At 39.9% G+C, this 288,358-nt stretch overlaps 11 protein-coding genes across 12 annotated transcripts; 1 reads left to right on the top strand and 10 right to left on the bottom strand.

Annotated features, from left to right (window-relative positions):
* Positions 1-23,235: 23,235 nt before the first annotated feature.
* LOC134218201 (retinaldehyde-binding protein 1-like) lies at positions 23,236-24,414 on the top strand. The gene is made up of 3 exons (XM_062697109.1): positions 23,236-23,578; positions 23,645-24,106; positions 24,171-24,414. Exons 1-3 carry the CDS (start codon positions 23,357-23,359, stop codon positions 24,345-24,347), a joined length of 861 nt encoding a protein of 286 aa, XP_062553093.1. The 5' UTR covers positions 23,236-23,356; the 3' UTR covers positions 24,348-24,414.
* A 12,484-nt stretch (positions 24,415-36,898) lies between these two features.
* On the bottom strand, positions 36,899-48,689 carry LOC134213736 (clavesin-1-like). Its single transcript, XM_062693055.1, has 3 exons — positions 48,054-48,689; positions 37,617-38,078; positions 36,899-37,556 (listed from the first exon to the last, which is right to left on the bottom strand). The coding sequence occupies exons 1-3, from the start codon at positions 48,276-48,278 to the stop codon at positions 37,371-37,373; spliced, it is 873 nt and encodes a 290-aa protein (XP_062549039.1). The 5' UTR covers positions 48,279-48,689; the 3' UTR covers positions 36,899-37,370.
* A 20,481-nt stretch (positions 48,690-69,170) lies between these two features.
* LOC134213734 (clavesin-1-like) lies at positions 69,171-96,652 on the bottom strand. 2 transcript variants are annotated; one of them, XM_062693054.1, is made up of 3 exons: positions 95,625-96,410; positions 79,614-80,075; positions 69,171-70,000 (listed from the first exon to the last, which is right to left on the bottom strand). In XM_062693054.1, the coding sequence occupies exons 1-3, from the start codon at positions 95,844-95,846 to the stop codon at positions 69,812-69,814; spliced, it is 873 nt and encodes a 290-aa protein (XP_062549038.1). In that variant the 5' UTR covers positions 95,847-96,410; the 3' UTR covers positions 69,171-69,811. The 2 variants fall into 2 exon arrangements, with proteins under 2 accessions (XP_062549038.1, XP_062549037.1); XM_062693053.1 differs by lacking the exon at positions 69,171-70,000 and adding an exon at positions 70,778-71,252 and having other exon boundaries at positions 95,625-96,652.
* A 14,281-nt stretch (positions 96,653-110,933) lies between these two features.
* Positions 110,934-112,276, bottom strand: LOC134218199 (uncharacterized). The gene is made up of 4 exons (XM_062697107.1): positions 111,842-112,276; positions 111,529-111,775; positions 111,336-111,466; positions 110,934-111,270 (listed from the first exon to the last, which is right to left on the bottom strand). The coding sequence occupies exons 1-4, from the start codon at positions 111,909-111,911 to the stop codon at positions 110,975-110,977; spliced, it is 744 nt and encodes a 247-aa protein (XP_062553091.1). The 5' UTR covers positions 111,912-112,276; the 3' UTR covers positions 110,934-110,974.
* An 11,476-nt stretch (positions 112,277-123,752) lies between these two features.
* Positions 123,753-139,999, bottom strand: LOC134218198 (uncharacterized). The gene is made up of 4 exons (XM_062697105.1): positions 139,717-139,999; positions 124,421-124,658; positions 124,232-124,362; positions 123,753-124,175 (listed from the first exon to the last, which is right to left on the bottom strand). The coding sequence occupies exons 1-4, from the start codon at positions 139,808-139,810 to the stop codon at positions 123,874-123,876; spliced, it is 765 nt and encodes a 254-aa protein (XP_062553089.1). The 5' UTR covers positions 139,811-139,999; the 3' UTR covers positions 123,753-123,873.
* A 20,847-nt stretch (positions 140,000-160,846) lies between these two features.
* LOC134218197 (protein takeout-like) lies at positions 160,847-183,701 on the bottom strand. Its single transcript, XM_062697104.1, has 4 exons — positions 183,271-183,701; positions 161,795-162,032; positions 161,605-161,738; positions 160,847-161,547 (listed from the first exon to the last, which is right to left on the bottom strand). The coding sequence occupies exons 1-4, from the start codon at positions 183,338-183,340 to the stop codon at positions 161,246-161,248; spliced, it is 744 nt and encodes a 247-aa protein (XP_062553088.1). The 5' UTR covers positions 183,341-183,701; the 3' UTR covers positions 160,847-161,245.
* Positions 183,702-198,218: 14,517 nt separating this feature from the next.
* On the bottom strand, positions 198,219-199,613 carry LOC134218196 (uncharacterized). The gene is made up of 4 exons (XM_062697103.1): positions 199,165-199,613; positions 198,859-199,096; positions 198,666-198,799; positions 198,219-198,604 (listed from the first exon to the last, which is right to left on the bottom strand). The coding sequence occupies exons 1-4, from the start codon at positions 199,220-199,222 to the stop codon at positions 198,297-198,299; spliced, it is 738 nt and encodes a 245-aa protein (XP_062553087.1). The 5' UTR covers positions 199,223-199,613; the 3' UTR covers positions 198,219-198,296.
* An 11,913-nt stretch (positions 199,614-211,526) lies between these two features.
* LOC134218194 (uncharacterized) lies at positions 211,527-222,991 on the bottom strand. Its single transcript, XM_062697102.1, has 4 exons — positions 222,339-222,991; positions 212,160-212,397; positions 211,967-212,100; positions 211,527-211,901 (listed from the first exon to the last, which is right to left on the bottom strand). The coding sequence occupies exons 1-4, from the start codon at positions 222,400-222,402 to the stop codon at positions 211,591-211,593; spliced, it is 747 nt and encodes a 248-aa protein (XP_062553086.1). The 5' UTR covers positions 222,403-222,991; the 3' UTR covers positions 211,527-211,590.
* Positions 222,992-237,441: 14,450 nt separating this feature from the next.
* LOC134218193 (protein takeout-like) lies at positions 237,442-241,354 on the bottom strand. The gene is made up of 4 exons (XM_062697101.1): positions 241,214-241,354; positions 240,911-241,148; positions 240,717-240,844; positions 237,442-238,197 (listed from the first exon to the last, which is right to left on the bottom strand). The coding sequence occupies exons 1-4, from the start codon at positions 241,275-241,277 to the stop codon at positions 237,896-237,898; spliced, it is 732 nt and encodes a 243-aa protein (XP_062553085.1). The 5' UTR covers positions 241,278-241,354; the 3' UTR covers positions 237,442-237,895.
* A 12,046-nt stretch (positions 241,355-253,400) lies between these two features.
* Positions 253,401-261,036, bottom strand: LOC134213733 (circadian clock-controlled protein daywake-like). Its single transcript, XM_062693052.1, has 4 exons — positions 260,816-261,036; positions 254,293-254,533; positions 254,035-254,168; positions 253,401-253,965 (listed from the first exon to the last, which is right to left on the bottom strand). The coding sequence occupies exons 1-4, from the start codon at positions 260,877-260,879 to the stop codon at positions 253,661-253,663; spliced, it is 744 nt and encodes a 247-aa protein (XP_062549036.1). The 5' UTR covers positions 260,880-261,036; the 3' UTR covers positions 253,401-253,660.
* Positions 261,037-261,990: 954 nt separating this feature from the next.
* Positions 261,991-287,643, bottom strand: LOC134218192 (uncharacterized). The gene is made up of 4 exons (XM_062697100.1): positions 287,165-287,643; positions 272,880-273,117; positions 272,679-272,812; positions 261,991-262,462 (listed from the first exon to the last, which is right to left on the bottom strand). Exons 1-4 carry the CDS (start codon positions 287,229-287,231, stop codon positions 262,161-262,163), a joined length of 741 nt encoding a protein of 246 aa, XP_062553084.1. The 5' UTR covers positions 287,232-287,643; the 3' UTR covers positions 261,991-262,160.
* Positions 287,644-288,358: the final 715 nt, after the last annotated feature.

The following is a 288,358-nucleotide window of genomic DNA, read 5'->3' as shown; positions in this document are numbered from 1 at the left end:
ATACCCTATATAGTTACGCGTGAACCTTTCCGATCAACCAGCAAGGTCAGCATAACCGCCCTTGCTAAGACATCATCGCGCCACCGAGTCACCACGCCACCAAGTCACCGTTGTTACCAAGTGTAGTCAGCAGTTTTGGAGGAGTTCGACCCCGTTGGCCAGGTATTGCAGCGTAGACAGATTTAATTAATAAATAGGCTCCCATCAGAAAACGCATAGTCCGTCTTTCTTCAGAGTAGGAAGCGTCATTCACAATTACATCTTAAGTACTGACACCATATCAATGTAATTACAAGTGAATAAAGTTATTTTATAATAAACAGTCTGTGAGACTTATAATTGGCGCAGCCGTACGGAACTGGCTGGAGTGAATCATTGTGATAAAAAAGTGGAATAGTTACGATTAATAACCGTGATTGAAGTGATTCCGTGGAAAGTATTCCAAAATACTTGAAACATCCGAAGCACCACAGGGAAGCTTATTATCAAAGTGAACCGCTTAGGACTTGAGGATCCCCCCGCAGTGAACACTTGGAGAACCAACACCGTCCAGCCGGGACTACGCACAACGACAGCATAAAATCGTGAGTAATTTTATTTAATTATCCTCATTCAGTGTAACTCAACTGCAAAGCGGGCATCAGTGTGTGATATTTTATAAACATTCACGTCGTTAGTTTGTACTACCAGATAGGCAAACTAAGAGAGAAGCGAATCAACACTTTACGTGGGCTTCTTGGCAAGTAAGAGAGAAGCGAATCAACACTTTTAGTGGGCTCCTTGACTACTTCACAAACAGAGATTTTTCTTTGTCCCCCTTACATACGCATTTGTCTGTGGTTTTCAGTGGTTTAATTTGATGCCAAAAACCAAGTCAGCGTTAAAAGAAGCTCGAAGCAGAAGCTTCCAGTTTAGATTCTGGTGACTTCTCTCATATCCCAGTTGAAGAGACCCCAGATATCTGCTCTCTAACTTTAGAAAACATTACGATGGAACAGATTTCCGCCCAGATGAGTAGCCTTACTCAAATGATGCAACAGTTAATGGAACGGCAAGATCAGCAACAACTGGCTATTAACTCATTATCATTGAACCAGCCAAACGTCGCTGCAACGCCGCAACAAAATAGAGGAACGATGGAAGACTTTTTTAAGCTTCCTGATCCAATTAATCCAATCATAATTAATCAATTAAAGTCATCCCAAAATTCGATGGTAGCCGAAAGCAGTTGACTGCTTGGCTCACAACGGTGGAAAACACTTTAGAAATTTTTAAACCCCTAGTAACACCAAATCAGTTTGCCATCTATGTATCTGCTGTAATACACAAAATAGAATAAATTCAAGAAATTTTAACCAACGCTCTTGGCGACAGGCAGGAGCTAACATTTTACAAGAGCCAACTTTGGCAAAACAAAATGATGGACACCATGTCCATCCATAAATACTATTCAAGGCGTAAGGAGATTACGCAAAATATCAAGACTTTGACTAAGCAGAAACAGAAGTACAAGGATAACTGGGATGCGATCAACGCATTTATTGAGGAAGATGCCCTAGCTGCATTTCTTGCCGGGTTGAAAGAGCCGTACTTTGGTTACGCTCAGGCCGCTTGCCCAGAGGACATGGAAGCAGCCTATGCTTTTGTTTGCAAATTTAGATCCAAAGAGGCAACTGCTTCCAATATGGAACAACTTCCAACAAGAAATAGACAGAAACACAAGAACTTCAGAAACGATGAGAAAAAGAACAGACCGAAAGACAAGACAGGCAAGACAGAAAATTTGAAAATAAGGAATCAACTCAACCTATGGATATAGGTTCAACAAGATCGAAATTGACTCTTAATAGGAAACAATTATACAATACTGAAATCGCGGAACTAGATAAATCCTCAGAATCAGAATCAGAAGACGAAAACATTGACCTAAATTTTTGCTGTACTCAGCAAAAAGTAAGAGAAACTTGAACTACCTACCTTACTTGACCAGTAAAACTCACAAACAGGACAGACCATTAGACTTTTAATAGATACAGGGCCAATAAAATGTTATACGTCCCGGTATAATCACAAACATAACCACGACGAAAGACACCAGAATAAAGAATATTTCAGGAAACCACAGAATTAATAAGAAAGGAAAGGCAAACCTAATTGACAGAAACGTTACCCCACAAACATACTACGAATTGAACTTTCATGATTATTTCGATGGTATTATCGGTTCTGAATTTTTGGCAAAATGTAAAGCTACAATCGATTACAATAAGGAAATCCTTATCATCAATAACCAAAAGATACAGTTTGACAAGTATTTCCCCGCTAGAAGATTATATTCACACACCCTCGAAATTAACACATCAAAAGATGGAGATTGGATTGTCCCAATCTTTCAGAAACTGCACAGATCGATAGTAATTGAACCAGGACTTTATAATTCCACCAACAAAAAATCCATAGTTAAAGTAATTAGTAACAAAAACTCAGTTGATCCATTAGTGAACGGATATTTTGACCTTAAAGTAAATAATGTTGAAACGATAACACCCGTTGATTTAGAACCATGCTCTTCAATTGACAAAGACACACTATCTAAAATAATACGTACCGAACACTTATCACCACTTGAAAAGGATAGACTCTTCGAAACGATTCTGAAAAACCAAAGCGTACTTTTGAAACCAAGGGAAAAATTGACTGCAACATCTATTATAAAACATCAAATCGCTACCACTGATGATGCCCCCGTCTATACAAAATCTTATCGATATCCACATGCATACAAAAAAGACGTCGAAGAACAGATACAGGAACTTTTGGATAATGGTATAATTCGTCATAGTACTAGTCCATACTCATCTCCTATTTGGGTAGTCCCAAAGAAGAAAGATGCCTCCGGAAAACAGAAAATTAGAGTCGTCATCGACTACAGAAAGCTGAATGATAAAACGATTAGTGATAAATTTCCAATACCACAAATTGAGGAAATATTAGACAGCCTAGGAAAGTCCATCTACTTTACCACTTTAGATCTGAAATCAGGTTTCCACCAGATTGAAATGGATCCAGCACACCAACCTAAAACGGCATTTTCCACCAGTTTAGGTCATTTTGAATTTACTAGGATGCCGTTTGGCTTAAAGAATGCACCCGCCACTTTTCAGCGGGCAAATGAATAACATACTTTGCGAATACATAGGAACTATCTGTTTCGTATATCTAGATGACATTATAATTATCGGAAAAGACTTGAAAACCCACTTGGAAAATCTTTCAAAAATTCTTAATAGACTAGCATCATTCAATTTGAAAATCCAATTGGATAAATGCGAGTTCATGCGCAGAGAAACTAAATTTCTAGGTCACGTTATCTCTGAGGACGGTATTAAGCCTGATCCAGAAAATATACAAAAGATTTTAGATTGAAACTGCCTCAAACACCAAAACAAATTAAGCAATTTTAGGGTTATCAGAATATTACAGACGGTTCGTCAAAGATTATTCAAAGCTCACTAAGCCTATGACAAAGTTTTTAAAAAAGAATCAGACTGTTAACACAGACGACACTGATTACCAAACTTCTGTTGAAGAATAGAAAAACATTATTGCGTCCGACCAAATCATAGCGTACCCGGACTGTAAATCGCCCTTTATTCTAACAACAGACGCTAGTAATTATGCTATTGGCGCTGGTCTATCCCAAATTCAAGAAAATGTGGAAAGGCCAATCGCTTTCACAAGCAGAACTCTAACCAAAAGTGAAATCAACTACAGCACCATTGAAAAGAAGCACTTGCCATCGTATGGGGAGTGAACAAGTTCAACGCATTTCTTCATGGTAATCAGTTCACTCTTTTCACGGACCATAAACCTTTGCAGTACATCAAAACTGCAACAAAAATTCTAGGATTCTGAACTGGAGAATGGCATTAGAAAACTATGACTATACTATCAAATACAAACAAGGTAAAACAAACGTCGTCGCCGACGCTTTGAGCAGAAAATTAGAAGACAATTTAGAAATGAATTTCAATAACATACTTCCCCCCATTCCAGAAGATGAACCACAGGATAACCAAAGCAACCCATCCAACTCGGAAGAAGATGATGTTGATACTATCCATTCAGCGGAAACATCAGATGACTACTTCATCCACTGCACGGAGCGGCCTATAAACTACTATAGAAATCAAATTATTTTCAGGATCTCCCGAATCTGTACTGACATTACTGAAACCCCTTTTGAACATTTTCGACGAATAATTATATGCTGACAAAACTTCGACGAAAATACCATTACAGATATTTTAAAGAAATACCATAATGGAAAGCAATCCGCTATCCTGGCACCCGAGAATCTACTACCAACAATTCAGGAATCTTATAGAAAAAACTTCAACGAGACCGGACACTTCGTAATTACACAATTACAAGTTGAAGACGTTACAAACAAAGAACGACAAGACGCCATAATCAATAAAGAACACGAACGCGCTCATCGTGGTGTAAACGAAGTAGAAAACCAAATTAAACGTAGTTATTTTTTCCCTAAAATGACCTCGAAAATCAAAATAGTAACTAAAACTTGTAAAATTTGCAACACACACAAGTATGAAAGGAAGCCTTATAACATAAAGCTTTCTCCGAGACCAATTTGCGACAGACCCTTCTGATAGAATACATATGGACATTTTCCAAATAGACAAACACAATTTCCTATCCTTTGTAGACTCATTTTCCAAACACGCTCAAATGATCCCAATGCAGACGAAAACTTGATCGACGTTAAGAACGCCCTTGCACAATATTTTACATCGTTCGAATACCCAGACAAATCATTACGGATCACGGATCACTACTTTCAGATCCATTGATCTCAAAAACTATTTAGACCATTTGCACATAGAATTGAAATACGCGTCATGCTCTGAATCAAACGGACAAGTAGAGATACCCCCCTCAACAATTATTGAAATAGTAAACACCAACAAATACAAATTTCCAGATCTTAGTACTACAGCTATCGTTCTGTTAGCCATTTCCTTTATAACTCTTCAGTTCATTCAGTTACTAAGTTTACCCCAAATGAAATTATATTCAATAATAACAATATTGAGAGCCAAATTCAATTCGCAATAATTCAGAAGAACTATTTGAAAAGTTAAGGCAAACTTAGAGAAAGGTAAACAAGTTCAGGTTAATAGGAACCAGAATAGGGAAGATCCTCCAGAAATTCCAGAAAACCAAGATGTATTTTTGATTCCAAATATTAGAAAGAAATTGGATCCTAGAGCAAAAGCCACGACAGCACACGATATAAAGGAAAAAACTTTTAAAAATAACAGAAACGTGAAAAGACATAAAAGCAAAATCAAACGTATTAGGAAATAAAACTCATAATCCGATTCTTCTTTTTCTGATTTCGTTACAGCATTCGAGCGTTAGTCACCTCTAATTATTAATACTATTTTCGATTATTTTGAATGCAAATTGTCAGCACCTGGAAATCAAAAATTTAAATCATGATCCTCTTTTATTGCTACATGTTCGAGATTGTTATATTCAAACAGGCATTGTTAAAGTGATACATCCGATAAATTTGACTGTGTTAGAAGAAAACGTGAATTTATTCTTAGATATCTCAAGGAAAATAGATAGAACCCTTCCAATGTCGAATTTAATTGCGCGGAAAAGTAGGCAACTGTTAGACAACTTATATCAGCTAAAACCCTGCAGAAAAATCGCAGACAGAAGAGATGGGACTCCGTCGGGACAGCTTGGAAGTGGATCGCAGGTAGTCCAGACGCAGAGGACTTGCGAATCATTAACAACACCTTCAACGAGTTAATCAACGAGACCAACAAGCAGATATAGATCAATCATGTTATAAACGAAAAGGATTACGAAAATCTCGGACACAGTGAATACATTGATCGATCATCATACAACTTTGAACACCATACTACTGAAGGATATAGACGCAATAATCTTACTTCTATTCATGGACGCAACAAACAATATTCTCGAAGACATCGAAGACGCCATTCTACGAGAACGAGTTTCATTACCGAACAGCAAGGTACCAACAATCAAGGATTTTTTTTTGATAGAATCTATTGTCAACAAGAAAGGAATTACGACAAGGTTTCCTGAAGACGCACTTAACTATGCCACCCCGAAAATAGCCAGTACCAATGAAATGATGCTCTACATTTTAGAACTTCCACAGACGAATGAAGATTGTAAGATGTGATCACACCCCCAGCTATGTGATCAAGTCTAAGAAGAAGCTTTTTACAAAAAAAAAACATCCAGAAAACGCCGTTCAGAAACTACACGAAGCAAAACCATTCATCGACTCTTGTGTATACCCGATAATTATGGGAGTGGTAAGCCATTGCAACGCATCAACCACAATTCAAATGAATCTTCAACTCTTATCAGGAAATAGAGTACTCGTAAACAACGCAGTGAACCTGAATTTAACCACGAATTGCGGACCGCATGATAGAGCATTAACAGGAAATTATCTTATAGTTTTCATCAATTGCACCATCAAAATTGACAACCAGACATTCATCTCCAAAGAGATAACCATACAAACAAATCATTTGGAAGGAATACTCCCAGGATTGCTTATCAACAAGACTATCATCAGTCAATCAAACTTTTCAACGTTAACTTGGCAAACGTTGAGCAACAGAAAACGGATTGATCACGTACAACTCAAACAATTCGAGCATAGAAGATGGCTTTTTGAATTTTCGGTGGTTTTCCAAACACCAATGTTTTAATATTGGCAATAGCAATTATCTGTCTTTACAGGAAACGAGTCGTCTTTAAGATTCATTACCCTCACACCAACGACAAAGCAACCAGAATTGAGAAAACTTCTAAGAATTCTACAAAATTGTCCGAGGACGTCCAATCTTACCCCCCGGAGGAGTTACGCGTGAACCTTTCCGATCAACCAGCAAGGTCAGCATAACCGCCCTTGCTAAGACATCATCGCGCCACCGAGTCACCACGCCACCAAGTCACCGTTGTTACCAAGTGTAGTCAGCAGTTTTGGAGGAGTTCGACCCCGTTGGCCAGGTATTGCAGCGTAGACAGATTTAATTAATAAATAGGGTTCGATCAGAAAACGCACGGTCAGTCTTTATTCAGAGTAGGAAGTGTTAGTTACAATTAGATCTTAAGTAGTGAAACCATATCAATGTAATTAAAAGTGAATAAAGTTATTTTTTTTTATAATAAACAGTCTGTGAGACTTATAATTATATATTGCCGATTTGTTTTAGTGATAAATTATTTTCCTTTATCATTGGCCGCATCATCGTTAAAATGCATAATGCTTTATATAGAAATGATTTTGCTACTCAACCACGGCCTTATTTTCCGAACTACGACGTGAGAAGCAATAAGAACTTTGCTCTTCAGTGGTACATGGAAGGTTTTGCAACATGGATGGGTGTAGTTAAAATGTCGAACAAAGGAAGAGATTATTTATGTCTCAAATATTTTCTTAATTAGAAATAGAATATTTGATAGTCGTGATCAAAGGTCGTTTGGCTGAAGCCCATTCGGACGAAAGCCATTTGGCCGAATGTCACTAGGCCGATCAAACCATCAGGCCGAAACCCATTTGGCCGAAAGGTTCGTTTCTCCGAATAAGACATTTGGCCGAATAAGGCATTTGACCGAATAGGCCATTTGAATAGTAAGAAATTAGGCGTGAGAAGAAAGACGTCTCAATTCTCACTCCTCATTTCCCACTGCACACTGTAAAAAGTAAGAAGCGCGAAGTGTGTAGTGAGACGTCTCACTACATTCAAACCTCCATGAGTCGATGTTCTATGACTCGATATATCGATTCATGGAAGAAAATTATGTTACATTAAAAAATATTTTCGGGGTTACTGTGATGGTCCCTTCAAACAACTTTCAAAGAATTTTCTCTTCCACTTCTCGATATTTCCATTAGTCTATGGTCCCTTCAATAGCGACTCATGGAGGTTTGTCTGTACTCACTTCGCGCTTCTCACTTTTCACAGTGAGCAGTGGGAAATGAGAAGTGACTAGTGAGATGTCTCTCTTCTCACTCATAATTTCTCACTTTTCAAATTACCTATTCGGTCAAATGTCCTATTCAGCCAAATGACCCTTTCGGCCAATCGACCCTTCCAGTCAAACGAACCTTCCCAGTGATGCCACATTTAAATCTGTATTTCTGATGTAAAAAATCTTTTCGTCTGTATTAAAGTTCAAAAACTGTATAGAAAATCTGTGAAATAAAACTGGCCAAAAACACAAAATACACTCAACCCTCTTTGAACGTCACTTATTGGGGGAACGTAAACCGAATGTGACGTAAAAATAATTTTTGTTAAAATTTCAGTTATTTCACTTAATTTATTGATCGTTGTATACTTTTAAATACATTCACTTGCGTCTTACAGGTATTGTAAGATCTCTCCAAATCTAGGCATATGAGATGTTATAAGATCTCCAAATTGTCCTGCAGTTTGAATCAAATGGTCTACCGAATCAACCAAGGCTTCCATGATGTCCCCAGCCGCGGTATCATCAAAATCATGCCCTCCGAGTATTTGTCTTTCACTTACGTTTCAAATTCAGGCACATGAGATGTTGTAAGATCTCCAAATTGTCCTGGAGTTTGAATCAAATGATCTACCGAATCAACCAAGGCTTCCATGATGTCCCCAGCCACGGTAACAACCCAACTTGATTCAAACTCCAGGACAATTTGGAGACATTACAACATCTCATTCGCCCAGATTTAAGACGAAAGTGAAAGACAGATACTCGGAGATTATAATTGGGTCTTTACAGCGGCTGGGGACATCATGGAAGCCTTGATCGATTCGGCAGACCATTTGATTCAAACTCCAGAACACTTTGGAGATCTTACCAAATATCATATGTTCAGATTAGAGACGCTAGTGAAAGACAGATACTCGAACCCATGACCCTACAGTACGCTAGACTGGTGCTTTAACCAACTAAGCTACGAAGGACCTCCGTCGGCCTTGAGAAATGGATTGCGAGTGGTTTGACTATGCGTCCAATTTGGGAATCTCGAGCTCGTTCAGTAGCCGCTAGGTTGCGAAGGCCGACGGAAGTCCTTCGTAGCTTAGTTGGTTAAAGCACCAGTCTAGCGTACTGTAGGGTCATGGGTTCGAGTCCCATCGAAGAGAAAGTGGTTACCTTCAATACATTTTCCCAATCAATATCTTCCACATAACGTACATATTCACATATGAGTTTTCATAACATTGTAAATTAACGTCCAAGTCGGGTGGTTTAATCTCCGGAAATAGGCAATTAACTTTGATTGAACTGATAATTGGGTTGTTACCGCAGCCATTGACATCATAGAAGCCTTGGATGATTCGGCAGATCATTTGATTCAAACTCAAGGGCAATTTGGAGATCTTAGAACAACTTTTATGCCTACATTTGAGACGCAAGTGAAAGAGAAATAGTCGGAGGACATATTTGGGATGAAACCGTGGCTGAGGGGGTCTAGGGAATTCTTGGATGGAACGGCAGCTTAAAGCATATTGGGTTTGGTTTAATAGATCATATAGGGCATAGACCATTTTTGAAAACAGATAACAGCCCTTCGGTTACGCTGTAGACCTCAAGACATATACTCCAGGGAATTCTTGGATGACCTGGAACGGAATTTGGTTTAATATATCAAATCGGGCACAAACCATTCAAAAAAATAATAACAGCTCTTTCGTTACACTTGTAGACCTTAGGTCTATGGTTACTCCAGGTCTATGCGTGTAGACTCCAGGAAATTCTTGTATGACCTGGAATGGAACAATTGTTGAAGGCAAACGTCGCATCGTTTGTCGCGATTTTTCTGGCTTGCCCTTTAGAAGCACTTTCTCAAGGGGAATCAGACATTTACCCAATCTGTAGCTCTGCAAGAAATTTTGTTTGACTGAACTTTGCTCTATTTAGAATTGGTTTCTATTTAGTTTTGCGGTTTTCATATACACTGACCCAACATATATGGGTCACTTTGTAATAATTTTTAGTCACTCTGCATGTTGATAAAATGGAAATGACCCATATTAGTGTGCGACCCATGATTGTGGGGTCAGTGTAGAATTGATTAAAATTTTAAAGAAATCCATAGATTTATAAAAATCTGTAATCTGTATTTACAGATTCTTGGTCCAAAATATACTCAAAAATCTGTATATGTGGAAACACTGCCTTCCTGCCAAATTACCCTTTCGGCCAAACGACCCTTTCGGTCAAATTACCATTTCGGCCAAATGATCTTTTCGACCAAATGGCCCTTTCGGCCTAATGACCCTTTCGCCCAAATGATCCTTTCGGCCCAATGACCCTTTCGGCCAAATGGTATATTCGGCAAAACAACATTCGGCCAAGTGGCATTCGACCGAACGGTATTCGGTCAAACGGCCCTTTCCCTTAATATAGTTCCTTGCAACAAAATGACAACTTTCGTGATCATTTTTCAAGGCTCTAATAGATTTGTAAAATTTATCCGCATCACACATAGCATGTACCACCCCCCTGAAATGAGATGTAGTGCTAGAAGTCGTCTACCGATTGGGTGGCGCTAGTGTTGCCTTTCCTATTTTAAGCTCCGTTCATAATGCCGCGAGAGAATTTGCGATTGGCGCTTTGATGTTGCATGAAGAAAAAGAAGCAGAAAGATGATAATCAAAAATATTCGCACGGGAAAACATACCAAGAAATTTTCGAACTTCTACTTTAAAATTCAAGAAGCAATTAAATTAAAAACGGTAAGCAGTACGGGGTTAGACTTGTTTTCTACTGCACAATAAACACAATATTTCAATTTCAATTTTTACTCTGTGATATCATACTTAATACACAGTATAAAAAAAGTCCAACCCCATACTGTTTACCGTGTTTAATTAGATTGCCTCTAGAATTTTAGAGATATCTTCGTATGTTTTCCCGTGCGAAAATTTTTAAATATCATCTTTCTGCTTCTTCTTCTTCTTCATGCAACATCAAAGCGCCAATTAATCACGCCGAGAATCACGCAACAATGCAATACATCTCGTTGAATATAATATAACAATACAACACATGCCGCTTACGCATCCGATTTCGACATACTGACTTCGTGTGTTTATTGCTTAACCGGCAATGTTTACATCCAGCACCATGTTTTCGGCTTCAGGCGAGTTGTTCGTGGATGACAGCCGTTTCATGGGGGTAGCATGTACTAACAAAGCATCCACCGCCAGAATCCACCACATGGCGCCAAACTTTAAAAAATTTCAAAGTAGCTTTTTTTGAGGTAGGTACCTATGTTTTTCGTTAGCGATTATCTGGCGCGTATTTTTCGATGCGACTAAAAATAATCGAAGGAGTCGATTATATTATGAACTTGTTGTGTTGTGTGCCAGGAGTTTGGCATTACCAGAAAGTGGGAACCATCATGCACTGGCGGAATTAAGCTGGGGCACGTGACCTACAATTTCGAATTTTTCTCTGAAATTTAATTATATACGGCAAAGTTTTTCTGAGAAAAAATAACTGGTTTACTTAGAATTAATTGTGCAGAAACAGAAGAATCAAATAACTATCAAGTTATTTTCGAGAAAATTTTATGAATTCTAGAAAGAAGGAAAAAGAAATTCTAGGAATTTCTTTGCAAAATCCAATCAGTATTTCTCCGGGATTTCTATTGGAAATTCTATCGTAAATTGCCAAATTTTCCCGAAAATATTTCAGCCATTCCTCTGGAAATTTCAGGGAAAAAATACTCCATTAATTCTTTTTGAGTTTCCTCCAGGGACTCCTTCGAAAAATCCTCTGGAAAGGCTTTCGTTTGTTCATCCATAAATTACTTCGGAACTCCCTTTTTTTAGTAAAACCATCCAAATTCATGTTGGAATTATTCCGGATATTATGTGGGTAGATTTGTTTCGCAATTTATTAAAGTATGAAATAGGCAATCCTGATGGAATTTTCGGAAGGATTTTTCATGAAAATATTAAAGGTAGCCCCAGATGATTTTTTCGGAGAACTATTGAAATTATTTTCTGAATGATTCGTAATGAAATTTATTAATGAATTTCTGGGAAGATTCCCGAGAGAATTTCTATCCGAAGGTATTGAGGAGTTTCTAATTTATTTTTCCGATGAATTCCCGAAGGTATTCCTAAATGAAATTTTGAAAGAATTACTGGATGAAGTTCGCAATAAATCCCTAAGTGAAATTTCAAAGTAATTCCAAGAATTTCCTCCTAGAGTTTCGGAAGGGGTTTCTTAAGAAATTACTGGAAGTATTTGTTTGATAAAAACCTGAAATGATTGCAGATGCAATTCCTTTGAAAACATTGTAAGAAAAATTAATTCAATTTTTGCAGGAATTCATAAGGAGGATTCATGAAACGAATTCTCCAGAAAGGTTTTCCGTTGGAATTCCAAACCAATTTCCAATTGAATTTACAAAAGAATTGCCGAAGAAATTCCTAAAGGAATATGAAAAAAATTTTTTTTTTAAATATTTTCTTCCAGTAATTCCTAGAGAAATCCTTTCGGAATTGCTTCAGAGCGTCATCCAGGAATTCTTTCGAATTCTTTTAGGAGTTCCTTTGGACATTCCTCCTTAAATTAAAATAGGAGTAATTCTCGCTGAGACCGGGCAACTATTTGCACGAGGTTCTTAAAAATCCCTTAGTTTATATTCATTCGAAAGCTTTCGGCGAGTATATTAAGGATCCGAGTTAAATTCTTCAGAAAGATGAACCCCTCGTTCGTTATACATGAAATCATTGCAATAGACCTCTCGATTTTTGTCAATTTTTGACTCACTAAAACATTCATAACTCCAACATTTCTCAACCGATCTGAGATATCAGCAAGGAAAAACATACACCTGAGATTGGGACACAATATATAATATAAGCTAAGCTTTCCATCGATGTATCAAAATCCAAAATCGGTGGTTGCCAACCAGGCGGAAAATAGTTTTTAGAAAGAAATCCAAGATGGCGGCCAAATTCAATATGGCTGCCTTTATTTTTATTATTGAAAAACACTCTTACTCTTTCAAACGATATGCTGATTTCTATGATCGGTTGAGAAATGTTGGAGTTATGACAGTTTTGGTGAGTCAAAAATTGACAAAAATTGGGGTGTCCATTAAAATGATTTATTTCATTTCATTTCATTCATTTATTCATGTATAACTAACGAGGGGTTAATCTTTCTGAAGAATTTAACTCGGATCCTTAATATACTCGCCGAAAGCTTTCGAATGAATATAAATTTAGGTATTCTTAAGAACCTCGTGCAAATAGTGGCCCGGTTTCAGCGAGAATTACTCATAGTCATAAACCTTTGAATATTCCTTTGAAACAATTTCGGAAATCACTTAAAAAATTCATCGAGAAATTCTTTTAAGAATCATTCGGAAATTAGTATAAAAGAACTATTGGAAATTTCATCTGAAAATTCCTTTTTAGTATTCCTATTTTCTAGGCTTTCGCAGATTTGTCCAGAGGGATATTTTTGTCATCTTAGTTATTTATTTCTGCTAATCGATAGTTGAGAATGAATTTTGATGCAGATAATTTTGCCTTTGACTGTTTGTCTACGGCTCCACTTGATAAATATATAAATCCATAATTATTCCTGGAAATAATTGCTGGAGGAGTTCTCAGAAGAATGTATGAAGGATTTCCTGAAACATATCCCGAAGGAATTCCTAAATCAATTTCCGAACAAATTCCTAAAGGAATTTCCAAAGAAATTGCTAAAGTTGTTTCCGAAGGATTTCTCCTAAAGGAATTTTTGAAGGAGGAGGTTCTTTGGAAATTTCGATAGGAATTCTTGCAGGAAATTCGTAGGAATTATTGGAGAAATTTTCGAGGGAAGGAAATCTTGAAATAACTTTCAAAAGAGCTCTGGCAGTATCTATTCTTTATTTTTTAATTTTTTTGGTAAAACCATGGAGGTATTTTCAATAGAATTATTTAAGATATTTACGAAAAAATGTCAGAAGAGAATTTCCACGGGAATTCTTGAGAACGTCCGAAGAATTATGGTCATGAGCATGAGCATGATTGACCGCCCACGGTTGCTACTCCGTTATTGCCAGGTCAGCTGTAATTACACAGAGAACCAACAGATGAAGTTTGGGACTAACATCATCTTCAATGTGTAAGAACTGGTGACCCAATAATAAGCAATACCAGCACCGGTCGTGTCCGAATGCAGGTCAATTAAGGAATAGGTAGGAAATTGTTGACGTGATACTCGCTTTGATAGAAGCCGACGAGTCATCTGCACTTCCACGAGAAATCACTGGGATGTTGGATATATGGGGTAGGAATAGTGGCAGGGTTTGTTTTGGTAAACGGTATGCCGTGTATAGCGTGTAGTTTGATCAATTTAAAACAAAAACAGAATCGAACGAACGCTAAATATTTTAATTACCGTCAACTGGGGGGAAGATTCTCATTTTTAAGACACAACATGCAATAACAATGTGTGTTTACATTTTAAATCGAAACAAATATTTTCAAAACATGTACTGCTATACGTTGCAATAATCAACAACTTTAGTTTTCTGAAATGCGTTCGCATTTATTAAAATAAATTAAATTATCACACATTTAGTAATCTGGGTTGGGGTGAAGTTGATGAAGACAGCTCTACTAAAATCATTATGACCTAGTAGTCAAAATACACTAGGTTATCTGAATGAATGTTGAATTTACTACGTAAAGATGTCTACGAAGCCAATATTTGAAACGAAAATAGCGTCATTTATGACTATCTCTCTCTTTCTTCCACAAAATACATTTTTATGATTATAATCGGAAAATTCGGATTTTTACCTAGCGGTAACATTACTTGAACGGAGAATATTGTTGACTACCGTTTCATAAAAAATATTGGCACTTTTGACTGACACATCAAATGATCATCTTCACCTCAATGATCATCTTCTCCCCAGTTGACGGTACCGACCGCACTAACGGAACACAATTTTCAATAACCGGTCGACGGCTCTACTAACCGCACAAAATAGAACATAATTTTCGATGACCGGCGATCGTTCTGCTTATTAAAGAAATAATCACTGGACGCGAACTGAATCTTCACTTACTAATTATTGTCGGCGTAGCACCAAATAAAAATTTGGGAGTATGGACTTCCGAACCGAACTTTCTTCCAAAGTTGTATCTGTCAAACTAAATTAAGCGTTATTTATCGCTTCTTTGGGTGAATACAGTGCACTATTTCTGAAGACGGGTATTTAACTTGTATCTTGAGAAAAATCTATCTTCCGTAGAAAATGTCTACTAACTCTGTACCGGATAGACAATTATTTACGTAACCGCATATAGCAGAACATAAATTCGTCGGTCGGCCGATCGTTCTGCTAACCGCACAAAGCCGAACAAAATTTTCGAAGACCGGCCGGTCTTTCTGCTTACTTAGATGGGAAAAATGTTTTGTACGGTTTTTTTTATTCATATATTTATTTGGAAGGCACTCTGTGTTCTTAACCGCTACTGTGCCGTGATCTACTGTGGTATTCTGCTGTACAGAATCCACACAGAATCTATTTTTAGATATCAATTTTTCGTTATGGTTGTCGTTGCCAGTTCATCTTTGTTGTGAGTCCATTTCATTTATTTAGTTAACATCTAAACAGATAACACTGAAACAACAATTTGACGCCACAATACACGGTTCGAGGCCGCATCTCTCCATCCTCGGATACGCCCCACGCTCGCCAAGTCGTTTTGCACCTGGTTGTGAGTTCATTGTGTCCGTTTTTCCATGCCGTGCATCCAATGATCGTTGCTTTGTTCGGTTGCCATTTAATCCGGGTAACGTTGGAGGTATGCCTCCGAGAAAAACAAGTTGTCAGTCGTCATCAGGCAGCCGCCACGGCAAGGCGCGTATCCCAAACGCCACCGTATGGGCTGAGGATCCGGCGACTGACGAGGGTTTGGTGGAGGGGCTGGGAATCGAACCCATGACCATTCGCTTATAAGGCGAACGTGTTGCCAACTACGCTACGGGACCCTCCCTGACTGATTTTTTTTGTACGGTTGTTTTGGACAAATTCAAAATTGGATCTGTAGTGTTTGGAGAGGGGGGAGGAGAGGAGAGGAGGATCTCGTGGAGGTAAAAGTGGAGGGCACAAATAAACGGTAGCGCGAAGTAAAAAATTGTTTGAAAAACCCGGAGCTCCGTGTTCGAATAAACCTGTTACAGGATCTATGACCCAATTGAACGGTGCTGGTTGTATCCTTCAAAATGTCCCACTGAAATCACCCCAAACCATAGAATAGAGTGATTAACGTCCGCAGAAATAATGGCCCTGCGGAATATTTGCAAGAACTCGCATATTTCTGCTAAAATACCTATACGAAGAATTGGAAAACTATGACGTTTTCATATCGATGAATGAACTGCTGATGCGAATTCACAATTTATTAAAAAAAATATGACCAAATATTGTGTAATACTCATAAAAAAAAAGTCGACTACGCATGGTTAGAAGGGCTAGAAGCGCGCGCAAACAAGGCATTGATTTACTGCACCCAGTATGAAGAGAAAACTTATGACACGTGATATGTTTCATATACATATCAGAGACTAGGGACTGAATTATTCAAATTAATGATTTGAGAAACGTTATCAACAAAATGTAACTTAGAATTATGAAAAAAAAAAAAAAATAATGTTGAGTTTGTTTTTGTACAGAAATAAATGTGATGATTTTAAATGAACTCCTAGACTTCAAAACTAAACGGTCAGAAAAAGCGTAATAAATGTTATTAGTTTAAAATTGTCGGTTTTTCAATAGAAATTATTACCTCACTGTAGCTTAACATTTTAAAAATTTTCAAAGTGAGGTATGTAGATGAATGAATGAATAAATTAATGAATGACATAAATTTTTCAAAATTTTGAACAATAATTAAAATAATAATATTAACAATTATGTTTTAATATATGTAGCATTAAAGAACTGAAGAGCTGACTCTTTTCAATGAGCTGAACGGATCAGATCCGCTCACTGCAATGAACTGTTTTGCCCATCTCTATATTGCTTACTAAGCTGATCTAACATCTGTATATCATAATTTAACCTTTTCCGAAACTTAGGAACATGCATTACAGCTATATTTATTTCAGCCCTACGGTGCAAGTAAATTTGCTTGTAAAACGGCTTGTGGATGCTAGCTTCGCGATGTCCAATAGTTTTCATTGGATGTAGGTACTTCTTCGATTATCGCTATGTATGCGCTGCAGTTAATAGAAAATAGTCTTACATTTTTAAACACTTATTGGACTAGGTTACCAATGAACTCGGTGAAGTTTTTACGATTTCCACAGCATTTGGCAAACGAATAGTCACATCAATCGAAATGGTGCTTTCATCAGTGAAACTTTGGAACGTGCTTAGCGCCAGTCCGCGATCGACCCTACGGTGCAAGTAAATTGGCTTGTAAAACGGTCAGTTGTTCCTGGCTTCGCTTTGTCCAGTTTCGGATACACGCGTTATCCCGACTTGTATGCCATTCACATTTGCTGCTGCAATGTACCATCGTTACTCTTTTGCTCCATCCCGCACAGCGATGAAATTCTTTGTTATGTTGGAAACAATAGCGACGGGCACTGCTCTTAAAGCAGAACAAATTGAAAACACGTAGATGTTTAATTTGTCACATGCTACAAAGCTGAAATATATTTCTTAATTTCACTTAGTTTACAATTAACGTTGAATAGCCTACTCATTGTGAGTGTGTGTTTTATTCACACTAGAATAAATCTAATGCGCCCGTAATCTAAAATGTTTCCACACCGTGATCTAATGGTTCGTCCACGTAAAAACGTACAGCAACAGTAAGCAACGCTACGTAGAGTGACGGACAGTGGTGTACAAATAGAACTCTCACATAACAACGCCGCAAATGCTGGTGCCCTACCAGTACCAGAACTCTAGCGCCGCCAGTGCCATCATGAGTCTAATTTTCTTTCGAGTGACGAGCAGGCCTTTATGGCAAAGCTCCGGATAGAAATGCGTTGATCTTGTTGCAGGCATAGGCGTAACTAGAGTCTCGGTCTAGGGGGGCCATGGCACCAGCTGGTGGGATGTAATTTTCAAAGGCGATTTAAAGCGCTGTGCGCATGGGTTGCAATAGGAATTGTTTGACTAAGTTTAACGCTCATTCGTCCTAGGTCTAACATAAAAACCCTGATTAATCCACCTAGCGGTAATGGTGCCTTTCTCGTGCATTATAAAAATAGTATTTTGGCCATTACTCTTGAGCCCATAGTCCGATCTGGCCAATTTTCAATAGGAAACAATGGTAGAGTATCCTGCGTCGAATGCAACTTGTTGCGAGTAAATCGGTTAAAGATATGTGCCTGAAAAATGAGTGACATTTTTTACTCAATTTTTCTATAAAAAAGAGGTATTTTGGTCATTACTCTTGAGCCCATAGTCCGATCTGACCAATTTTCAATAGGAAACAATGACAGAGTATTCTGCGTCGAATGCAACGTGTTGCGAGTAAATCGGTTAAGGATAAGTGTATGAAAAATGAGTGACATTTTTTTCTGTGAAAAAAGTGGTATTTTGGCCATAACTTCTGAGCCCATAGTCCGATCTGACCAATTTTCAATAGGAAACAATGGCAGAGTGTCCTGCGTCGAATGCAACTTGTTGCGAGTAAATCGGTTAAGGATAAGTACCTGAAAAATGAGTGACATTTTTTTTGGGTGGGTGCGCACAGACGCACACACATACACACACACACACACACACACACACACACACACACACACACACACACACACACACACACACACACACACACACACACACACACATACACACAGACATCACCTCAATTCGTCGAGCTGAGTCGATCGGTATATAACACTATGGGTCTCCGGGGCTTCTATAAAAAGTTTGTTTTTGGAGCGATCATATAGCCTTTACCGTATACTTAGTATACGAGAAAGGCAAAAAATCGCGAATAATACAATTGATTTCCAATGATGCTGTGATTGCTTCAAAACGCTGTGTCTGTGTCAACTTGTCTTCTCCATGTTACTAAATGTGGATAAGTGTGTAATCTAAGATTCAAGAATCTTCTTCGAATCTTCGAATTATCTATAAAAGAAATTCGATATGAGTATATTTCTGAAAGTTTTCGAGCATTTCCGAGCATTTTACTTAATGCATAAAGATCTCGATTTTTTTTAAACTTGAAATTTTTGAAACTCTTTAGATGTGGAATAAATTCCACGAAATTTTGTCATAATCAATATAAGTATTCATGCAATTCCAAAATGTATGCTATGTGCTGAAATAGTTAAGTACCGATGAATACAAATTTGGAATCCTAAAGTGTTTTTTATGAGTCATTAATCAGAATAACATAGGGATATTGTAGTTACTGACGTTATGAAGAGGCTTTATTATGGTTTTCTGAATAGGTGAGAGATTTCTCTGCAAAAATCGAAGAGACTTGAGAAGCAGCCAAATCGATCTGAATTGTGCTGCAAAAGAAATGTTTTCTGATACAAACTGGTTTCTAAATCTAATTTTTTTGTATCCTAAAAAACAAATTCTAACTAAAGCAGGCACAAAAGAGTTTTCCGATGATCCTTATGAAATCGCCAAAAAATTAAATGGAACAAGATCTTTTGAGGATTATAAAAATATTTCTTTAATGCAATCTCTGTTGTGAGTGCGAAGGTTGTCTAAGTTTTGTCCTAATACTTTCAATGGAATGCGTTGTTGATTTTTCTGTCATTGTAACAAAGATTCTTATGAAACTCATATGTGAATATGTACATTATGTGGAAGATATTGATTTGGAAAATGTATTGGAGGTAACCACTTTCCCTTCGATGGGACTCGAACCCATGACCCTACAGTCATGGGTTCGAGTCCCATCGAAGGGAATGTGGTTACCTCCAATACATTTTCCAAATCAATATCTTCCACATAATGTACATATTCACATATGAGTTTCATAACATTGTAAATTAACGTCCAAGTTGGGTGATTTAATCCCCGGAAATAGGCAATTAACTTTGATTGAACCAAAGATTCTTAAGTTTTATTATTTTATATCTTTCTGTGCCCGAATCATATAGCGAGAGCAAAAAAGCTCCATAGGAATTTGATCAACTGTTTTGCGGCATACCTTGCGATTAACTCGAAGATTTTCGAAAGAATGGTCGTTCGAAATTTCATTGACCGGATTTGTGTACATGTGCTCATTTTGATGTAGTTGCTTCAGTCTTGAAGCGGATGGTAGTTTAATAGAACAGAAATATTTATATCTTAATACAATTATGTTTTTATGTTTCTGTGACCAGGATACTAGTCAAACAAATGCAGAACAAATTTATTAATTTAAGCTAGCAACTGAATTAGAAGCGGCATTGATTTTAGCTTAAAAATCGAGAAAATGTTCCCGGGGGTCCAACTTAAATATTTCGATGCTTTGCTGAAAAAATGGTCATAGATGTGATAACGCAACAAAAAATATGTTTATAGAATTCATAATCAAAATTAAGAAATATGTAGGAAATATGTAAATGAGATAAAAACTGACTAAGTTGGAATTACTTTTCAAAATTTTCTGGGGGGGGGGCACAAGTAGGTCTGGAGGGGGCCAGACCACCCCCCCCCGGCCCCACCTTATTTACGCTAATTGTTGCAGGTTAGACTTAGAGGTTTTTGCAGATTTGTCCAGAGTCGGCCTTCATAGGGATATTTTTGTCATCATAGTTCTATATTTCTGCCAACCGACAGTTGAGAATGAATTTTGATGCGGATAATTTTGCCTTTGACTGTTTGTCTAAGGCTCCACTTGATAAAGATATAAATCGATAGATAAAGTTATAATAAAGCAACAAATGTCAATCCATCACCCAAAACAACGTAGATGTAATCTTGGGAAAATTTCCTCGACTCTATCAACGCTTCCAAATCTGCGGCTAATCTGATGATGAACGCTTCCATCGGTATGCGCAGGTCTACCCCTATCAGTGTTTAGAATCGTACGCACCCCATTTTTCCGACGCACATAGGAGTACGCAGTGTAAAAGTGGTGGCCAAAACTATGCTAATCATTTTGTCGGCTGTAAATGCATTCAATTAACAGCAAAGCCTATTTTTTTTTGTTTTTGTGCTCTTTGTATTAAACTAGTAGTGAAATATGACCACCAATGGCGTCAGTTGCTGTTATTAGGTAGAGCACCACTTGGCGTAAGAACGCTGCCTTTGGGAGCTACAGCGTGCTTGCGACGAGTGGTGTCCTCCTCTGACTCTGTCATTGAGTATGATTTTTTATGTTGTTTTTTCGTTCTTTAATTATTACTTACCAAGAATTCCGAAGATGTGCTTCGACTATACAAATTTGTCATCGGATAATATTAAAGTCCCTGGATAATGTATTGATATTACAATCAATGGAGCAGATCAATTATATTGAATTTCAACCCCTTTATTTCTTAACAACCTTTTACATCCGAAAAATGCGTATGCTTTTCATCAAAGTCCAGCTCTTCTTTGAAAGCGAACCATTTTATGAGCTTTGTCGCTAAAATCATAAATATTTACTTTTTTCGCCTACACTGCAAAAATTCCACACATTTTTATTGGCAAAAATCCATTAATTAAAATCATGATTCTAATTAGTGCACACATAACCACTCTCCACGCGAAGTACAAATATAATCTAAAATCAAATAGAATGTATGTGTGGTCTCTAATGCAGTTATTAAATTTATGTGTGGGTACAAATTGCATATATTTGGGTCGCCAAATTGCAAAAATTTATGTTTGCGACAAATATATTCAATATAAAGAATTTTCTCGGTGTAGCTTTTCTTAGAAAACTTCACTATATTCAAATAAAAACAACTCACGATTGCGTGAGGATGCGTGAAGTGTTGTTCATGGAGCTTAATGAGGAAACTCCAATCTTTCCTATGCTGGCAATTTTGTTGCTTGATCGGGTTTGGAACCTAATTAAAAGTTTAATTTTTTAAAACATATTATTATGAAAAAGGTAAAAAAAGCTAGCAATTAATATCATCATTATGGATCCCCTAAAAACAATTTCAGATCGAATCATGCTTGGAAAGGATTTTACATACCCTCATTATTGGTTCTTATATTGATTTTCATCTTAAAAATCAATTAAAACCCAGAAATACACGATAAAACATGAACATTTTTCGTAGACAATTGCGATAAAACTAGCATGTAAATTATGGTGAAGTTTTGGACGCCAGCATGGCTCACAAGTAATCAATACTGATCCAAAAATCCCAGGGCAAGTTAGTATTATTATATTATTTGAGAGTTCAAAAACGAAAAATAATATGGAGATATCTAAAAATATTGTTTTTGACTTTTGGCCAGCATTTGGGCTGAAATACTCCTTAGTGCGACGCTTCGGGGCTTGCAAAGACTAGAATAGGAAAGCTGGTAATTGATGAAAATATATTTTCCATAGAACACACAAGACACGCACCTATGGAATGACATCGATGAACGAGCTGACTAGAGCAAATAAATCACAGGTGCTATTCAGTAGATAAGAAAAATGAACAAAAGCTTCTATTTGCCATTTATGAAAATCTTCTATTTTCAGTTTACCAATTACGAAACGAAAACAATGAAGTGTTATATTCGCCTATCAGCAATCAGCACTGAGTTATATAATTTCGAAGTGCATAAAGATAACAAAAGTGCAATCAGTCTCGCATGTGTATGTGTGCGAAGTATTGGAAATAAAACTCTTTATCCATTTTGGGAAAACATGATAAGCTTACTATTTCTGAGTTAATTAGGGCTAATCCTTTTCCAAACAAATCCGTAGTACATATTCTCTGGTGGTGTATTTCTGCTTTTTTGATATTGATCGCGCGTGTTGAAATGAATGATATTGAGCTCAGTTAATGCAAAAATTGTTACTGTAAAGCTATATTCTTGACATTGGTACACATACCCTAGATGATTTGGTACGTGTTGATTATATTTATCTGCGATAAAGCTTTCAATAAAAACAAATATACAAACAAATCTTTTGTTTTTGAAATTTAAATCTGCTACCTCTTTTTAGATCTGACGACTGATGGTCTGCACTTTGATATCAATAAACTTTGCAAATCCCCTAAGCTAATCGAACCCCTGCGGAAAGATAAGAGTGTGACTTGAGCTAATAATACCGTGCCGGAACATACATCTTCAATATCCAGCTTCGAGTGGATTCAGTCCTGCCTGAAACTTCAACGAACGAAGATGTCCGCTCCGTACGATATTGAGACTGGGGCGCCCAGCGCCGAACTGCTGGAAGTAGCCCGCCAGGAAATTCGTGAGACTCCGGAAGTTCGAGCTGCAGCCATCCTTGAGCTGCGCAAATTACTGCAAGCCACGAGCGATTTGAACTTCCCCGATGATGACGATTTTCTTCTGTTTTACCTCAGACCAACGCATTTCTACCCTGAGAGTGCCCTCAAATTGGTAAGTGTTTCAAATGCTATCATTATATACATAGAGATCCAATTTAAACACGCTCCTCCACATCAGATGCGCAATGTAGCAGCGTTTCAGAAAGAGTACCACGATGTACTGCACAATCTAATGCCATCGGACATCAAGAACGAAGTAACCAACTACAATCTGGTGACGGTGTTGACCAACCGTGACCAAATGGGCCGTCGAATGGTTGTCATCCGAATGGGTGAGGTATGGGACCCGAAAGAAGTTAACGAGGATAAGATCTTCGCCATTTTGTATACGATCCACAAGCTGGCCATTTTGGAACCGGCGACGCAGATCAACGGAATTGTGGTCATTTACGATTTCGCGGGACTGGGAATGAAACAGATTAAGGGCATGTCAACAGGGGCATCGAAGCGATTGTTGAGCTTCATCCAGGAAGCGGCTCCTCTGCGAATGAAAGCGGTGCACTTCATCAATGAGCCGATCATTTTCAACATGGTTTGGGCCCTGATGAAGCCATTCGTCAAGGAGAAGCTGAAGAAAAGGGTATGTTTTCTAAGTGAATAGCTTTGGGTGGTTGCTTGACCAGATTACATTTCTCTTCCAACAGATGTTCTTCCACGGCGAGGACAGGAAGAAGCTGTTCAAGCACATCAATCCTGAATGTCTACCCGCTGACTTTGGCGGTAGTTTGCCCGCGCTGAACTATGGATCAAAGGAATGGTATCCAGCGATGGAAAAATACAGTGATTTTATTAAGAAGTTCAACTCGGCCGGATTTAAATGAACCATGACAATTAAAGTATCGAATAGGTTGGATAATAAATTACACAAGTTATTTTTGTTTTATTGAATTCACGTTTTCTTTAAGTTTTTTTTTTTATCACATTTTAAGTGATCAGCCTTCATGGTCCTAAGGCTCCTTTTTATTTTTTTAAATTTCCAGGTTTAATATCTTGTAACAGTTTTGTTTCAAGAAATTTCAACTTTAAGCCACAATGCAATTTTGCTCATCCTCATTCAAGTAAATAAAAAAATACATACGATTCAAACGTTGCTACCGAGCTGTTAATTTTTTGAATTTTTAATATTTTTTTTAGATCTGATGATGGCTGAAAGGCAGTAGGCCGAAACGTCATGCACAATCTGAAGTGTGCGTTTAGTTTTTACCGAAAAATATCAATAAACTAAAGATATAAAAGTTCGCGGTGACCCAAACCCTACCAAGTGTAAATCTTGAATTAGTTAAGCATTATTTACCTTTATATTAACGAACAAACACCGAAGCATACACATCTTTTCGCCTCACACAAGTGGTCTTTAATTATTTTCACTCGTACCCACGAAGGTGTTTGTAGGGCTGCGAAGAAATGAATTCTGGAACCGCACAGCATCGGGTCTATAACGAAAGGATAATTTCTTTGTAGACAGGATTATATTCATCCGATTCTTCGGAAAATTGAGCTTTTCGGATTTTCCAAAATAATGAGCAAATGAAATTCCTTGAACTTAGCGCAGTGTCTTACATTTTCATAAAATGAGTTAACTAAACCCACTATATACTGAGCTTTGTCAGTATGAATAAATATTGGTATTCACTATTTTTAAATATCTTTGTACCTGCAGAGTCTGAAGTGCAGACTTTCTCGACATCAACTTTTGACGTCCCATTGACCCACAGCAGGTTAAGGTCCTGAGACCATCTGACGACACGAAAAAACCACGATAATCGAATAGCAAAGCTGAAAAAACCTCACCTTGCTAAAGTTGAATGAAATCTTTTTAACCAAAAAAAAGGCTACGTTTGCAACACCACGATCAGGCAGTGGCGGAAGTAGAAGCAAAAACAAATGATACAGTCCAAAAATAAGCGCACACCGTGCCATCGTAGAAATAAAGGCAAAATGTAAGTGAGGCTAATATTTGTCCTATCGCCGTACTGCTTCTTTGGGCTTAAAGTAGCAAGCATTGCATTAAGCAAATAATGGACAATTCGCAGAAAAATCGTCAACTAAACCATCTTTTATAACTAATGCCCTCCTTCCTGCAAATGCTCGATTCCAGGATGATTTGGGATGGAAGCGTATTATTGTTCGTAGCAGAAATCCCAATGCCCTCATCAAGCGAGAGTGAGATTAAGTGCTGCATCATGTTGTGTCAGCATGATCAAGCAAAGTTGGTGGGGCTACAAGACACGAGACTCGATTCGGGGCGATGATGATCCGTGCTATGAGTTTATATGCTATCTGAGCCTTACTGTGCAGGAATTTTCTTAATTGATCTTCTAATATTTTTTGTTTCGCTCTATGAAACCTTATTCAAAATGTGCAGTTCATTATGATTAGATACAACAGATACGATTAAAATATTTAGCAATTGCTGATGAATATGCCGTTTTGGATGATGCAGAAAATGTCTATAAACAAATGTAAAAGTCTTTCAATTCAACTACCGGTTTACTTATGTTTTGGTATCTGCTCGATGGACAACTGGACCACTAAAAAGCAGTTGATTCTAGAATGGTGGAGATACCAAGCAATAAGTGAAAACCATTTAAGAATTGAGACAGAAGCAGTTTTTAAGAAATGCTTGAAACTAATATGTACAGGACAACAAATATTGGTACTTCAAGGAATCATGTAGATGAATTTCCAAAGAACATCCTGTGAGCTATGAGCTTTGAGCTTGTTTGACTGCCCGTAACTGCATTATGACCAGACCAACAGATGTTTGCTTGGGACTAGCACTCATCTTCCATGTGCAAGTACTGGTGACCTCATTTGTTAGGTCACACTGGCGCCTGCCACGTCAAAATGCAAGTAAATGTAAGAAAGGGGAGGAAATGATGATGCAAACATCGAATATACCTCTGCACTTACCACGAGTTCATGTGGAATTCATTAGAATTTACGGGTTAGGTTAACGAGCTGCCAATGTGATAGATAGGAGAAAGCAATTGATGGATTTTATAATTAAATGTAGGAACGATCTTTTTTGTTAATTTCTAATTCTAACAGTTACTCCTAGAGTAGTCAATTTGATAGAGAGGATAACGGTATGGAAATCCATTTCCAGTTCTAGTGATTGCTAGAACATGAGAAATATGAAGAAAGATACAAAGTAGGAGAATGGAACGGACCTGGGATTGAACCCACGACCTCCTGCGTATGAGGCAGAAGCAGTTGCCATATGACTAACCAGCCCAAAAAAAAAAATCCTGTTTGAACAACGAAAGAAATGAGAAACTTGTGGGATATTTTCGGGAGGAACTCCTGGAAGAACATGCTGAACTATTACCAACGACGAACCGACGTGTCACCCCATAGAAAATAATTTAAATTTGCTGCCCACGACGCCTTTATGAAAAATCATCGAACACTACCGCCACCCCCATAATGGTTCGCGAAGTTTTCATAGCTCAGCCACCAGCCTACGTGTATTAACATTGCAGCAAAGTTGTGTCTTAACTCTTTTGACAAGAGCGATCGCCCGCAAAAGCGAATAACCGTTAAACAGTGTGAGACAATCAGAGAGCGCCAGTGACACGTCGGTTCGTCGGTGCTATTACTTAAGGAAACTACTACAAATCCTACTAAGGGATTTGATTCATCGAAAAGAAAAAAAGTAGGATTTACTTTCACAGAAAAAAAACTTGGAGATCGAGGGATCTGGCGAGCGCCGGTGATGCGCATCGCTCCTAATTGTAGCTGGTTCATTACTCTTATTAATGCTTATTAATACTACAAAACAAACATATCAAAATGTGATATAAATCATACGAATAGCAATATTTGTTACACATCCAGTGATAACTTTGTCACAATAACATAATTTGTAACAATTCTAGGTATTTTCATCACTTTTCATGTAACACATCGAGTTATATTTTTGTTCCATTGAAAATATATTTGGTAATGTTTTTGTTAAAACTAGAAGTACTTTTGTTACAATTTTGATACTTTAACCCTTATGCGGCCGACAGGGTATCCGTGTTCCTTTTTCAACTTCAAGTGGTGAAACTCGGTGACATCTAAAAACTCCATAAAATGTAGCATCTGTGAGAAAATCACGTTGATACAGTGAGGAGGGACGTGGGGAGGGGCTCCTGATTTTTTTTTACCACGTGGATGGCCGAACGGGTACCCGTGTTCCCATAAATTGATATTTTCATAACTTTAACAATTTCCAACCGATTTGGATAATTTTAACAGTTTTGGAAACAGAACCTCATATACTTTTTGCCAATGGTAAAGGTTTACAGCTTTTGTCTATGGTTATACAAGAAATCTTTGAAGTAAGGTTTAAGAGTCTACACTTGTAACCAAAGAACTATCAACCATTGCGCTTTCTAGAATAGTCTTTGTTCACAGTATACATTCTGGGTCTCCAAAAACCCCTGGAGTAAGGCCTCAGTCATCCAAAAAATCACTGGAATAAGATCTTAAGGTCTGCTAGCGCAACCAAAGGTCTATCGTGCAAATTCAAAAACGGTACTCTATGGTGCATTCAATAAATCTCATCCAATGACCTCTTCTGGTCATGCTCTGTGGTCGAACTCGATCCTTTTATCGAACAAGTGGCCGCGCGAAGAACAACATGGTATCGTCGCTTTCGCGGCGTCGGTCAACCGGGCGGGTTCCGAGCCCGAGGACGGAAAGGGGTCCTCGTCAAGGCTGGGGCAGGCGTAGGCCTCGCGTCGGCAAGTCCCTCTGTGTGCTGGCGAATAGGCCCTATCGCAGAAAGGTCAATTTGGGGTGCACGCGGCATCATCATTCTTGATACCAGTCGTGCAGAGGGAAGCAGGCGCGAAGTCGACCCTTCCCACCTTCCGAGGACATAGGGCGTGGTAAGGCCACCTGGAAAGCCGGCAACGCGCTGGCACGATACCATGGTGTTCTTCTAAAAAAGCGAGTTACGGTGTTCGGTGCTGCAAGGACACGCAGCTAACCTCGAGGGTGCGTTGTGCACTGGCCCCCCTTTGAAGCATTACTTTCTGGTTGTACCGAAGGAACTATGGGCTTGGCGGCAATGGAAACGGTTTAGCGAGTCGGGGATGTAGTCCTGCCTCCCTCGGTGATCCCTAACCCCGCACTTCCTGGTCAACCCATGATGTCTGTTGAGCAGATTCCCCCTCCATTGTTTAGGAAGAAAAAAAAAGGTCTGTGGATCAATCTCCATAATGGAGGCAGTTATCGAAAAATAAACATGTTATGTGACCCCTTATTGGTATATGTTTGTATTCCAAGTAGTTCTTGTTGTTGTCGTGGGCTCCAGGTGGTCTACGAACTCCATAGATTCAAGGTCTGTGGATCAACCTCCGTAATGGAGGCAGTGACTGAAGAATAAACAAGTTGTGTGACCCTTTTTTGGTATATATTTGTTTTTCATGTCGTTCTTGTTGTTGTCGTGAGTTCCAGGTAGTCTACGAACTCCATACAGTCAAGGTCTTCGGATCAATCCGGAGTCCGTTATTGAAGAATAAACAAGTTGTGTGACCCCTTCTTGGTATATGTTTGTATTCCAAGTAGTTCTTCTTGTTGTCGTGAGTTCTAGGTAGTCTACGAACTCCATACAGTCAAGGTCTTCGGATCAATCTCCGTAATGGATGCTGTTATTGAAGAATAACTGCGAGGGAGGGAAGGGAACGGTTACCCTCCAATACCTTTTCCGAACTAAATCTGTCACATGTTGTGCATATGCATAATCGAGTTTCAGACATAGTAATTAATTTCCACTCCGGGTGGCTTAATATCCAGAACATAGGCAATTAACTTTTAATGTACTGAACTCGAGTGGCGATCTCTCTTCGCTTATGTGATCGGGTTGGGATCTGACGACCAACTGGCACAATCTCACACAACCCTACTTCATCGAGCGCCGTTGCTGATGAAGCAAGTGTGTAGGAGCCAGACAATACTAAATACTCATCCTACTTGGTTGGCATTGTACAAAAATACATATGAGAGAGTTAGTTCTGAGAATGTATTGCGAGAATTCGGCTACGTGCCCGGTGCTGGGAGTTTGGTTTCATCAGTACCCGCTAAGCTGTGGAGGACGACGGAGGTCCTTCGTAGCTTAGTAGAGAAAGCACCTGTCTAGCGTACTGGTTTTGTGGAATCAAACCCCACCGAAGGTCTGTAGATCAATCTCCGTAATGAAATTATCGAAGAATAAACAAGCTTTGGTATATGTTTGTATTCCAAGTAGTTCTTGTTGTTGTCTTGGGCTCCAGGTAGTCTATGAACTCCATAGAGTCAAGGTAGGTGAATCAACCTCTGTAATGGAGGCAGTTATTTGAAAAAGAAAAAAAAATTGTGAGCCCTTTCTTGGTTTATGTTTGTATTTGAAGTAGTTATTCTCGTTGTCGTGGGCTACGCAATGAAGGCAGTTATTGAACATTACACACTTTGTGTGAACTTCTTGGTACAGTAATGTCCCGATTTTATCACCCCCTTGGTAAATTTTGGGGTGATAAAGTAGAAAATGTGACAAAATCGGAACAGTTTTTATTTCAAATTAATTTGTTTCACAAATATGAATCAGCTTATGCCTTGGAAAAGCAAAATACGTGAATAGAATCCGTAATTTATTGTCGAAGTGACATACAAACTTCTTGACAGGTACTCATAAATTATTCATAATAAGCTACATGCAGTGAAGGTTATTTCATGAAAATCATTGTTTGTTTGCGACATTGTTTGCGACAAATTAGGTCGAAAACGTGATAAAATCGGGGGTAGACAAAATCAAGGGTAGACAAAATCGGGGAGTGACAAAATCGGGTCAATACGGTATATCTAGACCAACATTTGAAAAGGGCGGAACAGCCAAAATTTATTCCTTCTGATTCTTTGTCCACATATAAAGCTTTATATGTAGACGAGGAATCAGAAGAAATAAATTTTGGCTGTTACGCCCTTTTCAAATGTTAGTCTAGATATGTTCACATTTCATGTAGTGCTTTTTTGTCATGGGTTCGAAGTAGTCTACGAACTTCGTAGAGTCAAGGTCTGTAGATCTATAGCCGTAGTTGAGGCAGTTGTTGATGAAAAGACAAGTTGTGTGACCGCTTCCCGACTAGAAGGTCATATCTAAATTAAATCATCATATCTTATTATGTTACACAAAAAAATTATAACAAAATTTGTTAGAAATATGGTGCAGGAAGTTGTTAAAATATCTAAATTTCTATCAAAAATTACACTACTCGAAACAAAAACTATCAAAATTTATCATAAAAATAACATATTTTGTTAAATTTTTTAACAGAATCAGATAAAAAATATATTGTTTACTGTGCAGTTACAGGTCGTGATAGCTCTCCAGATTGTGATCGACATTCAGAAATATTAGTTATTTCTGAACAAAAATATTTTTCAAGAACATGAAACTAAGAACATTACAAATTAGACCTTTTTCAAATTATATCAGCGTCATGTCATAGAAGTCACAAAATCATTTTTTAAATCTTATTATGTTAAAATCCTGTTACAACATTTGAAAGATAATGGCTACTAAGAACAAAATTGTATCAAAATAAGTTATGAAGATCACAATAAGTTAAAATTGTGTTAAGTTTTAGTTATGCTCTTCTAGTCGGGTTCTTGCTATATGATTGCATGAGTAGTTCTTATTGTTGCCATTGGTTCCATGTAGCCAACGAACTTCATAGAGCCACCTGTTGATCAACCTCCGTGATGGAGCCAATAATTGAAAAAATAACAAGTTGTGCAACTTCAACTGAGTGAATGTATGCATTCCAAGTTGTTTTTGCAATGGTACTAGGTAATCTATGAGCTCCATACAGGAATATGCAGATCAACTTACGAACGGAAGGCTATTGGTATATGTTTGCATTTCAAGTAGTTCAAGTTGTTGGCATTAGCTCTAGGCAGTTATTGAAGAATAAACAAGATGTGAAGCCTCATCTTGATATATTTGCATTCCAAGTAGTTCTTGTTGTCTTGTTGTTGTTGGTTCCAGGTAGTATACAAACTTCATTCATATTACCAATATGAAGCTGTCTATTCTTTGGAAATGCAAAATATGAATAAATTGGAACGATACAACCTCACGCCGAGAACGTGAGAGAAAAACAGGCTAATATCGCAAAGATCATGTACCATATTGAAATTAGATTAAAGACCCTCTAGTTATTCGTGTAAGCCTAGAAGTCTTACTCCATAAATTTCTAGGATGGCCATTAGCATATGCCATGAACGCATTTTATTCATGGACCACAAAGGACAAGTACCAAATTTAAAACAGGCTGATATATCTCTGGTGTAGATCCTAATGCCTTACTTCAGGGTTTTCTTGGATGACCATGAACATTTGAAATGGGTGCATTCTATTCTACGTACCATAAAGGGCATGTATAACTATTCAAATAGCACTTGTCATAAAACGAGTTTGTACAATCCCATTTAATTCCACCACTTAATTGTACCTTGACAGATACGTATTTCGACCTCAACAGTAAGGCCGTTTTCAGTGTCTCGTACTTGACTCGACTTTCAGTCGGCGTGCCAGACGGATTAATTGTACCACGCTAATAACGCACGAAAGTTCTATGAGAAGTTGAACCGTTCATGTAAGGGTCTCGTGCCACAGCCCGATTTGTGTAAGGACATAAACGGGAACCTCCTTACAAACGAGCGTGAGGTGGTGGCAGCACTGCGAAGAGCACCTGAATGGCGATATGGCAGACAACGGTGGCGGTACCCGGGTAGAAGAAAACAGCAAAATAATATCAAATTTTACTATTAATATATGAATAACTGAATAGCAAAATCTGCTATTAGTTTGTTTTATATAGTTGCTAAAATAGTAAAAAAAATAACAGACATTGCTCTAGCAAATAACTCATAAATAACTCATTTTGCTATTATAATAACAAACCAATAGCAAAATATTTGAAGAGAAGAAAATATCAAAATTAGTTATTATTGGTATGTTGAAAATGCAAATGATAAATGAATAACAAATATTGCTATGATTGCAAAATGTGTTCTTCATTTGTTGTTCTGCTCCTTCTTAGGGTCTGTCTCATTTGGAGAATTAAACTGAAAGTAAACTTAAAAATGACATTTTAATAATTATCAAATAACCCTGCTCGCAGAGCAAGATTACTTTTGACAGATATCGAATCATTTTACATCGATGTCTTATTGGAATTGCTGGGCAGCACCAGCCATTCTTATTACCGGGTTATTTGATAATTTTCGAACTGTCACTTTTAAGTTTAATTCTCCAAATGAGACAGACCCTTACAATAACATATAATATATATATATATATATAATATATATATGATATATATGATATATATGATATCATATATATGATATAAATAACTTATTTTACTATTATAACAAAATTTGTTGTTGGAATGTTATTTTATGTTATTTATTGATAACATAAGAATAACTAAATCTAATATCATAGCAAAATTTGTTATTATTATGTTATTTGTTTGTTATTCACCTCTACCCGGGTATGGTAATGAACCTAGGAGCACGCGCGCAGGACATGCGACTTCCGGCTCCGAATCTCCAGGAAATCCAGGAGGAGATCGGCCGGCTGAAAAACAACAAAGCCCCTGGAGTTGACCAACTACCAGGAGAGCTGTTTAAACACGGTGGTGAGGCACTGGCTAGAGCGCTGCACTGGGTGATTACCAAGGTTTGGGAGGATGAGGTTTTGCCGCAGGAGTGGATGGAAGGTGTCGTGTGTCCCATCTACAAAAAGGGCGATAAGCTGGATTGTAGCAACTACCGCGCAATCACACTACTGAATGCCGTGGTACGATTTTCACGAAGTCCGTCCAGTTATTTGTCCACCTAACTTTGAGACGATAGAGGAAGCCTACATCAGATTGAAAACCGAAGCTAAACGGATTGGACTAGTCATCAACACGTCGAAGACGAAGTACATGATAGGAAGAGGCTCAAGAGAGGTCAATGTATGCCACCCACCACGAGTTTCTATCGGTTGTGACGAAATCGAGGTGGTTGAAGAATTTGTGTACTTGGGCTCGCTGGTGATCGCTGAAAATGATACCAGCAGAGAAATTCGGAGACGCACCATGGCAGGAAATCGTACGTACTTTGGATTCCTCAAAACGCTCCGATCGAATAGAGTTCGTCGCCGTACCAAATTGACAATCTACAAAACGCATATGAGATCGGTAATTCTCTATGAACACGAGACCTGGAAGATGCTCGTGGAGGACCAACGCGCACTGGGAGCTTTCGAAAGGAAAGTGCTGCGTACCTTCTATGGTGGGGCCATACGAAAAGCCATCGTGGGTAAAGAAATTGATCACGTGTGTTTTGTTCTGAATTCTTGATCTTGATTCATACTCCATTTGTTTGAAATATCCAGCAATCATCTCGACCTATCATGTTCCAAACAACATGGATTTTAGTCCAAAAATGAGCAAAAATAGACCTACATCTATACAAGATCCAGAATAATAGAGCAGAAAAGTGGCTTAAACATAAATTTGGAACTGAAATTTTGACCACTGGTGCAAGGCATGATTTTGTTCGTTGATTTGAAGTTTGGTTCAAATGCGTTCATTTTGAAATTAAATGCGTCTGTTCGCGCTTGGTCATAACATTTGAAACTTTTTCCGTGCATGTATGCTTTCTTAACAACATCAGCAAGCCATCTATTTTTACAACAGTGTAGAAAACTATGATTTTTGGGTGAAAAATTCATTTTACGAATGTGGTTTTTCATCTGTCAAAAACGATTTTGAGCCTGGTTCAAAATTAGTCCAGTTCAAAAAAAATACCAGAAAACTGGTACAGAGCTAAGTTTGGAACACTGGTGCAAGCTTAATTTTTCTACACTGGTCCAAAGTTTCGTCTAAATCAACGATTCGTATCACTGGTGAAGTTGCTTTTAGGTTCCAAAAAATTTAAAATTGGTTCGAAAATGAACTTTTGGGAGCGAACAAAAATTTTCGTTTCCAAAAGTTAGGAAAAGCTAGATAATTTCAAAGCCCTATTTCATTTGGTTACAAAACTCACAACGTTTTTTAATTATCTCTGGGCCAAAATAGACCCACTGGAAAGCTTAAGGGGCTGTCGGAATAAACCCGACAAATCTTCAAAAGTATCTTCAAACGAATTTCATAAATATTCTTCTTCTCAAAACACATGTTTTCGGTCAGTGTCGTTTTCCAGATAGTAAGTAAGTACCACGTTAAGTAAGTACCACATCAACACTTCCTTCGTTTCCCTAGTTACGGTGGAGATGGGCATGGCCAGGAGTAGTAATCCTCATGCTTTTGTTATTTTTGTTTAAGACTGGAATCAAGGACCACTCCCCTTCTTGATTTCTAATAGCATTCTAGATAAGGATCTCAAAAGTAAAACATGGGTATCACTAGTGTCCAATCTACGAATTCCACCGTAACTATGCTAATGCTAATGCTTCAGTGTCGTTTTCCAGATAGGATTAGAATTAGAATTGTTAGAAATCCTTATAAAATTGCCCTCTCGACACACCGTCACTGGGTTCTATCTCCACGATACGCGTACGCATACGCACCAGGGGGTAGCAAAATTGTCGAAGTAGACGATACGCAAAAAGATAAGAGACGAGAGGAATAATAAATCGGCACACCGAGTCTCTTCTGGCTTGAACCCTCTACTGATAAATATGCGCGCGAGTGATTAGCTATTCGATTAAGAAGTTTAAAAACGTGTTTGGACATAACCCCGGGAAAAGTGAAGAAGAGTTCCCCAGTATGCTAGTAGCCAATTTATTGGCGCAATTGTGGAAGTTGAACCTCCCGAGTGAAGTGGGAAGTGAACCCTTCGAAGGCAAGGCAAAAACCCCAAAGTATAAAGCAGTCACAAGGTTAAAATAGTTCAAACTTCCATATACTTCCGCAATATTCAATTATGTATCAACCAATACGTATTTCGTTTTCTACTTGAAAACTTCTTCAGAGTTTTGTTATCGACTGAAGAAAAACATTGATTTCTTACTTTAAATATGTAGTACATGTACAAAAGGTATGAACTACATGGGTACAATTAGGGCATGTCACTTGGATCGGTTCATCGTCGTCTTGTGAGTAATAATTTAAAGAGCCAGGTGAATCCGTTTCCTTGATATTTGTTTAGTAAGTTTAATTGTTTTTGTTTGTAAATTTCTAAGCATTCTGCTACGTCAAGTTTCCAAGGATTTTGGATGTGTCTGAGAATTGATATGTTGTCTTTAGTTAAATGGTGATCTTTGATAAATATATGTTCTGCTACTTTTGATTTGAAATGATAATGTAAACCTTTTTCTGTGTCTTTGGTTGCTTTTGTGACTTCTGTCAAATGTTCTTTGAACCTCGTGTCTAATGTTCGTTTTGTCTGTCCTATGTAGATTTTGTCACAGTGAGGGCATGATATTTTATAAACTCCAGATTTTCCCAAGGCGTCCACGGGGTCTTTTGTGGTTCCAAGTAATGTTTTAAGTTGGTTGTTCCTGCTGCTGAAAACTAGTTCGATACCAATTTTTTTTAAGCTTAGAACGTAATGGTCTGGTTAAGTTATGATAAAGTCTGTTGATACATAAGTGAATATAGCGGAACTAAAGGGAAGTTTGAAGTATTTTAACCTTGTAACATTTTCCCCTTAGACGCTCAATATTAATTATTTCATTATAAAGCAGTGTTTAGACCGACTATTGGAAAGTTCAGCGCTCACCGGCTGACGAACGAAAACGGCCTACGATTAATTGATTTCGCCGCCTCCAAGAATATGGCCATTCGCAGCACCTACTTCCAACACAGCCTCCCGTATCGGTACACCTGGAGATCACCACTGCAGACAGAATCACAAATCGACCACGTTCTGATTGATGGACGGCACTTCTCCGACATTATCGACGTCAGGACATATCGTGGCGCTAACATCGACTCTGACCACTATCTGGTGATGGTTAAACTGCGCCCAAAACTATCCGTCATCAACAATGTTCGGTACCGACGACCGCCGCGGTACGACCTAGAGCGACTGAAGCAAAGTGATGTCGCCACTGCATACGCGCAGCATCTCGAGGCAGCGTTGCCAGAAGAGGGTGAGCTCGATGAGGCCCCTCTTAAGGACTGCTGGAATACAATCAAAGCAGCCATTAACGACTGAGCTGATTTTGAGCGAAAACAAACATTTGGGTCGTAGAGGTAGAGGTTCGAATTTGGAAATTTTCGTTTTAATTCCTATATCCATAGACATAGTTTACGTCAACACTTTATTATAAGTTTTCTTCAAAATATGAGCAACGAACAGATTGGACCAACATATTGCCAAAAATCAGCAAGGCCTAATATTTGATATACATAACTTTTATTTGACGTAAATTTATAAAAGTTTGCTTCTAATCTTCTCAGACTATATTACTCTTATCAGGAACACTTAACAAATAAATAATATCTTAGCTATAGAAACCAAATTATTCCTAGAAAGCAGGTTCAACACTCTAAGTAGACAACAACACATTCCTCACTTTGGTTTTTTGTTATATCAGCTAGTTGATAACTGCAATGCATTTTTGACGTCAAACGATTATCAGTCGACATCAAATGCTACTGAAGTACATTCGATTGCTTTGAAAAGTGTAGATAAAAGTATTTGCAGTTTAAATGTCTTGCAGCTGTCAAACGTCTACTGCTTCCATTCCACCTCTGTTATACGCACTAAAGAAAACTTCAACAATTGAACTAATATCACCTAAGGCAAGTTTCGCTTCCAGCCTATGCCGTCAACGGAGTAGTGGAATTATTAACACTTCACGTAATATCTTAGGGACTATTTGCGTAGCCGTAGGTGTTCCACTTGGCAATGTGGTCAACGTATTTTTCAATACACGGATACCAATCGGTGGACCCATAATTGATCGCCGGCAAAGTTCCTCCGTAATTCTTGGGCAGGCAGTCCGGGCTGATGTATTTGTGCAGCTTCTTCATATCACTCCCGTGGAATTCGAGCTAAAAATTAATTTATGATCATTCACTTTGAAATTAAAACACGCTATCGATAAAACTTACTCGTTTCCTCAATTTCTCGCCGATGAATGGCTTGAAAAGTGCCCACACCATGTTGAAAACGTATGGCTGCTTAATGATGTGGACCTCCTTCATGCGAAGTGGGACCGCCTCCTGGATAAACGTGAGGAGGAGTTTCGAGAACGATGGCGAGAGAGCGCGGACCTGCTTCAGCGAGAGTCCATCAAAGTCCATGATAATGACAACGCCGTTGATCTGTGTGGACGGTTCCAGCTGGGCGACCAAGTGGACCAGGAAGAATAGTCGGAACATTTTCTCGGCGTTGACCTGCTTCGGATCCCACGCTTTGCCGCAGTTCATAATCAGCACCCGGCGCCCTTTGTGATCCTTGTTGGTCAGCACGTTGACGATTTGGTGGTCGGTGAAGGAAATTTTCTCATCTATCGGGAACAGATTGTGCATGAGGGGGTGGTTGGTCTTCTTGAAATCGGCAATGCGTCGCATCTGTGAACCGGAGAAAGGAGATTATAAATAACGCAAACAATTGAATCATACGAGTGCCTATCTGGCAGGTGTGGACTTTAGCCGAGCGAATTTTTTGTTATCGCGTTTGCTGAAGATTGACGAATTCGAGGCTATAAATTTTGCGGGAATCTGAGAAACTAGCGACATTTTTTTTTCTTTATCAAGGCGGGATCGATCAATCAATTCAGCCACATTGAATGGGACGTGGTACGATGCAATGACGTAGATTGGTATTTGCATGGACTTTGATAACAAAATAAACATCAGCGTTGAAGTAGACGAAATCACCAATTCAGGAAGGCAATTCGACATTAATAAAGTAATGGTTCTGTACAATTCATGTGAATTACACAAAATATTTGGATCAATTGTGAACTGAAAGCGGAAACACGAGTGTTTTTGATGCACAGGAACTTTCTTTTTTCTTTATTAGCGAGACTTTCAGCCCTGAGCTGGCTCGTCTCGTAACACACAGGAACTATTGTAAAGTAGAACGGGCCCTTTTTATTTCCCTATTTTCCTTTCTTGATCCGTTATTGTTCTTATTTTCTCCTAAGAAAAAAATCGATTTTGTATTAATTTTTATTTTTTATTTGACTTCTGACTGTAAAAATATGATTTCCTATTTATTGTCTATTTTTGCAAAGTCTTAAGAAATTTAGAACTGTTTATGGAAATTTTATGCTTCGTAATTGCGTACACCGATTTTTATTACTTGACTGTGTTACCACAGACAAACAGACGTAACAGCTAGAACAACTTTTTGAAAAATCCATCACCCAATTACTTTATCACCATCTCGCGTGCACGTTGCACGAAATGTTATTTAGTACAACATCGTCAACAGAAGGCGCTAGTGTGAGATGTCAAATATAAAGGAAAACGATGCGCGCGCCTCTGTGTGTGAAACTCGCAAGCAGCTGACTTTAAAACGACCGTTGAGTTGATGGACGATGGGAATTTCATTAGTGTTACGTCTGTTTGTCTGTGGTGTTACCCTCAGCTGTGTTTATACACCGTTTTGATGCAAATTCCGAACACTTAAGCCTCTTTTGCACTTGGTAGGTCTCTATGACACAATATTCTAATGGATTAATTGTTTCCCTTCGGGTAGCGAAAAAATAAAACTTTCATATAACCGTTTCGTAATCATATTTTATTGATTGTAACCAGGGGACTGAAGAGAAGGCTAATACGCCTACCCACCATTCATTCTATATATGGCGTACAATGTTTTTGTTTCAATTTCGTTTGATTCATGGTAACAAAACTTCGGAAGTATCGACGAGCTATTTTTCGACATAAAGAAGCCATACAAACACAAAAGGCTCGATGTACCTCAACCAATTGCAAGTTTTCGTCAGGAGAAGTTAATTGCCGATAATTAGCACTAACTGCGTACGAACCAATCACCCAAAATGAGCGCTGAATTCGGGTATACTACCCAGAAACTGGGTACCAAAAACAGAAGTACCAAAAACGATGTTGGGTAGAGTGCCATTGTACCGCGGATGACAGGCGTTTCACCGTCCTGATTGTAACCACTGGCTATTGCTATTGTTATTTGGTGGGGCACCGCTTGGTGCAAGAATAACCGTTGAGAACAATGGTGTGATTGCATCGTGTGGTGCCCCACCTCTGTCTCCGCCAGTGATTGTAACTATCAATACTCAATGATTTTATTCTGCCAAACTTTGTCTCAATTTCCTTCGATTCAAATTCTGAACACCACCTTAAATGCACTTAAATCCAAAATGTCAACGTTATCACATTGCATTGGTGGACAATTCAATACCAAATTTTCAAAACGACTTATCTGCTTTGGTAAACAAAGATTCAAACGTCGATTTGTCGAATCTGATAGCACTCCCACGCAAACCAACACCATCAACAGGTAGCAGAAGTGTTCACCTTCGTGTTGATGGTGTTGGTTTGCGTGGGAGTGCTATCAGATTCGTCAAATCGACGTTTGAATCTTTGTTTACAAAAGCCGATAAGTCGTTTTGAAAATTTGGTATTGAATTATAATGTCCAATTAAAAGCCTGCCGAGAAAATTTGTTTATTTGGCCGGGCTTCTGCCAAATTGCACCAAGCGCAAGCGTCAACAAAAAATTTACCATTTTTCTGCCCAAGCTTTCGCTTAGCAGATTTAATTGATTAAAAATCGTATTGGATTTCCCACTACCCCATAACTAAGGATATCCTACAAAAAATGTGTGGATGAATTGATATGAAATAATTTCCGTTCTACTTTTACGATCAAAATATGACAAGTCAGTTAATTGTAGGTAATTGTAATTTTTATAAGGAACGATAACCGGTTAGTTTACACTAGGAATGGGCGTTTTTCGGAAAAATATCGATACTGCCGAACCGATGTTTTTATTATCTAAATATGCCGAAAAATATCGGCGTTGAAACATCGATATTCCGATATATCGATACGCCCGAAAAATTAAAACGACCAAAAAAAAATGGAAATCTTATTTTCATTAAATCACACATCAAACATTCGCTGTTTGTAACAGATTGTGCCTAATGTGCTATATATTTTTTAATTTGAAAAAATCGAAATCCGATATCAGCTACAAAAAATCGATACGGTCAAATAATTATACAAAATATCGATTAATCGGAGCGAAAATATCGATTCCCGATGTATCGTATCGGTATCGCCCATTACTAGTTTACACTTATTATCGGGTCAAGGAAGCCGCTTGGTGCGTTTAGAGATGTCGTAAAATCCCGATTAATCGATTAGTTACTAATCGATTACTCTTGATTCTTGTCGATTATTGAATCGATTAATCATTGTATAGTAATCGATTCAAAATTAATCGATTATCACAACGATGAATCGATTAATCGAAATAATCAATTAATTTTCCACATCCTTATGATGTCGTAAAATTCTGATTAATCGATTAGTAACTAATCGATTACTCACGATTCATCTCGATTATTGAATCGATTAATCGTTGGGTAATAATCGATTCAAAATTAATCGATTATCACAACGATGAATCGATTAATCGAAGTAATCGATTAATTTGCGACATCTCTAGGTGCGTTTTGGCAGAACCCCGACCATTTATGCAATAATAACGAAATATTCCAGATAAATCTTTATGTGGCAAGTGTTCGGAATATGAGTTTGTTCAGAATTTGAGTCAAAACGGTATTAAAAGATAGAAGATTTCTAAAGCTAAACAAATGTAAAAACAACTACGTTCCCTTGCCATGAGTTCTAAAAAACCATCAAGCCCGAACTGAAGTTGATCTTTGGCGCTGTTTGTATTTAACATTTAGGTGAAAAAAGCAATTAGAGAAAAATCTTGCAAATCGGTCCATTCGTTCAGGAGTTACATTGCCTCAAAGGAAATGTAAACTCATTTTTATACATATAGAGATTTGCAAATTTTCGGTGAAAAAAAATCCATTTTCCGTGTTGCGTTTCAGTTTGGGCACTTTAAATGCACGATATCTTATTTTCTTCATTTGCGATGCACCAAGTAATGAATTGCTTCCAAATAAAGTAACGTTTTGACTTAATACCCGAACAGACTCATATTTCAAACACTCGTCACATGAAGTTTTTTTTTGCGTACAGGTTATTATAATTGTCCATTTTCCAACAATAAGATAACGTTCAGATTTTGCATTTTTGAGAAATTTGAATCAAAGTTCTGGAAATTTGAGACAAAGTATGGCAACAGAAAATCATTCAGTAATGATAGTTACAATCAATTACATATTTTTATCAAGCTCTTATATGTAAATTCTATTCTTTCGCGACCTAATGGAAACAATTGATATGATCAAGTGTTCGAAATATGAATCAAAACGGTTTGTACAATGTACAAGAGTTGCAAGATAAACAAAAATCACTCTACTCCAAGGAAACCCCCATCAGCCAAGTTGAGTAATTTCAATCGACCTGACATCATTATTCTTTATCATTTCGAAAAATCACGGTGGATCTTTACGTTCCGTGAATCATTTTGGCAGACACATTGAAACTACAAGAATAATCTGTGCGTCAAGAATGGTGTAAACTTATAGCACTTCAATGTTATGGATGTTTGATGATTTTGGATGATCGAAGTACGTTGTCTTTTGGAATGAATACTATTCCTGGAAATCCAGGCAGACCCGGATATGTTCAGGTATAATATGAAGAAAGAAAAGCTGGAGATAATAGAACAAGCCCGAGGTCTAGCTGATTAGTAACCGGGAGGCGATAATACAGGTACTTTTTTGAAATGGGCGTAATTGATTCTGACCTTTATTTTTGGAACGGTGGTTATGCCCTTAATTCAAACAATGTTATTTGTTATTTGCTATATGTTGTTTGTTTCTTTATGTTTGAATAAAATAAATTTGTTACAACCTTTACTGGAGCCAGGGGGAGAAGGCGTAGCACTGAAGCCCTACTTCGACATGTGCGACATCTGGATTTGGTTCTAAAATGCAAACAACAGTGTTAATAGGCGAATTTGAGTGAAGCTCATCAATCATTTCGACATCTGGTGGTCGTCACAAGAACCACGAAAAAAGTGTCGTTGGCCAAAAAAGTGCATTGGCAGCATACGGAGGGAGTACGATTTTCGCGTTTGCTGATTAATCCAACCATTTATGAAAGCTGAAATAGTCGCAAATTGAAAGAAAATTTTGTTTTCTTTGGGATGAGCTTGCATCCGGTGGGTGCTTGCATATGATTTTTCCGATTAAATAGCACATCTCTTGCAGTGCCTCCACCGCACTATCTTGGTTATGAATTCCCGGATTTTTAATTCGCGGCTTATTTGGGTGGGATTCGTCTTCAACAGCTGCTTAAAAACCTTAAGAGACCATTGCCAGTGGAAAAAAATGTGACCAAAAAATACTCCCATGTTAAAAAAGTATTCAACGGAAAATTTATTTACCCAAATGGAGGTTTATTTCACTCAATTTCGACCTCAGGTAATAAAACTCAAAGTTGGCTTCCCGTATTGAACTGGCGTCGTTGGATTGTTTCGCTCTTTTGTTTTTGACAACAGAAGAAAGAGTGGATGAAAGAGAAGAGAAAAATAACTCAAAAGAAAGTTAAAAAAAACTCAACGTTGGGTACTTTTTTTCTTCCGTGTACCTTCCTTATGCAACGTACACACCAGTCAAGCAGTTTGAACACTGACTCCACCCCCAAGAAAATGCTTTGATTGCTGTTTTGTTTAAACGTGTGTGCAATTGTTCGAACAACCATTTGACAGTTGGCGGCTCTGTTGGAAAAAAATAAAACGGTTTGATTTTACTTTAAGTTGTCGGGGCGGAGTCAAGGTTCGACGAACATGTTTGTGCATTTGTAGTGAAGTTGCACAAACCCCCATATATTTTTTGATGGTTGGTGCTCAAGTTGGCGCTTCGGTCGTTCGTGTGTGATATTGTTGGTCGAATAAATTGATTGTTCGTGTCGCTGTTGGTAAAACTTGATGGATGTTTGAATAAACGAGAGGTGGAGTCAATGTTGGTCAAACTGTTTGACCGTGTGTATGTTCCATTACGCTTCAACTCATTCGTAAGTATGCGAACACAGCATTTTGCTCAAGATGTTTTTATTTAACTCTAGTAAGTTTGAGGAGTTTGTCAAGCCTGCTCTTTACTATGTCGGGTTTCATTTAATTTTTTTTGAATTGACCGAGTGATGCTACGTAGAAGATTTTACCCTGTTAAGCATAAGTACGAAGATTTTACCCTGTTAAGCATACACACTTAATTTTTTTTACCGGGATCTCAGCAAAATGGTCAACTTTTACCGAGATTCGCACAGCCGTGCCCCAGCAATCATGTTTTTTGCCGAGATTTCTGTCAAAATAGCTGAAAATCAGCAAATATTTTGCCGAAAATCAGCTAACAAACGTCATTTCTGCTGAAATATCAGTTTTTTATTTTGCTGGCGCACGGCTGTGCGGATTTTTGTCGAGCTGCTGAAATAAAAACTAAGTGTGTAAGTAAGTACTTAAGGACGTTTGGCATAAACACGTCAGGCATAATGTACTTTAGGCATAACGGACGATATGGCATAAAATGACCCAGGGAACAGCCTATGATATAAAAAAGGTAGAATTATGCCAAACGTCTATTATGCCTAACGTGCATTATGCCTAGCGGCCGTTATGCCAAACGTCCATTATGCCTATCGTACTTATGCCTAACGTCGCGGACCCCGGCCAAATACCATTCGGCTTTGCCATTTGCCTTCGCCCAAAAGTCATTCGGCGGAAAGCCAATTGTATGAACACCACTTGGCCGAATAATACGTTGAGCCGAATATCATTTGGCTGAATTGAATGTTTGTCTGAAACAGTTAGTAAGTCGAAATTGGGGTTTGGCTGAAAATGTTATTTGGCCGAAAACAGGTTTGCCCTAACAGGTCATTTGGCTGAAATGTCGATTGGTCGAAATGATCGTTTGAAATAAAATGTTTTTCGACGAATAGATCAAGTGGATGAAAATGCCTTTTCGTAGAAACGGTTTTTCGGGAGCAAGATCCATTTGGCCTGGATTTATCCTTTCTGCCAAACAATCATTCAACCAAACGGCATTGTCGGTCAAATGACCTATTTAGGGGGTTAGAAGCAGAGAAGTGTAAGTGACATTTTGGTCGAAAATGAATTGACTACTGCAAAAAAAATATAACTTTGCGGCAATATGTTGATATAGTGCATTGCTTATAAAAAAATGAGAAAATTCACAGGAATTTGGTAATTTTTCAAACTTCTAAACATTAAGCATGAAACGAAACAATATTGAAAAACTTTGCACCCATTTTTCTCAAAACTAAGTTTTTGTTACTTACACCCCTTTGCGTTTGATCCTCTCAATTGTTTGCCAACATAAAAAGTTCAGCTAAACGACACTTTTTGGCGAATGTACATTTCGGCCAAATAATCCTTTCTGCCAAATGACCAGATCGTCCTAATGGTATCTTCTGCCAAATGACCTGTTAACTTGCAAAGAAAATAAAATGTAACGTAATCTGCTGCTAAGCAATCTTTGTTCCTTCAGACGAAGGAATTGTTCAGCCGAAAGACATTTTCGGCCGTATGTTCCATTCAACCAAATGACATTTTCGACCAAAAAACTTCCGACTACATGGGCATTTAAATTACATATTCGGCTATACAACAACAACAAATGGCTTTTTGTCAATTTTTGTTGAATCTACGATCATTTCACGGATTTTGTGAACTTCCACAACTTTGTATAGATCAGAGGTGTGACAAATTTTGAACGGCGGCGCGCCGATGACAAAATGTCGGCAGCGGCGCACACCTCTGGCTCGAGGTGTACAGGACTAATAAGTTTAGTGACCCCAGACAAATCGTCTGTCATTCATATGAAGAACAAGAACAAATCAAATTATTATTCGAAAATTAAAATTAAAAACAATAGCATTGTGTGATTTTTTTCAAAATCAATTTATCAGAGAGCAATAATTACATTTGAAATCGCTAACGTCCATCAATGAATGACTAGGATAGTAATGTAAGGATTACTGTTCCAAGCCATCAGAGAATATCTCTCCCATTCGGAAGTTACCGTCTCATTCATATCATGCATTGTTGACCATCATTCACAAAATTTAGGATAGTACTATGATTATGAATCAGGCGATTGCTAATTGTGTCGAAATAAATGTTTTTTTTTTCGTATGACCCAGGTTGGAATAAACATGTTTGTTATCAGTTCATCGCTTTTTAATGCGTCATTTAGACATTTTGAAATAATTCAATTAGGGTAACTGCTCCCGGCTCAAGGTTAGGTTGAAAATATCCACATCAATCAGACTCAAATCGATTACAAAAAAATTAAGTGTAAAATGTTTTGTTTCATATTGCTGTAATGTTTTACCTACGCCTGATAACAAAATGAAACGGGAGAATTGAAACAAATTCAACCGCCTGTTTGCGAATATGTCTTATGGAAGAGCATGTTAATAATGAAGCAGGAACCCTATGTGTTTGATGTCGCTAATAATATTATTATTTTGATATAACCCTTTGGTGGCAGATTTGATAACATTATAACTTCGCTTTCAGTTCCTTCCAGACGAACAAAGTTCAGCACAGATTACTTAATTTATTTCACACGCGACACAATTGGCTCAAGGGAAGCATTACCCCCGACCAATCGCAAATGGCGCTCCTTTTCGTACTGATTGCGGTTTATTACGAAGGCTCTTATTTTTGCTTTCTATTTTGCGGAAATATAATTCAATCACCTCACAAAATCACGTGATTCAGAACATGAGCTGTGAAATAAATCGGTGCTTTCTAATGCGGGTTTTTCATGATAAAGAATATTACTGCCATTGGTGAGTTTCTTTGGAAGTTATTAATTTTCCAGGGAAATTATTTCCCTTGAAAAAGGCCAAATACATTCGGCCGAAACGTCGGGTAATTTCAAAATCTAGCCGTTTTGATTATCCTCAGACTGAGAAAGCCACATCCATAAACAACTTTAATTCCAGTCGAGAATTAACAATACATTTCTGTATATGAATCTTGTGAAATCTGTTTAAATTTTTCGCACAAATTTCAAAGATTTTAATACAAACGTTGTATTGAAATCTCATAATTCTGAATACGTGGAATGCAGTATCCATGACGCCGCAAGAACAACTGCCATATATGGATATGAAATCCATATCAATATGGAGCACTTATTCTTATGACGGCCGAATAGTTTTTAAATCAGTTTCTACTTTTTGGAAATTCGATGTGCATATGTACAGATTTATTTTGAAAAATATATTGAAGAGTATTTTTAATAGTTTTTATGTCACCTATGAGACAATGGGCAGTACACCAAATTTGAGCTCAATTGGTACAACAAAACACAAATAATTTGATATGAATTCATTTCCGATTTTATTTTACAAACAAAATACTTCTCGACAGTCAGCAAAGCGTTTGGTGCGGTTTCAAAGAACCCCGACCAACTACTGTTACAGTTGTAGTTCCAAACTCTCAAGGACATTCGTTAGGACATGGCTCGTCAAAGAGCATCTTCCGCATGACCAGAGATTCGTTTGCAATGTTCTGAAAACTTAGATGTGAATTTGTACAATATGTGGAAGATTTTTGATTTGAAAATTCTATTGGAGGTAACCATCTGATTTTTCAGAACATTGTAAATTAATGTCTATGTCGGGTGGTCCAATACTCAAAACATAGGCAGCCTGCATGTAAACCACATCTTAATCCTCCAAAACTCCTCTTACCTCCCCATACAATGGTTCAAGGACCCAGAATATCCCCAAATGATCGTTCAATGAATATGATCGTAAATTTATAGGAACTTCAAGTAAACAACGGTAAAAGCAATCGCAAGATTTGAACTTCCTGACAGTTTGGATGAAGCCGAATATCCCAAAACTATCTCACGATGTCTGTGTCATATTATTTCATACCAGAATACATAAATACGCTATCTTAATCACGGTTGAAAACGTTGAATTGCAGTTTATTGATTCCTTCAAGACTGATGCTCTAAGTTAGTTTCATCTGAACGCTGCTTTGAAAATTAACGATGATTAACGATCAAAATTGTTGATGTTATGGATAATTATGATAAACAAGCAATACCCTACTACGTGGATTAATCAAGAAACATATTAATACTTCATGATAATTTAAACTTCACCAAAGAAAAAGGAAACAGTATTCTAAAATTGAGTGACGATGTAAGGATCTGAATAGAAACGTTTTGTAGATTGTACATGAACAACATAGTTCAATAGAAACTAACTAAAATGTTCATATAGGAAATATCACAATTAAAAAATGTGAGACTCTTAAAAATACTATCAACTGCCTAATGAATGACTCCTAAGGAAGTATTGGATTTTAAAAGTCCTTAACCATGTTAGAGCCAGTATTTCGACCATCATCACACTTTCTATCACTACTTACCATTTTCAACGCACTTTCCGGATAGAAATGGCACGGTCTGAGGAAAATCAACAAAAAGTCGTCATCATCGCGATAGTGCAGGTCGGTTGCGTTATGCAGCAACCGCCGAAGTTCCTCAATCGCCGCAGCTCTCAGTTCCGGAGTCTCGCGCAACTCCCGATGAGCAGCTTCCAACAGTTCCGGCGTCGGTTCGGACGTATCAATATCAAAAGGTTCGAGGCTCATTTTCCTTTCTCGGCTTCTCTAGCAGAGCAAGAAACACAGTTGCAACCAATTTAAAAAAAATCCGAAACCACTGCTTTCGGTTATCAATTCAGGTGGGTGAGGTGGTCCGATTCGCGACGCGTCAAGTGCAAGACTGAACGTGATAGCGTTACACTTCTATGAATTACAGCTCGTAAGGCAGCCGAGACGGGGCTCCTATCAATAGCCAAGAAACGCCTCTTGCCTCTGATAATAAGTCGCTGATTCGCAACATTCGTCACCAAGCCGATGGATGGGAAACTCATGTGTTTTTCTATTTCAAAATTAGAGTTTCCAGCTCGTACTGATTTGCACATTGCGTTCCTCTGAGCCACATCCCGTTGCCCTAACAATCACACACTCGATCATCAATCGAACCAAAGCACTCCCAGCTGATAGCTGAAGTCGCCGTCGCACTGGAAAGATATTTGTTATCAGTTCAGACGCATGAGGCTACTTTATGGCCCTTACCATTCAATACAAAGACGATGGATTGGAATTATCAAGCCGAACACTTCGTGAACAGGTTGGGGAAGTTCCAGGTGCTTTGAAATGCGCCTACGTCGGCAATCGATAGGCGATTCACCGAGCATTACCGGAGTCTGAAGTTCGCTAGATAAAATGCTTGACGTGACGTCGAACGGTGTGCGATTTATTTACGGAGTTCTTCAATTCTCATATCATTCAATACTACCTGTTGCGACTTGTTCCATCTACCATACTTTGTGTTTGAATTTTGAATTGTCGCTTGTTTTGCCCATAAGCTCGATTTAAAAAACATCGTTCTATCAGTACACATCAAGGTTGTTGATAGTAATCCAACAAATAATGAATCCTTTGTTCATTAACTCTATAATGTGACGGCGTACAACGACATCGACCGTTGTACGGGGTGATATTTATTTTATTTTAAATCGCATGATGAAAAACGAAATATTTTATTAAGGCAAAGGTTAGTTGTGTGCTAGACTGGCTCAGCTTTGTATGGGAAGTTAAAAATGTTATCGAATTCTACGAGGCAAATGGAATTTGGAATACATTGATTGTCATGAAAAACGTGCGCATGTTATCAAAGCTGGCTGAAATATGTGTTGTGGCGCGAGTGCATTTACTGCATCAAGCGGCTTTTTGGCTGACTTGTGATATTTCGTTCGTTTGTTTGTTCGGAAATTAATTCTTCGGAAGATATCTTCAGTTATAAGGATAAAGGATTTCCTGAAAACTTGGACAAATGTTCAATGGCGCTTGATGCGATTTGGCAGAAACCCGGCCATGTTTGAGAGCACAAAATTACACATCGCAGGGTGCTTTGATTGCTTGTGTATGTTTTTCATGGCAATTAATGATTCCCAAAGCACACAATCCAACTCTCAAGAAATCAACCTAAAACTAGGAGAAGTGTTTCGTTTCCCATCTTACTGAACATATAATCATCTCATCACAAACCAATGAAATACAGCACCATTCTCGTCGCTCCTTTTTGCTAACATGCGTGCTCACTACTGAAAAAATCACAAAAATGAAATACAAATCAAATTTCTTTTCATTGCTTTGTTTTTGATGGGTTGAAATATACAATTTTATTTAATCATCGTATAATGTTCTGTGGAATTGATCTTAAACCTACCAATTCCTAAAAAAGTGGCGGAGGTCTATTTGTCTATGTAATTTGGCTGAAACCACCATACGATCTTCAAATCACAACAAGCGATGAGCGATGAGCTAAAAATTTTGGAGTTTAATTTTCTCACCCAAAAGCACAATCCTGATGGGGGATGCCGGTAGAATTCGACAAACCCTTTTGATTTCTGGACCAGTCTATTGTGTACATTTGCGTAATGAGTTCAACTCAATTTTTCAAGCACGTTTCTGGCTCATCTATGCTGAAGGACTGCCAAAATAGCTTCATACATGTGAGCAATTGCATGCTCCGAGTGGTAGTCTTTTTCACTAGGGTAAGACGGTATAATGCGCCCCACCTGGTCAAAACGGTCCCCTTTGATTTCTAGAAAACTATAATTAACTAAAGATAAATATCAGTTGGTACCTTTAAATATTTGTAAAACCAGTTTGTATAACATAATGGAAATAATAGCAAAATACAAAAAGTTACAGTTTTGATGTAACTTTCAATGTTTGTTTGCTCCACATTCTGGAGCAACGATAGCATACTGTCTGCAAAACTTACACTGGAACACTCAGTTGAGCAACAAGTTAACTTTTCTCAGTATATGATATAAAATTGCTTATATCTTCAAAAATGTAACGTTTCTCAAAAATATGTTTCACTGGTCAAAACGCCCCAGTGTATGCAGGACGATATGCTCTTACCAACTGGACACGAGCGCGACGAGCTTGCAGCAGTTGCTTCCAAATTATATAAAAACTATTGAAATATTATTCAAACCTGCTTAAATGAACTTAATACTTATGTTGGTTTTTTAATGTCAAGCACATAAGTCAAGCACATCAAGGATTGATAAAATACTAATGAACAGCTATGTAACGTCTTTTTTAAAAATGGGACATATTGCCCAAGCACTTTTTGAAATGCATTTCTTCACGACTTTTTAAAAAAGCTTTATTACGTGTTTTCTATAATATTTTTAAATGACTGGACTACCAAATAACAAAAAGTTTGCATGAATTGCGTTTAAAAGTAAAAAAATAAATAATGGTATTGCCTTAGGGGAGGCATATTATACCGTCTTACCCTACGTTTAACGCATTACCTGGAAGCCAATGTTCTGGTATTAATGCCGAGCACCATTAATTTTGGCGTAATCAGTAATCATTCATAATTTTTGGCGTCTTTATTGGAGAGGTTAATCGGTTGAGGTATTTCACAGTTTAAACGTTTTCATATATACGCAATTTTAATTTATTGGAAAATCTTCTAGGATTTTTTTTACATGTTTCTCCACAAACTTCCAATTCCTGGATTTTCTTGGGGCGTCCATTGAAAATTCCTTCACAAATTGCTTGGATGTTATTTCAGAAATTCAGCCAGATTCTTTTCGATTCACCAGTTCTTGCTATGGAGTCGGTAACTGTTTGGCAAAAACATGTAGACAGTTTTCAACGTGCTGTACACTCGATCGAATAATCCAACCAAGAGAGTACAAATGCCTTCTTCTTGTGTGACCCTAAAGGGCCAGAACGAAATAGGATGGTAGCGACTCTTCATGGATGCGTGTACACGTCACGGATATCTGACAGGATGAGGCCGAGTCTTGGCTTGTTGCTCGCCGATTGACACGCTAAGGTGTGAATCTATGAAGACACGAAGACTGACTCCCTCACTTTTCTTCTTCGTTTTTTATGGCTCTGGAATTTGGCCTGCTTTTCAGCTTAGTATTCTGTTAGTATTTCCTTAGATATTTATTGAAAGCTTTTCTATGACCGCCATTGCATGAGTATGTATCTATACACTATGCCCAGGGATTTCCACCCGAAAACATCCTAGACCGGACCGTGAATCGAACACGCCATCTCCGGATCCTACGCTTTTGCTAGCAAGGCAAACTGAGGACCGTACTGGAGACGCTTTCTCATTAGAAAAGCAAAAAAAAAAAAAATTTGGCATTAGATGTATCAATAGTCTCCGAGTCTATAAGGACCAGACAGACAGAAATTCATTTTTAACCTTCTGTCTGTGCTCAAAAAAACTTACGTTGTCTGTGCTCTGGGGTCAAATTGACCCCAAATTGAAATTGCTATAACTTGTTTAATGTTTGACCAATTTTGGATTTTTTGGGCTGTTTCGAAAGATAATTTAATCATCTTTCAGGTCGTTACCAAATATTGACTATAGGTGGGCGGGCACATCGCGGGGAGGGGTTTTAGTGAACAAAGGTACAAAATTTGATTATTTTACTTATATCCGAAAATCCTAACCATTTTAAACTGCAACTTTTTTAAAAAGGCTATGCAGGAAGGCATGTACTTTGGCATGAGGCGTTGATAAGTTTAGAACTCGGCCGCCAGGTGGTGGTATATTTGAATTCATTATTTTGTTCGATTTCATTTGACTCAAGATATTCCGATATATAGAATTCTCCTCAGTGTAAATATTCTTATCGCACAAATTAAAAAATGGGAAGAAGTGATCATTATATTGAGCACCGCTTTGTAGTGCTAGACATCCTGAACAATGTTGCCGAATACAACTTGGGTGTAGGTATGAGGGATCTCAAGCTAAAGCAATATTTCATATATGCAAGAATATTGCAAGTACACTAGCGCCGCCTATTTGTAAATTTCCTTATTATTTATTCCGTCATATGACAGTCTATTCCTACCAGACGAACTTTGTTACAGACGTCATCTTTACAAATTTCAAAATTGTGCGATAAGAATATTTACAATGAGGAAAATTCCATATATCGGAGTTACTTGAGTAGTCTAAAATAATGAATTTAAATATACCGCCACCTAGCGACCAAGCGCTAAACTAATCAATGCCTCATGTCAAAGCAGACGCCTTCATGCATAACCTTTTTGAAAAGGTGCAGTTCAAAATGGGTAGGATTTCCAGATATAAGTAAAATAAGCATGAAAAATCTCTGTTTTTGTACCCTTTTTCACTTTTCCTCTCCGCGATGTACCCGCCCACCTATAGGCAATCTGTCGTAACGATCTGAAAGATGAAACAGCCCCAAAAATCCAAAATTGGCTAAACATTAAAAAAGTTATAGCAATTTCAATTTGGGGTCAATTTGACCCAGAGCACAGACAATGTAAGTGTTTTAAAAAAAGCACACTATAGCGCATATTTTTAAGATTTACAAACGAATTTGCACCTAGGAGACAGATCTCGGTGCGATTTACCAAACTACCAAAAATTAGGAGAATCGGTTGAAAACTAAAAGAATGGCAGCCATTCAAAGTGGCCTGGGTCATATTGACCCCAGAGCACAGACAAAAGGTTAAGAAATAGGTATATAGGTTTTAGACCTGTGCGCCGAAGTATTTGTGAACGGCGGCGGCGTGAGGCCATTTTTACACCGGCGGCGGCGGCGTCGGCGGCGTCACCCATAAATATTTTTTTTGTTAAACGCGTTTCATATAGAAGGGCTTGACAGATTCGAGTGCAACTGGTTTCATTCGACGGAGCAAATTTCCTAGTTGGACACTATTGTTTTTGTTTTTTAATAAATCAAGCAGTTTTGATTATATTTTTATTTTTTAATCAACAAAAACACAAATGCACATTGAATCATTAATCATTTTAGCCGTGGCGCAACCCACGGTAACCCACGGTAAGTAATTTTTAAGCAACGTACTAGAATTGCACCAAATCTTTTTACCGCCGAAATGTAGACAATAAGCACTGCATTTACAACATCAATTCGAAAGGCATCATCACCACCGGTGGATAAATTTGGGTTTTTTATTAATTTTAGTGTTTTTTGTGCAATTGCTACAGTCAGACTGATATGGGGAACATCCTAATAGCTATAGCTTGTATCTCCACAGCAAAAGTTTACATTATATCCTCCACTAGGATATTTCCGCATCACAGCACATGAATTAAATCCAGAAATTCGTGTGGAAATTCCTCAAGATATTCCTCAGAAAATTCGAGAAAGAAATTCTAAGAATTAATTTAAAATTTCCCCAATGAATTCCTTCAGAACTTCCACCAAGAATTACCTTGAAAATTTATTAGGGTATTTCTTCGGAAATTCTTTCCGAAATTTCTTCAAAAGTTTCATCAGGAATTTCCTTCTACTGGAGGGATTTCTTCGGAAATTCCTTTACGGAGTCTTTTGGGAATTTCATCAGTAATTCATTCGAAACTATATTTAGGGATTCTTTTGAAAATTCTTTTAAGAATTAGATATCCATGGAAAATCCTTCAAGAAGTTCTATGAGAATACCTACGGACACTGTTTTAGGAATACATTCGAAAATCCATTTGGGAGAAATCCTTCAGAAATTTCAAATAGAAAATCTTCCAGTAATTCCTCCTTCTTTAGAAATTTCCCTCTGGAATTCTTCAGGACTTCTTTTCAAATTTCTTATAGGAATCCCTTCGGATATTCCTTTACCAACTCTTCTAGAAATTCTTGTAGACCTTCGAAAATTTCCCTTTAAATAACTTTAAGCATTATTTCGGGAATCTCTTCAGGATTTCTATTGGAAGATCTTCGGAAATATTGTTTGTAAATTCCTTTATTTTTATAAAACGTTTTTTAAGTTCAATCAAAGTTAATTGCCTATTTCCTAGGATTAAACCACCCGACTTGGACGTTAATTTACAATGTTATGAAACTCATATGTGAATATGTACGTTATGTGGAAGATATTGATTTGGAAAATAAATTGGAGGTAACCACTTTCCCTTCGATGGGACTCGAACCCATGACTGTAGGGTCATGTCTAGTTTACTGTAGGGTCATGGGTTCGAGTCCCATCGAAGGGAAAGTGGTTACCTCCAATACATTTTCCAAATCAATATCTTCCACATAACGTGGTGGCTTTTTTAAAGTGATTTTCGAAGAAATTGTCGAAGGAATAACCGAAAAAGAACCTGAAAAGATTTTCTAACAGAATTTTAAAATGAGTTTCTGACGGAATATAAGAAGGAATTCTGAAAGTAATTTACGAAGGAATTGAAAATGGATTTTTAGGAATTTACGAAGGAAGTAATTTACGAAGGAATTTAAAATGGATTTTCCAAACAGCTATTGGAATTTACATAGAAATTCCTATATTTCTCCTGGAATTTCTTAAAAAAAAACGGACAGTAGTAAAACAAATTCAGTTTTGACTCTAGAATCAAAATTACATGCCAAGAAAAACTCCCAAAATATCGAAATTGCAGGGCTGGTAGCGACCAATGTTGTTCAAAATTGTGACTTTTGTGACCAACGCTGACGAAAAAGGGACCAAATAGTGACTTTCCAGTTCCAGAAAGAGTGACCAAATAATCACTTTCAGTTGACTTTTATGTGGCAATGGTACTTATTTAATTAGTTCTCAGGCATAGAATTATTTCGACTCATCAAGCTTATAAGTCTGCGGTCGGAATCTCTGTTGTTATGGAAAATATAGCAACGTTATAAATAATTTTAGAAACTAACTTTCTTTATAAAACATGTAAAAATGCATTCCATTTTAAAGTATATTCATAATGGGAACTGTTCCTTTTTATATTTCACTAAACGTATATTCATCTCATCATGAAACAAACAAATACAGCACAATCTTTATTGTAACTTTTCACAAACATGTAACATGTATCACTGTTTAAAAAATTACAAGAATAAGAAACAAATTGAATTAATTTTTATTGCTTTGTTTTTCTTGTGATGAACATAGGAGCTATGGGATGAGAGCAGTAAATCTACATTATGAAGTCATGAATTTTACGAACATAAATGGACAACTTACTAGTAAGCATTGCCAGACTAGTTTTCACGCGGGTTAAATTCCACATAAGTTTACAAAGTTTACGAGAAATACCAATCACCTGCGTAAAAAACGACTCCATTGTACGAAACATGTTAGTTAACTGGGTAAACAATTGAGTGGGTTAGAAGCAAAAGGATGTAAGTGACATTTTGGTCAACTTTGAATTGACTATAGCAAAAAATGCTTTGGTTTTAGAACTTTGCTTTTGTAAAAAATTTAAAAATTTCCAGTATATTAGCTATTTTTGAAATCTTCATACGATTTGTATGGAAAAATGTTGAAAAACTTAACAGATTTTGTCACTTAACCCCTTTGAGTTTGACCCTCAATTAAGGGTTTACCCTCTTATGATTTCGAAAAATATTAAGGAAACTCATGAGCTTTATTACTTCAGGCAAATTCAATGAATCAATGAAAAAATGGGAATGTTAAAAAATCTTATCAAGCATTTATATTTTATCGCTAAAGACTTTTTTTTCATGGCCAAATATATTGAAACTAAAATCGTTTATGTTATGCATTGTTATGCAAAAGAAAAAAGCAAGCAAGAACAGAACTTTTTATAATATAATGATACCTACTTTTAACAATTCACAAGTATTGATACATAATCAATAAACCGCCTCAACTCCCATTACATTATCAAACACAGATGCAGATTACAATATTTCGATTCATTTTACATTACAAAATTGATATATTTACTTGTTACAAAAAATGGAAAGCATGTATGTTTGCTGAGGAATGCATTAATGGCCTTTCGACCAACCCCTTGCTCTCTATTGGTTTCCCCGAAACACTGAAAAGTATATCTAAAATTGGAAATATTATTCTGAACGTAAACAGTTCAATTGAAACGAAATAAAATGTAATAGTTTTTGAAAAAACTTATAAAATCAGCACATCCCTGTGCGCATTCTGTTTCCATCATCGTAAACACAATGCTCAATTGAGCAATCTACTGTATATTGTCGCAAATTGGTACTTGGGAGTAGTACCTTTTCCTATACAGTAGCAGTTGTATACCTGGCCACGTCCTTACAATCACGGAAGGAAGGGAAGGAATGTTAGTTCAACATCTACTAGTGAAGATGCAGGGAACCCATACTACCTTCATAGATGTCTCAGGAAGGAAAATTATTGTTAGTGGGTAAGGTGAATAATAGGGAGCTCTATTCGACAATATAGAGCGTTTGTCAATAGCAGTATATGCTGAAAAAATATTAAAATATATTCATCAAGTTACTTACGAACCGTCCAAAGGAGGACAAAGTAATCTGAATCTTACAACACTACTAAAAATCCACACATATTTATTGGCAAAAATCCATAGATTTAACTTATGATGCATATCAGCGCACACATAACCATTCTCCACGCGAACTACTTATAAAATATATATCCAAATAAACTTTATGTGTGGTCTCAAATTAGCAATTATTCAATTTATGTGTGATTCTATATCGATTATATTAGGGTGGAGCTATTGCAAAAATTTATAACGGCGACACATATATCTTATATAGATATTTTTGGCAGTGAAATATTTCGCATCATATACAAAATACGTTCAACCGCACACTCATTCACCGAACACTAAAAACAGAACCAAAAACTCGGATTTTACGAATGTTCTAAATCCTACCTGAACCACGTCCGAACACGCACCAATTGTTTACTCACTCGGCCGCGCGAATTATCTGCTTACTGAGCAGAAACACGACAAAACTGGCACTGACGGCCGCGCAATGCAGAACACAATATTTCGGCAAATCGCGCGATCGTTCTGCTGTCCAAAACAAGAGCTAACACGCACTGAACTAATTAACTTTACTACCGGCCGCGCAATGCAAAACACAAAATTTCGGCACATCGCGCGATCTTTCTGCCGTCCGAAACAAGAGCCAACTCGCACTATTTTTCTCTTATGCGATGCTTATGCGCATAAATTTCATCGCTTACCAGTCGCGAAAAAGCTTTTTACGTACAAAAGTGGAGGCGATATATGTGTATTTCTTATCCGACGTTGCACGCTAGTGTATGTGCTGTGCACGATTTTTATGCGAATTTGTTCGTTATACATTGCGATGTTGTTTGTGATAACAAACTCTGTTTAACAGATAATTCAATTTCATTTGAGTTTGATTTCAGGAATATGCGATGTCAACAAATGAAGCTGGAATAAACTTGTAATATAGCTTACTGTGCGGGTAAATTTATTAATTAACTGATGAGCTTCGCACAACAATGCGATTTTGATGAAACTTGGATCGGTAAACAATTTTGATCGTGCATTCTTATGCGAGGTGTGGTTGTCTGGGTGGTTCTCTGTGTAATTACAGCTGGCCTGGCAATAACGGAGTAGCAACCGTGGGCGGTCAATCATGGTCATGCTCATGCTCAAGGCAAAACGATCGGTCGGTCGCCGTAATTTTGCTCTGTTTTGCGCGGGTGAGTGAATAAATCAGAAAGTGAAAGTTTGTTTCTTGTCCGGTCATGTTTCTCCAGTAAGCGGATCGGACGGGCGTCCAAAATTTGGTTTTGCTTTGTGCGAAAGGCAAAACCATCGGCCGGTCGCCGTTATTTTGCTCTGTTTTGCGCGGGTGAGTAAATAAATCAGAAAGTGAAAGTCTCAGACAGCGAGAGTGTTACTTTCCTTCCCATAGGTCGCATCACTTACCGAAGTGAATCCAGATAAATTATCCTTTGTAACTAAAACGATATCCTATCCCAAGACCATCGTGGAGATGCAGAGGAAAACTCGGTCTCTAGTAATCTCTAACAATCCTTTCCTTCCTATATGACCGTAGGGACGTGGCCGGCGCCATTAATGACTTTAAATATTTTAGCTCCCGAAACGTGTACATTGAGAATGGGTAGCTAATCCCAAGCCCCATTTATTGTGTTCTCTGTACAATTTCGCAAGTTCTAGTCAATCACGGAGTAGCAATTACGAATTGTGCGGTCATAATGCTCATGCTCATGCTTTTTTCTTTTCACTTCTGTCTTTTTTCCTTCTTTACTCTATCTTTTTTGCTTCTCTCCCCTTTTTTTCTTCCTTATTTCTTCTTCCTTTCTTCAGTTTTTCTTCTTCCGTTTTTCTTTTTCCTTCTTTCTTTTTTCTTTCTTCCTACCTTCTTTCTTCCTTCTTCCTTTCTTCCGTTTTAATTCTTTCTTTCTTCCTCCTTTTTTCCTTCTTTCTTCCTACTTTCTTTCTACCTTCTCCCTTCTTCTCTCTTCCTTCTCTCTTTCTTCCTTATTTCTCTCTTCTTAGTTCCTTATTTCTTCCATCTTTCTTCAGCTTTCCTGTTACTTGCTTCCTCCTTCTTTCTTTTGTTTTGCTTCATTATGTCTTCTCTTTTTCTTTCTTCCTTCTTCTATTTTCCTTTTTACTTCCTTCTTTTTTCTGCCTTCTTCCTTTTTCCTTCTTCTTTCTTTTTTTTCTTTTTTCCTTCTTTTTCTTTCTTACTGCATATGTTTTCTCCTTCCTTCTTTCTTCCTTCTCACTTTTTATTTACAATTTCACTTCTTACTTCATCGTTCCTTACTTCTCACATCACATTTCTCACTTTTTACTTCTTATTTCTTCTTTTCCACTTCTCACTTTTCACTTTCACTTTATCTACGCTCACTACTTCCATCTTGCATTTCACTTGTCACTACTCACAACTTCCATCTCATTTCTTGTCTTTTTGTTCTTTCGACCTTTTGTCCTTCAACCTTTTGAATTAAGTCTTTATGACACATATTCGACCTTTTGACCCTTCGACCTTCTGTCCTTTCGATCTTTTGTCCTTCGACCTTTTGACCTTCGACCTTTTAACACAGATTCTTGTGGATTGTTTTTTTTTAAGTTAAACGGAAATGTTTTATTGCATTATTACATTTATAAAAAATATCACAGATTTTGAAATATCATACCTAAGGCTTATGTAAACTAGAGCTGCTAGTCCAATTTCCAGACGTGCTACTTTTCCAACGGTCTTCCAGATGCCCATGTTATCTAAACCACGAAATATTTTCGGAAGGTCTTCCAGACGCACCGTGTATTTTTTTCAAACCATAAAATAACCATAACCATAGTCGATAACAAACACTGAAGAAGTTTCCAAGTAGGAAACGAAATACGTATCTGTTTGTTGATACATAAAAAGTGAATAGTGGAAGTAAATGGAAGAATAATAGTCTTTTAACCTTGTAGCATTTCCCCTAAGACGCTCTAAAATAATTAATCATAATTAATCATAAAATATTAACATTATCCACTCGAATTCTACTCGCCTTATGAAATCACATCAGGATCCAAAAAAAAAATGGCTGTCAGGATAGGATCGTCAAAATGTGTGACCCTAAATGGCCGCGACGAAATAGGATGGCAGCGGCTCTCTGTGGATGCGTGTGCACGCCACGGAGATCTTACAAGCAGAGGTCGAGTCATGGCTTGCTGTTCCCCTATTGACACGCTGAGATGTGAATCTATGAAGACACACTGAAGATAACTTACTCATACCCCACACTTCTGATCAATCTTCTTATTTCGCGTCTGGATCCTGTAACGAGGCGAGTATGAGAAGAATGTTCATCGAGCAAGGCTCATGAGACTTTAAAGGATTTTACTGGATTTCTTTATCACGCGTATCGGGGTGCTAGATGTATTACCGCCACGGAAAGTGGACACTAGAGGAGTGCAAATACCCGCAATTTGATCGTTAACTCTGAAGCCAAAACCAACCTCAGTGAAAACAAGTTTCAACACTGTTCAGGAGAACAGCTGAAGTTGTGTTTGTTCGGATCATTTCCTTTCCAGTGTTCAGTTTTTCAACAGATGACGTCGTCTGACAAAGAGTCTTCATTACGCACTCAGTTTTTTTCGCCAATATCTCAGCATTTTTCAGTCATGATTTTTGCTGAGATCTCAGTAAAAGGGACGTTTCAGTTGATGAGATACGGTAAATATTTTGCCGTAGAACAGTAATAAACCAATTTATCTGCCGAATTTCAGTTCTGAAATTTACTGAAGTACAGCGGTGCCCGATTTTGCCGAGCTCTCGAAAGAAAAACTTATTGTGTACGTGCCCGTATGGCCTCTGCCGTAACACCAAGTGAAGGATTGTCATTCTAAATTATAATATACAGGATCTACGACACATTCCAGTAATCTCCTCACCACACCAATATTCCTCGAGGTACACCATCGAATTCTTCCCAAACGGTCTACATGGCGCTCTCTGATGCCACAGTATCCAACTGAGTTCGGTGATATTTATCTCAGGCGTTGCTACAGCAATGGTGATCATTGAAAATGAATACAGAAATCAGTTGTCAGCGAAAACGTTTTCAGATTCCGGAACGGAGAGAAACTTCCTCACCGTACATATGAGCCAATGTCTGATTAGGAATGTGGTGGACACTTCCATCCATTAAAAGTTAGAAAAAAGATTCCGTACCAGCAGAACCGCTATTTCGAGAATCGATCACTGATCCCGTTTCTTTGGGTGGGCGATTCTCAATGCTGGAACTATCTATGTCTCTTCTTTCATCGAATAACTCTGCTCCGGGATGCGATAACATCAAATTCAATCTTCTTGAAAAGCTCCCAGATATCACAAAAAGACGGTTACTTGACCTGTACAACTGTTTCATGGAGTACAACATCGTACCACCAGAATGGCGACAGGCCAATGTAATAGCTATTCAAAAGCCTGGGAAACCAGCGTCTGATTACGATTCCTACCGACCGATTTGCATGCTTTCATGCATGAGAAAGTTATTGGAATAAATGATCCTTTCAATCCTCAGCGTGTCAAAGGGGCCCTCCTTAGCCGTGCGGTAAGACGCGCGGCCACAAAGCAAGACCATGCTGAGGGTGGCTGGGTTCGATTCCCGGTGCCGGTCTAGGCAATTTTCGGATTGGAAATTGTCTCGACTTCCCTGGGCATAAAAGTATCATCGTGTTAGCCTCATGATATACGAATGCAAAAATGGTAACTTGACTTAGAAACCTCGCAGTTAATAACTGTGGAAGTGCTTAATGAACACTAAGCTGCGAGGCGGCTCTGTCCCAGTGTGGGGATGTTATGCCAATAAGAAGAAGAAGAAGAAGATCCTTTCAAGAATCGATTATTGGGTTGAACAAATTGCATTACTCTCAAATACTCAGTTTGGATTTCGTAAAGGTAAAGGAACAAACGATTGTATAGCGTTGGTCTCTTCAGATATTAAGCTGGCCTTTGCGCACAAGGAGCAATTGGCTTCAGTATTCTTGGATGTTGAGGGCGCTTTTGATTCAGTTCCCATAGAAGTACTGTCAGACAATCTGCACAGTAATGGATTGCCCGTTATTTTGAATAATTTCTTGTACAATTTGTTGTCAGAAAAACAAATGAACTTTACACTCGGCACTCTGACAACTTCCAGAAATAGCTACATGGGTCTCCCCCAAGGTTCATGTTTAAGTCCCTTGCTTTATAATTTCTATGTTAAAGATATTGACAATTGTTTGGAAGAACAATGCACGCTCAGACAACTTGCAGATGATGCCGTGGTCTCTCTAAGAGGTCCATGTGCAGCTGTCTTGCAAGGACCATTGCAAAGTACCCTGGATAATCTGACTGTTTGGGCCAGACATTTAGGGATCGAGTTTTCACCGCAAAAAACTTAGTTGGTTGTGTTTACTAAGAAGCGGTATCCAGCTCAACTGAAACTAAAGCTGTTGTAAGATGACATCGACCAATCTTTATCTTCTAAATACCTAGGGGTCGTGTTTGATTATAAATGCACCTGGAGACTTCATGTTGAGTATTTGATAGAGAAATGCCGGAAAAGGATCCATTTTCTACGTTCTATCTGCGGAATATGGTGGGGTTCTCACCCAGAAGACCTCATCAAACTATATAAAACGACTATTCTCTCTGTTTTATAGTACGGCTCCTTCTGCTTCCTCTCAGCAGCTGATTGCCACCTAATTAAATTGGAACGAATTCAATATCGTTGTTTGTGTATTGCTCTTGGCATTGCATTCAACGCATAACATGAGCCTGGAGGTGCTTGCTAGAGTCACTCCTTTAAAGCATCGTTATAGCCTATTCAGATTGGGCTATTTATGACTTTGTTAAGTGAGAGGGTATCCAATTATTACGAGGTGTTCAGACTGCAGCAAGATAATATATCTTGACGTTTCCATGTTTCCTCATTTGCACGCTAATACAGGGTTGAATTCAAGGAGAGTTTTAAAATTTAATTTGCGAAATCAAGCATTTGTGTGGCGACAATCGAACATTTTTTTCTGAACAAAGTTTCTACGAAAAAAAAAATATAAAAAAATATGAAAAGGGATTTTCGAAGAATATTTGAAGCTCTCATTAAGGATAATGAGCGAAGCTACATTCATTAGTTGGGTGCGCCGTTCTTCGGGGAATCAGACTATTCCTCAATTTATGTTTAAGTTTAAAAAGTATTTTGATTCTGTACTATGATCGAACGGAGATTTGATAGAAAAATTTAGATACTTTTGGGAATTATCACAAATAAATAAAAAAAAGGATGATTGGACCAATTTTCAAGAAATATTATCCTCGATATTATCGAACTAAAATGTATTTCCACCAGTATCTCCATGTATGAAGGGCAACTCAGCAATTTAATTTTTTTTCAAAAATGGAAACTGAACCATTGCGTTCTACTCGACAATCAATGATACAGCTTCTAACAAAATCGAATCGTGTGAATGTGATATAATTTAAACTGGATGTTGGATGAATTAATGCATTACCAATCCATGTTTTATTTAATGTTATTCTACTATTATATGTATATACCCATTCAAATCGTACAGTTGTCCCACGTGAAAAATGTTGAAATCCAAAGTATATTAAGCCATTCAAGGAGCAGAATTGAAACAATTTATGAAATCATGTTTATTCATCAAATATATTCGTTTTACAACCATTCCTACGTTTTAAATTGTCTTCCGCATTGGCCCTTGAACTTTGAAAATTTATTCGATTTGTTCTATTAAATCTAGGTTTAAGTTAAATACTTCATGTTAATTCTAGAGAGCATCTGTTTTTTTAAACAATTCATGTTGAATAAGTGGAGAATAAATAATTATCATCATTATTTTTCATCATATAAAATGCTTTCCACAAAACCATCACAATCCGAGTTATTCTTTAGCACTCAGAAGGTTTCCATCTAACATGCATTCGACCCTGGTGCGACAGAAAGAGCATGACTGTCAACTACGAAACGAAATGAAAACAGAGAGAATTTTCTCTCTGGCAAAGAGAGCGTGACGCTTGTCAGTTTTGTTTTGTTGAATTTCTCCCTGCATCCCAGTTAGAACGAAAGCTCTCTCGTAATAATTGTTCGTAATAAATTCTTTTTAGAGGGTATCTTTTGACAGCGCAAAATGTATGGAATATTACGTAAATAATGACATCATAAAGCGTATTTACCCTGAAACGCCCTGGGAGCTCTCATTAATAATACTAATCAAATGTGGAACAAGTAACACACTTGTCTTACATAACTTCGATAATATGCTTGAACTGGTTCATCGGTCAAGATTCTTAAGAGTTTATCTCAACTACATATCGTCAGATCTTTGTCTTCCATGTTATACTCCCCCTCGAGTTGACTTCACCAATGACAGTTCCTCAATTGTCCATGAAACATGCTATTCAAGGAATACCAGATCATCATCGAAATCTTTCTATTCCATCCATTTTTTTCTGAAAAATATGAACATGTCAATTGCAACAACAGATATTTCACTGATGGTTCTCACATTAACGGATCCACTGGCTTCGGCGTTTTCAATGTAACTTCAACTACCTTCCGAAAACGTCAGGAACCGTGTTCGGTTTATGTTGCTGAGCTGATAAAATGTCTCGAAGACCCCAATTACGCTGGAAGTGGGGCTGGGTCGGCCACACTCTACGTAAGGGCGGAAACGAAATATGTAAACAAGCATTAGACTGGAACCCAGCGGGACATCGCAGCAGAGGCAGATCCAGAGCCTCATGGCGGCGAAGCCTCAATAAAGAAATAAAAGAAGTCGACCGAAATCTAACCTAGCAACAGGTTAAAGCGATAGCTGGACAACGCTCAGGATGGAGATCTTTCAAGTCGGTCTTTTGCACCACCGGAGGTGTGCAGGATCCATAAGTAAGTACGTAAGCTGTACCCCGGTTCGAACTCTGTGGAGCTCTACTTACGGCACAATTAAATATTTGATAACGTTTTGTCTGTTTAGACTCTCTTTAGACTTGAGTCTGTTTAGACTCTCAAAAATAATGTCGCAGCGTATTTCTGGACAGACTCAACTACGTTAGCTTCGAGCACCACCTCGCACTTGGATATCATTCGTCGCAGATTGAGTTACTAAAATCCAGGCAATCACAAAACGTTTTCAGTAGCGCTTTCGAACCTCGGAATAGTTCTCTCTCTGCGGGAGGAATTTTGGACGGTGATCCAAAGGTAGCGGCAGTACTACGAAGAGAACTTGAATGGCGATGTAGCAGGAAACGAGGGCGGCATGGTGACGAGCCTGGAAGCATGCGCACAAGACATACGTTTTCCTGCTCCGGATCTCCAAGAAATCCATAGAGATAGGAGAGATAGGCAGGCTGAAAAACAACGAAGACCATGGGGTTGACAAACTACCAGGAGAGTTATTTAAAAACGGTTGTGATGCACTGGTCAGAGCGCTACACTGAGTTATTACTAAGGATTGGGAGAGGAAGGTTCTGCCGCAGGAGTGGATGGAAGGTGTGGTGTGTTCCATCTGCAAAAGGGCAATAAGCTGGATTGTAGCAACTAGTACGCAATCAAATTGCTGAACGCCTTCTACAAGGTACTCTCCCAAAATCCATGCCACCGAGTAACGCCAACTGCAAGAGAGTTTGAGGGGCTGTACCAGGCGGTATTCATGAGCGAAGACTCACAGACCAGAGATGCGTTCTGAACACGAAAACGCGTGTTCGTGTTCAAAACGTTCTGAACACCGCAAACTGTTCAAGAGCACTGATCTAACATAGCATCTTGTATCCTAGGAAAACAAATTCAAGTGACGGCATGCTGCAGGAAGAGGAGGCCTACAAGACTGAAAAGAGAAGCTAAACGGATTGGAATCTATCTAGCTCAAGTGCAATTTTGACCTGTCTTATGTGCTTTTCTTGTTTTATAATATCCGAGAAAGGCACCATCACCGCTAAGTGGATGATTCTAGGTTTTTGAAGGAAAGTTTATATATTCGTATCAAAAACCAAGTAGAAGGCCTTTCAGCCGCCCTGGTTCGTGGCCTTCGCAAGCCATCCACACATCCACATTCGCCGGACATTATCGCCTGCCACTCTCTTCCGCGGCATTCGTCAGCCGAACTCGCCTTGACATTTGAGCTGCATTCATCATCGCCCTTACTTTCTCGAGCAGCCACCGCCGGCCACCCTTGTTAGCATTGGCTAGTGGCAATCCCCGGTGGGACCACACTCAAATGTGAATCTATGACAAAAGGTCGAAAGACAAAAGGTCGAAAGGACAAAAGGTCGAAAGACAAAAGGTCGAAAAGACAAAAGGTCGAAAGGACAAAAGGTCGAAAAGACAAAACGTTGAAAGGGACAGAAGGTCGAAAGGACAAAAGGTCGAAAGGGACAAAAGGTCGAAAGGGACAAAAGGTCGAAAAGAACAAAATGTCTAAAGGGACAAAAGGTCGATAAAGAACAAGTTGGGTGTATTCTATAGGAATTTGTTAAATGCATTTATTTTCAAGCAGAAATAACACACTCATCTCATCAATCAATGTTGAAGAATGAGCAATTTTCAAAGAAGGAGTAATTACTATGAACCAGATAGTTCTGTTAGAGATAAAAAAGATTGTTAATTTAAGAAATGAATAAAACTTGTTTTGCGCGAGACCGAGTTGTCCTATACAGTTGGCTAAAAAAAATGCTCTTTTATTTTTGTCTATTTTTAACAATTGAATAAAAATCCTTGAAAGAGATCTAGATTTTCTAAATGTCACTTCAATCTGTCTAAATAGTGCACGCCGCAGCCACGCAAGTGCGCGCATTAAAAATACACCGGTGTGTAAAGGCTCCCCAAGGCCTAAGCGATTTCATCGCCGCAACGGCGACAGCTTGTTGCCGCGATTATATCGTTGGATGGATGCTGGCAATGCTCCATTTACGCATCCATAGCAACAGAATCGCAGTCGCCAGGCAATAGAATCGCGTCGCGATTGTCTCGTCGCGTGTGTTTGGGGGAACCTAAATACACACCGATGTATTTGATGTGCGGCGTGCGCCATTTTGAGAGAACGAAGTGCCATTTAGAAAACTCTAACATCCATCTGTACATATTAAATGATTTTCATGTAATTGTTAAAAATTGTGAAAAATAAAAAAGGAGAGTTTTGCCAATTGTGTAAGGCAACTCTGGTGCGGGATTGATTCTCTCCGTTTCAATTTCTTGTCTATTTCGACCTTTTGATATTATTGATCTTTTATTTGTTTTCGGCCTTTTGTCCCATTCGACGTTTTGTCCCTTTCGACCTTTTGTCCCATTCGACGTTTTGTCCTTTCGACCTTTTGTCCCTTTCGGCCTTTTGTCCTTTTCGACCATTTGTCCTTTCGACCTTTTGTCTTTCGACCTTTTGTTCTTTCGACCTTTTGTCCCTAACCCCTCAAATGTCACTATCGCCAGCCACCCTCGTCCGCGGCATTATTGAGCCGCACTTGGTCCGCTATTACCATCACCAGTGGTACGGGCCAGCCACTCTCAAGCCGCATTTGCCAGACGCCATCAACAGTTGCCATCGTTTGTTGCCTTCGTCGGCCGCAATCAACAGCCTTCATCGTCATCCACGGTTTCAACGGTACTATCGGCCGCATTCGCTAGCAGTAACTGCCGACAGGGTAACCATCGATTTTGAATAAAAAAAAGAGGTAATGAATCGCCTGCTTTGAGCGTGCTTACAGCGGCACACCTGGAGTTAACTTTCTGAAATCAGTATGGCGAAAGGCATCTAAGGCACGCAAAAAAAAACGTCCCCGAATTCGTGAATCAGCAAAACTTCTTCTTCTTCTTCTTCTTCTTCTTCTTCTTCTTCTTCTTCTTCTTCTTCTTATTGGCATTACATCCCCACACTGGGACAGGGCCGCCTCGCAGCTTAGTGTTCATTAAACACTTCCACAGATATTAACTGCAAGGTTTCTAAGCCAGGTTACCATTTTTGCATTCGTATATCATGAGGCTAACACGATAATACTTTTATGCCCAGGGAAGTCGAGACAATTTCCAATCCGAAAATTGCCTAGACCGGCACCGGGAATCAAACCCAGCCACCCTCAGCATGATCTTGCTTTGTAGCCGCGCGTCTTACCGCACGGCTAAGGAGAGCCCCAAATCAGCAAAACTACACCGTGATTTAATTCATGGATTCGGGAACATCAGTCACGTTTTCCAGAACATTCCAGAAAACGTGACTGTTTTTCCAGAATCCGTGGCTGTCGTTCTCGAAAAAATAAACCGTGAATTTGTTAGCTCACGAGTTCTTGAACGCCTTTATTTAGAGTGGACACACGGTACCTTCCATCCACTCCTGCGGCAGTACCTCAAATCTTGGTAATTACTCGTGCATCGACTAGCCAGTGCCTCACCACCATATTTGAACAGCTCTCCTGGTAGTTGGTGTCTTTGTTGCCTTTCAGCCTCCTCCTGAATTTTCCTTCTAGATTTCCTGGAGATCCGGAATTGGAAAACGCAAGCCTTGCGCGCGTGCTTCCAGGCGCGTCAGCATACTGTCATCGTTCTCTGCCACTTCACGATTCAGGTGCTCTTCGTAGTGTTCATTGATCTCCTCACGATCATCCATTTTAAAAAAATCTGTTTATGTCCTTCCACATGTCAGGCAGTGGCATGTGGCCCTTACGTGAACGGTTCAACTCGGTTTCGCTCTCGTGTGGTGTTGCAGCAATCTCGCCCATGATGCATTCTTCTCTTACACTAATTGCTAATGAAGATCAGCCATGTCGTATACTGTGCCGATATTGATTACCTAGTTTTAGGAAAAAGGCATTTTGAAGGTTTTTAAATTTATTTTTATGGTATTACCTCGTTAGCTCTTCCTACATTCCATCTGGAACTTGAAACTTATTTGTTAAGAAAATTACTTTGAGCTTTTAGTGGAATGTCTTCACTTGTCATACAATTCCATTTAATTCCACCACTTGATTGAACATTTGACAGATACGTATTACAACCTCAACGGTAAGGCCGTATCCAGCGTCTCGTACTTGACTCGACTTGTACAAACTCGTCTTATGACAAGTGAACTTATTCGTGTCATAGCCAGTTGATGATATCCTGAGATCTGCGAAGTTGCCGGCATGAATATATGCCCTGCAAGCTGTAATGGAACCCCGTAAGACATAAGGAACAGTCAAACAAAATTAATTGGAATGTCACTTCGATTTTATTAATATTAACTTTTCATCAACAATGGCAAGAGTCAGAGATGCATTCTGAACAGAACATGAGCCAAGAACGTGCCTTGGTGTTCAAATTTTTGAACTTTGAACACAGTTCAGTGTGCACTGGGTTGGTACGCAAGCAAAACGATCATAATAACTAAGATTCCTTAGATTTGGAACTATGCAAAAAAAACGCGAGCATGCTTGTTTTCTATCCGTTAGATGCCCACGTGTTCCATTACTAGCCAAAAAATGAGTAGCATGCCGTCGCTTGAGTTTGTTTTCCTAGGATACAAGTTGCTAAGTTCGGTCAGTGCTCTTGAACAGTGTGCAGTGCTCAGAACGTTTTGAACACGAACACGCGTTCTCGTGTTCAGATGCACCTCTGGCAAGAGTATGGTAAATTGCTATTATACCACTTTAGCAGAATATCAAAATATTCGATAAATTATGGTATCAATATATCTTCTGGTAAAATCTTGTACTAGACAACAAAACATAGAATAAAAATTTGAACGTTTGTATAAAGAACACAATTCTCATTTTTCCTTAAAGTACAACATTTAGCATCCACGTATTGCATTCGTGCAAGCAGTCTTTGCTTGTTTTTGGAATGAACGTTTCCTAGTCAGTCTTTTCCACGAAGCCACACTCGTTGTAGCGCCGGATGTGATCCACGTACTTGCCCACGCACGGGAACCAGTCCTTGCCGGAGTAGTCAATCTCCGGTAGGCTTCCTCCGTAGTTCTTTGGCAGCACATCGGGGCTAATGTACTGGTGGAATTTCTTCATATCGCCACCATGGAAGAACATCTGGAAGAGGAAGGAAAATAGAGATTAGATTAGGCTGTAGTGGGAATTGGTTCATCGCACTCGGATGATTGATGGGAAAATAATAACCGGTTTAATAGTTGTTGATTACGTTGGGTACCCCCTACTACGGAATGTGTGCAATGCCGCTAAATATTCGCAGTGAACGCTATAAGAAGTGTTTGTAGAGCACGTTTTGTGATTTGGTTCAACTATACTACCGCTGCAAGCAAAACTGTCCCATATTGATATGAATTTTATATCAATATGGAACAGATAAGCTTTTATGGACAGTATTCAAGATCGGCTTGTACGTCAACAAACAAGCTTTTCAATTGCGCAGCGGCCTTTGACGCAAAACCCTTTTTGATACTGCTAATGATTTCACGCACTAATAAAACTTGTTTTTCCTCGCTATGATGTATGGAGGGAAAGTGTTACAATGTAAAAATAGGTCAAGGTCATCCGGAGTTACACAAGTTGTGGAAGTTTATTGCAAAATTATTAAATTGTGGTGGCAATTATTTTTTGACATTAATCATTGGTATTTCTGATCCGATTTCATTGACTACCTTAACTTTGTACTAAAAATTAGAGATTTTTGGCCAATAAATGAAAGAATTTGTTTATTGTGTGATGGTGATCCTCTGTGCTAAGGAAAGTCGAGATAATTTCTAACTCGAAAGGCTGTCTTTCAGATGTTTATATAATCACATGCGATTATATTCATACTTTAGAAGTTGGAAAAATACCTAACATAACAGATCAGCTTTGACTAGGAGAATAATTATACAAACAACACAAAATCCTTCAAGAGATGTATTTTCAATTTTATCCACAAAATGTCTTCAACCGAATTTCTATTCATTAGCGTGCGAGCAACGCAAATTACACATTTGACTACGATATAATGGAATTGAGATTTATTCATAATACTTTCTTTGTTTCCTACCCCTAATTTTGGCGCTAGTCTTTCGTCTAATCTTATTAACTGTTAAGTGATAATTCAACATATTTGCGAGGACAGATTTGCACGGAATTTCACGTCTTTCAATCGGTACTGCTGCAGCTCGGGGTCGTCCACAAAGCCGAACGTGTTCCAGTCGTTGATGTGGTTGATATGACGGAACACGCACGGATACCACTCGGTGCCACCGTAGTTGATCGCCGGTAAATCTCCGCCGTAGTTCGCCGGTAGCAGTTCTCGATCGATGCATTGATGAATCTTGCGCATGTTGTTGCCATGGAAGTAGATCTATGCGATTCAAAGAGGGACCTTTTACGCGGATTGTAATATAATACGGATGCATTGCATAATACACCTTGCCTTGCCAATGTTACTATTCCGCTATATTTTTTTCAAATTCAAAATCTAGCGTTGAGCCTCGGAATAGCATGTTACTTTTTATTGGGCTTCGGTATAACGTGTTTAAATGCAATTTACTTGTATGCCAAGAATTATTTTGACTAGAGTTTTCATTAAATTCTTTCGGGACGGATGGATCGTATATGTCCTCCCAGCGTTTAGATTTTCGAAATTTCCATACAGGAGTTCACTTGATATTCAATCCAAACCTATGCGCCGATTGAAGTTTTATCGGAGGTGGCATGATAGATCATTTTCAGCAGTGATTCAGGCAGTGGCGTGAATCGGCGTGAATTAACTGCGTGCATTAGAAATTTTCCGGAATTTATCCAGAATTCATTCAGGAACTCATGCAGAAATTTTTCCGGAAACTCCATCAGGAATTCCTCCGAAGGTTCGTCGAGAAATTCCTTCGGAAGAAAATTTGACTAGGACTCGAGTGATATCTTTTTGAAACGGCAAGTAGGCTCATAGTTCGATTGCCTCCGTCTCGATAAACAACCTGGCAGGCCTCCGGTAACGCTCAAAATCTGCCACCAATACCGGTGGGTAGTAGGTTCAGATGTAGTATTCCTGATTTACGCCTATCCGGCTCTGAACATAGTGCTATAAGGTACCGGAGTCTACCCGTGCATGGACCTAACTGTTTACATAGGGACCCATGGGATCACAACAAGCGACTATTTACAGCAGGTAGAGATAACGATCTGGAGGAGGGACCGTTTTATCATGAATAAAATTCCAGAAAGCAACGAAGGAGTAAGTGGAGGTCTCCGCCTCAGCAAACCTAAGAAGAAGAACAGCACCGAGAGGTACTACAGCGAAAAACCACTCAAGTGAGCAGCCAAGACCATAAAGGCGAGCATCAGCAGATAAAGGAGCAGAAGCAGCAACAACGCGACAAATCGCAACAGCAGTTGCCCACGAGCCACGGGTGGAACATGGCCCAACAACAGCCGAAGATTCTTACCGCAAAGAGGTGGGCAGAAGAGCTCCACGAGTTCGTCGAATAGAAACACAACGTGCACAAGAACATCAAGGAGCTGGTGTTAAAGATCCGAAAAGCCTTCGGGTCAGCAATGACAGATTGGAATTATCTGACGCCGAGAGCAAGCTGGCTACAACCAAAAACGCCCTTTTATCAGCGGCGCTATTACAGGAAACTCCTGGATTGGTTCCTGGAGGACTTGGCTATAACAGAGAAAAGAAGCTGGGACGGCCGTAAAAACACACCGGTCTCTGTACCTAAGAGGAACAGATCTTCACCAGGAAACGAGCGACCAGGAGGCTCCAAAAAACAAAGGGAGGCTCAACGCAAACAAATGGCTGCCGCACAGCCGGACCAAGCCGGTGACGGCAACTTAGGGACCCCCTGGCAGGTGGTCCAAAAGAAGACGAAGAAGAGCCGCAGTAAAATAGACGAGTGGCAAAAAAATCACCAAAGGAAGCATGAAGAAGGGTGAAGCACTTGGTGGTGAAGACTAGTGAGGAAGAGTATTTGGAGGTCCTGCGAACTGAAGGACTTTGGCGCAGATGTACAGAGAATCAGGCGCACACGGGCGGGTGACATGATCTTAGAACTAAAAAAGGACTCCAAGAATAAGAACTCATCATATAAGGAGCTAACGGAGAAGGTGGTCGGCGATAAGGCACAGGTGAGAGCTATGACGCCTGAAGCGTGCCTCCAATGTCTGGATCTGAACGAGATTACCATGGCAGACGTGGTAGCCACCGCAATGAAGGGGCAACTCGAGTTGGGCGATGTTGCCATAACAATCCGACTAAGAAGGGGTGCATCAGGCACGCAAATCGCTGCTATAAAACTTCCGGCAGATGCTGTTGACAAAGCACTGCGAATCGGCAGAGTAAAAGTCGGTTGATCTGTGTGTTCGTTGAGCCTCTCTCAGCAGAGCCAAGAGTTTGGCCACCTGGCACGGAACTGAAAGAGGCTGAACACGTGAGCACAGCCCCCTCCTAAGTATTGACGTCCAGTAATTTCCGGGGAAAAAAGGAAACCTTCTGTTACTTGGGTGGGTTTAGCGAGTCGGCCTTCTGCCATCCCCGCACTGAGTTTTCAGGTGTCTGTTTGCAGATTTGACTTCATGCCGGGGTATAGCCCTATCAGCACGCTCGGCGGGCCACTACCCGGGATGATATCATCGAGTTCGCGAACGCAAGGCAGAACATCAGTAAGAAACTGAAACAGAACCTTCGAATGGAGCATCCGGCTGTTCGAGTTGCAAGAAAAGATCAAGATGCGTTTATCAGGCGGGTGGTGGGAAGAGAGAAGGCCGAAAAAGGTGCCCAAACCGATGCCTTCTCCTTCCTTGGAGGAGCGACCATGGCCCAAGAGGCGATTGATTTCGCCCTGACGGCCAATAAAGCAAAGACTGCGCCTAACCCGGAACGGCTCAGGCTGCAATCCGACGAAGGCGCTCATAGCAAAACCAAACTACATGCGACCATAAAGGCCAAACGTCGTCTGGACGGAGTAGATCAGGGTGCAGAGAAGCCCGAAGGGCGTCGACCCGAAAAGGTGACTTTCGGCCCAAAAAGGCGAAAGGCACCAACCAGGCGCAAGTCACCGGGCCGCAAGAGTGTACCAGCCGGCCTGTGCCATCGGCACAAGGGACCGAAAATCCCTGGCAGCTGGTCAGTAGGGCAAAGCGAAAGTCGAACGCATCTCGACCCGCAAAGAAAGCTAAGGACAGAGGTGAGGCCTTGTTGGTGAAAACTACGCAAAAGTCCTTAAATTGGTCAGGACGTGCGAAGCGTCAGAAAAAAGTGCCTCATCCGTGCCACCAAAAAGCAAGCCTGTAACCACGTTAAGGGGAGATCTTCGTGTTCTATCAGAGAAACAAAAAGAAAAAGCCGTGCAAGTAACACAGCTGAATCTTAACCACTGTCTGCTGTGGCAGTCGGTCTCGGAGTCGAGGATCGATGTCGCCCTCCTGTTCGACCCGTACAACGTCCCTGTCAATAACGGCAATTGGGTGGCGTATAGATCCATGGTGGCGGCTATTTGCACGACGGGACGGAACCCGATCCAAGAGGTGGTACACTCCTCTGCTGGGGTGTCGAGATAGCCAAGATCAATGTTGTGTACAGCTACAATACTGCGATGCCCCACCAAGGTGGCCATTAGAATATTTCAACAAGGTCGATAGGCTATCGTCCGACCTAGTGGGTCGTTAGCCGGTCGTCATAGCAGGGGATTTTAACGCTTGGGCAGTGGAGTGGGGCAGCCACTGCACTAATATAAGGGGTAAAGCGTTACTAGTGGCGCTAGCAAAGCTCGACGCAGTGTTGCAATGTTGGTTCCGCTACCACGTTCAGAAAGAACAGGGTCGAGTCATGGATTGACGTAACGTTTGTCAGTCCTGGTCTGAAACCACACTTGGACTGGAGGGTGGATAAGGGCATGCAACATCCGAGGTCCGGGGATCCAGGTCTATGGGCGGAGGATCAATCACTTCAACAGCGAAGTTTTCACCGCGGCCCTGAGACTGGAAGCCAACACTGGAAGCCGCACCTAGGATGAAAGAGCGGTCCGCTGTGAATTGTTTCGAGCTGCGAAACTGGTCTTTAACAAGGCCATCGAGAGCAGTAAGAGAGCATGTTTCGACAACCTATGCGAAGGAGCCAACGCGAATCCGTGGGGTGACGCCTACAGGATAGTGATGGCCAAGACTAAAGAGAGCTCTTTAACCCCCGGATTTTTTTTTGTTGGGGCGTAGAACCACTGCGTCCATTGAGTTGAACTTTTGTGGTATACCCCTGGTTACTATTAACTATTCGCATCTTCTAGGTTGATCACCATTTGTCAAGTAAACAACCTAAGACGCGTATTTTCCCAGTCCGGTATAATTGAGTTAATAAAACCCACTACCTTTCCAGGATTCGCAGTCCAAATATCTCCTGGTTGCATGAAGCCACTATTTAGAAATTTAGATCTACCCTTGTATAATGCATCACAACTGCAAAGCAGATGTTCCGAGGTTTCACGTTCCATGTTACAGAAACGACAGATATCATTCTGAATCTGGTCAATATTTTTCAAGTGATATATGCTCGGGCAGTGTCCGGTTATTAGGCCAGTGAAGGTGCAAAGAGCTCTCTTGCTGAGCTCTAAGAGCTTTTCGGTTACTTTAACATTGGGAATTATAAATCTCTTTGATTGAGCACACTTTTCGGCAATTAACCAATTGGTCATCAACCTTTGTGCTTCCCAGGATTTTAATTCCATTTTTATGGTACAGTATGATATACCGCAGAAAGGTTCTGGGCCAATAAACTGTGTATTTGAACCTCGTTTTGCAAGCTCGTCTGCTTTTTCATTACCTCGAATGCCACAGTGCCGTGGAACCCAGTACAGATTTACTGGATCCCCCCGGATAGGTTGGCGAGAATTATCGAGCTACTTTTCCCGTACCGAGCCACAAGTCCCTGCCTCCTGCATCGCAAGGCAATACGGGTGCGGCCGAAATGGTAGCTACGATGACGAACGAAGAGTTACTCGCGGGCCCAAATCCCTGGTAACGAACAAAACTCCAGGGCCTGATAGAGTTCCGAACAGCGCTCTCAAGGCAGCAATCATAGCGAACCCGAACCTGTTCAGACTAGCTATGCAGAGAGTCACAGCACAAGTCAGACAAAATCAGTTGCATCAACTTGTTTGTGACTAAATCTGGTCATATACGAGTTGCAGTAACCCAAATGGAATATGTGTGCTGCTAGGGAAGCCTTGATGAGTGTAGATTCCCCAAAAGATGAAAATGGCAGTTGCTAGAAAGGATCATCCTCAACGAGCTGACCCCCCAAGCAGCACAACTTGTTTCACTACTGAACATTTCACTGTGTTGCAACTATTCGGAAAGAAACAATCATTGCGTATGTGCCATCAAATATGGGTTCTTTCTAAAATTACGTAACGCTAAATTTGGTGATTTTTGACCCCCACCCTCCCTCTCGTAACACTTTTTTTATGGAAGGATTAATTTTTTTGTATGAATCATAACGCTCGGCTTGACCCCCTCCCTCCCACTTCAGCATTACGTAATTTATGAAAGGACCCCATAAGTCTCTTGCAATCTAAAAAGCGCAAGGGGTGCAGCCTACGGAAACATTCTTCGATTGCAGTAAAATTGCAATAATGTTGCTAAATACTACAGCGGAATTTTTTTTAATAAAAATATTAAACTAGATTCGCTTCATGGATCTTGTGATTGATAGTCCTTCACTCTATCACAGCATCATTCAACACTTCGAAGGGACTGCATGTTGACTCACAATAGAAACCATACGATTATGAAGTTTTGTACTCAGGTTTCATGTTACTTGATTGCAATATCACCGGAATAAATTGAAAGTTGTCAAAACGTTGAACTATGCTGAATCAAACATGAAGATACACTCAACTTATTTGTAACTTAATTAGAACAAACAATTCTATTTTGAAAGACTTATTGAAGTTACATGGTAAAAAATATGCAACCTAATGATTTTGTTTCGTGTATACAACATGCAATTCGGAATACTCGGTTGTTTGTTCACAAATGGGAAACGCGTACTGTATTGCAATGTTAATGAAACATTGCACACAATTCGAACGTTTTGACATCTTGATGCAACTTTTTCGTGTTTTGATGTTTACCAATGCTTTTAACGAAACTGAATAGAAACAAGGTGCTTTTTGGAAGATGTTGCGTGTGCTACTTGGGCCCGTACTCAGAGGGAACGAACGGCCTGTCAAGCAATCAGTTCGGTTTTCCCAAGGGTAAGTCCACGGTGGACGCTATTAAATCGGTGATAAAGACCGCCGAGATAGCGATCCAACAGAAAAGGCGAGGTATTCGTACTGTGCGTTAGTGACACTTGATGTGGAGAACGCATTCAACAGCGCAAACTGGAATGCCATCGCGCTCTGATGCCGATCAGAGAAGCGTTCCTATTACCGCAGGAGTTCCGCAAAGTTCAATACTGGGTCCGGTTTTATGGAACCTTATGTATGACGGGGATTTGAAGTTTCCTCCTGATGTTAAGATTGTCGGCTTCGCCAATGACGTAACCTTGGAGGTCTACGGGAAGTCAATTCCCGAGGTAGAACTGACCGCAGCACATGCGATCGCACGGTGGCGGATTGGATGAGCGCTAGAGGCTTGGAGCTCGCTCAACATAAGACGGAGGTGGTTATTGTCAACAACCGCAGGTCGGTTCAACATGCTGTGATTCACTTGGGTGAAATCGCGATCGAATCAAAGCGGAGTTTGAAGCTTCTTGGGGTCGTAATAGACGACAAGCTGATCTTCGCCAGCCATGTCGACTATGCGTGCAAGAGGGCTTCGTATGCTGTTGCGGAATTATCGAGGATGATGTTCAGCACTAGCTAGGTTTTTGCCAGTCGAAAATGTAACATCAACGTATGCCTGCTAGCGAATCAGGACTGCTTCTTTGCCTTTCACCACAAGGATTAACCATTACGAGCTACTCTACTGTTGTGTTGATTTGAAATACAGCTATGATTTTTTTCGCTCAGATGCCCAACCTCGTTTTCGTTATGAACTGAACCGGTGCCAGTGAAAATGGTATAGTCACATTGAGTAAATTTTAAAGGATACGCATTTTTCCAAAAACTTCGAAAATAAAATTCAAATTTGCAATTTTTTGCATCTCAACTGTACCAACGTGTTATGACTAATGTGCCTAAAGGTTGTAATGAGAAATATTCGAAGTTTCTTGACCAATTTCAAATTTGTTGGAACAAACCACTAGTAATGGGAACAGAAACCGAAAATCGTTGCCAGTAAAAGTGGTACAAGTACATTTATAAAATTAGTTCAAACGGCAGGGAACCATCTTGAAATTTAAAATGGCGTCAAAATCTTTTGCGGAAACATCCATGTTGTAAAATTTTCTTTTAAATTATTTTAAGTGGGTAGAGCTGTACATGTACCACTTTTCCTGGCAACGAAAATACCAGAAATAAAAATGTGCATATCTCTAGATTAAGTTGTCAATAATCAGTTTTTTGTTATTCTTTTACTAGATTTTTGCAAACGAAAGTCGTTGGTGTAAAAACATAAAATCGACAAAAATGGTTTATGTACCACTTTAGTTGGCACCGGTTCAACTGAGGATGTGTTTTTTCAGTTTTCTCTTCACAAAAACTAGCTTCTACAGTTTTTTTCATGCAAACAAAATTTCGGCAGTGAAGGGTTAATAATGGTTATCACTCATCAAACCTTTTCTTTCCGCAAAATGATTTCCCGCCAAAAATCTGCGTGAGTGAGCATTCTCTGCTGGTACGAATGAATAAGAACTGCGATCCAGATAATCAAATATACAATAATTTAATTAATTTAATTTAATAAATATATTATATACTAGTTGACCCGGCAGACGTTGTCCTGCATAGTAGGCGAGAATGTGCATTCCGAACTGCCCATGTAAAGTTCGCATAGGAATCACAATTTTAGTTTTTCACGATTTGCTCAACTTTACTCGTAATTTTCGCATTAGGAAATATCATATAAACCCGTCGGAAACTATAACGAATGTTTCTGCTGAAGAAATGGAAAAAATCCATCCAGCCGTTTTCGAGTTATGCGGATACGAACACAGACCATTTCATTTTTATATATAAGAGAAGATAATTTGATATATTTGATATTACATAAGTATCTATATCAAGTGTGACAGATAACTCTCTTTCAAAATGAACGAGAGCTTACTGACGCCATGCAACAATAACTAAACTGAATAATCGATCGTATTTCAATCGATGTTTCGTAACTAGAAAAGTGCATCAGAAAGGTCATCAACATCCTACGAGAGATTAAATTGTTTATAAACAGTTTCAAAGTATATGCCCCGCCTGGCTCAATCTAAGATCATTCCGCCATTGTGGACATGTCTCCGTAGTTCATATAAATCTCTAGGACGAACTAAAATGCCCACGGTTCATCCATTTGTTTAAAATACGCCACGACATTAACAATTTAAATTAAATAGTAATCATGAGGCTTACGAAGGAATGTAAATCAACTGCGGGAATAAGGCACACATCGATGCTGGCGTCGTTGAAGTTCAAGCTGATAAAGCGTTATCTTGGTTTCGAGCCCAAGACAATTGTCGTCAGTTTGAACTTTGATCGTGCCCCAAACCAAATATGTGTACATAAAGCGGTCAGCCCCCCACACACGATTGATTAAATACGTTCATCATAGGGTGGTTCCCCGGTTGCCTACTTACTCGTTTGTTCAGTTTTTCCTTGATGAACGGAGTGAACAGAGCCCACACCATTTTAAAGATAAAGGGCTGCTTGATGATGTGCACCTCCTTCAATCGTAGGGGCAGCGCTTCCTGGATGAACGTCAGCAGCAGTTTGGAGAACGATGGTGACAGCGCTTTGACCTGTTTGAGCGACAGACCGTCAAAGTCCATGATGACGACGGCTCCATTGATCTGCGTTTCCGGTTCCAGCTGGGCGATCAAATGGATCAGATAGAACAAACGGAACAGCTGCTCGGAGCTGACCTGTTTGGGGTCCCACAGTGCACCGCAGTTGACCAGCAGCACTCGGCGGCCCTTCTGATCGCGGTTTGCCAACACGTTGACCACGTTGTGCTCCGTGAAGGCACGCCTCTCGTCTTCTGGCATCAAGTTGTGCAGCAGGTTGTGGTTATTCTTTTTGAACTCTGCAATACGGCGCATCTGGGGAAGAAAATGATGTATATTTAGAAATGTGTGGTTTTTATTGCGTTATATTAGTCGCCATAGAAGGTTTGAGTTCGCCGGATTGCTCTCTAAGTATGGTTTAGTGGAGGCTCAAGTCCATAGGCCCTCTGGACCACTTCAAAATAAGGCACTGATAATTGGATATATTGTTTTCAAGCATAAAAAGGATCATTTGTTCAATATAAATTGTGGCTGTTAATAATATCGATTCCAGTGAACAGAATAAAACAATGGAACACAAAATAGGGAAGGTATGATTCCAGGGATCGTATCCACAGTCCCAACTAGCCGGTTAACAACTCAATAGTTGCTTCCATTTCAATTGCGACTTAAACTAAAACAGTCGTCTACACATCATACAAACAAACGGTTGCACAATCAGGAAATTCGCGTGTCTCCCCGTGACAACACGAGACACACAAAACGTAAAATATTAAAAACAAGATGCCACCGAATGACGCCGTCTATGTCGCCAAGAAGCACAAACAAACCCCAACCATTCAAGCGAAAGGGTTATTGCCGCATTCGAGTGACGCCGCGACGTCACAATGATGGGTGACACACACTCCATTCGATCAGCGACACAAAGTCCGGCGCGAAAGCAATTAGAACACAAAAATAGCGCCAATCCGCGTGGAGACAACGCGAATGCATTTCCCGTCGGGCATGAAGCTCTTCCAACGAACTGTGTGTGTTTCGTTAAGTCATTATCAGCGGCGGGAATGCATTTTGGCAGCAAAAACAGAACACAGGTGGTCAGTAACTGTTGATTGTTTCTTTGTCCATGTGCCTCAATGACTTCAGCGATAACGACACTGGTTTGCAGAATAAATTGCGACTCAAAAACTTCGACGGGGCAAACTGGCACTTTGGGTTAGAAGCCACACCAATGGTAAACAAAATAATAAACTTTGTGCTCGATTGAATAGTGTTAGATGTCGTTGATCTTACGATCGTAATCGAGTGACTTGACTAACATTAAGTTTAGAAGCTTGGCGTTTATTTGAAAATAATGAGTAGAATGAGCAATGGTCCTCAAAGCGTAATACTCATTGACTTTCATTTAAAATTTCCAAATTATGTAATTGGTGTTCTGAGCAAGTTTGTAAGTGATTTAGATTTTAGATCGCTTTTTGTGGATGACGTTGTAACATTTGATTTATCTTAATCGAACTGAACTTCATTAGTCATCTAAGTGATATCAGAAAATCTCTGCATAGGGACCCGGCTGTCCGGCCATGGTCAAATTTCCGTTGTGTTCCTTTGGTTCAATTCCACAATATCAGATCGTTTCCAATGAGTCTACGTTTTATATTTTAATATATAAGCTATTGTGGACCCTCCTTAGCCATGCGGTAAGACGCGCGGCTACAAAGCAAGACCATGCTGAGGGTGGCTGGGTTCGATTCCCGGTGCCGGTCTAGGCAATTTTCGGATTGGAAATTGTCTCGACTTCCCTGGGCATAAAATTATCATCGTGCTAGCCTCATGATATACGAATGCAAAAATGGTAACCTGGCTTAGAAACCTCGCAGTTAATAACTGTGGAAGTGCTTAATCAACACTAAGCTGCGAGGCGGCTCTGTCCCAGTGTGGGGATGTAATGCCAAGAAGAAGAAGAAGAAGAAGATATTAGCTATAGCAAAAAAGTGTCTTTTCTATTGTTTCTCGAGCCTATAACAGGAATTAGAAAACAGATAAAAAATACCAGCCGTAACTCAATGAATAAAATAGAATGGTAGTTGGAAATCTACTAAATGTATGGAAAACCAAAAATAATGCAAATTAAGTTAAAACGCATTAGTTTGAGGTAGTAGTGATAAGGAATCTAGTCAAATGTGGACAGCTGAACTAAGCTCGCGCTGATTGACGCTTTTACAGCTATAAAGTATCGATTTTACTTCCATTGAATTAACGCCATTACTTCCATGCAACATTTCGACCGGTACATTGTTCATGAATAACTGAAATGGCCATAAGCGAGTGTTCATAGACGACACATTTTTTTTATTTTTAATCACCACGATAAGCAATCTATCTACAAATGTAAAAAACAACATTTGTATGTTCGCTAACTACTTCTGAACCACTTGACCGTTTTCAACCACTTATTCTTATTCCTAAGAGGATAGAATCAATTTGTTCGAGAATCCGATAATGAAAGAATATGGACTGATTTTACGGCGACGACTCTTAGCGCGAAACAACGGACACGAATAGGAACATGGAACGTTTTAACCCTAGCCCAGCAGGGTAAATTGGCACAACTTGCCAATGAGGCACGCCGCATGAAGCTTGAGATCCTGGGACTGAGTGAAGTCCGTTGGCCAAACTTTGGAGAACACAGAACGCCGTCGGGACAAGTTCTGCTATACTCTGGTTTACGAGGTGAACACGCTCCCCGGCAACGCGGAGTTGGCTTCCTACTAAGCGCTCAGGCACACTCTGCGCTTATGAAGTGGGAACCTATAAGTGAAAGGATAATCGTTGCCAGATTTAGAACACGGGTCCGAAACCTTACTGTAATCCAATGTTATGCGCCAACCGATGCTGCCGATCTGCAAGACAAAGAGAACTTCTACAGTCAACTCAATGCCGTCGTAGATAGAATTCCGAAGGGTGATATCAAGATCTGTTTGGGCGACTTCAATGCGAAGATCGGATCCGACAACTCGAATCATGAGCGCATTATGGGACGCCATGGTCTCGGAGAAATGAGCGAAAACGGAGAGCTGTTCGCAGAATTTTGTGGTAATAACGACATGGTGATCGGGGGATCGCTCTTCCCTCATCGACCGGTTCACAAGGTCACGTGGGTCTCCCGTGACGGCTTTACAGAAAATCAAATCGACCACATCTGCATCAGCCGAAAATGGAAACGGAGCCTTCTTGATGTACGGAATAAACGTAGTGCCGATATCGCGTCTGATCATCACCTCCTCATCGGCGAAATACGCCTGCGCATTGCGCGGATTCGTCGGCAGGAGGAAAGAGTTGGACGACGATTCAACACACGCCGACTGGAAAATGCCACGGTGAAACGGTCCTTCGTTGAAGAACTGGAGACGCGTGCTGCAGATATTCCGGAAGGTGGCAGCGTGGAAGACCAATGGACCGCCATCAAGAATGCCTTCATCACCACCAGCGAGAATAATCTGGGCGAACTACGCACCCAGAGAAAACAATGGATCACCGATGAGACCTGGAGAAAGATAGAGGAGCGAAGAGAAGCCAAAGCCGCGATAGAGCGATCGAAAACCAGAGGAGCCAAAGTCTTAGCCCGTCAACGATACGCGGCTCTTGAGAAGGAAGTAAAACGCTCATGTCGACGGGACAAGCGAGCGTGGGCAGACTCTCTGGCCGACGAAGGAGAGAGAGCCGCCGCAACTGGGGACATTCGCCTCCTCTACGATATCTCACGACGCTTAAGCGGGGCGAAGATGAATGCAACGATGCCTGTGAAAGACGCGAATGATCAGTTATTGACCGACCCAACTGACCAGCTGAAACGCTGGTTCGAACACAACAACAACTCGGCATGATCTGCCTAGGATCCGACGTATAACACGCGTCAATACCGAAGCTCCATCACTGCTAGAGATTCAAACAGCCATTCAAAGCATGAAATCGAATAAAGCCCCAGGGGTCGACCGCATATCAGCCGAGATGCTCAAAGCTGACCCCATGACATCCGCTCAACTACTGCATCGTTTATTTCGTAATATCTGGGACACCGAAACTTTCCCGGTCGACTGGATGCAAGGTATCTTAGTGAAGGTGCCCAAAAAGGGTGACCTGACTGTATGTGATAACTGGCGAGGCATTATGTTGCTGTGTACCGTTCTCAAAGTTCTGTGCAAAATTATCCTAGCCCGGATTCAGGAGAAGATCGATGCGACTCTCCGGCGGCAGCAAGCCGGATTCCGTGCCGGAAGATCCTGTGTGGACCATATTGTCACGCTCCGCATCATTTTGGAGCAGGTCAACGAATTCCAAGAGTCCCTTTACTTGGTATTCATTGACTACGAAAAAGCTTTCGACCGTCTCAATCACGAGAATATGTGGGGCGCCCTGAGACGCAAGGGGGTTCCTGAGAAAATCATCGGCCTCATCGAGGCACAGTACGAGGCCTTCTCGTGTAGAGTGCTGCACAATGGGGTCGACCCTATCCGGGTCGTAGCTGGGTCGTTACTGTTCCTCATCGTAATCGACGAGATTTTGGTAGATGCGATTGACCGTGAACCAAACCGCGGGCTGTTATGGCAGCCTATAACCATGGAGCACCTAAACGACTTCGAATTGGCGGATGATGTTGCACTCCTCGCGCAACGGCGCTCTGATATGCAGAGTAAGCTCAACGACCTTGCCGAGCGCTCCTCTTCGGCAGGTTTAGTCATCAACGTCAACAAAACCAAATCGTTGGATGTAAACACAGTGACTCCTTCCAGTTTCACAGTAGCCGGGCAACCAGTGGAGAATGTTGAAAGCTTCCAATATCTTGGTAGCCAAATGGCGTCAGACGGCGGTACCAAGATCGACATAGGCGCACGGATCAAGAAAGCAAGGGCTGCCTTTGCGAGTTTGAGAAATATCTGGAAAAACAGGCAGATAAGTGAACGCACCAAAATACGAATTTTCAACTCTAACGGGGAACCTGTGTGGTTATACGCCAGCGGAACATGGATTGTCTCAGTGGAGAACCCTCAACGGCTGCAGGTGTTCATTAACAGATGCCTGCGGTATATAATTCGGGCCTGGTGGTCTCACAACTGGATCTCAATCAACGAGCTCCAACTTCGTTGTCACCAGAAGCCGATAGCAACAGAAATTCAGGATCGGAAGTGGGGCTGGGTCGGCCAGACTCTACGTAGGGGCGGAAACGAAATCTGTAAACAAGCATTAGACTGGAACCCAGCAGGACATCGCAGCAGAGGCAGACCCAGAGGCTCATGGCGGCGAAGCCTCAATAAAGAAATAAAAGAAGTCGACCGAAATCTAACCTGGCAACAGGTTAAAGCGATAACCGGGCAACGCTCAGGATGGAGATCTTTCAAGTCGGCCCTTTGCACCACCGGAGGTGTACAGGACCCTTAAGTAAAAAATGTAAGAGGATAGAAGAAATAGAAGTTTAGTTTAGAAAAAAAACCATTGTAATTTCTGATCCCTTGTTCTCTATCCTCGGAGACAATAAGAGAAGAAGTATTCAGTAGTTACAAATAAAAAGTTAATGTAAGTGAACGCATTGGGCGATTTGAAGGAAGGAAGAAGTTGGAAGAAAGAAAGAAGAAAGAAGATTGCCAGCAGAAGAAGGATGAAAAATAGGAAGAATAAGAAAATCATTGAAGGAAAAGGAACAAGGAAATAAGTTGTAGGAGGAATGAAAAATGAGAAAAATAGAAAGAAAAAAGATGGAAAACTAAAAAAAGAAATTTAAAAAGAAGAAATAAGGCATATGGAAGAAAGAAAATGATGAAAAAAGAAGAAAAACAAGGATAAATAGTAAGAAAAACAAAAGAAAGAAGAAAGAAGGAAGATACCAGGATGAAAGAAGAAATAAGGACGATGGAAGAGGAAGAAGAAAGTAGGGGGCGGAAAAAGCAAGATGGACGATGAGAGAAAGAATAAAGGAAAGAGAAATGAATAAAAGCCTATGTCGGGGCCCTCCTTAGCCGTGTGGTAAGACGCGCGGCTACAAAGCAAGACCATGCTGAGGGTGGCTGGGTTCGATTCCCGGTGCCGGTCTAGGCAATTTTCGGATTGGAAATTGTCTCAACTTCCCTGGGCATAAAAGTATCATCGTGTTAGCCTCATGGTGTAAACATGCAAAAATGGCAACTTGGCTTAGAAACCTCGCAGTTAATAACTGTGGAAGTGCTTAATGAACACTAAGCTGCGAGGCGGCTGTGTCCCAGTGTGGGGATGTAATGCCAATAAGAAGAAGAAGAAGAAGAAGAAGAAGAAGAAGAAAAGTCTATGGTATAAGCTGCTCAAGAATTACGTTTTACAAACATATTCGCATTATTAAGCTAATGGAATTTGGCCAAATTTCCTAACACCAAGTAGGACACAAAGCCAAAACCGGTACATTCGTGCTTTTGAGAAACCTTTCACATGGTGAAGAACTTTTACAATTACTATAAAGAATCACGGTAATAAAGATTGAAATAAAAAGACCGATCACAGTGGGCACATCGAGTTTCATCTAATATGTACTTATCGATCTTTCATTCTATCAATCTCCTATGTGAAGCTTTAGCATTCGTTATTATCATTGCATAATTTCTTCAATCTCGGGCTAAGCCGTGTACAAATATTTTGTATGTAGAGTAACTTCACCGGGTTTTTCCATAACTTCTAATTTGACCAATTTAATTTTGTGAATAACATCGAAGATTAAGGAATTTACGAGAATTTTATTAACTTCAATAGAAAAAAATACCCCTTGCGCTTTTACGTTCGAAAAAACAAACCAAATTACCCAGACAACCACACATCGTATAAGAATGCACGAATAACATCGTTTACCGATCCAAATTTCATCAAAATCGCATTGTGGTGCGAAGCTCATCAGTTTATTTACGAATTCTCCCGCATAGTAGGCTATGTTACGAGTTAATTCCAGTTTCATTTGTTGTCATCGCATATTCCTGCAAACAAACTCGAATGAATTCGGATTATCTGTCAAACAGATTTTGTTATCACAAACTACATTGCAATGTATAACAAACAAACTCGCATAAAAATCGTGCACATCGCATACACTACCGTGCAACCTCGGATAAGAAGTACACATATATCGCCTCCACTTTTGTACGTAAAAAGCGTTATCGCGATTGGTATTCGATGAAAATTGTGTGCATAGGCATCGCAATATCGAAACACAATTCTATTATGTATGCATTCTGGTTGACTGGGTAGGCACTAAAGCGGCCAAAAACGGTACACTTACCTTATAAAAAATTTAATGTTTGTCTGAATGTTCCAGCATAACTTCTGAACCCCTTGACTGATTTCAACCAAATTTGGAACACATATTCTCTAAGTCCCTAAGGATAAAATTATAGGCTGGGATCAGGAGTATTTTTCCCCGAAAATAACATTTCTACGGAAATATCATTTCCTCGCCACAAGACGTGACGACTCTAGAAGCTAAAGCGTCTTGAATAAAGTCAAATAACAATAATAACAATAACAATAATAATAATAATTAGGTGGGATCAAAATACCCTGGGCGTCCATGAAAACCACCATTTCGAGCAGTTTGGAGCTGAAGGCCCAATTCCCAAGCACTAATGAAAAACCATCCTCGGACGAGTACTGGCGCTTGAACCTAGTTATTTAGCACTGTAAAGAATTAAATAACTTTACAGAACCCGTAGCTTCCGGGGATGAGCCCACCGAAGCACACCCAGAAATAAAGTTACGCTCAAGAATAATACCACCCTTGCGATTGCCCAAGGAGGGAGCACCTACTGGAGCTGGTCCTGGAAGGGGGTTGACAGAGCGAGTGGCCAGCGGCTCAGCCCGAACCACAAAGACAGAACAGAAACGTCAGCAGAAGAAATCACCAAGGCAATGCTGCACCTGCTGATGTTGCTGTGGTTGATCGACGTCAATCACTCACGTTAGCGGGCCGCCGACTGCAACGGATCATGTGGACAAGGGAGATGAATCAGTACGTGATCCGTCGCTACGATCCCTTGCACCCCATATTGACCAGAACAAGTTGTACACAGGCCAGGGAGCTATTATGTCACATAATATGCTGACTCGAGAATATTTAAAGTACTTCAAGCGGGAAGTGCAGAGGGAACTTGGATCGTAAGATCGGCAAGGCGAGATCGAGCGATACGTCGAGAAGGAGTTTTGTTGGGTTGGATGCATCAATCGCAAGTAACCGTCGCGATTCAATTGCACCCGCCGCTCCAGAACCAACAGTGGAATTGCAACGACAGCAATTGAAGGACGAACCAGCCAATCAGATTGGCACAGTAGTTACACAGTTCCGTGGGACAGACCCCATGTCGCATCGGATACCCAAATTGCAGTATTCCTATCGGATGACGAGTGCAGTAAGCAACCTTGATCAGGATATTTTGCCACAGTACTTGGAAACCGCGGAGAACCTTGAGGAGCTGCAGTTTATCGTGTATTCGGCTGCAGTGGCTGTTCTAAGGACGTTGCGATTGCGAACGCGTCCGAAAGGTGAGAGTGATGGAAGCGCACGAATCCAAAGTACAAAAACCCACGTCTAGAGACCCGCATCGCCACACTGCGGTCAAAAATTGGTCGATTAACACAGTACAAGCAGGGGAATCGATCAACGAGAAACCCACAGAACTCCGAGATCTCACCGAGACGAGCATAACTGAGATCCTCGACACTCATGTACAGCGGTTGAGTGCTCTTGCTAAACGACTGCAACGTTATGGAGAATTTTTGAAGAGGAAGGAGCAAAATCGAATTTTCAACATCAACGGAAGGGAGCTCTACAACCACATCCGAATATAAGCTGAACAAAATCGAGTTTAAAGCAGTTTTAAACCGAGGGAAATTTTGTTCGGATTTTGGCCCTCACGTCCTTTAAGGCTAGTATTTCGCTTCTATATGCGTCGTCTGGTTTTATGGGATTCCGTTGAAGAAAATTAGAATTTCAGCCCTATTAAAAATACAATGCAGTGGAGATCTCCGAGAGTTCGAGCTGTAAACCAGCCTATAAATTAGCCAGGACTGGTTTTACCATTCGCGACGAAATTGCATGAGTCTCGCCTTTTTGCATGGGAACAAAATCAATGGACAAGATTCCCGATGTGTGAGCCTAGTTTAGAGTAATTAAATCAATTTCGATCAAAAAAGACTGTGAATTGAATCGATTTGTCATTTATTAACATGCGCCAACTGTAAATGTAATGTAATTAAAATTGCATTTTATTAATGTTCTTTCCTAGTTTCTTGCCATTCTTATCCGCAGATTTTCCTTCACTTATATTCATGAAAAAGGGTTTCAGCACGGGAAATCAATAATCCCACCCTATTGCTCTTTTTATCATTAACATTTTTTCTTAAGATTATTTTTTCTTGTCTTTGTGATGCCCAGAACGGCTTAAGGCAGGGTACTTTGACTGTTTTCTGTTATTTTCAATTGTTCAGAAATGGAAAAGTTTTTGATATTGTCCAGTAATAAAATCCTTAATGCATGTTTAAAAGTGGATTAAAATTAAAATTCGAAATTCCATAAATTTTTAAATCTCCGTCTGTCGTCTGGTCTGGTTGGCTACAGGTTGGCTACAGCGTTGATACATCTATGCCTGGCGTATTATAGAGCTCCATAATCGTCGTAAAATAATCAAAATTTTTGGTGAAGTCCACCTTTTTTCACTTGTCAGAGATACATTCATAGTCGGCTCTGGACTGTCAATATTCGGTTGAATATAAGTCATTGAATATTTATGCACATTTTACAAATTTATAAATTATCTGAAATCTGAACAAGTTTCAAATGAGTAAAGTAATTTGTTACATAGAACTAAATCTGATTTTCATCCGCAATGAACTTTCAACGGTAAACATCAATATAAACAATGCTAATTATGTTTTTTTCTGCACATAGTAAGCACACTCAGTGACTGTCGAATGAATGAATTGGTGGAGCAGTCATCTGACTATGTCATTCTATGTTTTGAATATTCATGCGATGTTTGTCAAAATTCGGACCGAAGTTGCTTCATGAAGATGAATATTAGGGTGGCTCACAAAACACTTTTTCATTTTTTTTATTTGCTCTGATGCTCTGGACAAAATTTCAGCCAAATCGGTCAACGTTTGGGCGGTGCTAAACTCGTTGGCAGTTTATATGCAAAAATGTATGCAGAAACATCTAAAAACAGTGATTTGCAGTTGGACGAAACAATTTACGATCAAGAACCATGATACTCATTCAGTTCTTGTAAAATTTAATACAGAATGTTATGCTGAAACCGCGAGAAGATTAGAGTTTATTAGGCAAAGATATTAGCATTTTACTGGAGTGTTGTAGGGGTGAATTTATTTCCTTTCAGAGGTAGAAGAAACGATATTTGCTATAGAGAAATGCCAATAACTTAACCTGGCAGACTCTAATCTTCTCGCGTTTTTCTGCATAACATTCTGTATTAAATTCTTCAAGATCTGAATGAGTATCATAGTTCTTCATCGTAAGTAGTGGCGTCCAACTGCAAATCACTGTTTTTGGATGTTTCTGCATAAATTTCTCCATATAAACTTCCAACGAGTTTAGCACTGCCCAAACGTTGACCGATTTGGCTGAAATTTTATCCACAACATCCGGGCATCAAATAGAACCGAATAAGAGGGCGGCCCATCAAAAAATTTGAAAAAGTGTTTTTTGAGCCACCCTAATGATGATCCATATATTTACGCCGGGGTCACCTGGTGGATACCGACAGTTTCCGCGTCAACGAACAGAAAGAGATTCGAATCATGGCTGAAGGCGAAACGTACAAGTTCCTAAATTTCCTGCAACTGAAGGGAATTCGCCACACGATGGAGAAGGAGCTACAGGAAAAGTTCTTGCATCCTGTCAACGGTATTTTTAAGAGCTTCTTATCGGCCGGTAACAAAATGAAGGCGATAAACACGTTTGCCGTGCCCTTGTTGACATACAGTTTCGAGGTGGTAAAGTGGACCAAGACTGACTTGGAGGCGTTAGAACGAGCAGTACGAGTGGCGTTCACTAAGCTTCGCATGTGCCATCCGAAATCGCCCATTGAGTGAGTCACCCTGCCACGTACAGTAGGAGGAAGTGGCGTCACCGATATAAGGACACTATGTGTTTCCCAAATCCGGCAGTTGCGAAGATACTTCGCGAAAAGCCAGAACCGCCACGAAATTTATCGCGCTGTGTGTGAAGCTGACCACGGATTCAGTGCCCTGCATCTGACGCAGGAGGACTAGCAGTTTAATTGCAACATCAAATCTGTCGATGAGATGATCGCATCGTGGAAGCAGGAGGAGTTGCATGGGACGCACCCCCATTAACTGGAGTTGGAATATATCGACAAAGTGGCGTCGAATACGTGGCTGGTACGGGGTAGAAGGATTCATGGTAGCCATCCAGGACTGAGTAATTGCGGTGAAGAACTATCGGAACTATATATTGCACGAAAACGTGGAGGACCGCTGCAGGAAGTGCAATTCAATATTGGTACACCTGGAGATCACCACTGCAGAAAAAATCACAAATCGACCACGTTCTAATTGATTAACGGCACTTCTCCGACCTCTAACCACTATCTGGTGATGGTTTAACTGCGCCCAATACTATCCTTCATCAACAATGTTCGGTAACGACGGCCGCCGTGGTAGGACCTAGCTAGAGCGACTGAACCAACCTGATGTCGCCACTGCATACGCGTAGTATCTAGAGGCAGCTATGCCGGAAGAGGGTGAGCTCGATAGGGCTCGATGGAGAGGGTGAGCTTAACGACGCAGCGGAGAACAACGTTGGGTATGTGGGACGAAGACGTCGGAACGATTGGTTCGACGAAGCGTGTAGACAGATTCTGGAAGAGAAGGACGCAGCGGTTGCGCTACAGCAATGTACCCGACAGAACTTTGAACGTTATAGAAGGAAGCGGAGACAGCAGACCCGCCTTTTTCAAGAGAAGAAATGCCGCCTGGAAGAAGCAGAGTGCGAGAAGATGAAACAGTTGTTCCATTCTCAATAAACACGCAAGTTCTATCAGAAGCTCAATACATCCCTCAAAGGTTTCGTGCCGCGAGCTGAAATGTGGAGGGATAAGGATGGGAGAATCTTGACGGACAAGCGTGTGGTAATCGAAAGTGGAAGGAAGGCCCAAGCAACCAGAAGTTCAGATTTTACATAATTTTGTTCCTAACCGAACCAGTTGATTCACTTTTGGTTCATAGCACTTTAACGGAACTTCAAAGTTCCCTTTTGCGCTCCCACCATACAAAAAAATTACTATAAAAGCGAGCTGATTAAGCCAAAACATTCCTTCTTATCCGATCTTTTGGTTGCTTGGGGGGGCTATATGCCCCAAGAACAATAAAGGCGACAAGCTGGAGTGTGAGAACTCGAGCGATCACCATCCTTAATGCCGCCTACAAAGTTATATCCCAGATCATCTTCCGTCGTCTGTCACCATTAGTAAATGAGTTCGTGGGAAGTTATCAAGCCGGCTTCGTTGACGGCCGCTCGACAACGGACCAGATCTTTACTGTACAGCAAATCCTTCAAACATGCCGTGAATACCAGGGCCCAACGCACCATTTGTTCATTGATTTCAAGGCGGTATACGACATTATAGACCGCGTAGAGCTATGGAAAATTATGGACGAGAACAGCTTCCCTAGGAAGCTTACCAGGTGGTTGTGGAAGTCGGGTCTACTACGGGCTCCAGAGGAAATTGCTGTCAAAAAATATTAACCACCGTACCAAATGTGTCATGCACAAGACGCTGATAAGACCGGAAGTCCTCTACGGACATGAAACATGGACAATGCTCGAGGAGGATTCGCAAGCACTCACTCAGAGTATTCGAGAGGCGGGTGCTTAGGACCATCTTTGGCGGTGTGTGGCGTTGAAGAATGAACTACGAGCTCGCTTAGCTCTACGGCGAACCCAATATCTAGAAAGTATCTGAAGCCGGAAGGGGACGATGGGCAGGGCATGTTTCAAAAATGCCAGACAGCAATTCTGCAAAGATGGTGTTCGCTTCCAATCCGACAGGTACGAGATGGCATGGAGCGCATCGAGCGAGGTGGGCTCACCAGAAACAGAACGACTTGGCGAGCGTGGAGCGCATTCGAGGTTGGAGAGATGCGGCCTCGAACCGTGTATTGTTGCGCCAAATTGTTGATTTAATGTTATCTATTTAGACGTAAGCTAAATAAATGAATTGAAGGGTTTAAGATCTACATGCGTAGCCAGGGATCCTTCGGCTTGTGTCCAATGTGGTACATGCCCTTTGTGGAACATAGAATAGAATACGTTTAATGCCTATTGTCATGGTCATCCAAGAAAACTCTAGAGTAAGGCCTTAAGATCAACACGCGTAACCAGAGATCTTTCGGCTTGTTACAAAAGTTGTACATGCCCTTTGTAGTATATAAAATAAAAAATAAATAAATGAAATGAAAAATGTATAAGAATCATGAAAAACTATTTTGAAAAACATGATTTCGGCTCCGTAACACTTCACGGCAAATGAGCCTTCCAAATAAATGATAGATTAAAAAATCGTCTCTTTCGAAAATAAATAAACCCACGTTTTCATTACGGTCACTACGGTAACCAATTTTGTCATACCAGATGTGATCCAGCCTAGGGCTTCAAGCCTCTTTAATAAAGAATAAAAAAAAGACAAGGGTGCACAGTGGCTAAAATCGTGTTTTTAGCGCGTTTATTTAATAGTACCTTCATTATGTAATTTAGCGTAATGGTGTCTTCGACACATTTTATCAGTAAGTTAATGCGCTTCTTTGGAGATATGCAGCGTACTGATCAATCTCCCTAAAAGTGAGATAAAAATTTTATTTTTTCCAATCTACAACATGCAAGGCATATGTCTTCGCGAGAGTTGTAGCAAAAGCTCTACTGAAAAACTTTGTCGAAGACACAAAGTTCGTAATTTCATTACTTTTGGACGTTTTGTGCTTTTCATGTCAACAAGCTTTGAGCATGCTCGACGTATAAGCATACAAGCATGTGGAGACGCATGGTACGCTGATTCGTTAACTCCTTGTGATGGGAGATTGATCTTGCTTTGCATAGTAGGGAATGTTTTTTTTATGAAACATTTTTTACATTCACTTACAACTCTACAGTTCAGGTAATAATTTAAAGTTCATTACTTGTACTTTGTTATGCGTATGAGATTGACTGCCACAAGTTGCCCGTTGTCAAGTTGCAGTTAATTCAAATAAAAGACTAAAAAATCCAATAAAACTGTTATAACTTTTTTATTTTTCAAGTTTTTAAGTCGCAATAGCCATCAAACGGCGTATTTTAATCTGAAACTGTCTAGAACATGCAAAAAATATGTTGGAAACCCCATTTTTAAAGGGTTGTCAGCATAAAACGTAAAAAATCTCAAAAAGTAACAGAATTACGAACTTGGTGTCGTCGACAAAACATTTCAGGAGAAATTTTACTACAACTTTTATGAAGAATCAAACCTTATATGTTGTGAAGTGGAAAAAAATAAATTTTTATTTCACTTTTAAGGAGATTACTTAATTTACTGATAAAATGTCTCGAAGACACCATTACGCTAAATTGCATAATAAAGGTACTATTAAATAAACGCGATGAAAAAACAAATTTCGCCACTGTGGGAGTGATCTTAAAAATCAACAAGCTTGAAAAATTGTATATTTATTATTTCAAGCCTTCTTTGTGGAATAGTACGACCCCCTAATTTGAAAGATTGAAAAAATGCATTCCACAAAATTTGTTACCAAAGGGCTACCACATCAAAAATAGAATTTTTATTGTTGTAATTTTTTCCGAAGGCGTTAAAACTCTAGCGCTGATGGTTTTCGAGTTATCGAATTGTGTCGAGCAACTCGACGAATTTAATAATTGTGTCTTATGCGAAGAAAATAAACAGGATCTAGAATTCAAAATTATGTACTTAGCACAGTTTGCCGAATGAAGTGGAAAACGTTTCGCCATTCTTTAAATATCAATCAAAGTCGGGTTCCAGTTAGACAACGTCTGAAAATTAACTAAAATCCTCAACCTCCTTGGAAATTTTCAGGGCATAAGGAAGAAAATGAAACTTTTTCAAAAATCCAGAGATGAGCCAACCGGGGGCTTCAAATCTCTTTAATAAAGTTAATAATAATAATTACCTTCTTAAAGATACACCCGATTTTTTTAAAATAAGTTTTATGTAAAAAATGTTTTCAGTTGAATATACGAAAATTCGTAAAAAAAAGTTTCTGATTTCTCGTCAAATTTGCAAAATGGGGTAAATTTGCAAAATAAAAAATTATAGGATTTTGTTATATAGCCATGTAAAAATCCGTGAAAAAATAGTATCCGGAGTGCACAGTTTGACGTTGATCGTAAGAGCTATGTGGAAGTACTATTTTATTTTATTTCACCATTTGATTTATAACTTTACAGATGCGTATTTCGACGGTTTTCAGCATCTCGTTCTTGCTCTGTACCTATTCGGGACGATTCCAAGCAGTATAGTAGAATGTCCAGTCCTGTACTGTCCTTAGGTCCAATTAGGATCAACAACTGTCATGGATGTAAGTCATATATTATTTTTTTACAATCTCAGTTCTAAAATGTTTCGAACTAGTGTAATTCGTGCACAGGATTCAAACAAAAACGTAGAATATAGTAGAAATTGATAAGTTACTGCTGATAATTTTCAAGCCATTTCAATTCCCTTTTATGGAAGATTGTGGTGGGAGACAGAGATAAGGAAAAACAATTTGAATGGTACCGTTCAAGGATTTGAGTATTGATTACAGCTTATCACTTACCATTTTGAGTGCACTCTCTGGATAGAAGTGGCACGGACGCAGGAATATCAAGAGGAAATCGTCGTCATCTTTGTAGTGTAAATCAGTCGCTTCTTTCAACAGACTGCGTAGTTCCTTAATGGATGCTTCACGCACTTCCGGAGTTTCTCGAAGTTCCTTCCGAGCCAACTCCAACAGCTCGGGAGTTGGAGGATCCGTATCGATGTCGAACTGGCGAGACATTTCCGATGATCAGTCGGAGAATTAACTGCACTCTCCAATAACCGTTTTATAGCACTGCTCACTTAAAAGTCGACAACAGATAACACTTATGGTCACTTTTCAATTGAGTCAACTAAGCCTGCGTTTGTACGGTGGAGATCCGTTCGGAGGAACGTTCGATTAGCAACTGATGAGCCTGGCTTCTCGGCTAATCATTTACAAGCCGTAGACACTCAGAAGTCCCTATCGCATCTGAATCCGAACAAGACGGAAAATGTATATATTTTCACTTAGAATAACATGTGTATTTATTGAAAATAAAGAAATACACAAGCCGGGCGCTTCTTCAAACAACGCACATACCCCGTCTATATTTTATCAGTTCCAAACTTAAGTTCGTTGACTAGCTTCGTGTTGGTGTGCTGATCAGCTATGGCTTCGGGCGGAGAAATTATGCTGTCCGTTCTTATCGATTGCGCTCGCCCTATGTACGTACGAAGAGTCCCTCAGAAGTGAAGACTTCTCTTATCAGGTCTGTCTCGTTCACACACTGTGGCTCCAGCGACATTTGAGCCTCCTCGAAGAAGGTGATAACTGACACTGATGGGGAATCGAACAACGATTTGCGGCAACAACGGCGGATGAGTCGCCAAGCAACCACCGGCAGTTGGAAGTTCTGGAACAAAGAACGCAGCCAGCGCATTGGATTATGGAGCCTTTGTTATCCGACCAGCAACTGTAAAGCGATCATCGTAGATCGCGAGCTCAATCGATGAAATTGAATCACTTTCTTTCTGTTGACCGATCGTTTGATGAATTATTAATTTTGTGTAGATACTTAAGTCTGCAGCACCGCACGAGCAGAGGTGACAATGACTTGCCGTATGATAAAAGGATGTATTTTTAGCACTGAGAATCGATTGTCATTAGTGATGCGACAACCGCAATCCATCCGTTGGCATGTACAGTTTCAATTTGATAAGAACGTTTTTGATTTTACGATGTGTTGGCAAAGTACAAACTGCATCCATTGAACACTCGAGTACCATATAACAAACCTTGTTCGTTATACACAGCACAAGCGACGCGCCATTATTGGTGACTCAGGAGTACACGCGTGCTGAAAGATTAAACATTAGAAGTAGTATTCCCTACTTGAATCTGTACTATTTTACGAGAAAACATCAAAGTTTTAATAAAATCAAATCTATTTTCTTTTATGAAAAATATGACTCATCCGTTTCTTGAAGTTCATAAATAAGCGCTTGGCCAAATGATAAAACACTCTCACACTTACTCACATGTAGATGCAATACTAATTAAACATCCCTTTTACAGTATATCAATTTTACCTTCGTTTACTAAATATAAAAACCTTAGATTGAATATATTTAACTGCTGTTTCGCAATAAGTATTTCTTCTATGATTGATTTGCTTGTGTCCATTTGAGACGGTTCTTGTACTTCACTTGCATCCTCATAGACAGTCGCTGCGTGCTACATTTGCGCTTTCCTCATTCTTAGACGAGTGTGGTTATGGTTTTTTGCCACGCTTCTGCTTCCCATGTGTTTTTTTTTACTTTTTTTTAGACTGATAGTACGGCTCAAGCCGTCGCAGTATTACGGATTTAATGAAATCAGCCCGGTTACACAAACGCAAGGGGGTAGTTATTTACGCCGGCATTTTTCTAGCTGCATTGTTCTTGCTAGATGTTTGTTTAGGCCGGTAAGAACGAAGCTCAAGTGATCGATTTTCTTTCACAGCTTATCTTTGTGCCGGTTTACATGGAAGAGTAGTTTTGAGGTTATTGTTGTACAAATTAAAACTTTGATAATTGCGCACTTTGTCATCGATAGTGTTACGCGAAAACAGGGTTGATTTTACGGAGTGGTGAGATGGTGTGATTGAACGAGTATAATTTAAACATCAGAATTCAATCGCAGCAAGCGTAGGATATTTGAAAATGAAGCGTTGTAATTAAATATGAACAATTTAGTATCGCAGCAGGCTTGGGAAATTAGCTACAGTTTGTTGGATGATTTGAAGTGGAATAAACGTGTTTTCAAACAAGTGCAAAAAAGGAAATCTATATCTATATAAATATATAAAAATGAATTTTTGTCTGTCTGACCCTTATGGACTCGGAAACTACTGAACCGATCGGCGTGAAAAATTGTATGCATAGGTTTTTGGGGACGGTGAAGGTTCTTAAGATGGTTCGAGACCCTTCTTCTTCTTCTTCTTCTTCTTATTGGCATTACATCCCCACACTGGGACAGAGCCGCCTCGCAGCTTAGTGTTCATTAAGCACTTCCACAGTTATTAACTGCGAGGTTTCTAAGCCAGGTTACCATTTTTGCACTCGTATATCATGAGGCTAACAGGATGATACTTTTATGCCCAGGGAAGTCGAGACAATTTCGAATCCGAAAATTGCCTTGACCGGCACCGGGAATCGAATTCAGCAACCCTTAGCATGGTCTTGCTTTGTAGCCGCACATCTTACCGCACGGCTAAGGAGGGTCCCCAGGTTCGAGGCCCCTCCCACCTTTGTAAAGAGGGCTCCCATATAAATGAAAAACCAATTTCTCCTTAATTCGAGAATCAATCAAGCAAATGGAACCAAAATGTGACATATGGAGGTTTTGGAAGGAGAGATATGTTTCTGTGGTGGTTGGAAGCCCCTCCCCCTTCAAGAATGGGGGGGCTCCCATACAAATGAAACAGAAATTCCTGCATAACTCGAGAACCATGAACATATGCAATGAAGGCGCTCTATTCTTATTATTATTATTTATTCAGACTAAGGCCGAAGTGGCCTGTGCGGTATATAAGAGTCTTCTCCATTCGGCTCGGTCCATGGCTACACGTCGCCAACGACGCAGTCTACGGAGGGTCGGCTGCGCACCTCGCCTTCTTGTGCCCGTCAGATCGTTGTCGAGAACCATTTTCACCGGGTTACTGTCCGACATTCTGGCTACGTGCCTGGCCCACCGCAGACGTCCGATTTTCGCGGTGTGAACGATGGATGGTTCTCCCAACAGCTGATGCAACTCGTGGTTCATTCTATGTATCACAAAACACAGGTCCAAGCTCCAGGAGGTTCTCGAAAAACTTTAAGTACTTGAAAATGATGATGAACGTCTTACTGAGCGTCATCAAGGATCTGCACCACTTATGTCTTCTGGGTTTCTTGGCGTACCAAGAACATCTTAAGGCCTCACCATTCAAACAATTGGACGACCATGATAACGAAAACAATTTGGACGACCCTTATACCGAAACTGGTAAAAGTTACATCTTAAGACTAAAAGTACGTTAAATATTAAACTTTGCTTACCTAAAAGATGGCAAACTTTTTTTACGCTCCAAATTCCAAATAACGCTCCCTCTTTTTACGCTCAAAATTCCAAATAATGCTCCCTACACAGACAAACAGACGTAACACTTCTCATTTCAATATCGTTCACGTGTTCAACGGTTGATTTGAAATACATCTGTGCTACGCGATTGTGCCAAGAGAGGCGCTAGTGTTCAATCGCTTTGACATTTGATTAGTGTATATGCTGCTGAATTCTGTGTTGATGACGATGATGATTGATATAGATGTATGCGTTGGGAGCAAACGTCAAATGGGAAATAATCATGGCCGACTGTGTTTCTCGCGATTCTGATAACAGATGGCAGTAGTGTTTTCTAAAAAGCGAATGACAGCGGTCAGCGGTCATACTTTCCTTTTGCCATGTCGGACTCTAAACTCATTTGTTATTATCAGAATACTTATTACAAAATCCATATAGGATAAAACCCATCTCATCTACCTATCAGTGATATGTTGGACATTTCATATGTTTTCTTATGTTTTTCAACAACCACCGCAAGGTGGATTAATTTGAGTTTTTTATTTTCATTAGGTATTAAGGTACCCCGGGGCAAGTGAAAATACGGGGTAAGTGGGTACTATGGCTGCAGATGATTCGATGAACGTTTTTAATGGTAACAATGTTCTAGGAAAATGAAGCAGAACTATAAACGAATTCACCCGACACAAAAATATTTGGAATCAAAACCATCTGAGGCACCATACTAATTAAACTACAGGGAAAATCTATTACTTTTATTTTAATTCAATGGATTTCCAACTAAATAGTCGTTTCTTAATTCATCATTGATGTGGAAAGTGAATATTTTGAGCAATTAAATAATTGTGTGACATCGAAAACGATTTAAAAAAAATATAAAAGCCAAAATCTCCCATTTTCATTTTCCCTTGAGTTTTATAATACATGGGGCAAGTGGGACATATTTGAATAACATTTTCGATGAAGCTATTTCAATTGTTTTTAGATGGTTGTCAAGTGAAAAATAACTTCGTCATCCATATATCATACGGATCTGAATCAAATGCAGTTTGATTTCGTTACTAAAAAGTATTGTACAGTGATCGTTCGCTAATTGGGGCACGACCTCACCCCAACTAACGAATGCCGTTCGCTAATTGGGGTGTTTTGACAAGCGTCAATGTTGTTTACTTTTTGCATTGAACAAAGGAAAATTTTACGCGCCAGAAAATATCGATTCCGCCTAACACGGAAACAAAACGTCAACGCGTTTTTGACATTACATTCTGACGTTTAGCTGCTTTTTAATTGGGTTTCGCCCCAATTAGCGAACCCCCAACTAAAAAGCGCCCCAACTAGAAAAAACCCAATTAGCGAACGTTCACTGTACAGTTATTTACCAAATGTGTATTTTCCATTCTGAAAATTTACTTCGGCGTGAAGAAGTGCAATTGCTGTAACTATGCGATATTTGTCCGTGTACATTTTCTATTTATTCTACAATAGGTCAATAGGATTTGCCTTGTGTTTTATTATTTTCAAACTTCGCATCAGATTTTCAGATAAATAAAGTGCTTAACATATAAATTGGCTATTTTTTTTCAGTTACAATTTATGTTGATTTATGTAATAACACGCCATTTTGGTTATTTTCACTGTTTCAGTACAAATTTCAACTAATAAAATGGTAAATGTGTCATTTGGCAGCGGCAAAATGAATGTACTGTTATAATAACATGTATACCCAAGTAACACGGTTTGTTGTATGAGTGTAAAAAATACATCTTTCGAACATATAGTATGTTACGTTTTGGTATGAAAAACTGCTTTAATTACTTTCACACGACCCAAACAGCGCAAAAATTATCGATATTTTCAACATCTTTCAGTTGCAACCTTGTTTTTGATTGCACATTCACAAGACTAAACTTAAGTACTAAGGATGTTTTCAGTAACCGACTTTCAACGTGGTTCTGTCAAATTGAATACCAAAACAAAAATGCTGACCAACACGTTCAAAGAAATAAATTTTATACAAAAAATGAATGAAAACAAGCATGCATGAAATAATGAACACCATTTCAATAATATTAATAAACATACAAACTGAATAAATAAATCAAATTTGTTTCAAAGTGTCGATCGAAACATTATATGCGGCTCATGTTTCATTGGCTAACTTTTCATTTTACTTCTCCTAAATTCATGCGCCATTGATTGAAGAAAAATATAACTATGCCAAAGCATGATTTTGAAATTGATATGTTAACAAATTCTCGAATCTGCAAAAGAAAAACATTATGGCGAGTTGTCGATAAACAACAGGGTCGATGAAGAACGTTCATAACATTGATCTTAAAAGATGTTGAAACTACTTTAAACTTCTATCATTGTGGTATATATTCTGACGAAACAAATGTCAAAAAATGAACATGTTATGACATTGTTCGTAAAATCTTCCTGTAGACATGTTTTATGTTGTGAGAATGTAAAACGAAACATCTCAAAAAACCAAACAAATGTCAAAAACCGACATGTTATCAGCAAGTTGTGAGAATATATTTTGAAACTTCTACTCTGATCAAATTGCTGTATGTTTTGCAAAAACCTTATCATAGCTTTCCTTGAACATAACATGTTTTGTATTTCATTCTCCCGACCTTTATTCAACATCATTATTAGATCTTCGTTAATAATGATGTTTTTGGTGTTACTTGGGATATTGTGCTGACCAGTTGTAATTATATTTCGAATAGACCTGTGCGCCGCCGCCGCCGGTGGTTTTACTCACGCCGCCGCCGCCGACTATTTTGGGTCGGCGCGCCGCCGATCATAATTTTGCCACGCCGATGACTAATTGCAATAAAAAAAATTTGTGCCGAGTCGCGTAAAGTACGGGACATCGAAGATGGCCTTACAGTTGAGGACGAAATACGTATCTGTAATGCGATACAACTTGGTGGAATTAATTGGAATAGTACTAAATTCGTTTTATGATAGTTCATAAATATTGTTAAGATGGATCTCGTCAGAATTCAATTTCAAATCTACCTCAAGTGATCGTATCTCAAAGTCAGTGTGGTGACATACAGGGGATGGACAAAATAATTAGGATAGGCAAATTTTTGGTAAAATTAGATGTGTTGTAACTATCTCAGTTATCATCCGATTTTGACAATTCAGGCATGCCTGAACTAGAAAATTGATGCAGTTTGACGGTATGTCCATGGAACCGACTATGGCCACCGGGTTCCGGATATATTCCGGGTTTTTCGGAGGTAGGTTCAAAACCGTAAATTTGAGGTGGATATTAGGAGAAGTTGTGGGTAAAAATTGAATAATATTAGTAACCACAAATGAAGTAGGGCTCTTGCTGATTGGAACCATATATTGAGATTTGGAATCGGACCAGAATCAAGTGAGATATGGCCATTTTTTTATAATCGGTTCCGACCGATACTTATCAAAGGGTTCAGGCCACAACTTCATTTGAATCTCGTTTTTTGATAGACCGTCCACTATGATTTTATTCTAGCAGGCCTCTAATGTGTCAAGAATGAAAAACCAATTGAATAAACGGAACCTGGAGTTGCTGGGATGTCCCTGGGGAACCTGTGGAAGGGGACATTTTAGTTTTACCACCAAAACCAGTCATTCGACGGCTCTTTTTTCATAGTTTTCGATCAGGAAGCAAAGTATGAATATAAAATGGTCCATTGTCGGCTCTGACCGCTTCCAGGACCTACGGATTGGCCCTGGGGAACCTGTGGAAGGGGACATTTTAGTATAACCACCAAAACCAATCATTGGTCGGCTCTTTTTTCATGGATAATGTGAAGTATGAACAAGAAATGGACCATTGACGGCTCTGACCGTTTTCTGGACCTACGGATAGCTCACGGGGAACCTGTCTACTTCATACTTCGCTTCCTGATCCATGAAAATAGAGCCATTGTATGACTTGTTTTGCTGCTAAAACTAAAATGTCCCCTTCCACAGGTTTCCTGGGCCAATCTGTAGGTCCAGAAAGCGGTCAGAGCCCTCAATGGTCCCTTTTATATTCATTTCTCGATTCCTAATCGAAACCACTAGAAAAGAGACGTCGAATGACTGGTTATGATGCTTAAAATGAAATGTCCCCTTACACAGATTCTCCAGGAGCAGACCGTAGGTCTTGGAAGCGGTCAGAGCCGTCAATGGACCATTTTATATTCATACTTCGCTTCCTGATCGAAAATCGAATGACTGGTTTTAGTGCTAAAACTAAAAAGTCCTCATTCAGAAGTTCCTCGGGGGCAATCAGTAAGTCCTGGAAGCGGTCAGAGCCGTCAATGGTCATTTTTAAGTCATATTTTGCTTCCTGGTCGAAATCCATGAAAAAAGAGCCTTCGAATGACTGGGTTTGATGCTAAAACTAAAATGTCCCCTTGCACAGCTTCCCCAGAGCCAATCCGTAGGTCCTGGAAGCGGTCAGAGCCTTCAATGGACCATTTTATATTCATATTTCGCTTCCTGATCGAAAACCATGAAAAAAGTGCCGTCGAATGACTGGTTTTGGTGCTAAAAATAAAATGTCCTCTTCCACAGGTTCCTCGGGTCCTGGAAGCAATCAGAGCCGTCAATGGACCATTTTATATTTATACTTCGCTTCCTGATCGAAAACCATGGCAAAAGAGCCGTCGAATGACTGGTTTTGGTGGTAAAACTAAAATGTCCCCTTCCACAGGTTCCCCGGGGCCAATCCGTAGGTCTTGAAAGCGGTCAGAGCCGTCAATGGACGATTTTATATTCATACTTCGCTTCCCGATCGAAACCCATGAAAAAGAGCCTTTGAATGACTGGTTTTTTTGGTAAAACTAAAATGTCTAACTAAAATGGTAAAACTAAAAAATCTTGTACGAATTGCTTTTAGAAATTCCTCATAAAATGCATACGAAAAAATTGTTTCATGAATTCCTAAGAAAATTTTGTTGGGAATTCCTTCGGAAACCCTTTAAGGAATTCCTTCGAAAGTTTATTTAGCAATTCCTCCGGAAATTTTTTAAGGAATTCCTTAAGACATTCCATTGAGAGTGTCTTCGAAAATTGTTTAGCTACTCTTTAATTTTTTTTGAGCAATGCCTTCGGAAATTATTCCTTACACACTTAGAATAAATCGCCGAATTCGGTAAAAATTTACCGAAATCTCAACAGCAGAACTGTTCCTTGAATAATTTTACTGATTTTCGATGATTTTGACAGTTGATTGAATCGTCGTTGAATCGAAATAATTGAATCGTTTGTTTGAGAAACTGCATATGTAACATTTTTGGCCAAAATGAGATTTTTATTTATTCTGAATCCAAAACTACGTATTTTGGCAAAAAAATACGAAAAAACAATTTTTGTTCAGGAATGTATGAAATTTGAAGAGCAATTGTGGAGTATTGTATATAGTTTTTGCAATGGAGGTGCCCCAGGGTGTTGAGTTTTGCCAAAAACTATTGATCTGCATCGAAGAAATCGAAATATTCGGTGCAAATTTGTTCAAAAAAATCTTTTTTTCCCGAAATTATGTTAAATGGATTTATGCAGTTTTTAAAACAAATGAATCAATTACCGAACAGATCTGCTGTTGAGATTTCGGTAAAATTTACGGAACACTGTAAAAAAAAAAATGAGTTGAGTGTGTATGACATTTCTTTTCTTATTCCATTAATTCCTTAAATAAATTCTTCCAGATATTGCATAAGGGATATCTTTGAAATTTTCTCAAGGGATTTCTTCATACCTTATTCCAGCAATTCCTTAAAAACAATCTCTGGAAATTCTTCCAGAAATTCCTGCAGGAATCATTCGAAAATGCCTTCATAAGTTCTTTCCGAAATTCTTTCAGTAATACTTTTGGAATGTTTTAGTGTTTGTTTATTGTTTTGTTTTATTCTTCAAAAATTAAATTAATAACTCCATCGGAATGGGGAACCTCCTTAGCCGTGCGGTAAGATGCGTGGCTACAAAGCAAGACCATGTTGAGGGTGGCTGGGTTTCGATTTCCGGTCTGGTCTAGGAAATCGCAGTTTATAACCGTGGAAGTACTCAAAAACACTAAGCTGCGTGGCGGCAATGTCCCAGAAGAAGGAGAACTCCATCGGAAACTATTCTATTATCCAATTATTTTCAATTGATTTCCTGGAAGAAAATCCAGAATCTCTTAACTTTTAAAGAAATCCCTGGGGAAATATCCGAAAAAATTCTTGACGATTTTTTTTTCGATTATTTAAGGATAAAAAATCTTGAGGAGTTCCATTTAATATACAGGGTTTGTGCAGAAATGTCCGAATGAATTTTCGAAGGCATTTTTGAAAGAGATCCTTCAGGAATTAGTTCGGATCAATTAGAAGAATTAGTTCGGATTTTCCTTGGGAAAATCATTAGGGTATTCTTCCGAAAATACATTCAAAAATTCTTCTAAGAACTCTTTTGGATATTTTTGAAAAGTTCTTGAACGAAATTCCCTAAAGAAATCCTGAACAAGTTCCTTAAAGAATATCCGAAAAAACTTCTGAAGAATTTTTTAAAGTAACTCCTGAAGGAACTTCTGACGGTCTTAGATTTCGTTCAGAAATTCGAAAATACTTTCTGAAAATCCTTTTGAAATAACTACGGAAAATGTTTTAGGAGTTTGTCAAAACTTTGTCAAAACAAATTCAAAATGTTTTCTGAAAACTCCTTGAGAAATTCATTTACGGATTACTTTAGAAATTTCTATAAGTTTTGGAAATTTGCTTAGGAATTTCTTTGAAAATTAATTTACGAATTTCTTAGGGAGATTCTTTTAGGAGTTCCCTCTAGATTTTTTTTTCGGAAATTCCTCTAGGGGTTCCTTTGCAGGTTCCTTGTCAACTTTCCTGAAATTTCCATAGGAATTATCTCAAAACTATCTTAAGCGATTTCTAGATAATTTCTACGGGTAATCCTTCAAAAATTCCTCCAATAAATTCTTTGATAACTTTAGGCTTCAACAAAACTAGATCAGTGCACATCGTTCATTCTTCCAGTCGCCCTGTACGGTCATGAAGCATAGACGTTAAAAGATGCAGACCATCGAATTCTCGGAGTGTTTTAGTGGAAAATACTACGCACAACACTTGGTGATGTGGTAGAAAATGGTGAATGGCGTAGACGCATAAATCAAGAGATGTACCAAGTGTACAAACATGCCGACATCGGCAGGATTATAAAATACAGCAGATAACAGTGGGCTGGACATATTCTTCGTATGCTGCAAGAGAGACCTGCAAAAGTCATGTCTAGCAGAAAAACTGGAAGAGGACGTGGGCTCTGGGGTACACCCCGCACTCTCTAGCTGTGTGCAATCGAGGAAGGTGCGCGTGTGGCCGGCGTGCAGGGAAACTGGCGACTAGCGGTCCAAGAACGAGTGACCTGGAACAAAACATTACAGTCGGTTTTGCTCTGGACAACACGGAGTGTACTACCAACATAGGAATAGGTAAAGGTTACTTTAGGGAGAAATTATTGAACATTTCCCTAAGGAATTCCTTCACAACATTCTCCATTTCTTTTGATTTTTTCGGGATCTCTTCAAAAATGTATTCAAAACTCCTCTGGAAATTACTTCGGAAATTTATTTGAAAATTCCTTCCAAAATTTATTTTGGGATGCATTCGGAAATTCTGTTGGGAATTCCTTTGAAAATGTCTGGGTGATTTTCTCGAAATTTTCTTAAAAGGTTCCCACTATTTTTTTTAGGAATTCCTTCAGTTCCTTAAGTTCTTCTGTAAATTTCTTCAAAAACTTTGCTGAAAATGCTTTCATAAACTCTTTCCGACATTACTTTAAAAATTCCCTCGGATAGTTCTATAGAAAATTCACTTAAGAATTTCATCGGAAACTAGATCATTCTTCGATAAATTTTCGAATGAATTTCTGCAGGAATATTGTAAGGTTTTACTAAGGGAAGATCCATATAGCACGTCACGCTTTTTGTATTAATTCTCAAAAAAGTTTGTAAGGATCGTCACGCGTCACGCGGAATTCCTTCAAGAGAAATTTTTTTTTCATATTTAACCAAATTTCAGGAAAAATATCTAAAAAAAATATGCAGCCAATTAAACATTGCCCAATTCTGTATGTAACTCAAAGAATAGTAGTTCAAATTTTTCAGAAATTTAGATATATTGAGAAGTAAAACGACTGAAGTGTATCAAAATCCTGAATTGGAAATAACTTTTGAAAAAAGTTGACAAATTAGTTCTACTACTTCAATGGTTCTACATTCCAACTGGAACTTGGCCTGCTTTTTAACTTAGTATTGTATTGGCATTTCCTTAATTATTAATTGAATGAAAGCTTTTCTGTGCCAGCCATTGCATCAGTATATATCTCTTGTGGCAAATACAATGGTTTCACTATACCCAGGAAGTCGCGAATGTTTCCAACTCTTAAACATCCTAGACCGAACCAAGAATCAAACTCGCCATCTCCGGATTGGCAACCCTACTTCTTTGTTCGCAAGGCTACTGGAGACAAATTAGTTCTATGGCACCGAAATCTAATTCTCAACATTGCTAAGGGGTCACGACAAGTGAAGCAGGATTTATTGTTAAAATTTGATTCATCAAAATCAGAGAACAACAAAATAGTTTTAATTTATAATAATAACATTTTGAAATCAGGTATTGATTAGTGTCGCCGGCAATTAACTATTTTTATTGTGCTGTTTGATTAACGACAAACGTTGAATGTTGCAATTTAAATCCACTGAAGTCGATTTTTACACTAGCGATTCCTACCCCGTGAATCAAAACCGCTTGAATCCAAAAATCCGCGTAAAAATTGATTTTTTCAACCATCGATTTTTTCATCCACGCCGGTTCACGCCGCCGCCGATAAAAGTCAACGGCGCGCCGCCGTGACGCCGCCGCCGCCGGGGCAAAAGTGACCACCACGCCGCCGCCACCGATGATGTGACCGGCGCACAGGTCTAATTTCGAATTTCAATTTAAATGCATTCTATAACAAAAATAACCGCAAAATGCGCAAAGTTAGGTGCGTGCACGGTAACTGAGTTTCACATTTTTCTTCAATATTGACTACCAATTAATTCACTTCGCGTCCAAAAACTGTCGAAAACTGCTTTACAAAAATCGAAGTGAGAGACAAATTTGACGACCGTATTGTGAATGTAATAAAATGCGGAAGACTCAAATTCACTAGCGCAATAAGTGAAATGGTGAGTACAAAATCTACGCGATGCAACTTCATTCAATCCGAACAATACAACGTATACGCCAGCCAACACGCAAACAAACACTCAAAATAATTGTCACTTAATTTCCACTATAAAAATCAGGTAGGCTTTAAAAATCTACATTTATGACGACCTTACTTGTGTCAAATAAAACTTACTCACATGACATATGCATACCAAAAAGAAATGTAGTGAAATTTAAATGAAAACGTAGAAAACGATATCTATGTTCTTTTCTAGTAAATACTACTTGTCACGAATGTATGTAAAATATATGAATGGGGTGTGTGTGACAGAAGTGTATGTTTTGCATAAATCGCTAATGAACAGTTGGTGCAGAAACATCATGAGAGCAATTTACAAAAATAAGTCTTGAGTATCAAATAATGATTTCATAACTCTGTTTTTGGTCCCGTCCGTCTCTAGTGGACGGGGATTATTATCACTCACACGGGTATTGCGCAAACTATTATTCCAATTCACTTAAAATCTATGTGTTTGTTGAAATTTCAATTCACTTAAATTTAATTACATTTTTTAGTGAATTGAGAGCAGTGAGTACCATCACTAATAAATCATTTAACTTCTACAAACGAAACTAGATGGAAAATATCCGCATATGTTTTCATGTAACTCTTAAGTGAAAATTATTTTGAGTGAAGGTGTGCATACACAAGAAAATAATCATCTCTACACCGTTGCCAGATTTGTTTATTGGAGAAAAATCATTGCTGTTTGTTGGATTGAACAAATATACCAGAAGTAAATAATTAAACATGTTAAGTAAGCTTCTGTTAAATTCCAAGTGGTGAATAACAAAGTTTGAACCGATAAAAACCCATATATTTGATACACCGTGAACATGTGTTATGATATAGAATAAACATTTCGTCAAGTCTGGCAACATTATGCATCAGCTGGCATATTTTTAACACCCCATTTCCACCCACCCCAGTTGTAAACAAAATTTATCTATTGCTGCTGCACTTTTCCGTACCAATTGCCTCACTATTACAAACAAGCGATACAGTCATTAATTCTCAAAATATTGTGGTGGAGTCTTGAGCCTTAATTGCATTCGAACGTATGTAATGTAATCGGAAATAGTAAGCATCCATTTATTGATTATACACTACTTTCGTAGGAGAGTCTGCCCTTTTCTTATGCTTCATATAGCTTGTATACAAATAAAAACATATTTGTATGAGAAAATATTGTGATTCGAGTATGAAGCGTTGACTCTTCCTTGATCGATTGGTCCAAGAAAATAGAAAATCCATCGAGATACGGCTGAGATATTAACAATCGAAGTGTAGTTTGAAAACCACACTGGTGGTGAACGTTTGATTAATTGCAAATCTGATGATGGCTGAAAAGCAGTAGGCCGAAACGTTATGCAAAATTATGCAAAGTGTGTGTTTAGTTTTCACCGAAAAATATCAACAAATTAACGATATATATTAACAATCGAAGTCTATCATATTTTCGTAACGTTTTTCGATTTTTTGCAATCGTAAAGTGTACCCCAATATAGAAAAGACAGACGTAATTCTACGTCAAAACTTGAAAAAATCTCTTATGTAATTAGTGTACGGTCTCTTTCTGCATCACGTTTAAGTAGTTAATAAAATATGAGCCAGCCTACGGCTACAAGTCTTTATACTAAAAACACAAAAAATTAGTTATTTTAATGAGACCACCGTCCACGCCTTATCTCTCCTTGTCGCTTCTTTTATTTTAAATATATTAAATTTCTATATGATTTATCAGGCTGTTCACTTCTAGCGTAATTTATCTAACAGACTATGTACCTTAAAAAACTTGCAGAAATCCTTATAAGCACCCCGTTTTCCATCCATAGATTCACCACGCTGTGCACAATGGCTAGCGCCATCCATCTACACTGCGTTCAAAAATATCGAAAACCTGTCGCTCAATTACAGACAGACTCGATCATTGTCCAAATTCGTCGCACCCAAACAATCTAATTATGATCCCATTGATCACGGCTACGACTCTGTGCTGTCTTCACGTTCACGAGCCCCGCGTCGGCGAGTCAGTTCAACAACCGACCGACCCAAATTATGACGTGGTGCGCCAAAAAAGTGCACCCGTGCGAGACATCCCCGGACAGTCACATCGCATCGTCCAGTTTAGGGTTGTTGGACTGATGCAGTTTTTTGTGTCTCGAAAACTTTTGCCATAAATCTACTCATACACGTACCGCCATCCGTCCACGAAGGAGATGCACTTTTGTTTTTTTCCAACATGGGCAGCGTTGATAAATGCCCGTTTCGTTTTGTTCTCTTTATTGCCCATGCGCCTGAAGGCTTTTGAACTGCATCAATGCCATTTTGATTGAAACCAATCAACATCAGCGACAGCAACCGCGAAAGAAAGAGGTGGACTCGAGACAAACGATCGTTGCATTCGCCTCCCGTTACTTGAATGGGTCAGGGGAAGGGTTGGGAGCTGTGATACATTGTTTTTATTGGCAATTGATCATCGTTGGGATGTTATTTTCTCAGTGTTTTATTAAGGCCGACTTTGTGCGAGATCATACAGGAAGGAGCTTTTGATAAGGCGCCAACGCTAACGCTTCGTTGGCGATGTGCTGCAGCCGGGCGCCAAGCTGCACTCGCAGGTCCTTCTCGATGAGTTTGACAAATTCGGGCCGCGACACACTGTCAAAGTGCCGGTTCGTCCGCGGGATGTGGGTGCTGTGGTCCAGATCGTTAATCATGTAGTGACCCATCGCCAGTTCGATGTCCGTCACGTTGAGCCGTACGTGATCCTGACTGGATTTTGACTTGTAAAGTTCCCCTCGAGCTCGAAACTTGGCCATTGAACTCCCTGTTGGTAGAAATTATAGGTTAGACATTGGATTATTTGATAGTATGTGGAAATGCAGAACGTACTGATGGAAATGGTGAGGATTGTGTTTTCCGTGGCTTCTTGGTTCTCGATGGATTCAGTCGTGTACATTCCAAGCAATTCTAATGCGGGCATCAGCAAAGTAAGGCTCAGTTCTTTCTTTTTGAGATCAACGCTGTGGAAACGGATAACGTTATGAAATGGTGTCAAGCAATAGCGGGTATTGAGCATATTTACCTCGTATCGTGAACAAAACTATTTTTCAGTCCCACAAGATACCGATTGACGAATATTGCTTTGAATTCTTTACTTTGATGGGAGATCGTCATGTTTGGTAGGTGTAAAGGATCGAACGGCGTTATCGACACCTTCGGAGACAGTTTCCCGCTAGCCATGAAGTTGACGAAGTGTTGAATCGAGTTCTCGACGCAGTCGCTCAAGTCAGCCGAACTCCTCGAGCACCCTTCCGATTCAAGGCGTCGTCCTGCAACAAAAATGGATACAAAGTTCAAGCTAAACCAGTTTTTCATCAAGAAACTCAAAAACTTACGAGTTGGTGCAGTCAATGTAACGTGGATGCTACCCAACAGCAGCAACAAGCACATGCCGGATGAGACCATTTTGTTACTTGACGGTAGATCACAGATTCAGCGCTCTGACGGGGACTAGAACTCCGCACGACACCAACGATCGCACTCGACTGCGACTCAGACAATCAATCGCGTCGGTCCAGATTGTACTGCTCTAATATGTAGCAAAAATTATCGTTTGCCAAAAATCGACCTATCTTCGACGAGTATCTCCACTCCGCATATAGGTCTTGCCCGGGAAAAGTCACACTTGGGTTTGAACATATGCGATCCGAATGAGCATTGATCAATTGGAATTCGCGTTGATTCAATTAAACGGTGGCGCTTCGGCGGGTCGATCGCCGTCTCTTTCCATCTCCCGGCAAGCGGTCATCCCGAATTGCAACGACGAAGCGCGATGCAGCAGAAATAGTCCATGCCTCAATTGCACTCCCCATTCCGCACATTTCACTCTGTTGATTGACCGATCTTTGCTGCGTTGAACCCGATTTATTCGACGGAGAATTGCACATTTTCACGAGCGTCCTATTTGCATGACAACCTCTGCCTGTTGCCTGAGTCCGTGACCAATTGGATCCCCAGAGACGTCGCCCAACTGCTACGACCGAGTGCTCAACCGTTCTGAGCAGTTCGCAGGCGACCTCATCGTCTACTAATTGATGCGAGCAGCTCTTGATTGCTATTTTCGGCTAGAATAACCGAACCATTGAATTCATTGAAGAAGTCGAAAATTGACTGAATGGATCCACTGATGAATACGTATTTGGCTGACAATGGCAATGATGTTCAGACAGACCTAACTAAACAACCGCCTGGTGGAGTCGTGTGCGTTGCCAATGAAGCACATTGAATCGGAATAAATTGTACAACATCGACAGCTATGCTGCGACAGATTCATTCATGGCTGAGTTTGGTTCCCACTGAGCATATGTAGTTATAGAATTGGACGGGAGGCTGGTCGGTCGGTCAACCAGAGACCACCAGCAGCGAAAAGCGCGTCAATAAAGCGAGGGGGCAGAAATAGCGCTTCGCGTGTTGCGTGCGCAAAGATTAAGACGAATCGCATTGGGTAAGGTCAGGGGCGAGTGGCAGAAGCCGTTGCGTGCAAGTTGGCAAGCGGATTGTAACAAGGAGAAACGACATTAATGGCTGTGATTGAATCTTTACAACATTGGGTGCAATGTTGCATAGAAGTCGTCGGTGTTGAACCAAACTGCAAGAAACATTTTAAGCAACATGAACATCAACTGCATCATAGTAGTACACGCAAACAAATGTTGCGGTCGAAACTACCATTCCGAGGGTTATTTTAAGAATATGCACCGACGATTTCCAGCAGATAACAAACCTGTTTGATTTTACCACGCGCCCAGTAAAAAATCAACTGTGGCCCTTGCGGAATGTTGTCACTTGAACTGAAACAGTGGTAAATTTCTCTGAAACCGTGGTTAATTGTACTGGAATTTTATGGTTGTTTTAGAAACAGAGCGTAGTTTACAAAATAGTAGTTTTTACAACGGATTTTTTTTTCAGTGTACACAGAAAAAAATTCCATGGTAACGGTTACTATTTTGTAGACTACGCCATGTTTTTAAAACAACCACAAATTTTCAGTTAAATTAACCACGCATTCGGACAAATTCACCACTGATTCAGTTCATGCAACAACATTCTACCAGGACCACAGTTGATTTTTACTGTGCGCATGGTAAAATCAAACGGATTTGTTGTCTGCTGAAAATCGTCGGTGCGTATTCTTAAATTAACCCTCGGAATGGTAGCTTCGACCGCAACATTTTTTTGCGTGTAGGTACCTATATATAGGGTAGAATACGGCATTGGCAGGGTGCGACGGTTGTTGGCACCCTCAACAATATTTGGGTTTTCCAGCAAACATACACTATTTATGAACATAATTTTGATTCAATCACACAATTTCAAGTCTAAGCTTTCATTTGAATAAATTGTTTGTGTAAAAGTAGCAAGATTTGATGTGTTAATCATCGAAACAAATTTGCACCTACGAAATCCTTGCCATTATTGCATTGCCAAAGAAAGCAGCGCACGAAAAGCAAACTGTTACTTTTTTGGATCGCCTGTTTCTCCTCTTTATTGCGTATGACACGACAATTTAAGTACGTAAACTACCTTTTACACTTTATCACCACTTGATTATCACCACAAAGAGCAATTTTATGCAATATTTGCTCTATGTTTCACTAAATAAAATCAGGACTGTTCATTTTCTTTGACAGCAGGACACTTCGGAATAGAGCGAGAGAATGCACAGCAAATAATTTTGAAAATTCAACGACGTGTAAAATTGCAGCCAATCCAAACAAACGAATAAACATTCGATATTCAATTGAATTTAATTGAATTTTACAAGCAAGCACAGTTTAAATTCATTTTGATTTGGAAGAACACTAATATCGATTGAATTTTGCGTTTATTTGCATGCTCCAAATCTGAGACGAGACCTGCAAAGACGCTGCTTCTTTTCTCTTGTTTTGACACTTGTTCTTCTTTTCATCACAGTTGACCATCGAGTTTCAACTGTTTACTTGACTGTTTCACCTAAGCCCCAGGTGGACCCTTCTGAGAACAATAGAAGTGTATCCAATTCACGAAATAGTTAATTCATTTTCATAAGGATTTTTATACCGGGAACAAAACACAGCTTTATTACTGATATTTAACAAGCTAAACGGAAGGTTTGGAATACTCGTTAAAGTAAAAAAGTCTTGGTAAAACAAAAATGATGTGGAATATTTTATTTGGGATACCAATACTTTCACTCAAAAAGCTGCTGGTTGCACCTGACAGATCGTGACAGCAGTTGACTGGCAGAAGCTGAAGTTACATTTTTTCCTCTTTGCAGGTCTCGTCTCAGCTCCAAATATGTGCATGAAAATTCATTTTAAATCACAACATATTTTTATCTGTGTGTGTTTGTGAGTATATCAAACGCACGCTAAAAAGATACCACGCACAATTCTATGTGCTTTGATTTTAGCAAAAATACGAACAAAATATCCGGCGATGGCATTTATTTGAAAAAAGGGTTAAAATACAAATGCTTCTATTCAGATTTTTACACAGGCCATGAATTATATCAAAAGTGATAGCAACACCGTAGTATTTTAACCCTTATGTGGCTGACAGGACCGTTTTCCTTTTGCAACTTCAATACTTTCCAAGCTCATCAAAAATTATAACCATTCCCATTTCTACATAGCGCATTTCAATCAAAAAAATAATTGCCTACTTTTAGGGTATTATCTTTTATTCAACTGTGAAACGTACAATGAACTAAATCTTCCTCCCAAGAATGACTAACAAGTGTGTTGCTACTGCCCCTTAACGATTGTCATCCCATTTCCAGAAGATTTGCATTTGGTTGTTTGCGGTATCGGATGACATTCATCTGAATGAAAATCATCCGATGGCTGAATGATTTGCTGAATGGTATGTGAATGATTCGTAAGACTACCCAGGTAACCATTAAGCACTTTAATAAGCCTTATTTATTTATTTATTTATCATCAGACTAAGGCCGGAGTGGCCTTAAAAGACTTCTCCATTCAGCTCGGTTCATGGCTGCACTTCGCCAACCACGCAGTCTGCGGAGGGTCCGCAAGTCGTCCTCCACCTGATCGATCCACCTTGCCCGCTGTGCACCTCGCCTTCTTGTTCCCGTCGGATCGTTGTCGAGAACCATTTCCACCGGATTACTGTCCGACATTCTGGCTACGTGCCCGGCCCACCGCAGTCTTCCGATTTTCGCGGTGTGAACGCCTCTTCCATTCGCCTCTTCCACGTACCGCCCGCCATCTGCAACCCACCATAGATGGTACGCAACACTTTCCTTTCGAAAACTCCCAGTGCGCGTTGGTCCTCCACGAGCATCGTCCAGGTCTCGTGTCCGTAGAGAACTACCGGTCTTATAAGCGTTTTGTAGATAGTCAGTTTGGTACTGCGGCGAACTCTATTCGATCGAAGCGTCTTGCGGAGTCCAAAGTACGTACGATTTCCAGCCACTATGCGTCTCCGAATTTCTCTGCTGGTATCGTTATCGGCGGTCACCAGTGAGCCCAAGTACACGAATTCTTCAACCACCTCGATTTCGTCACCACCGATAGAAACTCGTGGTGGGTGGCTCACATTGACCTCTCTTGAGCCTCTTCCTATCATGTACTTCGTCTTCGACGTGTTGATGACTAGTCCAATCCGTTTAGCTTCGCTTTTCAGTCTGATGTAAGCTTCCTCCATCCTCTCAAAGTTACGTGCCATGATATCAATTTCGTCGGCGAAACCAAATAACTGGACGTACTTCGTGAAAATCGTACCACTAGTGTCAATCCCTGCCCTTCGTATTACTCTCTCCAAAGCGATGTTGAATAGCAGACACGAAAGACCATCACCTTGCCGTAACCCTCTACGGGTTTCGAAGGGACTCGAGAATGCCCCTGAAACTTGAACTACGCACATCACCCGATCCATCGTCGCCTTGATCAACCGTATCAGTTTATCCGGAAATCCGTTTTCATGCATTAGCTGCCATAGCTGGTCCCGATCGATTGTATCATATGCGGCTTTGAAGTCGATAAATAGATGATGTGTGGGCACGTTGTATTCGCGGCATTTCTGCAATACCTGACGTATGGCGAACACCTGGTCTGTGGTAGAGCGTTCACCCATAAATCCCGCCTGGTACTGCCCACGAACTCTCTTGCAATTGGTGTTAGTCGACGGCATAAAATTTGGGAGAGTACCTTGTAGGCGGCGTTCAGCAATGTGATTGCGCGGTAGTTGCTACAATCCAGCTTATCGCCCTTTTTGTAGATGGGACACACGACACCTTCCATCCACTCCTGCGGCAGAACCTCATCCTCCCAAACCTTGGTAATCACCCAATGCAGCGCTCTAGACAGTGCTTCACCACCGTGTTTAAACAGCTCTCCTGGTAGTTGGTCAACTCCAGGGGCTTTGTTGTTTTTCAGCCGGCCGATCTCCTCCTGGATTTCCTGGAGATTCGGAGCCGGAAGTCGCATGTCCTGCGCGCGTGCTCCCAGGTTCATTACCATACCGCCACCATTGTCTGCCATATCGCCATTCAGGTGCTCTCCGTAGTGCTGCCGCCACCTTTGGATCACCTCACGCTCGTTTGTAAGAAGGTTCCCAGGCACGTGACCCTTACGTGAACGGTTCAACTTCTCATAGAACTTTCGTGTGTTATTAGCGCGGTACAGTTCCTCCGTCTCTTCACGGTCTCGATCATCCTGCTGGCGCTTTTTCCTCCGGAAAATCGAGTTTTGTCTGTTCCGCGCCCGTTTGTATCGTGCCTCGTTCGCCCTCGTGTGGTGTTGCAGCAATTTCGCCCATGCTGCATTCTTCTCCTCAACTAACTGCTCACATTCGCCGTCATACCAGTCGTTTCTCTGATCCGGAGCCACCGTGCCTAGTCCAGCGGTTGCGGTGCTTCCAATGGTGGATCGAATATCTCTCCAGCCATCTTCAAGAGACGCTGCGCCTAGCTGCTCTTCCGTTGGGAGTGCCACTTCCAGCTGCTGCGCGTAGTCTTGGGCTAGTCTACCGTCTTGTAGCCGCCTAATGTTAAGCCGTGGCGGATGACTCCGACGCGTGTTGATCACCGTTGAGAGTTTTGAGCGCAGACATACTGCGACGAGGTAGTGGTCGGATTCAATATTCGCACTGCGGTAAGTGCGTACGTTCGTGATGTCGGAGAAGAATTTACCGTCGATTAGAACGTGGTCGATTTGGTTTTCCGTTACTTGATTAGGTGATTTCCATGTGGCCTTGTGGATATTCTTACGGGGGAAGAAAGTGCTTCGGACTACCATTCCGCGGGAGGCTGCAAAGTTTATGCATCGTTGGCCGTTGTCGTTCGATACGGTATGCAGACTATCCGGTCCGATAACCGGTCTATACATTTCCTCCCTTCCTACCTGAGCGTTCATGTCACCGATGACGATTTTGACGTCCCGCAGTGGGCATCCATCGTATGTCTGCTCCAGCTGCGCATAGAACGCTTCTTTCTCGTCGTCGGATCTCCCTTCGTGTGGGCAGTGCACGTTGATGATGCTATAGTTGAAGAAACGGCCTTTTATTCTCAGCTTGCACATCCTTGCGTTGATTGGCTGCCACCCAATCACGCGTTGGCGCATCTTTCCCAGCACTATGAAGCCGGTTCACAGCTCGTTGGTGGTGCCACAGCTTTGGTAGAAGGTAGCCGCTCGATGCCCGCTTTTCCACACTTTCTGTCCTGTCCAGCAGATTTCCTGCAGCGCTACGACATCGAAGTTGCGGGAATGTAATTCATCGTAGATTATCCTATCGCAACCTGCGAAGCCTAGCGACTTGCAGTTCCATGTTCCAAGCTTCCAATCGTGATCCTTTATTCGTCGCCTAAGTCGTTGCCGATTGTATCGAGTCGTATTATCTTCTATGTCGTTCGTAATAGTTGTTTTTAAAGGCGGCTTATTGGGCCTGCGCAAACCTCCTGTCTCGTCGGAGGGCCGTCGTGTCAGGGCTGTTAAGCGTCCCACCTAACACCAGGACTTGGGCTTGTGCGCTTTGAGCGGCACACGGTCGCTTTGGCGGAGCCTACTTGCGGATACATGCAGCTTTTTATAGAGGTTTAACAGGGCCCACTGTCAAACCCCACCACATCCTAGGCAGGCGCCACAACTCGCAGATGGCCTGGGGAGGGATCTTAAAGCCCTTGGACATAGTCCCTGCTGCCCCCATAAGCCTTATATAAACCATATAATAGCTTTTCAGTGCCTATAAGCTATATATTTGATTTTGAAGTGCTCACTGGCAGTTTATACAAGCAGTAAAAGAAGCCGTATATCGGTATATAACGCTTCGATGTAATGCTGACCAGCCCTGTTGATACAAGCCGAATAAGGGAATTATCAGTACCTATTTAGAGCCAAAATCTATGACGTTTGAGTGAAATCAATAACAAAACTGCATAGAATTTCATAACCTGTCTCTTTTACTCGCATTTGAATCAGACTTTTTCAACCTGTGAAGAATGCTATCAAGTAATAATTATGAATTGTATATTGATAGAGAACTGCAGCATATTTCAAAGAATGTGCCTGATGGAACGATAGATAAGCTGTAGATTTAGTCTATTCTGATATTAAAACTTCCATGTAAGTTAATTACAGATTCATCATGAAAACATTTTCATGCTACCTCGCCCTTGATATGAAGGCAAATCGAATCCTTCCGTTTATTTACCCTTCCCAGACATGCTGAATGCTTAATGCTGAGGTGGATCAGATGGCAACTCATCGGACAACAGAAATCAAATCCATCCACCAAACATAGCAGGCGTTCAAATCTGGAAATCAAATGTAATTAGCAAAAATTGAGCTCCAACCTGAAGAAAAAGAAAGAACGAATTAAAATTCTAAATAAATATTTCTCTCTTAATTTTTTTCTCGTTCCATTTCCACTCATCTAAAAAAATTGACATTTTTGTCATATATCAGCCACCAGAAGCGGCTTTTGAGCAGCACTAAAGCGTAATTTAGGATTTGATACCACTGTTGACCATGTTCTAAATACGACTATAGAACCGAATTAAAGTCATCTTTAACTGCTCAATGGTTACTTGGGAAGTGTTCACGAGTATTTAGCATGGCATGGGTTTTGTGAACAAGGTTCACAGATATCCACCACTGGTTAAAACTCTTTCGGAATTACCTACAAAAATTACCCTTGAAATTCCTCTGGAAATTATTTAAGGGATTCTCCCGGAAGATCCTGCAGCCATTCTCGAAATTTCTACGGTACTTAAAATTTTATATAATTTCTAAAAAAAAAATCATCCAAAATGCCCTTCAGTATTTTCCGAGATTTTTTTTCCAGGAATTTGCAGCAATATCTTAAAACAATAACCCCGAAAATTATTTGAGAAACTCTCCCGCTTTTTATTCCAGAAATTCCTCCATGTATTCTCCCAAAAAATCCGCCAATAATTTCCCCGGAAATTACTTCAAGAACTTCTTCAGAAATCTATTTTAAAGTTCCCCCGAAAAGTTCTTCAAAAATTATCCGGGAAGTCGATTCGGAATTACCATAGAATTTTCTCTAATTATTTTGCAGAAAATTCCTTCAATAACTGCTCCAGGAAGTTCCTTTTTCAGAATGAATAGGAGTATCCGAAAGGTGTAACGTATCTTAATATCTAAAACGTCACGAATATTACGTAATTTATGGATGTTCCGAAGAATTAACATACAATATTTCATAAAAACAATAGCCTCACATTTACAAGGACGATAAGTTTGCGCAATGCTATATGTAGGCACCATTTCAAGAAAAATCTGAATCATGCTGGTCCGTTGTGTACTATATCAAATATAAATTTGCTTAGAATACAGAGCCTTCTATCGAAATTTTGGCTTCCAATCAGTTTTATAAACATTACACCACTCCCAAATAAATAGAAAAGCAAAAAAACAAAGTTTTTGTTCGGTATTTTTTTGCTTCGATAGTACGTACGCTTCGATAGTACGTACATTAAAATTACGGAGGTGTACGTACTATCGAGGTATGCCTGTATATATATAGACAGCGCTGGTTGCCAAATTTTTAATAACACCAATGGAAAGCATTCATTACACAAAGAATTTCAGCGTAGATTTCATTGGTCGGAAAAATTGTGTTTTTTGGACTTCAAAATTGATTTTTCAACTTCACTAAATATTTAAAAAAATCTACACGCTAAAAAAAATATATTCTAGTTTCAGTTCAGTTCACTCAAAATGACCCTTTTGTGGAATAATTCAAAATAGTTAAGTTTACTCAGTCGTGGTTTACGCTACCACTCAAATTCGGCATGTGTGCCTCTGCAATCCTTATGAGCACTCATGCTGAATTAGGACGCTAACGGACCATTGTGGTTCCAGTTAAAGCGTAAACCATGGTTGAGTAAACCCTAGCAATGTTGGTCTCTGCTTTTAAACAATGTGAGGGTGATTTATAGTTCTTACATTTAATGGGGTCAGAATTGGACAAGCCTCCCCTACTTTTGATAGGTACATTACTTCACAAATAAAACTAGATTAGTACACATGGTTATCATGAATTTATTAGGAATAAGTTTGATAACTTCAACAGAATGATTCCCGCAGTTATTTTGAAGTGATGGAAAATTATGCTCATTCCATGTGTGTATGTTCAGAAAACTTGAAATTTTCAAAAAAATGTAACACAAAAACGGCTCGATGAACATTTCTAATTTTTTGATATGTTATGTAAAAATATTTGAATTTTCATAAAAAATATAAAAATATATAGTCGTTGTGGTCCAACATTTAAAAAATCTTAAAAAACAAATATTTTGACCATTTTAGCAAATTTGAGTACGCCAATACACCAAACCAAAAATTTTAGTAAGAACTAGAAGTAATAAGCTTTCTATCCATAAATATTGCAAATCGATCCAGTGGTTCAAAAGTTATGATTTTTTAAAATAAAAATTTCGAAAAATAGCGATTTTTCTGGTAACCCTATATCGAACATGGTCACCTAATAAAAAATAAAAATACGGGTCTAATTATTTTCAATGGAGAACATACCAAGCGATTTTGAGCAAAATTGGACAACTTTTTTCCTCTCTATTCTTTTCCCGTGGAATCGCTGTATATATATATATATATATATATATATATATATATATATATATATATATATATATATATATATATATATATATATTATATGAATCGTAGTTAGCTATAGGATTCACTTTTCGGTGGCAAAATAAAGCTCCATCACGCCTATTCCTATCTGTTAATAAAATTTATCGAGAATGAAGCTATTATTAGATTAGTTGTATACCATAGTTGTCATGTGTGGTATTTTATATTATGGCTCTTTAATTTGAGACATAACAAAATAAGAGAGGCGCCACGCTCCTAGTTTTGAAAAAAACTTCTACTCAGTGAATCCTATTTATGTCAATTTCCTATTAATGTCGATAAAGTTGATTACATTTTCTCTATATATACCTATCTAGCTAGATTTAAGCGTAGCTACGACTCATCTTTATCAGGGAACACATCAGAAGAGTATTGGCAAAAAGGAGGAGATCTCACTTCATTGTTACTGAGGTAAAATGCCCACCTCACTGCATCACTATTCCAAGCTCCAAAACACGATGTCCGTTGGTTCACATGCACATCCGTCAAATTAGTGCGCCAAGGCCAAATTGTGACGCGGCGTTGAACAAAAATAGTCAACATGTGATACCATCACCAGTGTAATACCATTGGCATTCGTTTGTATAATTTTCCCAGAACTTTTTCCAGACGGTAGCCATCAATTCATGATGTATGACGAACTTATATCGCTTAAATGTGCCTACAACTTTGTCTATCAAAGCATTGCTGTAAATATGTAATTTGGGGCGTGGGAGGCAAAATGTCATTCAAATGACATTATGTCAAATGACACGTGACATTTTGGAGAGTTTTCACTCTCCAGCCTCAGATGTAATATTTAGAGCAATGAACCCTTGGACAAAAATGTAGCCCTACTCAAGAGTTATAAGTACATCTAAAATTATGGAATAAATTTGGCTTCTAAAGAAAGTTATGAACAAATTGGTCAAATGACATGCAGATGACATTTTACAAGCCTGACCACCACAACAGGATATAGCTTTGGGTTATATTTACTATTAGGTTAGTTATGAGTTAGTCTGAACAAATGCATTTTTTTAAAGAAAAGAAAGAAAGAATCACATTCACCACTGTCTCATTCCGGGCAAACGCATTATTTTTGTTTCTTAGATTTTTTTTGGTATTCATTTAGGTGTGTTTTTTAAATTTATAATATAAGGTTCAACATCAAAACTAGTTTTTAGGTTTCACATTCATTATTGCCTTATACTTCTGAGGAATACACAGGACAGAGGACAGGAGATATAAAAACGCTTTCAATAGGAATTGTAGTTCTGGATTCAATTATTAAAAAATGCTGCCGTTTCTCGACTAAATACAAAAGCTACCTTGGTAACACTGTACTCTAATGATATCTTTACAATTCAACAACACATCTTGGAGGACCAAGAACATCCAATAATATCAAAGGATCTTGAGCTGATAATCTCCAATAAGACACTCTTGGGCGTATCTTCGAACGCTGCTCTTCTCGGACGCATACACTCGATTGCAGAAATGTGTCTGCAGGAGATACTATATTTTCGGGGAAATGTTACATTCGGGGAAATTGCATTCAAGGAATTGTTAAGAAAATTATTTTGAGCTTTTTAGTGACGAGTTTGTACAATCCCATTGAATTCCACCACTTAGTCGACCCGACTAAGTCGAGTCAAGTACAAGACACTGAAGACGGCCTTACTGTTGAAGTCGAAATACGTAGCTGTCAGGATACAATTAAGTGGTGGAATTCAATGGGATTGTACAAACTCGTCTTATGACAAATTCAAGGAATTGTATCCGAAAACATCCTAGGCTAAACCGAGAATCGAACTCGCCATGACCAGATTGGCAATCCTACGCCTTTGCTCGCAAGGCTAACTGAAGAGCATCGATTCCCGATCTGGTATAAGACATTTTCAGATAGGAATTTTTATCGACTCAACTCGATGGTACAATCGAATTAACCTCATGATATACGAATGGTAAAGTGAAATCTTCGCTTAGAACCGTCGCAGTTAATAATCGTACAATGAACGCTCAGCCGCAAGGCTGCAATGTTCCAGTGGAGAATGTAATGCCCACAAAGAATAATATGTAGAATAGCTGAATGTGAAATACTGACAAACAACTTCTTTCTCTTCTAGCGTTCCGTAGACATTACTTTGTACAAAAATAAATATTCGTTTATTATTACAATTAAAGTTCTATTTACATCCGTCGACTGATAACCTCCCGTTTGACACTGTCGTCTCCGTTCTTATCGCCTTGTTCCGTCGCTTTGCTCACTGACTTGGGAAAAATCTCTCGAACGGCGCTAATCGCAAAATGTCGTTCAACAGCTGCTGGAAGTTCTCCCGGAAACTTTCCGTAAACTCGCTCTCCACAATCGAGAGTATGTTGCGCCCCCGCTCCAGGTCGAACATCTGACTGTGCTCCGTATAGTTCCCGCTCATGGTGAACCAACCGAAACCTACCGTGTGGTCGCCGATGCTGACGTCGAAGTCGGTGATGTTGACCCGCACGTATATCCGGTCATCATTCTCGTAGGTCATGCCTTTCAGGTGAATGCGTAGTGTTGAGTTACCTAAAACAGTTAACTAATATTTTGAATATTTCTTTGGAATTTGTGAGGTGACTTACGAATCGAAGAGAACATTTTTGCCCATTCCGCAATCTGTTTGTCGGAGGCTAACTCCGCCCTATATGATCCATGAACATCCAAAGCCGGCATGTGGAACTGCAGCAAAAACTCCAATTTGTTCAAATCTGCCCTACAAATGACGGAAGCTGTTAGTGAGTGCTTCCAGTTGTGATCAATTCGTCGGTTACTTCACATCGGTTACGAAGGAATTTTTAAAGCCTCGCATTTCTCGGCTCTGGAAGTACGTGTGGATGTTTCGGTTGCGCACCAGGGTAGCATTCGGGAAGGCCAACGGATCGATGGACATCACGTATATCCGGTCGGAGATTTTCCCGTTGGACATGTACGTGACATAGTGCTGGATTGCATTCTGAATGCACTTGTTCAGGGATGATGAGTGCCTCACACACCCGACGCTTTCGTGACCTGTAATGAAGAGATCATTTTACTTGGCATGTAAAATTGTCCTTGTGGATATTCAAACAACCTAATATCTAACTAGTGTGAAAATTTCTTGAAAGTGTTCCATCCGCTTATCAACAAGTAAAATTAATTACCAGCATTAGCGCACCATACCATTTCTATCTTTCTATCTATTATTGGACCTAACAGTTACCTAATAAACAGCAATTGCTCTCTGGATTGAATCTGGTTTGATTACACTGTCCAACTATATGCATCATAGAAACGAGTTCCATGCTGTAGTTTCAAATTTCCACCCAAGCAGGTTTGGGAAATTATTCACATTAATTAATATTTATTGAGATTGAAATGAGCTTGGAGAACATTCGTAAACATACATAATGTTTAGAAGAATAATTTTATAAGCGCTAACTGCTGATGACTAATAGGCTCTAACTGAGAAGACTTGACAATTGATCAAAGTATATGAGTCGAACCATTCGTCGACTCGAACGGAAACAAGAAGGGAATATTCAACAGCCACTATCGACAAAGTTTATCAGTTGATTAAAATGGGATTCATAAACAACAGGAACATTTCAGCTTCGTTAACACCTTAGCTAGCACGCTTGAATCATTTTCTGATTTTTGTGTGTTCTCTATTGCTGAGCTAACGTATACTCTGCATGAAACTATAAATAATCTAGCTTGAACTTGAGCTTGATTGACAGCAAGTACTTGCTACTGCAATATAAACAGATCATTTGTAATTGCAGAGAGAATCAATAGATTTTCGTTCAATCCGTTAGAGTTTACAAGCAACCATGCGTTAACCGTTTATCGTATGAACAAATGTGTCATTTGCACCACTCACTAATAAGACCCAGAAATGTAAATGCTTGTAGAACAGTCAAATTTTCATCAAATTAGAAAGTTTACATATCGTCCGAAAGATAATAACATCAATTCTGTGGTTGATATGCTGGTTTCAAAGACAATGGCCACCGGGCAACATCTACAGTCGCGTCGCGTGTGTTTGGGGGAAGCTTAACTCTTCAACACATCCGAATGCTTATACAAAGATTTTGCACAAGAACTAAACCAGCATTTTTATGCTTTCAAGATTTCATTTTATTGTCTCAATTGATTATTTGACTTGATTAAGGTCAACATTCCCGCTTCTAGGGGCCCTCCTTAGACGTGCGGTAAGATGCACGGCTATAAAGCGAGCCCATGCTGAGGGTGGCTGGGTTCGATTCCCGGTGCCGGTCTAGGCAATTTTCGGATTGGAAATTGTCTCGACTTCCCTGGGCATAAAAGTATCATCGTGTTAGCCTCATGATATACGAATGCAGAAATGGTAACTTGGCTTAGAAACCTCGCAGTTAATAACTGTGGAAGTGCTTAATGAACACTAAGCTGCGAGGCGGCAATGTCCCAGTGTGGGGATGTAATGCCAATGAAGAAGAGATTCCCGCTTCTAACTGTTATAAAAATCGAAAACAAAAAATTAAAAAAAGTGCTGCATTGGACAAAACAGATGGATTTTTGGGAAGTTGTGTGTTTGTCCAATCTGGCGAAGAGCTACAAGGTTTTGGTTCCATTGGAGCCAGAAGTTTATACACTGTCGCAGATGTACTTGCTAGAATCCACGATCATGCGCAGGCCTCTGTTTTGCATAATTTGAAAACATGTTTTATAGATTCTATATGAATCATATTGTTGAAATGAACGCACCCATATACGTTGGAAGACCTCATGTGCTTCTCATATGATATCATAGACCAGAACATCATGAAATAATATAATGTATCTACAAATCAGAAAAGTTCTTGAATTAAACCTACTACGCTGCTGATACGGAATAGGATTGCGGTAAATTTGAACAAATTGCCAACGTAATTTTGGTAAAAATAAATTTAGTATGGGAGAAATGTCGCTTTTCCGTATCACGGTAATATTGGAATACTCATTTTAGGAGTACTTTCTAATCACTGTAGAGAATATTGCCAATACGTCAAAACATGCATACTTTAAAGTTATAATCTAGGGGTATTTTGTACGTTTTCTTGAGTATGCAAATAGAATTAATAATGCCTAAAAAGAAGTCTTCTACAAGAAAAGAAAATGTCTGTTGTCATTGCCGAAATATTTTTTACGGTTATTACTTTAATTGCTTGTTTAGAAATTTTATATGGAGTTGTGATAAATAAAAACGTGTATGGCAAGTTTTGCAAAACTGGTAAGTAAAAATAATCTCCTTGCTTTCAAGTTTTCTGGAAACTCAATCATTTTCAATTGAAAGGTTTCTTGTTGGAGGATTCCTGATATTCGAACACTTTATTGTCGCTTGGCCGGATGCTATCAGCAAATCACCTTGATCGGAATATAGTGGTAAGGAAAGCATTTAAGCAAAGATAACAATTAAATAAGTCCTATTTGTCATCGATTCATGTTTCAGATGCGCAAAAAGTACACTATAGAAAGAATTCTTGTTACGGCAAGAACTCAATCCTTTTACGATAAATTAAAAAAAAAATGCTTTTCCAACCTCCAACCAGCAGACGTCATCCTGCGTAGTGGTATCGGAGAATATTATTATAGGGGAACTGTTCCGTTTTCCATCTCACTGCACATATATTCATCTCATCGCAAAACAGAGAAATACAGCACCAATCTTGTCGCTTCTTTTTGCTAACCATGCGTGCTTACTGCTGAAAAAAAAAATCACAAAAATACATAACAAATCAAATACCTTTTCATTGCTTTGTTTTTGATGGGATGGAAATGGGAGCTATGAGATGAAGTGCCGAACCGGAGGCCGGTGTGGCCTGTGCTGCACATAAAAGTCTTCTCCATTCAGCTCGGTCCATGGCTGCACTTCGCCAACCACGCAGTCTGCGGAGGGTCCGCAATTCGTCCTCCACCTGATCGATCCACCTTGCCCGCTGTGCACCTCGCCTTCTTTTTCCCGTCGGATCGTTGTCGAGAACCATTTTCACCGGATTACTGTCCGACATTCTGGCTACGTGACCAGCCCACCGCAGCCTTCCGATTTTCGCTGTGTGAACGATGGATGGTTCTCCCAACAGCTGATGCAACTCGTGGTTCATTCGCCTCCTCCACGTACCGTCCGCCATCTGTACCCCACCATAGATGGTACGCAACACTTTCCTTTCAAAAACTCCAAGTGCGCGTTGGTCCTCCACGAGCATCGTCCAGGTCTCGTGTCCGTAGAGAACTACCGGTCTTATAAGCGTTTTGTAGATAGTCAGTTTGGTACGGCGGCGAACTCTATTCGATCGGAGCGTCTTACGGAGTCCACAGTACGTACGATTTCCAGCCACTATGCGCCTCCGAATTTCTCTGCTGGTATCGTTATCGGCGGTCACCAGTGAGCCCAAGTACACGAATTCTTCAACCACCTCGATTTCGTCACCACCGATAGAAACTCGTGGTGGGTGGCTTACATTGACCTCTCTTGAGCCTCTTCCTATCATGTACTTCGTTTTCGACGTGTTGATGACTAGTCCAATCCGTTTAGCTTCGCTTTTCAGTCTGATGTAGGCTTCCTCCATCCTCTCAAAGTTACGTGCTTCTTCTTATTGGCATTATATCCCCACACTGTGTCAGAGCCGCCTCGCAGCTTAGTGTTCATTAAGCACTTCCACAGTTATTAACTGCGAGGTTTCTAAGCCGGGTTACCATTTTTACATTCATATATCATGAGGCTAACACGATGATACTTTTATGCCCAGGGAAGTTGAGATAATTTCCAATCCTAAAATTGTCTAGACCGGCACCAGGAATCGAACTCAGCCACTCTCAGCATGGTCTTGCTTTGTAGCCGCGCGTGTTACCGCACGGCTAAGGAGGGCCCCTATAAGTTACGTGCCATGATAGCAATGTCGTCGGCGAAACCAAACAGCTGGACGGACTTCGTGAAAATCGTACCACTCGTGTCAATCCCTGCCCTTCGTATTACTCCCTCCAAAGCGATGTTGAATAGCAGACACGAAAGACCATCATCTTGCCGTAACCCTCTACGCGTTTCGAAGGGACTGGAGAATGCCCCTGAAACTCGAACTACGCACATCACCCGATCCATCGTCGCGACGCCTTAATCAACCGTATCAGTTTATCCGGAAATCCGTTTTCGTACATTAGCTGCCATAGCTGGTCTCGATCGATTGTATCATATGCGGCTTTGAAGTCGATGAATACATGATCTGTGTGTACGTTATATTCGCGGCATTTCTGCAGTACCTGACGTACGGAGAACACCTGGTCTTTGGTAAAGCGTTCACTCATAAATCCCGCCTGGTACTGCCCCAATTGGTGTTAGTCGGCGGCATAAAATTTGGGAATGTAACTTGTAGGCGGCGTTCGTCAACGTGATTGCGCGGTAGTTGCTACAATCCAGATTATCGCCCTTTTTGTAGATGGGACACACGACACCTTCCATCCATTCATGCGGCAGAGCCTCATCCTCCCAAACCTTGGTAATCACCCAATGCAGCGCTCTAGCCAGTAGCCTCACCACCGTGTTTGAAAAGCTCTCCTGGTAGTTGGTCAACCCCAGGGTCTTTGTTGTTTTTCAGCCGGCCGATTTCTTCCTGGATTTCCTGGGGATTCGAAGCTGGAAGTCGCATGTCCTGCGCGCGTGCTCCTAGGTTCTTAACCATACCGCCACCGTTGTCTGCCATATCGCCATTCAGGTGCTCTTCGTAGTGCTGCCGCCACCTTTGGATCACCTCACGCTCATTTGTAAGAAGGCTCCCGTCTATGTTCTTGCACATATTGGGCTGTGGCACGTGGCCCTTACGTGAACGGTTCAACTTCTCATAGAACTTTCGTGCGTTATTAGCGCGGTACAGTTCCTCCGTCTCTTCATGGTCTCGATCTTCCTGCTGGCGCTTTTTCCTCCAAAAAATCGAGTTTTGTCTGTTCCGCGCCCGTTTGTATCGTGCCTCGTTCACTCTCGTGCGGTGTTGCAGTAGAAATCTCGCCCATGCTGCATTCTGCTCCTCAACTAACTGCTCACATTCGCCGTCATACCAGTCGTTTCTCTGATCCGGGGGCACTGTGCCTAGTGCAGCGGTTGCGGTGCTTCCAATGGCGGATCGAATATCTCTCCAGCCATCTTCAAGAGATGCTGCGCCTAGCTGCTCTTCCGTTGGGAGTGCCACTTCCAGCTGCTGCGCGTAATCTTGGGCTAGTCTACCGTCTTGTAGCCGCCCAATGTTTGGCCGCGGCGGACGACTCCGACGCGTGTTGTACACCGTCGAGAGTTTTGAGCGCAGACATACTGCAACGAGGTAGTGGTCGGATTCAATATTCGCACTGCGGTAAGTGCGTACGTTCGTGATGTCGGAGAAGAATTTACCGTCGATTATAACGTGGTCGATTTGGTTTTCCGTTACTTGATTAGGTGATTTCCATGTGGCCTTGTGGATATTCTTGTGTGGGAAGAAAGTGCTTCGGACTACCATTCGGGAGGCTGCAAAGTGTATGCATAGTTGGCCGTTGTCATTCAACACGATATGCAGCCTGTCCGGTGCGATCCCCGGTCTGTACATTTTCTCCCTTCCTACCCAAGCGTTCATGTCGCCGACATGAACGCTTTTGACTTCCCGCAGTGGGCATCCATCGTATGTCTGCTCCAGCTTTCACGCGTTGGCGCATCTTACCCAGCACTATGAAGCCGGTTCCCAGCTCGTTGGTGGTGCCACAGCTTTGGAAGAAGGTAGCCGCTCGATGCCCGCTTTTCCACACTTTCTGTCCTGTCCTGCAGCGCCACGACGTCGAAGTTGCGGGGATGTAATTCCTTGTAGATCACCCTGTCTCGTAAAATAGCTTCCAATCGTGATCCTTTATTCGTCGCCTAGGTCTTTGCCGATTATATCGAGTCGCATTATCTCTTATATTGTTCGTAATTATTGGTTTTCCAGGCGGCCTGCGCAAACCTCCTGTCTCGTCGGAGGGCCGTCGTGTCAGGTCTGTTTTGTGTCCCACCTGACACCAGAACTTGGGCTTGTGCGCTTTGAGCGGCACACGGTCGCTTTGGTGGGGCCTACTTGCGGATACATGCAGCTTTTTATAGGAATTTAACAGGGCCCACTGTCAAACCCCACCACATCCTAGGCAAGCCCCACAACTCGCAGATGGCCTGGGGAGGGATCGTCAAGCCCTTGGACATAGTCCCTGCTGCCCGTTAATCAATTATACCAATTACTCAATCTTACGATCAATTCCAGTATGGCTTACCAATTAGTTGAATAACTGTACAAAAAACACTTTTCCAAAAATACCAAATTGAATTAAAAAAATAGCCCAAGAACCGTTAAACGGCCCCACGCTGGGCGCCTAAATGTAACGCTCCGTTCGGTTTCTATAAGCAAGCGGCTTAAGCGCCACCTTCTATTTCCGAAGGACCGCTAGCTCGTTTAAATTTTCCCGGACGAAACTGCCTATTCAGGGCAGGTATTATTCCAACCAGAACTGAAGTTCACACTCAAACACACCTTTCGTAGGCAATTAACCAAGTTCAAATTTTTCGATGTCACTGTCGAACTTAATCAAAGAAAAATAGAGGAGTCTGAGTAGGCATTGCGCGAGATGGCAGCAATTAAAGTTTACTGTCACGTATTTTTCGGTGAATGTGAAAAAAATGTGTAGTTGCCGTCGGAAAATAACACTATGTGCCTCAATTCAAGCGGATGACAACGCGGGGATTCCCCATAAAAGCGGCGAGCGAATTTCTCATCAAATGACGCAGCCCGGTGAGCCCTTTCCGATTACTTTTTTTTGTATGTTTGAATTATAAGCATTTTTTTTTTAATTTGAATTATCAGTTAATTTGACTTATTTAATTTGACTATTCAGTTTTTATCAGTTTAACTCGGTAATGACAGCTATTCCCACCATCAATTACACAGAATTCTGTTTTTACACGATTTTTTTCGCTCGTATTTTTGATTGTGAAACTTCCATTTACACCCAAAATCTTCGCAACATTATCCTGAATAAATCAAAGAAAAATTACATGATAACTAATATGCGTTAAGCATTTAGGATGAGTGCAAAATTGTGAAAATTTAAATCGTGTAAAACACAAATTTGCAATGCTGCTGGAACTGAACTTACACCACAATTGCTTTTTATAAAGGTGTGTCAAAGTGACAAGAAAACACGTCACTTGTTACATAGGCATACATTCATACATTTCAACATTTTTTCATTTTGAATACATTTATACTAAGGCACACCTGTGGTACTTGTACCATGGTACAAGAGGACAAGAAAATTATTCCAAGACTATCTTTGATAAAGACAATAATCGGTACGGAACTCATTTCAAGATTCTTGTACCATGGTACTTGTACCACCAGTGTGTCATTAGTATTACTTGAGCACAATGTATAGTAAATGAAATTGCTAGGTCTGGAATCACCGTCGGAATTTGATTTGATTCCCACCGGTAGACAGTGGATTATTTAATAAATATTTTCCTCCCCAAAACACATGTTTTTCGGTCCTAAGTAACGTTTTCCACGTAGTAAAAAATAAAACGAAAGTCGATAACCTAAACTTTCTATCTATCGTCGGATTTTTATGTGATAGTTTGATGATAACTTTTAACGGTATCAAATGGCTTAACTAGACAGCGTTTGCGAAGCCAATTTTTCCAGATTTGTATTGGCCCTCAACAGTTCCTGTTGATTTTAAAATTTCTGATTAAGATCTTCCATTAAGTATCATTTTAAATTTATTTGTTAAGTTTTCCTTTCCTGTTTTATTTCTTACCCTTTTTGCCAATATTAATATTTCTATGAACTTTTCTCAAATGCATGTAGTTGTGTTAGGCCTTGAAATTCGAAGGAATAAGTAATAAGATTAAGTAGTAATTCGCAACGTATTGACTCATTTAAATCCTATTGAAGAGAAATGGTTGATTCCTGCTCGGCTACTTCAACATCAAACTATCTTCAACAAGCCACTGCCGAGCAGATTGCGCCATGTCTGGGCCTCTTTATCGAGTGACGGTCTTTACAGTCAACACTATGAGGCTATAGACTTAACAATGTCTTGGCATAACATTGAACAGTTTTTTGTAAGGAACAAAGGCCAAAAAATTCAGCAAGCTATATATAATGTGTAAACATCATTTACGCAAAAATATTGATTCTACAATCTTCCGGCATTATCATAAAAATGACAATTAATACAATGCCAATGCATTACAACAGAAAATATGATTATAATTTTGGCAAGTAAATTTAAAAATACACACAACTCACCTAAAAAAACCGCCGTTTTATAATTCAAATGTAAATCTCGGATACTTATTCAGGGGGACGTGTGTGATTTTGTGGACGAGGATTCAAACGTCGATTTGTCCAATCTGATATCTCTCCCACGCAAACCATCACCACAGACAGGTAGGGAAAGCCTTCGGCTACCTGTTAGTGGTGTCGGTTTGCGTGGGAGAGCCATCAGATTGGACAAATCGACGTTGAAATCTTTGTTTACAAAATCACATGTGTCCTTTTGAATAAGTACCCGAGAAATACAGTTACACCAATTTGGAGAAGATCGTGGATTCATCATAATTACACCCAGAAAATAATTCTTGCGCTCTGTTTCGATTCCCGAATTGAATTTGGTTTGACTAGGAAGTGACAGTTCAAAAATTAAAAAATCACCCGGATATGAGAATGACTGGTGCTAACAATACCAATAAGACATCTTTAAAAATAAATCTATATCTGTCCAATCTAGCGCTGTAAGTAGTGTTAATAATTTTTGAACTATCACTTTAAATGATTAATTATTTTAGAGCGTCTTAGGGGAAATGCTACAAGGTTAAAAGACTATTGTTCTTCCATTTACTTCCACTATGAATAGTGGAAGTAAATGGAAGAATGATAGTCTTTTAACCTTATCACTTTAAAGTTTGATTTCGGTTTGGGTCGGGAAAGGAGTCAGATACTAAGAAGATATACTTCAAACGTTTTTTTTCTTCTAGTTCTTCTAAACCGTACCAACACATATTCCTGGAAAATGAGAACATATCCTTTTGAACTAAATAAAGTAGTTTTGTGTCACGATCTGATGTTAATTTTAGGTAATCATAACAAACAGGTTAAATTACAAGTGTTCCAGTTATAGAATATTATGTGTTATCTATCGGTTTTCATTTCAGTCCTTTTGTTGATGACGTGCATTCTTTACCAAAAATTTAAATGAACAATCGCCCACTTTGAGCGATTGATTGTTTATCTTCGCGTTGGACGAACAATTGAACGATCATAAAAGATGTTGCGATCGGTCTATTATCGACCCGGTTTTAATAAGAACAGCGAATGGAGCGAGAAATAATTATAACATTAGCAAAAAACAATCGCTCACTTTGAGCAATTGATTGTTTATCCTCGCGATGGATGAACAATTGAACACTTTTTTTAAATGATCAGAGAAGTAAATGCTAATACTGTTGTTTATAAAAAGTATTCGTATTAATTAGTAAAATAGAAGTTGCATAGGTCACATCACTTTCCATGGTGAATCCCGATTTATGTTACTGATTACCCCACCCACTAACACAATGTCCTTCCCGTGGTAATTGTGGAGATGCAGAGGTATTCTCGGTCTCTAGTAGCAACAATAACCACACACTAACATTCCCTTCCTTTCCCAACTGACTGTAAGGACTTGGCCGACGCCGTTATTGATCATCAATTGAGAGCTGCTGAAACGTGCACTTCGAGAATAGATGGTAAATCCCAACCACTATTCACTTGGATCGTAGTGCAATTTGCACCAGTTCTGATCAATCACGGAGTAGCAACCATTGATATGTACAGTCAGTCTAAGCTAAGCTAAGCTAAGTCTAAGCTTCACTGTCGAACTTAATCAAAGAAAAATATATGCAACCCTCGATGTTCTTCCAATCAGATTAAAGCTTAGCTTAAAGTAAGAATAAACCAGTCAGCAAATAGTTCAGTTTTTGAAAGACAGCGCCATCTCCCGTCATGTGCAACGACCAACAAGGGAAATTGCTGACAGATAAAACCGAAGTGGCTGCCAGGTGGAAGCAACACTTCGACACTTTGTTGGATAGTGGAAGAGACGGTGCATCGGTGAACAAAATAAATGTTAGCGACGATGGAGTCGCCAGCACTAGATGAGGTTAAAAAAGCTGTTAATGATCTGGAAAACAATAAGGCTGCGGGGAAGGACCAGCTCCCGGCTGAACTTCTCAAACATGGCAGTGAGCAGCTTTATGAAGTTCTGCACCATATTATGTCGAAAATATGGGAAGACGAGGAAATTCCTGCTAGCTGGTTGGACGGCCTCATTTGCCCTCTCTTTAAGAAGGGGCACAGACTGGAATGCGCCAATTACCGAGGAATAACCCTTCTTGATTCGGCGTACAAAATTATGTCCCGTATTCTGTTCAACAGAATAAGACCGCTTGAAGAGTCCTTCGTCAGCAAATATCAAGCAGGTTTTTGTGAGGGCCGATCAACGCCGGATTTATCACAAAAGATCTAATAAATGGTCGCAGTGATTAAAATACCCAACAAGGAAAAAAAACGCCGGATCAGATGTTTAGCCTGAGACAAATCCTTAAAAAAATCCGGGATAATAACTTGCAGACACATCATCTGTTTATTGATTTCAAGGCGGCGTACGATTCAGTGAAACGGAATGAATTATGGCAAATTATGCTTGAACATGGTTTTCCGGCGAAACTTCTTCTTCTTCTATTTCTTCTTCTTCTTATTGGCATTACATCCCCACACTGGGACAGAGCCGCCTCGCAGCTTAGTGTTCATTAAGCACTTCCACAGTTATTAACTGCGAGGTTTCTAAGCCAAGTTACCATTTTTGCATTCGTATATCATGAGACTAACACGATGATACTTTTATGCCCAGGGAAGTCGAGACAATTTCCAATCCGAAAATTGCCTAGACCGGCACCGGGAATCGAACCCTTGCTTTATTACCGCGCATCTTACCGCACGGCTAAGGAGGGCCCCCGGCGAAACTGATACGGCTGATTCGTATAACGTAGGACGGATCGAAATCAAGTATAAGGGTTGCGGATAAAATATCGACGTCATTTGATACCTTAGATGGATCAAAGCAGGGTGATGCACTCGAATCTACTGTTCAATATAGCGCTCGAGGGAGCTGGTGTGCAAAGAAGCGGTACCATTATCACAAGATCGCATATGCTCCTGGGATTAGTGGACGATATCGATATTATCGGGATTGATCGCCGTGCCGTGGAAGAGGCTTTTGTGCCTTTTAAGAAAGAGACAGCGAGGATTCGACTCACAATCAATACCAGCAAAACGAAGTACATGGTCGCTGGCAATCAACGTTGGTTCATTAGTGGTGGTGGTAGCGAAATTGTGCTAGATGGTGGCAAAGTGGTATGTAGTAGGTAGTGGTAGAAGAGTTTGTGTATCTTGGAACATTAGTGAAACGTCTCACTACTCACTTTGTGCTTCTCACTTTTGACAGCAAGAAGTGATAAATGAGGAGTGAGAAGTGCGACGTCTCACTTCTCATTCCTTATTTCTCACTTCTCACTGTGAAAAGTGGGTAGTGCGAAGTGGGTAGTGAGACATCTCACTACACACTTTTTACAGCGAGAAGTGAGAAATGAAGAGTGAGAAGTGAGACGTCTAACTTGTCACTCCTCATTTTTCACTTCTCGCTGTAAAAAGTGAGTAGTGCGAAGTGGGAAGTGAGACGTCTCACTACTCATTTCGCACTTCTCGCTTTTTACAGTGAGAAGAGAAAGATGACGAGTAAGAAGTGAGACGTCTCTTTTCGTATTCCTAATTTCTCACTTTTCTAATAAACTATTCGGCCAAACGACCCTTTCAGCCATACTACCCTTTCGGCCAAACGACCCTTTCGATCAAATGACCCTTTCGGCCAAATGACTCTTTCGGCCAAATGACCTTTTCGGCCAAACGACCCTTTCAGCCAAACGACCCTTTCAGCCATACTACCCTTTCAGCCAAATAACCCAATCGGCCAAATGACTTTCGGCCTAATGACCCACTCGGCCAAAGGACTTTCAGCCTAATGGTCTGTTCGGCCAAATGGTATATTCGGCCAAACAACTTTCAGCCTAGTGGCATTCGGCCAAATAGGTTGCGGCCAAATGACCCTTACCCTTCTATAAAAAATTCGATCTCGGAGTGAAATTATAGCTTTTTGGTACAATTTTGTTGTAAGAGAAAGGCAAAATGGTTATGGAAGAATTTGTGTACCTTGGAACTCTAGTGACGTGTGATAATGATGTTACCTGCGAGGTGATTTCGAAATGATGTTACCCGCGGGATTCCGAAACCAGCTTAAGTCCCGTAGTCTGCGAACGAAAACGAAATCAGCTCTGTATGCTACTCTTTATACATTTACAGTGGCTTTATGCCTTTACACGGTCACGAAACATGTACATTAAAGAAGGCTGATTAGAGAGCTTTGGGAGCATTTGAGCATAAAGTGCGCCGGACAATACTCGGCGATTAACAGGAGAACAGATGCAGCGTCGCATGAATCACGACTCACGAGTTATACAATACGGTAGGCTGGACACGTTTTTCGTATGCCGGAAGAGCATGAAGCGAAGATAATGCAGTTGCTGAGGACCTGAGGGCGATGAACGTTCAGGGCAAGTGGAAGCGATTGGCTCTGAATCGAGTCCATTGTAGAAGGATACAGTATCAAGTAGGCACTAATGCTTTTTATGGGAGACTCGGAGACCCATAGTGTTGTATACCATTCGACTCAATTTGATGAGTTCTCGCTTAACTTTTCAAAAGGACCTAAGTAACATTTGTTTCATGAATTAATTTGAATACTGCAATCAATAGCTTTCATGTTGTTCTGTTGATTGCGCTATTCAAATTAATTCATGAAAAAAATGTTACTTAGGTCCTTTTGAAGAGTTAAGCGAGAATTGAGGAGATGTATGTGTGTATGTGTGTGCGTGTGTGCGCAAACATATCTAACTCATTTATCAGGCACCTAATCTTAATCGATTTGCTCGCGACAAGTTGCGTACGTAAGGTTTGGTTTTATTCTATTAAGACATTCAGCGTCATTCAAACAATAATAAGTTTACTCCACGAAAAAAATCACAAAAAATCAAAGAGCACTCAGGGTAAAAGACCCAGTAGTGGAGGAACTAAGCACCTTCAACCATTCTTTCTTTGCTGTCTGTGTTTTACTTCGCTTACCTTAATTGTTCATTTAAAAACACATCAATGATGATGTCAACGAAGAGAGATTCAATTGCCGCAGATTCCATCATTGTTACTTAAAATAATACCTAAAATAATAGTGGCGAATATCGTTATTTTTATATGGGACTCGCAACTATTGGTGCAAAGCATTGAAAAAGATAAGCCGATTTTGATGGATATCTCAACCTGTTTTCTTTTATTTCGTGTAATGACAGGTCAAAAAGTTGTTAGACTAGATGGGTTACTGCAATTCATATATAGATATGTGTAAAAACAATACTACCGCAACCATAGGAACACCCACGACTATCGGAACTTTTATCGTAGTTGGTATTATGAAGCTGTGAATGTTCAGGTTAACGGAGAAATTAATGAATTCCGCCTTAAAGCCTGAAAGAACGGAAAACAACTTTTGTGTATTTTTACTGTCCGCTACTGTAGGGCCATGCCTTTGTAAACACTGACTTTTCTCACTCACCGCAGCCTACTACTCCGATTACCGCCATAAAACAATTCGCATCACTTCTTATGACGAGATGCGTAGACAGCGAGCGCGCGAGATCGTTCAACTTTTGCAAGACTCGCGCGAGACTGGCGCATTTCTTCCCGTTCTATGTTTTGAGGTCTTTTCCCCTGCCGCTCAGACCGTGCTGCAGCGAGCAACCTATACAATATAACGACTACGACATAGAGTCGCCCATCAAAACCTGACAGAACAAGTTGATTCGTCACCGCTACAGTTGTGGTGGCGCGCGCGGGGTCAACTCAGAGCACACGGTTCCTTAGGAGGTGTTGTCACTGGTCAAGATTGGATGCATGTAAATCCAGTTTGCATATGCGGACCTCCGCCACACCGGTCGAGTGACTTGTTTGGAACGGGGAAGGGGTATGAAATACTCACACGGTTTATAAGTTTATGTGTTTTCTGAATCTATTGGATAGTTTTGTCGCCAAATTAGCATAAGCGATTATAAACAGATACAATTTCTCCTTACATTATACAAGCGAATTTGTACATGTAAGAGAAAAAGAATTAAAAATAATATATCTTAGAAAATTGAAACAAAACGTAGGAAGCAGGAAAATTGATCAAAAGGAAAGCTAACATACGTACTTAGTGCTAGAATATCAGAAAAATAAGACGCAAACCCATTCATTTTTCGTTTCTTTGTTTCTAATAGAATGAATATGGATCAACTACAAGACGAAGCGTATCTAATATCATGTTATTGTGCATATTGTGATGCTTAACGATGGCTATCCAAAAACATCATAGCTCAAAGTCTGATTAGGTGTACCGTAAGCCACGGTTCTGAATCGGTCGGTGTTCGAATTCCGATCAACCAGGTTGCGAAGAAGATCACGAGAGCCTACTTCCATCAATCGCATGAATGTACATTTTATTCCATACACATACGTCCACTGCATGTATAATGTTTCAAGGCCAATGTCGAGTGTGAATAACTCGTTTCGAGTCTTCCCTCAGTCCAGCCTACATACCGGCCATACACACTCACACAAACCCTCGACGATCGCACAGCAGGTCATAACTCGAGAGTAATTGCCGTTCCGGGGCGATCCCAGCCCATGGCTTCTTATCTCACACAGAGCGAGCACAAATTACGTACAGTTCTTGTTCTACCCAGGCATCGCTGTCTATTTTTGCACATACTTGATCGTTCTTGGAAACGCGGAACAATTCTCCTTTTCCGGAACGTAGATAAAGAGAACCCATTAGCCTTTGTGGCTGAAGTCCGATCTGTTTTCACTGCGTGATTTATGATCCTCTCAATTACGCGACCAGAACTTACGAGGAGGGAATCCTTTAACGATTGAAGAGAACTCTCCCAGCAGTAAGGCGCTTATGATAACGACCACTATCCAAGGCCTGCTGGACTGCTTCATTATTCGTTTAAACCCTCGAACTTATCACCTGTCGCTGTCACTCGCTCGACTAAACCGTAACCGATCACGCTTATCAGTCGACTCGAATAAAACGAAAGCACTCCCTTCGACTGCGAAAGTAAATTCACGAATGAAATTCTTCTCTAACAAAGCCGACCGCCAGCGTCGATCTTGACCAGGAAAAGGTGCAGAAAGAGAGCGATCATGCTGGTCATCATACGGTCGGCGCGGCAGTGAGAGCGGTCAGCCTTTTTCCAGAACCATCATTTTGCACTATCCTGCAGCGGGAAGAAGCATCATCAAACGAACGGAAGCGACGACAACCGTGAGGAATGGTATTATTGGATGTAATGTTGTAAATTTGATCTAAAATCTCAATGACAAATAAATACTTTCTATTGAATTTCTTCTTTGAAACAGTGAAGGATTGATAGGAAAAAAAATAGCCAGTGGCCGGAATTAGGACTTTCGACTGTGATATGTGGCATACCCATCAACCTAATCGTCCTCTATCCCATCTTACTGATGGACGGCTGGGGGTGATGATGATGTTGATCGTAACGAGAAGGAATGTTCATAGCTACATACTTTTCCACTGGCTCTTTCTTTATCGCATAGCTTCTAAATTACAGTCATGTCTACAGCTATGCGAAAACCATCTAATGAAAAATAGTTAAAAATAGGTTAAGAAAATCAATGAGCTGTTATTGCTACTATTTTGTATAGCTGTTCTATTCTAAGTTGTATGGCGAAAAAAAAAATTTAACAACCAATAATGAATAAACATAAAAATGGATTGTTTTCAAAAGACCAATGTTGATTTTAATTATGGATCTGCGCAGTTTGATGTTCAACATCTATACTTTCCAAATACATGCATGAAAATATGTATAAAATTACGAAAACATCTTTTCTGTATAACGTTATTATTGTACTAATTTTTCAAAAGCCATGTGAATAGCTTCAAATCAGAATGCAGAAGAGAGTGTTCAAATGCATTCCTCTGTCGTATTTTGTTGCCACAATATGAGTATTTACTGTAGCTTCCCATACCTACTCGAACGAATGTGCTGGGGATGTATGAAGCAAGTTCTGACTTTTGCCAACCACGAGATCGCACAAGTGCCTGCTCTGATCGCTTTGTTGGGCCGGTAATTGCTTTCTCGAGCGTCTAACCTGGAGAGTGCAGAAGAGAAAAAAACTATTTTCTGCGAACGGATAAGGCATATGGGAAGGAAAGACATGGAAGCAAGACGACAGAGGATTGGCTTTATGCAGCGATCTTCTCAGCGATCTGTAATGGATGAAACCTGTTGTGGACAGTGGCGATGGACGCTGTGAGTCACGCAAGGCCACCTCCAAGTGATAAGGAAACGTGAGTTTTTGTTAGTGTTCTAATGTGGCACTGATCTGCAGCGTATGTTTCGTCAAACGGGTGCATTGCATTGCAGCTTCTGCCGTACTGGTTGTCATCGTTTGCTTGATTGAAATTGACGTACAAATGAGAATAATTTGATTAGGCGCTGACATGTGCAACTGACACCTCATGGGACCGTGTAGTAAAAAATACATTCTCTGTAGGAATATCTTCGTCAAAATAACTTGTCAGGAAGCGCATATGCCATTGAAGGTCAAGATTCACAGCAGGTGGTTCGTGTGGGGCACAATAAATGCTAGGAATGCCCTTTCAGTTTCAGTTCGAACAAACATTAATGCATTTGAAGCTCATTCTCTCATTTGAGACTCTCCTGGTCTCTACAGAAGCACCGGCAATTATTACAATCCTACATTATAGCTACTATTTCAACATCAGATATTTATATAAAGTTTACCATAGCATAGTGGTGGAGCACCCCCGTCCAGCGTAATGGGTTCGATGCCCACCGGTACGCAGTGGTTATTTTTGCATATTTAATAAATATTCTTCTCCTCAAAACACATCCCGCACAATGATTAACAATTCGCAATATTAATGCAGAGGCGTAGCCACGGGAGTCGTTTTGGACATAACCGCCCCCCACCCCTCCCCAGAGACAACATTTTTAGATTTTTTCTTTCGAAAAAAAATATTCAGAAAAGGTAGAACAGGTAGTAAAACTACAAGTTCCAGGAAGCATACAAACTCCATCCATATCACTAATGCGAAGCAATTCATGCCTTGTAAGTGCAAAATGTAATTAATTGCGACCAGATAACTCTAAACCGAGAATGTGTTAAACAAGTCGAGGAGAAACAAAATCGGGCCAATACCGCAAAATGCATGTCTGACATTTAAAACATGCTGATAGAATTGTAGTTTCTCGTGTGGACCTTAAGGTCTTGCTCCAGAAATTCCTTGATCGACCATCAGCGTATGCCATGAACGCATTCTATTTTGTACACTAGAACGGGCATCTACAACTTTTGTAAAAAGCCGAAAGATCTCTGGTTATGTGGTAGATCTAAAGGTCTTACACCAGGGTTTTCTTGGATGACCATGAACATATGCAATAAAAGCATTCTATTGTATACTCCACAAAGGGCATGTACCACTTTTGAACCAATCCAAAAAAAAGGCTCCTGTTACGCTTATAGATCTTAAGGCCTTACTTCAGGGGTTTCTTGGATGAACATGAACATATGCAATAAAAGCATTCTATTCTATGGTCCACAAATGGCATGTACCATTTATACAGGGGTTAGACAAAAAGGTTGAGATAGGCGAAATTTTGTCGAAGTTCAAATCAACAGAACATTGCGTAGAGTGATCCGATTTTGATGAAACCGGGACCATCGGACGCGGACACTCTTCTAGTATACTGTTCCCATGAAAAACCTGAGATAGTCCCTTGGCCACCGGAGATGTTCCGGGTTTTTCGAGGCTATGTTAAAAATGCATTTTTTGACGTAGGACTACGTCTGTGTTTTCTATATTGGGGTACACTATACGATTGCAAAAATCGGGGACCGTCACGATAATATGATAGACTTTAAACATCAATATCTAAGCCGTTTCTCGATGGATTTTCAATTTTTTTGGACCATTCGATCAAGGATGAGCCAACGCTTCTTCGTATTCATTTGAAAATACTGATTTTAAACTATTTTCTATCGATAATTGATAAAAGTTTGGAAATAGGTCAACCTACCAATCACGTACATGCATCACTAGCACAGGCATCAAAAATAAATCACTTGCTGGTTTGGATCTAATCCTCAGTTTGAACAGACGAGAGAACAAGCAGACGCATCAAAGCGATCGCTGCGGAGCGGACACAGCATCACGGAGGCGCTAATAACATTTTCAAAGGAAATCCATCGCATTGGTGGTGGTGCTCGATGTGTTGCTGCAAATCATTCAACTTCAACGAACCAGCATTTCATATGAAGATAGGGTTGACCATAAAAATAGCACTTTGGCGAACCCGCACCGCCAGTGCCGATGCTGAAAATTTATTACAAATTGTGGTGTCAGCTAGTTGAAAAGTAGCATTGGGAAAAGAAAAAAGAAAAATTGGTTCTTCTCAGGACCAACATTTTATGAAAAGAAAGAGTTAATTGCGAAAACGTTTCGGTGGCATTCGGTTTGGCGTGGTAGGTTGGTTGCTGTTAGTGATTCCATCCATTAAAATTTACTGCATCATCACCCTCCGACGCTATCAAATTCGCTAATTACGATTGAGTTTTGCACTTTGAAGAAAATTTATTTCGGATAGTCGGATCAACCGGATCGGAAACCATCTACAGCAACCACCCATCGGTGAACGTCGCTCGGACAGACAGATGCCAAGAGATAATGTTTTGTAATATGAAGAAACTTCGTCTTGAGTCAATTTTTGGTTGTTATTCCTCGCAACAATACGCATCTTAGATAACCAACATCTCATAACCAAATTCAGAATCTTGCGAAAAACAATTCATAGGATTTTCAGATTCTGTCATTCTCGGAACGGTTCGTTGTCTGCGGAATCCCGATCAAAATGGCTCGCGCGCGTCGAAAAGCAGCTTTCTTATATCTAATGAAGTGATTCCATTAGCCCCGCCCCTTCGTTAATCGCTATGAGTGCACATTATATTTACACCTATATCAGATCACAAAGGGGTGGAGCTAACGGGCTTAATTTATTGAATACAAGATAGCTGCTTTTCAGCGCGCGCGAGCCATTTTGATCGGGATTCCGCGGAGAGCGGTTGAACAAGATTTTACGCAGAGCGGACGCAGCGGAGCGAACACAGCAGCACGAAGGCGCTCTGGTAGCATTTTCAAAGGAAAATCATCAAATTGGTGGTGGAAGTCTGCGTTGGTGGTCGTCATTCAACCTCAAAAACAAATCAAAATCTTGTGAGGAAACTCCATTTGACTGCTACTGACGCCATCCATTTGAACAAACTCATTGCATCATCTCCCTCCGACGCGCGCTTGTGGTTGTGCTACCAGAGGGCAACTTTCTGTCGTCGCCAAACGATGGTAACCCGGCAAAATCGATATCTTTTCTAATGACTAACGAAACAAAACCAAAGAATCTTGCCAGAAAATTTCACTTTCCGTCGACGACGGCCAAATCGATGAAGACGCCACCTTTGTGGAAAATGTCGTTTAGCTGCCTTAGTTTTTCAAATGGCGCATTATTAAAAACATTTAAATTTTTCCAAAATCGTCATTGTCGTTTAAACAGCCGAACAGTCTGTTTGTCTGGGTAAACAATTTTCCCAACGGTCAAAACCTCTTCTTGGATAAATAGTTTAAGTCCTGGAAAGGACTGTTTGTAATTTATTCTTGAAGTCCCGCTCACTTTGCCACCAGCGCTATAGAAAACGATGCATGTACGCTTCCATCGCGTGCAGAAGTCGAACGTTTCAAATTAATATATTTGTGTTTGGTTTCGCGCCACCTCCGATTCTGCTTATTTTTGCTTTATTCCGGACATTTTTGACATTCTAGGATTTTGATGATATCCACTGATAGATAAGCGAGTGGCTTCAGTGGCGATGCGGCCGATGAGTCGTTCCTTTTCCATGGCTGGTTCATCCAACTGGGAGCTACTTTCAGTTTCTTGATTCGGTTGACCTCCGAGAAGTTTGCACAATGCTAATAAATTTACACAAATTATGATGAAAAATACCCTCCATTTCGTACAGCTACGTAGTCCTACGTCACCTTTGCGTACAACCCGATTGGGCTGCACCTTTGAGTTTTTCTTCTGCTTGTCATTTTAAGTGACGTTTACTGTCATCATGTTTTATGCTATCTCCAAAAACTAGAACTAATATGCTGACCAATGCTGACTGCAGATCGAAAATCCGTTGGGTATACGCAGGGGCCCTCCTTAGCCGTGCGGTAAAACGCGCGGCTACAAAGCAAGACCATGCTGAGGGAGGCTGGGTTCGATTCCCGGTGCCGGTCTAGTCAATTTTCGGATTGGAAATTGTCTCGACTTCCCTGGGCATAAAAGTATCATCGTGCTAGCCTCATGATATACAAATGCAAAAATGGTAACCTGGCTTAGAAACCTCGCAGTTAATAACTGTGGAAGTGCTCAATGAACACTAAGCTGCGAGGCGGCTCTGTCCCAGTGTGGGGATGTAATGCCAATAAGAAGAAGATACGCAGAGATATGGCCATTTTCGTGAAAACGGTGCGGAATTGGCCATACATTCCAAACAAATGTCACTTTGCCAGAACACCCGGAACCTGTTACAAATTGGCCAAACAGTCTTACAGTCCTCAAAATGTATCTTTAATAAAGATCCTATATTCATCGTCTTGGGAAAACATGAATTTTGACATGGTTCCAGATGGTGCCAGAACCGGCCCCTCCTGGAAGGTCCATGGAACCTGCTATAAGGGTGGCAGTGGACACTATTATTTTGGAAATGTTTCTGTGATCATCGTCTCGCAAAGCCATGAAGATAGATACCCATATTTGCATTATTCCAATCTGTTACCATTTCATCATGTTCCCGGAACCGTTTTTACGGAAATGGCCATATCTCTGCGTAGTTTTATGGATTCTCGATCTACAGCCAGCATTGGTCAGTATATTAGTTTTAGTTTATGAAAAAAACATAAACCATGATGAAAGTAAACGTCACATAAAATGACAAGCAGTACAAAAAATGCATTTTGAACATACCATCGGAAAATCCGGAACATCTCCGGTGGCCAATCTGAGATTCTGCATAGGGACAATATATTAGAAGAGTTTCCGCGTCAGATGGTCCCGGTTTTATCAAAATCGGATTTTTCTAGGTAAAGTTATGCTGATTGGAATATCAACAAAATTTTGCCTATCTCAACCTTTTTGTCTAACCCCTGTATATTGTCTATCCGGAATAAATTTATACCGCTTCTTAACCGAAGTTGGATTTTTCTCCAGATACAGGCAACTTTCCCAACTTCGGAAGTAGTGCGCTGGATTCGCCATCGCTAAACAACGCATCAATTAGTTTGACAAATAGAACTTCGGAAGAAAGTTCGGTTCGGAAGTCTCTACTTCCGAATTCTAATTTGGTGCTACGCCGACAATAACAAGCCGAAAGATCTCGGGCTACGCGTGTAGATCTTAAGGCCTTACTCCAGGGGTTTCTTGGACGACCATGAACATATGCAATGAAAGCATTCAAAAGCATACATATAATACCACAAAGGGCATGTACCACTTTTGAACCAACCCAAAAGACCTCTGGTTACGCGTGTAAATCTTAAGGTGTTACTCCAGGGTTTTCTTGGATGACCATGAACATATGCAATGGACGCATTCTATTCTATGTACCACGAAGGGCATGTGCCGCTTTTGATCCAACTCAAAAAACCTCTTGTTACGCTTGTAGATCTTAAGGCCTTTCTCCAGGGGTTTCTTGGACGACCATGAATATATACATTAAAAGCATTCTATTCTATGTACTACAAAGGGCATGTACTACAATTCACGATACTCGCGTGCCGTCACTCGAAGGACTTGTTTCGCTAATTTAATTAGCCCCGAAAGGCTCCGCGCAATGCAAAATCTTCGCCAAACGAGCCACTAATTGCACTAAGTCTCATCTTGGGACTTTGCCGATCTACCACTGCACTGTAACCGATTCGCGCAAAGTTAAAGTTGGCAGTTTTGCTCAACACTTAGGAAATTTTGTGTCATCTAGGGACCAAAGAAACGACCAACCGTAGTTGTTTGTTCTTCAACGTATTATTTTCTACTGAATATGTACAATATTTACGACAACTCCTCTGCAAATGTTTCCTTATGTGCTAAACGGCAGAGCAGGTATTCAGCGTGCTGGAGCTCGGAAGTGGTGAGTGGTACGATGGACGATGAAATGATTCGTCTACTAATGATCAACGGAGGAAGAGACGATCCGGAACTTTGCAACTCTATGTGCTCCTTCAATCGCTTGATGTAGCGGCTGCAGAATGCAACCACACGACGTAACTTGTAGCGAGAATAACGAGGAAACAGATCTCCACAGGAATCTGCTTGTGCGGTGATCATTGCCACAATCGGTACTTCGCGCCCTTCCTCGGACGCAGCGAGGGAGCTCTTCTGGTCGATAAAGGTCTTGGGCCAATATTCCGGTGACAGTGGGGCCATGCCGTTGCATTGAGGCCGCGCAAAATATCGTCGGCAGGATTTTCGGAACCTGCTATGTGCCTCCAGTGGTCTATATTTGTAGTGGCCTGAATCTTCGACACGCGGTTAGCGACGGATGTTTTCCAGCGGGTTGGAACGACGCGCAGTCATTGAAGTACGATACTAGAATCGAATCAGAAACAGGCGTTGGTGGTGGTCTTCAGCGAGGCATCCACCTTCTTGAAGAGCTGAGTTGCCAGATGTGTTGCACAGAGCTCTAGCCTTGCGATGGAATGGTGCGTGGGCAGTGGTGCGACTTTTGACTTCGATGTCAACAGATGGTAAACCTTCCGCCGATTCTGTGCGGACAAAGCAACAAGCTCCATATGCAACGGAAGATGGATCGGCGAAGAAATGGAGCTTGATAGTAGCACCCACTGACAAAAACACGAAGCGAGGAACTTGGAATGTAGCTAGAATGTGAAGCGTGTTATGAAACTGCTTCCACTCGTGTTGCAGCTGATCCAGCGATGGAGAATCCTACCTTTGCCTTTGCAATGACCAATGACCAATAGGCTCAGTGGGTCGAAAATCTTGGATTTCACAATAGGCCGAGCGTGGAGATCACCTGCTTGTCCTGCAGATCGTGGTGAGGTTGGATGGCCAGATCTTCTGGCGGAACATCATGGAGAACTTCTGGAGCGTTCGACGCCCATTTCTTCAGCGAAAATCCAGCGGAACCGAGCATGGCAGTGACTTGAAGGCGAACAGATCATCGACGTAAAAATCTTCCACCACTGGGTCGACAGCAGCAGGATAGAACTAAGCCTGGTCGATGGCAATCTGCTGGAGTGTGTTTCAAGGAGTGTTTCAAGGCACGGTGCACTAGCCGTACCGTATGTCACGGTCTGTAGTTCGAACGTAGCGATCGGATCGGATGGACATCTGCGATAGCGTATACGAAGGAGACGGTGATCGTCGGGATCCTGCCTGTACATCTTCTCGACGTCTGCTACTATAGCAATCCCTAGGAACATTTTGGTTTTATGATGGTTTTATAACACTCTTGTAGAGTAAATTATGTTCTTCAAGAGCGCGATAAAACTTAAAATGTTACTTGGGATGTGTTGTGTCCGGAATCTTGTGTAAATTGAGTACAAGTCTTGCTGGACGACAGGTCCAACAAGGACGAAGTCTTGCACGACGCGTCGAAAACTACCCTGACCTTCATGGTCGTGCTGGATTCCTTGAAGATGGCGTGTTGGGGGATATAGGAGTGTTCCATTCGATCATCTACTGGCTCTGATACCTTCTGCATGTGACCAAGTTGTAGACACTCCTCCATGAATCGGTGGTATGAATCCTTCGTAGCAGGATCTCTATTTAATCGCAGTTTCAAGCTCAGGAAGCGACGATCGGCAATCGACCTTGATTCTCCGAGAACCTTTTCGGAACCTTCAGTTCTCGGAAGACGCACAATGTACCGCCCTGCGGAATTGCGCATCTTAGTAGCAGTATAGTGTTCATCGCATAGACTTTCTTCGGTAGATCGAACTGGAGCCGATGGAATTGTTTCAATGTCCCAGAACTTGCGTGGAGCGGCTTCCAGTCGATCGTCAGCAGTGGAGAGGTAGCAGAACCATGGAATGCAGGTAGCCGAGCGAGATGCGGGACCAGTGACCACAAAGAGAGTTTCGACTACCCGTGTGAAGTTCCCAATACGTTTCGCTACCGATGACGAGGTCTACGTTTCCGGGAACATTGAACTGTGGATCTGCTAGCTCGACGCTTGAAATTTTCCACGCTGAAATGACGATCGGCGTAGTTGGCAGCTCCGACGATGGCTGCTTCAGTACCAAAAACGATGCTTGTCAAGAGGAGGGGTGTAAGGAAAAGACGTTTCGTTTTGATAGCGAACTGTTAGTATGCTTCAACTGTAATTATAAATTTTGGTAAGTACAATTGCATAAAGTTTAGAATTCAATTACAGTGACTTACATTCGTTGGGCTTAGCTCACCCACCCCACTGTTCTATTTAACTGTCGACAATTGCGCTAGGTGCCTTATCTTATTTAATTATCAATCGTATTTATTTTATTTTACTAATTTCTTACTTTCTTTTCAGGTTGCGGGTGGATCAGAACACCACTCTATAAATCTTTACCACGGACTACTTTCCTAGGAAACTACGGATTTCTTGGATAAGTTTTATAACTACTTGTGGAAACTCTAACCTTAACTAATCTCTTTTTACCGCGTTGGTTTATGTGCGATAGCTAGAGTTCTAGTTCAGGGTTTCTTCGAATCCTTCAAAGTTGTTAGTGTAACTTATTTATCAGTTTAAGAACCGTTGAATTTAAACACTTTCTTAACTAGTGCGCAACAAAATAACGGGTTTTCACACGTTTTCTGGAGAAAAGACGCTGTCAATTGTCGGGTGTAGTCCGGAAGTCTCCGGAACTTCACTAATATTCCTTAGGTCAAGCAGTGCTAGCAGTGCCACCGGGCGTCGTATAGTTTTAGTCCCTATCTGCACAATTGCCTGCCGGGATCGGCCATCTTGGCTTGGAACAGTGCGGACGTTCCGTCCACGCTCTCATCCATTTCGCTTCGTCGGCTCTGCTATCATTACCAAGTCTCCTGCTTCTATGGTTCGAGTCTCCTCAAACCACTTTGGTTGCCGGTTGCGGATCACAGGTACCTAGATATTCAACCAACCAGCGCTTTCAAAACACTTTTAGCTGCCGTTGAATAATTTCCCAAGATTTCACGAGAATTTCTCGTCGGACCAGTTCACGGTGATATTCGTAATCACTAGCTGAACCTTCTCCCGATCGAAATTTTCTTCCGTTCGAACTCAGCAGCAAAAAGCGGTTTGGCGTGATCGCCTCTGACTTCTCAGCGTCCAGTGTTAATACGCCAGAGGCCTTGAGTTAACCAATCTTTCTGCCTCCACGACCAGCGTCTGCAGTCCCTCGTCATCAAGCTTCCCTTCTGAATATCCTTCTTGTATGGCTGCCTTCACCGATTGAACCAACCGTTCCTACGTTCCGCCCATGTGTGGTGCTCCCGGCGGAATGAAATTTTATTCCGTGTTGGTACTTGTGAACGTCATGGACAGACCCTGGCTAATCTGGTATCGCAGCACTCGATAGGCACCTTGAAAATTCGTCCCATTGTCGCTAGAGAATTCGGCGGGTGGACCTCGGCGACCCACGAATCGACGGACGCAGGAATTACAGGATTCAGTCGATAATGTGTACGCGATTTCCAGGTGAACTGTTCGGCAGGTGAATAATGCGATCCACCGCTTCACGTTGGATCTTTCCAGTTTTACAATCAGCGGCCTGAAATAATCTACACCAGTGTAGGTGAAGGCTCGTTCGTGGTGAGCCAGGCGCGCCATTGGAATAGGTGCATCGGTGGAATTGCAGCCCTGGCCCTACGGATTATACACAGCGTACAGTCTCGACAAACTTTCTTGACTACCGATCGAAGTCTTGGAATATTGTAGGGTTGGCGAATCTTATTCATCACAGTTTCAGAGTTTCCATGCTGGCAAGGTTGATGGAAATTCAACACCAGCAACTCCGTAGCTCGGTGCTTCCCTGGAAGGACAACGGGATGACGAACGTTATACCCCACGGCTTCAGCGGAACCGATTCGACCACGCTCACGTAGCAGGTCGCATTTGTCCAGTATTGGCGTCAGTTGGAAAATTGTGCTTTGCTTTCCGACGTTCCTCTGTTCGTTTTCTTTGGGTGGTTTGTTAGACAGTGCAACGATCTCATCCAGGTAAGTTTCCCTCTGCACCGCTTTGAAGATGGTTTCTTCTGCTAACTGGAGTTCAGTATGCGATAACTGCCCTGTCCTCAGCGGCCGCTTTTTGGTCGAATTGTTCACAAATCGAAGCATGTATGCTGTTGCTCGTAGCAGCCGATTCCACGAAAAATGGGCGAAATCTATAGGTGGCTCAAAGGAACAGTGATGCATGACCGATGCCTGCATTTCTTCGTGGGTCGTGGCCACTGGTTGAACGAGGCCATTCGTTCTCCGGAAGCCGGAAAAAATCGGGTCTCTGTAACCATTTGCTATCGAGGTCAAAGTATGGTCCGCTACATTATGCTACCCCTATCCGCTGGATTGACCTTTGACGGAAACCACCGGTATTCACTCGAGGTGGTATGTTCTAGAATTTCTCCTACCCTGAAGGAAACGAACTGACGGTAATTCCTAGGGTCGGATTTGATCCAGGCCAATACTGATCTAGCATCTGTCCAATACACCATCCTGACAACGGTAACCTTGAGCTCTGCTTTGACAAACTTCGACCATCGTGCACCGAGAACCCTTCCAGCTCCAATCTAGGAATTGACCAGGGCTTCAGTGGAGCGATCATCGATCGCAGATAAAGCGCACACGAATACGCTACCTCGCTTGCGTCGACGAAAATATGGAGCTCCGCACCATGATAGGTCTTCTGATCGGCATTGTGGAAATAGCACCGCGGGATTCGTATCTCTGCGATATAATCAATCATTTGTACCCATCTGTGCCATTTAGCGTAGATATCTTCGTTGACTTGTTTCTCCCACGCAGTTCCCGCTCGCCACAAGTCCTGGATCAATACTTTGCCGTGGATGATGAATGGTGACAGCAAGCTTAAAGGGTCAAACAGCGGCATCACACACCGCAGAACCTGTCGCTTCGTCGGCATGATGGCTAATTGCATCAGCCATTGGACCTCCCCACTTATCTGAGTAGAGAAGCTTAACTCATCTTTCGACGGGCTCCACAGCATTCCGAGGACTCTTTCGGTCTTCACACCGTCGAACCAATTGATCTGTTTGTCAGATTCAGTCTGTACTTCACCCAGAATTTCTAAAACCGCGCTACTGTTCGACCGCCAATTTTGCAACTTAAAGTCGCCGTTGCCGTGTACGAATCGTACTTCGCAAGTCACCTTTGCTGCCTCCTCCCATGATGAAAAATTAGCCAAGTAATCGTCGACGTAGTGGTCGTCAACAATCACTTTCGTCGCCTTCGGGTAAATCTCACTGTGTAGCTCCGCATTTCTGTTTTAACAAACTGCACCGATGCTGGCGAAGGGCAGGGATTGACACGAGTGGTACGATTTTCACGAAGTCCGTCCGGTTATTTGGTTTCGGCGACGACATTGATATCATGGCACGTAACTTTGAGAGGATGGTGGAAGCCTACATCAGACTGAAAAGCGAAGCTAAACGGATTGGACTAGTCATCAATACGTCGAAGACGAAGTACATGATAGGAAGAGGCTCAAGAGAGGTCAATGTAAGCCACCCATCACGAGTTTCTATCGGTGGTGACGAAATCGAGGTGGTTGAAGAATTCGTGTACTTGGGCTCATTGGAGACCGCCGATAACGATACCAGCAGAGAAATTTGAAGACTCATAGTGGCTGGAAATCGTACAACAAGACGCTCCGATCGAAAAGAGTTCGCCGCCGTACCAAACTGACTATCTACAAAACGCTTATTAGACCGGTAGTTCTATACGGACACGAGACCTGGACGATGCTCGTGGAGGACCAACGCGCACTGGGAGTTTTTGAAAGGAAAGTGTTGCGTGCCATCTATGGTGGGGTGCAGATGGCTGACGGTACGCGGAGGATGCGAATGAACCACGAGTTGCATCAGCTGTTGGACCAGAGCCATCCATCGTTCACACCGCGAAAATTTGAAGACTGTGGTGGGCCGGGCACGTAGCCAGAATGTCGGACAATAACCCGGTGACAACGGTTCCGGCAACGTTCCGACGGGAACAAGAAGGCGAGGTGCACAGCGAGCAAGGTGGATCGATCAGGTGGAGGACGATTTGCGGACCCTCCGCAGACTGCGTGGTTGGCGAAGTGCAGCCATGGACCGAGCTGAATGGAGAAGACTTTTATGTGCAGCACAGGCCACTCCGGCCTTAGTCTGATAATAAATAAACCGATGCTGGCGAACAGGTACTTCCGAATGTGGCTACGTCCATTACGTAGACCGTTGGCTTTTCGGTCGTCTTGGCGCGCCATAGGAAACGCTGAGAGTTCCTGTCTTTGGTTCGGATTCGTATTTGATGGAACATCTCCTGGATATCGGACGTGACGGCCACTCCATACAATCGGAAGCGGAATAGAATAGCCGGGAGAGATGGTAATTGGTCCGGGCCTTTTAGGAGTTCTCTGTTGAATGATACATCGTTGATTTTGGCCGCTGCGTCCCAAATTACACGAACCTTTCCCGGTTTCTTGGGGTTCAATGCCACTCCCACTGGGACGTACCAAACCCTCTAAGGAACCGCTGCTTCCATCTCCGCGTACGTGATCTTGTGCGCATAGCCTTTCTTCTCGTATTCGCCGATTTGCCGGTGGAGATTTTCCTTCAGCTCTGGATCACGTTCCATTCTACGTCCCAGACACTCCAGACGGCGCACTGCCATATAATAGCTGTCCGGGAATTCTACCTCATCCTCTCGCCAAATCACCCCGGTCTCAAACCGGTTCCCCACACGCCGAGTTGTTGCTTCATCTTCCTCATCTTCCTTCGCCAGCGACGACATCGCTGGCTTGTAGCCAATTTCTTCGACGGCGTAAAATTTCTTCAGTTTCGTGGAGTTCTTCATCGTCCGTCGCCTTCTCGTACTTTCATTGGTAACGCTAAACGCAAATTGTCTACCCCAATCAGAATCTTGGGAATCGCATTATGGTAACTGGCAATCGGGATCGCGTTCAAGTGCCGATAATGTAATACGGCCTCATCCTCATGGAAGCTCTGACCGGGTAGTCCCAGGTTGTTCACAGTTCTCACGTTAATCAGCTGGTGCCGTTTCTCTTGTCCGCGTTCGGTAATCTCGATAGTTATCTGATGTAAGCTCTTCTCAACGCGTGAAGTGCTTCCAGTCCACCGGAGGCATAATGGTAGTGGCGTACCCTTTACACCTAATGAGGCCACCAGATCACTCTCTACCAGAGTCAAATCTGAACCTTCGTCGAGGAAGGTGAAAGTGTCGATTGAACCGTTCGACCCGTGCAGTATCACTGGAATAATCCGGAATAGCGTTCCGGAAGATGGGTGGCGATGGGTGTGATTCTCTGCCACCTGAACCAAGGCTTCCGAAGACCGATGAGGACCCTTGGAAGAATGCAGAAGCGGGGGATGACGGAATTGGCAACCGCCGATCTCACAAGTTTTCCGTCCTCGGCATCCACGTCATCCGTGGTTAAACAGACAGTTCGAACATAAGCCGAGCGACCGTACTCGCTTCCAACGGTCGTCGACGTGTAGTAGCTTGAATGCATGACAATCACGCACTTGATGGCCACTCCTTTTGCAGTGAACGCGTTTCGGCATTTCTTTCGGTTCGTACGACGATCTAATGGTTTCCTCCGGTGATTCCTTCGCGAATCCTTTGTCCTTTGGACGGTCTCGGGCAGCACTGCGTTTCACCTCTGGTTCGAAAGTTACCATACTGGTCGCATCTTGTACCACCACTGCCATATAATCGCTGAATGTCTTGAGATCCACTTGTTGAAATCCTCTTTTGTAGCCCGCCCACATCATCCGTTTGTCTGCGGGTAATTTACCCACTAGTTTCTGAAGTAGCGATGGGTTGGAAAGATGAGCACGTTCATTGGCGGCCTCGATATGGTCGCACAACGCTTGTACTGCCGTACCGAAATCGATAAGCCCTTCAAGTTTGTCGGACCTTGGAGCCGGAATATCTCGCACCTTCCGGAGTAGAGCATTGATCAGTAATTCCGGGCGTCCAAACCGCATTCGAAGAGTCTCGATCACCTGTGGTACTGCTGCTGGTAACACCAATCGACTGCGAACTGCTTCCAGTGCTGCTCCCGATGAACACGTTGCGGGCGAAGCATGTTTTCTCCATCCGTAAATCCACAAGCTTCGGATGTGTAGCGGTAGCTGGAGATGAAAATAGGCCAATCCGAGAAAGCTCCTTAGCCAGGGACTGCCTTGCTGCTAGCTGCTGCTGTGTTGGACGTACCAGTTCATGGTTAGGAATCACTTAATTACATTGAGCAGTTTCCGACTGACGAGGGGTCTGAGACGATTCAACCGCCCACGAGGGGTGGGTTCTCGGTTGCAAACTGGTTGAATTTAGTTCGCGTACAAAGTTTACGAACTGTCGTAAACTGAGGGCGCGAATGTATCGGAACGTTTGGTTAACTTACCGAGAAGGAGCCCGTTTGGCTTACCGGAACCTTGAGCGGCCAGATATCATCCGACTGGAAGACGCCTCCAACTGCTCCGGCTTCGTCCGGAATCGTCGGCAATGTCCGATTCGTTTTCGGAATAGATCCGGTTGGGTGCCACATGTAAGATGTTTCTGCTGCTGGTGTTGGCTGAACTTGTACCGCTCGTTGACTTGGCCCAATGGATTGCTTGCTGGTCTGCATGTTTTCGAGCAGCTTCCGACACATTTCCAATTGGGCATGGAGATCGGTGAATTGTTAAGGCGTTGGATTGGCGCGCTGCTCGCACTGCTCAATCATTTTCTTGAGCTCCTTCATTGCCATTTGAGGGTCTTTCCTACGCTTCAGCGCTTCCACGGTACTCGGTTCGAACACCGAAAGAGGAATCGAAACCATAACCGGTGCAGAAGTCCTCGGCGTATCAACTGACGGCATCGAACGACGGGAAATCTGCACTAGAGGAGCACCAGGAGGAGATGACGATGTAAGCCGCTCATTAGCAAATGGTGGAGTTGAAGCATCGACCGCTCCGATGGGTAAGCCACCACTGCGATTCGGGTCCACTATTAGTCCTCACAAAAGCAATCGAAAAAATCCCAAAAATATAATGGCAGCCACCACCGATGACCAGCGCACGCGTTTGGTCAGATAGTTTTTTTATTGCACTTTCCGGTTTAGAATGCCTTCGATCCGGCTCAAAGAACCAAATGTTCGCGATACTTGCTTCGCTTATTTAATTAGCCCCGAAAAACGCACCGCAATGCAAAGTCTTCAACAAACGAGCCACTAAGGCTCGTCTTGGGACTTTGCCGATCTACCACTGCACTGTAACCGATTCACGCAAAGTTAAAGTTGGCAGCTTTGCTCAACACTTAGGATATTAAGCCGTAAAACCTCTGTAGAGTGTAGATATTAAGGCCTTGCTCCAGAGTGTTCTTAGATGACCATGAACATATGCAATGGACGTATTCTATTCTATGTACCACAAAGGGCATGTACCACCTTCAAAACAAACCGAAAGATCTCTGGTTACGCGTGTATACCAGACACTGTATTCCAGGGATTTCTTGGATGACTATGAAAATATGCTGTGGTCGCATCCTGTGTATCCCAAATACAAATCACAAATCCAAATCACCTGCCAACCGATCGAAAACTTCAACCGACTTTTTGATAGACTTAGACTCCGTTGACGGTAGCCACGATCAGTAACGAAATGACTACGCTTCCAGTCAATATTATGAGTACGCGGCGGCTTAACGAATATATATTTTCACATAAGAGGTTCTCGACAAACTTTAAATACTTCAAAATAATGATAAAAGCTAATTGGACGACCCTAATACCGAATTGGTAAATGACACATCTTAAGACAAATAGTATAAGGTACCCCGGGGCAAGTGAAAATACGGGGTAAGTGGGTACTATGGCTGCCGATTAATCGGTGAACGTTTTTAATGGTAACAATGTTCTAGAAAGATGAAGTAGAATTATCAACGAATTCGCCTGACACAAGAAAATTTGGAATAAAAACCATTTGCGCCACCATACTAATGGTATTGTTTAATCATGACTTTAAACTACCGGCAAAGTCTATAACTTTTATTTAAAAGTTTTGATTAAAGCCAAAATCTACAATTTTCACTTGCCCTTAAGTTTTAACATACATGGGGCAAGTGGGACATATTTGAAAAACATTTTCGATAGAGCCATTTTACCTGTTTTTAGATTATTTTCTAGTGAAAAATAACTTCGACACTCATATATCATATGGATCTGAATCAAATGCAGCTGATATCGTTGGTTTCGTTGTTAAGAAGTAGTGTACAGTTGATTTACCAAATGTGTATTTTACTTTCTGGAAGTTATCTTCCTCATGGAAAATAGCAATGGCTATAACTATGCGAAATTTTCCGTTTACAGTGCAAATAATCTATTTATTCTACAATAGATCAACAGGTTTTTTCTTGTGTTTTGTTATTTTTAAACATCGCATCAGACTAACAGATTTTCAGATAAATAAAGTGCTTAAGACATAAATTGGCCCTATTACAAATTTACAACACTGCGCATCGCCTGAATAAAAACGTTCCTTTTGAAGTTCTAAATTATGTAATAATTTGTGTTCTAAACAGGAAACATTCATTCGAAAAGTGAACAAAGATTTGCTCAACTTTAACACATTTTGTAAGAAAGTAAGCTAATGGAAAGCCAGACAATAGTCAATAGTCAAAACAGTAAACCGGCTGTTGTCTTGTTTTTATATTTGCTAACATTGTAATCCTTTTTTTTTGCAAAAACAAATATTGACAAACCGTCTAAGACGAATTAAGTACTGTCCATTTAATTCCACCAGTTAATTTTCGTTATCTTTGCAGATACGTATTTCGACCACAACTGTGTGGTCGTCTTCAGTGTCTTGTACTTGACTCGACAAGTACAAGACACTGAAGACGACCACACAGTTGTGGTCGAAATACGTATCTGCAAAGATAACGAAAATTAACTGGTGGAATTAAATGGACAGTATTTAATTCGTCTTAGACGGTTTAATACATTCCACTAAACGAGCTTAATATATTTTTCTAAAAATTGACAAGCAATAAACCTCCATCCATGATCTGAAATACTACGACTCAGAAATTACATGAACATTATATCTACTTTCTTCAAATTAGTTTCGTTCGACAGTATAAAGCAGAATAGATCCCACTTGCCCCGTTTGAAGGGGTAAGTGGGTCCCACAAGTAAATTTATTTATGTCACTACCAATATTTTTGTAACTGAATAAATGGCTTACAACACGTCTACATTTCAACAACGGAAGCATATAATGATGTATCCGTGGTTATTGTCCTGAAATACCCTGTTTTCTAAGTATGCGTTAACAATTTTGCTGAACTAGCGTTTTTTTAGGTCCCACTTGCCCCGGGGTACCTTAATGAATATCAAAATTACTTACGTGGAACTGCGTCCATTGAATTGAGCTTTTGTGGATTACTATTAACTATTCGCATCTTGAAGGTTGATCACCATTAAGCAAGTAAACAATTGTTTACTAAGACCTAAGACGCGTCTTTTCCCAGTCCGGCAAAATTGAGTTGATAAAACCCACTACCTTTCCAGGATTTGCAGTCAAAATTTCTCTTGGTTTCATAAAGTCACTACAAGAAATTTAGATCTACACTTGTACAATGTATTACAACTGCAAAGCTGATGTTCCGAGGTTTCACGTTCCATGTTACAGAAACGACAAATATCGTTCTGAACCTGGTCAATATTTTTCAAATGATATCTACTTGGGAAATGTCCGGTTATTAGGCCAGTAAAGGTTCTAAGAGCTCTTTAATTGATCTCCAAGAGCTAGTTGGTTACTGAAACATTGGGAATTATAAATCTCTTTGATTGAGCACACTTTTTGGCGACTAACCAGATGGTCATCAACCTTTGTGCTTCCCAGGATTTCAATTCCTTTTTAATGGCACAGTATGATATACCGCAGAAAGGTTCTGGGCCAATAAACTGTTTGTTTCAACCTTGTTTCGCCAGATCGTCTGCCTTTTCATTACCTTCAATGCCACAATGTCCCGGAACCCACTACAAATTTACGTACATTTAAAGCTACTCAATGCTTTGAGTGCCGCTTGGCTATCCGTGAAAATGCAAATATTCGCATATCTATATTTCCTCTCAAGACAGACATTAGTACATTTCATTATAGCAAAAATCTCCGCTTGGAACACCGTTGGATAGTTTCCCATTGCGACTGAGTTTGCTATCCCAGGACCGAATATTCCTGTTCCCGTTTTTGTTCCAATTTTTGAGCTATCAGTATAGAATTTTATGGAACCCACTCGAGCAGTGGTACCTCCAGTACTGCAATTTCTCATTCTCAATGAGAGATGTCACGTGATGTTTACATATCAGCCCCTTTCAATATCTATAGAAACGCGAAGGATGAATGGCATGCTGCAAAAATCTCAAAAAATATTTGTTCCGTGACAGGGCATGATAGTGTGCAATATCTGCTTTATTTTTGAGTTTATTACCACTTTCAACTCAGTGAATTAAAGGAATATTATTAATGTACCTACTAGTCACTATTCTTCGCATATATCTATTAAAATAATTTAGACATTTTAATGTTAAAATAAAGCGCAAAATCCTTTCATGACTGCCTTTCATGCGAAATTGATCAAAGAACCCACGATTCTTTCATTTGGTCGCCTGAAAGAGAAAAAGGCGCTTTGCTCTCTGTCTTAGGACGATCACGACCTTTTCCAGTACTGGGTACCTCCGACTTCCCAATCCATATGTGATGGCTCACGTATGTTATAAGTAATGTCATAGCTCTTCACAGGTTTCATCTAGTCATCCATTCATATTCATCACTGGCCCATATTGAAAATTTTGTGAGATACTCAAGTGGCCCACTAAATCTCCTGACTTAAATAACTTCAATCGTTTAAGTTTTTGCATATTTTTTTCTGCTTCTAACTGCACTGTTACAAAAGGTAAAAATAAATCATGAAAACAGTTACAACTAAGCCATTAAAACAGACTTTGCTGAGCCAGGGAATATTGCCCTCTCTTCACCTATGTGTTTCCAACAAACTTTAGCTCCAGGCACTGGCCGGTGTTATGCCGGTTTCGGGACGATTCTACAATGTATGGATGTATACATTACAGTAATAGCTATAGGAATAATATGAATCTCTTTCAGGTGCTTGATCGAAATGCTAGAATGTGCCTATTCTAGTTTACGACCCGAATAAACCGACTAATTGTCATAGTCGAGCACATTAGGCCAACATACTACAAATGCTACACTATCTTCGTAAGCCAGCTCATAAGCCTGAACAAAAAAAAGAAATCTTTCGGAATAAGATGAACATGGCGTAAATAAATTCAGTGACTACAAATCAGTTGAACGAAAAGGTATGAATGAAGAGCAAAATCAATATTTCATGACATAATGATTATCAACTCTGTCAGCTGAACACTTTTTAACTGTGACAAAAACCAAATTCTGGGAAGCAATTATCGCTGGTATATTTAATCTGTATTTCGTGCGAAATTGAAAGCTAACAGACGAAACTAATTGCATGTACAAACATTGTGATTCTTTGTTGTCCAACCCGACAAAAAAGCTGGACTGTTCGTTTACAAATGGGAAGCATCTCAACCGGCGTGCTTCAAGGTCAAGATCAGTTTCGGATATCGGGAGAGAGAAAAAAAATCCATCACGATGACTAAGTTGTTTTGGTTCTTATTCTATTTGATATGCTCAACCTAACTCGAGAAAAGATCATATCATCTTCCCGAATTCCGGTTGCTTATCTGCGCGTTAAAAACTCTGTTGTTTCGAATTTGTTCTCTCTTACAAACTAGTTTTATCTTCTTTTAATTAGGACTCGATATAAAAATACACACATATATAACTCGTAACTAATCACAGACAACATTATTCCAGTTAAGAAATACCGTTTGAAGGAAATTCGATATGGAAGGAGGTGAACGATCAGAAGAAGCGTATCTGCCTTAACCAGAATCATAAATTTAAATTATTATGTAGATGACTGAAATGATGACGATTTTTGGTGATTAATTCCGCTAATGGGAACTGAAGATTTGAATCTGCATAGGGATGTACTACGCTGGGAAGATGTCATCCATGGAGGCCAACTGGAGGATTTCGTTCGCCGTGTTCTTGAAGGTCTCGGAAAGACTTCGCTCCAATCCGGGCGTCAGCTCGTCCAGGAAGAGTCGCGAGTTGTCGTTGATAAATTGATTGCCCACTTGGCTCAGCACCGCATCGCCGTTGAACAGGTCCTTCATGTCGAACTGACCCTTCTCGATTTGAATCTTGACGGCGAGTCGCTTGGCGCGCATGAACGGCTTGCCGTCCTTTTCGTAACGCTCGCCAAACAGCTTGACACGTGCCCGAGAGTTCTCTGTGGGTAATTAGGATATTGTTAAAATGTTTATTGCGGGATTATGGTCGATCTTACCAAGGACGCCCTTCAGGTCACCGGTGCCGGCAATGTTCAGTAGTAACAGTTTGATCTTAAGATCGTACTTTCCACGGAAGGAAAGCTTCGGTAGGTAGATATTGAAATCAAATGTCAATTTGTCGAGATTTACTCTGTAAGAATAAGAAAGTGAACTGGATTCTAAAAGCTGGATACAGCGTAATCTTACTTGAGATTGTCGATTTGGAACTGGCTGGGTCCGCTGACCAGCAGATCGCTGAACGTCGCCTTGAATTCCGATCCTCGGTCCATGTTGACAGAGGCCAGGGCCAGGGGTTCCAACGGGGGGATTGAAAAGTCATCGGAAATCTTCCCAGTTGCCAATCGTGGCCGCAGGGAATTTACAGAGTCCGTGATGCATTTGTTGATGTCGGGGTTACTCCGCCTACACACTTGGATGGTCGAGGCTGTAATAAAGAGAGATATATGTAGTGTGATTTAAAAGAAGTTTAAAGTAATGACCGATACTAAGCAAACCGAGATGTTATCAACGAGCGGCTAAAAAAGTACTGGTCAATTCATTGCTCTAATGCTTTGGACAAATTTTTGCCCGAATTATCATAAAATTTTCCCCATTGTAACTAAAAAGGAATAATTAATTGGCAGCATTGTTGCACAATCTCGTGAAATTTCATGCTCATTTAGAATAGCAGAAATACTGAAGGTACTATAGAGCATCGTTATGTCTACCCGCATAAATCCAAACGATAGCCGAACCATTATTAGAAAAGTTTACGTTCCACGTTGAACCATAATGATAATGGTACTGGAACATAATCGTACTGTAGTTTGATAACATTTTAACCATAGTGGCTACGGTTTTCGCAGACCGGACTACACTGAAAGAAGCGGCATGGTAATATTGACCAAATCGAGGGTAAAATTAAATACATTTTAGCACTTGATTTGTGTAGACTACACATCACGTTTGAATTAAACATAACTGCAGTTGATTTTACTATGAAGCCTGTTTTGACATTCCGTCGGGTTGATTGCATATTGTTGTTAAATATACCATGTGCAGTAAGGTGGCTCAAAAAACACTTTTTCAAATTTTTTAATGGGCCGCCCTCTTATTCGGTTCTATTTGATGCCCTGTTGCTGTGGACCAAATTTCAGCCAAATCGGTCAACGTTTGGGCTAAACTCGTTGGAAGTTTATATACAAATATGTATGCAGAAACATCCAAAACACAGTGTTTTGCAGTTGGAAAGCACAATTTACGATCAAGAACCATGATGATGATACTCATTCAATTCTTGTAGAATTAAATACAGAATGTTATGCTGAAAACCGCGAGAAGATTGGAGTTTATTAAGCTAAGATATTAGCATTTTACTGAAGTATTGCAGGGTCCGTTTCTTTTCAAAGGTAAAAAAAACGGATTTTTTTTGTGCTTTATTAAGGAGACTTTCAGCCCGAGGCTGGCCCGTCTCCGAAAAAAAACGGAATTTGCTCAAACCGCTCTCTAAAGAATCCCGATCAAAATGGATCGCACGCGTCGGAAAGCGGCTTTCTTACATTCAATGAAGTAATCTTATTAGCCCTAGCCCTTTGTGATCTGATATGGGTGTAAATATGATGTGCAATTCTTCTACAAATCTTGGAAAAAAGGATTGGCATTTCCACTTGAAATTCTTTGGAAATCCAACGAAAAAAAAAAGTTTGAAAACATCTTTAAAATTTTCTCGAAATTTGTTTTGAATTTTCTAAAAAAGTCCTTAAAAGCTTTCAAATAAAATCTCCACGGGACTATCTCCGAAATTCCCAAAGAGAGTTTTACGAAATACCCACGAGAAACCTTTCGGAATTTCCGCTGGAAATCCTTTTGAATATTTTCGGCATTTCCGCGAGATTTTCTTTGAAAATCCGCTGGAATTCTTCGGAATTTTCACGGCATTTTTATCAAAATTGTCATTGAAAATACTTTAAAACTTCCAAAGAAAATTGTTCAATTTTATGTTTGAATTTCCCACCAAAAATTCTTCGAGTTTCTATAAAAAAAATCTTTGCAATTTTCACACACTCAAAATAATTGTCACTTCAATTCCACTATAAAAAAGCATGTAGACTTTAAAAATCGAAACTCTCATCGGCCTTACTGGAATCAAATAAAACTTACTCAAATCACAAGTGCATCTTAATAAGAAATGTAGTGGAATTAATTAGAAAACATAGAAAATAATATCTATATACTCTTCAAGTGAATTCTACTCAAAACGAATGTATGAAAAATATATGAGTGGGGTTCTCAGAGCGAAATGTATGTTTATTAACAATCGCTAATGAAACATTTAGCAAAAGCATTATGAGAACGATTTGCAAAAGAAGTGTTTGAGTGTGAATTAACTTTCTACTCATTTTTTGTCCTCGTCCGCTTCTAGTGGACGGGATATCAATTACAGGGATACTATAGATAAACATTATCGAAGTTTCACTTAAAATTCAAGTACTTGGCCAAACAAAAATTCACTTAAATTTGATTTTATTTTCTAGTGAATTAAAAATAATGAGTGCCATCACTAATGAATCATTTAACTTTTACATCCGAAACTACATGGAAAATATCTGCATATGTTTTCAAGTAGCTTCTAAGTGAAAATTATTTTGAGTGCAGAAAGTCTTTGTAGTTTTCATGGGAAATTATTTTAAATTTTCACAAGAAATTTGCCAAAATTTACACTAGGATTTCTTCAGAATCTCCACCAAAAATTATTCGGATTTTTTTTTATAAACCACGGAAAATATTTCGCATTGTCCGTAGGACGTCTAAAATCACCTATGAAACATATTTTAAATTTACTCGGAATTTTAAAACTCTTCAGACTTCTACAAATTTGAACTGGAGTGGAAAATTATAGGTCACAGGGGTGGCATACTTTAAACAGCGACGCACCGATGCAAAAATATCGGCGGCGGCCTAGCGCACACCTCTAGGAGGAATCGAGTCTACCGGAAATTCCATTAGTTGACTTCGAAATCTTGTTTCAGCAGCCGTGGACAGAAGATTTAATTTGATTTTGTATCAAATTGATTTTTGTTTTGCTGGATTTTTTGTTTGATTTTGATTTGTTCAAAATTTTGAATAACTGAATTTCTAAACACACCATATTATTTCGTAATACGCCATCGCCAATAAGAAGATGAAGTAATTAAAAATCTCCCGATACGGACGCAAATCGCCGAAAAAAAGGCAAACGCCGCCGCCGTCGGTTTACAGACCCGCGCACACCTCGTGCCAACTGAAGGTAAGCAGAAACTGTTAAAAAGGGGCTGTGCACAAACCGCGTAGACCAAATTTTCACATTTTCAATCTACCCTCCCCTCAAGTAGACTTTCGTAATCTTTCATTAAACCCCTCCCTCCCCCTCATTGAAGTCTACGTATCCCAACCGGCGGTTGTTAAATTTTCCAACAATTATGTATAAGAATCTACCAAAACCTGTATAAGAACTGGGCATATGCGAAATTGTTAGCGTCGTAAACTATCGTGCGCAGGACCGGACTGGAACCAATAGTTGGGAGTTTCATTTTTAGCCTCGCACGGTCATAGCGGAAAGGTACGCGAAGCCGTCGTAGGAAAACGTGGGCTTCCGATTAGAGGGAAAGGTCAGCCGGACGCTCTCGGCTCAAAATCGGAAGCCTTCCGTCCAGCCGCCGCTTCCCCTCCGCAACTTTAGATTCGGCCATTGTTGCACGAGCTCAAACCTCCATCGCTGCCGCCAAACAGCAGCACTTGCGGCTACGTCATCACGCCGCCATCGGGTTCCAGTTTGTGGAGGACAAACGCCGCCATGTTCCCGGCGGAAAACAATCACCGGACCAGCTAGCCATCGAGACGTCGCATCAGAGAAAACCTGCGCAGGTACGTGAGCTTTCCCTTCTTACATGGCCATGTTAAGTTAACTCATTTCGTATTCCGTATCGAACTAAATTAAAGTCCACACACTTAGTTTTTATTTCTGCAGCTCGGCAAAAATCCGCACAGCCGTGCGCCAGCAAAATAAAAAAACTGATATTTCAGCAGAAATGACGTTTGTTAGCTGATTTTCGGCAAAATATTTGCTGATTTTCAGCAATTTTGACAGAAATCTCGGCAAAAAACATGATTGCTGGGGCACGGCTGTGCGAATCTCGGTAAAAGTTGACCATTTTGCTGAGATCCCGGTAAAAAAAATTAAGTGTGCAACCGAATGAGCGAAATAAACACCAATTGTACCCTTTTGAGAATTTTGGCTTAGAGTTTTAGTTTGCTACGTTTCACGGTGCTGGGAAACTCCACTCCTATTGCATTTACCGTTTAGCCATTTCGTTTCCGGTTGAATTCTCAAGGAAAGGTTCGAGACCGTCCGTTTTGCTCTTTCGTGGGTTGAGCGAGCTCATGGCGTTTAGTTAGGAAAGGGTGTAGCAAAGTACTGGGGGAAGAATTTTTGCGTCCGTTTAGCATTTGAGCCAGCGACCATTCAAAAGAGTCCCCTGAGGGAAAGAGTCAGCACAAGTCGGGCAAATACAAAAATTGAACTGGTGGTCTCTCGTTCGCGGGAGTGGCGCTTAAATCGCCAAGTTTTGCTGTGCCCTCGAGAAATCGTTCGAACGGTTACACTTGTAAGCGGCGTTCAGCACGACACCTTCCATCTACTCTTGCGGCAGAACCTCATCCTCCCAAACCTTGGTAATCACCCAGTGCAGCGCTCTAGCCAGTGCCTCACCACCGTGTTTAATAGCTCTCCTGGTAGTTGGTCAACCCCAGGGGCTTTGTTGTTCTTCAGCCGGCCGATCTTCTCCTGGATTTTTTGAAGATCCGGAGCCGGTAAAATTATATCCTGCGCGCGTTCTCCCAGGTCCTTCACCATACCGCCATCTTCGTCTGCCACATCGCCATTCAGGTGCTCTTCATAGGGCTGCCGCCACTTTTGGATCACCTCACGCTCGTTCGTAAGAAGGTTCCCGTTTATGTCCTTACACATATCAGGCTGTGGCACGTGGCCCTTACGTGAACGGCTCAACTTCTCATAGAAATTTCGTGCGTTATTAGCGCGGTACAGTTGCTCCGTCTCTTCACGGTCTCGATCTTCCTGCTGACGCTTTTTCCTCCGGAAAATCGAGTTTTGTCTGTTCCGCGCCTGTTTATATCGTGCCTCGTTTGCCCTCGTGCGGTGTTGCAGCAATCTCGCCCATGCTGCATTCTTCTCTTCTACTAACTGCTCACATTCGCCGTCATACCAGTCGTTTCTCTGATCCGGGGGCACCGTGCCAAGTGCAGCGGTTGCGGTGCTACCAATGGCGGATCGAATATCTCTCCAGCCATCTTCAAAAGACGCTGCGCCTAGCTGCTCTTCCGTTGGGAGTGCCACTTCCAACTGCTGCGCGTATTCTTGGGCTAGTCTACCGTCTTGCAGCCGCCCAATGTTAAGCCGCGGCGTCCGACTTCGACGCGTGTTGTACACCGTCGAGAGTTTTGAGCGCAGGCATACTGCAACGAGGTAGTGGTCAGATTCAATATTCGCACTGCGGTAAGTGAGGACGTTCGTGATGTCGGAGAAGAATTTACCGTCGATTAGAACGTTTCTTGGTTAGGTGATCTCCATGTGGCCTTGTGGATATTTTTGCGGGGAAGCAGGTGCTTCGGGAGGCTGGGAGGCTGCGAAGTTTATGCATCGTTGGCCGTTGTTATTCGATACGGTGTGCAGACTATCCGGTCCGATGACCGGTCTATACATTTCTTCCCTTCCTACCTGTGCGTACATGTCACCAATGACGATTTTGACGTCCGCAGTGGACATCCATCGTATGTCTGCTCCAGCTGCGCATAGAACGCTTCTTTCTCGTCGTCGGATCTCCCTTCGTGTGGGCAGTGCACGTTGATGATGCTATAGTTGAAGAATCGGCCTTTTATCCTCAGCTTGCACATCCTTGCGTTGATTGGCTGCCACCCAATCACACGATGGCGCATCTTACCCAGCACTATTAAGCCGGCCCCCGCCTCGTTGGTGGTGCCACAGCTTTGGTAGAAGGTAGCCGCTCGATGCCCGCTTTTCCACACTTTCTGTCCTGCCCAGCAGATTTCCTGCAGCGCCACGAAGTCGACGTTTCGGGGATGTAATTCATCGTAGATCATTCTGTCGCAACCTGCGAAACCTAGCGACTTGCAGTTCCATGTTCTAAGCTTCCAATCGTGATCCTGTATTCGTCGCCTAGGTGTTTTATTGGTTTCTAATGATTGGTTTTCCAGGCGGCTTATTGGGCCTGCGCAAACCTCCTGTCTCGTCGAAGGGCCGTCGTGTCAGGGCTGTTTAGCGTCCCACCTAACACCAGGACTTGAGCTTGTGCGCTTTGAGCGGCACACGGTCGCTTTGGTGGGGCCTACTTGCGGATACATGCAGCTTTTCATAGGAATTTAACCCTTTCTAAGGCAGACGAATCTAAACAATAAATTAACAAAAACAACAATAGGACACAATGTTGACATGGTATTAAACTCAAATGTATGTTTGTCATACATTAAACAGTTCAGAAACATTGAAAAATTGGTGGCAATATAGTTGCCACTGCCCGGCAAGCGGGAAAACAGGCAACAACAAAAATAAATAAAAGATTTTTAAAAATTAGGTTTTACGTAAAACCAGTCAAATTAAGGCACGTTACATTTTTTGCTGAAGAGTCCTAGTCGGAAAACGCATTACAAGTGAAAAAAAAAATTGCGCTTTTGTTCCCAAGGGGGGGGGACCCTTGGGAAAAAAACACAATTTCGTCAAAAATCCAAAAACCAAATATACAGAAAGGCAAAGCTTTTTTCACGCTAATTACGTAATAATCTAACACATGAGATTCAAAATAATTAATACCAACGGGAAAAAATATATCTTTGTCGTTTTTTAACGAATTATAACTGAAAATCCTTCTTCCATTCAAAACTTACGATCTGTTCGTAAAAAACAGTAAAAACGTAAAAAACAAAACAGAGAACAGTTCTCAAATTGACATTTAAATTTTTTTATGGCTCAAATTCATCTGGGGTGTTACTAGGAAGCAAATAAAGCCACTACATGGGAAATAATAAGCAGAGCTCTTGTTAATAAATAGAAAAAAAATATAATTTGTTGGTGGCAATATAGTTGCCACTGCCTTATAAAGGGTTAACAGGGCCCACTGTCAAACCGTCAAGCCCTTGGACATAGTCCCTGCTGCCCGGAAAGGATATAGAAATATCAAATGAGGAATTTTATGAAATTTTCTACGAAAAAATATCTGCAGTTTCAACGTTATATTTGGGGATTATCTAGGGGAACGGTTCGGCACTTCATCCCATAGCTTCTATTTCCATCTCATCAAAAACAAAGCAATGAAAAGGAATTTGGTTTGTTTCTTATTTTTGTGATTTTTTTCACCAGTAAGCACGCTTGTTAGCAAAAAGAAGCGACGAGATTTGTGCTGTATTTCATTGTTTTGCGATGAGATGAATATATGTTCATTGAGATGGAAAACGGAACAGTTCCCCTATCCAGAAATGCTACGGAAATCACACTGGGTATATAAGGTAGGGAGGAACTTCCGATATTCCATGGCGACGGGGTATATAGGGACATCCCCTTCGACACTACATCTTTCTAGGATTGCTACAGCTAATCCAGGATCTTCCTGTTGTTAAAGTCCGCCATCGCAGAAATTTCCCGAGCACCTTGGTAAACATCCATCCCTCCTGTGGTGCCAATCCAGATTCGGAAATAAGGTGAATGATGCCACCAGACATGATAATACGATCGTGCACTTTCTTTACCGGGCACTCCGCCACCTCCTTCGACATCAACGCGTCAAAATACTTTACTACCCACCTTGGTTTTGGCAAATCTGCCAAATCCATTTTTCCAACGCTGCCAAAAACCTAACCTTATAAAACTTTCCGTTTCACTCAAATTAAGCATAACTAATCACTTAACCAACTCTTCAAATCCTCATGGCCTGACTGTCACCTTCACCTTCGTAAGCACGAATCCCCAGGCCTACAAGAAGGGGTGCATTTCTACAGAGTTTATCGTAACGCTCTTGGTCTGCTTGACTAGTGAAGTACTATTCTGCAATAAAGAAATTAAAAACCAAATGCAGTCAAACCGATAGTTCCGAGCAACGCTGGATACAGCAACTGAAAGCGCAGGACAGTATTATTACTCTCTCAACGATAATGGAAATGCGCTTGTAGTAAACTCGGGTTGTAAAATCTCAGAATGTAACGAAGATAAACAGTGGTTTCGTTTGAAGTCACTTAGAGAGAAAATGAATACTCCACACTTTAATACCATCCTAGCAGATGCAGAAGTATGTACCTATGAAGCAAACCCTATTCAGGGGTAAGTTTTACAAAAAATCGTTTGTTCTCCGCGTGAGAATATCTTTTGGCTGGTGTTCATGAATGATTTTTAAGTTGAATTCGAAAGAAAAAAAAATGGCTTAGAAACCGGGCATTTCATGACTGTCGAAAGTGCTAAATTAACGCAAAGCTGCTATTTGGCTGCTATTGTCAGTGGAGGGTGCAATACCAACAAGAATGAAGAATTGAAAAGTACAATCGTTTTAACAATATCAATTTTTTTTAACATTCTGAAGGATTATTGGTTTGCTCCTGCTTGCAAACATCGTTCTTTTTTACAGGAATGGTAGCATCATGAAGATTAGGAATGATTATTTTACTGATGTTACCGCAGGTCCGTTTTCTGCACTGGATGATCGATGAGTCAAGAATTCCGCTGATCCATCGTCACGAAACAATTCGTAGAACATGATCGAGATACCATCTAAGCCGCAAGCATCACCTTCTGCGTAACTGACATTCAATGTCTGCACTCACAAGCCTGGGCGAGAAGCAGTTCTGACTCAATTAACCAGGTTATATGACTGAGCAGTGCGTCCTGCATATTGATTGGGCGCGGTTGATAATGGTTCAAAGACGATCTTTGTTTCCGATGGGCAGCACGTGGATGAAATAATCGATCAGCAGTCGTTTGTACGTATGCATCAAGGAAATCGATCGATATCTTATGTCACACTCGATGGAGGTGATACGATGCCGATTCGAGCGCGCTACGGAAGCACGTTGACTGTAAAAGTAGTTCTACTGCCCCGTGTCATAAACAATAATTAAGGCGCTTACTTTTCATGAAATCTATTTGAGAGCAACAACGGCTGCACGGCATAGGTGAGCATTATCGTTTCCAGGTTAGAATCTAACGATAATGGTTTTCGATTGCGGTTTATCAGAATGATAATTAAAGTAATCACATCGGGTGGAAACCTAACACAAAAAGTGTGCCGTTGATTTGTACATATAACATGTATGTAATATACAAAGTTGACGGAACATGTTATTTTAGCTTTAGTTCCTCGTCTGATCTAATCGCTCCTCGAACATTTTTGGCGCTATGTTGGCAGATAGAATGACCTATTTTTGAAATATGGTCCCAAATAATTCAATTGGACTCCCGATGGGATGTAGCAAAGAAGAACATAAACTTTTGTCTAGTTTTATTCTAACGCACGATCCTTTCATGTAAAATCAATCAGCTTAAGAATTTTTGCTTCCCTTGTTCAGATCAGTTGTACCGAGTGGAAAAATGCTTAGTTAGATTTATTCACGAGAAACAGAAGAGCCCTCAATGTTACGGAGAGACTGATCAACAGATGGCTAGGGGAGAAATTGGAAGCAGAAGGTAGGCCAGATTTCTGGCAGCACATAATGCGCCTGCAACTGCAACAAAACCAGATCCAGTACCATGCGACAAAATTTCACTGAAGTGCCGCTGACGCGCACAATAGCCACTCGATAGTTTGCCACTGAGCCGCTTCAGATGCAGAAACCACCGTCATCGATGCTGGGACCGCTACCAACGCAATCGTTCTGTTTGCTCTCTGTGCCCGCTCTCCCTGTCCACTCACCGTGGATCCTCGAACAGAAATGACGTGTGAGCTGGTTCTGGTTTCGGTTTGTTTATTTGAGGGATATTAACCCATAAGGTCATTCATCCCTAAAGTCCTTCAGGAATTCGATCAATTTGTCTTCGTTGGGTGACCGATAGAATCTCTTCAGGTGTGCTACTCAAGTTTAAAGTCAAGCGTTACGTTGTAAAAGCGATACATTCTGATAGTATATGGGGACGAAGAGGGGAGCATTGCAAGTGGTACATATTAAGGGTTCGTTTTTTCCAGTATGAAGCCATGGGTAAGGCGGGTATGGCCAATTCGTAGACGGAAGAGAGTGCGACGATATTTCGGATTTTTGTTATCTAACCAGGGTAAAGTGGATGGTTTGAGAGAGTCTCAGGCAGGGCCGGATTTAGACGGAAGGGGGCCCCGGGGCCGACAGCTTGTGGGGACCCCAAAATATACAAAAAAGGTTGGTTTTGGTACATAATATTTGTGGGGGCCCGGGGCCACGGCCCCCCTGGCCCCCCGCTAAATACGGCCCTGGTCTCAGGGCAGGATTCCTGACCGGCACCAGCCAAACGGTCGGCCTCCTCGTTGCCATGGGTACCGGAGTGTCCGGGCAACCAGCAGAACGCGACGATATTGGTCACAGCCAGTCCTTCTGCCTCCTGAAGCCAGAGATGCTTTGAAGAGGAGGATTCCATCTCTTGGAGACAGCTGGCAGAGTTGCTAAATATGATAGTAGGAGAGTCGGTAATGTGGGTGGTTAAGTTAGAGGCTATCATTAACGCATAAGCTTCTGCACTGAATATAGAGCAGATAGTGGGGAGGGAAGAATTGATATTGGGGAGAGTTGTTTTGCTGGAGATTCCATAGCCTACTTTGCCGTTGCATACTGAGCCGTCAATATAAATGTATTGGTTGTTGGTGTATTTTTCGGTTCGGAGTTTGTGAAAATGCGATTGTATATAATGGCAGGGGGTCACCGGCTTTTACCGACCGTCAAGAAGTGCTCGAAAGGAGATGGACCACATTCAGGCATAATGGCCGAGGTGTGACTAGTGATGAACACGCCAGAGGTATAGCGGAAATCTTTGTTATACAAAGAGCGTAGTTTTTTGGTTCTTTTTTTACACGGTTGGGTTTTAGTCGTTTATGACTTTCAGTGTCAATGAAACTATGAGTTAACCCCACGAAAAAATTCACAAAAAATCCAAGAAAATTCAAGGGGTATTTAAAAAATATTGTAAAAATATTGGTAATGAGATCACTAGCGAGTAGAGGTGAGCCAGCCTAGGGCTGCAAACCTCTATAATAAAGATATATAAAAAAAAAGATCACTACCGTCTCTAAAAATTCCTACACCGTAGAACATTTTTGGCAACAACCAGCCAACGCTTTATATGTAGACGAAGAATCAGAAGGAATAAATCTTGGCTGTCTTTATTAAGGAGACTTTCAGCCCAAGACTGTTTAAGATTTTATGGGACAGTTTTCAGGGTGAAATTTTCAGGGTAACTTACCCAAGTAACATTTTGAATTCTATTTGGATTTATTCAAGTTTTATTGCAGTTTTATCAAGGATTCGCATAAACTGTAGAGTTTTATCATAGTTTTCATCTAGTCCAAGTTTTCTTAAAACTAAATTCTCTAATAATAGTTTTATGATATGCTCCAGGTCCATCTTAAGCTGTTTATCTAGATAAATTATGCAGCAAGAGCACTCTATCCCAATTGAAACCAAAAAGTTTTGAGAAAGTTTTATAGTACTCTTCATTAAGAAAGAACGATCTTGAAAATGCCCTTATAAAACTTCCTCTAAACTATGTGGTTTTGTTTAAGAGAAAGTGCTCTTGTTGAAGAATACATCAAAATAAACAAACATAATGTCAAATTGGACGCAAATAAGTGTATAAATTAAAAACAAGTGGATCAAAGGCAAAAATAATGTAAATTTATCCCATATATGGAAACTCCATTTGCGCAGGCATCTGTTTTTTTCTATCGGAGTTTTCTTTCTATCGGATCATCAGCTGCAGTTTTCTTTCTATCGGATCAAATTTACCACCAGCTGTCTTGATCTTCCAATACCAGGCAGATTTCATATCCTCCCATTTATCATATGATCGATCAATTTTCCTCAAAATACATTTTCTCGATTTTTTGGGCATTCGTAATCATAACCATCTGGGTACAATATACAAGCGAATTTCACCAGTTTTCAACGGACGGTTGAGCTACACAACAAATACTGGCAAGTTAAGTATTTATAAGATAGATTTTTGAAATCTTTAACATATTGTTGCAAAATCGCGACCAAAAATCATTATCGAACTATCAACTCTACTCGTATTTCGAAGCTGGTTTATTTTTAAAAGTATTAACTATTTACTTTTTGATTAAAAATAACCCTGTAGATGTTTAACTAACAGGTAAACAAATAAGTTATATGCATTTCTTTTTCAGTTGAATTGTATGTTATTATATGACAATATTCGCAAAATGGTTGATTTCGGCTCAATCTGTGTCATTTTTTTTATTGCAATCATGCGTGTCAACTACTGAAAACCATCACAAACATGGAAATCAAAACATTTTGCGCTCCAATATTTTGTTTTCGATTGTTATTGATATAGATAGATAGATATTATGAACCCGAGGAGCAGTAACCCTATTGAGTTTTAATTTAATTCAGCATTTTGTGCAGATATTCAGTTTAGTAAATATTTAACGGCGAACTCTTTCCAAATGAACGACTTGTTTTCAATGGATATGTAAACAACATGTTATAATGAAAGCACCAAACTTATAACGCTCTTCAATAAAACTTCTTAGTTTTGACCAGCACTAGTTAGTTTTATTCAAGACAAACTAAGCTTCGTCAAGATTGCGATAAATCTAGTTCAATTTATCATGCTCCTGCATAAACCTAACAGGTTTTGTATGAGATAAAGTGGTTTTAATCCAATCTTATGCTGGTTTTCGATAAAACTATTGAAATCATGGCGGATTATCGTCTACGAAAAATTTCTTGATGGAAGCCATTTCTATATGAACACTGAAAACCTTGCTGAAAACTATTTGTTTTCATTTTACATGCATTACATAGATTGGGGCATAAAACAAATATTACATCTGCGAAATAAAAAGTAGAGAAAATTTATTTTTTTGGGTATGTACAATTTTATAAATAAAAATAGTTTTTCAAAATAATACTATATCTTGCAATATAAATAAGGCGCATTTAATATTTGTTATTCAGAAAAGCATCGTCAAAGTGGTTGTGGCATGTGGAATTACACGATCACAATGCAATTAAGTTTAAATTTTTCAACGTATCCATAATAATTTTCATCATTATGAGATACTGTTCGATTTGGTTCAGACAAAATTCAATATAAACAAGTATAAACATCAGCGGATTTAGATAACGAAAGCACATGCTGTCAAATTCGTTAATAATCCTAACAGGGTTTTATGCTGATCTTTCATGCCATCATAAGCTCACTTTGATAAAACTAACAAGTTTTAAGCGAACCTTGGAAAATGGTCTTGAACACCTTCTCAAGAGTGGGCCTCTTTCGTCTTATAGTGGTTTTATGGCTGTCTTGGAGCAAGCTTGTAGGACAATTGGCTTTAAATGTGGTTTTAAGGCACTAGTCTAGAAGTGTGCTTCAAGTGCCTCATAAAATTAATTTTGCTACTTGGGTATACTAACTCCCTTTCTGTTCTCGCTGATGTGGAGGAGTTGATATTTTTCAGGGAATATTGTGAAGCGATGTTTATCGGCCCATTCGGAGACAGTGTTAACGGCGGATTGGATTCTCCTTCTGACCAGTGATTTGAAGTTTTTGAAGTAAAGTATAATGATGTCATCGGCATAGACGAGGATGTAGATATGGGAAGGGATGTTTTTGAATAGGGACTGCATACAAATCAGGAAAAGTGTGGGAGCTATCATCGAGCCTTGATGAATTCCATTTTCTTTATTCCTCACCTCAGAACGGGTATTGCTGATCATGAAATTCCTGCCGTCAAGAAAGCTCAAGAAAGCCGCACGAGCGCAAAATACGTGTATTTTTATACCCAGAGAAAATGAAACGGTGCGTGGGTCAAAAGGCCCGTAACTTATATAATTCTGATGTCCGTGTTAAGATTGCATGAATAGGATTGGTTAGTTCTGATATTTTTTACTGGGCAGAAAAAGAATTGAAATTTTTAATGGTTCATCGTAAATAATCAAAAGTTTCAATGAAATTGTCAAATTGCTGGAAATTGCATGAAAATGATAATTGCCATCGAATCTGTTCGAAAACTGCATAATACGCGCTCGTGATTCTGGAACTGTCGTCTTCAAGCGATTATGTTTTAGACTTTGAAACAATTTGTCTCAGATCCGCGGAATCTTTACGATTTAAGGTATTCCAATACCAAATGAATACTAATTGGTTTTGCATTTGGTATTGGAATAGAATTTGTGCATATTAATTTTTGGTATTATTCCTTTGATATTTTACCTCTAATGCAGGGCTAGTTCATAACAGAGTATGGTATCAATAACAGAATTAGGTATTATTTAGCCAATTTCTCCTGCTCGGGTAAGGCGCTTCTGGCGGAATTCATGTCAACCGAAAATTTATGCATTTTTTTGCATATTAAAAATATTTATCTTGGAATAATATTGCGCATATTGAATCTATCATAGCAATAAATCCGAAGTCATAATATTGCGGTAAAATTTCTCTGAACGCCGAGAATTTGTCACAGACACTAGCGGTTACACTTTCCGACGCCATGGTCTGCTCTCCGCCCGACGATCACCTCCGATGCTCACTCACTGCTACCGACGGAGCGTAATGTTTGCTCTTGGGGAATGCTCGAACGAAAAAGATGCGCGCGCCCGAAACACAGGTCTTTTTATGCATATCTATATAAAATGGAACGGTGAGCCAAATGGACTGATGTCTGATGATTCTGAAATTTTGACCGGGTTTGGTGAGAAATGAAATTTCCAATAATTTAACGTTGATAATCAAAAGTTTCTATAAAATTTGAAAATTGCTGGAGAGTTTATGAGTCGTTTGATATATAAATCTAGAAAATCCAACGAAAGATAAAAGTGCTAATATCATTCAAAATCTTACACGATTTCGTGACGGTCCCCAAGTTACTGTCAGAATTTTTATGGCAGCCGCCATATGGTTATGGTTATGGTTATGTTTAGCGTGGAATGCTAGATACCCGTTGGCAAAATCACATTTTCGATCAAATGACCTGTTTGGAAAATGCGTTCATCAGTGCTTACTGGGAATCAATAGCCAGTTCTCTACACAGGATGAGGGTCCTAGGGTATCTTTGCAGAATACTGAGAAGTTACTTCGAGAATAGGACGCTAGTCTATGAAACACATGAATTGCGAAGAGAATAGGCATAACAGCGGGGTCCGCGACGTTAGGCATAAGTACGTTAGGCATAATTGACGTTTGGCATAACTCTGCCTTCTTTATGTCACAGACTGTTCATTGGGTCATTTTATGCCTAACGCCAATTATGTCTAACGTACATTATGCCTAACGTCCATTATGCCTAACGTACTTATGGCTAACGGGGTATACCCATAACAGCGGGTGTTCCTCAAGGCGATGTACGATGGCGTTGGGGAACGCGATATACGATGGACTACTACAACTAAGACTACCAAGAGGTATGAAGATCGTCGGGTTTGCGGACGACATGGTGCTCGTGATACCCACGTTGATTATGTTTGCGGGAAGGCAACTAAACCGATCAAATCATTAACCAGAATCATGTCAAACAGTTCTGCGATTAGTAGCAGTAAGGGGAGACTCCCGCCAATACAAGAAATCGGATTTGGCTCAATCCTGAGGGTGCAACACGAATAATACATCTCAACAGCAAGAGAACAAAAACTACAACAAGAACTACTCAATAAACGTGATTTATCGAAGAAATTTACTATAAGTCAAAATATCTTTCAACTGAATTGATATGAGAGGAATACAGCTACGTAGTCCGACGTCATTTTTGTGTGCAACCCGATCTAGTCTTTTTGAAAATAGGGTAAAGTGCCCAATAGTGGACCCTCAAGCAATTTTTGCATTATTACAGCACAATGTAAACATTTTGCTATGAAATTCCATCGGGAGAACCTACCTTACAGTCCTATGATTTGATTACATACATTGGAAATGCTATGGAAAGTAAAATTAAATGATTTTTTACAATTCTATGAAAAATAAACACGAGAGTGTCCATTATAGGAATATTTTGGGGGGTACATAATTGGGAAAAAGAACGTCCCGAAACGGAATATAAAAATCAAATGAAGGGTCGACTATAGGCAAGCAATTTCCTATTATGGACCCCCAGGGGGTCTATTTTAGGGCGAATTTAGTCAGAATTTAGAATGTTAATTTCAACGATGTACGTCGTGTATTTGAGTGTTTTATGTATGTATCGTGAAGAGGAGATGCATAGCTTGGTATTAGATATCAAGCAGAATTAATATGTTAAAAATGTCTACTCCTTATGACAGGAAGACCAAAATTCCGCTGCTAGGGGATCCACTATTGGGAGTTTTACTCCATTTGAACAGCACAAAATAAGTAAAAAAAAAAAAACCCCTATTAACCACCTAACCACCTAACGGTGTTGGTGCCCTCCCAGTCAACACCAGATCGTATATGATGTCACATAAGATGCTAAAGTGGAGACCATATTGGTACTTCCCCATACTCCATACAATATGTACGTACATCGCTTCCACTTAAGCATCTTCTTCTTCTTCTTATTGGCATTACATCCCCACACTGAGACAGAACCGCCTCGCAGCTTAGGGTCTGTCTCATTTGGAGAATTAAAATTAAAAGTGACAGTTCGAAAATTAGCAAATAACCCGGTCATAAGAATGGCTGGTGCTACCCAGCAATTCCAATAAGACATCGATGCAAAATGATTCGATATCTGTCAAAAGTAATCTTGCTCTGTGAGCAGGGTTATTCGATAATTATTGAAATGTCACTTTTAAGTTTAATTTCAGTTTAATTCTCCAAATGAGACAGACCCTTAGTGTTCATTAAGCACTTCCACAGTTATTAACTGCGAGGTTTCTAAGCCAGGTTACCATTTTTGCATTCGTATATCATGAGGCTAACACGATGATACTTTTATGCCCAGGGAAGTCGAGAGCAAATTGCCTAGACCGGCATCGGAAATCGAACCCAGCCACCCTCAGCGTGCCCAACAAACAATTTTGGCTGAATAAGCTAGATTTTTAACTGAAGAAGACTATTTTTGATTGAATAAACGCTCTTACTTCTTCCGATGTTTGTTGGGTGGTCTTACTTTGTAGCCGCGTATCTTACCGCACGGCTAAGGAGGGCATCTTATGTTGCATCTTATACGAGTTTTTGTTGGCTGGGCTTCTTCTTAAAAAAAATGCAAAAAATATATAAATGAGTATTTTTTACACGAATACAATTTTTATCCATTTGATTAAAAAAAGTGCAAACAGACAAACAGAAAAAATATGTTTGAAACAGACATATTTATTTCTAAAATAAAATTAAATGCCTGTTTGTTTTATGCGCGCACTAGTGGCTAGCCCCTCGCTCGCTTATGAAAAAGTAAACAAATAATTGAATTTGGGTCAGGTCCGATAGACTAACGCAAAATGAACTCCCCCAAGAAATTATGACGTTTGAGCGGGTGACATAATGAACGCAAAATGAACTTTTGTTCGAGAAGACGACCCGCTAAAATGTCAAAATCCATCGGGTGAGTGAATTTGATGAACTCCTGCACAGGTCTATTGCAATATATTGGAAGCGATTGGAAGAATTAGAAGCAAGTTTTTTTTTACTTCCAAATCGCTGATGAGGATGTTTTTCAGGTACGAAAAGGTAAGTAAATCAAGTATAAACGTTATAAATTGTGGAATCTGGTATGGTGACTGTGCCAGTAATAATTGATACTCGCTGGATTTAGTGCATTTTGATTTTTACAAATTGCTTCATAGCAAAGCGCTTGCATAAAAAAGTGAAAATGTGCGAAAAAGTTTACTAATTTTCCGGAAAAACATCGAAAAACACAATTTTTCCTTAACTTTTAGTCTCCCTTGCACCGATACTAGTGAGGCGTTCCTATAATAGTGAATTCCTTAAGAAACCAATGGGATTCACTATTACAGGGACAGAAGTAAGCTAGGACCACTATTACTTGTCCATGTACCAGTTAATGGAGGAAACGATTTTGAAAAGAAAATAATATTTCTAACTATCAACCATATTTTTCCAGAAAAGTAGAGAACAACAGCTTTCTGCCAATATATTTACATCACAGGAAATATGTTCCTATCAATTGTTATGAATTAAACAATTTGAACCTGTGACTAATACCACTATTACCGGTGCACCGACCCTAGTCAAATACTACCAGAACATGAATATTGACAGAATCGATAGGAAACCAAAACAATTTGCGTTTGATCATTTAGTAGTTTGTCAATAACTTATTCCAGAAGCAATGTGTTCAAAATGTGTTGTATGGTGGACTAGTGCGAAGGTTTCTCTACAACTGTGCAAATGTGTTGTATGGTGGATTTCTAGTCCGCAGCTTTTTCTACAACTCTGTCCAATGGTTCGTTGTTCGAATTCCACTAATAACGGAGTTATAGCGCTAGTTGCAGTAACTTAAACTAAATGATTGGAATTTTGTTATCATTTAGTCTAAGTTACTCAAACTTTAGCTATAACTCTGTTACTAGTGGAATTCGAATAACGAACCATTGGGCAGAGTTGTAGAAAAAGCTGCGGACTAGAAATCCACCATACAACACATTTTGACATTCAGCTTCTGGAATAAGTTATTGACAAACTACTAAATGATCGAACGGGCATAGAAAAAAGTATTTACGCCATAACGTCAGATCCCATTGTCCGATCTAGCCAATTTTCAATAGCAAACAAATAGCACAAACACTTGTTACTACAATGCACTCGAAGGTAAAAGCATTAAAGACATATGGTGCAATGAACCAAATTTGGGCGTCGTTTGTTATAATCACATAGAATATCATCAAAAACCAATGCTTTTTTGTTCGAATAACTTGTTTGAAGAAATCCAAATATGTAAATTTATGACAAATGTTCAGTTTCTGATTTTTAAGAATTTAACGGAAAATTGGACATAAGCAATTATATTACTTAAATTTCCAGCGAAAAAACTGGAATAATGATATAAGAAATTTACAATGATTTGTAATGAGTTCGAGAGTTTTGAAGATCAATGACTTTTAAAGGAAACATTGTTTTCATGCACTTAAAGACTTGAAATTCACTTTAACATGGTCAAAACGTGAACGGAACGAATCGCAATGTTCACAAGACTTGTAGAGCACACCAAAAGTTTCCGTTTAGAGGTTGTTGCGATGACTTCCGGCTTCCTGTTTGATTTTTTTTTGCAAAATTGAAAATAGCCAAGAAACACTAAACATCGACTTGAGGAGCCACCTCGAAATTTTATCCAAATTAGCTGAAAATTTGACAGAAGGCTTAATTAAGCATAAGAGTTTTGATTCTGGGCTGACCGATTGAATTTTTGATACCTTTTGAAAACATGAATAGGTCTAATACACACATACAGACATCACCTCAGTTCATCAAGCTGAGTCGATTGGTTTATAACACTATGGGTCTCCGGGCCTCCTATCAAAGGTCGTTTTTGGAGTGATTCTGCAGTCTTTCGGCACAACTTTGTTGTACGAGAAAGGCAAAACTATTATTTTTTCCAAATCTTGTCTTCCTGGTTTTGCAGTATGAAATATATTCGAACGAGTTTACATTTGCATTGCCCAACTTTCGGCCCATTTATTGGGACTTTTGTAAGGAAAAAACAGTATTTTTTACTTGTCATAAGACGAGTTTGTACCATCCCATTTAATTCTACCACTTGATTGTACCTTAACAGATACGTATTTCGACCTCAACAGTAAGGTCGTCTTCAGTGTCTCCTAATTGACTTGACTTGAAGCGACTAAATCGAGTCAAGTACGAGACACTGAAGACGACCTTACTTTTGAGGTCGAAATACGTATCTGTCAAGGTATAATTAAGTGGTGGAATTAAATGGGATTGTACAAACTCGTCTTATGACAAGTGAAGACATTCCACTAAAAAGCTCATAATAATTTTCTTAACATATTTTTTAAATTTTATATCAAACTTCTGCTACAACTATAAGACAATAAGACAAGGAAATCGTTACGCCAGACTTTTCAGGTTCAAAGGAACGCTAAACGTGGGCGAATGAACTATGTGTCGATTGATGCCCAAGAACAACTTTCTTGCCAAGCGTATTGACGTTCCACATTGCCGCAACAATTATCAGAAACCAGAACTTAGTGGACTCAAACTCTGGGTTAGAATAAACAAGTAAAACCCGTTAGAAAAGTGCTTGCGGATCTTGACATATAGCACATGAGCCCTACTTGTTTGTGTTCAACAGAAGTTGATGTTGGTATTTAATTTTCGTTTGTTCCCTCCCGGTCTTCTGTTTTAACTTTTAAATTTCTTTTACTTTTCGTTGTTTTTTATTTTCCTTTACAAATCTACACTAAAACAAACCAATATGATAACTCTTGAGATGCTTCAGACCATATATATTTCCATTCGCATGTTTGTAATCTCGATGCAAAAGCCAGTACGTCTGTTACTCAAGCCAATTACAATTTCAAATCCGAATAATGCTGAATTTTCAATTTAAGTTGACAAAAATAAAATTTATCGAAAAATTCAACAAATTCAAATTACAAAATAACTCCCACCTGTCAAAAGGTGGCTAGATTGACAATACGATAATTTAAACACCAACTCGCTTTAACATACTTCTTGGTTTAACATATTTTTTTATTCTTATCTGCAACTAACTAATAATTCAAAATACAGTATTGACAGTATTGATTTTGTCTGTGTCTGTGTTTGTTTGTGTCACCTTAAAATTTGTGAAAATTCTAGTTGTTCTTTTTATTTTTGTAAATATAATACCACAAATACAATGATTTTCTTAAAATAACTTTCACTGCCTGTGGTTTATTATCAATCATTTCTGAGTACCTGTCAAGAATTCCGTAAGCCTTTTCAACAACAAAAAATCATGGGTTCCGTTCACGTATTTTACCTTTCCAAGGCATAAACTGATTCGTATATATGAAACAAATTTAAAAAAATTAAGATAAAAAAGTTTCCGATTTTGTCACATTTCATATTTTATTACCCCAAAATTCACCAGGGGGTGATAAAATCGGGATATAACTGTAATAATATCGGACTATAAAATTAAATTCATCGAAAGGCACTACCTAAACATAATTCAATCACCAAGGTATTAAAAATAGTCCGAATATGTAAAAGAAAAAAAATAGAAACATAAGAAGCTATTTTATAGCATACAGTTATATCATATTTTAATACTATGACGTAAAGTATTGCCTACACTTGATGGAAATTTCCTCCCGTTCATTTATAGCCTCAACCAATTCTGAAAATTAGCGTAATAGTTTGGGTAGCAATTTGAAGTTCATAAAACGAACACGCATACTGTAGCATTGCATGATTAAATCAATTTGATCGAACGTCTTTCTCGCCAAAACACACTCGAAGTTACACTCCCAGCGCTGCTGCTTGCATCTCAATTATGCGATATGACACTCACGTAAAGCTCCATGAATTGATTCTATCCTCAGAACAACTCCGATTAGTAGAAGTGCGCCGACTGCTTTCATTGTAGTTAGATCACCAACTCGTCCTTCCTATCGATCAAGTCAACTTTCACAGCACTTTTACTTGACGCCGCAGACCATGAACTTGTCAATCCGGTACGATGCACCGTATTCCAAGCACTCGTCTAGTGCTTTCTTGTCTGAGAAATTTGCTTTCAACTTTCACTGGTTATCCTTGAACAAAGTTCTTCACCGGAAGATATTCTCGGGATTCACAGCTAAACTAGACACAAAGGATCCTACGCACCTACAAAGCACGACTAATATAGGAACTATGGATCCAGGAAATTCCTCTTCCACCTACTCTGACTGGCGCAAAACCGAAGTCGACTGTTTTCGATGCCGTCCATTCGGGTGCCTTTTATAGAATGTCCTCCCAGTCCGCAGACTAGCGGGATTCTCATTCTAAATCGTGTTGCGTACCCACCTATCGTGGTTCGATCGGGCGCGCGCGCACGCGCAAGCACTTACGAACCCATCATCAATCTATCAGGCGGTTGGAAGCATACTGCCGCAGCCGACGTGCGTTTATTCAAAGGCAGTCAATTGGGTGCGCATTTATAAGATTTCGGCCCACTGTCGCTTATACTGCCGGATACTGCCCGATAACTTACCCCGCACGTATTCCGAAAACGTAAACAAACAACTAGCCAACTAGGAACTGACCGCGCGACGCTAAGCCGCCTTTACGCTATCGAGAATGTTTAGCGCTCGACAATCAATCGTTGGGATACACAGTGGTAGAGGTTCTACCAATAAAATACAAATGTTGGTTGAAGTTAGATGAGTTTGTTTAAAACGACTTGCACTTTACAGAATTAACAAGAATCTATGTATTCATCACTAAAAATTTAAAAATGTTTTCACCTGCTTTTGAACTCATTTGAATGTTCAAATACAAATACAATCTACAGTTTAGCCCAGTGCAAAGAACCAGTGGCGTAGCCTCGGGGGTAGTTTTGGACATAAACCCCCCCCGTCAGAGACAACATTTTTAGAAGATTTTTTTTCGAACCCTCTCAAATTAAAAAAAAATGAGTGGAAACCCCGTCCACCCCCCGAGACCAATTTTGTGACTACGCCACTGCAAAGAACAAATCAAGCCAAAATTTTCAAAACGACTCATCTGCTTTTGTAAACAAAGATTTAAACGACGATTTGATGAATCTGATAGTTCTCCCACGCAAACCAACACCATCAACCTCCACCTACCTATTGGTGGTGTTCGTTTGCGTGGGAGAGCAATCAGATCGTCGTTTAAATCTTTGTTTACAAAAGCAGATAAGTCGTTTTGAAAATTTTGTCTTGAAATATTTGATGAATTCAAATATTTTACAGTTTGAGAAGGGTACCCTTGGTTGTTTCATGAAACACTCAACCATGTAAAAGCTGCACTACAATTTCGACCACTGTGCAACCTAACAACGTGATTCTCAGCTGAGCGTTATGCGTTTGCGTGTTCAGCTTCGTTGTTGCGTATCGATCGGGAATTCTCGCGCGGAACGCCGCACCACGCCATCATCGGTAATGCTACGTTTTGACAGGGCAAGTGAGTTGAACAACTCAGTTGAATTCAATTGACTTGCCAAAAGTTGAACATGTTCAACTTTCTTTTCGTTCAAGTGAATTGAATTAAGGTGTTTACACGTTCAGTTCGCGTTCGATTCAAGCGACTTGCTCAATTCACTTGCCTTGTCTAAACGTAGCATAAAGGACAGAACAAAAACACGAATCAAAGTTCCCCTGAGACGAACTCAAACGCAACCATCAAGATGACTTCTTAGGCGTCCAAACAAGTTCGTCATACGGAATCGAGTGACGGCAATTGGCGCCGGCTATCTAACTAACGAGCGGCTTTGTAAACAACAGAAAATTACCACCGACTCGCAGAAGAAACCGGGAAGCGAGGTGTAAGAGCTCTGGATGGCTTTCGAGAACTCGTTCCGAGCAGCCAAACATTTTGTCGGTAGAGTGACAATAATAATTATGAATATTCAAGCAGGTGATTCGTCGATTTGAATTCCTTTTTATTCAAAGAAATGTGACATTTATTGTCAAACAAAATTTATTGATATACCTATATTTAATGCGAAAAAGGGATATTCTTTTAAAAATTCAAATCGTATTATCAATTTGTATGGGAATGGGATGAAGTACGTAATCAGTGTGTTCGTATTTAAGAAATAAATCGATCCATGGGGCTTCTGAGAAAAAAATCTGAATGTCAATTTGATGAATCATTAAACGTAGGGCTATTGCCTAGGATACTAAGAGAATGTGTTCTCTGCAACTAAAGTAGGTAGGGTATATGCTCCCATCTCCACCTCAGACCCTATATCCATCGCATTGTGCGCTCGCTTTACTTCATTCATTCGATACACGATATTTGCACTAATTTCTAACAACAAGTATTGGAACACATTCGTTTGGAATTAAATTAGATCATATTTTTCATATTTGACGAATTTCGCGCCAACTCGACCAGCGGTTGGCAGCACCATCTCAGAATCGTATGAAACTTGGTGGGCATAAAGATATGGGCATAAATATATGGCATACTTAGTTTTTCAAAAATTGTCAAGAGTAACATTTGATAAGGGCTTAATTTTTTTTCATGATTTTTTCAAAAATCGATGTAACTTTAAAATGACAAGACCTACAGAAAAGTGTTGTATGGCGGACTGTCGTAAAATTCCCTGAAGTTCTTTGGAAAAATATCCAAAAAATAAAAATCCGATTTCTACACTGAAAAAAATTAGTTTTAAAAATTAAAATCGATATTACAAAAAAACGTCATCTCAGAAATCGATGATTTTTTTTTCTGCAGATAGGTATTTTAATTATCTAACTTTTCTGGGAATAATGTTCCTGTGACATATTTAAGGAAAAAAAGTTTTTCTAACAAAAATTTTTTCCATGTCCATATTGAGTGAAAATTTATCAGCGTGTTTTATGCCTACAGCGCCAAATATAGGTTCAGCAGCCTATCATAAACCAACAACACATTTTGGAAATTTGTTTAGGAAGAAATTTAGCATAATCTAACATTAATGTGGACCAACATTTGAAAAGGGCGTATTTCTTATATCAATGTTACACACAAATGATCAGAATTGTGATGTTTAATGGACTATTGTAAATTTGTCTTAACTGTAAAATCTGAAAAATAAAAGAGCGTTTCGTTCACCGAGATTACAAATCAATGAATGTAAAGATTAAAATTGGTTTAGCAAAAAAAAAAATGATAATTTCATTAGGGAGATTTCGGGTGAACGCACATTCAAAGAATAATAACTTTTCGCATTTTTTCTATTTTATCTTCAATTTTATTTGTTACTACATTTAATTCTTATTTCTACATGAATACTCATTAATTTGTAAATTTACTCGAACAATTTGAAGACTTTAGGGTCTTCATCTGAGTTGGAATATTTTTAGCCATGATTTTATTATGAGCGATTAACCAAAAATGAAACTTTTGTGTGGCAGTTATAGTTTTTGCTTTTTTGAAAAGTTCATCAAACTCTTCTGCCATTGTTGAGTATTGCTCATTCGAGGTATAACAGAAATGTAATTCAGTGATATTTTTGTCTGATTGTGTAACTGCCCATTCGTACAACTCCCGAGGAGTCTTAATAGTTTTTTCATAATCTTTGGCAAGACTTGCTCGTTTTGCCATTCGTTTAAGATTGCCACCAATAGCTTCGCAATGTTCTTTTTATTTTTATAATGTGCTGCAGCTCCACCAGGTACAAAAGTATTTTTTTTGTAAAATCGATCGACTGTTTCAAAAAGTCAATTAATTTTGAAATAGATATTATAATTATAAAGACAGAAACACCGTCTTCGACCAGAGGTCGCACAGACTGAACACTTAACATCTAGCATGAGACAACGGACAGGACATTTACACAACACCCAGTAGACCAGTGGAGAGCTTTTCGCTTTACGAAAAGTTTTCTCCTTACCGGGGCGGGAATCGAACCCACACTCCACAGCACATGCGTCTAGACGATTGACGTCGCTAACCGCATGGCCACGAAACCAATGAATAAGTGAACAGCTTTTGTGTCATGCGTCGTTACTTCTGATTAATAAAGCTAACGTTTTCTAATTTACCGTTTCTTTTAAAGTAAACTTCGAATGGATGTATTGTTCCCTGGAAATTATTCCAACCCTGAGCAGCATTTTGGATAATGAACAATTTTCAGAGAAATCCAACAGTACAAGTATTTCACTTTGACCTAAAGTACTCTTTTTGTTTTTCAAAAAAGTGTATTGCTGTTTGCAAATAATGTCATGAGTTATAAGTTTATCAATTTTTTCAATAAAATACCAAATTCATCTACAGGCTTTATAACGGTTTCTAAATTACACCGATCATTGGTTAGCCTTTGCTGAAAAACAACATCTACTTTTCCACTATTACAATTAAATATCACTTCAGTTTCGTTTCGGCAACATTGCCCGTTTTCAAAGCAATTATTTGTTTTTTTTTGTAAACTCAATTGTTTTTAAATAAGTTACTTCGATACAAAAAGTCAAAGAAAATATAAACCCTTTTCAAATGTTGGTCCACAATTATGTTAGATTATGCTAAATTGCTTCCTAAACAAATTTTTATACGTTCAAAATGTGTCGCTGCTGAACCTATATTTGGCGCTGTAGGCATAAAACACGCTGATAAATTTTCACTCAATATGGACATGGGAAAAGTTTTTGTTGGAAAAACTTTTTTTCCTTAAATATGTCACAGGAACATTATTCCCAGAAAAGTTAGATAATTGAAATACCTATCTGCAGAAACAATTTCATCGATTTCTGAGATGAGGTTTTTTTGTAATATCGATTTTAATTTTTAAAACTAATTTTTTTTCAGTGTAGAAATCGGTTTTTTATTTTTTGGATTTTTTTTCAAAAAATTTCAGGGAAGTTTACGACAGTCCGCCATACAACACTTTTTTGTAGGTCTTGTCATTTCAAAGTCACATCGATTTAAAAAAAAAATCAATGAGAAAAAAATTAAGCCCTCATCAAATGTTACTCTTGACAATTTTTGAAAAACTAAGTATACAGAGTGGCTTAGAAATATCATATCTTTATGTCCACCAAATTTCATTCGAATCTGAGATGGTACAGCCAGCCCCATAGAAGGGTTGGCGCGAAATTCGTCATTTAAAGAAACAAATCTATAGTCGGCAAATTGAAATGCAAGTAACGTTCCATGAAAATGTCGATGCATCTTATAGATTATATCCATTTAATAAACGTGATGTATTTTTTTGAATATTTTTCGTCAAATTTAAAAAATATTTAGGTTCTATTTTAAGTTAAAGAATTGCTTTGCACAAATTGACCATTCGGCATTCGACGCAGAATTCTGCCCCATTGTTTCCAATTTTAAGTCGTCTGGATCGGGCTATGGGCTAAGATGTTAGGTCCAAAATATATATATTTTTAGACAAAAACGAGTGGAAAAGTCTAGCTCATTTTTAAGGCACTTATCCTCAAGCAATTTGCTCGCAGCAAGTTGCATTCGGCGGTGATTCCTGTCTCATTGATTCCTATTGAAAATTGACCGAATAAGACTATGGGCTCAGAACTTATGGCCAAAATACATTTTTTTAGACAAAATCTAATGAAAAAGTCTATCTCCTTGTTTTGCAACTTATCCTTAACAGATTCGCTTGCAACAAGTTGCATTCTGTGTGGATTTCTGTCCCATTGCTTTCTATTGAAACTGGGCTCATAGGATCAGAAGCTATGGTCGTAATACATTTTTACCCAAAAAAGCATAAAAGTCTCGCCAACTTTCAAAGCTGTTTAAGTGATCATATAGCCTTTACGTATACTTTGTGTACGAGAAAGGCAAAAAGTGAATTTCTGCCTGTCTGACCCTTATGTGAAAGGTTTTGGATGAGCTAGGACTAATTATATTTTACAAGACGTATATTTTAACGATACTAAAATGGCAGCTTTCATTTCCACAGTGATGTAGCTCAGAAGTGCAACGGATCTTAAGCACAACCAGCCCAATACGTTCAAACTATAGGAATACGAATCAAATCTTTTGTGAGTGTATCAAAGGTTAGGGTGTTGCTTACCTGACGAGCCGGTGAAACGTGTTGAACACAGGCCTGGGAAGGCGCCTCTTGGGTGAAGCTTTGATACCCGAGCAGGAGCGACGACCTCGATAACAGAAATTGGTATGATTTAGTTTTGCATAAGAGGTAAAATATCAAAAAATAATACCAAAAACTTATATGCAGAATACTTGAAATAATACTATTTCAATACCAAACGAATAACAATTGGTTATGCATTTGGTATTGAAATTCAATTTAATAACTGAGTTTGTTATGGCTTAAGTATTGTGCATATTAGTTTTTGGTATTATTCCTTTGGTATTTTACCTCTTATCCAGGGCTAGTTCATAACAGAGTATGGTATCAATAACAGAAATAAGTAAGTATTATTGAGCCATTTTCTCCTGCTCGGGTAGCTAAGCTTGAGCTACTCGTTAACGTCTGCTGATATCGTAGCTGTATATCGCTTGTAGTCGATGTTTTCATCCATACGCCTTTGGAACCTGTTGGACTACAGGCTGGGAGATGTGGACGTCCATATAGGAGATGTCCTGGTCCTGGCTCATCTCGAGCGCCGCAAGAGATAGTAACTTCCAGTTCAACGGCTTCGATGTGCTTTAGCTTGAAGCTTGGAAGAAGACGGCAGGCAATGTTGCTTCTTAAAGCGATGGCCACTTTTCCCCAACAATTATTCTCCCGATCTGACCTCACCAGAATAGGTTTTTAGGTGGGTTGCGATGATTAACGCAACGTCTATCTTCTTCTCCTCAGCGGTGGCCAATGATTTTGCTAATGAGCGAGCAAGCGTTCCAGTTGACCAGAAGTTATTATGAATGACAAAAAGGCTTAGTCGGCTTAGTCTAGTCAAAACAGGATTTGCAGGCGAAGCGCACGTTGGCTGAAGTTTGGAGTGCCAGGCCGTGAGGCTGTTTTACTATACTTGGCGCTCTAAAGACATCAACATGATTGCGAAAATCGTAGTATGCTACATAAGGAGACGGACGCATTGTTTTCACGTTCTGCCAATTTTTTTGACGTAGAACTACGTCTGTCTTTTCTATATTGAGGTACACTTTACGATTGCAAAAAATCGAAAAACGTCACGAAAATATGATAGACTTTGATCGTTAATTTCTCAGCCGTTTCTCGATGGATTTTCAGAAGATTTTTCTTGGACCATTCAATCAAGGAAGAGTCAACGCTTCATACCCGATGTACACTAAAGTCGTTTTTTACGCGATTTTTTTTAACACGATTCGCTTTTCATGCGTTTTTTTACTCGAATTTTGTTATTTTCGCGGTTCATTCAGACATATTTTGGGATTTACCTACGCGGTTTTTACGTTGTTTCATTTTACGCGGCCTGACTTCAGTGTGTTACAATATCTATATATATAAAAACCAATCTATGTATGTATGTTCGCTAACTACTTCTGAACCACTTGGCCGATTTCAACCAAATTTGGTACACACATTCTATATCCTCAGGGGAAGTTAACAAAGGGGTGGGATGGTCATTTGGAAAAGGGGGAGGGGTGGTGAGAGGGGTTTCGTTCAGAAAACGAACAATTCTGTGTAACTTTCAACTCCCAGAACCGATTTCAACCAAATTTTGTACACATATTCACTACGAGGAGGCGATCATATGGGATTTGGGAAAGGGGGAGGGGTTTTGTTCAGAAAACGGGCAATTCAAAGTGAATTATGAACCCCAGGACCGATTTGAACCAAATTTCGTACACATATTCTCTATGCTAAGGAAAAAATAACAAAGATGGTGGGATGGTCATTGGGAAAAGGGAGGGTATGAAGGGAGGCGTTGTCTTTGGAAATCGAGCAATTAAGTGCAACATCCAACCCCAGGACCAATTTCAACCAAATTTTGTACACATAATTTTCAGGATTTTCAGCTTTCAGTCACATGAAAATGTTGATAATTTCAAATCATTGCCAACGTTTCGATCCGGGGGTTTGGATCTTCATCAACGTTGGCAATGATTTGAAATTATCAACATTTTCATGTGACTGAAAGCTGAAAATCCTGAAAATTTGTACACATATTCACTACGAGGAGATACACATATTCACTACGATCACTACGAGGAGACGATCATATGGGAGGGTAAATTGGGAAAGGGGGAGGGGTCTGGAGGGTGGGGTATTGTTCAGAAAACGGGCAATTCATTGTAACTTCTAAACCCCTGTACCGATTTCAACCAAATTTGGTACACCCATTCTCTATCCTAAGGAGAAGAAGACAAAGGGAGTGGAATGGTCATTGGGGAAAGAAGGAGAGTAAGGGGGAAGGGGTTATCTTTAGAAAACGAGCAATTCAGTGTAACTCCCAACCTCCAAGACCAATTCCAACCTGATTTGGTATACATATTCTCTATTTTTGAAAGATGTTTATTGAAAAGGTAGAAGGGCCAAGGTGACAATGGGTCAAATGGGGGTGAGAATGGGTCACTGTTTCAACTACTTAGAATGATTGTAGAATGGATTCAATGTATCTAAGGGCAAGAAGACTAAAATATAGAAGACCTTTTTAACGATATTGCTATCCGACCTCCAGGCTGCCGGTGAGAGCGATGACCCATTGTCACCCCCAGACCCATTGTCACCCCTAATGATGGCGGTAATATATGGTTATATTTTATATAACTCAATGTTTGTATGCATGTGTGTATGTTCCAGCATAACTTCTGAACCTCTTAGCCGATTTCAGCCAAATTTGGAACATACATTTTTCAAATTAATGAGACGACGATAGAAGTTTTGGGAATGCTCTTTAGAAAAGAGGGAGGGTGTGTGGGAAGGAGTATTGTCCAGTTATCGATAAACTCAGTATGTACCCATTGGCCGATTTCAACCAAATTTGGAACACACATTCTTTTCTCGAGAAGACGAAGATAGGGGTTAGGGATGGTATTTAGAAAACAAGCAGGTTGTGGAGGGACTGGTTTTGTTCAGCTCTCAATAACCTCAGTGTAACTTCTGGTCTTAGCCGATTTCAGCCAAATTTGGAACACACATTCTTCATATTAAGGAAACGACGATAGTGGGTCAAAGAGGGAAAAGGGGAGGGTGTGGGGGAGTGGTATTGTTTAGTTATCGATCAACTTAACCCTTCATCGAAATCATGGTTTGCCCAGTGAAAAGCAATGATTAATGTGTTTCCTTCTGGATGGTGAATGTGATCCCTTCTTTAAAAATAGACGTTTGCCCGGAATAAAACACCGGTGGTTGTTTTTCCTTCTTTAGAAATAGACGTTTATCCGGAATAAGACGAGTTTGAGTTTAAACTCCCTTTTTCAAAATCAGTCAATGTTTTCACATAAAATCTGCCTTCTTTCAAAAATGATGAAGTATAAATAAAAAAACACAATTATCCTGTTGACCAATTGGTTTATTCATTTTCCGATTGTGAAAAAACTGCGAATCAAACTGGCAACTCCGAGCAAGGCCGGGTACATACTGCTAGTTTATGTATATTTACTATTGAGAACCTGCCAACAGTTTAGCAATCGGTTTCGGTGAATCAGTCAATCTCGTAAGTGCATCGCAAGCTTCTTCTTTCATAGCACTACATTCCAACTGGAACTTGGCCTGCTTTTCAACTTAGTAATCTATTAGCATTTCTTTAGTTATTAATTGAAAGCTTTCTATGCCCGCCATTGCATCAGTTGTATCTTGTGTATCAAAATTTTATTTTTATCTTCTTTTTCAAATGTTGGTCTATAAATTATATACATCACCAGGGTTCGTAATACTCACTCAATCTGTACATTACATACAGCTACGTAGTTCAACGTCACCTTTGCGAACAACCCGATTGGGCTGTACCTGGCTGTACTTTTGAGTTTTTTAAATTAAAAAAAAATAAAAAATAAACGAACTATGTGAATATTCGGCCACTACCTGGAGCCTAAGAAGGAAGAATGGATGCATTTACATGAAGACATTGCGCATTGATAAAACGGAACCTGGATCGGGCCATTCTGAGCAGTTTCTGGTGAAAAATGTATCGGTGGATTGGCATTTCTAACAATATTGGCTCCATTAAGGTGAATCGCGTTGGAATCCAATTTCAAATCTACATACATAGCGCTTTCAAGGGCACATACCAAAAGTAGTGCTAATCACCCATAAATTTACATTTGTGCTTAAGGAACATTTGGATATTGCATAAGAAGTGTATGCATTTGTTTGTTTTGTATGTTTTCGAAATACTTGGATAATTTTATACTTTAAGGCGAAATGCTTTTGGATACAGTTTGAAACAGAATAAAACTGATTTTTTTTTCAGCAAAATATCAAAAGAGTACAGAAGGGAAAGGATGTAGAGATTACGATCAGATATTATGCAAATGCAAAAAAAAAATATTTGAAGCATCTCCATAATATCATCTACAATGTGCACAATGTGAACACGCTCTCAGTGACTATACTAATTATTTGTATGGTCTCGATGGATATAAATTTTATTATTTTTGGGTGAAAAATCGCAGTACTCTGTGCCTTATTAGGCAGAAAATAAAATCAGTTTTATGAACGTAAAGACGCAAGACAAACGGTTACGAAACAACAATGAACAAAACTTTTCAAGTTTTTGGTTACTACAATGTGGTGAATTAGAAGTATTAACAATTTCTTGACAACGAAGTAAACACGACTATCTGTCGCAAAATTAGTCTGAAGAATGATCGTTGTTCCAAACATTTTGTGTTTTTCAGTAATTCACAGCATACTCTGATTTTTTTTAACTAAATCATGATTGTTTACTTATCATGTTTTATTATTGTTGTTATTGATTATTGATTAAATTATTGTTGTTATTGATACACAATCGATTTTTCAGAGTGCCGTCAAAAAACGGCTTTTCAAATATTCGGGGGAAATTGATCCCTCTCTAAGAACTTGCTTTGATAAAATTAGTAAGGTGCTCTCAGATTTTTAAAATATTTTTACTTTTTACTAGAATTTTCGAATTGCTGTGCGTATACGTGAACGATTTTTGTTATTGAATTCGACAGCACATGCCATTTTAAAATTTGGGAGACTTGATCCCCTTTTTATGATATCTACGCAATAAATAATTTTTCCTGACAACCCTTCATCAAATCTGTCAAATCTACAATAAATTAGAAGCCTGAGAATAGATTTATATTTTTTTGAATTTTTTCGCCAAATTTTAGTATGGGTGACTAATGGGGGATCAAGTGTCCTCATATTTAGGCTATACCTTCAAATCCAAATATCCTTAAACTTCAATGGAATGTTAACATTTTCATCAGTACAGATCATTAAGCATATTTATGGCTTTGTGCTGTGTAAAAACGAAAGCATTTGGTCATTGTTATGAAAAGTTGTTCAAATTTTGCTTGGCCAATAAAAAAAGATCAAAAAAAAGGTCAAAACAAACAAACCGTCCTGCAGAATAAATAAGGCTGTCAATCCAAAAAATAACTCACCACATAAAAGTCATTTGTCTAGAGGATCTGTACTAAAAACTACGCTAGAACAAAACTACTTTAGTCCTCGAAAACTACTTTAGTCCTGTGAATAAAATGCCCAATGTGATACAGTAATTCAAACTAAATCAAGAACAATTAATCCTATCAACTTATCAACCTTATGAAGTATCTTCCAATTCAAATCCTGCACGGTAGGCCTGTCCGTTTTAATATGTGTGTCATTTATGAAATACTGCAAATATAAATGCTGACAAGAAAATTCTCGGAATCTAGCTGTACAGTGTACATGTGCTAAGACAAGACAAGATAATAATTTATAACTATTGGATTGGGATTGAATCATGGAAATATCAGAAAAAAACATACGTCACGCAAACATTGGAATATCATCTCCCTTCCTATTTTTTTTTATTCAATTTCATTTACTTTTTTGATGGGTCGTCACAGTTCTTGTTTAGAAACGTGAAATATTCTATGAATGGCCCCTTACTGGAAATACTATAAAATAAGCATTGTTCGTCCTAATCTTTGCATATTCTGTTATGAAATGTTCTGTAATGAATAAGATTTGCTTTAATATCTTTGTGAATCTATTTATGATAGTGTTTCCAGACACGAAAAATATATTCGATAACGATAACACTTTTGCGATAATGCTTCGTTGACGATAAAATGAGCGTTGAATTAACGTTATCGTTATCGAGTATTCGTTGATTTATCGATAATTATCGAGTTAACTGTAAAGTGTAACATGTACTACAGTTTGAAGTGCAAATATTCACAAGCTGGATTTGCAATATCTGTTTTAAAAATATTGTATCGCCTTACAATATTCGAGAACGCCTTTAAATCCTGGAATTAAATTGGGATTCAAGGAGGTCACCGAATTGACCAACACATTATTTCGTTCAATCATTAAAGATCTTACAGAGTCGCAGTTCTCCATAGTGGAGAATCTGAGAGCATTTTTAATGTCTACCTATACTTATGTTTAATCTAGCATTATTAACAAAACTTCTGTTTTGAAGATCCGGAGCACCAGTTATATGAATATTTTATGACTCACAGTTTAGACTAAACTTCTTAGTCTAACCAAATCATAGGTGACGAGATTAGTACACCAATCTGTTGAGAGAATATTCACTTGGTACTGGTGCTGCCTGGAATGCAGCCTACAGATCGCTGCATCAAATAAATTTCTAGTACTTGGATCCCAATATATTGTCTATGACATCTAAAAAAAACACTAACCACCAACAGAGCACCTCACTTCTCATCGTTTCGTAGAGCAGCATGCATTAAGCAATAATTTTAGATTGCCCCGCTTCAATCAAAATTAACTCTGATTAACCAGCTGCAAACAATTTGTTCCATTCTCGACTTCTGTCAAAATTTTACACCAACTTTGTTCGCGTAATCTAGTAACCACGTTATCGCAAAATTATCGAGTTAACTTAAGTTAAATTATCGGCGATAACGATAAACTAACGATTAGCAACCCTGGTCATAAGTATTGGTCATGTTTTCATTGTAATCTATATGAATTCAAACTAATACTTTTATTCATCAATGTATAAGCCGTGGCACTAGACTAGACCGTGTCCCATCCGGTGACGTCGAGGACCTATAAGGAGTGTACATTATTCCTCTTAGCTAAGTCACTCTAAACGATCAATCAACATTTATAAAGTAAACGGAGCGGTTGGTACGAGATGTCCCCGTTCTATGGCTTAAATGTGATATCAAGTTAAGAACTGATTTTCACAAAAAAAAATCTACAACGCTGCACAGTGGGCCTGGCCGCTTTTATGTTTAAACTTCGTTTATAATGTGCTTTAAACATAAATAATGACAAGAAAAATGATAGAACTAGTTGATTCTATCATTTTCCAGGATTCTTCCAAGAGTTGGCTGTGTATGTGTAGACTAGACTAGACTAGAGTAGACTAAAGACACCAACATCATTGCCATATAAAAGTTTCAAAAAGAAAGGATACTCGCGATATCTTCATCTTGGAACACTGAACGCTCGTTAACAAGTTTTTAACTTAGTTGATTTTTTGTAGATTTTAATCATTATTTGCTTCTCTGACAATTAAATTTGGCAGGAAATATTCGCTTCAGTCTTTTTAAACACAACATATTCTGAAAAACAACTGGCATATACGAGGCAATCGTGAAATAGAATAAGTAAAACTTACACATGAACACATGCTATGGTAAAACGACCTATTATGGCAAACAAAATTGATTTCTAAAATTCTTCAAAAATGAACTGCTTATCTTTTTCACATTGCAGTAGTACCACAACGATAGGACGTTTTATCCTACACCAAGTTTTGATATCAACCACATAAGGTTCAAAATTACTGTCCCTTCTAAATTCTAATTTGGGGCCCTCCTTAGCCGTGCGGTAAGACGCGCGGCTACAAAGCAAGACCATCCTGGGGGTGGCTGGGTTTGATTCCCGGTGCCGGTCTAGGCAATTTTCGGATTGGAAGTTGTCTCGACTTCCCTAGGCATAAACGTATCATCGTGCTAGCCTCGTAATATACGAATGCAAAAATGGTAACCTGGCTTACAAACCTCGCAGTTAATAACTGTGGAAGTGCTCAATGAACACTAAGCTGCGAGGCGGCTCTGTCCCAGTGTGGGGATGTAATGCCAATAAGAAGAAGAAGAAGCAGAAATTCTAATTTGAAGCTTGAAAAGGGTTCCTTTTTCGTTTTTTCAGTATATTGTTCACTGGCATTATGCAGTGTCCAGTGGCATATAATGCTATCGAATTATCAGAAAACTAGAGCCAACCAACAGCATTACATTGCAGAATCATAAGCAGTTTCATTGCATCGGATATCTTCTGGTAGCTATAGTGCACTACGAATAGAAAGGAATTTAAGGAACATTAATTGGCAGTGCTGTTCAAAACCGAAATACAAAACATGCCAATAATCGCATCATTGAGAATTTTGTGCAGCGATGCACAATTATACGAAATAATAAAAATGTATGATAAATTGTTCACGGTTATATCGATGAGCAACCTAAATCAAACAAAAACGAAGAGAAATCATTATAGAATGAGTTAACATCTTTGAACACGATCCAAAAAAATAGACATAAGCACCATTTAAGTACTGATCATGCTCGGCCAAAACGTAAATCGAAAAGACATTGCCAATGAAGAATTCTAAGAACAAACATTTTTTGTTTAGACTTGCAAATTGCCTGAACCTGCAGAACAGACAGCCTATAAATCCGTTACAGATGAATTCTAATTTGATCTTCAAAATGACTAATCAAAACAGGAACCCATTCGATTCTTCCATTTTTATTGACGATTTCAGGAAAACAAACATTTGTTAGGCTGATTTCTTTTCCGCAATTTATATTCATCTATCACAGTGGAAACGCTTCGTTCTCATCGGCTTCCTTCATCAGTCCGTTCGCGATCGTGGTGAAAAGTTTGGAGAAGAACTGCTCGACCGGTGCTTTTGTTCGATCCATTATCAATTCGGGAGCTTCGTTAATGGCATCATTGGCGGCCTGCTCGAGCTGTGGCCTACCCTTCAACAGGTTTGTCATGTTGAACTTGGCAGTACCGGCATACTTAATCTTCACGTCCATCGGGTGGAATTGCATCGTTTTTCGTCCGTTGCTATTTTCAACGAAGAAGTAGTTAATTTTGACCAGAAGTTTCACGTCAGCTGAAAACGAAAGCTTTTTGTCATTTCAATTGATTTGTAATAATACTTGAGCTCAACTTACTCAGATCTAGAACCGAATCGCCATCACCATCAATCAATAGCAAGCCAATTCTCATATTGATATTATATTTCCCTTTTAGCCTAAGATTATCCAAAGTGATCAGCAGGTTGATGGTCTTGCTCTCGGTGTTGACGCTGAAGTAAAAATTCATTATTGGTTTTTAATTTCAAACAAATCCGCATTAGCCACTCACTGTAACTTGTCCACGTGGAAATTTCTGGCACCAGTTATGACCGTGTCCAAGTAGGTGGCCCGTAAATTTTCTCCATCATCGATATCTAACCGATCCATGAACAGAGGATCCAAGCTGGGAAGTTTAGTACCATTCCCGTAGTCTCCGGATACGATGTTCGATCGCATTTTCTCCACAACGTTCAGCATACACTTTTCCAAATTGGGATCATTTCGATTGCAGACATTTATAGTGGGAGCTGCAAAATCCAATGAAATTTATTATTCAGATTAATTGATTAGAGTTTTATCGCAAAAATTAACTCACGTAGATAGCAACTAACGGCACTTAATCCAAACAGCAGCACAAATACAAGTCGGTTCATTTTAGCTGTAAGCTTTTCGCGGTTCTACTAACTAGAGATGTTGGCACAAAGTGTTGCAAATATGATCTCAGAGGAATTCTTTTATACATTCACGTTGACTCTATTATGTCATTAAAGCTGTGCGTTTATTACCCCGAAAGAACATTATTGTCGCTTTCGTAGTCCTGTTCCGTCGTACTAACCTACGTCATTATGGGTCATAACAGTACAATTCCGAAGTTCAACATTTTATCACCAGCAATAGAACGAACAGAACTATCCTGCCGCTTTGTTTGATATTTGCTTCTTCATCTTAGATCGGTTGAAAATCAAATGTTACTGCATCTCGTCTTTGTTCTTGACGTATGTAGAGATATTAGATTTCGCCGAACTTGTTCAATCTGATCGAACCTACGAACAATAAATAAATTACAGAAAAATTGATGCATGCTAAAGTTCAATTTATACTACAATCATGATAAATATAGTGCCTCAGATCTTTCATTTGTTAAATTCTCTCATTTTTTTAACGATTTTTGAAAGCTTTGGATGACTTGTCACGATTCTCCAAAGTCTTCCTAAACTCTAAATAACGTGTAGTACATCTTGATTTGATTACTGACAACTTTCCCTTAATTACAGATGATTATTAATGATGAATTCGTTTAACGATAATTCGTACTACGGGCAAGTTAGTTCAAAAGCCTATTTACGGTTGCATATGCTAGTGATAGACAGAAGTGGGTTAAGACATTAGGCCGAAGGTCATTTAGCAGAAGGTCATTAGGCCGAAAGGTCTTAGGCCCTTCTTCTATCTGTCTTCTTCCTTCTTCTATCTGTCTTCTTCCTTCTTCTTTCTTCCTTCTTCCTCCTTCCTTCTTCCTTCTTCCCTCATGCTTCCTTTTTCCTTCTTTCTTATTCCTTCTACCTTTTTCCTTCTTTCTTATTCCTTCTTTTTTCTTCCTTCTTCCTTCTTCCTTAATTCTTCTTCCTTCTTCCTTTTTCCTCTTTCCTTCTTCCTTTTCCCTTCTTCCTTAATTCTTCTTCCTTCTCCCGTCTTCCTTTTCCACTTTCTTCCTTCTTTCTCCCATATTGCTTATTTCTTCTTCTTTCTTTCTTCTTCCTTCTTCCTTTTTCCTTCTTCTTTCTTCTTTTTTTTCCTTCTTCTTCTTTCTTCCTTCTTCCTTCTTACGCCTTCCTTCTCTACGCCGTGAAATCTCTCTTCTTTTTTCTTCTTCCGTTCTACTTCTTCCTCACTTCACACTACTCACTACTCACACCCCAGTTCTCATTCGGCCTAATGGTCTTCGGGCTAATGACCCAGCATCAGCCGGTAGCAAAAGTTAACAATGTTGTGAGAGCTCATATGTAAATAGGTACATTATGCGGAAGATATTGATTTTAAAAATGTATTGGAGGTAACCACTTTCCCTTCGATGGGTTTCGAACCCACGACCCTACAGTACGCTAGACTGGTGCTTTAACCAACTAAGCTGTGAAGGACCTCCGTCGGCCTTCGCAACCTAGCGGCCACTGAATAAGCTCTAAATTCCCAAATTGGACGCATAGTCAAATCACTAGCAATCCATTTGTCAAGCCAACACTTCCACATGTGTATAGTACACGTTCACATTAGAGGAGCATGAGTATCGTGCTGCTGTGTCCGGAGCGGACGCTCTTTGCGGAATCCAGATGGCTCGCGCGCGCCGCAAAACATCTTTCTTGTATTCAACAAATTAAGCCCGTTAGCCCCGCCTCTTTGTCATCTGATATTGGTGCTTATATAATGTGCTAGGGTGGCTCAAATTAGTATGGGAAAAACTTTGTTCAATTTTTGTGATGAGCCGCCCTCTTATTCGGTTCTATTTGATGGCCTGATGCTCTGGACAAAATTTCAGCCAAATCGGTCAACGTTTGGCTAGTGCTAAACTCGTTGGAAGTTTATATGGAAAAATGTATGCAGAAACATCCAAAAACAGTAAATTGCAGCTGGACTACACAACTTACGATGAAGAACTATGATACTCATTCAGATCTTGGAGAATTTAATACAGAATGTTATGCAGAAAACCGCGAGAAGATTCGAGCTTGCCCGGCTAAGTTATTAGCATTTCTCTGCAGTGGAGTTTGAGCAAATTTCGTTTCTTTTACCTTTGAAAAGAAATAAATTCACCCCTACAACACTCCAGTAAAATGCTAATATCTTTGCGTAATAAACTCTAATCTTCTCGCGGTTTTCAGCATAACATTCTGTATTTTATTTTACAAAAACTGAATGAGTATCATGGTTCTTGTTCGTAAATTGTGCCGTCCAACTGCAAATCACTGTTTTTGGATGTTTCTGCATACATTTTTTCATATAAACTTCCAACGAGTTTAGCACTGCCCAAACGTTGTCCGATTTGGCTGAAATTTTGTCCAGAGCATCAGGGCATCAAATAGAACCGAATAAGAGGGCGGCCCATCAAAAAATTTGAAAAAGTGTTTTTTGAGCCACCTTAATGTGCACTCATAACGATTAATGAAGGGGCGGGGCTAATGGAATTACTTCATTAGATTCAAGAAAGCTCCTTTCTAGCGCGCGTGAGCCATTTTCATAGGGATTTCGAACATCGAAGCATCGGAGAGAATTCTATGTCCTGAAAAAATTTCTCGCAAGATTTTGAATTTGGTTGTGAGCTGTTGTGAGATTGGACAAATCAAGCATCCGAAAGATATTCAATTTGCAAAAAAGAGCTAACCGCGGTGGAGGTTGGTACTCGGATTCTGATGGCTTTTCCACAAACGTAACCTTTAAGTGGTCTTGTTGTGTAGGGGTTATCACGCCTATCTAGAGAGTAGGAGGTTGAGGGTTCGAGTCCCTCCAAGACACGTGGATTTTTTTTCGCAAATTTCATATCAATTTGTCCATTTCGAAACATGTGCTGTGCATATGCACAGCCAAGATATTTAACAAAAAAATGGTTTTCGTACGGCCGAGTTGCCGAATAATATGCATTTAATTGTGAGCTGTTGGTTATTTAAGATGCGTATTGTTGAGAAGAATAACAACAGAAATATGACTGAAGACGAAGTTTCTTCATATTACAATATTATCTCTTGGCATCTGTCGGTCCGAGCGACGTTCGGTGAAGGGTGGTTGCTGTAGATAGTTTCCACTAAAGTGGCGTCTTCATCGATTTTATACAAAAGCCACCGTTTTATGCTGTTCCTGAGAAGAACCAATTTTCTTTTCCCAATGCTAATGCCAATAACTAACTGCATCCAAACGCTTGTCGGAACCTTGCGGTTAAATTGTCTGACAGCCACTCGATGATTTTTCGCTAAGACGCCACCATTTGGAATAAATTTTCAGCATTGCCACTGCACTGGTGCTACCCGCGCCTTCGTGCTGCTGTGTCCGCTCTGCTGAGATCTTGTTTAACCGCTCTTTGCAGAACCCCGATCGGAATGGCTCGAGCGCGTCGGAATACAGCTTTCAATTCATTATGCCCGTTAGTCCCGCCCCTTTACGATCTGTTATGGGTGTAAATATAATGTGCACTTGTAACGATTAATGAAGGGGTAGGGCTTATGGGATTAATGCATTAGAAACAAGAAAGCTGCTTTCCAGCGTGCGCGAGCGCGATTGGGATTCCGCAGAGAGTGGACGAGGTCTTGTGGAGTGGAGGTCTTGTGAGATATTATTACGCATTACAAATTAAATGCATAGAAAAAATACAATTACATTATACAATATACAATTCTAATAATTTATGCTGTCGTGTTTCAAATTCTACCAAAAACAGATTTCTTTCAGAAAACTGTATTTGTTACGCGTTATGCGGGGTAGTTCTTTAATTTGTTACAGATTGCTACGAGGGGGTGGGAAGTTCGTAAAATCAACGTTTTTTTGCGCTACGTAATATTTGAACAGACCCTTATTCAAAATGCATATTATTGAGAAGAGTAACAACAGAAATTTTACCCAAGACGAAGTTTCTGCAATTACAAAACATAGGCAGTCGTCGGCGGAAAGTCAACTTTCTGGCAAGATCCTTTGATATTATTTCTATTGGTTGAAATGAAATCGATTTATTACGGTCCACCATTTTATACAAAGTTGATGCGCGACGAACTTTCTTCAAAGTACAAAACTTAATTATTTGGCGACTACTAAAAGTTGCCTTCGGTAGCAAACAGAAACCAAGCTACAACGCCAAGCGCTGATTCCACCGAAACAGTCCATGTTTGCAATTAACCATTTCTTTCCAGAAAATGCTAGTCCTGAGAAGAACCAATTTTCTTTCCCCAATGCGCCTTTTTTATGACTAACTAACGTCACAATTTGGAATAAATTGTCAGCATCGCCACTGGAGGCGCGGGATCGCAACAGTGTTTTTTTGTAGTCAGCCCTTTCTTTATATAAAATGCTGGTTGAGGCTGAATGATCAGCAGCAACACGCCGACGACCACCACCAATGCGATGGATTTCTGTTGAAAATGTTACCAGCGCCTCCGTGATGCTGTGTCCACTCCGCTGCGATCGCTTTGATGCGTCCGCTCTGCGTGAAATCTTGTTCAAACTGAGGATAATATCCAAACCCGCTAGTTGCTTGATTTTGATGTCTGTGTTTGTGATGCATGTACGTGATTGGTTGGTTTACCTTTTTCTAAGCTTTTTATTACTTATCGATTAGGCCGATACAAATATTAAATTTATTTTATGTCCGACAGCTCTTGGAATGTACGATGGGAGAGAAATAACAAGGAAACAAAAAAAAGTCCAAAATGCAATTATTCCACATTCTTCCAAACAGTCTCAGAATAAATCTCTATTGCTTTGTAAAAATAGCTAATCAGAGTTACACAATACATAGGCTATATGGCAAATTGGTTTCCCTCTCAGCCCCATATACATGTGGTATTTATGAACTGGGATCCAATCGTCACACACTCACTCTCGTGTTCTGAGCACTTTTTGGGGGATATAGGGCCAACGTAAAAGATCTCCATCCTTGAATTGGGCCCTGATTCCTATTGGCTTCATTTATTTCTCTGTTAGGGTTTCGTCACCAGGGGATCCTAGGTCTGCCCCTGCTGCGATGTCCTGCCAGATTCCAGCGCTTGCTTGCAAATTTCGTCTCCGCTCTTACATGGTGTATGAAAGGCCTACGTCCATTCACACTGTGGAGTTGCTGTTGATATCGGATTTCGATGGCATCGTCGATGGGACTCAACATTCAGAATCCAGTTGTGAGACCACCAGGTCCGAGTTGTAAAACATTGACATCGGTTGATGAATACTTGCAAATCTAAGAGATATCTGCTAATGCGTACCAAGTATTACTGGCGTATAACATTACAGATTCCACGTTAGAGTTGAGTATTCGGGGTTTGGTGCATTGCCTAGACCGCCACCCAACGTTGACTGGCTTTGGTTTTCGACCTTTTCCACTGTTTTCACGGCTGCCGTGGAGTTGAAGTTGTTCACATCCTATGATTCGGTGTAGTTGATGTTGATGAGGGGAGCGTTCAACCAGGTCATTCAATTTACTCCACTGTTGCGTTAGTACTGCAGTAGCGTCAACTGGGTCGAGGTAGTATGATTGCTCTATGGTGATAGGCTGCAAGAGCAAGCCATGATTTCGTCGATTTATACGGGCAACAGCAACAGAGATATAATACATCCAGCCTTGTCTCCCTTTAGCGATTATATTGTGCTGGACTCTGGATTTTGTCAAGGCCTCGCTTGCTTCTAGGGACGCCCCTCAGTTTTTCGTGTTTCAGGCGATTGGAGACTTTTTCGTGGTCAATCAGTACCAAATGGAGGGACTCTTGAAATTCATTGATCTGCTCCAGGATGGTGCAAACCATGGCAGTTTGGTGCTCACATGATCATCCGGGCGAAATCTTGTCTGCTGCCGTCGCAGAATCGTCAACCTTTCCCTGTATCTGAATTAGGATAAGTCGTCAAAAGTGGTCTTAGTGATCGAACCAATGTATCAGCTGATCATTTGGATCATTGAGTGACTGACATGTCTTGTCTTTCTCTGGCTCCCACAGATTTGTCCTTGCTCCAATCAGGCGTCGTCGTGAAATATCGTAGAGGAGGCGATTATCGCCGGTTGTTGCGGCTTTCCTATCATCGTTGACCGGGGAGTCAATCCGCGCCCACTTCTCCCGTATGCAGCCAACAGCGTTTGACTTACTTATCTAGAGCCGCTTTTAGTTGTCAGGACCAGTGGTGCAATTTATCAACAATGCCTGCAGAGTGTGATTCTTTTGTTTTGTATTTTTCTCTGCTCCTCTTTGCCTATGACGGTGCCTTTCAGTCAGCAAGGCAAAGCAGGAGTAGCTTAGCAAACTCGGTTTGCCAACAGCGGGCTGAACCTGATGATCATTCGGCACAAGTTTCCTGTCATTGTCTTTCAAGTGATAGTATTCACCCATGCATTTATATAGGGCCGTCGCATTCACGCAACAGCGAGTGAACTGAATGGACTGTCACTGCGGGCTGCGTGTGCAATGAGAAGAGAGGTCTTTTGTTTACTTTATCTTTGATTGTTGCTGCTAATCTTTTTCAGTTTTCACTGCTAGGAAGTGAGTGTGAAGAGGAAATGGTATCAATATCCAACAAATTTCAGTCACTGAGACTGAGAATTCGCACCACTGGTCAGGACTAGTATTTGGCTTCTCTGGAAATGAAGACGGTGCCTTCTTGAGTTCGTAATAAACGCAGCGGTGACATCGCGTTTGACTATCATCTTATAATTGGCAAGCTCCGACCACGCATTTTTCACGGGAGAATTCACTCAGGTGTCGATTCATCATAGACCGACTAGAAGATCCAGCTGTGAAGAGATCGTTCGTTGAAGAAAATGGAACTCAGGTAGTGGATGTTCTGGAAGGTGGCAACGTGAAATAGAAGAATGTTTTTATCGAATCCGATGGGTCAACTTGGATGAGCTGCGCACTCAGCGAATAGAATGGATTACAGATGTAACCCTGATGTAGTGGGCTCCGTGGCCGTGCGGTTAGCGACGTCAATCGTCTAGACGCATGTGCTATGGAGTGTGGGTTCGATTCCCGCCCCGGTAAGGAGGAAACTTTTCGTGATCGGAAAATTCTCCACTGGTCCACTGGGTGTTATGTGTCCGTTGTCTAATGCTAGGTGTTAAGTGTTCAGTCTGTACGACCTCTGGTCGAAGACGGTGTTCCTGTCTTTATTTATTAAACCCAACTGGAGATTGAGAAGCGTATAGAATCAAAGACTGAGAAACGGGAAGAATCAGAGGAGTAAAGTACGAGTTCCGTCTACGGTATGTATCTCTGTAAGTGGGAGTCGGGCGTTGCTGCAGATAGGACAAGCTAGCGTGAATGGACACCCTGGCCGATGAAGAAAAGATGGCTGCAACAACCGAAGATTATCGCCTCAATAAATTCACTGACTTGGAAAGCTAAAATGTTGGTTCGATCACTTCGGACAGCTTCTTCAAGTCTCAGCCAGCGTTCTTCAAAAAGCAGCATTCCAAAGCAGGAAATCTGAAGGCGCCCTCAAGGTCAATTGGAAGTTCATCTACACTGTTACTTCTCAGCGTAATCGAAAAGATCTTGGGTGCTCCGTGTACCATACCTTGAGCTGCTTTGGCAATTTATTGTTGTGGAACATCTAGACGACTCTGATTTGGCTAATGAACACGAAACGCCATATCAGTACTGCGATGGTCGTTTGTGTGTGCTTAATGAGCTTGACCCTATGCTTCTTCGCGGCGGGACTACCTTCAACGCCCGCAGGACCAGGTGGTTGAGCGTCAACGAGAAAAGCTCCTCAAACTTTGCAGTAGCCGAACGATCGGAGGACTTCAATATCTTGACAGTCTGATATCATCAGATGGCGAAATTGGGATTGACATAGAACCAAGAGTCATGAAGGCTGGGGTTACCTTCGCGAGTTTTCGAAACATTTGGAGACCCAACCAGATTGATCCACGCACCAATATTCGAATGTATCGTGAAACGTATTGTGTTTAGGCAAAGATAACGCAGATGATGTCTAAAATTTATAATACGAACGGCCCTACAGCTGGATATCGTGTGCCGAGCAACATAAAAGCCGTCAAATACCGATAACAATAGATGTTCGAAAACGTGGATGGAAATGGGTCGGCCATATATTGCAAGGGAGCTTATACGGAATCTGTAAGGATAGGATATAGAATATCTATTATCTATGTCGAGAGAGATAAATGCTCGTATTTTCATTTAAAATACTCTTGAGGACACATTTATTATATTTCGTATCAAGATAAAAACAGTAATGCATAAAGCTCAAAATATTAAAAAAAAAATCAAGAAACTTTTTTTTCGCTCCCTTAATATCTTGGGAAATTTGAAGGGGGGATGACATAAAATAAATAATAATAATAATAATATTGGTATCGGCCTTAAAAATAGTTTAAAAAAAACGAGCAATGGGTAATGTTTTCAACATAACCGCGAGTAGACGTAGGACTTGTATAAACGAAACGAATTTACATTCAACTTCTAGCTTTTGGATCTACGGAGTTTGATTATAGGTAGTGATATTGGAAACGACAACTTCCAGCTGTGTAGAATTATTAGCAATTTGTTTATTCAAAACTTCTGGAAATAAAACTAATAATTAAATATATAATTGAAATTGCTTTGTTTCTAACTATTAAGCCCTTATTTACTCAAACAAATGTAGGGCATTTATAGATTGCTTATTGATGATAGTATTTGAAGTTTAAAAGATCTATTTATAAAATTTTCAGACTTGGGCAAAATGTGCTATTTTAGAGGAACTATCCCGTTTTCCAAACAAAGAAATACAGCACCAATTTCGTTGCTTCTTTTTGCTAACATGCGTGCTTGCTTACTGCTGAAAAAAATCACAACAATAAGAAACAAGTCAAGGAGCAATAACCCTACTAAAATAGAGGAGGTACGTCAGCGAAAAATTATTTACTGTTTTGATTCCAAATTCCGAGTCTACGCATAAGATAAAGTTTATTGAAATATTCTTCTGGAAATTATTTTTTGCGCACTTTTTTTTAAACATTTACATGTAATACAATGACATTTTCTAATCTAAAATGGATATTATCACTATTGCTGATTGTGCATCTTAAATTGCTAATGCCTTCCGCAAATAAATGAAAGTAATTATTTTATTCAAATTTTTATTTTCATCAGTGTAGTTGATTTTTTTTTGCTGGGGAATCAGAACTGTTATAGTATAACCATGTTTTAATGTACGTGTCGTTTAGTACCAAGCACAACTTAACATATGGTCAGTCATATAACATGACTCGTGCCCATCTCGGGATCATGTGGATTATTAAACCAATCACTTTTCATGGATGAGCAGACCAAATCTCTCTAATTTTATTCTTCTTCATCCACCGCTGCTGCCCTCGCAGCCTCAGCCATCATCGGCCTCTAGCCGTGAACTCCAAGCGATGCGATGGGCGGTTTCATCCATCGCGACCGACACCACTGCATCCGACCATCATCAAGCACAGAATGACAAAAAAATTCGCCCACTTCTTTCATGCATATTCGCAGACCCACCGGCAGCTCTACCGCTGTTGACTGCATGCTGTCACTGTATAGGTAAACACAGCGAACGAACGAACGAAACGAAAAATGCGCGAGCAAAAAGCACGTCAGTACGCGTTGCTGTCACAAATTGTAATGACTCGCACACGGCAGGCACTGCTTCTTTTATACACAAAGAAAATCTTCCGGTAGACCCGAAGGACCGTGAGATACCGCATTCTGATGTCTGTGTTAGGAATGCACGGGACTGGTTACATATGAATTTTTTACTAATTTTGACAAGAATTGAATTTTTCGATACCTTATCGTTAATAATCTCAAGTGTCAATAAAATAGGCAAAATGGTGGAGAGTGTCCGAGTCGATTGATATATAAATCTTAAAAATCCATCGAAAGATAAAGGCGCTAGTATCGTTTGAAATCTTCCCTTCCAGCGTAACTCTCTCGATTTCCAAAAATCTAAATGACACCCAGTATAGTAAAGAAAGACGTAAGTCCTACGTCAAAATCAGTATTTTCATATAAATACAAAGAAACGTTGACTCTTCCTTGATCGAATGGTCCAAAAAACTTGGAAATCCATCGAGAAACGGATGAGATATTAAAGTTTAAATGCTATCATATTTTCGTGACGGTCTCCGATTTCGCAATCGCAAAGTGTACTATATAGAAAAGACAGAAGTAGTCCTACGTCAAAATGTTGTTGTTGAAATTACTATTCCGAAGGTTATTTTAAGAATATGCACCAACGATTTTCAGCAGATAACAAACCCCTTTGATTTTACAATGGGTCAATAAAAATCAACTATGGTCCATGCGGAATGTAGTTGCATGAACTGAATCAGTGATGAATTTCTCTGAAAGATTACAAATGATTACTTGGTGTTAATTGACACGTGTATGCTTTCTTTTCTCCGTGAAGGGACTTTAATCCTTTTAAAGTTCAAGACCCGGAAGTAGGTTGTAGGGGGATTCGGCCGTTCCGAGTCCTCTAGGTGGATCCAGAAGCTTACGACACCACGACACAGCCATCGTAGCTCCGGCGGCAAACTCACCACAATCCTCGATTTCGTTGCTCCGGCGACGTACTCAGCAGAGACTGCTCCGCCACCCCATCGTCGCATCCATCATTGGAGAACGCATGAGCTCGAGCGAAGCGAGCAGATTCAGGTCTGATCTTTCCATATTAATGTAAACAGCGAGTATAGGGACCAAAGTAAAGCACGGCCGTGCGATATTTCAATTGGAATCTAGGAAGCTAGGAATTGAACGACAATAAAAGCTTTTAAATTCGAACGTTGGCCTAGTCGCTCAAGAGGAAGAAAGGGTTTGGATTGGATTGGGGTTGGATTAATTTTGGGGATTATAATTGGGGATTTTTTAGAATTTGCTTGCCGTTGGGTTGATCTTGTGGTCGGATAAGGACGGGTTCGATTTGCGTCATTCCGCGTATATTTGATGGCCTCGCCCTGAGTCTCACCGGGCAAACAATTCTTGCTGCTTCACATGCAGACGATCAAGTCGTCTGCTTGGCGCAAAAGTGAAGTTAGTTGAAGGGAAAACAGAATCGATTCCGACCAAATTCTTAACCGTTTCAATACTGTCCCGACTCGCATAACAGTCTTATGTATTTCTTTTATTTTGATTTTTGTTAGAAATAAGCTTGATATTGCCTTCATCTTTCAAACAAAATCTTATTTATGTTCCATTTTTCCAGTTTTATATATTAGGTAGGGGAACTACTCTTTGAATTCATACCATGATCCCAAATCAATACCATTCGAAAACAAAAAATGGTGCGCTAATTGTTTTATTTCTCATTTTTGTGATTTTTTTCAGCAGTGTGCACGCCGGAAAACAACAAAACACGACACAAAGTGAGCCTTAATTACCTGTTTCGCGAATTTCATTGATAAAGGAGCATGTTATTAATAATTGAACAGATACCCTATATATAGATAAAGGATATTTTGTCAAACTTTCAGACAAATTGCAGCTTTAAATAATTTATTAGATTTTGACAAACAATCCTATTTGATTGTAACATTCGATAATACTATGATGGAAATAGAGGTTACAGGTGCTAACTCGAAAACGACGAAAATTCATATGGGACTGATATGCGATTATACGCAGTATTACACACTAAAAGTATGTAGCGCATAAAGGGTAGACTTTAAGCTGCCATGTAAATAGATCGTCTCAGTTATTCGTGAAAATTTGAAAAAAATTGTATTCGACAATGGGTGTCCGAGTTTTAACGTGGACAGCTTTTATTTGTCCCATGTACATAGAGAATCGCAGCAAACATGGATCAATTATGCGTCCACCGATAGTAAAGTGATGAATATTTGTAACTGGTTTCAGATCCGGAAAATAGGTTGAGGTCAGTTTTCTGGAAATAGTTTCCTCATTGTCATTTTATACATTGTGTGAACTGGTTCCCAATATAATGATGAGCGCTAGAATAATTAGTAAGCAACTAACAGGCGATATTCATTTGCTTCCAGAAAAAAAACACCGGCAGCAATTATTTCAGCATTAACTAAATGAGCCAATCGACGCATGTACTTGTAGTTAATTTGGATATAATCAGAACCATTTATAAAGCTTGAAATGATTAGAAGATGCTATACATCATTTTTCAGAATTAATTATGCGGTGTTGAACTTAGTCTGTAGATTAAAAAACACCTTAATTAAGATTTAAAGAAAAAATTAATTATATTGCTTTCTCGTAATCAAATAAAAATATTTACAAATAACCAAACAATTAACAATTTATAACAACCTCACAGCGCAATTTGATTCGCATCGCTTCCGAAACTAAGCTTTCCCTTTCGGAAGCAGTTCATCCTCTTCCGATCCTTCAACAACCGAGTTGGAGATAAGTGTCAGCGTGTCCCGCAGATTGTCCCTGATGGCGGGTTTCACTTCGTCCAGCAGCAGGTGTGGGTTGGCGTTGATCGCTTCGTTTCCGATCCGTTCCAGGGCTGGATCGCCCCCGAACAAGTTCTGCAGATAGAACACTGCCTTGTCGAACTTGATTTTCAGCTCTACCGGGTGGAATTTCAAAAGGCTTTTGCCGTCCTTCGGTTCCAAGTAGTACTGGACTTTCATGTTCACCAGCGTGTCATCTGTGTGCGAAATTACACAAATTTTAATGTTACTGAGATATAAACTAACTGAATGGTTCTGTCACCTAATGTCAAATTGAAGTTTCCTTTGCCAGCGATTTTCAGCAGCAGAATGTTCATATTGAGTTCGTATTTTCCTCGAACTAAGCAAGAGGGAACCTTCGCTGTGATGTAGAATCGCTTGTTAGGTATATCCGGGCTATAATGAATGTTTAAATGATTATGATCCTTAATAAATTCCAAATACTTTCAACTCACCGAATTTTTTGGATTTCAAACTTGCTGAGCCCGTCGATGGTCACATTTCTCATCTTTGCGCGGAAGCTCGGTCCATTATCGATGTCCAGCTTATCAATCGAGAACGGATCCAGTTTTGGGGCAGTGCGTCCTCCACCGTATTCTCCATTAGCGATATTTGGTCGAATTTTATCCACCACTTTTGTAATGCACTCTCCAAGCTTTTCGTCATTGCGGCTGCATACTTGCAAAACAGGAGCTTGAAAGAAATGGAAATATTTATTTGAAAAACAAACATTAATTAATATGTGCAAGTGCAGTTTAGCTGTTTCTGTTCCTTGAACGAAATAAATCAATTGGAAAAGTGAAATTAGTTCTGAAAGTAATGAAACAGTTCCATTGGGAGATTCACAAAGTGAATCTTGATGTAAATGGAAAGTTAAGTGGTGCGTGGTGTTATACGTAAGTGTTATCTGCCCAGCAGTTCCTAGCTGAGAACGGCGTTTATGATAGGCTACTGTTCATCTCCAGTTACGAGACAGCTATCAAAGTCTGTGGATCCTTCATTGAAGAAAATTTGGTTCGTCTACAGAAGACTCTTAAAGGACAGGTATTAGAAGCAGTACGAAGTTGGCTAATACAGAAGCTGATGTAAAACTTCCGTCTGGCACCAAAATGGATTAGCTATAACAGAAAAGGCATTCAAATAAGCTGCGTGTCAAATGAACTAAGACACAACTACCTTTCAATGTTAATATCCGAAGGTTGGCGGTTGCGCTTCAAGAACTGCGTGAGCTATTAAGCAGGTGGTAGCCCGTAAAGCTGGTAGATCACTTTTACGTAGTGTTTTACGGTGTAAGATCTACCAAACCGAGCCCTAGATTAATCCATTTTTCAAGCAAGGGCAATAAGTTGTGGTATTTCAAGCATTTATCGTATTTAGTCCTCTCTACCAATTACAGTTTTTGTATTATAACTAAACTTTACCCTGCACATGGTTGTAAGACTCAAATTCCTCTCGTTTGAGGCTAAATTGTATGCAGCGGAAATAGATTTTCTAGCAATTAGTTATGAAACCAGGGCCCATCGACCTAGGTTGAACTAACTGCTGGAAAAAGTTCGAGTTAGGGTTCTATGGATGTACTAACTCTTCATAAACTGGTAAACAATGGTAGTTCGAGGAACACACGGAAATTCTTGTTACTGAACAAATTCTCTTGATTGAAATAGTCTTGTAGATAGTGGTCACGCAAAACTTCTCCTAACAATGACCAAATGCTATATTTTTTTCCACAGCACAATGCCATGTATATTGAACATGCTAAATGGATTGAAGGACAAAAGGTCGAAGGTCAAAAGGTCGAAGGACAAAAGGTCGAAGGTCAAAAGGTCGAAGGGTCAAAAGGTCGAAGGGACAAAAGGTCGAAACAAAAAATCTGAGCCAAAAGGTTGAAGGTCAAAAGGTCGAAAGGACAAAAGGTCGAAACAAAAAAATCTGAGCCAAAAGGTCGAAGGTCAAAAAGTCGTAGGCCAAAAGGTCGAAAGGGCAAAAGGTCGAAAGGTCAAAAGGTCAAAAGGTCGAAAGGTCTAAACAAAAAAATCTAAGCCAAAAGGTCGAAAGGACAAAAGGTCGAAAGGTCAAAATGTCGAAAGGTCGAATGTCAAAAGGTCGAAACAAAAAAATCTGAACCAAAAAGTCGAATGCCAAAAGGTTGAAAGTAAAAACGTCGAAGGACAAAAGGTTGAAAGAAAAAAGGTCGAAAGACAAAGGGTCGAAAGTGAAAAGGTCGAAAGACAAAAAGTTGAAAGAACAAAAGATTGAAATTGCGGTTGTTGGACAAAAGGTCGAAGGTCGAAAAAATTGGGCAAAACGTCGAGTTTTGATAAACCATTCCATTGCACATTTATGTTTTACCTGATATTTCATTGTTGAATTTTTCCTTCTTTTAGTTTTAGGCGGTTCTTTCGAGATTCACATGTTTATAATTATTTGCGTTTCTCCATATTATTTTTTTTTCATTGAATTTTTCCTTCTTTTAATGAAAGGCTTGTCATTCGAGTTTTGCACATTCCACCGCATATGAAATACCAATACTGAAAACATTTCATTCTAGAATTTTCCTTTTGTTAAAACAAAAGGTATTCTTATTTTTATCAAAGTATTGCTAGGCTTTATTAACTTCAATTGTAATTCATGAAAATAGTTCCTCACTCATTTTCATCAAAATGATAATTCAAAATATTTAATTTTAGCCTCACATACCATATTCTAATGACAGTAATTTTTTTTTGTGCTCAAAAGATGATACGTTTTTATTCACAAAATTTGTTTTTAAGTAACTATACATGAATATACAAAATACATTTATTTTTATTATTAGAAACCGTTACGTTACGCTGTAAAGTTGGGAGGGGTGTGGAATTGCATTGGGGAACATGCATTAATTACGTAAAGCAAAAATTGGTAATTTTCAACCTATGTCTGACTTTTTGAAAGAAACATCTAAAAAATTTGTATAGATCGTCACACTTCGCTCAACCCCCTCCCTTACGTGATTTGTGAACGTTTGTGTTTCATTTTGAAGTCAACTAGTAACCCTCTAACGCCCAAGACCGCCTTCAGACGGGAAACTTTAATTTTTTTTTTACCTGTTCTTCATTCAACCTTCTGTTATTTTTTCGACCCTCTTTTCCTTCGACCTTTTGTCATTTCGACCTTTTGTACTTTCAATTTTTTGACTTTCGACCTTTATCTCTTAATTTTTTTGACTTTCGACCTTTTGACTTTTCGACATTTTATCCTTTCGGTCTTTTGTCCTTTCGACCTTTTATCCTTTCGACCTTCTATCCTTTCGGCCTTTTATCCTTTCGACCTTTTGTCCTTTCGACCTTTTGTCCTTTCGACCTTTTGTCCTTTCGACCTTTTGTCCCTTCGACCTTTTGTCCTTGTGATTTTTTGTCCTTTCGACCTTTTGTCCTATCGACCATTTGTCTATTCGACCTTTTGTCATTTCAACCTATTGTCCTTTCGACCTTTTGTCCTCTCGACATTTTGTCCTTTTATCCTTTCGACCTTTTGACCTTTCGACCTTTTGACCTTTCGACCTTTTGTCCTTTCGACCTTTTGTCCTTCGACCTTATGACCTTCGACCTTTTGACCTTCGACCTTTTGACACAGATTCGCTAAATGTTCTATACTGGATAAAATGTCAACATTTTATCACAATGTTAAGATATTTGGACATCAAGTTGTTGCTTCAATTTGTCACGCAGCTGATTTGTTATTTCCCACGCCGATTCAAATTTGTATAAGTCCGCAGATTTTTTTTCGAAAATTCTAAAGAATTTCCTGTTGAAATTTCGAAAAAGCTCTCCGTAAAAACGAAGGAAAATTTCGTGTGGAAATACCAAAGGATTTTCCGGAAGACTTCCCGTTGAAACCCGAAAAAGTTCTCGTTGAAATATAATTTTTGAACGCCGAAGACCACGAGGCCGAAGGTTGTTTGACCGAGTAACCCATTTGACTGAACAAATCATTTGGTTGAAAAGGACATCTGGGCGGCAGAACAGTTCCTTTGGTTGACAAAGTCGTTTGGCCGAAAATGCCATCGTTGGTAGACTGATCATTTGGCCGAAAAGGACATTCGGTCATTTTATTGACTGGTCATTTTATCGAAAAAGTCGTTTGGTTGAATAGGTCATTTGGTCGAAATGGTTATTCGGCAGAAAGGACATATTCGTGCCAGGTGACTCTTTCTGCCAAACTACCATTTCTATCAAACGTACATTTACATACAAAGGACCTGTTAGTGCTAATAACTTTTTCGACCAAATTATCAATTACCAAATTCTCCACTGTTTTTGTAAATCTGCGTATTTTATTTTGTTCCATACCGCCCTTCAAGGTGGATAGATCATTGATATTTTCTTATCAAAAGAAAGCCCAAGAAATATCCTTCAACTCTTCTGAAGACATCATGACTCTAAAATGTAGTTTTCAGGTCGAAAACTAAAAAAACGCACGTTTTGGGGGCTTCTGAACCAGTGTGCATTAGGGCGAAAGTCATTTGGCCAAAAGGGTTATTTGGCCGAAAGGGTCATTTGGTCGAATAGGACATTTGGCCGAATAAGACATTTAGCCGAATAGGTCATTTGGCCGAATAGGACATTTGATCGAATAGGTCATTTGAAAAGTGAGAAATTAGAAGTGAGAAGAGACTTTACAGTGAGAAGTAAGACATAAGGAATGAGAATGGAGACGTCGCATTACTCACTTCTTGCTGTAAAAAGTGAGAAGCACAAAGGGAGAAGTGAGACGTCTCATTATCCACTTCGCACTACTCACGTCTCACTGTGAAAAATGAGAAGCGCGAAGTGAGTAGTGAGACGTCTCACTACTCACTTCTCATTTATCACTGCTCACTGTAAAAAGTGAGAAGCGCGAAGTGAGTGGTAAGACATCGCACTACCAACTTTGCACTACTCACTTTTCACAGTGGGAAGTGAGAAATGAGGAGTGAGAAGTGGGACGTCTCACTTCTCACTCCTCATTTCTTACTTCTCACTTTTTACAGTGAGAAGAGAAAAATGAAGAGTGAGTAGTGAGACATCTCAATACTCACTCCGCGCTTCTCATTTTTTACAGCGAAAAGTGAGAAATGAGACCTCTCATCTCATGACCCATTCAGTCAAATGACCCTTTCGGCCAAACGGCCCTTCCCTATTCGGCCAAATGTCCTTTTCGGCCAGATGTCCTGTTCGGCCAAATAACCTATTCGGCCGGATGACCCTTTCGGCCAAATGACTTTCGGCCAGATGGGTTTCGGCCTAATGGTTTATTCGATCTAGTGGCATTCGGCCAAATGACTTTCGGTCAAATGGGCTTCGGCCAAAGTTCTCCTGGAAATCACGATTTTTTTCAAGAGTTTAATTTTGCATTTTTTGATTTCCCTGTAATTTTGCAAAAACACTGCTTATGATCAAAAATCAAAATTTGCATCCTTGGTTTACCATTTTGTCTGTAGCCAAACTTTTGACAAGGGCCCAAGCAAAAACATCTGGCAAACACTTAATTTTTTTCGCCGAAATCTAAGCTTTTTTTTTCCCAGGTGGGCACCGCCGAGTTTCAGCAAACATGGTTTTTGCCGAAGTCTCAGTAGGGGAAGTGGGGGTAGCACGCCCATAGGGGTTAAAACGCGCCACACCTGAATAAGGTTAAATATCCCCATTTTGATTATTTTCAATAGTTTATACGATAAAGCAATGAAAAATATTGCCATTGGATACATATATTTCATGATTTTTCTCTAGTTATACATGAAAAACTCGAAAAAACATTTTTTGCGTGTTTTGATGCAATTCTAGCTCGGTGGAATTTAGTCTTTCTGTCGCTGTTATACATTGATAAATTAATAATTGAGCCATGAGCCATGCTGCTTACTCGTGTTCTTTATGTTCCACACGAAATCGTCGTCAAAAATGGTTTTAAAACGATTTTATGGGCCTTCAAACTTGAGGTCGGTGTGGGCATTACGCCCATGCTCATTTCGTATGACCGAAACAGCTGAAATATTCGGTTAATTGCCTTAATGTAGGCAATTAAAATGAAAATCAGTACGATAAGCACATGCGCGTTTTAACCCATCCACTGGCGCATCTCACCCCGCATGGTTTCAAAATCATTTTTTTCGGGTGCTTTTTAAAATCAAATTTCTGTGCAATAAAATGGACAATTAGATATCTGTTATCGGTAGTCAGTCGCAGATATGCTGTTCTTCAGTATGCGCTGATGAAAACTGGCTGAAATGGTGGTTTTCATTGATAAAATGGCATTTTCCTTAACGTGGGCGTCCTACCCCAGTTCCCTAAAAGTAACTTTTGGGTTGCGTTAAATATTTTACTGAAAATCAGTAATACCGTCGTGCTGGGCTTCTTTTGAAAAATCGGGGGCTATTTTGGGCATTTTGAAACAATAACAATAATGTAAGCTACTATCAAATTGCCATTATCACCATTCGGGTGTCTTGTTGATAGTTGGATGGCAACTTTCTGTTTCAAATTTGGTATTTTTTCGTTTAGTTTTTTTAGAAAATCAAAAATCCAAAGTAGCCCCCGGAGTCAAAAGAAGCCACGCACGACGGTAAACGAAATGTTCCACCGAAATTTAGTTTTTTAATTTACTGAGCTACAGCGGTGCCCATTTTTGCCGAGCTTGAAAAAGAAAATCTTAGTGTGCACACTTTAAAAAAATATAACTTGATAAGAGCTTGTCCAATCGTTTTAGTGTCTCTAGCAAAGCTTTAGGTGACGAATGGGGCATGCTATGTGGGAAAATATACATTGTGAAAAAAAATCAATCCTTGCAAATAAAAACTTAAAATTCGATTTTCTCAAAAAAGATTTTTTTGATATTTTGTTTATTTTTTTTATCCAAAAACTCAATCGGTCAGCCCAGAATCACAATTCTTATGCTAAAATATGCCTAGTGTCAAATTTTCAGGTAATTCGAATAAAATTTCCAGGTGGCTCAAGTCGTTTTAGTGTTTTCAGGCTGTTTTCAATTTTGAAAAAAAACTTACAAGAGATATAAACGCCGGAAACTATCGCAACAACCTCTATACGGAAGCTTTTGGTGTGCTCTACAAGTCTTGTGAACATTACGTTTCGTTCCGTTCACGTTTTGGCCATGTTAAAGTGATTTTCGAGCTTTGAGGTTCATAAAAATACTGCTTCCCCTAAAAGTCGTTGTTCTACAAAATTCTTGAATTTATGCCAAGTCATTGCTAATTTATTATATTATTATTTCTCTTTTCCCTGGACGTTTGAGTAACATAATTGTCGATGTGCGTACAGAAGCATACAGAGATATGCTGAAATGAACCAAATTTGGAAGTCGTTTGTTGTAAGCATCAAATATCATATGATTTGATTTATGTTTTGTTCGAATAACTTGTTTGAAGAAATCCTAACGTGCAAATTTATGACAAATGTTCAGCTTCTGATTTTTAAGAATTTAACGGTAAATCGCACATTAGCAATTATATTACTCAAATATCCAGGGGGAAAAGAGGCATAATAATATAATAAATGACGTGGCATAAATTAAAGAATTTTGTAGAACAACGACTTTTAGGGAAAGCAGTGTTTTTTTGCACTTAAAAGCTCGAAAATCACTTTAACATTGTCAAAACGTGAACGGAACTATAATCGCAATGTATACAAGACTTGTATAGCACACCAACAGCTTCCATATAGAGGTTGCTGCGATAGTTTTCGACGCTTATATCTTTTGCTAGATTTTTTTCAAAATTGAAAACAGCCCAAAAACACTAAATCGACTTGATCCACCTCGAAATTTTATCCAAATTAGCTGAAAATTTGACAGGAGGCTTATTTTAGCCTTAGAATTGTGATTCTGGGCTGACCGGTTGAATATGTGGTATTTTTTGAAAACATGAAGAGATCTAGTATCCATTGTACTTGCCACACAAGATCCATACTCATGCAATGACGGGCATAGAAAAGCTTTTAATTAATAATTGAGGAAATGCTAAGGGTATACTAAGTTGAAAAGTTCCAGTTGGAATGTAGATACATAGAAGAAGAAACAGAAGAACAAGAAAAAGGATAAGCAGAGAACCATTTTCTTCCTCAATGTGCCTTTTCAGCAACCAAACACTTGTCGGAATTTTGCGCTGAAACTTCACTTTGTGCTGCTATTATCCGATGACCATTGACCACTCGATGTTTTTTTTTGCTTTTGAGTAAATTTTTAGCATTGCCACTGATGGCACGGGCTGCAACTGACGCCATTTTTTAATTAACCCTTTCTTTACATAAAATGCTTTTTCGTTGAGGTTGTATGATCTGCAGCAACCATCCTAATGACCACCACATATGCGATGATTTTCCGTTCAAACTGCTACCAGTGCCTCCGTGCTGCTGTGTCCGCTACGTCCGCTCTGCTTGAAACCTTGTTCGAAATGAGGATTTGATCCAAACTCGCAAGTTTCTTGATTTTGATGTCTGTGCTTGCGATGCATGGACGTGATTGGTTGGTTTAATTATTTCTTATCTTTTTACCAATCATCGATAATAAATATTTAAAAATCATTATTTTAAGAAGAAACGGTGACCCATCCTTGATCAAATGGTCCAAAAAAATTGGAAATCCAACTAAAAACGGTTGTAGAACTAGTCCCGTGGAACCATCAAATAATCGAATTTTACTTAGGGTTCATCATCTATAATCTTGCGGCTTGTTATACACTTCTTTTTCTTCTTTTTATGCTGCCTGAAAGTCCGTAGCTCATTTTGTGTCTTATTCGGTCGACTTTATTCTTCGATGTTCTCGGATGCTTCCACATCTTAAACGGACAAACCATTTTTACGGGCTAAGCTCGAACGATATTACGATATTCCGATAGAGCATATGGTTCATGGGGACCAATAAACGCGAAGATTTTTTCATTTCCTGAAATGAAAATTCATCACCATACTCCGAATCGCATTACAAACTACTCCGATACTCTTATCTTCCATTTTCGCCATCTGACTCAGTGAATGTTGGGAATAGTGCACCATTTGTGCAAGATCTGTTTGTGCTTTTCAACGAAAACGCTTCGCATTACATTAAAAACTTAATCAAATGGCACTTATGGATCACAATTATGATGCAGTAATGATCTGTTGTTTAAATGTTATCTGAAGGCAACAGTAGTGCATCAAAATCAAATTTATTCTTTCTGGGACACCCTATAAGATCATCGCGAGCTACTTTCAAAACAGAGTACTGATGTAGGTCAGCGCCCATATTACGCTAAGGGTCCATCTTGGGCCCAGTGTGCAATGATCTCAGAGACGAATAGCAAGACAAAAAGTTAGTGCGAGGATAGTAGTGACGCAATATGCTTACATTCAAACTGAATGTTTGTATAGGTATTGAGATTGCCATGTTTTGCCATTCCAAACATCTAGCAGAAAACCATGGAACCATAATCATCATCGGGAGTGACTATGGGTCATATGGGATTGATGTTTCAGCAGTTATGGGAAAGCTTTTCAAACGGTTTTGTTACACGTTTCCAGGATCAGCGATATTATCATCCTCCGTAATTTGTACCTCGCTCGCGTCGGTTGTCGTCATTCCACTTATGTCCCGATTGGAAATCCACTTCTTGAGCCCTTTGGCTTTTGAACTGCTCGTGTATGTCTGTGCAATAACATCACTCAGCTTTTAACGATTATTCTCATCTGATTTTCTCGCAACAAGTAGAATTCGACGAACAATCATGCTTAATTGATTGATTTTGAAAATGGGTCGCGTCGGGATAGGGGCTCAGAGTTTTAGTCAAAATACTTCCATTGACGCAAAACACGTGTTGAAAGGTCACTAATTTTTCCGACACTTTCAGTGACCGATTTGCTCCCAACACATTACATTCGACAAGAAATTCTGTTTTATTGTTTACTAGCAGACCCGACGAACTTCGTTTCGCCTAAAATTGATTTATTTTCTGATTAGATCTCGAGTTATGAAGAAATTGGTGTTTCATTTGTATGGGAGCCCCCCTTTCCAAAGCGGGGAGGGGTCTCGAACCATCTTAAGAACCTTCCCCGGCCCCAAAAACCTCCACATACAAATTTTCACGTCGATCGGTTCAGTAGTTTCCGAGTCTATAAGGCACAGACAGACAGAAATTCATTTTTATGTATATAGAAGAAGAAGAAGAAGATTTTCCGGATTGACTAAAGAAGTTCAATGCACGAGAAAGGTACCATTACAGCTAGGTGTTTTATCCACGACATTTCTTATAGAACTTTGTGTTCCGGTTCTTTATTTCATTACTCTATCTATGTTAATTTGGAAAACAAAGGAATGGTTACTAAAAATCTCGACAAAATTTGTGGACAAAATTGTGGTAGAAACACAACCAAGCTCAACTCCGACACATCATACGATTTGCAAATATAGCCATATTCTCAGATTTTGACAAATATAACTATTGAATTTAATTAAAGAAAGAAGATCTGTTCCACTTTAAGCTTGATATCTTGAACATTGAAAAAATTAGTGAGATCTCCAAAAAAAGTTTAATTGTGTTTAAGAGTTTCACTACTAAATCAGATGCATATAATTTTCATCGCAAATTTCATAAATTTAATGTTTTTTAGATTTTTCTTCTCTTCTATGACACTCACCAACATCCGCAAGGCAAACGCCCAAACTGGCAATCACAATCAGAGCACTTATTAAACTATTCATTGCTGCCTCGCGCGCGTTTCTCTTCTAACTGTTGAAATCCGACTGTACTTCTTCACGAGATTTTTATATTTTAAATAACACTACTCGATGCTGATATACTATATCGAGATCTACACCCCGTGTACCAGACAAGTACGTTCCCACCTAGCGCTGTGAGGCGTTTTCAGGCTGTTGATAGATATCATTAGATCAACGCTTAATTACAAAAGATGTTTAACTCCCGATTCCAACACTTAGAGAATATTATCCACCGGCTAATAACAATAACAACTGCATAGACCACATTCAGCAGCGGCTTGTTCTAAGGCTAATGATCCTCCTTGTGCAACTGATCGTTTGATGCACATTTAGCTTCGATACTGGCACGCCACCGTTTCCGCGAAACCCTTAGATGAGAGAAGAAAACTTTATCGAGTTCGGCGGGGAACCCTTCCCGGACGGGTTAGCCTGTCACTTCCGAACAGTGAAATATGAGCAACTGACTGGTGTCGCTCTCTAACCGCTTAGATATCTTGTTTGTCCGGGGGATTGTCTATCGCGGGAATAAAACATGCGAATATGTTACACAAGTCACCCGCTACGATAGATGGCAAGTCGACACGTCGAAATTCGTTCACCAAGTGACGAGCCGCGATTGCACGTTCAAGTATGTCTAGCTTTGGATAAGCACACTTCCGGGTTTCTTGCTGGTAATGACCAAAATAATGACATTTAATGTGTGATATTGGGTGAAGGGTTTTTAGAAGGGCACATAGTGATCGCTCGGTCCTTTATGTTTACATGAATTGCTATGTGTGCCGCTAAATAACCAAATGAATTCATCCAACACCTTAGCTATAACAGTGCTTTTCTTAACCAATCTAAATGAACTATAATGAAAATAAACTAATACAAGTTTGCAATTTGATCCTTGTAATATCAGTCATCTCACAATCATGCGTCACACAAAAAAAAAGTATACACTGGAATAGTTTTTTACGCATTATTTTTTTGTTATTTAAGGCCTTTGAATTCCATAAAACCATTAAGTAGACCCAACTAAAAATGCACAAAATTTGGATAAAAGTTAGGCGATATTCAAAAAGTTGTGGAAATTGAGTTAAACCAAAATCCGCGTAAAAAGCCACTCAAGTGTACTCCAGATCTAAATGCAAATTTTGCATCACGTAATAATTACCTACTTGCAATGATACCCATCTAATCTTATGAGATCTAACGCTCAGGTTAAAACAATTTTCTAACATCATCTACAACAATCACTGCCAAATGAGGGTGACAAGTTGAGATTTCGCATACAATTGTGGGTCAAACTAATTTTACTCGATCTTCAACCTATTTTCGTAAAATAAATTTGTACAGTATGAGAACAAGAATGTTGAAAATGTATACCCAGCGAACTGGACTATCGAAATTCATAACTGGCGCCTTATGAATCTTCGACCGATTATTTCACCAGCAGTGCTTCTTATACGCAGTTACCTTCCCGACTATTCAAGCGTCGATGGGCGTGTGGTCTACATACCGGCCTCCCAACCCCGACGTCCATGGTTCGAATCCAGTCTGTCGCACTTCACTTTTTTTAAAATGAAAATCATCATTCATAAGGCAACATATTGAAATTCATACCGATTCCTTGTGGCAAATTTTCATAAGGCGTTTGATTGAAAATCATACGTCCATTTTCCTCAGTGTACGTTAGACAGAAACTCCATTAGGTATATTGAGATATAATAAAATAACAACGTAATATTTTTGGAAATAAACTAGATATTGAATTGTAATTAATTCAAATTATTAATTCTTCAGAAGACCCGGAACCAATGGTACACCGATGGAGTTGGCAACAGTGCAATTTTTCAAAATTAGAAGCTCCCCTCTACTGAAAAGTTGTTCATGATATCTAAAACATTGTCTTAAGACCAGTCAAACCTTCCATAATGCAAGTGACACATTATACATAAGGGTCCATTGGGAACCAAGATTTCATCACGATCACAAAAACTTAAATTTAACCGATAAACTTAAACCGATTTGTGATCTTTAAGCACCAAATGAAAGCTGTAGGTGTTTAGAACAATACCATGTGCTAAATCATCCCGAGAACCTGTCCTAAAGAGGTACTGGTTGAGCTTCTCTATTTGATTTGGCACCTAATTTTCTAGCTTCGTTCTATAAAACATAAAACTGCTTGTAAATATGTGCTCTGATAATTACAACTGTATTTGCTATCTTGTATGCGCCATTTCATGGCAATTTTAACCCTTGAGCGGTCATCGGAAAGCCTATCCCAGAGCTTCGCGATTTTTTTTTAAACCACCTATTCTGGCAAGTTGCGATTGCAACTCAATACTGAGTTCTCCAGTAGGTTGCCAATGAAAATGACATTTTCGAATTTCAAAAACGACATGGCTCACAAGTTTCATTACCCCAAAATATGAACCCATGTAAAATTTGAGCGCAATCGGACATCATTTAGGGGTGCCTTAAATTCATTAAAGTTTTGAAATGTTCACCCACGAAAATTTTCCCAAGGGGGGAAAAGTAAAAGTCCAAAATCGAATTTTTGTTTTTGATGCCCAATGACCTAAAAATGCATGAAACGTCGAAAAAAAATGTAACATAAAAAAAAATTTGAAAAAAATCGGTTTTTTTCTCTAATATATTTTTTTTCATTGAATTTTAACACCGGACGATGCACAAACGTTTTCGTAGGCAAAAATATCTCCCTATGCAAAATTTGAGCTAAATCGGACAAAACTTTTTTTTTCCCACAAGGGTATTTTTTTTTTATTTTTAGATGCCAAAGGACTTAAAATGCATGAATGAACTTTGAGAATTAATTTTTTGAACAAAAATCGAATGTTTAGGACTTCGAAAAAAAATTCTTATGGCGAAAACAATTTTTCATCGAATTTAAAAACCAGACATTACCCAAACATTTCCTAAGCACTAAAAAATGCAAAATTTGACCTACATCGGACATGATTTAGCCATCAAAATTTTGAATTTTTTGTAACTTTGAAAACTTTGAGATCAAATTTACGGAGAAAACTATCAGATTTCTAGGCAATATTTATTACACTGAGGTTTATTTTCACGCGGCTATTATTACGCGATACCCTATGAATTCAAAACACAATGTGTCAAAATCAAGAAAACTGCACGATTCATGTCACTGCGAAACTTTTTTTTCACAGATTTTTTTTGATCGGATTTCGATTTACATTGAAAAAGATCGACGGAATTTCTAAAGCTTTGAACAAGTTTTTAACACTACGAATACCGTGATAAAATTACTAACGCGGACTACCGTGATCAGAAAATCATGGGAACTAAATTTTCAAACAGCTGGTTCTCAGCCGTCTTTTGACCGATTTTCACAATTCTTTTACGGATGTCTTACCCATCTCATCTAGTTTCACCATACTGGTGAGTTATGTTTCTAGGGATGCTCATTTTTTCCCTAGAGGGGCGTGAGTAAGGATGGTTTTTCCAAAATATAGTAAAATTTACTTTACATGACATATTTCAGTGTGAACAACACTTACAGGTTCCAAAAATGTTTTATAACACTATTCTAGCATTGACTATACTATGTGTGAACAATATGTTTCTTCTGGACATCCCTAGCGACTCCAAAACGACTTCTATAACTGATGAAAGATGATATGCAAGTTTTGCCGAAGAAAACTACGAAAACCCGTGCCAATGAAAACCCGTCATGTCCATGCCAGTTTGTAGAGGCCATATGAACGATATTTCACTCAGTTTGACATAAACCAGATGTTCGCGGTTCTCCAAACTGTTCTGGAGTTTGGATCAATTGTTCTACCAAGTCAACTACGCTCGATAGCTATCCGAAATCGACCTGTCACGTCCATACAAGTCCGTAGAGCCCACGCGTATTATTTGCAGCTCAGATAAACCCAAACCAGATGTTCTAGGTTCTCCAATGTGTTCTGGAGTTTGTATCAAATGGTCTACCATGTCAACTGTGAGTTCTGTGCATGATCTCTCTTGTTTCGGACAGCAGAACGATCGCGCGGTCGGACGAATTATTGTGTTCTGCATTGCGCGGCCGGTAATAAAATTTATCAGTTCTGTGCGTGATCTCTCATGTTTCGGACAGCAGAACGATCGCGCGGTCGGACGAATTATTGTGATCTGCATTGCGCGGCCGGTAATAAAATTAATCAGTTCTGTGCGTGATCTCTCTTGTTTCGGACAGCAGAACGATCGCGCGGTCGGACGAATTATTGTGATCTGCATTGCGCGGCCGGTAATAAAATTTATCAGTTCTGTGCGTGATCTCTCATGTTTCGGACAGCAGAACGATCGCGCGGTCGGACGAATTATTGTGATCTGCATTGCGCGGCCGGTAATAAAATTAATCAGTTCTGTGCGTGATCTCTCTTGTTCCGGATAGACGCCCGATCGCGCGGCCGGTCCAATTATTGTGATCTGCATTGCGCGGCCGGTAATAAAATTAATCAGTTCTGTGCGTGATCTCTCTTGTTTCGGACCGCAGAACGATCGCGCGGTCGGACGAATTATTGTGATCTGCATTGCGCGGCCGGTAATAAAATTAATCAGTTCTGTGCGTGATCTCTCTTGTTTCGAAGCGGGCTTGGTAGTCATATGGCTACTGCTTCTGCCTCATACGCAGGAGGTCGTGGGTTCAATCCCAGGTCCGTTCCATTCTCCTACTTTGTATCTTCCTCTATATTTCTCATGTTCTAGCAATCACTAGAACTGGAAATGGACTTTCAGACCGTTTCCATTTTTATTCCTATACCTTCAACTTGAGTATTCTAACAGTAATCTGCTAGAATTGGAAATGAACTATAGAGTTCGTTTCCTACATTCAATTAGAAATTCCATCAGTTACCTTCTCCTATCTATCACATTGGCAGCTCGTTAGCAAGACGAACCTCTGCCTCTCAACCTAACCCAGAAATTCCAACAAATTCCGCATGAACTCGTGGCAAGTGCAGAGGTATATTCGGCTTGCAGTGGGCGAGTGATTGCATCATCATTTCCTCCCTTCCCTACATTGACTTGCATTCTGACGTGGCAGGCGCCAGTATGACCTAACAAATGAGATCACCAGTACTTGTACATTGAAGATGTGTGCTAGTCCCAAGCAAACATCTGTTGGTTCCCTGTGCAAGAACAGCTGATCTGGTCATAATGGAGTAGCAACTACGAGCAGTCAATCAAGCTCAAGCTCAAGCTCAAGCTCAATGGTCTACCATGTCAACTGTGCTCGATACCTATCTGAAATCGACCAGTCGAGCCCATACAAGTCTTTAGATCCCATGAGTATGATTTGCAACTCTAGGATCTCCAATACGTTCGGGAGTTTGGATCAATTGGTCTACCACGTCAACTACGGTTGATAGCTATCTGAAATTGACCAGTCATGTCAATAAAAGTCCGTAATGCCCATGCGTATGATTTGCAGCTCAGATATACCCAAACCATATGTTCTAGGTTCTCCAAACAGTTATAAAGTTTGAATAAATTTGTCTACCAGATTAACCAGATCATAACGGAGGAATTTAGAAGAATTTAGCAAGAATTCCTGGAGGAACTTCCGGAGGAATTCCCGAAGGAACATCCGGAGGAATTCCTGGAGGAACTTCCGGAGAAATTTCTGGAGAAACTTCCGGAGGAATTGCTGGAGGAACTTCCGGAGGAAATACTGGAGGAACTTCCGGAGGAACTACTGGAGGGACTTCCGGCGGAATTACTGTAGGAACTTCCGGAGGAATTCCTGGACGACTTTCTGGAGGAACTTCCGGAGGAATTCCTGGACGACTTTCTGGAGGAAATCCTGCAAAACTTGCAAAGGAATTACTGGAGGAACGGAGGTATTCCTGGGAGAATTCCTGCAGGAACTTCCGAAGGAATTCCTGGTCCCGAGCAACATAAGTCAGACAAAAATGGTTGATTGTGACCAAATCTGGTTATATATGAGTTGCAGTAACCTATGTGATACATGTGTGCTACTAGGAGAGGAACTCCCTGAGGAATTTCTGGAGGAACTTCCGGATGAATTGCTGAAGGAACTTCCGGAGGAATTGCTGAAGGAACTTCCAGAGAAATTGCTGAAAGAACTTCCGGAGGAATTCCCGGAGGACTTTCCGGAGGAATTCCTGGAGGAACATCGGGAGGAATTCCTGGAAGAACTTCAGTAGGAATTCTTGGAGGAACTTTCGGAGGAATTTCAGAAGACTTCCTGGAGGAAGTTCCGAAGGAATTCCTGGAGGACTTTCCGGAGATATTTTTGGAGGAATTTCTGGAGGAACTTCTGTAGGAATTTATGGAGGAACTTCAGGAGGAATTCCTAAAGGAACTTCCAAAAGAATTCCTAAAGGAACTTCCTTAGAAACTTCTGGAGGAGCTTCCGGAGGAATTTCAGGAAAATTTCGGAGGAATTCCTAGAGTCGTAAATAATAGCTTTGACAATTTTATTTTATCACTGACGTTTCGATCCGGGGATAGGATGTAATCACCCATCATCGGGCTGCAAAAACCCTCTATAGTGTGTGACAAAATTAGTGTCGAAATATGTTCGAAGTGAGCTATATTTTGTCCAATGAGGCCAGAAACAATTTCCACTTATAACGTGACAAAACTCCGTTCGAATATAGCGGTAATTAACAAATTGACTTCCATCGAGCCGTGAAGAAGATCCCATCCCCGGATCGAAACGTCGGTGATGAAATAAAATTGTCAACGGCATTATTCACGACTGAAAGCCATTCCGAAAATTGAACTACAAAATTTACGGTTGAAATTCATCCACCTCCTGGAGTAACTTCCGGAAGAATTCCTGAATGAACTTCCGGAGTAATTCTTGGAAGAACTTCCGGAGGAATTTCCAGAGGAATTCCAGAAAGCTCTTCCCCACGATCTTCGAGAAGAATCCACGGAAAAACTTCCGGAGGATTTCCTGGAGGAATTTGCGACCAATTGATCCAAACTTCAGAACAGAAGAAAAACCTAAAACCGGGTATTACAGTCGCGATTCGCTGGTTGGGCCACGACCTCGGCCCAACTAACGAATTCGGTTTTTTAGTTGGGTCAACTGACAGCCATTTGAACACGTGTATTTCGACTTGAACATCACAAATGATGTCCAGTGACGCCCAATCCCGTTTGGGCAATTTAAAAGTGACCCAAGTATTAAAATCCCAACCAGCGAATCCCGACTGTACTGAGTTTCAAATCATACACGTGTGCTTCCAGGATTTGTATGAATATGATTGGTTGCTGTCAGATTTGCATCGAGCGCAGTTGACCAGTTGACCTGATTCAAAGTCCACAATAGTGTTGAGAACCAAGAATATCTGGTTTGAGAAAAACTGAGTGGAATATCAAACGCATGGGCTCTACGGGCTTGTATGGGCATGAATGGTCGATTTCAGATAGCTATCGAATGCAGTTGGCATGGTGAACCATTTGATCCAAACTCCAGAACACATTGCAAAGCCTAGAACATCTGGTTTGGGTATATCTGTGTTGCAAATCATACGCGTGGGCACTACGGACTTGTATGGACATGACTGGTCGATTTCAGATAGCTATCCGAACAGTCGTGCGCCAGCAAAATAAATAACTGATATTACGGTTTAAATAGCGTTTGTTAGCTGATTTCCGGCAAATTATTTGCTGATTATCAGCAATTTTGACAGAAATCTCAGCAAAAAATATGGGGCACGGCTGTGCAATTCTCGGTAAAAGTTCAACATTTTGCTGAGATCCCGGTAAAAAAAATTAAGTGTGTAAGCTGCAAATCATACGCGTGGACTCTATGGACTTGTATGGACATGACTGATCGATTTCGGATAGCTATCAAGCGCAGTTGACCTGGTAGAGCAATGGATCCAAACTCCAGAACAGTTTGGAGAACCTAGAACATCTGGTTTGGGTATATCTGAGCTGCAAATCATACGCGTGGGCTCTACGGACTTGTACGGACATGACTGGTCGATTTCAGATAGCTATCGACCGCAGTTGACCTGGTAGACCAAATCATCCAAACTCCAGAGCAGTTTGGAGAGCCTAGAACATCTGGTTTGGGTATATCTGAGCTGCAAATCATACGCATGGGCTCTACGGACTTGTACGGACATGACTGGTCGATTTCGCATAGCTATCGAGTGCAGTTGACTTGGTAGACCAATTTATCCAAACTCCAGAACAATTTGGAGAGCCTACAACATCTGGTTTGGGCATATCTGAGCTGAAAATCATACGCGTGGGCTCTACGGACTTGTATGGACATGACTGACCGATTTTGGATAGTTATCGACCGCAGTTGACCTGGTAGACCAAATAATCTAAACTCCAGAACAGATTGTACAGCCTTTCACCATTTAACAATAAACACGCACTACTACCCACTCGAATGATAGTTGAACTTGCTTTCTTGGCTTGCTGGTGTGTGCCGAGCGAAAAGAACCGTTATGAATTGGACGCCAGCAGCGAGAAAGAAGAAGAAGAAGCCATAGACGAGAACACCGACAGCATTGACGCCTTGGATACATGACGCACGCTGATTGGCCGACCAATCAGGAGGCAGATAGGATTCAACATCATGTATATAAGAAATGTGCATTCGCTCAAGAGCATTCAGTTTTTTGTAAACCATTGACGTGAAATATACTTTTGAACGAAACTAACAGCTACTTTTCTGGACTAGCCAAATAACCAGCCTTTCTCAAGGCTAATAAGAGTGAAAGAATAATTTGTCCTGCAGTCGCTATCGTTTGGACTTGGAGGCCCTTCAGCCGAAGGGCATAGATACAGTCCACATCCCCTACCGAGCCAACTGGTGGCTCGTCCAGGCAATACTTCAGTGGGAAGGTTGCCGCTGTCGAAAGAGAAGTTTTTAACTCACTTCTAGGAGGATTGATAAGAGCATCGCTATTTTATTCGTAACCATCCATACGGGCGAATTATGTGCGCAATAAACTAAGTTTTCTGAGATGACCACAAACGGCCCTCCAATTCCAAAAGTTCATCTCAAGCCAAATTTTCGAAACTGTTCAGCGATTTTTTTATACAATCATACCATTATGAATACCGGTCACACCGGTGTGATACCGATGCATATTTGCAAAAAATTCAGAAATAGAGATTGGTTTGGGCTTTTTCTTTACTTCACTTTACATCTTAAAAAATCATAAATCATAATAAAAAGTTTGGCGGGACAGTTATGCCGAGAAATACAGCTCTTGTTTGGTGGTTTCTACGCATACCAGTCCCGCTCAGTGCATGATATCGTGAATGACTACTGCGATGCTTCATCTATGGGAGTGATCTGTCCACGTGGTTGAAATGACAATTTTTCAGATCGCCCCTATTAGCCACTGCAACAGACTAGGTTTGGAAGATCTAAACACAAAATACTATTCCAATGAGCATTACGCCATACAATAACAGAATCTGCCATAATAATGAATTTCATTACCGCGAGACAATTTTGTGTAGAAATTGAGCAATGGGACAAATGGACTTGATGTTGTTTTCAATGATTTCCGAACAAAGTTCGATGTTTGTGAAAGTTTTCGAAAAATTCAGGTCAAAACAGATTGTTCTATGTAAAAAGTTAACATCTACAAAAAAACCCAGATTAATCCACCTAGCAGTGATGATGCCTTTCTCGTGCATTATAAAATATATTGAAAAAATCACATTAGAAAGGTCAAAAAGCTCTTTGGGGAATAGATCACATTTTTTCGATCATTTTTAATATTTTGCCTTGCCACCATTCAAAAAATTGTTCTTTGAATTTTCAAGGGGGACCTTTGGGGAAAAAAACAATGATTTTTCAATAATTCGAAAAGCAATGATCGGGCCCATTTCCAATAGCAAACAATTCCGTCGAATGCAACTTGTTGCGAGTAAATCAGATAATTCTAAGTTCTAAAAGTGTGCCTACAAAATTTGTACACATACACAAAAACAGACGTCACCTCAGTTTGTCGAGCTGAGTCGATCGGTATATAACACTATGGGTCTCCGGGCCTTCTATCAAGTTTTTTAGCAATCATATAGCCTTTCGGTACAACTTTGTTGTACGAGAAAGGAAAAAATGCATATGTTACAAATATGCGATCGTGCGATAGTACAATGATTAGCGATAGTAAATACAATGATTAGCGCAACGGCGCGTTTTGAAAAATACATATGGATTGAAATTCGATATGTTTCCAACTTTCCTGATTCCCACGTAGTGTTTTTTCACCAATGTAATATTAAAGTTCAATAATACTAGTTGTATGTCATACATTGATTTTGCATCCCTTTGTGTAATAATTGTACAAGTACATTTGTGAAAATGAAACCAACAATTCACATAAATATAAATGAAAAAGCCGCATAATATGGAAATAAGGAGGTGTATGAAATCACCCATATGCCCAAACTACATCATCATTCCACCCAAACCAACCAAACCACCCAAACCAAAAAGCAGTGGCTAACTGCACGCCTCTTCTTTCCTTCCAAAGCATGAAACAAAATGGCAGCAAACGTAACGAGCGCACGAGAAAGCATGTACGTAGGTATGCGATTTTTATTTCTAACGATGAAACTTTTACAGCTGTGTTGATGCGAGCGGATGAAGTCATCGGCTTCGGGTCTCTAGCGCGTGTGTGTTCGTCCATTAGTTTTCGTGTTCCACATTTGAAGCTTTGGAAAACTTTGCTTGAGAGGTTAGCATCATCAATAAAGCACGAAAGAAGCAACACAAACATTCATGCTGTCAGTTATATACACGGTGCGAAATTCATTCACCGCATGCAGAAATGCTACACCCTTAATTTGTTTTACTCAATATTGTGCGGTTACTTGCTAAGTTTTTTTAAACTTTATTAAAGTGTTATTTTAATCTCCAGATTATGTTCAACACCGTACTTGCTAAATGGACACGGTCGGTTAAAGTAGCTGTTCCTTAAATAGTTCGTTAAAGTAGTCGCTAGATTATTCGCTGTTGGTTTGAGCGAGACAGAGTATATGTAAAAAAAAATTAACCAGTAATCTGCGGTGTATTGTTCGAAATGAACGTTTATCAGCAATGGACTTTCTGCTGTACTATAGATCTCGCATAATTTATCAAAAGGACCTAAGTAATATTTTTTTCATGAATTAATTTGAGTACTGCAATCAACAGAACAACATGAAAGCTATTGATTGCAGTATTCAAATTAATTCATGAAAAAAAATGTTACTTACGTCCTTTTGAAAAGTTAAGCGAGAATTCATGAAAAAAATTTACTTAGGTCCTTTTGAAAAGTTATGCGGGAAATGTAATAAAATGCGTAAAGCCAAAATAGAACCTTTATGGGAACTTGCAAGTGTTCTGATTGTTTAAGTTGACTTTTTGTAAATTTATTGGTCAATATTTAAGAAGTGCAGTTAAAGAAAAGTGCATACTTAGTTATTCAAATTTGATTCAGACTATCTTTTGAAAAGGGTCAAACTTGTTTTTACTGATTTTTTCAAATGGATATAATCGAAAAACGACCCTTCCTACAAAAAAGTGTTGTATGGGTGACTATCGCAAAATCAGTCAAACTTTCTAATAAAACTTTTTGAAAAACTCAAAATTGAACCCTACACTAAAAAAATCGATTTAAAAAATTAAAAGTCGATTTGCAAAAAAACGCCCTTTTCGATTTGGACGAAATTTTGTCTCAAGATAGGTGATTATGTTCCCTACCAACCGTCCATACATCGCAAGCTGGGCACTTTGAAGGGAAAAAAAATTCTTACAAAAACTTTTCTTGACGGAATTGATTTTTTCAGTGTCTTTAAGGGGTGGATTTAACATATGTATACATAATATACTCATATTAAGTATTCATGTACAGTCAGGCAGAGTACAATGTTTTGGTCGTAACTGGTCGCAACTAGAAATACTAGAATAAGAGATCGGCGAAGACGCCATCTTGGTTCCAATCGAACCGTCAAAAGTGGTTCCATTTCGACTTGTTTACTTTTTGCTTCCATAAGAAGCAAGCAAAAAGTTCAAGTGCTGCCAGTATCATTGTCATGATTTCATGCATTTTCATACGTTGCCATTTCGACAGTTTTCACTCCGCCGGTCTCTGGTTATAGGGTGGCTAGTCGCAACTAAAGAAGCTAATAATGGAATATAATATTTTTTGAAGATATAAACCCTTCTTAATATTACTCTTAATTTAAAACAAACTTTATTTAGTGACTAAATTAGACAATGTATCATAAAAATAGATTTGCTTGGGGTTCTATAACGATGGCTTTCATTGGTTTAATTTCAGATGAAAATACACTGAAAATAATTCCGACAAGAAAAAGTTTTTGTTAGAAAAACTTTTTTCCTTAGGAGTGCCCAGCGATGTATGGACGGTTGGTAGGGAACATAATCACCTATCTTGAGACAAAATTTCATTTAAATAAAAAAGGGCGTTTTTTCGCAAATCGACTTTAAAATTTTTAAACTGATTTTTTCAGTGTAGGGCTCAATTTGGATTGTTTCCGATATTTTCACTAGAAAGTTTGACTGATTTTGCGATGGTCACCCATACAACACTTTTTTGTGGGATGCGTCGTTTTTCTATTATATCCATTTGAAAATATTAGCAAAAAAAATTTCAGCTCTTTTCAAAGGATAGTCTAGATTAAATTTGGAAAAACATTTTTGTTTTCATTTCGGATCATCTGGTGATTTTTCATTTCTCATTTTCCATTTCTTACTTCTTACTTTTCACTCCTCACTTCGCACTTCTCACGTCTCACTTTTCACTTCTCACTGCTCACATCGGCCCATAGGGGAAAGAAATGGCAGAAATGACGCTTAACTTTTAAAAAGAACATATGTCACCTTTTTTCATGAATTAATTTGTGTACTGCAATCAAAAGCTATCATATTGGTCTGTTGATCGCAATATTAAAATTCATTCATGAAAATATGTTCTTAGGTCATTTTGAAAAAATAAACGAGAATTTTCAGTGTATACATGAAATCTTAAAATAGGTACTTTTTAACTCATTAATGGGTTTCTATGTTTCTTTGTGAAGTTTTTTCTTCCGTGTAAGCTGTGTATTCTATGCTGTCAGTGTGCCGGTTTCGAATAAATTGTGTCTTGGGAGAACATAACCTAGAAAATCGATAGCTTATTTGTTACGAAATAATGATGTCTCATAACTCTTTGAATATTTACTATTTTTTGAGAAGTGCCATCATTATGAAACTCAATAGTGAACAAGAAGAAAACATTCCCCATCGAATGCAACTTGTTGTAGCAAAATCGATTCAGGTTTAGTACTAGAAAAATTGGCTAATGTTTCAATGTGCACACACATACGCACACACACACACGGACACACACACACGGACAGACAGACATTTGCTCAGTTTGTCGAGCTGAATCGAATGGTATATAATACTATGGGTCTACAAGCGCTCTATAAAAAGTACGTTTTGGGAGTGAAATGAAAGCCTTTCTGGTACAACTTTGTTGTACGAGAAAGGCAAAACTAACATGGGACAATTATGCGTAGAACGGCAGTAAAATGGATAACTTAAATTGAATTGCAGTGGTAATATTCGTTCAGAAATGTCCTACAAAAGATTATATGAGTATTTTTATAAGTTAGGCCATTTTGCCCCGTGGTGCGTTTTGCACTGTTCTCCCCTGTTTCATAAATGTTCACGATTGCTTAGAACATTTTCTTCTTCATCAATAGCTTCATATTCCGACAGGAACTCGGTCAGCTTTTCAACAAGGAGTGAAGAACTTAAAATTAAAAAATTCACCTAAATAAAGGAAGAAAAAATTATAAAAACCTTTCAAAATAGTGTTTTACTAGCATTATCCACAACTCTGGGGTCTTCCCTGCCGTAATCTGAAAAAGTGTTTCCGAAAATGGTGTTAACGAGTAGTACTCATCGAGCTCTTTAACAGAAAAATGGAAAACATGCATGTTGTTATTTGACGCTTACGTCACTTTCTCAGATTACGGCAGTTCCTTAGGCGTGCGGCAATGTAAATAAATACTAAGGTATGGAAATCTATATATTGTGTGCGTGCCTTTTGTGTATGGCGAAAAAGCGTTCACTACTACATTCGAACGAGCTCCCATAAGAAGCCGTGCAAATATGTACGTCACCATTTGCTGTTTACATTTTTCATCATCCACTAACACACTTGCATTTGGTCTTCTTCCTCACCTTATATCTATTCTCATTGGGCGTGCGGTGATATGCACGGCTATAAAGCAAGACCATGTTGAAGGTGGTTGGGTTTGGACCGGAACGGTCTAGGAAATTTTTGGGATCGAAATTTTCCGACTTCTCTGGGCATAGCAGCATCATCGTGTTAGCCTCGTGATATACGAATGCAAAAATGGTAACTTGGCTTAGAATCCTAGCAAATAACAAATGTGGAAGTGCTTGATGAATACTAAGCTGCGGGGATTTTATGCCAATAAGAAGAAGAAGAAGACCCACAACTTTACGATTTTGCTAGAAAAGTTAACTGGCTTCACAAATATTTCGAAGTCAAGAATCATGGCACATTCTCGGACATTTTTAGGGATTGCAATTCAAACAGCCTAGGGTAACCGTACCCTTAGTGGTGGTAGCACCAATAGTGGAGGTAGTGGGGTTTTAATGAGATTTATCATATTTATACACTTCACGATGGTTTCAGTTGATGCGCCGTGCTTTAAATATCCTGTTAAATGCAACTTATTTTAGGATTTCGTTTGAAAAACTATTGAAAACAATGGTTTTCCTAAACAAAATTGACTCCCTTGCACCTATAGTGGTTTAACTATACCAATAGTGGCGAGTCTCATAATAAACCAATGGATAGCACCACTATGGAAACGAACATTCATTGTTACCGCCACTAAAGGAACAGTGTACCCATAGTGGTGCAAGCAAATTTTTTAAATTGGTGATGTTAAATGACATCTATCTCATTTTTGTTATCAAATTTATTAGTTTATCTATTGACTAAAATATCAAAGCTGTAAATTTCCCATAATTTTCAATTTCAAAAAAAAAATTCCTTTTATCGATCTACTAATACTTCCACTATTGGTACCGTTACCCTACTTACTGCTATTTGAAGTGTATTAACTAAGATGTTTATTCTTGCTTGATAAGATGATTTATTGATATCAAATTTTCAATTTCTCAAGGGCCAACTAACCCAACAAACATCAGAAGCTAGTAGAGCATTTATTCAACCAAAAATATCCTTCTTCAGCTAGTAAACTAGCTTATTCAGCCAAAATTGTTCGTAGGGAATCAACAATTAAAATCCATTTTATAAAAAATCTTCGTACCTAAAACAGATTCAAATAAAACAAACAATGATGGAGTATATTTCTCACAAAAAATGTAACTATTCCTTGAGAATCCTTATATTAGTTTCATTATCATTAACCCTAACAGCGCACAAGTTCTAAAATTGTTATTCATTGGAATTCACGGTGGCAGCAACTCATTCTCTTCCGCTCCCTCCACAACACTGTTGGAGATATCTGTGAAAACCCGCCCAAGGTTCTTCTCAAAACTGGGCTTCACCTCGTCCAATATTACGTTCGGATTGTCATCGATGGCACGGTTAAAGAACTGCTGTAACGCTGGGTCACCGTTGAACAGCCCCTTGAAGTGAAACTTGGCCTTCGAAAACTGCAGCTTCAGATCAATCGGATCGAACCGGACAAAGTTTTTCCCGTCCTTTGGTATCCGGCGGTACTGCATCTGCAGGTTGGCGATGGTGTCATCTGAAAAAAATATGTTATTATGGGAATGTTCAAATTTGGGTGTTCGAATTGAAAAAAAATAGATATTAATATTTTTTATGTGTTGAAATTTATTGATCATTTTTTCTTTCAGGTACAAATGTCATGAAGCCAGATATATGTCAGTTTTAGGCGGTTGTTTAGAAGTTCAACATAGATATACTTAAGGTCAGCAAAACACGAGGCTAATAGTTGGATTAAATGGACGGAATAAGATATTTAGATTATTGCTGCAACCTATAATGCTTCTAGAGATTGAACTCTCTCGTAACACCAATAAGAAGAAGAAGAAGAACATTTGAATGAAATAATTTATTGACCTCCATATCATTGTTCTAGGATTGAAAACTACAATGTTGAGATAAGTATCATTTGGAATTCACCTCTAAAAATAACTAATCGGTATCTCAAATGCAACATGTTCGTATCGCGCAAATAATCCACGAAATATCAATCATTGCGTCCTATGCTAGAGGATTTGTTTCGCTATTTTTAATGAGAGAAGAAGAAGAAGAATGACGGGTTTGATTAAGTTACCTTCAGTGTGTGTTTATAGACTTTCACCTCAGTGTGTCAATCGGTGAGCAACAAGTCATGACTCCCACATTAATTGGAAGCGTATAAAGCGCTTATTGCACCAATTAGTTTATTCAGCTTATTCAGCTTGAATTGTTTGGATCGTCCTCTTCTTGTCAGATCTCCGTGGTGTGCAAACTGGATGCAGGGTTTCTAAGTGAAAGTGCCTAAAGAAGATGACTTCTCTATATGCGATTACAAGGCAAGGCATCATGTTGCTGTATATTGTTCTTGAAGTCCAATTTGAAGCGATTTTAGACTGGAATGGATTCAATAGAAGATCTATACAACTTTCCGGCAGAAGTAGGCAGGATTCTGCGTTGGGTGACCTTGCGTGAACCATATTGTCACTTTTCCTTATCATGTCAACGAATTCCAAGAGACCCTATAATTGGTTTTCATTGACAACGAGAAAACTTTCGACCGTCTTAATTACGAGAATGAGTGGGGAAGTTTGTAAAGAGAAGAACGAGGAAAAGGATTTGGGAGACAAAGCTGGACATATTGTAAAATCGGTAGTTAAGGTGAAATTATCGATAGCGAATCTGCTGAGAAAACTTGGTAATAGAAGCAAGTTTTGGAGTGTTTGACATTGAGAAGGCCGAGAAGAAATTCGGCGAATTCAGTGGTGAATGGAACGAGCCAAAAGTGATTGGCGATTGGCCTCGCAACCCGTGCGTCTCGTGCAGGTGGTTGTTGAGCCGGACGTAATTGCCACGCCGCACGATACGGAAGCGGTGATCGAAATCTAGAAGATGAAGGTCTACTGAGGGCCGGTAAGCTTGCCACGCTCGCTACCATCCGAAATCCAATGCGTCTCCGCACCGTGAATGAGCACGCGGACGTCGAAGCCAGGTTTCGGAGATGGTAGACCTGTGAAAGCCTCAGTCATAATCGACGTGGAATCTTTCTTCTTCTTCTTCTTCTTCCGCTGGGACATTGCAGCCTTGCTGCTTAATGTTCATTAAGCACTTCCACAGTTATTAACTGGGAGGTTTATAAGTCAAATTCCCATTTTTGGATGGAAGGGTCAGACCCCATCATCATTCATACAACAAGTGTGACAAGGAAGAGAAATATGGGCTAAAACTTAACAGAGAGAAGTGAGAAATTAGGAATGAGAATTGAGACGTCTCTCTTCTCATTCCTAATTTCTCGCTTCTCAAATGACCTTTTCAGTTTAATGTCATATTAGACCAAATGACCATTTCTGCCAAACGACCTTTCGGCCAAATGACCCTTTCGGTCAAATGACCCTTCCGGCCAAATGACCCTTTCGGCCAAACAACCCTTTCGGGCAAACGACCATTTCGGCCAAAGGGCTGTCGGCCTAATGGTCTATTCGGCCAAATGGTATATTCGGCCAAACAACTTTCGGCCTAGTGACATTCGCCCAAATGGCATACGGCCGAACTGTATTCGGCCAAACGGCCTTTCCCCCTTTATCTAAGAGCTCCTATATTCATCATATACAAAATAAAGAAACGAAAAGCAAATTTTGATAGCAGTGAGCACACATATAACAGTAAAAAGAAGCGATGAAATTGGTGTGTTTCGAGATGAGAATAGACAGTTCGTCTATTTGCTCACCCGTCGCATGATCTATGCGTAGTTTATACACGACTAAATGAGCACACTTTTCGTTATTATTTGATTATTCGTATGTACAACTGAAGGGCATAAGAAAAGAGTGGAACAAGTGTGGTGCTTCCGACAAAATCGTGCTAATTACTTCTCCCAGCTAAGCCCAGCTCTCTGCTTTCTGGAGACCCCACACTCTGTGCAATGATAAAAAAAAATATCCGAACAGACCGAAGTTTGAACTTATCCGCCAAATACGTTTATTAGTCTCAAAACAACTGCTGCCAAAAACAGACCCCTTTGGTGCAATGACCATGATTAGATGATAACTAGTAAGTACTTACTAAGTTGTAAACGAAAATCTCCTCTTCCAGCGGCTCCCAACAAAAGGATATTCAAATTGTATTGCCCAACGATATTCATTTTTGGTATAATCGAAGTTATTTCAAACTTCGTTTCAGCTATATTTGGCCTGCAACGCCATAAACCAAATTAACACTTGTAAGAATACTCTCTCCAGGAAATCATATTAACCAACCGAATTTTTTTGATAATGAATCCACCTGCTCCTTTGATGGTCACGTTGGTTAGCACCAAACGAAATCCAGCTCCATTTTCCATTTCCATCCGCTCAAAATATATTGGATCGAATTTGGGTGCTTTTCGACCATCTCCGTAATTTGCATCAATCACATTCTGCCGTATGCTCTCCACAACATTTATAATGCACTTTTCCAAATTTGGATCATTTTTTGAGCAAATACTCAGGACCGGGGCTAAAAAATAATCGAAGGTTGAATTCTTCAAACTGCGAGTTCACAACCACTTCACCATCATATACCCAAGCTGGATTTTCCATAGTGAAAGCTAAGCACTACTAGAAAGTTGATCACTAATTGTTTCATTTTGAGTGCACCTATTATTCGCCTTGCAGTTCAACAGATCTAATTAGCTGCTCTATCCCACACAACTTCTGGACGAACATTAGAACCCAAGCCACAATTCCTTGACCGTTTTATACTACAAATCCCGCTAATAACTGCCAACAATCATGGGAGCGCAGTAGAGGAAGCTTGCATGTGCATAATCCGCTGGCATCACATTAAAGTCTTTCTCGATATCAAGCAGCTCAGCTGATCAACCGATTAAAGTGAGCGAACATCTTCATTGAGCATTCCATCATCCGAGGCGGGGCACGTGGATCGTCCCGAATTGGGAGATTGCAGTCGATCGATAGCTAATTACTGATTTACGACCTCACCGAGAGCGGTTGGAGACAACTCAATCTCCTGCTGGAATAAGTTCGTACATTGCTAAAGAAAGTTCTTTAGCTGATTTCTTACACTTAATGAATGAAAGGGACAAACAGAGGGTTTGTACGCTTTATAACCTCACTTTGTGGCATCGGAGAGCATCATCTTTTTGCAGAATACGCTCTCTCCACAGCAAATGCTAGAATCTTCTAACGAATGTTTAACCAGGGTCACATTTTGTCGACGGTTTGTACTTAATAACAATACAACGAACCAGTTTGGATGAGTTCAGGTCACGATGCGATGAGGGACTTTCCACTGCGCTGCCTGGAGCAGCCTTCCATAACTCAGCAGTGAGACGTTCGCGCGTTTTGTTTTCAAGAAATGTCATAAGAAATGGTAATATCCTAGGAGGAAGAGTTGCAGTCGAATTTATCAAAACTATAAACTCGTAATGCAGAGTCTGAAACTTATTAAGGTATGAGAAAAGATATTTTAGTTACTAGATAAAGATTGTCGCTGTCGTCGCTGTCCGGAACATCTTTTGCTGGCGAAGATAGGGGATCTAAATGTCAATGAAGGAAAAATACATACGATTTGACAGTTAAGTACCACACATGTTTCGGACAGCAGAACAAAGGGAACCGAAGCGACAATCTTTATCTGGTAAGGGTTCTTTCTGAAATTACGTAACGCTAAATTTGATGATTTTTGACCCCCACCCTCCCCCTCGTAACACTTTTTGTATGAAAGGTTTAGTTTTAGTATGGATCGTAACGCGTGGCCTAACCCCGCCCTTCCCCTAGAGCACGGGGCCAGGAATTTACCTCATTTACTCCTATGTGGAGCGTTACGTAATTTGTGAAAGACCCCTAACTAAAATATCTTTTGGTATGAGGCTCACACATTTAAACTACAAAGACATGGGAAAATGTTCATTCAACAAACGCAAATGACATATATTCGATAATTCAGATCGATTCCAGTGTGGTATATGGATGGTATATTGTGAAATGATCAAAAGTGGAGTAGTGAAGTATTCATGGTACTGCTGTTAGGTATGAAATGTCATCTCCAGGAAACCCTGTACTAAACTTTTCATTAAAATGTTCTGCATATTTTACTATTCCACTCTTCGGAAAACAATTATTATGTATTAAGAGGTGTCATAATTTGTCCGGTTTATTGTGCAGACTGGAAAAAGACTATTGGAAGGGGGCTGTCCTCAAACCACGTGACCGAAATTTCACATTTTCAAAAACCCCTCCCCCTAGTAGACTTTCATAGACTTTTCCGGTACGCCTAGGCCCCCTCCTTGAAGTCTACAACAATTTTTCCAAAATTTATAAATTTGGAAATCAACTACGGTTTAAGTGATTCAGCATATTCAAATCCATTTCAGTAAACATTACAATAAAAATCAAATTCCAAACATAACAGAATCAAACTGAACAAAGTAGAACAAAACAAAAATCAATTTAAAACGAAATAAAATTTTAATCCTCTGTTCAGAGTTCCTGAAACCAAATTTCCATGTCAATTCATTTAATTTCTGTTGGATTCGATACCGGCACGCCACTGTTTATTATTTGTCATGCAAAAACCGAAGAATTTTCAGAACTTTCAGAAATTTCGAGTTGAAATTCCCAGAATGTCGGGTCTACATTCCAATAAGTTTAAGTGTCAGCCTGAATTGGATTATTATTTCTCAAACTAGAAGGATTTTAAAATAAAACACTTTGCTTAGGCCGCCTGCTTAACACTAAGTGGCACTTACATTGTAAAAATTATTAAAAAGTGGGCTGAGGTGACCGCAGATGAGCTGTGAAGTAAAATCGTTATTACCATAAACTAGCTCTGCGTTAAATTTTTTCTTGTTTTCTCAGACTTGAACATAAGAGTCTTCTCCGTCGCCAACCACGCAGCCTACGGAAGGTCCGTAGATCGTCCTCCACCTGATCGATCCACCTTGTTCGTTGTGCACCTCGCCTTTTTGTGTCCATTGGATCATTGTCGAGAGCCATTTTCACTGGTTTATTTTCCAAAATTCTGGCTATGTGCCCGGCCCATCGCAATCTTATGATTTTCGAGGTGTGAACGATGGATGGTTCTCCCAGCAGCTCATGCAACTCGTGGTTCATACGCCTTATCCACGTACCGTCCGCCATCTGCACCCCACCATAGATGGTACGCAGCATTTTTCTTTCGAAAACTCCAAGTGCGCGTTGGTCCTCCTCTGCGTTACATGCTATGTCCAATTAGGGGACAAAGAATGTCTGATGGTCCTTAATTGGCAATAGGTTTGTTTAAATATTTTGACTAGTTATTTTATCAAATTTAAACAATTCAGTGAACTCACTTCTCACTACTTATTTTCAACTTCTCATAGTGAAAATGAGAAGCGAAAAGCGAGTAGTAGGACGCCCACTACCAACTTCGCCAGACGTCTCACTTCTCACTCCTCATTTCCCACTCAGTACTCACTGTGAAAAGTGAGTACTGCGAAGTGAGAAGTGAGACGACTCACTACTTATTTCCCAATTCTCACTTTTTACAGTAAGCAGTGAGAAATTAGAAGTGAGTAGTGAGACGTCTCACTTCTCACTCCTCATTTCTCACTTCTCACTGTAAACAGTGAAAAGCGCGAAGTGAGTAGTGAAACGTCTTGCTACTCACTTCGCGCTTCTCACTTTTTACAATGAGAAGTAGATAGTTAGACGTCTCACTTCTCACACCTCGTTTCTCACTTTTGACTTCTCCTTATTCCTGAGTGAGACATGTGAGAAATAAGGAGTGAGAATTGAGACGTCTTACTTCTTATTCCTCATTTCTCACTTCTCACTGTGAAAAATGAGAAATAAGAAGTGAGTAGTGAGACGTATCACTTCTCACAGTGAGAAGTGGGAAATAAGTAGTGAGAAGGGAGACGTCTCACTTTCCACACCTCGTTTCTCGTTTTTCAAATGACCTATTCGGCCAAATGTCCTGCTCAGCCCGTTAAGATGTTCGGTCAAATGAGCTATTCAGCCAAATGATCTATTCAATCAGATGTCCTATTCGGCCAAATGACTTTCTGCCAAACGGGCTTCGGCCAAATGACCCTTCCCCGTTTTCTGTGTATGAATGTGCAATAAGCGCGAACGCGAATGTAGTATCAATGCTGATTTATATTGCAATATTAGCAAAATGAATCAAAATCATTATGTACAGTGAATGTAATAAAGAAAAACCCAAATCAATCCACTTAGCGTTGGTGATGCCTTTCTCGCGCATTATAAAATAAGAAAAACACATAAGAGAGGCCGAAATAGTACTTTAGGGGGATATATTTTCCTTTTTCCATCAATTCATATCCATTTGCGGTCCCTTCCCCTCGGATATGTTACCTTGCCGCGGTGGGTCGGCTTACGCCATTAGCACTGATATGGCAACCAAAGACATATCCTGTCGTGGTGGTATCACATGTTGACTATTTTTGTTTGGTGCCGCCTTACATATCTGGCATTGACGCAGCAATTTACGGCATATACATGTAATCCAACGAACATCGTGTCTTGGAGCCTTGAATGGTAGTGCAGTCAGGCAGAGGCCTTTTTCATCAGTGATAGTGATGTGAGTTCTCTTCTTTTCGACAATACTTTTCTGATGCGTTCCCTGTGACGATGAGTCATGAGTCGTAGCCACGCTTATATTTAGCTAGCTAGGCATTTATTGATACACAATGTATTCAAGACATTCGTAGGAAAATGACTACTGGATTCACTGAGTAGAAGTTTTTTTAAAACTAGGAACGTGGTGCCAGTCTTATTTTGTTATGTCTCACTTCGAAGAACTATTATAAAAAATACCACACATTAGAATGATGGTATATGAACAATCTTATGACGGCTTCATTCTCGATAATTTTTTCTAATAGTAGGGAATAGGCGTGATGAAGCTTTACTTTGCCACCGAAAAGTGAATCCTATAGTTGACTCATAACTGATCATTAGTAAATTATAGATATTGACAGTTTAGAAACGATTAAGCTACTTTTTAGAACATAATAATAGTCTTAGACTACCTTGACAAAGGAATAACAATAAAATAGACCAAATGCACGAACAGTTTCCACTTTTTACAAGACATAATTTACATTGTGTTTGATAGTATTGACACAGAACGAAAACCATGAAGAACCAATAACTTAGGTAAACAAAGTAATTCGAGGAACCCATACCTTCTGACCATAAAGACAAAAATGACATCGTACACATCAATCTATATAATTAAGAATGAGATAATGGGAGAGAATATCTATTAAAGTTGTAAATATAATGTCTTTTGAGCCAGTTCAACAGTGTCTTAATGGACGACATGATCCTTGTACGGCTGGAAAACTGCTTCAAAAGTTATTAGCTTGTCATTTTTTATAAATCTGGAATTGAACACTTTCTTATATTTGATAAAAAAAAAACTTCCGTCTCAGTTTCTACGATGAAGCATTGGGCAGCATGTTCCATGTGAGTCGGATAAACTGCTTCGGTTGATTTTGAACGCGTACAATGACAATAGACATCTAAATAGCATGAAAACTGGCTGAATAGTGTGACTCTGACAAGAAAATGACAAACATGACTTTAAACAATTACGATGTTAGTTAGCATGAGACCTCTCTGACTATCTATGAACATAATTCCCTCTAATTCAGCGTCTTCTTGGACGACATGTTCGAGCAAATCGGATAAGGATAAGTGCCTAGAAAATGAGTGAGAAATTTTCGCGCGCCCTTTTTTGGTATTAAAAAAATTGTATTTTGGCCATAACTTCTGAGCCCAGAGTCCGATCCGGCCAATTTTCAATAGGAAACAATCACTGTGCATCGAATGCAACTTGTTGCGAGCAAATCGGTAAAGAATAAGTGCTTGAAAAATGAGTGACATTTTTGCATGAAATCCGTGGAGTCGAGGTCTACCCAGACTGAGGCCCAAGGATTCGCGAACTCGGGCAAGGGCGAACTCGGGCTCCAACGGAGCAAACACAAAAACTGGGGAGACAGTCGCCAGGGGATGAGCTCCCTGGGGGCCACTCCAAAACGCGGAGGGTTACTACCCCGAACAAGGGTAGTGGGGCTGGGAAGCTGAACCCCGGCCAGGTACCTCCAAAACCGGGGGAGGAAGGACCTGGAAAGGTCCGTCCACCCAGGAAAGACGGTGGTAAGGGGTTACGGCAGGCTGAGAGCTCTCAGCCGCACCAGACCAGGGAAATAGAGGGAGATGACGTCTCCTGGACCCTGGTCAAAAACAAGAGGAAACCGAAGACGTCAAGGGCCGAAAAGAAGGCCCAGGCGAATGAGGGTAGCAAGAAGTCTAGGGTAGGTGCCAATAGCTGCAGGGGCGATACCCTAGTCATCAAGACGGACGAGGCTAAGTACTTGGACGTCTTGAAGGCGATGAGGACCCAAATAACAATTTCAAGGCTTTACGGTTTTTTTTAAGTTTTTTAACGGTTTTATTACAGCTTTTCTTAATACCATAGGATAAGCTTTATTGATGGGCTTATAGTTATCTTCAAAACCATAATAAACCACACAATAAAACCACAAATGTCAAATGCATCATAACCTTATTAGTGGTCTAATGATTATCCTGAGGGGTCTCTTCAAACTACGTTTGGAGACTGTCATAATGCCAAATATTTTGGTCATAGTCTAGTCTCACGCATAACATCCATAAAACTTCGTGGGTTTCAATAGATTTATAATGGTATTACGCAAGAACATAATGTTTATTTTTCAGTTCATGAACTTTAGCAGATTTAATGATCAAAAATACATTTTCTGTGTCATAATTCTTCTGCTAAATGTATCCAACATAATAAGAACAGAAACGTAATCATTCTTAATTCGAATGCACAATTGAGAATGTCTATGTTTCTATTTCCATTATTTTAGATACATTTAGCAGAAACATAAAAACCAACAAAAAGTTTGTTGTATGAAAACAATAAAATCTAATTCTTCAAAATGGTCCATAACATAATTTTTCTTATGTACATTTAATGGAAGATGCCCATGTACTTCCCGAAAAAATAAAATGGTATGAAAACTATCGTGAATTATCTGAAATTTTTAGTGTGAATGGGTGCGACTAACATACAGGTTCTACTGTTGCTGATGAAGCAATAACTTTAATTGAAATTATTTTGAATGTCATTCCGTTTCCTATGCTATCATAACGTATTATTATGTCTTTATTTGTGAGATTTTTAGCCCGAGGCTAGCTCATCTCAGAGCTATCATAGCGTAGTATTCAATGCTATTATTAATTTCTACCATAGTTAGTTAATTATTGAGCATTCTATTTCAAATCATTTATTATCTTGATAGCTATGCAGCAATTTATTTTGGCCACTACTTGAACGAAAAGTACCCATCGTGTAGTAGCAGCCATGATGGTTAAATAAAATTATTTTCAAACTGGCGCAAATTCTTTAATGGAAATCACTATCAGATGTAATTAGTGGTTATTTCTAGAATATGTTCTAAATAAATATAGAAGATCTGGAAATGTTTCGAGTTGAATCAGAGTAATTTGTCAGCTTATAGCATATCGATCGATTTTGCGGACGATACAGCCTCGATGTGATTGTCGTAAACCACAATTTATTGTCGGCGCGCTCGATCAAATTAATTTTCTCACCTGGTTTTACCAGAAACTCGAACGCGCACAAATATTTGATGCACGCGAACGAATTTCGCGACTACAATGTTCCAATGATTTCCAATTATTTTTCTTCTATGTCCATGAATGTTGGTTATTATTTTTCTTCGTTGTTCCATTTTGATATTTTCCCCTTTTCTCCAAAACAATAACAAACAGCTCCGTGAAAAAGAAATTCCCTTTTTTTGACAGCGGTTTTATGGTAGCCTTATTATCAACTTGGAACTTGCTTTGAAGACGTTCTCAAGACTGGTCCACTTGGTCATAAATTACTCTTGTAGCGGTCATCAAGAGGATGTCATGTAGTATTTAGTTTTGTCGCTTGCCTTGAAAATTTGCTCTCCAAGAGTTCTAATAGAGTATGATAAAACTCAAAATGTTACTTGGGGAGTGACGTCAATCTCGGTGAACTCGGCGCCGACGTACGTCGAATAAGACGTACCCGGATGGGCGAGATGATCCTCGAGCTGAAGCCAGGCGTCTCGCAAAAGGGCGCCGCCTACAAGAAGTTGGCGGAGGAAGTCCTAGGCGAGACGGTCAAGGTGAGGGCACTCACGACGGAGGTGAATCTAAGGGTTAAAGACCTGGACGAGATCACCGAAGTCGAAGTCGTCACGGCACTGCGGCGACAGTGTGATGTGGAGACGCCCACCGCAGCCGTTCGGCTGCGGAAAGGTGCGGCAGAGACGCAGATAGCATTGGTTCGGCTAACTGCAGCGGACGCCTCCAAGGTAGTCAAGTTAGGGAGCGTCAAGGTGGGATGGTCGGTGTGCCCTGTGGGCATATACGAGCAATCCGAAGTTTGCTTCAAGTGCCTGGGACCGGGGCACAAGCAATGGGACTGCAAAGGCCCTGACAGAAGCAATCTCTGCCGACGCTGCAGATTGAAGGGACACAATGCTGCGCGAACCCTCCCAAATTGTATTAGTAAGTTCTAAATACATCATTACTGACGTGATCGATATGCCTGTAGCATATTCTTAAGTGTTTGATTTCTTTCTTTCTTCATATGTTCTTTGGCAAATCCTACGCCTAAACTTGACTTGAGTTTGTTTGCAAAAAATTATAGCAGCATGGAATCATTAACATGAATGTTAATGCGATACTGTTCATTGGAATCTAAGTGATTATTTTCCCATTTTTCGAAGACATTTCCATGGTTCTTGTGTTTTATTCAAGAATTAATAACTGTTAATCCATAATTGGTCCACCTTTCTGGTGAACTGAGGAACGCTATGATCATAACTGGTACACATTCACCGAACTAGTTTTAAAACTTTTGTATGCAGTTCACATGACAACTGAGAAGTTTATTTGTTTCTCGAATCCTTGAACAACTATCTAACGTCTAGACATCATCCGTTTGTTGAGACGAGCAACTATAGCTAAAATTGGTACACCCACCCTACTGCCGTTATACGCACTGTCCCATGTACATAGAAAACCCCAGCAAACATGGGACAAACACGCGTATGACGGCAGCCTATTACTGCAGTGAAATTCATTAGATTTATTTCTGAGCAAGTTCAAGAGATTTTTTCGGTAAAGCCTTGCAAAAATCCGCAAACATAAAAAAACAAACAAGTGTACTTCAAAGCTGCACGAAGCTCCTGTATATGTTTTCCAAAAAAAATTAATAAAATAAAGAAGACTACGTAGACATTTGGAACTTCTTCTACCCCCTTAAGAGTCTACGTGGTTTATGAACAGCTCCAAGGGAGAAAGGGAAATCTACGTAAAACAAAACAACTGAGGCTCTGCTAGCTAGCAAAATACTGAAACAAATTGTGTTCAAGTTGTCAATGTAGACTAATTTTTCTAATGGGCCAAACACAATTGATACGTTTGCGTGCGTTTTGACAGTTTTCCCATGGAAAAACTGTCAAAACGCACGCAAACGTACCTATTGTGTTTGGCCCATAAGTATCCAGCTTTCCACGTTCGCCATAATGGCGGATGCTATAAAATTTTTGACATTAACTGCTTCCCGACACTGAACTGAAATTTTAGTCTAAGCAAACACTGATGTTTGCCGTTACCACTAACAACCAATGCGTTGTTTGTTTACCGTCAACAAGGAAACGTTTGGTGATCAATATCTTTCGAAAAATACTCTTTATTTCTAATTACTACTAACATTATTATTTTTCTTTTATTCTAGATGTATAGAAAACCTAATAACGCTATATTATGAGGCCTACAAATTTATTGCTTGAACGAAATAGCATACCCTCAGGAACGACAATTGATGAATCAGTACATTTCCAGTGTAAAGGGGATGCTATTAAAATTCCAAAAAGATAAATACACCACTTCCGTAGAATTTGAATGAAGATTGTAACTTTTAATATGAAGCAAGACACGAGCAAGTTGCAGAAAGCCGAATCATTATGGACCTCCAAAAGAATTATTTTTCGGTGTGCGGAACGTCTCACGCTCACCGTAAATTTATTTGATCCACGTCGAAAATCATTTGCTCTTCGTGACTTGGGCAATGGCCGGAACTCCGTAGAAAAAAGCTCTAACAATTTCATACACACAGCAAAACTTTTTTAAATTCATATCCTATGTGCGCAATACATTTTTGAAGCTTTAAAATAAAAGATACCCGCTATTTCATCTTAAAGGTCAAGATTAGATAGTTCACTAATTCATTTACTGTTTAAACTTGCCCTCACTCATAAAACAATAAAATATTTTACCTCATTCTACAAAACCTTTTCGCTGTCTGAGTAGTACAGCGTACTGGTCTGGATTGTTGAAACATTTCATTGCTTAAGATTAAATCTGATTTTGGGCATATCATTGATACCCTAATCTTATACACCACTCGTGAGAGGCAAAACCTATTATGTATCGGAAGGACCCAGTATTCAAATAAAGAAAAGACCTTTGTGATGGGAGAACTAGTGTCGTTCTTTTCAACGCTTTAAAATTTGAATGCACACATAGGATATAAATTTATAAAATATTTAGCTTTGTGAATGAAGTAGTGAGTGCTTCACCTACTAAGTCCCAGTTGTATTCCAAGCCACGGAGAGCGAAAGACCTCCGATGTAGGTCAAATAAAATTATGATGAGCAGTGGTTCAGTACTCCAAAATCTGGGTCTTTTTGAGGTCCATTTCAATTATGTTCAGTATAATTTTTAAGTAACATTGCGCTGACATCAAAGAATCTCTCCAATTCCTGCATGACTGGCATATTCATTTTCAAAAACTATCTGTAATCTCTATCAATAGAGAACTGTCCTGGAAGTAAATATCATGTCAAAAATATGAGCTAGCGGGAACTATTTGGATGTCCATTCTATAAATGTGTTGGCATCATAAGTAGGGTATCTCAATAACTAGAACGAAACAAAAGTTAGTAGGTAATATAAATAGTATTTATAGAAAGACAGTCATCGCCAATTTTTTCCTTGTTGACGATAAACAAACAACGCATTGGCTTCTAATGGCAACGGCAAAAATTAATGTTTACTTAGACTAAAATTCCAGTTCAGTGTCGGGAAGCAGATAATGTCAAATAAATTTATGGCCATTATGGCGAACGTGGAAAGCTGGATTAGTCCTAGTAAAAGCAAAACTCTTGTTCAGGTCCATTCTAGACAATTAAGTGCCAGGTAGCCAGGTAGCCCATACCCAAAAAAAAATAACAAGACGGTTTAGTTTAGCTTGTTTCTAGCATTCTAGATTTTGGATTTAATAAAACTTTAGTTGACCGCACAATAACCAGAGTGAAATCATGTAGTATTCAAAAAGTTATGGAAATTGCGGCGGGCCGAGAAATTAACAAAACCTGTCCACGTAAATAGCTACCCCGTGTATGAATTGAGAAAACTAGACTGAATCACAAATTATGAAGTAAGAACCATTTATAAGGGGAAGTACAGAAAGCCGGTCTTCGTTGCCCTGAGCTCAATTGAGCTAAAAAATGCTACTTGTTGTTTACTTGTCTGAGTTTAGTTACGACTGTTTCAAAGATTGGTACATTGCATGCTATGCTTTATTTCAGTCAGCCAATATTAAAAGGTAGCAACAAACGTAGCATCTAGCATGAAATTGCACTAACCTAATGACAGGTGCTAATTGTTTAACTTTATTATGCATTGTGTGCTAAATTCAGAGAGATTTTATCGCGCTTATTCAATAACTAAGCAGTAGCAGGAAGCTGTACTAACTATTACTGCACCTTAGCTCTAAGTATTTGTGAAGCTGCTAGGAGTATAAACATCCTTATTTTCAACTTTTTATTAGGTTTTGCTATTCTCGTACACCAGAACGGCAATTGCATGCTATTTCGACCTATCTAACGCGATTTCCACAATATTACATTTTATTATGCACAATAATGATGATGATGACAACACGCTGCATTCAAGCAATCATGAATCTTTATCTCATTTTGGCGGCCGAAATATTTTCCATGCTAATATAAACAAAAGACGAAATGATGTTCAGACATTGAGAAAATCTCAAAGCTCATGCCAAATGCCGCGCCAAAGTCCATGCCATAGTCTCTCTCCAAAAGAAAACTTTCTAACGGTAACAAAACCAAGCCCTTGATTTCTAATACGATCCAAAAGGATACCGCTCTCTTTCTACGGAAGGTTACAAGTAGGAAGTTGACACACCCATGTGTTATAGAAATTGAGGTGGCTCACTTACAATATCATAAACAAAAAGATATTCAATTTGCAAAAAAAGAGCTAACCGCGGTGGAGTTTGGTACTCAGATTCTGATGGCTTTTCCGCAAACGTGACCTTTAAGTGGTCTTGTTGTGTAAGGGTTATCACACCTATCTAGAGAGTAGGAGGTTAGTGTTCGAGTCCCTCCAAGACACGTGGATTCTTTTTCGCAAACTTCATATCAATTTGTCCATTTCGAAACATGTGCTGTGCTTATGCACAACCAAGATATTTAACAAAAAAAATACTAGTGAGGTCGTCTTCAGTGTCTCGTACTTGTCTCGACAAAGTCATTCCACTAAAAAGCTCAAAATAGTTTTCTTAAAAAGAAATAAACAATGTACATATGTTTGTATGTAAAGCATGCGATAGTTTTTCCGTAAAAACAGTATTTCTTTATTCATAGTCAGAGACTTATTTTTTTTTACTGTAAAATTCGATATAATTGATTCTTTAGATCAATGCTTCCGCTAGATCATGAAAACTACAGTTCTTCCTTTCTATTCGGAATTGAATACTAACTGAGGCAAAATTGTTGATTCCTTAACAATTAAATGAGAATGAAAAATAAGACTTAGGGAAATACTGCTCTAAACACATATAAAAACAATAAGTAGGCTGTTATATACTATTCTAATCTAACATCACAGAGGAAGTATGTCCAGCTCCGTTGCTCCGCTCACAGCGCTGTTCGCCATAGCGGTAAACTGTTTTGCCAGACTTTCCTCAAACGCCGGCTTCACTTCATCCAGCAGCACGTGCGGATCCTCGTTGATTGCGCTATTTCCGATCTGACCGAGCGTGGGATCTCCATTAAACAGGTTGTGCAAATTGAACCTTCCCTTATCGTAGCGCAGTTTAACCTGAATCGGCTCGAACTGAACGAGTTCCATCCCGCCCGGTCCCGGCTTGAGGTTGTACTTAAGCCGCATATTAGCAATTGTATTGTCTGGGGATGAAATAGATCACACGATAATTCGTTTTGCTGCCGAGTGGCATTCTCGTGCGAGACACTTACCGAGAATAAGATCGAAATCGCCCTGGCCGGAGATGCGTAACAGTAGCACCTTCATGTCCAAAGTGTATTGTCCGTTGACGATCATTTTGGGAAGCTTCACGCTGACGTTGAACATTCTCTCATCTATGTTGAGTCTACATTTGCAATGAAAAACACATATTTGAATAATCGACTCAATCAATCTTGTATGGTATTCAATCTGACTTTAATGATGGTTCATCATTTAAGAATTTTTTCTATTGTTCGTCGATCACTTACTTCACTCGACGAACCACGAAATCACCGGCACCCCTGATAGTCACGTTGGTAAGTTTAGCCCGGAATCCTGGGCCGTGGTCGATGCTCATTTTGTCGATCATGATCGGCTCCAGGAGAGGGGCCTTCGGTTGGCCTTCTCCATAGTTTCCCTCGGCAATGTTCGGTCGGATGCGTTCTACAACCTCTTTGACACATCGTTCGAAATTTGGGTCGCTCCGCGAGCAAGCCGTCAAAATTGGTGCTATGAATGGATTATATATTTTTTGCAATTCCTAACCATAGTAGGCCTGGGTTACAGTTCATGTTTTAATGATAAAATGGCCTACTTTTCCATACCAATGAAATGGGTGCTTTAATGACCATAATGCAACTCATTTGCTAAATTAGCTTGGGTAAGTTTTCAAATTGTGTATTTGCCAATGACTAGGTGTACGGCTATACAAGTTTACACTCTACAATTACACAATGTTTTGTGCTGTAAAACAAAACTTGATATACAGCTCTACTTTGTACTATAAACTAATCTCGCGCTCAGAATCATAGGGGCGTAACTGCATTGTAACTTTAAATTCGATCGTTGCAGCCCCTATGATCCAAGGAATATTTATTTTTAATGTGAAAATAAAAACGAATTTTTGTTTACCAAGTTTTTCACCATTCTCAAAGTGTAAAAAAATATACTCATTTATTTGAAAAAGTTAGTACCAATGCGTATTTATACAGTAAGTTTAATATATTCTGAGCTCCAATAGCGATTGCCATCAAAATATTGGGGAAGGGTCTTTTGGCCGAAACCATTTCGGCTGAAAGCCATTTGGCCGAATACCACTAGGACGAAAATTGTTTGGACGAACATACCATTCGGACGAGCAGACTATTAGGCCGAAAGTCATTTGGTCGAAAAGATCGTTTGGCTGAAAAAGTCGTTTGGCCGAAAGGGTCATTTGACCGAAAGGGCATTTGGCCCAAAGGATCATTTAGCCGAAAGGGTTATTTGGACGATAGGGTCATTTTACCGAAAGGGTCATTTGGCCGAAAGCGTCGTTTGACCGAAACGGTCATTTGGTCGAAAGGGTCATTAGGCTGAAAGGGTCATTTGGCCGAATAGGACATTTGGCCGAATAAAACATTTTGCCGAATAGGTCATTTGGCCGAATAGGACACTTGAAAAATGAGAAATTAGGAGCAAGAAGAGAGAGGTCTCAATTCGTCTCACTACTTACTTTACGCTTCTCACTTTTTATAGCAAGAAGGGAAAAATGAGGAGTGAGAAGTGAGGCATCACTTCATTTATTTCTTCTTACTGTCAAAAGTAAGAAACGCAAGGTGAGTAGTGGGACGTCCCACTACTCGCTTTGCTCTTCTCACTTTTTACACAGAAGCAGCGGAACGTGCACGATTGTGGTAGCGTACTAAAGGATGGCACCAAGAACGATGATTGGCAAACCGTGGAAAGCCAGCGAGATAAGAGGAAGAAGCAGAAGGTGACTGTGGAAAAGAAGAAAGAACAGAAGAAGAAACTTGTCATAAGACGAGTTTGTACAATCCCATTGAATTCCACCACTTAATTGTATCTTGACAGATACGTATTTCGACCTCAACAGTAAGGCCGTCTTCAGTGTCTCGTACTTGACTCGACTTCGAGGCTTACTGTTGAGGTCGAAATACGTATCTGTCAAGATACAATTAAGTGGTGGAATTCAATGGGATTGTACAAACTCGTCTTATGACAAGTGAAAACATTCCACTAAAAAGCTCAAAATAATTTTCTTAAGAAGAAGAAAGAAAAACGTCGATCTCCTCAGGAGAGGGTCAAGGGCTGATCATCGAAGCGAGCGATAGGACGACGTATGCAGCAATTTTAAGGAAAGTGAGAGAAACCCCGCATCTCAAGGACTTGGGAGAGAAAGTAGTGAGGACTAGGCGTACCCAGAAGGGGAAGGTGCTGTTCGAGCTGAAGAAAGAAATCACAATCAAAAGCTCGGCCTTCCGGGAGCTCGTCGCCAATTCCTTGGGCAGTGAAGCAAACGTATGAGCTTTTACACAGGAGGCAGTAGTCGAGTGCAGAGACCTGGACGAGATTACGTCGGAAGACGAACTGAGGGAGGCTCTTGTCTCGCAATGTATGCTGAGTGAGGTGCAGATGACGATCCGGCTGAGGAAAGCGTACGGTGGTACACAAGTAGCAGCGATACGATTACCAGCAGTTGCTGCCAACAAAAGGTGGAGGTGGGCAAGATGAAAGTCGGATGGTCGGAGTGCCCGTTGAGACTCACTCCGCGGGTCACCAAAGAGATGGGGCGATGCTTAAAAATGCATGGCGTTTGGACACCAGGCGTAAAACTCCAAAGGCCCGGATAGATTCAATCTATGTAGAAAATGTGGCGAAGAAGGACACGTTGCTAGGGACTGTACGAAGCAACCGAGATGCCTGCTCTGCAAACCGTAGGATGGAAACGACCATACGACGGGTGGCTTCCAATGCCCTGCATACAAGAAGGCGATGGCGGGCCGGGATTAATGGAAATCATCCAGTTGAATCTCAATCATTGCGATACCGCACAGCAACTCTTGTGGCAGTCGACAACAGAAGCAATGTGCGACGTGGCAATTATTGCTGAGCCGTACCGGATCCCTTCTGACAACGGCAACTGGGTGGCGGATGCTACGGGGATTGCGGCTATCCAAGTGATGGGCAGATTCCCTATCCAAGAGGTGGTAGACAGCTCTAACAAAGGTTTTGTTGTCGCCAAAATTAACGGGATCTTCGTGTGTAGCTGCACAGAAAAAAATAATGAAAATTAATCAGCGCGTAAATAATAAAGGCGTGGAAAATTACACTATTCTCGGCGTACATGGATCTTTTCCAACAAGTTCGGCCTAAATGTATGCAATTTACATAGCATTATGACACTTATTAGTATAAAAAGTAGCATAATGCAATACAAATTGCATACATTCAGGTAATAATATCGGTAAAATTTACGCTCTTTTTAGCATTCCATTTATGTGCATTACTTTCGTGTAAATTTCAACAACTTTTCTATCTGTGTGCTACGCACCCCCACGGTGGACTTTAGAGCAGTATAACCGGATGCTGGATGCACTCATGGAGAAGCTGATCGGCCTTAAACCCGTAATCATCGGAGGCGACTTCAATGCTTGGGCAGTGGATTGGGGAACCGTTAAGACCAACGCCAGAGGTTACAGTTTGCTGGAGGCGCTTGCAAGGCTGGAAGTCAGACTGTGCAACGAAGGTACCGCTAGTACATTTCGCAGAGACAGCAGGGAGTCCATCATTGACGTGACGTTTTGCAGCCCGTCGCTGGTGGGAAACATGAGCTGGAGAGTTTGTGAGGACTACACTCATAGTGATCACCAAGCTATCCGGTATAGTGTTGGAACACGGCCACCGACGACGCGGAGAGGTATAAGGACTACCGGGTAAAGATGAAAGACGAAGGACTTTGACAAGGAGCTTTTCATCGAAGCACTTCGAGTTGACAGCGGCGCAACAAATCTGGAAGCAGATGAACTGATGGAAACGTTAGCGAGGGCTTGCGATGCGTCGATGCCAAGGAAACTGGAGCCATTGGACAGCCGACGCCCAAATTACTGGTGGAACGAATCTCTTGCCAATCTTCGTGCTGCCTGTCTCAGGGCCAGGAGACGTTTTCAGAGGGCAAGGTCTGAAACGGTAATAGAAGAGCGTAAGATAGTTTTCCGGGAAGCTAGAGCGACTTTCAAACGGGAGATCAAAGTGAGCAAGTCCAAATGCTTCAAGCAGTTGTGCCAAGAAGCTGATGCTGATCCTTGTGGCAATGCTTATCGTGTGGCAATAACGAAAATCAAAGGTCCAGCGACGCCAGCGAAGATGTGTCCGGACAAGCTGAAGATCGTTGTAGACGGTCTTTCCCCGCAGCATGATTTTACGATGTGACCGCCTGCACCGTACGAAGATGAAGACCGAGTCACCATTGCAGGTATGCAAGTCTCCAACGACGAGCTGTCATCAGTGGCGTAAGGTCTGAAGAAGAAGAAAGCCTCGGGTCCGGATGGAATTCCAAGCGTGACTTTAAAAACTGCGATACTGGCGTTTCCAGATTTGATTTGCTGCAGAAATGCCTAGCAGATGGCTACTTTCCGAATAAGTGGAAGATTCAGAAACTGATGTTACTGCCGAAACCAGGAAAACCGTTGGGCAGTCCAGCTTCGTATAGGCCCATATGCCTGCTGTATACACTGGGGAAGCTTCTGGAAAGGATTATCCTTAATAGGCTGACATAGTTCACGGAGGGCGAGATCGGCTTGTCAGAGAAGCAGTTTAGATTCCGAAAAGGAAAATCGACGGTGGATGCAATTAAGGCGGTCGTTGAAGTTGCAGAGAAAGCATCCAAGAAAAAGAGGTGCGGCAATCGGTTCTGCGCCGTAGTAACGATTGACGTCAAAAACGCATTTAACAGTGCCAGCTGGGATGCCATCGCCGTAGCGCTGCATGGAATGCGGGTTCCTGGCTATTTGTGTAGAATCCTTAAGAGCTACTTCAAAAACCGGATTCTGGTCTACGATACGAACTCGGGGCAGAAGTCGATTAGGGTTACGGCGGGTGTTCCGCAAGGCTCCATACTTGGTCCAATGCTATGGAACGTTATGTACAACGGAGTGCTAAAGCTGAAGCTGTCCAAAGGCGTGAAGATCTTCGGATTCGCGGATGATGTCGTTCTAACGATAACCGGAGAGTCGCTGGAAGAGGTACATAGATATGCTGGTGGCGGAGACGGACACGCAGTTGAAAACTGGATGAATGGAGTCAAGCTGCAGCTTGTTCACCACAAAACAGAAGTGATGCTGGCCAGCAACTGCCGAATCATACAGCGAATGCAGATCATCGTCGGAGAGCACGACATACCGTCCGTGCAGGCTTTGAGACATCTAGGAGTGATGATCGACGACCGTTTTCAACACTCATGTCGACTATTCCTGCGAGAAGGCGGCTAAGATGGTCACTGCGCTTGCAGGGATCATGCCGAACGTCGGCGGACCGAATGGCAACAGTAGGCGTCTTCTGGCGACCGTATCATCCTCAATACTTAGGTACGGCGTTCCATCCTGGGAAGCTGCGCTCAAGACGAAACGTAATCGTAGGAAGTTGAATAGCGTGTTTCATCTAATGGCCATTCGAGTGCGTACCGAACCATTTCGTCAGAGGCAGTTTGCGTTATCGCAGGGATGATTTCAATCTGCATAACCTTAGCAGAGGATATCGAGTGCTACCAACTGAGGGATACCAGAAATGTGAGGAAGGCGGTGAGACTGGACTCTATGGTGAAGTGGCTGCAGGAGTGGGACAATGCGGATAATGGAAGGTGGACCCACCAATATCTGCACCGGTTTGGCCATGCGTCATCGCCATTCTGCCCGGCGTGTATCAACGTAGAGGAGACTCCAGAGCACGTGTTATTCGATTGTCCGAGGTTTGCGGAAGCACGTAGAGGAATGCCTGCCCTAAGCGTGGATAACATCGCAGAGTGTTACGTGTCACGACGAAGATACGTGGAATGTGGTAAGCAGAGTCGTGAGGCAAATACTGTCAGAGCTGCAGCTTAGATGGAGAAGGGACCAGCAAATAAGCGTCGGCTCGGAGGAAAATCCAGCATAGTGAGCAGTGTTTGGCCTCGGGTCGTCGGAGCGCCGGTGAACCGGAAGTCTTCTGCCAACCGGAATCGTCGGACCACCTTCGGCACTCGATCAGCCAACCTGCTGAAGAAAGAAGAAAGAAGAAAGAAGAAGGAAGTGCCTCGGGTATGTAGGGCACCGCCAGTGCAGACGTCATCCACCACGGGAACTGTCACGGAAACCACCTCTGCAACCCGAAGACGAAGTCGGCGCAATGCGCAAAAGCGTCCCCTGCGATAGCCGCCAGTAGTCGGGGCACCATCAGTGCGGAACTTTCCTTCACTGGAACTGGTGGACCACCCTCGACGCCGGGGGAAGTCAGGAGGATTCGAGTGTGGAAGTTTGCGTTCCGCCGAGGGATCGAGGCAACGTAGCAGTGGATCTCAGCAAGCCAGTCGGCGAACTAGCCTAAGCTAGGGGCCGGAATTTTAGAAGAAGTACATGAGCACTTATAGTTGAAAGATAGGAAAATTTAAAAGCTTTGTTTATTATTTGAAATGTTTCTAATTTTGTGGTTTAATTCAAATTCAATTGTATAAATGACGTTCGTATACCATTCAGCCCGTTAATGACCAGTAAAGGCACTAATTCATTCTTCAAAGTTGCACATCATCACTGATTACATGCGCACACTTGCTACAGTGCATCATGTAGCAAGATATAATGAGCTTAATTAAATGTGTGAACAATTGACGGTTTGTCTATTTTGAACATTCTATACGCCACCCTTTTACAATATTATTAGTAGTTCAAATATCTTCTTTAACAAGGTAACCAAACACTGGTTTTAACGATTTCCTGCTCATTGGTATGCAAATTCACAATTTAACCAATTTTTAACACGAACCCAATCTTGCACTGCCGCAACCAAAATGAAGCACCACCAAAACACCAACCGCCAAGAACTTCATTTTCAAATATCCTTCCGAACCACTTGCTAACGATAAATCACCGGACAAACGAGATGATTCCTAATCAAAAACTAATCCTAACCGATCCCGCCGCAGCTTCATTTATACCGGAACCAAGCAGATGAGTAGAGCACGTACGCTGATTGTCACTGCAAATGGGAATCTAATTCTAATGAGCATTTGAGACAATCGTCTGCTACTTGATCATCTACGGTTTGACCGCACCGACCCCTCTCCAGGATCAAGCTCGAGAAGACAGCGCTGCTCGGCCGGCGAATAATCTTCCATGCTCACGCAGTTGATGCCATCTTCGAGCACGATGTGACGACGTTATGTTTGCGGCTTCTCTGTAAATTAAGCATTCGCAGTCTACGTCATCGTTCGATCATACGTTGAGATGGACCCGGTCTTAATAACACCTTATTGAAACTAGTGATTTGAATTGTAGGAAAGGTGCTCAACCTCACACTGGTAACGATTATAAGGTGTGATGCAAGATGTGTTAATAGAACAAAAACATTCTGATTAAACAAGGAGTAATGACAACCACTCGCAATGTGCATTTTGAGATTCTAATTATTAGGGTAAGTGTACCAGTTACGTCCACTCAAGTTCTAACTGCCGACCAATATTTATATTTCCTAAAAGTAATCAAACATTGTCAGCAGTGTAAATAGCAGTTCGAGCTATTGAACATCTCTAAAAACACTTTTTTGGATTTTTATTAGCTAGAATAATCAAATTAACAGCCCTTGCCAAAACCGGCAAGTGATTTTTCAAACTCCAAAAACGGGAATTGACGTAATTTTTCTGAGAACCATTTTCAAAGACAGTTTAGTCTCTACGCTTAAATTCTACGCATCCATCACCTACAAATATTTACGCTTTAAAGTTTGCTTTGGAGCTGTAATGAGACAATAACCTGTGCTTCTCGGAAATGAATTAAAATTGTTTTATTCGCAATTGACCTGTGTGGCCCGTCACATCGCGTCAATCACATGCGTCAAGACATGTTCCACACAGGCAGGGTTAATATTACTCATACCGCGACACGTGCTGATGCTTTCTCACATACTAACTAGACATCTCAAAAGCCGGCGACACACCATCGTACTAATATTAAATCCATTTTATTGCAGTCTCCAGCCACCTGACTGGCAGGTTAAAACGGCCTAATCATTCACACAACATCTACATATCCAGGTAGCGAATTATAATAAAAAATGCTTTTACACAGTGTTGACATGCCCTGTGCCCTCCGCGTGCTCTTCCCGTTGGCCCTTACTCGGGGAAGATCTCGCTCAACTCGGCGTCCTTCACCAGGCTGTTTGCCAGTTCGGTGAACTTCAGGGAAAGATTCTCCTCGAAGGATGGTTTCACCTCGTCCAGCAGCACCATGGGGTTCTCGTTGATGGCGTCGTTTCCGACCTTCTCCAGCATTGGGTCACCGTTGAACAGGTTGGCCAGGTAGAAGTTGGCTTTGTCGAACTTGAGTCGCAGGTCAATCGGCCGGAAGCGAGCCAACTGCTTGCCGCCGACGTTTTCGCTGTAGAAGTCCAATTTTAGGATCGCCTTGGTGTCGTCTGCAAATTAAAACAGAGGTGGAAGATAGTAATGGATTGCATGTTCAACTGAGGCTAATAAAAAGCAGCAGCAGAGTCACATTTTTATTTAGTTATATTTGCTCGTTCGTGTATGAAATTGTTTTATCGTTAGGAAGAGCAAAATCTTCAAAGCGGTATAGATAGTGTAAATTGTTTCACGATCGTTTCCAACATGGTGAACGAATGAGAATGGCGTACATTTGAAGTTATTTGCAGAATATTAGTATTTATGGTACCAAGACACCATCAGCTGCTTTTCCACTAATAGATCTTCACTTTTTATTTTTTATCTCATTACTTAACCAACTATAATATGGATCTAAAATACTTTTAAACACAGCAAAAGATATTAAACTTCCAATGCACTGCCTTCCATCGCATATTTATAATAATCAACAGAAGTAGACATGAGTAATAGAACTAACGTTTAATTAGTGTTCCAAAAATTGCCAATCACTACACAAAAACTTTTGTCATTGAAATCATCGGTAGTAGCATTTACATTACTTAGTATTTAAGTGCAAATTAATTGCGTTAATTTTTGTTTGAACCAACTTGCGAATATTGGATCATGTGTCTAGTGTTGGGAATTTGGGCTAATCAGTACCCGCTGAGATGCGGAGGTGGGCGGAGGTGGCAGGGGAGCACCAGTCTAACATACTGAAACATACTACCATTCTGAAAAATTAATTATTCCTCAGTGTTGCACCGAGGCCAGCCCGGATCGACACGTCGCACTCCTTAAAAGAATATGGGAGACAACTGAACCAAACCCAACCCTTCGTCGACACCCAACCAACTTGACAACTTCACAGAAGAGAACTTTATCGCAATTATAGTTCAAATGGAACGACCGGGTCGACACCGATGCCAGACGGACGAAGATGGCTCTTGGCAAAAAACCGACTACATCCCTTGATAGAAGATAGAAGCCCCCTCAGTATGGACGCCCTTTTCTCACCGCTTTCTGTAAATGACTTTTTATTGCCTGCCGCGGAGAAGATCTGTCTTGTACAAATTCCAGGACAAACTCACAGTTCTACAAATGCCACTTTCAGCACACTAAAACCAATGCTGAGGAGAAACCCAACTCGACAACGCACCCATTGGCACTGACTTTCTTACGTCCACTCTCGAAAGCTGAAGCAATGGATGCCTTCGCTTACAATGCGCTGCACAAAGCCCGCTACGAAGCAACGTCATCATAGGGAAAAGCCCGTCATCATAGCATCGTTGTAGGTGAGTAACATAATCCTGAACGCTACTTCACCCTTCATCATATCGGGGATATGAACGCCCACCACCCTATGTTGGGTGGGTCCAGGGCCGACCCTCGGGGCACCGTTCCCTAAGAAGCCTTCCAGGAGGGTGACCTCGTCACGCCGTGTGACGGGTCTCCTATCTTCTTCAATAGGCACTTTCCCACAGCCATCGACGACTACGTGGTGAGTAGATACGTCATATCTTAGAGAACAGACAGACCTCATCAATTTTACCAACGTAATTCCCGCTGCTTTCCAACAAGCCATTCCGTAGTTCAGTGGCCGTCCAGGCCATCGTACCTTCAGTTGGTGGAACGAGGAGACTGTGTGCGTTTAAAGCAAGACGAAAGGAAGTATGCGAACTAAGATGGCTTTGCACCGACTACCCTCTCAGGTCAGATACCCTGGAACGCTATAATGAAAAGCATCGGTAATGTGAGATCGTCATCAGCGAGGTGAAAACCAAACAGTTAAAAGAATTCATCGACAGTACTATCGCAACCTAGACCGCCGTCGAACTATGGAGGCGGATTAATGCATCAAATGGTAGGTCAAGGATCAAGGGCAGATCCCATCCAACTTGACCATGCCAACCAAAGGATCACTGACCCAGTACAGGTAGTGAACACTCTCCATGATTACGTTTCCGACCTGGTTCACACATCCTAGTACTCGGCCGAATTCCAACGAACGATCGTTACTCGTGGTCCAACCCTTAGCGCTTTCCTTATCCCGCGGACAATACCCTTTTCCTTCTGACTGTCTGTTGAACCAACCATTTCCAGTAGGTGTGTTGACCGGTCCACCGGGAGCTTATCCAGACCAGATGTGCTGGGGTATCCCATGTTGAAATGGCTTTTTTTCCTGTTCGGATGTGCCACTGCGACCACTTATTAGATCTATTGTAGCATTGGTTTCCTCCGGTCCCTAAGGACGACATCCTCAAATTAATCAATGATATCTGGGAAAACCACACATTACCAGACAGATGGAGAAAGAGTTTTGTGATTACCATACCGAAGAGCAGGGTTGTGGATTGGGATGCTATACAGTACAGGCCGATCTTCCTAACTTTTTGTACCTCGAAGACTGTGGAGAGAACCGCAGGAAGGTTCGGTTATGAACAACACGCCCTTTTCCTAAGGCATAGCACCAGCACTACTTTCCCAACCTGGGAAACATTCTACAAAACGCGTACAAAGATGGGAAACATGTTGACCTGGTCTTACTCAGTATCGCCAAAGTTTTCAGTGGGTACCATAACCCCACTGGTCATCTCCAAGAATGGGGAATTACCGGCAATATGCTTGCTTTCATCAAAAACTTTCTTACCGGACGGACCTTCCAGGTGCTGATCAGCGGTAACGCATCCGACGAATTCGCTAAAATCACTAGAATACCACCAAAAGTGGGTTCTATCAGTGACCCTTTTCCTCATTGCCACGAACTGGGTCTTCATCTAATGTTTTCCTGTTCATGTATGGCGACGACATTATTCTTGTCATTGTCAGTAGTAACCCCAGACGGACCAGGATGATAACATAGGCTGCAGTAAGTACTATACATCGGTGGGCCTCATCTGTAGGCTTTACTATGAACGCCGGCAAATGTGTCAGGGAACACGACAACGCCGGCAAATGTGTAAGAGCAAACTCTTGGTATTGACATCGACCTGAAACTCACCTTCATACCCACTTGCGGACGGCGACCATGCATAGCTTGCATGATTCGCTTAAACCTGATGAAAACCCTTGCAAAGCAGTATCGCACCTATAACAGATCCAGCAGGCTTAGAGTAGACCAAGCGACAATTAACAGTCCTCTGTTCTACGGCCTTGAGCTACCTGCCCTGCCTACAGAAAACTCTTTTTATCGTCCTATCGCCCGTTTTTAACATTCACATCTATTTAGCCTCCGGACTCCTCCCATCTGTGGGGTTTGAGTAAGTTACCATCAGCGTGTGATTATACATTAACACCTCAGCGTGTCGATCAGTGCGCAGCAAGCCATGACTCGGGCTCTTCTGGTCAGACCTCCGTGGTGTGCGCACGCACCCACGGAGACCTGCTGTCGGCAATTTGGGGCCTCACACTTTGGCGATCCTGTCAGGTTATTTGTTGGATCCTGATGCTGATTTCAAAAGGTGAGTTGAATTCAATTTGTTAATGTGCTAATGTGTTAAAATATTTGATGATTTAAAAAAACACAAGGCAATGGGTTTGTATTGCTACAAAGCGCGTCTGAAAGACCGCTGGAAAATGGATTGTGGTTTGAAAAATCACAAAGCGCGTCTGAAAGACCGCTGCAAAATGGATTGTGGTTGGGAAAATCACAAAGCGCGTCTGGAAGACCGCTGGAAAATGGATTGTTGTTTGAAAAATCACAAAGCGCGTCTGAAAGACCGCTGCAAAATGGATTGTGGTTGGGAAAATCACAAAGCGCGTCTGGAAGACCGCTGGAAAATGGATTGTGGTTTGGAAAATCACAAAGCGCGTTTGAAAGACCGCTGCAAAATGGATTGTGGTTTGGAAAATCACAAAGCGCGTCTGGAAGACCGCTGGAAAATGGAATTTGGTTTGAAAAATCACAAAGCGTGGGAGACCGCTAGAAAATGTTTTGTGGTTTGCAATACCACAAGGCGCTTCTGGGAGACTGCCGAAAAAAAGGTTGACAATCTAGAAAATCCCCAGGGTGGTCATGGAAGTATTGATTTTGGTTAAAATAAATTTATTTTGAAATGTATAACTTGATGACTTACGTGTGCCTGAGACTACTGTAGGATATATAATTAGTACGATCACATTGAATACCAAATTTAAACATTTATGAATAGTTTATATAACTGTGTACTGTGGACGGTGAGGAGTACCACAACTACCAGTTAAGCTAGTTCTAACGAAACCTCAGAGATATGGAGATCTATCGTATGCTACAAAGTTGTTTGCAAGGCTTAATATATATTATCTTGAAGTTTATTTTGGAATTTACAGACTTAGTAGTCGTTACAGAATTACCCGTTGGATGAGATATCCAACATTCACGAAGCTTAAAAACGTTGTCAGCATCCACAAAGTTGAAGTTGGAGTTGGAGTTATTGGCTAATTGTACTGGTTAACATAAGTCTAAAATTTAGGTATATACTTATGCTATTTCTTTTAAGCATGATATCTCTGCGAAATTTTAGATAAATATCATCCTAGGCCAGATGTTCCCAAACTACTTGTACATGCGACGCACCTAACAGAATGGCATATTGCTTGCGACCCTCCCACATTGGCTTTTAGAATTTGGATAAAAATTAGTTTGCGTTAGATTGAACAAACCATTATGAATTGCTTCATATCCCATCATAATATTACTTTGAATGGATTGGAAATGTTTTGGAATTCAAACGGATTTAGATAGGATTTGGATTAGATTTTGGATGGATTTGGTCTTGACTGGAATGGATTTGAATTGGATTTGTAACGGATTTAGATTAGATCTTGGTTGCATTTGGATTGCATTTGGTCTTGATTTGGATTGGATGTGAATTAGATTTGGATTAGGATTGCATTTGATTGGATTGGGATTTGGAACGAATTTAGATAGGATTTGGATCGGATTTGGATTAGATTTTGATTAAATTGTATTTGGAATGGATGTGGAACGGATTTGGAACGGATTTGGATTGAATGTGGAATGGATTTGGATTAGATTTAGATTGGATGTTGATTGGAATTGGATTGAATGTGGCTTGGATTTTTATTAGAATTGGATTGAATTTTGATTGGATTTGAATTGTTTGGATTTCATTGTATTTGACAAAATCTCAAAATTTTTTGTTCTCCATTCCCTACATAGATCCAAATCTAATGGCTGTGATAGATTTGTGGGCCAAAAATAGGGACAAAAGTATGAATCAAGATTCGTCTTTCGCAAGTCGCGGCCCAAAGTTTGGTAACACATGTACTAAGCAGTTGTTAGCAAGTTCAACATCGATATTGCTGGTATTAGTATAAATGAAGCTGATAGTTGGATTTAAGGTCACTCCTGACGGAATCCAAGATTAAAAGTGCTCGCGTTTTCGGGGGCACACCACTCGATACGGAAGCAACGCACAACTTTCATTTTTATTATTTCACGCATGCTGCGACGCAGCAAAGCTAAATCAACAAAAATGACAGTTGTGCGCCGCCTCTGAATCGAGTGGTGTGCCCCCGAAAACGCGAGCACTTTTAATCTTGGATTCCGTCAGGAGTGACCTTAATGGACGGTATAAGATATTCAGATTATTGCTACAATATAAAATGTATATAAATATAAATAATGTAAATATCATAACACTAGGAACCAATTTAGTTTAACATTTAAACGATACAACCTATTGACTTGCATTTCGTTATTCTGCGATTGATAACCACGATGATCAGACAAGTTTGTTTTGGAGTTCAGTTTTCAAAGGAAATTATTGGTTTCTCAAAAGCAATATGTTCATCTTCGTCTCGCGTAAATAACTAAAAAAAAATCATTGCGTTCTATGCTAGAGGATTTTTTTAGCCTTTTTTAATGAGAGAAGAAGGGAAATGTGGGGTTTGAGTAAGTTCATAATCAGCGTGTGATTATACATTAACACCTCAGCGTGTCGATCAGTGCGCAGCAAGCCATGACTCGGGCTCTTCTGTGCACACGTACCCACGGAGAGCTGCTGTCATAACAGTTCGCTCCGGCAATTTGGGGCCTCACACCATCCACCCCTGCAGAGGCAGCCTGTGTCGATGCCGGCATCATTCCCTTCCGGGACCAGGTCATCGCAACTATCTGCCGCAAAGCCGCCTCTTTTGTAGCAACCACGTGTGGAGAGCAGAGGATCCCTCTCCTCGATGAGAATGAGTGGATCTGCGAAACATTTCTTTTCCGAAGAGGCGACAATTATGACGAATTAAGAAGATGGGGTCTGGGACTCACCGCAACACTGACAATTTCGTGTCTGGCCGAGGTGTTGGAGCTTCATTTCCAAACTTGACCAGATCGGACAACCTCCGCCGTTTTTGGTGCTGCCATGCGCCCTGCAAGTAAGCCGCCTTTACACCCTGCCGGTGAAACGGAACAAGAATAGGGTTGACCTTCGTGTCCACCGCCTGCTGGAGCGGCATCTTCGATGTTCCCCCTGATGATGCGAGGTCAGGGATCCAAACGAATGTGGTATCATGCCTGAGAATATTCGCTGGATCCGGGGAGTGATTTCACCTTGGAAAGCGGCGATCAGACTAGCAGCATCCGTACAAACAACAAGGGACTATTAGATTTGCTAACAATTCTGTATAAAACCAGTACAAGAACTGGGCTCGATCGGCCCTTGGAACGATCCCATCTCCCAAATGTAGCAAGCAATGATATCAAGGCTCCGGACCGGTCAAACAAGGGACTACCACAACTTCAGACCCTTTGTGTTCATACTGTGATCTTTCTGGGATCGAGCAGTTCAAATGACTTTTCTGTTTTTCAATATCCAGTTACCAACACATTGAAGCTCCAATAATACAGCAGATCACACGGAGGAAGATAAGGCGGTTTGAAAAGAAATCCTTTATGTAATTCGTATAAAGCCACTAAGTTAAGTAACCAACCCGAGCAAACCTTGAGATAAAATCGATAATCTGTTGATATCCTTTTGGTCGTTCTAACTATTTGTGCTGTCGATGAGAGCAAATTGAAAATCATATAATTTTGAAATCAACTGCTAGCTGAAAATAAGTAATCAATCACTTAGAACTTAGACCAAAATTTGAAAACAAATTATGATTTCAATTTGTTGTCGATATCAAAACCTATTTTCTATTTACCCTCATTATGATGTCAGATTTTGCTTGGGAATCCATCCTGATTGACACCGATTCAGCAGGCGTCCACGGGACTGACACTTGTATATCTCCACCACAGTTCATTTCGTAGCCAACATAGAAAATTCCGCACTCACAGCCATAAGAAGAATCATGGGAATGAAAGAGATAGGTGCGTTCCACACTGACAGTTTCATAAACGACAAGCAGAAGAAACGAGACTGCATCTACACTACCCGGTAAAAATCGTTTACTCATTAATGGGTACTTTTTCTCTGCTATCTCTTTTTTGTCTCTGCTAAAAAATACCCATTATGGAAGAATATGTGGATCTACTCATTTGAATAAGTAGATCCACTTATTCTCCCAAAATGGGTAAAATTTTCAGCAGAGAGAAAGAGATAGAAAAGAAAAAGTACCCATTAATGAGTAAACGTGTTTCTCCGTGTACGAAAACACAACCAAAACATCAGACCCCCGCAGGCGTCATGCTAGTCTTAGGTGTGCTTAGGTGCCCGCCAGAGTAAGCGCGACGTGCAATACGGCGCGACACAACTCACGTAAAGGAATAACAATTATTATCAAAGAACTGTCAAAATGCGTTGTCGCGGCGCGCCGCATTGCGTGAGCGCGTGTACTCTGTTGTCACCCAGACTCCATCCGTTCAAAACATCCGTGGGTAGAGTCCAGGTCGGGTCCATGCCAGCTAGGAATTCTAAATAATTATTCAAGTAACCTTTATGTGGATTCTCGATCATACGGGCATCGAGTCCAATCTCCCTCCCATTCGAGGAACGGGCCAACAAACCCGTCGAACGCCACCAAGTCAGGTATAAGTCGTCAACTCCAACCTCTGCTCCGGAAAACGGGCCAGCGAACCCGTCGGACGCCAACTAAGCCACCAAAAGATCTTCGAGTCCAACCCCCACTTCGAGGAACGGGCAAACGAACCCATCAGAAGCAACCAAGCCACGTAACGGGCCTACGATCCTATCGGACGCCTCCGACCTAACTGGGCGACGCCACGTCTTCGCCGTCGCAGCCATCCTGCCTCTCGTTCCGGGCCAGCCAACCCGTCGAACCAATGCCTCTATTCTGGGCGTATCAACTCGTGGAATGACATCAAGCAAGGTAGGTCACCAGCGCATTTTCTTAGTCGCATGATTACACCATCAGTACCCAACGTCAGAAAACTGCCGCACCAAATTTTAATTCTCCCGCGAACTAATCCCACCAAAATGGACCCACAATAACCAAAGTAAAATGTATAAAAAAAAATCTTTTAAATTAACAACTAAGCCCTAGGTAGCATGCCAGTCCGTTGGCTTTCTTGTCTGGTCCACTTCTGCAATGTTTATGTGTCGTGTGTTTCCCACAGCAGGTGTCGTGCCAACCCTGAGAAATTGAGAGCAAGGAGAGCTAGTTAGGGGGACGTAAGGACGTACGCAGGCGTACGGACGTCACAGGAGATTGTTACAGATGGAAGAGAAATCGATCCCTCTTGGCAAGGAATAATTTTACTGGTGAAGGCCCATTCCAGAAAATGTGCAAAACCTGCAACGTTAGAATCAAGGTAACTAGACTAATAGGTACAGTAGTCTAAGCAGTGACTGGACTCCATTTAAGACACCTTGGTTAGAACTAACGATGAGGACATAATCTGCGAATGCCCCCAACTTGAACTACTGAGAGTACAATCCCATACTAGCAGCATGATCTGGGCAATGACCGAGTGAAAGAAAACCTAATGATAAACTTCCTTGAAGGCGATAAAGTATTTGGTCAAAAATGACGACGATCATCAACTGCTAACTGACAACGACAACAGACGAATATGCTTCACCAGATCGACAACAACAGAAGCAAATGAAGACGGACCATGAGAAAGACACGCTCTATGCAGGGAAAACGGATTCTGATGACTGACAGTTTTCATTCTGCTTTTATCAACGGACATTAACAGGAATTAGTATCTGAAGCAGCATTTTTGTTTCATAATGGTTTAGAGGCACTCTTGTAGAGTAAATAAAGGTCTTTACTGCCGCGATTCGCATAAGAGTCCCATGTCGATATTTGACGATTTTGATTTTTTTTAAGAAATATGCTTAAAATGAACTCCTCTTTAAGAAAAACTGATAAAACAATAGGCTTTGTTCTAGAAATTTGAAAATCAAAACCCACTTGTGTTGTCTCATCTTGCTATTTTTCGCATAACAGTCACATTCCAGATTTTAATACACTCTCACACAAAACATCAATGTAATTATGGTCCATTTAATAGTTCCATAGCAATGTATGCAGATAAAGAATATTATGCCAAATTTTCATAAAGATTGCTGGTTTTATCGATTTATTAGAATTTTTTTAATTTACCCATGTAAAACGAGTTTAAAAAATTCAACGGTGTTTTTCTCAAGTTGAAGAAAACTGACATGGGACGCTTATGCGAATAGGGGCAGTTTAGCAGCGTTATAAAACTAAAGATGTTACTTGGGATATGCAGTATAGGCTAATTGACCTTTTCTATCAAACAATTTTACTCGCTTAATCTGTTCTTTAAGTTATTTATGAACATCTTTTCCAAAGAACTTACATTTTTTGACACCTCTAACCATTTTTTAAAATGTAGAAGAAAAAATCGTGTGTAGCACATTTTCATTACTTGTTTTCGATTTGTAAAATAATTATAGGCTTAAAAAATATGGTTTCTTCGGGAATGTTTACCTTAAATGTATAAAAAAATTGTATAATGTAATGTTGTGTAAAATGTAATTGTATGTGTAATGTATAAAAAAAATGTATAAAATCGAAAAAGTGCTGAACCTGCGAACCGGCCTGAAAAATTCACCCGATGTTCGTTCAAAGTCGGGAAATGTTAGGCCAATCTTGAAAAACAGCACTTTTTCGAATTTTTGTTTTAAATTTTAAAAATACTTAAGGGCGTCAAAAAATAGGAGTTCTTTGGGAAAGTTGGTCTTTACTTTATTAAGAATCGATTGGACTAACAAAAAATTTTTAATGAATAGGTCAATTGGCTGATTTAATAAAACGAAATACATTTTTTAACGAGAAAGATCTTCTTTTTCTGATATAAAAAATTCAAATACTTACTCAGAACCACCTTGATGTCTCCCTGACCAGAAATGCGCAACAACAGAATGTTCATATTCAATGCATACTTTCCAACAACATCCAACGACGGAATGATGACACTCACATTGATGTTCTGCTTATCAACGCTAGCCCTAAAACGAAACCACAGCTCATACATTGGACAACCATTTCCTACCCACGAAAGCACAACCACCATACTTGAGCTTTTTGATCACGAAATCCGAAGCGCCCTTGATGACCAGGTTGGAGAAGTTAGCCGAGAACGAGGGTCCACGCTCGATGTTAATTTTCTCGATGACCACCGGCTCCAGTTTGGGGTGTTCATTGGCAGAACCGTAGCTGCCGCTGGCGATGTTCGGCCGTATCCGCTCAACGATATCCGTGATGCATTTATCTATGTTGGGATCTTTTCGCTTGCATACCGTTAGCGTGGGTTCTAAGATGTTGAAAAATGAAACAATGGAACGTGAAATTAATTATGTGTTGCTGATCAGAGATAGAAACGAAGTATTGGATAATAAATAAATTACAGACACTTTACGAGAGAATTTTCTATAACTGTTTCCATAGAATGAAAAGCTCTTCTGTTTCTCAGAAACCGGTTCATTTTGCAAAACTTTGATACAACTTGAGATAAGTCGCCTACAAGTAGATAATATCGATACGTTGAGAAATTGACGGGTGAGGAAAATCTCATGATACGTCATGGTAATAAGGGGATGCGATACATTTCATGATCAGCTGATGTTTTCATTTACAAGAAAAAATCTATCATCGCTAATAAGATGAATATTTTGGACCAAAATATATCAGAATTAATAGCTACCTGAGCAAAAACGACGACCTCGATAACAGAAATTGGTATGAACTAGCCTTGCATAAGAGACAAAATTCCAAAAAATTATACCAAAAACTTATAGGTATGCAGAATACTTTAGGAATAACATGCTTAGGTATTTCAATACCAAACGAATAATAATTGGTTATGCATTTGGTATTGAAATTCAATTTGATAACTGAGTATGTTATGGCTTAAGTATTGTGCATATTAGTTTTTGGTATTATTCCTTTGGTATTTTACCTCTTATGCAGGGCTAGTTCATAACAGAGTATGATATCAATAACAGAATTAGGTATTATTGAGCCAATTTCTCCTGGGTAGTGGGTGTCAATATATTATATTATATAATACCTAGATCATTTTTGTTCAACGTCACCAGAAAAAATGAAGAAAAAAATAATTGCTTATCCTGTGAAAATGATTTTTATTTTCATTAAAGATAATGCTGCATGTGTTTCATCATATCCTATTTATTATAGCTATTCACATAATCAACAAATATGAAAAACAACTACTTTTCATATACAGACGTCAGACGAAGATCAGACATATTTTTCTAGCAATTAGAAACACGATCACTTCTCATCTAAATACTTCCTACATCCTATTTATACTGCGGCAGTGTGTATCAAACTAATTTCTTTCTGTACTGGCATTGCATTCGGTAACTGATAGGTCATTTCCACATCACAGCTTAAAGTTCATAGTTATGCACTGCGAAGTGCCAAATTATCGTTTATGAATAAATGGGAAAAGCACGAATGCACTTATGATCGCACCCAGAAACTTGCCAGACCAGATCGAGATTCAAACCTTCATAATGAGTATGCTGTAGGCTGAGCTAAAGTAGGCGCTATCTAATTAGGCCTTACAAATGATTATTACAGGTGAATAGTTTGAAGATCACTGCGCTACATCAATTTGCCCGTGTAAGTGGGATCAACCTATAGATTTACAGAGCAAATGATAACTATTTAGCATGAAACAATGAAGAGCAATAAGTAGGGAATAACATCCATTGAAGCTAAATTTGATCTGTCGATTGAAGGTCTCATGCAAGCTACATACTTAGGAAAGCGTACCTCATAATCACAACCACAAATTAAGAAAAAAAAAATAGATCAGTGTCATTGATATTTTGTTATTCACATGATGTAAGATAAATATTTGTGTTAATATTTATTTTCGCGGTTCCTCAGCAATTTGGCAACTTTTAACTAGTTAATTGCATATGTTGTATGCACATTTTTAATTGAACAGTATTGTATTTCAATGACCAAGTTTTGCCGAGCTGCAGAAAGGCACATTGATTGTGAGGATGAAATGCAATTCCTCAACTAGAGTTTAGGAAATTTACGGTTTAATGCTGATCTCGGTTATAAACTTATTTAATATTAAAAACATATTTTAAAGTAAAAATTATAAATGCAAAATTTTCCTAGGAAAATGGGCTATTTTGCAAAAATGAATATTTCACGATGATTATTCAAATTTAGAATTAGGGGAACGGTTCGACACTTCATCCCATAGCTCCTATTTCCATCCCATCAAAACAAAGCAATGAATAGGAATTTGATTGGTTTCTTATTTTTGTGATTTTTTTCACCAAATAGCACGCGTGTTAGCAAAAAGAAGCGACACGATTGGTGCTGTATTTCTTTGTTTTGCGATGAGATGAATATATGTTCAATGAGATGGGAAATGAAACCGTTCCCCTACATTTCCTAAACTCAAAAAAACGGCATTGTTCGAAAGACCAAAAATAACCCTATGCAAAATATTGGGCTGGACATGGGCAAGGGCATGGCATGGGCAATCGATCAAAGTTTTAACATTCCAAACCACGAGCATGTTTTCAAGGGAGCGTCTTTTATCTAATTAGAGAATATGGTTCCGTTGAGCAAACAACTCTGTAGCGTCATTTTTGAGCATGAATCTGGTGATTCCCAGCTAGAGAAGAAAAAAGGTTTAATCATGTTCGATAAATTGTTGCCACGTTGAACACATCGAGCCAGATAAATCACAATTTATAACTTTGATTGACACTGATACCGAATGGTTTGAAGCCACATTCGAAGTAGCCAATACTTTCCACAAGTTGCAAAGTGCTTCAACGAAAGTGGTGCAAACCAGATCGTTAAAATCTTCTGACCGTTTTGCCTAGTCTTTCACCTTACCACAGATTGCTTCGTACCAGACAGATTTCGGATTGAATGTTACAAATACTTGTTAACAAGATATATCATATACAATATCTTTGAAACATGAACTTTGCATCCTTATTTATGTGTTTATGTGATACTGTCCGGTACTCACTCTAGATGTACGAACAGAAATTGTTTGGTTAAGCGAAACCGATTGAAATTGATCGCTAGAAAGAGTTATATTTACACACATATTTCTGTTATTATTGTTATTTATTATCATAAAAAATATGAATTGGATTTCATGTAAGTAATTTTATGTTTAAGAGAAAAAAATTATAACCTAATTAGGGGTGGCGGATTAAATTGCTACGTCATTAATAGTTAGGGGGTATCTGAATTTGTGACGAAATATTAGGATAGGGGAGGGGGATGCTTGAGAAAAGGTAAATATATGCTACGTTATTTATGGACGTTCCTCAAGCAAGTGCTCTTCTTTTTTATCGATGGCAAATAACTGAAGCATGCATGAAACCTTCATGAAACGTTGAAATAAAATTTTATTCATCGAATTTCAAAAACCGATATCGCGCAAATTGCATTTCCTTAGCATTAATAAACTTTAGATAATATCGAAAGATGATCACGGCATAAGTAGGAACTCTATGACCGATTTAGCCCAAATTTTACACATGGTTATATTTAGGGCCAATGAAACTTATGAGTATTGTCGTTTTTTGATATTTGTTGGAATGTTTAACCAATAATTGCAGAACCAAGTAATAATCTCAACAGGATTTTTTTTTCATTACACTTCAGTTCCGTGTATGAGCAAGTGGAGTCTGTGTAAAATTCGTTCACTGCACTTACGATATTGATAATCAATTAGAGGAACAGCTCTCTTTTAAAAAAAACAGAAACAAAACCAAAATCCATTTAATTTTGATTTGATGGGATGGACATAGGAACTAAGAGACGAAGTCTAGGAGCAGTAACCCTATATATGATGGCATTACGAGCTAAAATACTAAACAAGCTATTAGCAATACTAAAATTTATTTGAGAAGTATGCAATATCCGTAGCATATCATAGTTACAGTTACTTCGTAGATTGGATACTAAAGATTCAGATTGCTATAAGAAATCATGGTGCTCACTCAAATTATTTTGCCTACTTTAGCAATTTTTTGCTGAGATTGGAACAGCCGAGACCTCAGGAACCGAAATTAGATAATTCCTTTGCCGATGTTTCATCAATATTATACCGTATTTCGCAAAAATTGATGTTTTACCGTGATCTCAGTAACGATTACTGTTGGCTCCAGTTGACTCTATAAAAGTTACCATTTTTATCCGTTTTTTTTTGTATCGTGAAATTTTGAATTTTTTAGTTTCACCTTCTAGGAGTGTTTGTTTTCCTTTTATCACCACTCACACATTCGGACGTGAGAATCTCAATACCCCCTCGGAAATAATTATGTATAACACCACCGCTGATTTTGCATACAAAATAGTCATGTTTGAGGATCAATATCTCGATTTCTAGCGTTTATATTAAGGACATATTTTGCATCCAAGTCCAAAATTGATTAGAATTTTCAATTAACGATTGTTATTTTTTGCATGTTTACTGAAAAGGTATGTTTTTGATTTCATTTCAACTTGTTCTACACAGCTGTGCGGTCCCCAACACAAAAGGGCGGGAACAAAGCGTCATCATCAAATCATCACTTCTCTGTGGGAGCTGCCTATCCGATTCTGTTTTTTTTCGCACTAGTAGGGTCCAGGCAGGTATTTTCGTCTTTTCGTCATAGTCTCGAAAACCAATAAAAGAGAAACTTTTTTGACAAACTCATCCGTATCAAATCGTAAGCTCAGGAGATACGTTCTGCTATAGTGGAGTTCTAGCTAAAGGACGTTCCTTTCGATGGTTTTAGCCCCTATGACGATGGACGGAAACACCTGCCGTGTCCCTACTCAAGTGTTATAAATTTGTTATCATGGCTTGATTCGGAATAGTTTTTCTTCTATCGTTGACCGTTATCTATTGAAAGCGATTTCTATAAACCCTGGATTGCGAAAAAAAAAGTGCCGGCGACATTTTCGAAAGTCCTCAAAAAGAGAGCTGCACAATTAGTGGACAGAGAAATAGACAATACCCCGCTTCATGGATGGATAGAATCATGTTCAATTAGCTAGTTTTATTGACACCCCAGAGTTATCCATAAACATGGAAAAAACGATTGGAGCAACGATTCTGCTGTGCAGATGATGTCTACGGCGTTGACACGGTTTTGCCTTCCAAGCCATCAAACAGTCTGAAAGCAGAGTTGTGTGGCCGTTTCGTCTATGCGCCATACGTCTTTTGAATCTTTCACAAAACGGAACAAATTGCATGATTTTGAACTGGAATCATAATCAAATTAATTATAACACCAGCGCTGATCATAAAAAATTGTCATTCTTGAGTATCAGATTGAGAATATACTTTGCCTTCCAGCCTAAAATGGTCTAAATTTTCAGAAAATTATGATTAAGCTCTTTCAGTGGAATATGTCCAACTGTCATAAGACATTACTGTTTATTACTGTTCCATTTAATTCCACGACGTTGTAATCTTTACTGATCCGTATTTTGACCCCAGCTGTAATATCTCCTTCAGTGTTTCGTCGAGTTTTTTTTTTTTTTTTTAACTAATTTTATTTGCTAATTATCTAATCCATGAATTCATCTCTTAGACTAGGTGTTCCGTGTTTTCTTAACACTATCATCCTTATTTGCTATGTTATAGTTTTAGTTATTATTAATACATTTCAATTGCCTCTGGCAGTTAGAATTTTTCCTCTGGTTGAATTGAACCATGTAGGAATTACAATGTTTTCTACTTAAACTAATCTTAACCTATTTTATACTAAGGGTACAAGGAGTTAATCGTTGCAATAGAAGATTGCAACGATTTTTGTCTAAAATTGGAAATTATTTTGTTGGACATTTGTTGCAATGTCTCAATATTAGAAATTCTATGAGGTTCATTGGTACTATACCACGGAGGCAACTTCAGAATCATTTTCAGAATTTTATTTTGAATCCTCTGAAGTGCCTTCTTTCTGGTGCCTGGGCTAAAGGTAGATTCGATTTGCTCAATTTCATCATTAACCAAATCGAACTGATTGCTCAGTTCGATTGGTGAAGAATTATTTCCGATATTAGAGTTAGAAGGAATATCTGAATTCTTTAGCTTCCTTCTATTTTTTCCGCGCTTTGGCAGGACGGTCTTGAAACCTTGTTTCTTTGAAGGAAGTGGAGAATTCAGAGACTCCCTCTTCCTCTTGTTTTTATTAATGCTCATTGCTGAGCGTGGAGACGTGACCTTCTAAGAGGTTTTTTTCCCAGAACGGTGTCCCTGCGTAATCCTGCTTTACTGAATTTTACTTCCGCAAACGGGTCCAACGTAAAACGAAGGCACGGGTCCTTGCAAAGATCGTAACAGGATCAGTGGGTACAAATAGCGCTAAGAAGCACCGTTGAAATTAAAATAGCTTCGGGTAGTATTAAAAACTTCCTTCCGCAAAGAGAGAAAGAACCGCACAGCACGAAAGCACGATGCGGTCTGAGTGTTTCGTCGAGTGAAAAACGAGACACTGAAGGCGACCTGTAAATACAACAACGTGGTGAAATTAAAGACATTCCACTAAAGAGCTTAGTTTTTTAATGATCGAAGATTGTTCCAGTGTGGCAGTGGCCAGTTGAGCATACCCCCCCCCCCCTCGAGACGAATTATTTTTTTTAAATAAAACGAAATGTTCAGAAAATTTTACGGTAAAATCGTGGAATCTGAAAGTTTGCCTGAAACGAAAAGCTCGATGAACAGAACACAAAAATTGATGGTTCATATTCCCATTTAAGGTTTAACTTAATCATTCTTATCTCTGACTTCACATTTCTCACTCCTCACTACCCAATCCTCACTTTTAAGCTTTCGGGACTCGCTTAGTCCTGAATCACTTTTTACAACGCACAATAGAATTTATTTTTGGCCAAAATTATGAATCCTGCAATAAACGGTGAAAAAAAAAAATATGTGTTTCTCCAAAACTCATAACAAAGAATTTTTGAAGTGAAAATCTGGGAGAATAAAACACCCTACAATTTTTGGATAAGAGTTTAACAGTAATTATTGTGCAAGGAACTTTTAAGAAATTAGAGGAATTTCCTATTATTCATAGGAGAATATTTCTATATAACTCGTGAAGGTGAAATTCCACAGAGATATCAGAGAGAAAATGGTGAGTAATTCGCCTGGAACATAGGAAGATAATTTATTCCAAACTCATGAACGAGAAATTCCTCTTAATTTCTGGGGAAGGGATTTCTCAAAATTCGAGCGAAAGGGATTCCCATGATCTTTTTGATGGGTCATTTGCCAAAATATCTGAATGATTAGAATTTCGAAGAATTTCTGTAGACGGAAGTCTTGTAGGATGAAATTCCCCGAGTTTCTGAAGGAGAAGTTGTCCAGAAGATCTAAAGCAGGAATATACCACAATTCTTGTATATCGAGTTCCGAGAATTCCTTAAGATAAATTTCTCCGAAATATCTGGGTGGAAGATTTCCAGAGGATTTAGGAAAAAGTAATACTTAGGTTGAGGAGAGAAGGTAGGAGCAGGCTAGAGTTAGAGGCTAGAGTTCAAAAAAAAATGACAGCCTGATAGGATCCATAGTTCCCAAAAATCCTTGGAGGAAGAACTCTCCATAATATCTGAAGGGGTACAGGATACATCCTCATAACAACTGGGAAAGAATTCTCCATAACTCCTAAAGCAGAAAAAACCCAGTATTCTTGTAATATGAGTTTCCCAGAATTCCTGAAGAAGAAGTTTCGTATAATTCCTGGGGGAGGAATTACTCAGAAAAAAAACATAGATTTCTAAAATTCTCAAATGAGCAATTTCTCAAAATTCTTTGAGTGGGAATTCTTAAGAATTTCTGGAAGAGTAGTTCTTCAGAATTCCTGTAGAAAGAATCGCTTATGGCGGAGTTTCCAGAAATGAATGTTCAAGAATTCCGAGAGAAGAAATTTTTCAGAAAGGGTTTCTTAAAAATGGTTCCAGGAGGATTATCTATTTCGGTACCAGTTATGTAAAAAAGTGTTTGTTGATATGTCTAGCTCTTTTGTGTGAAATGGTTTGGTGATAGTTTTGCCATTGTCAGAAATGCTATGATGATCACCGTATCGCAAAAAAAGAAGATACCATATCCAGTGAATCAGTGGCGTAGCGAGAAATTTTTACTGTGGGAGAGGGGCGACTCCTGTATTAAGTTCAATCAAACAACAACGAGTTATGATTCTGCTCGACATTGTGATATTCGTCGATCAAAAACAATGACTCACAATCTTTTCATTTCCTAAGCTGATTATACTTCGAAAAGACTTGTCCCTACCGACATAGAACAAAAATGGATGTACCTTCAACATTTATTGCATCCTAGTTCAATTCCCTGGAGTATAGGTCTTGACCTTGTTGAGAGCTGGTAGCATTTTTAAATCGTTCATGCTGGTGTAGGCCTATACTTTAGGGAATTTTTGGGCTACCTGGAATGAAGCATAACGCCACCAACATTTCAAAAGGACGAAACTGCTTTCGTAAACAAGAGCTACTCACGTCGCTCTTTAGCCCACCCACCACTACTAATGAAAGCAGCGAATACCCTTCTTTCATTAAATGACACTGGATTGCGTGGGAGGGCACAAATCAGCCCACCAGCGACGTGGGAAGCTCTTGTTTACAAAAACAGTTTCGCCCTTTTGAAATGTAGGTGTCGACATGTTGAAGATATGTTCAATTTGATTCATGAATTGTTATTTATTGATATATGGTCAGCTGGAAGCATGTGCCATACCAAAAGGCCGAAATATATTAGTTTACGCGTGGAGGTGTGAAAGCCTAAACTCCAGTAAATTCTTGAATTGGAATTCAAGAATTCTTTGGAGTTTAGGCTTTCACACCTCCACGCGTAAACCAATATATTTCGCCAATGGTGATAACATATAACTACAAAAGTTCAACTAGTGGACGTAGTGGTTTCTTGCCCCAAAAAATATCCAATTTGGGTCTTTGAATTGCTATTATTATATCATATTTAAAAGAATCCAAAGATCCATGAATTAAGTGAAAAACAAGTAATATGAACCAAAATTATTTTTTCACCATATGAGCATGAGCATGAGCATTATGACCGCACAATTCGTAGTTGCTACTCCGTGATTGACTGAACTTGCGAAATTGTACAGAGAACACAATGAATGGGGCTTGGGATTAGCTACCCATTCTCAATGTACACGTTTCGGGAGCTCAAATATTTCAAGTCAATAACGGCGCCGGCCACGTCCTTACGGTCATATAGGAATGGAAGGATTGTTAGCCCGACTCTCGTTGCTACTAGAGACCGAGTATACCTCTGCATCTCCACGATTGTCTTGGGATAGGATATCGTCTTAGTTACAAAGGATAATTTATCTGGATTCACTTTGGTAAGCGATGCGATCTATGGGATGGGAAATGACACTAATACGAGTTAAAAGTTAAAAAACATGCACGCCCGGTGGCATATGAAAGCTAAGAAGATTCGCGTTTTCGACGACCGCACGGAAGCGCAGCACTCTGTACTCACTTGTTCGATTGCTACAGCAAACTATTGAAGAACTCGCTTTTTTCGACCGCGCACGACATGCGCATGAGTCACCGAACACAAGATAGATACTTTATTTCTTTCCCGACGACTAAAACACGCACTGCACTTACTTGTTCGATAGCTACTCTTATTACCGGCCGCGCAATGCAGAACAAATGTTTCGGCCGATCGCGTCATCGTTCTGCAGTCCGAAACAAGAGAAATCACGCACTGAACTGATTTTTATTACCGGCCGCGCAATGCAGAACCACAAAAATTCTTTTTTCACCATATTCGTTTTACGTCCTTCCAATAAGTGACATAAAAAAGGTTTGATTTTAAATTCATGTTTTTTCAGCGGCGCAGCCGAAATTTTTAAAACGTTTGAGGGTTTGAACGGAATTTTTCTTCTAACAAATTGAGGGAGGGATATGAATCCCCAAGGCCAAATTATTTCACCGGCGCGCCCAAAATTCACCAGCGGCGTGGCCAAAAAAATGCAGCGGCGCGCCGGTTAAAAATGGTGGCGGCTGCGGCGCTTAAAAATCGTCGGCGGCGCGGCGTACAGCTCTACACGAAGCCCACTTTATATTGCCTCAAAGAAATGCAAACTCATTTTTATATATAGAGATAATGAAATAATGGTTATGCTAGATTTGTTGGCATGCATTACAGATTGGTGGAAAACTATGTTTTAATGAGAGCCAGAATTTATTATAGTTTTTTTTATAAACTTTTTTACGTGTACTTTATTTACGACTTTACAGAGAGAGTCTTATCACTCAGTTCTTAATTTTTGCAGCTTTGTGAAATCTACACCGCCGTCTGCTCAGCAAAATGAAGAGCTTATATTCCGGCAAAAATGACGATTGTTAGCTGATATCCCAATAGCAAAATGAGGTCTTTAGTTCTATAGAGCCGATTTTCTAAAACATGTTGAAGGATTTTGAGTATCCAGGAACACATAAAAACACCAACACTTTATTACGGTTAATATAAATTTTTATGAATTTCTTTCAATCCATATTCCTTATTGATTTTGTATATAAATACTTAGTTTTACTTTTTGAGATGGAAACTTTGGGGAATTTTAAAATTGGTTCAAATTCAATAAGCGTGGATTGATGAATGTTGTAATTAGCGCCCCATTATGTTAAAATAGCCAAATTTTGTATATGCTGCTGAACTAATAGTAGGGTAACTGTCCTATTCTGGACCCCTAGAGGAAGTGCATCCCAATATATGCTTATATCTATTGAAATACGGTTTCGATATGGGCGGAAATGAAACCATTTCAAAGATGAAAGTCTTATTTATGAAATAGAAATTTGAAATGAGCTTCAATTATTGATAAATCAGTGAAATTTGCCATTTTCTGAAATGAAAATATTCTTCGTTTTGGACAGTGTAACATATTTTGGACCCCCAAATGTACATATTTTGGACACCCCCAATTTAGTCTCTTCAGAGTCGAATTACTAATTTACCCTGGTCAATTGAGCCGAAGCCAAGTCTTATATTTCAATTGGAATGCATCAATAAGAAGATCACTGTGTTTTAAATTCACAATTTCGCCATGAACTTATTGTGTACGTTCTGAGATTTTCAGTGATTTATACTTTTAAGCGTAACGCATTGTAACGCTCGCCTTCCTAAACAAACTAATTTCCTCGAAATTTCATTTAAATATCGCTTTTTCGCACGAGTGTACTACCCTTGGTGGGGGCATCCATCAATTAAGCTGTTATTGGTCGACGGTACAGCAGCAGTGCCTTTCTCTGCTTTGTTCTCTCCGAGGCAGCTAAGTTGGTTGCGACGAGACGGACGCAATGAGAAAACAGAACTGTGCAATAAAAATCCTATTCGACTAAAAATGCTGATGTCATATTAGAAATTTGGAGACAGTACTCGTCGATAGCAAATCCTTCCGCACGCGATGGCATATGAGCAAGTCAAACCACCTTCCTTTTGCCAGTGGAGATATATCAGATTCCACACTGATATTCTTCCCTCCCCCTTCATACGGGAGCTTGGCAGAAGGAAGATCGTGCGATATGTGCCATCACAAATATTGCCCTCCGCTCGCTTTCAAATCGACTTCTATAAAAACATTCTTCATGCCTGCCGTATCCTAACGGAACTATCAATTCTCTATACTTTCGCCTCTAATGCTATCATGAACATGTACGTCCAAGTTTGGAAGATGATATTAGCATTTCCATATCATTGTAAATCGTTTAACTTCACGTAGAAGTAACACACTCAAAACCATTAATTAGTGTACTACCCTTGGTGGGGGCATCCATTAATTCAGCTGTTATTGGTCGACGATACAGCAGCAGTGCCTTTCTCTGCTTTGTTCTCTCCGAGGCAGCTAAGTTGGTTGCGACGAGACGGACGCAATGAGAAAACAGAACTGTACAAAAAAATCCTATTCGACTAAATGCTGATGTCATATTAGAAATTTGGAGACAGTACTCGTCGATAGCAAATCCTTCCGCACGCGATGGCATATGAGCAAGTCAAACCACCTTCCTTTTGCCAGTGGAGATATATCAGATTCCACACTGATATTCTTCCCTCCCCCTTCATACGGGAGCTTGGCAGAAGGAAGGTCGTGCGATATGTGCCATCACAAATATTGCCCTCCGCTCGCTTTCAAATCGACTTCTATAAAAACATTCTTCATGCCTGCCGTATCCTAACGGAACTATCAATTCTCTATACTTTCGCCTCTAATGCTATCATGAACATGTACGTCCAAGTTTGGAAGATGATATTAGCATTTCCATATCATTGTAAATCGTTTAACTTCACGTAGAAGTAACACACACGAAATCATTAATTTAGGTTACAATAAAACAGATGTTGAACAAAATTAATTTTCTTAAGCCAATGGGGAAATTAGCAGCGGCATTGTTTTTAGTTCAGAAATCAGAAGAATGTCGCTAGGAGGGTACAAAATGTGTAGGGCTCCAAATCAAGTTGGTTACCCCAATTCTTATTCAGATCAACATACTTCATCTCCTCCTTGGCTTGCTTTTCAACTCAGCATTTCCACAGTTATTAATTGAATGCTTTTCTTTGCCTACCATTGCATGAGTTGAGTATGTATCTTGTATCCTATATGGAAATATCCTAGATCGGACCGAGAATCGAAATTGCCGTCTCTTGATTGATAATCCTACGCATTCACTTGGAAGGCTACTGGAGACCCCTAGTACCGAGGATCCTAGTACGAGTTCGAACTATCCCATTTAATTTCACCACTTGACTGTAACTTCAACACAACGATGCTTAGCATCTCGGGCATTTTTTTTCATTTTATTTTGCTTCTCACACAATGAAAGTGAGATTGTATGGTCACAAGTTAGTACTTGGACGAAAGCTTTTAAATATATCTATCAGCTGAGGGTGTTAAAATCACTCCACACGAAATGATCAGCAAAAATAAAAGATCAAGACATACGTATGAATTGGGTTTAACACTATTATCCGTTTTAATACCATCGCACGCCCAAAATGCTGAGCATCACTGCTTTAACAGATACGTACTTCGACCTCAACAGTAAAGCCGTCTGAGGCACTGAAGACGGCCTTGCTGTTGAGGTCGTATTAGGCATTTAGAAAATGATCGAAAGTGGTCTTATTGGGTAAACTGGATGCTGAAAGCGAATATTTACGGTCATTTTAGACGATTTTTACGTTGGCTTGCAGGAAAGCATCGTTTTGTGGGCACCAGAATAGCAGCTTAGTTGAAATATTCATTCATCAGCAACACCAATCAAATTATTTACTGACTATCATTGCATATACGGTAATAACAGAAAAAAATAAACACCTAATTCGAGGAGAAAATTGCAAATCACTGAATGCTTAAATGTATTAGGTAAACTTCGTGATGTTTTGTGATGCTTGAATGTTCCGGTCTCTCAATCTATTATAACGTCGTTGAAAAAATAGGTTTGAACAATCAATTGATAAAGATGGATGGTTCTTGTAAAGGTTCCTTATTTTGTAGTTCGGCCATATGGAGCGGTGACCGTCTATGGTGTGTTCATTTTACTGGCCAGCCTAGTAGTGTGATGTCGGAAATCTGGCTAAGAATATTGCTTAGTTCTTATACCTGATATCTGACATCACCATAATAACAATAAGTGGTAAACACCTACAACCAGGAGAAACTTGCAAATCACTGGATCGTAAACCGTTTTTTGTTACATTGCATGCTAGTTGAATGTGGAATTCTGTTATGACGACCTTGAACAAATAATTTTGAACATCCATTGATAAAGATAGAACGCACTTGAACATCTTCCTGATTATACAATTACGTTAGCGCAAAAGGCAGTTATTTATTTTTCTGTTACGTTCTAAACACTAAATAGCGAAGTTGTTCAGCATACTGGAACTAATGTATCCTTTTCAGTTGAGTGATCACGAAAGGGATTTATTCTTGAAACAACCAGTTGGAACTTAAGTTAAGTGTATAGAATTAATAGAAGTTGTGGTTAATTTATCATCATAAAATTATGCAGTGGCGCTTGATTATCTGTTATTTGATATAACTATTACATGCCTCACTCGATTCAGTAGTAGGAGCTAACGACCTTTCTTTTGCACTATGTATCACTATAATTTGAGCTCAGAATAACAAACTGTTTCGCAAACGCAATCACGGCCACTTCAATGATATGCAAATTTCGATTCCAGATCTTCGCTAGAAGCAGCCTTTCATTAAAATTCAATCCTCCAAATGTATTATAAATCAATATAATTTGCGACACGGAACGCAACCTCCGCGCGGCCCACTGATCGTACTTACCCAAAAAGGCGTAACTGAGCCCCAAGTTCAATATCACCAACAACCCGGCAATGTGAAGCAGCTGCATGTTGAACGATCGATAGCGTCTCGTGGTGGTGCGCTTGCTTAGTCCTCCCCTGCACTCTTACTCTCTAATCACCGTCGTCGTAATCGTCCCGCCACAAATTGGGTCCACTCTCTCCGCACCGTATTTTGTTCGTATTCTATTGCACTTCACGACACGCCGCACTCGTGAAAATCACTGCCAAGATCAACAACGTTCAACCGGTTCACAACGGAGGGGTAGCTTGCGGCTAACGACTCTGACCACAACTGCTAACCTTATTGCACTCGCAAAAAGGACTTGCCAAAACGGAACTGCTCGCTCGAAAAAGGGCAAACTTGAGTGAAGCCGACCGCACGGTGTAGGCCAGTTCGAACCCCGTCAATATCGGTGCTGTAAACCGAACCGTCTAATTACTGAATCCGAACTGATCTACGGACGATCTGGCGGGTTCAGTTTTATATGCATGAGGGGTTGTTAGACCCGTCATCGTCATCATCGCCGCCGTCTTCGCCGGTTAGAACGTTTGATGAGCTGTGGGATTCTTGGCTGCTTGCGCATGGTTTCCTATCGGGTTGTTCTCTAGCATCGCAGAAACGAAAAAAAATAGAATTGGTCGGAATGTGCGATACATAGTTTCAGCGTTGTTGAACTTCGTGGTACCTATGAGCTTAGCTGCCTTTTCCCAATTGCAGTCTAGATTACAGTACAGAGGTTATTCTAAAGAATTAGCAAGTTAAATTACTAATGTAAAGAAAAATGTGTAGACTTTGAAACATTAGTGGTGATAATGTTGAAATCTCGGTACATTAAAACATTGCGTGAAAAAAGCGTGATATCCACAAACCTGCAGTTTATAAATTGTGATTCCGTTAGAGTTCTTGTAGAACTTATCTCAGGCTAGAATAAAAATAACGTAACGCTGCGAGGAAAAGGAAGGAAAAGAATTACGTTACGATTCATACTTAATATTTTGTCCAACAACGAATAATTTAGGGTTACGTAATTTGTATACGATGCATCTTCGTACAGACAGTCACCTCTCAACAGGAATGAGAGAATCTTGCAAAATTGCTAGTCAGAGTTATTTCATGACACATTTTTTAGTCCTTCCATTTCGTTATAATACTGGGGTGGGATAATTACAAATT

The sequence above is a fragment of the Armigeres subalbatus genome, chromosome 2 (genome assembly GCF_024139115.2).
Source record: "Armigeres subalbatus isolate Guangzhou_Male chromosome 2, GZ_Asu_2, whole genome shotgun sequence".
Lineage (NCBI taxonomy): Eukaryota > Metazoa > Arthropoda > Insecta > Diptera > Culicidae > Armigeres > Armigeres subalbatus.
Note: the sequence above shows the minus strand (reverse complement) of the source record. Positions and strands in the feature narration are given on the sequence as shown.

Coding starts and splice junctions, on each gene's coding strand:
- LOC134218196 (XM_062697103.1), bottom strand. CDS start 199,222: ATGAACCGACTTGTATTTGTGCTGCTGTTTGGATTAAGTGCCGTTAGT. Junction 199,097..199,164: donor TGCCGTTAGTTGCTATCTAC/GTGAGTTAATTT, acceptor TGGATTTTGCAG/CTCCCACTATAAATGTCTGC. Junction 198,800..198,858: donor TTCCACGTGGACAAGTTACA/GTGAGTGGCTAA, acceptor TTTTTACTTCAG/CGTCAACACCGAGAGCAAGA.
- LOC134213734 (XM_062693053.1), bottom strand. CDS start 95,846: ATGTCTCGCCAGTTCGACATCGATACGGATCCTCCAACTCCCGAGCTG. Junction 80,076..95,624: donor CAGAGAGTGCACTCAAAATG/GTAAGTGATAAG, acceptor TTTCTTCCCCAG/ATGCGCCGTATTGCAGAGTT. Junction 71,253..79,613: donor AGGAAAAACTGAACAAACGA/GTAAGTAGGCAA, acceptor TGAATCGCATAG/ATCTACTTCCATGGCAACAA.
- LOC134213733 (XM_062693052.1), bottom strand. CDS start 260,879: ATGAAGTTCTTGGCGGTTGGTGTTTTGGTGGTGCTTCATTTTGGTTGC. Junction 254,534..260,815: donor TTGCGGCAGTGCAAGATTGG/GTTCGTGTTAAA, acceptor ATCCATTCATAG/CACCAATTTTGACGGCTTGC. Junction 253,966..254,034: donor CGATTTCGATCTTATTCTCG/GTAAGTGTCTCG, acceptor TTTCATCCCCAG/ACAATACAATTGCTAATATG.
- LOC134218201 (XM_062697109.1), top strand. CDS start 23,357: ATGTCCGCTCCGTACGATATTGAGACTGGGGCGCCCAGCGCCGAACTG. Junction 23,579..23,644: donor CTGAGAGTGCCCTCAAATTG/GTAAGTGTTTCA, acceptor CCTCCACATCAG/ATGCGCAATGTAGCAGCGTT. Junction 24,107..24,170: donor AGGAGAAGCTGAAGAAAAGG/GTATGTTTTCTA, acceptor CTCTTCCAACAG/ATGTTCTTCCACGGCGAGGA.
- LOC134218198 (XM_062697105.1), bottom strand. CDS start 139,810: ATGAAGCAGTCCAGCAGGCCTTGGATAGTGGTCGTTATCATAAGCGCC. Junction 124,659..139,716: donor CGTTAAAGGATTCCCTCCTC/GTAAGTTCTGGT, acceptor TCTTCATTACAG/GTCACGAAAGCGTCGGGTGT. Junction 124,363..124,420: donor TCCTTCGTAACCGATGTGAA/GTAACCGACGAA, acceptor CGTCATTTGTAG/GGCAGATTTGAACAAATTGG.
- LOC134213736 (XM_062693055.1), bottom strand. CDS start 48,278: ATGAGCCTCGAACCTTTTGATATTGATACGTCCGAACCGACGCCGGAA. Junction 38,079..48,053: donor CGGAAAGTGCGTTGAAAATG/GTAAGTAGTGAT, acceptor TCCGGTTCACAG/ATGCGACGCATTGCCGATTT. Junction 37,557..37,616: donor GCGAGAAATTGAGGAAACGA/GTAAGTTTTATC, acceptor ATTAATTTTTAG/CTCGAATTCCACGGGAGTGA.
- LOC134218194 (XM_062697102.1), bottom strand. CDS start 222,402: ATGAATAGTTTAATAAGTGCTCTGATTGTGATTGCCAGTTTGGGCGTT. Junction 212,398..222,338: donor CGTTTGCCTTGCGGATGTTG/GTGAGTGTCATA, acceptor ATTTCTTTCAAG/CTCCTGTTTTGCAAGTATGC. Junction 211,902..211,966: donor AAACTTCAATTTGACATTAG/GTGACAGAACCA, acceptor TTTCGCACACAG/ATGACACGCTGGTGAACATG.
- LOC134218192 (XM_062697100.1), bottom strand. CDS start 287,231: ATGCAGCTGCTTCACATTGCCGGGTTGTTGGTGATATTGAACTTGGGG. Junction 272,813..272,879: donor TTCGTGATCAAAAAGCTCAA/GTATGGTGGTTG, acceptor GTTTCGTTTTAG/GGCTAGCGTTGATAAGCAGA. Junction 262,463..272,678: donor AGACATCAAGGTGGTTCTGA/GTAAGTATTTGA, acceptor TTTAATTTGCAG/ACGACACCAAGGCGATCCTA.
- LOC134218199 (XM_062697107.1), bottom strand. CDS start 111,911: ATGGTCTCATCCGGCATGTGCTTGTTGCTGCTGTTGGGTAGCATCCAC. Junction 111,467..111,528: donor AGTTTTGTTCACGATACGAG/GTAAATATGCTC, acceptor CCGTTTCCACAG/CGTTGATCTCAAAAAGAAAG. Junction 111,271..111,335: donor AATCCTCACCATTTCCATCA/GTACGTTCTGCA, acceptor TTCTACCAACAG/GGAGTTCAATGGCCAAGTTT.
- LOC134218197 (XM_062697104.1), bottom strand. CDS start 183,340: ATGAAAGCAGTCGGCGCACTTCTACTAATCGGAGTTGTTCTGAGGATA. Junction 162,033..183,270: donor ATCAATTCATGGAGCTTTAC/GTGAGTGTCATA, acceptor TCTTTATTACAG/CCTCGACCATCCAAGTGTGT. Junction 161,548..161,604: donor TGACCTGAAGGGCGTCCTTG/GTAAGATCGACC, acceptor AATTACCCACAG/AGAACTCTCGGGCACGTGTC.
- LOC134218193 (XM_062697101.1), bottom strand. CDS start 241,277: ATGAAACAATTAGTGATCAACTTTCTAGTAGTGCTTAGCTTTCACTAT. Junction 240,845..240,910: donor TTCATTATCAAAAAAATTCG/GTTGGTTAATAT, acceptor ATGGCGTTGCAG/GCCAAATATAGCTGAAACGA. Junction 238,198..240,716: donor AGATTTTCGTTTACAACTTA/GTAAGTACTTAC, acceptor TATTTTTTTCAG/ATGACACCATCGCCAACCTG.